The following is a 263,110-nucleotide window of genomic DNA, read 5'->3' as shown; positions in this document are numbered from 1 at the left end:
GTCAGTTCTCCTACTTGCAAAATTCGCTCTTGCAGGGTTTTATCCGACACACCAAGGACTATGTGATCACGAAGAACACTATCTGTCTGATTTTCAAAGTTACAAGACTTAACTGGTTTCTTCAGATCTGTGACAAAACTGTCAAAACTTTCACTTTCCTCCTGTGTACAAGAATTCAAAACATAGTGTTCCACCACTACGTTCTTTTTTGGATTTGCATAATTTTCAAACTGTTGCAGCACATACTCAAAATTACGTTGATCCTCCTCTGATAACTGAAACGTGTTGAATAACTCAACTGCGTCATCACCAATCACATTAAGTAATATAGCCACTTTAACATTATTGGGTTTCGCTTCATGGCCTGCAGCCAACATATAAATTTGAAACGCCTGTTTAAAGCGACGCCAATTCTCACAAAAATGACCAGAGAGCACCAATTCCTTCGGCACTTTTGCAGACTTCATGTTTGTAGCCTTCGCAAGTCACGTAGGCATCACTGGAATTTTACCCGGCCAGGAACTTACAGTATAGACGATGCGTCAAAACTGCACAACTTACTTCATTTGGAAACTGTCTGCTACACCAATCCATCCGTTTTCACGATGCGTCAAAACTGCACAACTTACTTCATTTGGAAACTGTCTGCTACACCAATCCATCCGTTTTCCGTGACTGCGCCATGTTTTATATTGTATTCCAGATACAAACAAGGTTCATTGAATAACCTATTTATTAATGAAGTGCGTACAGCAACACAGCTTACTGTGGGTGGCCATCTTGTGCACACTGCACTGTTTCCAGCCACTAGTATACATATATAACAATATGTTACATTACCTCAGCATGCCAAGCAGAATGTGATTCACAAGCCTCTCTTCATACAAAGCTGTGTTACATAGACTATCCAAATTGCATACAATGGCAATATTAGATTTTTGTGATTCAATAAGCAATTTATCCATAAAAGAGGGATGGCCTCTTGTTTTCGAAAAATTGAATATCTAAAAATCGTTTTTTCGAAAATGAAAAGTTGAAGTACGTATTTTTTTGGTAAAACAAAAAAGCGAAAAACGAAAAACTATTTTTTTTTATCGAAAAACGATTTTTTCGAAAAAATATTTTGTTTTCGGAAACATTTTTTTTTGAAAAACGAATTTTTTTTCGGGAAACGTTTTTTTTCGAAAAACGATTTTCTTTTCAAAAAACGAAAAACGATTTTTTTTTTCGAAAATCGAAAATCATTTTTTTCGAAAAGGCCATCCCTAGTTTAAATCTCTGTCTTCAAGATAACAATTAGCGAACCCTGTGGCAGAGTGGTTAGGAAATTGCGCTACGATGCCAGGGGTCCCAGGTTCGAATCCCAGCCTGGGCATGGGTGTTTTTTAGTGCTTATTCATCAATTTCATCATATCATCACTCATCTCCATCTTTGCAAATAAGCCAAAAGTGACACAAGATGCAAAGTAAAATATAGCAAATCAATGAAGACACAATTATTTGGTCTAGGAATTAATTCGTGCGCCTGGACAAGAGATGGCATAACGACCGTATCGTCCCACAGTTCCGTGTATCCACACATACGTTGAAAACTCCTGTCAGCGCGCATCGTTTGTAGTATAGGGCAGTTGATTGACGCATCAACAACAGCATTTTGTAGTCAACTGAACATGGCGCAGTTCGTGCCAGATAAAGTGTTTTTGCGGGGTAATCTGCTTCATTACTTTAACATGCAGAAAAGTGCTACCAAAAGTCATCGTATTTTGGTGGAAGTGTATGGTGTGCTAGCTGAGCGAACGTGTCAGAAGTGGTTTGCAAGGTTTAGAAGTGGTGATTTTGGCCTGGAAGACCAAGAGCGACCTGGACAGCCAAAAAAAAATTGAAGACGAAGAATTGAGAGCATTGCTCGATCAGGATTCGTGTCATACGCAGGAAGAACTTGCAGAAGCATTAGGCGTTGATCAAACAACAGTTTCCAAACGCCTCAAAGCCATGGGAATGATTCAAAAGATGTCACATTGGGTTCCACATGAATTGAAAGACAGAGATGTTGAAAGACGAAAAACCATTTGCGAATTGCTGCTTCAAAGACAGCAAAGAAAGGGGTTTTTGCATCGCATTGTTACTGGCGATGAGAAGTGGATCCATTACGAGAACCCGAAATGAAAAAAGGCCCGGGTGAAGCCAGGTGAACCAGGTCCATCACAACCGAAACGAGATATTCACTGTGCAAAGGTTATGCTGTGCATATGGTGGGATATGAAAGGTGTGGTGTACTATGAGCTGCTGCAACCGGGTGAAACTATTAATGGAGAACGTTATCGACGACAATTAATGCGTTTGAAGCAAGCTCTGGCCAGGAAATGACCAGAATGGGAGAACAGACATGATAAACTTATTTTTCAACATGATAACTCTCGTCCACATGTCGCAAAACCGGTCAAAACCTATTTAGAAAATGTCGGATGGGAAGTTTTACCCCACCCGCCGTATTCACCAGACGTTGCTCCTTCGGACTACTACTTGTTCGATTGCATGAATAACGATTTGATTGGACAGCAGTTCACTTCTTCAGAAGATATCGAAAAATGGGTCTCTGACTGGATTGCTTCAAAGGATGAGGACTTCTTTCGCCAAGGAATCCGTAACTTGCCTGACAGATGGGCGAAAGTGGTGGCTCACGATGGTATTTATGTATTTTGTGTTTGAAGTACAGCTTCAATGTGTGCGTAACAACCGCACGAATTAATTCCTAGACCAAAATATGAACTTGTAACTTTCTGTTGTATTTTTCTTTAACTTGACATGTATATAAAGAATGATTTTGAATGTACACAGGGCTTAAGTTTTTAATAGTTTTCACTGATATTTAGCTCTTATGGATTAAAATAGTTATAATTTTGAACCAAGAAGAAGACATATTTGCAATATCAACAATAAAATAATTTGCTTTCATCAAAGTCACACATATCATAAATACGAAAGTTAATTAAATTACAAATACGTTATTATGCCCACCATAAAAATATTATAACTTTTAAAATGCCCATTACAGATTTATGAAAGAAATATTTTATATAAAAAGTAAACTGTTCCAAATAATTGATATGATTCAGATCAAATTACATATTCCTTAAGTGTAATACATTTTTGATGTTGCTTGTAAGGCATGGTATCTTAAAGCAGCCTTAAATGTGCATACCCAATTAAAAATCAAAGGAATTTCTATGTGACTATGGTTATTTATATCTAGTAGAAGAAAAGTATGTTCAGATACAGGTACGAGAGTAAAACTTAATTCGAAACTGCCATTATGAGCACTGCTGCATGTAAACAATGGTATCTACAGTAAATAGATAAACAACGTTTCTAAACCCCACATTCTACATGAAATACAATGTACGTGGCCATGCACAGTTTTAGTCGCATTGTTGATTGGCAACCTCTTTATTCTCCTCATTCTTAGTTGGTGGTAGAGTAAGATGGGGCAAGACTGCGCAGTTTGAGTTCATAATTTTATATTCAAGCTATGAAATTACAGACACACATGAAAAAAGCAATACACATTGCACTATCCTTTGCTAACTAACACTAAATTTCCGAAAACTGAATGAACAATATTTCTGCATGAAACAATTACAAAACCATGACCATGCAAATGCGTAGTCTTACCTGCACCGCGGGGTAAGACTGCGATCAAGTTCGGGTAAGAATGCGCACTTTCTACACAGAGTAACATTTGTATAAAAAGAAACACAAATCACCTTAAAAGTTCTTCTATCATATGGGATATATTTCTCGTGGCATTCTCACAGTAGGCATAGTGAATCCCGTCCTGCACTTGGGTTAGGAATCATTAACACAAATCACAAATAAAGGTTCCTATTTCATACGAGGTGCAATTTTCATGCCACCACTCATCACATGTAGAACACTGAATCCAATCCTCAGCTGGAGGATCGCTGTACTTCTCATTACAACCTGGGCAATTGTACTCTTTCTTCTGGCATTTTCTGCTTGCTACATCTTCTTCAACAACAAGGTTCTGTTTCTGTTTCTCCTGAACTTTCTTCTTACTCTTCTCAGCCAACGAGGCTTCCAAGATGACTTTGAATGGAGATCCAGTTAACACCTGAGACTGCCTTCTCTTTCGTCGGCGGTGCTGAATATGCTCTGCACGTGGAAGTGGTGATATCTGGTTAACGGAAATGTGTCCGTATGATCCAGTATTGTTAACTGCACTTGTTGAAGGCTGCTCACCTGGAGTTTCAGCTGATGCATGAGCCACATTTGCCTGCTGTGGCACGTCATTGGTGGATGGTCCAGTATTGTTAGCCCCACTTGTTGAAGACTGCTCACCTGGAGTTGGAGCTGATACATTTGTCACAGTAGAGGGATGAAACTCGTCCTCAGTGAAGATGTCTGGAAAGCTGAATGAACGTGCGCAGTTGTGCCCCGTGCTGCATTCCTGAACAAATCACGTGATGCTGCCCAGCCATTGCACAAAGCAATGGAAACTAATACACATGTGGACTCGGCATTAACACAGCTTCTTCTACCCATCAACATCGTAATATTGTATACATTCACAGTGACGTAGTACTCAAAACACATAGTACCAAAATAAATAGCAAACACCCTCAAAATCTTTTCACTTACCTCTCTCAGCACAACGAATTTCAAACGTATCTTCACCACTGTCCACAGCTAGCTACCATCTTGGACAAAGTAACAGTGGCGCAGTGGTGCCAACTGTGTGTGATTTTCACCTCGAAAAACCGGTGCGCAGTCTTACCCGCCGCGCAGTCTTACCCCACCTTACTCTACATATTCTGGGTCATTATGGGAATCATATACACTTTCTAACTCGTTCTCATCTTTGCTGTTGCCTCAATACTCGTGAACTTTCTGAGACACGTTGCAATTGAGTCACAGCTGTTTTGCCGCCATCTTTGCTACTTACCATACTTTACATGAAACAACTGGTAGATACCATAACTTTCAACACATCTAGGTCTGTCATCTGTTGACAAAATGAAACACTTCGAGTACGATCGACTCAATTTACAATGGACTACACGATGCACATTGTAACTCCAAAATGACCAAAATGTAACTTACCATGTTTTACACCTGAGCCCTTCAAATGGTATCAATGTTGGGGGGAGGGGGAAATGTTATGATGTGGTTGCAGTCGTCGTCCGCCATCTTTGCGGTGGCCATATTGGATCTAACTTTGTTATTTCAAGGGCTTACCCAATGGCACAGTGGTAGCATCGTCGCCTTGTAATCAAGGGGTCCCAGGTTCAATACCCGGTGGAGGCACATGACACACCTTTTACCAATCCTATATCCTGTACTTATGAAGAGTTTGACGTGGTTATGATTTATACATAACCTAACATAAGCAGCCTGAGGAAGGGAGCAGTTGCATCCCAAAACGTCACTGGAGTTACCTCGATACTCGCAAAACATAAGTTAATATATATATATATATATATATATATATATATATATATATATATATATATATATATATATATATATATATATATGTATGTATGTATGTATGTATACACGAGGCGCATCCAGAAAGTAAGTTTCCCTATTTTTTTCCTGTGAAAGTAAACATAATGAGCCGTGTAAATTGTGCATGCGCAGCAGGGCTAAGACGTATCAATCATATGTCAGGCAGACAGATCCTGCCCGGCGCCAGTAGCGAGGTAGCAGTGGTCCGAAGTGGAAGCTCGTATTCCTTCTCCCGCCGCATGCCAGTAGCGAGGCAGCAGTAGCCCGAAATGGAAGTTCGTATTCCTTCTCCCGCCGCATGCGAGGTTCGGTCGGTGATAAAGTTCCTGAATGCACAAAGCATTGCGCCAATTGACATTCATCGTCAGCTCTGTGAGGTCTATGGGCCGAACATTATGAGTAAGCAGATGGTGCGTCGCTGGTGTCGGCAGTTTTCGGAAGGTCGTCAAAGTGTCCATGATGAACAGCGCAGTGGGCGTCCGTCCCTCATCACTGATGATATGGTTGAGCTGTTGCGGCAGCGCATCGTAGAGAACCATCGCTTCACGATTACGGAGTTGAGTAGCCTTTTTCCGCAGATATCGCGATCCGTGTTGCATGAGATTGTCATGCAGCGCCTGCTGTTCAAAAAATTGTGTGCCAGGTGGGTGCCGAAAAACCTGACACCCGAACACAAAATGAAACATTCAGGAGCAGCACTGACATTCCTGCAATGATACCATGATGACGGCGATGATTTCCTCGACAGGATCATCATGGGCAATGAGACGTGGATTTTGCACTTCACCCCAGAAACCAAGCAGCAGTCAATGCATTGGCGGCATAGTGGATCTCCGGTCAAGAAGAAATTCAAACAGACCGCTGTCCGTACAGAAAGTGATGTGCACCGTGTTTTGGGACAGGAAGGGCATTTTGCTCATTGACTTCCTCCCCAGAGGTGAAACGGTGAACGCTGACCATTACTGTGAAACACTAAGGAAATTGCGACGTGCCATTCAAAACAAGAGGCGTGGCATGCTTACTGCAGGTGTTGTGCTCCTCCATGACAATGCTCGTCCACATACGGCTCGGCGCACAGCAGCTGTTTTGACGGAATTTGGCTGGGAGTTGTTTGATCATCCACCTTACAGTCCTGATCTGGCTCCCAGCGATTTTCACGTTTTCTTGCACCTCAAGAAATTCCTGTCCTCCGGTGAGCGTTTTGGCAATGACGAAGAGCTGAAGACGTCTGTCACACGCTGGTTCCATTCACAGGCGGCAGAGTTCCACGACAGTGGGATCCAAAAGTTGATACCACTATACGACAAGTGTCTCAATTCTGGTGGTTGCTATGTTGAAAAATAGCTGAACCTTGCTGTACCTGTTGCCAATAAATTGTTTCCTGAAACTGTCTTGTTTTTTTTTTTGTTAAAAAATAGGGAAACTTACTTTCTGGATGTGCCTCGTATATATACACTATGTTGCCATTCGTCACCGGACACCCCTCAAAAAGTGCTTGGGATCGTCTGTACACATCATACAACCTATAAAAGGCATTTCCGGTTGAGAATACACTCATACCAGCTACAGCAGTCAATATGGACAGACGATGAAAACCGAGTGAAGCAGAACGAGGGATGATCATTGGAGCCCACAGGTTTGGGCATTCGACTCGTGAGATTTCCAACAAATTTCAGATACCCCGGGCGACAGTGAGTGATGTTATCGTGAAGTGGAAGCGAGAGGAGGTCATGACAGGCTGACCGAGACCAATAAACCGAAAATATTAACAGATCACGACCGTAGATGCTTGAAACATGTGGTGAAGTCAAACCGGAAGGCGTCGTTACAGATGGTTGCAGAGAAGTTTCGATCGGCTTCCAGTAGTGCTGCAAGAGATCGTAGTGTCTGCCGGGAGATCGTCGCACTTGGTTTTCATGGTCGCGCAGCAGTTCACAAGGCGCATATCAAAGCCCGCAATGTGGGCCCGTCGGTTACAGTGGTGCAAGGAACGCCGCCATTGGACTCTCGAACAATAGAAATCCCTCCTATGGAGTGATGAATCGCGCTACCAGATGTGGCGGTCTGATGGACATGTGTGGGTGTGGAGCATGCCCGGTGAATGCTGTTTACAGGACTGTATTGTACCCACAGTGATATTCGGTGTGGTCCTGCTTTTCGTGGTATGGTCTTTGCCCTCTTGCTTTAGTTCGGGAAAATATGAATGCCGATGCATACCAAAAGGTTCTGGACAATTCTGGGCCACCGACATTGTGGGAACAATTTGGTATTGGCCCATACCTGTTTCAGCACGACAATGCTTCATGTCATACGGCACAGGCAACACGTGGTTCGAGGACATGGGTGTGCAAAAACTTGATTGGCCAGCCCAAAGTCCAGATATCAACCCCATTGAACACCTTTGGGACAAGTTGGAGTGCCGCTTGAGAGCCAGGCCATGCCACCCAAAAAAACACCACTGAGCTGTTTGCCGCTTTGCAGGAGGAATGGGGCAAGATTCCCGTCGACACGTATCGCAAATTGGTGGAAAGTCTTCTTCGAAGGGTTGCGGACATCATTGCGGCTAAAGGTGGCCCTACATGATACTGATGTGGTGCTGCGACCAGATTAACGTTCTGGTATGGGGTGTCCGGTGACGAATGGCAACATAGTGTGTGTGTGTGTGTGTATATATATATATATATATATATATATATATATATATATATCAATTTGTTATTTCAAATGGCAACATGGTCATGTGATATATCAAATTACACCCTATTTCAACAAGGAATCGAATGATGCAGGTCATTTTACGATAACTGTAACAGTGTTGCACTTAGGAAAGATATTAGGGTCTGTTTTGAACTCTGCTGGCTGTTCCATACACACTGTGTAACACCACAAAAAACACATGCATAGCGAGGGAGAACAGCTGTGAACTACAAAACAAGAGACAATCACCATCATAGAACATGTTCCACTCCACCTTGAAGTCTATAATGTCTATGGTGTTCGATCTGCAAAAATAAAATGATATGAGTGAGAATAGTTGTGAAACAAAGGTCAATTACATTTAAAAATGTGTGTAATTTAAATACAATAATTGCCAAGTCAAATAAGAAAACTTGTCATGACATCCTGGTTCTGCAGAAGAGATCTATTTTAAAGAGCGGACTAAGATTGTATACATTCATATCTATCATATCATATCCATATCTAACAAATACAGCTGATGCAGTCTATCCAATGCAATTTTCCGAATAATCAGTGACCCCAAAAACCCCACGAACAGGCCTAAAAAAATTGTTGGGCAGTGATCTTTGTTAAAGGACAAAAAGAAGACGAGATTGGTTTTACATTACAGCTTTCTGTTAGTTTTAGATGTCTTGTCCGGGGCTAGTAAATCACCAATTATTCTTGTTTTCACGGATGATTTAATGTTAGTTTGAAAAAAGTTTTAGAGAAGGTTGAAGAGGCACAATCTCATTTTTTCAACATGGGAGGGGAAGGAAGGGTACGACATGATTATCGTCCTCTTAGCTTCTCTTAATATATCTCTCATTTTGGAAACATCTGATTGATTGTCATTGATCTAATAAAATACTGTAAAGTTGAAATGCCTCGTTGCAGCAGAGCATCATTTGGTGGGTTAATTTATTCATTGCCCCTCGTCAGAAATGCATACGTATATAATGTAATAATAATAATTACACACACACACACACACATACACACACATATAGAGTAAAGAAGGGTAAGAGACTGCATGTTGGGTAAGACTGCAAACCACATTTCTCAGGTGAAAATCATACACGGTTGGCACTACTGCTCCACCATCACTGATGAGATAGAAGCTAGCCATGGATGTTAGTGAAGACATGTTGGTAGTTCGTTGTGCTGAGAGAGGAAAGCAAGAAGAATTTTAAGGTGTTTATTATTTATTTCTATACTAAGTTTTCTTAGAATTTCTTCACTGTAAATGTAGAGAATGTCACAATGTTGATTCACAGAGGCAGCTGTGTTAATGCCGAGTCCACCTGTGTATTCGTTTTCATTGTAATGTGCAATGGCTCGTCAACATCATGTGCTTTGTTCCCGATTGCCATGCAGGGTAAGACTGCGCAATAAATTCCAGATGCAAATCTGCAGTAATTATTGGATAGATATAAAGTTCAACCATGCCGTGTATTTAATATGGATGAATCTGGTGTCAGCACAGTTACTTCCAAAACCTCCAAACGTGATAAGTGTGAAGGAGAAAAGATTGGTTAAGAAAGTTGTTAGTGTAGAACGTGGACAAACCATCACTGCAGGATGTCTTATGAGCGCATCATTCCTCCTGCATTCATCTTTCCATGGAAGAGAATGAAAGAACTACTTGATGGGGTACTGCCATCTGCTATTGGTATGATGATGTAAATGAACATCCTTCTGAAGAAGATGTATCAAGCTGGCGACATCAAAAAAAGAGTACAGTACAGCCCTGGTTGTGATGAGAAGTACAGCGAACTCCCAGTTGAGGATTGGATTCAGTGTGCCACATGTGACAAATGGTGGCATGAAAATTGCACCGTGTATGAAACATGAACCTTCATTTGTGATTTCTGATCCCCCAGCTGAGGACTTGATTTACTGGTGGTGATTAGATAATTGCTTTATTAAAAATCTACCCACCACAGCTTCACTCTCCCTCTTTCTAGGGTGAGTGAAGTATATAAGTCATTATAAATGTTTAATACTACATTTATGTAATGCTTACTTTCGCGTGCACAGGAATCTCGGTAGAGGTCTCGCCCTTCTGCCAATATTCTTGACTGTGCATGTGCGATTTACTTCCGCCGATCGAGCTGCGCTTGTAATGAGACACAACAGATAGAAGTACCAGCTGGAGAGTTCAAGTTCACACACACACACACAGCAGTTCTCGGAGTGGCAACCCGACTTTTCCTTCCCCTCTTGTTACGTAACTGGCAACACACCGAAGTGGCTGGCAATGTTATCGCTTGAGCAGTGTTTGTTTCATCAGTAATTGGAATCAGCCAAAGTTGTGTAATGGGGATGGAAAAAGTTTGCACGGGTTTTTGGTAAATCATTTTTTTTTATTAACCTACGAAAAAATAATATCCTTAAGTAAGATTCTTGCTTGCAATATTAGAATTTGAAATATCAGGGATTATTTAGTTTACAATGAAGTCCTAATTAGCTTTGTAGACTATTCTCTCAGTCCGAGGCAACGGAACAGTTTAACATAAATCTCAAAGTTTGCAACAGTTGGTGACTAATTTACAGATTGGTGCGTGTGTTTGAGTGTAAGTATGGTTGATTTACCATCTCTGCATAGTATGTATATAGATGTTTTTAATGTTTTTTGATATTGCGAGAAAAGGAGAGTGTAAACGAGAGAGAATGTGTTAGAGTTTTGATTTGTGAAGAATGAAATCAGAATTATTGCCAGGCAGCATAAAATAAAAGAGATATAAAAAGGGATTGGACCGTCTTTTGATAATAACTAGTTGAAGTGGGATTAAACGTTTCTATAGAGGAATATTTTTATTGGATGTGAGTTTCTGTGGGGATTTATGTAATAATTATATATATATAATGTATACACACACACACAGGGTCACAGGGTGCCGCAAAACTCTTTCAACAATGCTTGGATGCTGGTAGATATCATTAAAACAAGTAACTTTTCCTTATAAAGTTTACCTCGAAAGCACTTAGTTTCTGCACTATAAGCGCTTAAAATCTATCCTGTGCGTATGCAACCCAACACAGCAATTGCTTGCTGTAATATAACTACCAGGGGCACGTGGCAGGGTTGCCACTAGCTTTCCTCATTAAGAGAGATGACTTGAAAACAACAACTTGAGAGTCTTGCCCGAGCAAAATCCAAAATATTAATGGTACTTCCAATGTTGTAAAGCATTGACAGTATTTATAAACTGACCAAGACAAATAGTGGACAGACTGAAATTCAAGATTAAAATTCTAAAATATCTCCATAATTGATTGATTGATTTGGTCTATTTTAATTCGCTTTTCTGCCACCTTTGGCTGATTGCAAAGATGAGGATGATATGATGAAATAACAAATGATACCAATGTCTAGGCCAGGATTTAAACCCGAGACACCTGGTGCCGTAGAAAGTTGTGCTAACCACATCACCACAGAGTGTTTCGTGTGTCATGCAATATCAACATTGCAAGGGACATGTGAAATAGGCAAAATCCATGAACAAACAAATGTAAATAATACGAAAATTTGCAATACGAGTGCCCTTTACAGTTCAGCGCATGATATAAGTATGCATTTCTTGGCTTTGGTTTTCAATAAGCACTAGTTTTAATGTGTGAATTTATTCATGTCTAAACGATGTTTTCATTAAATTGAAAGTCGGGGTCTGTGCCGGAGTGGTTAAACGTCACAATAGGATGCCAGGGGTCTTGGATTCGAATCTCGGCTTTTGTATGGATGTTTGAGAGTGTCCATTCATCAATTTCATTATACGATGATACCTCGTATCATCACTCATCCCCATCTTGGCAAATTAGACAAAAGTGGCACAAAAAGCAAAGTAAAATAAAGAAAATAAATCAATCAATCAATGAATCATTAAATTAAAAGAGCCTTGCAATTATTTCCTTATGAGACGCACACGATTAGCAATAACGCTAGCACGGATAGGAATAATTTTCAAATAAATTGTAATAACATTACAGTCTGCGTGTTCGTAACAAGGCAGCAAACACATCATGTTTACATTTGTTCGTTCGTGGATTTCCTCTATCTCACGTGTCCCTTGCAATTGTTGATATTGCATGACACACGAAACACTCCGTGGTGATGTGGTTAGCACAACTTTCTATGATGCCAGGTGCCTTGGGTTTAAATCCTGGCCTAGACATTCGTATCATTTGTTATTTCATAATATAATAATCATCTTCACGATTAGCCAAAGGTGGCAGAAAATCGAATTAAAATAAACCAAATCAATCAATCAATTATGGAGATATTTTAGAATGAGTAATCTTGAATTTCAGTCTGTCCATTATTTGTCTTGGTCAGTTTATAAATACTGTTAATGCTTCTTACATCGCAAGTATCATTAATGATTTTGGATTTTTCTCAGACCAGACTCCCAAGTTGTTGTTTTTAAGTCGTCTCTCTTAACAAGGAACGCTAGTCACAACCCTGCCACGTGGCCCTTGTAGTTATGCCACAGCAAGCTTTTGGTGTGTTGGGTTGCATATGTACAGGATAGATTTTAAGAGCTTATAGCTCAGAAACTAAGCGCTTTCGAGGTAAACTTTATAGGGAAAAGTTACTTGTTTTAATGATATCTACCAGCACCCAAGCATTGTTGAGAGAGTTTTTCGAGACCCTGTATATATATGAGGGACGATCAGGTTGCTCCGACCCTAACATAGAAGGAATGACGTTACGATTGATTTTTTATTTTGTTATTGTTTACAGATCCTTTATATGCTTTAAATCTGAATTGCAAGTCTGAGTAACATACAGTTTTCTTTTTACAGGGGTTTAACTGAATGAAGTTGTGTCAATGTGCCAGAATGGAGAAAACTGAGGTGAGAGAGGTGATCAAATATTTTGTGAAGAAGAAGTGGACGGTATCCAAAAGTCATGAGGACTTGGTGGATACATTAGGGGACAGTGCTCCTTCATACAGTATGGTGAAGAGATGGTGTTGTGAGTTTAATTGTGGGAGAGAGTCGTGTGAGGATGAACATGCAGGTGGAGCACCAAAAACTGTCATGAGGACTGAAAACATTAACAAAGTCCACGATATCGTGCTGAAGGATCGTCGAGTCACTATCCGTCATGTTGCCGAGATGTGTGGCTTGTCATATGGCACTCTGCAAAACATAATTACCCAGGAATTGCAAATGAAAAAAAATTCTGCAAGATGGGTCCCTCGAAACCTCACCCCAGATCAGAAGCGCACCCGAGTGCTCATCAGTCAAGAACTTCTTGACAAGTTTCGTGCTGATATAGACAATTTCCTTGCCCGATTTGTAACTATGGATGAAACATGGGTCCATCACTTCGACCCAGAAACAAAATCACAAAGCATGGAGTGGAAACACCCACATTCTCCACCAACGAAGAAGTTCAAGGTGCAAACGTCAGCCAAGAAGGTGATGGCCTCAATTTTCTGGGACTGCAAGGGTGTCCTTCTTGTGGACTATCTACAAAGAGGCCAAACCATCACTGGCAAATACTACAGTGACCTAATCAAGAAATTATGTGATTCCTTCAAGTAAAAGAGGCGTGGGATGTTGACCCGTGGTGTGCTCCTTCACCAGGACAATGTACCTGTCCACACCTCACGCATTGCGAGGGCCGCTATCGCAGATGCATCGTTCGAATTGCTGTCCCACCCACCCTATTCTCCAGATTTGGCCCCCAGTGATTTCCATTTGTTCAAACATTTGAAGAATGACATTCGTGGGCAAAAATTTTCTGATGATTCTGAGGTGATAAGGGCTGTGGACACATGGTTGGAGGACCAGTCGGAATATTTTTTTTTTTTTTTTTTGCAAGGTATCCATGCGTTGGAGCACCGATGGGAGAAGTGCATTGGAGTTGCAGGGGAGTATGTTGAAAAATAAAAAAAAATTAAAACCCTATTGCCGCTCTTTCTATGTTAGGGTCAGAGCAACCTGATCGCCCCTCGTATATCTGAACCATTTACAGTTACTAGTCAGAAGCATGTAATGTATTTCGTCATTTACTGTGAAGGTGAAAGGAAGGGTGAACAGACATTTGGTGTGAATTCACTTCTGTTATTTATCAATGTTATTCAGTTTTCATAACTTATAATAAACCCTGTTAAGATTGGATCCTCTTTTTTTAATCGATTAAGAAATTCTTCCTACAGCAAATAGGTAAAATAATTAAGCAAATGAACATTAAGTACTTTCAGATTATCTCTGGTTACTGTGGGCCTACACAGGTTGTCGGAAAGGAGAACTAGACGATTCCCCAATTTTCCGATAAGTTGTGTCAACCCAAATTCCAGACATTGGCGCAATAGGGTTCTGCTCTCTTGCAGGTGAACTTTATATTGAGTGGGACCTCAGGAAGGGTAAACGACGGGCAGGCAATACTGTAGTGTGGTGGTTTTCTTCTAAGGAGTATGTTTCCACTACAAGAAAAAACAGTAGGAATTCATTACAAAAAGATGCTAGCAGACCAATAAGACTACAAACTCGTTACACAAAGATGGTAGGAAAGTAATATAAGTCCGTACTCACTTCATGTGCCACATGTGAGGATGGCAGAAGCTGCGGTAGCTCAGTCGTTAGGGTATCTGACTACTATGTGAGAGACCCGAGTTCGATCCCCGGTGGGGGAGAACCGGGACTTTTTCCACCTGTTTAAGCAGCTCTGGTACCCACCCAACATTGTATAAAGTGGGTACCTGGAGGAAACTCTGGGAGGTAAAGGCAGCCAGGGGCGTGGTGCTGATCACATCACCCCCACCTTTGGCCGTGATCAAGAAAGTGTGGGGCCCTAACCCCACATCCCCTATATGCCTTCATGGTGTGGTGCAGAGCACAGGGAAGCACTTTACCTTTTTTTTACATGTGAGGATGGCACGACAAATGCTTCTTCTATGAAAGAGGAACTATCTTTAGTGATTTGTGTTCCTTTTTATAGAACCTTCATATGAATGTGACTGTATAGAAAGTGCAAGTACATTCTTACCCGAATGTGATCGCAGTCTTACTGCATGCTGTGGGTAAGACATTGCATTTACATGGTCATACTTTTCATTTGTTTTCTGCTGAAATATTGTTTACTGGGCTTTTGGAAATTTACTGTATATTGGCAAAGGATCGTGCATTCTGTGATACCTTTTCCATATGTTACTATAAAGTCATAACTTCAGTAAAGCATAATGAACAAAAACAGCGCAGTCTTGTCCCATCTTACTCTATATAATAAAGCGTTTGTTATTTTAAATTGGAATTATACAAGTATCGGTATCGGTATTAGTGGGTATCAGCGAGAGTGTCAGCATCAGCATTGGTTTCGGCTCAGCCCTCGTAATGACCAATTGTATCCAGGCTAACTACTTTACATTTTAAGATGAGTGCTGAGGGACTTTTGAATCACTCTGTAGATATGGATAGATTTAGGAATGTAAGCAGAAGCAATGGCACTTTCATGATCTGAAAATGCAAAAGCAGGGAACTGAAACTGGGTGGGAATTGATTCAATGATCAAGTTGTGTCAACAAAAATATGCCCTGGCTTGGCCTTCAAAGAGCTGGTCATGCCATGAGCAGTAAACTCTATGTTTCAACATAACATACAATCATATAAGTTAATCTTAACAAAATAACATAGTGACAAGTCCAAGTTCTGATTCATGAATGCACTTATCATTGTTGGCCTTATCTTATTGGTTATACAAATTTGATCTTTATTTCATTGCTATGCCAGAGTGGCCACTCTTAAGTACATGATAAAATTAAAGTATAATTCCTGGTTTTCAAGGCAAACTTTAAAAAAATTCATGGGTACAAGTAGATATTTTCTTTATTTCAATCTTACATGTATCTATCACCACCCACACACAAATATATTAACAATATAAAAGGTCTGTGTGATTCCAATATATCGAAAATTCTAATTCAATTCAACTGTAGATACATTCATAGGGTTACCAGATCGCTGTAAGGGAAATGTAGGACATGCTGTCCCAAAATGTAGGACACTAAGTCAAAATGTAGGACACAACACATTCTCAATAAATAATACATATTTCTATAGAACATGTTAGAAAACAGTTGAAAAATGACACTTTTCAGTTTAAAAAAAAAAAGAAATTCTTAATGAATAATGAGGAGACAATTTTTTATCAAAATTTGAGGTTTAGTCAAACTATAATTATGTTAGAGTGGACAGTCAAACTCTCTGAAATTATAGGGACCAGTAAAAAAAAAAAGGTAAAGTGCTTCCCTGTGCTATGCACCATGCCACGAAGGCGTATAGGGTGGTGTGGGGTTAGGGCCCCACACTTTCTTGATCACAACCGAAGGTGCGGATGATGTGATCAGCAGCATGCCCCTGGCTGCCTTAACCTACAGTGTTTCCTCCAGGTACCCACTTTATACGATGCTGGGTGGGTGCCGGAGCCGCTTGAACAGGTGGAAAAAATCCTGGTTCTCCCTCACCGGGGATCGAACCTGGGTCTCTCTCATGGTAGTTAGATGTCCTAACAACTGAGCTACCATGGCTGTTATAGGGACCAGTACCAAACATTTTAGAGACTTTATGAAAAAAATAATATCTCTCATGAGTCTGTTGTGCTGATGGTAATGAAAGTACTCTCTCAACGTTTGAATTATGACCTGTAATGGCAAACAAAATATTCAGCAATTACCATTATTTACAATGGTTACAGAAGTTTCATCTTGGGTAGTTTTTAGTTCAATAACAGGGTGTCTACCAAAATAACACATCCAGAATTCTTCTTTTTCCAGACTTTTCTAGACCTTTTTTTTTTATCTTTCGTTAACGTTTATTTATTCAATCCTTACTTAGGTAAAGTTGGAAATTAGTAATGAAGAAAATAAATATTTAATGAAAACCCCTGTCAAACGGCCAGTTAAGATGAAAACTGAAGCTGAATTTAAGAAGAGAATTAGATCTGCTTTCTCGTATTAATGCATCCTGAACTGTGTTTGGCAGACAAGCGAGGCCAGTATAATATTATGTAGGGCTTGTGTCGGTCATCCCTTTGTGTTTGTGACTGTCCCTTTATCCATCTTATCTTGCCATCATTCATCCTCATCTTTGCGATTAGCCAAAGGGACAGAAAAATTGAAGTAAAATAAACTAAATCATCCAATTAGTTTTTATGATAGCAACAATTCTTGACCACAAGAATAATTTATTGCCTTTTTATTGACTTCTTGAGCTACTTGTTGATTTCTTTACTGTTTCTGGCAAGACACCCTGAATAACTTTGTTCTCTGTACCCCTGCTTTACAATCAAATTGTATTGAATATTGAATAAGAATGGGCAACACCTTGTTCCATCAGTATAAGCCCTAAATCAAGAAATTCTGCTCAGGCATTGAACAGTGACGTTATCAGAAAGCGATAACAAAACTTTGTTCATTAATTGCTTCCGTTTCCCACTTTTCCCAATAACTGAATCAAAATAAATTTCACTACTGAGTTTGGAAGCGCAGTCCATAGACTTGTAACTTGCATGATTTTTTTCTATTACCTATTTTCCTAAATAATATTATGTGACGCTCAAAATGTAGGACATTTATGATATTTTTCAAACCGGATGTGTGGTAACCCTATACATTCAAAATATTTCATTTAAGGTGCAGAGTTTGCATTTTCCATTTCACATACTCATATTTGAAATACATTTACAAACACGTCACAAATGTTACAGGATATACTAATCTATGAAAAATTGTTAATTGTATAAAGATTTCAAACTCAAATTCACCTAATCAACTTCGAGATATCTTATCCTCTAATAATCTTCTGTCTGTCAGATAGACTGTTCTGTAATGGACACTAACAAAGTAAATGGATTGAGAGAATTGTATTTTATTTTCCACGCAGCTCACTTTTCCTTCCTCAATAAAAATTAAAGCCAAACTGTGAAAAACTTGTCTCATGGCATTTAAAAATATGCATAAATTTAATGGGATTCGGATTAATAAATTTTGCAAGTTTTCACGTCTAGGGAGAAAAATTTACTCAGAATTCACACAGCCATTAATTCACACATAATTCCCAGAATTCAAGGAATTCCAAGTGAGTTGCCACCCTGTATACTCACAGTTTTTATCTGTAACACTTATCTCCCTGTAAAAGGACAGAGAATGAATGATTTACTGATAAAAATACGGGAATGTTGCATGTTATTTATAAACTTTATAAGGTAACTCGGGGTAATAACACCATGCTAAGCTTCTTCAATTTTTCCTGTCTTTATAAAAACATTTGGCAATGTAAAAACTGGAAAATTCAATATAGAAATATTTCCGCTAGCAACAAAAATAGTACTGTATCTTTATTATTTCATATAGCAAATCATGCAAGAGCTTTTTTATAAGAAGGTCATTTCTGGTGTTATTACCCATATATCTGGGTAATAATGCCACATATGTAGGGGTAATAACGCCATACTATAAAAGTTTCCTAATAAAATAGATAAATGGTATTACTGACTTTATACAGACTTCAAGCACTATTCATTGTACTACTAGGTAGAAGAGGACATATCATGCAACGTAAAATATAATATAAATATAAAATAAATATATAATAAACAAAAACACAATCAATTTTCCGAAGATGAGTTATTCTTCACAATAGTGTTACATTTTTTGTAACGCTTGACATCTATAACTTTAAGTGAGAAAATTAAACAAAAAAATGAAAATGAAAAATTGAATGAAAGAATTGAAATGAATTGAATTGAAATGAGTACAAGTAAAATAATTCTGTCTGGCCGTGATGGTACAGGGAAAAGAATGTGCTTATGATTTCAAATTAGCTACACATAGGGCACATAAATTTTTCTCTGTGATGTTTTGTAAGTCCAACACATTCTTCGTGTACAAACTTTCCACAAACTATACACATTCACATATCAAGTACTTTATCTTCCTCACATATTGGACAATACCATGATTCCGGTTCTTTCACTTTCTGTTTCTTTTTAATCGATGATTTATGAGCTTCTGTTCACTTTGATACATTTCTCTTCGACGTAGTTGGCATTTCTTTCTCTCTTCCTCTTCTCCTTCTTCACGTCCGAAAATGTTTTTCTGTAAAACTGTGGCAAGAGTGTTAACAGCATTGGAATTTCATTTACAGGCCATTTGAAGTTTTACGTGGAGTTCGTAGTAGTCCGTGGAATGAAGTCAATGGCAATTGGTCATTAGATGTTTCTTGTGAAATATCATGATCTTCTGCCAATCTTACTTTTGGAACTGATGTTGTACATGCTGGACCAGTAGCTACATCTTCTGTAGGCAAACTGCTTACAATACTAGGAGCAAAGGCATGGTCAGGAATTATGTCAGGACGAAATGGAAAAATTCCTGTAGTTGCAAAACCAGATTTTAAGTTTGAGGGTGTGCAAGCTTTGTCTCAAACTCTGCTAAGGATCGGTACAAAACACAGTTTTATCATCACATTTCCTGGATTTTGTTTGAGGAAAAGGTTTCAAATGGGCCAAACACAGATTTGTCTATAGGGTGAAGTTCATGGGTTGTTTGACTAGGCAAACAACACAGGGTTGTTCCGTACTTTTCAGCTGCGTCCGCAATAGAATAATCCAAAAGATAAGAAGACAGTTCCCAGCTGTTTTGTACCTAGAGAAGTGGACAAGCCATTCCATGAAAATTTCACACGTCATGCTTCCTTTTTTGTTCATAGCTGTTGTGCTTCCAGGAGGTAACTATCCAACCATTCACTCCTCATTCTGGCACCTTTGAATATTATCATGGTTGGAATGAATTGCCCAAGCACGTTCCCACAAGTAACAATGGATACAATTTTAACCATGTTCTTGCCCTACCAAATGAACAGTTTTTGACCCTTTCTCTGTATACACATATGGCTCCTTATGCAAACACAAATGGCACCCTTTCTCTTCAACATTATAAATAAGTTCTGGTTTATTCCATAGATTTGTTTTGACCAAAACCTTTTCAAGTTTCTGAAAATAATACCCCACAACGGTTCTGTTCAGTTTTGAAGCCCTTCCTGGATTCAATTTCTGGCACTTGTGTCACTTGATTTCTGGATGGCGAGATAAGGACAGCTGCAACCAGTCATATCCTTCAATTTTTTTACGTGACTGAACCTATGTTTTGTTCACAAAAAGGGTAAACACAAATTCTGATCACTTTTGATGTTAGCGGATAACCAACATTACATAACTTTATTATTCTTTCATCCTCAAGTTCAGGAGACAAAGTACAACTTCTTCCTAGTTTTGACGTTAACGTACCCTTAACAATATGATCTCTTAGTGTTCTTGGTATATTAAATCTTCTTGCTGCACCATTTACAGAGTTTTTGCCTTCATGAATGGATTTGATTGCTGCTTTAAGTATTTCCTTTGGTCATTAGATGTTTTTTCGTGTACTTCCGTGGCATCTAAAACACAAACCAAAATCAAAACAATAGGTGCGAATGTTGAAGATATCTCACATTAATAATAAAAACAATAACCAAGTTGCGTTGTTACACCAAATTGAAGTTTGTGCTATTACCCCAAATACACATGTTCCTCTTTCAGAATGCATTTTACTTCTTCTTCAAAACAAAGAGAATTAGTTAGTAGTACGTTTGGAACACATAAGCACCCACATACAAATATAATACAGAGTGCAAACTTCTAACGTGAACAACAAACTTCAGCACACTAAGAACTTACCTTCTAAATTTTACATCAGTGTCTCTGAATAGTCGTTTTCACCACTAACAGCAAACTGACACTGGGAAGAATGGCGCGCAGTCATCACAAACCCAGCACGTGGATTACTTGCTAGTAATGCACACACTGCAAATGCCATCTGGTGAATTCACTTTCAACTATGTAAAATATAGTGACCTGGAGTTATTTCCTCAATTGGCGTTATTCACCCGAGTTACCTTAGAAAGATTTATGTTGTGTCTTATTTGCATGTTGGCAATATTTGGCAAAAACCTTAAATAATCATAACCTTATCTATTTAAATATTTTATTTCAAAGAAATCTGTACAAGGAATGTTTCAAATACAAAATATTTGCATATACAGACAAATTATATAGATACTGTTACCTGAGATGAAAGACATTGTGTTTTAGCTGAACTATACATTTTCACAGTTTGTAACTTTGACACTTATTAAAAATAGCATGAGTAATGTACATTCTTTGTTATTGTATTAGGTTGTGGAGTAGCTTTTTGAAAATAAGTGTAGCACCTAGGAAAGTATTATTATTACAAACCACACTCTTTCATGCTATTTACCCCTGGGAACAAAGTAGACACAATTTGTTTATTTAAGTAATGTTCCCAATTCGAAATATCAATTAGCAACTTACATTTCACAAATTCAGGCAACTGGAATTGTTGAAATTCAAACTTACATGGACATCTGGCAATAACTACAAAACACACTATCCCACTCTCCAATAGATTGAAAATGCTGGTAACAAACTTGTTATTCTACACACACTCACACCAACAAACACACACACATCACATGCATGCATATCATACAGTCAAGCAATATTGTGATCGTTTCACTGAAATACTACAAAACACCTTACAAAATTACAAACTCTTAAGAAATTTTTAAAATACCAATGAATCATTATTCTCTGTAGTTAGGTTTTATTTCTATCCATTTACTTAAAAATTTGCATATGTTTTCTATTATCATAGAATGCTAAACATTATCAGTATTATTATTTTATTCATTTTTTATACTTTCATACAAAATTCTTTGTAGTCAGTAGATATTACTTACACATGTAATGTTATCCAGAACATAATTTCAATGTTCATTAGACAAAGATTACCAATAGTACTAATTGGAATTCTATAACAAATGAGTGAAAATTATACAGTGACATTTTTCATTCCAGACTTGCACCATATACGTTCTACATAAAATAAAAGAGGGAGAGAGTTGTGGATCAATACAGAAGGAAACTGATTTGAGATCCATATTACATATACCAGCCAATTACAGCAAATTAGAAAACCAAAAAGAAGTTTAAAATATTAAATTATCACTGGTACCCTGACAATAGCCTGTACTTTGGTGCAAAATTCTGTCAGTTTTTTGTTAGTTTTATGAATATAATTGAATAATTTGCAGGACCTGATTTTGTAATCTACAAATCTATATATGAAGTTTCATTCTCAAGTTAAAATCCATTGCAGTCACCTCATTACAAACATTAATTAACAAGGTTAAGGAACAATTAATGTTCTTCAATTATAAATGGTAAAATATTGGGATTGGAATTATAACTTTAAGATTAGTATATGAAGACACTGAAAAACATACTCAAAATACACAAAAATAAATCTTATCGGGAGAAAGAGCTGATATAACTGCACATCCAATAAAGGATGTAAATATATTATTGATAATAGTGTTTCAAATCAACACATTAGGGTGAATTAATTATTCTAATTAGAAATGCCAATGTAATATATGCAGAAAGATAAATGACTTTAATATTTGCCTCTGCTAATATTAGAAATTTCTTTAACATTCATTTAAGCAAATACTGATGTGAAAGTAGTGTCAGTGACTGAAAGTGCAGTGTGTTCGCCACATGATATTGACTCCAAATGTTTTGCAATAAAGTCCAAATCAGGGGATGAACATCCCTTGGTGTTTGTTCTACACAAATGTATGAGCCTCATGCCTGCTTGATCTCAGCCATACTGGATGTGATCAACACCTTTACCCACCAGGGCCGCCACCAAGTGCAAACCGATTATAAGCTGGGCTAGCCCCAGAGCCAGATCATGTAGGAAAATTCTGACAATGCCCACCTGAGCTTATCCACTGGGAATTGAACTGAGGTCTCCTGCATGCATTCTTCACTGTGATATATTAACCCCTTAAGTGGGTGTTTTGATTTTATAAATTGAGTTACAAGTGGGTTACCCGAGCTGTGTTCGAGGTTGCAATGTGTAACGTTAAGCGGGTTGTCCGAGCTAGGTTCGGGCAGGAACGTTTATTCCAACTTCAGATCACATAACGCGAATTGTTCTCAGGTATTGTTGTGTACACTATGTGGAATCCGATGCACAGTTGTTTTTGTAGATGGCAGCACGGTATTATTAACGGAGTGGGAATATCTTGTGTTTCTTTCATTGCGAGAGAATGGCTGAGCAAATGCAAAGTGTGGACCAAATTCTACTTCTTCTTGTGGATTCCAGTTGTGATGAAAGTTCAGAATTTGAAATTAGTGATTCCGAAGGAGATACGAACCATGATATTTCATCAGAGGAGAGTGGAAGTGAAGAAGTTGAAGGTGAACAACAAGAAGAAGAATATGAAGCTTGGACCATTATGCCTCAGTGTCAAAGATCGAAGATTACTTTCACAGGTGACTGGATTAAAGGTAAACTTTACAAATCCTTCTGATCCATTGAATTTTTTCAGATTTTTTGTAAATGATGAACTGCTGTCTATAATAGAATGCGAGACAAATAGATATGCAAAACAGTTCATTGCAGTGAATAAAGAAAAGTTGAAAAAACGCTCTCATGTGAACATGTGGAAACCAACAAATAAAGACGAACTAATGATTTTGTTTGGATTGTTGTATGCTCAGGGGTTGGTAGTGAAGCCAGATCAGAAAATGTATTTTGCAAGACATGACATAGTAGATACACCGTTTTTCTATAAGACAATGAGTGAATATAGATTTTCTTTGCTGTTAAAATTTTTACACTTTACCAACAATATTCCAATATGTAATATGAAAACTTTGAACAATATTCAATGGAAGTTCTGTTATGTCAATTTGCCAAATAATAAGTTAAAAGAATGAATATATACATATATTCCTAAATGAAAATGTATTTTCCATGGTATTTTTCAAAACGTTGAACAATATTTATAGTTTTTTCTGTTTTGTGTGTGTGTCTGAGCCGGACCCTGTGGCCGAGTGGACAGCACATTGCGCTGCGACACCAAGGGTTCTGGGTTCGAATCCTGATCGGGCTTGGTTGTTTGTGAATGTCCATTCATCAATTTCATCATTTCATCAATCATCCCCATCTTTGCAAATTAGCCAAGAGGCACAAAACGTGAAGTAAAATAAACTAAATCAATCAATCAATCTGTTTTGTGTGTCCGCTAATTTCTCTGTCTCACTACATTGTCAAGAGGAGGGAGGGAGGGAGGGAGGGAGGAAGGGAGAGAGAGAGGGAGAGAGAGAGAGAGGGAGAGAGAGACAGGGAGGGAGAGAGAGAGGGAGAGAGGGGCAGAGAGAGAGAGAGAGAGAGAGAGAGAGAGAGAGAGAGAGAGAGAGAGAGAGAGAGAGAGAGAGAGAGTGTGTAACTTAAACCTAAATGGGAATTGAAACTACTGCACACATATTTTAAAGTAAATCGTATGTTGAATCTTAGACTGCCCCTGCCCCAGAGGACACATGGCTCTGGACAACATTATAACATTACATGTCTTGTAAATGAGAGAAAGGTGAATGAACACACAAACATTCAAGCAAACTGTACAAAACGAAATGTATCTATGTATGTACTACTGTATATCCATTTAAAGAAAATAATTCCCCTTTACGGGAACATTGACTGGATCTGAAATGCACAAAAAGTTGCCAAATTCAAATGCCTAAGCACAACTCAGGCTCCCCGCTTAAGGGGTTAATGTAGTAGTTCATGTTTCCAAGGCATTGGTTCTTGAATATTCAGCTTGAAAATTGCACACAGTAAAAGTAAAGATATTTAGAACTGGAATTGGAACTTACCAAAAGTTGTAAGTGTGTCAAAACTGAGTAGTGGAGGGGGCAGAACAAACAAGGATTTCATTTTTACATCAAGTATAGTGGAACCACGAGCAAAACAACCTGCACAGACCAGCGAGTCCTGTGAACCGTACCCCCATGATTAGGAAAGGGGGAGAGTTGACCATGCATCCTTATGGCCCGAGGTGGAGGGAAGAAGGGAAAGCTGCGTGGGGACTTCTCGTCCCAAGGTTTTTTTCCTTGTGGTCGATCTATATATGCTAATTTCTGATGAAATTTCATAATTTAAGTATGCCACAAAAACATGTCTCATCCTGAAAAAGGAATACCAGCTCATGGCTCGACAGCCCTCAAAAGGACCTGGGCCTATCTCCCGGCTGCCAGTCTCCCTCCCACAATCCTACACAGAGGTGTGGAGTTCTTCAACTGGTAATGGGGTGACGTGGGATTAGCACGTCGAACCCCCAGCCATTGTAGGAGATTTCCGAGACCAGGTTACGCTACTCACTAGTAGCTCCCCAATTTCCTCACAATAGTGGATTGCCACTGGCACTATAAACAGGTCGTGAACCCAGAGACTGAACCCAGGCAGACTCGAACCCATGCTGCAGCAGGAAATGCGATCCTTGGTTTAAATTGAAATGTTGTTTTTTGAGGGGTGGCAGTACTTTTTGAGGGGTGTTGACTTCCTACTGGATAATATTACTTACTATTGTCCCCTTTTACCATCCATTGTCTAGATATACAAAAAAGCAATTACAGAAAAGGAATTATGAGTATGGAAATGATTTGATTATGGCATTCCTAGATATAAAAAAAGCATATGATAGCATAGAGAGAACAATGATTTGGAAGGCTCTAAGACAGAAAGGAGTCAAGGAAGTGATAGTGTGTAGAGTGCAGAGCACATACAAGGCCAACCAGAGCTGTGCAAAAACACCAGTGGGAAGAATAGAGTGGTTCAAAAGTAATGGAAGTGTTTTCTCCCCACTTCTATTCATAATTACAATGGATGTAATTAACAAAGAGGTGTGGAAGAAGGTAGGAGAGGAAGAGATGAAGGCCCTGTTGTTCGCTGATGACTTAGTAATATGGGGAAACAGTGAAGAAGTAGTACAGAGACGACTTGATAGTTGGAATGAGGAAATCAGAAGAGCAGGAATGAAATTCAGTGAAGAAAAGAGTGAGGTGCTAATAACAAGAAACAGAGCTAGAAATGTACCAAGAATAAAGATGGACATGGAAGCATTGAGGGTAGTGGAGAGTTTCAAATATCTGGGAAGCATAATTGAGAGAAGTGGAAGAATAGATGAGGAGGTAAACAGAAGAGGACAACTGGGTGGTGGACTATATCAAAGCGTTCGAAGATTAATATGGAACAGGGATATCCCTATGAAATGGAAGAAGGCAATATATAACACATACTATGTGCCAATAATTACATACGGAGCAGATAGTGGAGAGTGATAGGAGAAGAGGACAAGATTGTAACACCATGGAAAGAGAGAAGTGGTGGAAGACCAGAAGAAAATGGAGAGGATTGATTTCTATGCCAACCCAGCCAGAGGCAGAAAACTGCGAAAGATGATGATATCTAGGTATACGTTCATGATAAAGCATCTCTATCAAAGAGTACTTTTGCTTGCCACTTATACAAATACACTGCAAATAATGAATAGCAGGGAAAACTTGCCATCTGGTGGAAATTACTTGTCCTCATGTTTTGCTTCCAGGTTCAAGAATAATACAGATGCCTATCAAGTTTCATTGCAGCTATCTATTTCAGGATTGTTAACAAACATTTCTTATTTTTTTGATGCAGGACACTTGCAAATCACTCAGACTTGGTAACCAAATACACTAATATCCAAATTTGCATACCTTTTACTAGTTTGTAATCACCAAACTGGAGAAATTATACAGTTTAGCAATAATGATAATAATAAAAGCCTTTAAGCTTTTAGGAAAGAAGGGTAATTTAGAGCAAATAATATAACAGCAATAGAAAAAGTTGTCTGTAGTGCACCTTTGTTCTGATTGTTAGCTAAGATACTGCAAGGTTGTATTCTATTGTATTCTACTCACATACTAACATTTAAATAGCAATGTGTGTAACAAGGAAATTTGATTAAATAAAGAAAAACAAATGAGAATATAAATCTTACTGTACTTGTATAAATTAACACAGAATGCCAGTTCTTCCTCAGTAACATATATAACTCCATTGAACATTTTCCTGTTACTATGTGTTGTGTATATTTGATGTATTACATGAATTTTCTGATCAACTTACAAATGTCTGCCATGTTAGACACTTACTGTGAAATATAATATCAATTAGCCATTCATCACATAATAAATAATGCTCTTTCAAATTTTAACAATTTTTGAATTGCCCTTTCCAGAAAAATTGTTTCTTGATAAATATTTGCTGATATTATACATGATTTACTTGAAATAAATCAATAATTAAGGATTTTGTGTACAAGCATCTGTGGATATTAACTCAAAAAGGAACATTGTTTCATTCAGCTTTCTAAAACTGCATCCACAATAGTGTTAAAGAGCATGCACATGAAAGTATAATAAAAACAATCTTACTGCCGGGTGTGTCAGTTAAAGTGATTAATTTGCATGCATTGTAAAAAAAATACATTTAAATATCATCACTGTTGATACTTATGCACTGTTAATACCATCTCCTTTTCTACTCACTTCAAAAGTGAAAAGGAAAGACACATATTTAACAATTAGTGTTAGCCACTAAAAAAAAAAAATCAAAAACTTTACAGTATCATATAATTCTTGCCATTTTTATCAACACCGGTTCTCTTGCAAGAAATACTGAGATTATTTCTACACATAATATTAACATATTGAAATATAAATACAAAATATTTAAATCTGCAGGTTATCTCAACTTGCAACATCTCAAATACAACTAACAATATGTTGCGCAACAACAACAGACTGACTAATAACTATATGTACACAAGTTATTTTAGCCTATTGTTCATTTCTCTTTAAAATATACACAAAAACTTTTTATCATAGCACTGGTAACACACAATTTCATGTGAATATATATATTTTTCTCATTAATGTTGTAGGAACACACAGACATTTCAACACCACACATAGTTACTCATAACATACAGAACACAATATTCGGTAACACTTCACCAGTACACAATCTTTGGCAATATAGGTATAAAGTGTAAGTATGTATTACATATTGCAATTGTTATTTGCACATTCAATGATACACTTGTTGATAATGTACACACATCATCTAATTTATAAGTTATGATATATCGGACAATAGAATAAAAAAAAAAAAAAGAGTTTATGTATGCTAAAACACGTAAAAGACATAAAACATGGATTTCTTTCGTTTTAAAAAGTTGTGCTATTCTGCACATGGAACTTGGATTTAGAGTAAAAATTTGCAACATAAATACAAAAATGAGTTGTTCAATGTTTTATTCATTGTAAGTAAAAAAATATTTACAACATTATTAAATCATTTGGAAAGTGGGATAGTTTGAGATGTCTTATCTCAAGTATATTTTAAATATCCTATAAATGTATGAATAATAATTATAATAGTAATAATTAAATAGATATAAAAATACATCACATTCATATCAGATGTATGGATTAAGTTTCATCAGGTCCCAGTCCACATAGGAAATATTTTTAAAAAATCATCACATGCTCTATACGAGAATGAACGATGAGTTACAAAGGCTTAAAATATTTTTAACTTACATCTTCCATACTGACTATGAAAAAATGGACTCAAGCATACTGTATTCTCCAGACTCTCCTTGATTGCTTGCTTGATAAAAATATCACGTTCTAGTCCATTCCTGTTCGCATACTCACATAATATCATGAAAATTACTCTTCAATATTTTGAAAACCACTATGGCATCCAGACATGTGTTTCTAAATATAATCAAAATATGTCTATCATCTTTAAGTAAGCATAAACATTTATTACAATTTACTTCTTACATAATATATGTTTCATAATTAAATATTTCACACTAGGAATAAGTAATAATTTTCTATGTGTTCAAAAATATAACTTTCTGATTGCATCAGCAGCAGACTGTCAGTATGTCTTTTATTAACAAATGCAGTTTCATAAATACATAGAAAGCATACAGGAAGATACTGGAGTGGATGTTTAAGATCTTAAACGTTACATATTTTACAGACCACATTGAAGACTGCATATTTTCTCACTAGAAATTTATCTTCGTTGGTTTCCTTTTAATATTGACTGTTATTATTGTCCAATTGAAGGGGTCAGTCAGTGAGAGATAGTCATAAGCCACAAGTTTGATTTTTTTTACTTGAGCATAAAATTATGTACAATAAACAACCCTCTGTCCAGGCAGTGTGAGACACTGCAATATTTCCCATAAAATAGCAGTGTAATACATGATTAAAGTTCTTGGCCCTCCTAACAGGTGGTAATCTGTGTAGTGATATAGTCATAAGCCACATGGAGATGGATGCACCCGCAACATCATTGGAAAACATGAATTTTGGTGACAATAGTGACAGAAATTATGAGTCAGATCGTTTTATGGTGATAGTGAATATTCCTGGCACCCGTGAACTATCAGTTCAGGGTTGGAGAAACATTCGGTAAGTGTAAGAATGAACAACAACTGTGGTTATGTTCACTGTGGCTTGTGACTATCTATGTCGACAGTTAATGTGCTGCACAAAACAGTGATTTTACATGCCTCCTGATCACATTCACTTAATATGAGGTATCATATCAAGTAAATATCTACGTCAAACATGATTTATCAAGTGAGAAGTGGTGTTAAGTGGGCGGTAGTATTGTAATATTTATTTCTTGTGGCTTGTGACTATCTCTCATTTCAACTCTTCAGGCTGTTTTCTCACTCTTGCACCTTAAATTGGGCCGACCAGCTAAAATATCACAAAATCCCAAACCTTCAAAGAATATGCAGCTGAATTGCCCAAAGTAGCACCGAGAGAAAACAAAATGGCTATGTAATGCTGGACGCCATTATGTATCAGATAAAACAAAGAAGACTGTACAGGATGCCACCTTAGGACCATTCCTCCACTTGTTTGAAGAAATGCTATGACAAATTGCTTGGAGAGGAAGGAAATATCTTTCAATCAGTTTGAGATTAATGCCCAGAATACTAAACGTATTGCTGACATGAAAATGATGCCAAAGGAAAGGGCGTGCCCAAAAAAGATGAAGAGCATTCACCAAGATCAGTAAACTTTTCGTATTATGTACAGGTTCATGGAGTTGAAATTTCAATCTGTAAAGAAACTACTTTAACTGCCCATGGCTTGCAGAACCATACACAAAAAGTGATTTATTTTCAACAGCAAATGAAGGATTCTTTAACAATACCAAAACAGGAAGGGAGAGATAAACATGATAATCACGAGCATAAATATCAGATAACAATGTATAATCTGCGTAGAACTGTCTCCAGAGGAAATTGATGAAAAGAAACATGCACACAAATTACATTTTGGAGAGGGTGACAGTGGGCTAAGGTTAATTGCGAATTCAACCACTTTGGCAAAGGAAAATCCACAAGAATATCACGTAATAGTAATAGATATGAAGCACACATTTCACAATCCAAAATTTACTGATAGTCCTGCATTTTACGAAAGAAAACTATTAACCTAAAATTATGGCGAAAGTGACTGCCTTAGAACTGCCTTGAAAGAAGTTTGTAAATGGTCAGTTCTATGTATAATGTTCATAAGTTACTTAATGTATAATGCATCATTCTACACATGAAACATAAACAACATGTAAATAATACATGGTACCAACATGCTCTCTTTCGAAAAAAGTCATTTTGCTTTTAATGAACCTCCCTATCACAAACTCTTTTGGTCAGATATAGCCACAAGTAACATTCCTGATTTTCTCCAAGTTTTTAAGTTGAAAACTGCAGGAAAACATTCAATCGACTGTATCTCAAAACTGTCTATGTGTGGCTTATGACTATCTCTCACTGACCCCTTCAATTGTCACATGACTTTCTTTGTATTGTTAATGTATTGTATTGATGATGTTTCCTCTCTCACAATTCTCTCATGTATTTAGTCTTGCTGACAACCCTATATTGTGACAACACTATTCTTTTTATTTTGTGTTTTTTTTTTCCAAATTGCGCTTAATGAAGTTACTTAGCTTACAAGTTTAACCAATTGCCACTGATTATAAGAAATCAAGTGAAATCTTATTTTTGTTATTTTGTGCAACTTTTTACCTATCTAAGTTAATCATGATGATGAGGATGAATGACAAGGTGATATATAGATGATGAGATGACCACAAACTCATGCCTCTGCGATCATAGCTAGAAATCTGTTCTCAAGGTTCACCATCAGTGGCAAAATGTATTTTTGATACTAGGGTAGACACACAGAACTGTAGAGAAATAAAGTATTTTGAAATATTTTCCACTACCTGTCTAAATCCAATAACATGAATGCACATACAGGGTGAGGTGCAAGCAATAATGCTCCTACTTGAAATATTAGGTAAGGTAAAGTTATTGCATGGTAGTCAGATGCCCTACTGACCAGACCACCATGGCTCCTACTTCAAATATTCAATTCTTGAAATTTTCATCTCACGAAAAACAAAAACAGAAAATGAGAGATAATAACATACTAGGTGAAATTAAATACTGATAAATATTGTGTTCGCTTTCTTCTATTGTTATCCATCTATTAGATTAATTGAGTTGGTGTTTTAAGTCCACTTTATGCACAGTAAGGCTAATTGGGACTGGACCCACAGTTTAAAGTGAGATCCGAACCACTATTTGCCTCCACTGGGTATCGAACCTGGGATCCCTTGGTTACAAGGTGATGATGCTACCACTGCACCATCGGGGTGGCAACAATGGCTATTACAGCTAGTTACTATAATTGCTTTTGCTGTCCTCAGTGTCCTAGTGGTTAGTTCTGAGAAATAAAATGCTTATGTTTATGCTTTTACTTTGTCAACATTGCAGTTAAACTAGTCATACACATATATCAGACTAACAAAATTGCTTATCCATTGAGATAAATACACAAACATTTACAAACATACACATAATGCATGTGTATGGAAATATTAGTGAATTGTGTGGGATTTGGATCTCCTGGATTCTGGCTAATATAAAGAATAACTGCATAATGGTTACAGATTACTTTCTTACAGGTATTTATTCCTTCAAAAAATTTAGAAATTTGCTCAAATTGGGATATTGTCTTTAGCTATTTTCATTTTTTCTACTTCTACATCCTATGATTTTATGAGGAGTGGAAATATGTTGATATTCGTTGTCCTTTTCTTAATGGCATTTTTACTTCAATTCTTGGCTTGGGAAAAACAGAGCAAATGGAGTGGCTTAATTTATAATAAATAAATATATTTGTCATCGGCTGTACATACATTTAAAACATAGAAATTAAAGAAGTTAATTGCTATGCATTATCATATATCACAGTCCTTTATAATATTGTCTTACACATGGTTTGAGTTTTGAAACATTCTATCACAAATTCAAAGCATTTTTGCTCCTAATAAAGGGTGAAAAATTATTGTTTAACAAATGTGACACAAAATGATATCACTTAGATTTGTAAAACTTTGTAAAAGCAAGCCAAAAATATGACAACACTGCACAGTGATCCAGAATGTCCAAAAATCGACAAAAATGAGGAGCTCTCTATTTGACCCCTAAATCAATACTAATGTGTAAGATTAGCATTTTTTTAAGGAAAAATTTACAATTTTGGTCCACAGAATTGACATGAAATTGATTTTTTTTATTTTTATACAGAAAGTATAGTTTTGACCTATACACTTGGGACCACAGTAATACTAAGCAATACACTTGGAAGACTGAAATACATTCACAGAAATAGATTAAATAATACTAAAAACAATGATAACAATGACAATAATAGTAAAAATAATGATGATGATTACTATTAATAATAATAATTGTGAAAAATATTGTGAAAATCAATTTGTGCACAAAAAATGTTTTTCTTCAAGAAAACAGACTTTCCATCAAATACCTTTCAAGAAAAATTAATGTCTTTTAAGGCGTTAAATGATATTTATTCACTGGTTTCGATGTCTTCCCTCCTCCCTCTTCCTTAAAATGTGCTTGGGTTGTGAATGTGAGTTCTTTAATGTATTTTCCCAGCTTCAGTTTATCACTTGTTATATCTGTTGCTACATTTTTCAAAACTGATAATCTGCTTTTGAGAGTGCATAGAGTAGATGAAAAAGCCAAACCCCTCACTTTTTTTAAAGCCAACTGAAATTATTTTTTAAAGAAATTTATCTTCTGTTTAGCAATAATTTTAACAACTTTAAAATACTTGCTGCAGAACCACAACACAGCAACACTAATCTTCTCAATACAATCTTCAGCGATATTATTAATATATACAGAATCTAACATGAATGAAATAAATGCTTAATGAAGAATGTTTTGTGGATTTCTTGATGTACCACCATTAACGCGTAAGGACATGTGAATGGGTATAAATGACCAAAGCGATTTTGAAATATTTTTTTCATCTTTTCTAACGAGTGTCTGAGGTGACCCACCTCAGTACCTTTCCAGTGAATTATTCCAAATACCATGCATGACCTTGACTCAGCTATTAGGCTTGTTAATTCCCCTTACACGGCCGAAGAAACACTGCTCACGTAAATTTCACTCATACATGCACTCCTTTGTTTCAAGTTGGTTGCTCTTTTTTCCTCATTTATATCAATTGTGAAATACAATAAGGATGTTCAAAATTAATAACATTAGTTTAACCAATAAAGGTATTGTTAATCAAATGCTTTAAAACAATTATAATTCAGACTTGCGAAGTAATTTTGCTTCTGGGTAATATTACACAGTGTGAACCTGGGGAAAATTTTAGAAAGGGAGTTGTTGAAAGTTTTTGGAGCTGAAAGGATAAAATTGCAGTTAAATTGTACTACTGCCATATATATTAAGCTTTATCTGAGACCTCCCTTTCCACAGTGTGCACACACGTGTTCATGTTTCATTCAGGGTTGCTAGCAGATCCATTAACAGTGAAGCACATGCTCATACAAGATAAATTTGTCAAAAGTAGCAAAATGCAGCAACACTTTTCTCCGTACCATTTTCAAAATACTTTAATGTATCCTTTGCTTTAGAAATCATTGTGGGAAATATCAGCAAAACCTATGTTAACACAAGATAACTTTTTCTTCTTTTTTGGTGATCAGTGGTGGTTTATTCATTCTTAGTTTTGGGACTTTTAACTACTGTGTTATTTTTAAAATTACCAATGTTTCGGAGGCTGATTCTGCCTCCGTCTTCAGGGTAGTTGTGTGATCTACTAAATCACATTCCAATCCCTGGACACATGGTGTGTTTGGGGAAGGTGTCTATATAGAGAATAAATTGTTGCCTTGTAGGATTATTCTCGGTGGCCAAGGCTCCACCTCATCTGTCGGTTACAAGGACCTCTTGTACATGAAGTTGCCAGGGAAAGTTACAAGTTGTCCAGGCTCCACTTCGTCTGGTGGTCACATCAAGACTGTTTTTCTATACATGTTGCAGGGAAGATTAATTTGCGGTGGCCCAGGCTCCACCTTGTCAAAGGATTGATACCGTTTGGAATCAACCCCAAAAAAATGTAATGCTCCTTCAGTGCCATTTATGTGCAACTGTCAGACCCTGATGGTTGTGGACATACAGTTCTCCCAGTGCGTGTGCTACACTGATCCTCGTTTGTATGCTGTATGATGTAAGATAATTTCCAACTCAAAAATAAAAACATTGTATTTTATTTTAATTCAAATGTGTGTTGCTTTTTCTGTGCATTACTGAGAAGTTGTAAGTCTACCTAGCACAATTTTACTGTCCATCGAGAAAAATATTCCTACAAGTCTTAAAAATAAGTACAAAATATAGTCTGAAAATTCCATTTTCACGAATCGCCATTTTGAGGACAGAAAACAAGAACAAATAATCAATTTAGAGAGTAATTTCTCTGGCAGTTTCATGCTCCATTTAGTTGTTTAGAGAGCTGTTTACATTTTATCCCCTTGTCGAAAAGTGAAAAATTCTATTTTTGCCAACTTTTTTGGCATTCTGGATCAACACACAAAACCTGAATTCTGGGCAAATGAGAAATAAGTGCTGGAAAACGTGACAATAACTTTCCCAATAGATTTGTTTAGTTTTGTAAACACCAATTCAGAACTGTCTTTTGGCTGCCATAAATGAATTATCCTCTCATCCCAGGCTGGCAGAGCTCATGTGGTTGTGGTTCGGACCTATGAAGCATGGAGTGAAAGGGGGATGCCAGATCTAGGGTTTTGGAATGGTCAAGAACTTGTCTTTTTTGTACAGCACAATTGAGGATTGTGTGTGTGTGTGTGTCTTTTAATAATGTGATATTAATTTTCCTATCTTTCCAAACTACTAATGTTTCGTTACTGTTCAGCATACATTAACAGCATAAGATATTTTTTGTTATTATGAGCAAGGTATACACTATTTTGGAGTTCCATCATTATTTCTTTATATTATTATTATTATTTTTAATTTATTGTTTTCCATCTACCTATTACCATGACTGTTGCAAACTTAAAATGATGCTTATGCATCGTCATGTGTGTGTATACATTTATGTAATTGCATGTTAAATGTTAATTCCAAATTCCTAATAATTGTAGATTGCATAGAAACATCATTCCAGAGTACTCATAGTGGTTTTCATTGAACAAGAAATTTCGATTTGTTGTAAAATACATATGGGAGTAATAAATACAATGTTTTTGTTCACTATTTTAACACATAAAACAATTAAGGAAGACCATGAATAATTAAAGCATAAATTATAAAGATGGAAGTTGTACATTAGGAAATATGGAATACAGTGTAAATTATACATCTTTTGATGTAATTTTCTTCTGTAATTGGTCCCCAAATTATCAAAATTTAGAACCTCTGTCTCATTATGCACACTTCTAGGAATTTGATTCTTGGTCCCAATTCTCGTTGTGACTTCTAAATTACCTTTTCAACTCTCACTGGGAAAAATACATAACAAAAACAATATAATGAAAAATACAGTTTGACTGGGTTTTAACAATTCCATGACACTCCATGTAAAATATTGCTTCCCCCCCTTTGTGTGTGTGCTGTTTCATACATACACACACACAAATTACATACTGGTAATCATCTAATACAAAACATGTAGAAGATTATCTTCATATATTCAAACCCAGACTGTGAGAATTAAGTTCTTTCACCTATGTTGTTGAATATTGCTAAACTGATATTGAATATTGACAATAAATTTAAAATGTAGAAAATAATCTTATTTAACCCTTATAATGCCAATGATTGATTCATTGAGCACAGAAACCAATAAGGAGGTCTTGGAAACTTTCTCAAATAATAAAACTAGTTCCAGTTAAAATTCCTCCTATTCTAAAAGAAAATTGTCATTCCAACACACATTTATTTGTGTCATCTACCCACTTTAAAAAATTATAGATTTTTATTGAATTGTCATTAACCTGGGAACACAAAGAAAAGAAATCCGATATTCCAAATGTTAGTTACTCCATGTAAGTACCAAGGTGTAATCTTGGTTGCTAACGGTCCTTGATGTGGAAATTACAAGATGCATGTGTGCGGGGGGAGGGGGTGTGCTTGGTTGATTTTGGAAAGAGGTAGGTGATGTTTGTGTAAATTATCCTAGCTGCAAGTATGGGGAATAGGATCCTACCCAAATTGTACTCCCCCACGTCAAGCACTGGTTGCAAGATTACTATAAATTTGAAATTAACTATGAAATAAATCTCCAAACTCAAACAAAAAAAAAAAAAAATATTTAAAATATCATCACAACATATATAAGCCAGCCTCTGTGGTGGAGTGGTTAGTGCATCACACTCCCAGCTTGAGCATGGATGTTTGCGAATGTCCATTCATCAATTTCATCATATCATCACTCATCCCCATCTTCGCAAATTAGTCAAAAGTGGCATAAAAGCAAAGTAAAATAAACCAAAATCAATCAACCAATCAATCACAACATATTTAAAAGCTTCAAACCTAAAATACATTCCCACATTTCAATTGAATTTGAAACTAATCTACAAGTGAATATTTAATTTCTTTCTTTGAAGTAAACCAAAAAGTATAAAAATAATTTTAGTATAATGTTCTGTTCTCTTACTTCCAAATATGTATGTGTTCTTTAAAATCTTTGCCAATAAGTCACAAATACTATCAAAACATGCTAGACAATGACACTAATGACATAAGAATGAATGGTTGTTGGGTTATATACTGGTAAAATTACTAACTGGCTAATGGATCAGCTATTGGCACTAAAAGGATTAACTTAACCAAAGTAAAGCAATAAATGTACTGTTTTCCATCTGTATGGTTAATTATCATCATTGCAAAACACGATCATGATAAAATACCATACATCTTAGTTCTCAACGAATAAAATTACTAATAAATTGGGAACATGAAAGGAATAATCAATCCAGGTTTACATTCAGAAAAAGAAAGTTACCTCTGTATACAGGATTACTGTTACAAACCAGTCACATCGCCAAATGTCATCTGCACTGATCCCATCTTGTTTCTCATTCAACTTCTATAGTTTCACCTTATATGGCTCGAGTTTGCATTTCAGCAGCAACCTGTAATAGTTTTTTCATATGTTAAAAATATATTGTTTGTTAATTATAACTACTTTAAATATTAACTGGTTTTGTTGCCAAGCATGCAGAGTGGTCGATTTTTTATGTATCCACTGAATTTCCCAGCTTCAAGTTCCAGCCTGGGGATGGATGTTCAATTTCATCCAACCATCATCCATCCTCATTGTTATGATTAGCCAAAAGTGAAAAGAAAAGAAAAGAAAGTGGTGTAAAATATGACACAATGTAAATACTTCAAATGTTTTTATGAGTAAAAGCTAGAGGAGAATGGGGAAAATGAGAGAGGTTGGGCAAGTGCATCCAACACAGCTAAATTGCATACCTCGACAGAAAATGACCCCACAAAAGATTAATTGTATAAGTTAGTATATATTTATTTTATTTTTGGTGTTAATTTCATAAAGTAAAAACGATGTACTCCTCGCAACACCTCATTTGTCCACTTTCAAAAATTCCATGTCCTGAATTTGTAAATTTGGCAACATAGCACATCAGAACCAACATATACGTACCAGCCAACTAACATAGCACATCAGAACCAACATATACGTACTAGCCAACTTTGTAACAGTTCTTCTTTCTAAATGAAAACGTTCTTGTGATTTTCTTTCCATTCTTTCACATTGCATGAAGTTAGAAACCCTAAAGTAGTTATACAATACACAATTACAAAAAAATTGTAAGTAGAAATACGAATGTTGCAAAATATTTAAGATTCTTCTTTCTGAAATTGAAAATAGGGATTTATGTGCAGTTTGAAATACTGTACAGGTTCTCCTCCACCTGGAGAGAATTGCCATCACATTTGAATTCAGCTAATCTCTCACAATTTTAGGTGAAATTTCAGTAAAGATACCTTGCACAATACTAGATGAACTCTGGCACAAGGTTGTTTCAACTGAGATCAATGTGTTTTACAGAGTTTCTCATTAGTAATCTCATGGAGAAGTTTGTTATTTTTTATTTACTTTTCTGTCAAGAACGAAACATCATAGGTTCAAATCCCACCCTCTCTTCTTTCTTTTTCTTTACTGAGTATGAAGTGTTGTAATAATGTAATATAAGATTATATTAAACCACTGTAAGTCTTTATGCATTTCTCAAACAATGCTTTTGCTCAGCTTCCTTGATTTTCCTCTGGTGCAGTACTCATCACAAGTTCAACGAATGATTGGCAGGATTTTAGACAAGACCTTTTATTTTCATTCAACTGTCATAAGTTATGGTAATGCACATTATGAAATGTATATGTAATAAATATCTGTTCTTAAACAGGATGTTGTAATCAAGGGGTCCCAGGTTCAATATCTGGTGGGGGCACATTGCAAAGTGGTTCGGATTCCAGTTTAAACTCTAGATCCAGTCCTAAGTAGCCTATCTGTGCATAAAGTGGACTTCAAATAAGAATACAAATATATATAGAAACAGGATGTTCTTTGTTGTTTGTGCTCTTCACTGCGGACTTAAAATATACATCGGATTTTTCATGATATAACATTTGAAACTACCCACCTCAGAATTTACTTCACATGAGTAGTTGTATTTGTGGTATAACCAGGACCGGAAAGTATGAACCCCCCTCCAGCAGATTTGCTTACACTTAAACCTAGCTCAACATGCCCATATGAGCTTTTTGCTCAAGTGTGGAACCCTGTCTAATCCAAGATTTTTGTAAAAAAGCCCTCATGGATTCCATGAGAAAGTATGACCCTCCTCAGATTGATGTGCCTATACTTACAAAAGGCACTTCTGTGAGATTGTTGTCCATAAATTTGTTAAAAATATGCTCCTCTTGATATTTTTTTTGGCCACACTTAAAACTAGGCCACGACACACATACACACCCACACCCACCCACACACACATATTTACTTCCGGTTTACTTCCGGTCCACTTCCGGTCCACTTCCGGTTTGCCTACTTCCGGTCCACTTCCGGTTTGCCTACTTCCGGTCCACTTGTGGCCAAGTTGTGGCCTATTTCTGGTTTATTTCTATTGCATTATGCTGTGCAACAAATTATTATCCAGTATGGAGTTTTGATTTGACCCCCAAGAAATTTTATATAAATACCAAAGCCAAAAATATTAGCACACACACACACACACACACACACACACACACACACACACACACACACACACACACACACACACACACACACACACACACACACACACACAAGCACAGTGCTGAACCCAACTGATATTTTTATCCAGTATAGAGTTTTGATTTGAATCCCAAGAAATTGTATATAATAAACAACAACATAAATTCCATAGCCAAACATACATACACATGCACTAGGTATACACACTAGGTATACAAAGCACAGTGCTGAACCCAACTGATATTTTTATCCAGCATAGAGTTTTGATTTCTATCCCAAGAAATTGTATATAATAAACAACAACATAAATTCCATAGCCAAACATACATACACATGCACTAGGTATACACACTAGGTATACAAAGCACAGTGCTGAACCCAACTGATATTTTTATCCAGTATAGAGTTTTGATTTGAATCCCAAGAAATTGTATATAATAAACAACAACAAAAATGCCGAATCAAAAATATTGTAATCAATGCAATAAGAATATATCCAGCCCCAATTGGGCCAAGCACCAAAAGATTTGTAATCCGGACAAATACAGAACTCCCACAAAAATTTGCCCCAAATGCCATAGATAATATAGCATGCAATACTTCACATATACACATAAAAATACTTGTTCTGCACAGTCATCAATATTGCCCCCACAACCATCTACATCTGGTCTGAAGAGATAGCATGAAGCACCTGTTAATGCCAGAGCAGCAAAGCAGCTATGCCTTGCACCTATCCATAGCAGTTTTAATGCCCAACTTAGGGATTATCGGCTTGTATCAGAGCCAAGATGTGGTATTCAGAATTTTTTGAACAATATAAATCCTGATCTGCAGGCAATTCTAAATGCACAAAATGGCCCTTATAAGTTTTCCCTCAAATTGTATACTCAATATAAGAAACCAAATGGCACAAAATTTACACAGCCCCACATAACAGAAACTGTACCGGTATATTCAAATGCAAATTCAGACACAATAATAAGCAGTTTGATAGATCAATTGAATATTAAACATTCTGAATTTGCTGCAAAAGAGTCTGGATGGAGCCTATGCGGCTCTCCACACAAGTTATATGTTAATATTTCTGAATTCTGCCCATTACAAGGATCTATATATTTGCAATTACTGGCCAATATCAAAAACAAAACAGCCGTGGTTAATATAAAAAATAATGATGAGAAATGCTTTTTGTGGTGTATATTAGCTGCTTTGTATCCAGTTTCAAGACATCCTGAGAGAATAACTTATTACAAACAACATGAACACAAATTTGATGATGCAATAGAGGGTTTAGAATATCCAATGTCTGTTCAGAATATTGATAAATTTGAAAAAAAAGGCCAGGCATATCAATGGTAGACAATTATCTATTAATGTATTTATTTGCTCCACTGGCAATTGCTCGATAGAACCTCTCAGAATCAGTACAATTGATGATGATTCTGCTGTTCCGATTGATCTGCTCTTAATTGAAGGGGATGGTACATATCATTACACTCTGATACATAATCTTCAAGCTTTAGTGAGAACACAACTTGACAAATCCAATACAATATTCAAGTTGTGCAGAAGATGTTTAACTGTATTTGATGGTAGAAAAACAGTGAAGAGGGTTCCTGAAGAGAATGCAGAAATTGCTAGAAACAAGTTAATTGAGCATCTGAAATATTGTGGCAACCATAAACCTGTTCATATGGTGATGCCAATGCAAAGTGAAAATTGCAAATTCAAAAAGTTTGAAGCCTTGTTGGAACACCCAGCATATATTCTCTGTGATTTTGAATCAATCCTCAAATCTCTTGCATCCTGCAATCCAGATCCTGAAGAATCTTCAATTACACCATACCAGCTACATGAACCTTCCAGCTTTTGTTATGTGGTTGTACAGGATGGTGTTGTTACTAAAGAATATTCATACATGGGGCCAGATGCCATCAAAATATTTGCACATAAAATAGAAAATGAGTGCCGTGACATAGCATCTAACATCTTATTAAAATCAAAACCCATGTTGCCTTTAACAGAGAAACAGATTGAGGATTTCAACAATGCAGAAAAATGCCCGGTATGTGATTCTGAATTTTCAGATACAAATATCAAGGTGAAACACCATTCTCATACAGATGGTCGATATAAACAGGCCCTGTGTAATAGCTGTAATATTAAGATCAAGAGACCAAAATTTATCCCTATATTTTGTCATGGAGCATCCAATTATGATTTCCATCATTTGATCAGGTACGAGGGGTTTGAGAAGCAGAATTTAAATATTTTAGCTGAAAATGATGAAAAATATATATCTATTAGCAAAACAATTAAAGTTAATGGTGTTCCTATTCACATGAGATTTCTTGATTCTTACAGATTTTTATCTGCTAGCCTGGCTACACTGGCCACTCAATTATCTGATGGTCAATTCAAAATCACACGTGCCTTGTTTCCAAATCAGGATCTGAAATTAATTAGGCAGAAGGGTGTATATCCATATGATTATGTTACAGATTTTTCTAAATTTGATGAATGTTCTTTGCCACCACAAGAGGAGTTTTACAGCAAAATCAGAGGATCTGGAATCACTGATGAAGATTATCACCATGCCCAATTGATGTGGAACAATTTAAAATGCCAGACATTTGGTGATTATCACATGGCATATTTGAAACTTGATGTGACCCTCTTAGCTGATATAATGCAGGCATTCAGAAAATCTTCAATGCAAAATTATGGACTGGACCCAGTGTATTTTTACAGTGCCCCGGGCCTAGCATGGGATGCAATGTTTTTAAATACCAAAATGCCATTGGATCTGATCCAAGATCAAGATATGTATCTGTTTATGGAGGAAAATATAAAAGGAGGTATGGTGCAATGTTCTCAGAGATATGCCAGAGCAAATAACAAATATATGCCTGATTATGATCCAGCACGGCCATCAAATTATATATTGTATGTGGATGCAAATAGCCTCTATGGTCATGCCATGATGCAAAAACTGCCATATGCAGGGCTTGAATGGGTCGAAGATTTCAATATTGAAGATCTTAAGGATTTTGATGATAGTGACTGTGGCTTATTCTTAGAGGTTGATTTGACAATTCCAGATCATTTACATAACAAATTTTCTGATCTGCCCCCAATTCCTGTGGTTCAGTGCTCACCTGGCTCTAAACAGAAGAAGCTCATGATGACACTGGATCCAAAACAAGGCTATGTCTTATATTACAAAAACCTCCAGTTCCTGATGAAACATGGTGTTCAAGTGACCAAACTTGGAAAAGTTTTGAGGTTCAGGCACTCAGAATGGTTGAAACCATATATTGATACAAACACAGAGCTTCGAACATCTGCAAAGAGCCAATTTGATAAGGCCTTGTTTAAATTGATGGTAAATTCTGTATATGGCAAAACAATTGAAAATGTCAGAAAACATACCGATGTTAAAATAATTACTGACCCCAGCCTGAGCAAAAAATTGGTTGCAAAGCCTAATTTCAATTACAGAAGAATTTATGATGAAAATATGGCACTTTTCAACATGAAAAAAACAAAGATTAAGTTTGATAAACCTATTTATGTAGGGGCTGCAATATTGGAATTGTCCAAATTACATATGTTAACATTGTATTATGATGTGTTGAAACCTTTTTATGGTGATAATATAAAATTGATGTACATGGACACGGATAGTTTTGTTCTTGATATTCAAACAGAAGATGTTTATAAAGATATGACCCAGCCTGAATTGTTTCAATATTTTGATACCAGTGAACATACAAAGATTCAACACCACCACAACAAAAAGGTGCCTGGCAAGTTAAAAGATGAGACACTTGGTGATGTTATTGTGGAATTTGCTGGGTTAAGTGCCAAGATGTACAGTTTTAAAACATGTGATGCTGTTGTCAAAAAAGCCAAGGGCATTGGCAGAGTAACTGTGGAAAAAGAGCTCCAATTTGAAGATTATAAAAATTGTCTCAAATCCCAGAATTTAATCAAAACATCAGAATCCAGAATCCAGAGTGTGGATCACTTATTGACTTCAAATGTTGTAAGAAAAGTGGCTCTGGACCCACATGATGATAAGAGATGCATTTTATCATGTGGCATACATACTCTACCATGGGGTCATTGTGACTTGGGAAGTGGCAATCAATGCCCAATTACAGAGCATGATTTGAAATAAATAAACATGCCTATGAACTTATTTGGGTTCAAAAAACGGGCTATTATGGACCTGCCAACCCCACAACCCTCTCCTGATATGCTGTCTAAACTGAGTGGCTTGTTAATTATTCATCTGAACAGCATATTTACAGATGTTGATGATGAAACAGGCAAAATATTGTACATATTTAACAATAATTTAAATCATTACCAATTACCTGTAGGTGGGCAATTGCAATTTATTACAACCCCTGAGGGTGATGTTAAAATTTCAGTAGGGAGAAATATTTACAGAATTAAGCACTCAAACATGGTTTCTGGCACTGTTTATACTGTTTCTGCTGGTGACTGCTTATATATTGAGGTCCCTGGATCTTATGATAAGCTTATACCTTTTTTTATAGAATTAAGAATCAGATACTCTATAATAAATAACTACTAAAACAAAATGCCTAATGATATTTTTGGCCATACAAGACATGAAGATCACAGTGATGAGATTCTGATGCTTGATGTCAGAGTCAAGAAATTAAGAAGTGATTTACAAGCTTTACAAACTACACTCAATGCCAGTCTTCAATTAGAAATTACAAATTTACAATCACAATGCATGGACCCTCTTCTTAAAATTGATTCTGAACTCAAATTGTTGCTTCAGAAATATACTGACCTGGCCACATTGGATAATTTTCAAAGTTTAGAAGAGGCTGTAGCAGCTCTTCAAGCCAAATTTAAGACCCAGGCTAACAACTCTGAGCAATTGAAACAACAATTGGAAGAGCAGATAAATAATGTCCAGGCACAGCTCCAAACAATTGTCAAAAGCATAAAATCACAAGAAGATTTTGATCTAGTGATTTCCACTCTAAAGGAACAGATTCAGTCACTCCAAATACCTAATCTGGACCCTCTGAACAATGCCATAGCCGAGGTTAAAGAAAAAATTGAGACACTTGAAAATTTTATGAACAATTTGCCATCTTCTGATGCTTTGAATGCAATAACTCGGAGTGTAGCAAATATTAAGCTGCAACTTGAAACATATGAAGATTTTGGAAAAATTCAAAGTTCCATAACCCATCTTGAAGGTACAATAGCAGCAGTGCAAAGTGATTTGGCAAATGTACTTGAATCCAGATTGCCTGGGATTGTAGATACCCTTGTCAGTGTCCAGCAACAAATCACAAAACTTGAAAACCTCAACACTGAATCTGAACTGTCTCATTTTCATCACTTGATAGATGATATCCAAACAAAACTTGAAATTTTACAACAATCCACACCCTCTCAGGCAGATATAGCCCTGCTCCAAAATGCTATGCAAAATGTGGCTGATGCTTCTGAATTACACAATGTGAAATTGGCACTTGAATCTTTGCAAAATACAGTATCAAATCTGCCCACATCACAGGAACTTAAAAATATTAAGAGGGCAGTGAATCGCATATTGAAATCAGAAGATATCAAAAATATCCAAGCAGAGATCAAACATCTCACTCAGACAGTGGCCACTCTACCAACCAATCAACATATTAATGAACTGCATGCCCTGTTTGAGGATATCAGAAGACAAGTCCATGATCTTACTGCTCAAAATTCAAAATTGGCAGTTGTTGAAAATTTGCAACAAATTGTAGCTAATATCAAGCAGCAGCTAGGAACCATGGAATCCAATCAAGCAAATGCCTTGTCTGTTTTTGCCACCCAGCTACAAGAAATTGTGCAACAATACAAGAGACTTGCTGTGGACATAAAAATCAAGCCGGGCCATGATGATGTTGTTAGGACCATCAATGAGCACCTTGAATCTGTAACAAGCAGATTGCTCACAGCAGAAAAGGAAATAACAGGCATAATTGAAAATCCTAAACATTCAGTAATTCTTGAGTTGTACAGCATCCCCAACAAAGAATATGATTCACCATTTACACCAGGTGGCAAAATATATATGCTGTCCCCTGCACAATTTTATTATCAATTTTTTGTTGGGGGCACATTGAGACCAATCAAGATCAAATATTGGCTTCAACCACAGGCACACCACTACCCCACCTTATCAATAACAAATGCTGATAACAAAGTGAAAATCACCAGTGTAGAATTAGAGGATTTTACAGACCCCAATACATTAGAAACAGCCTATACTGAAGATGATGGCTCTTTGGAATTTAAAATACAAATAGGAGACAAATTATATTTAGAAAATCCTGCAGTCTCAGCTGCTGAACACCCTATAGTTGCAATATTCTTGTTTACATATTATGTCTAGAAAAATTATTGTTGATGAATTACACAGACAGGCCCGACATAATTTTAAGAGACTCCCAGTAGTCACAAAGGGCATAGATGATTTATGGCAGAGCGACTTGATTGAAATGGCAAGTGGACAGTTGAAAAACTTAGACAAAATCAACAAGGGCTACAAGTATCTACTCACTGTAATAGACACATTTTCAAAATTTGCCTGGGCTGTGCCACTCAAATCCAAGACTGGGGCATGTGTTACAGAAGCCCTCAGGACAATCATCAATCAGAGTGGAAGATCCCCGCGCTATTTGCAAACAGATAATGGCAAAGAATTTTATAATTCAGTGTTTCAACAATTTATTAAAAGCCAGGCAATACAACATTATTCGAGTTACAGTGATCTCAAGGCCTCAATTGTAGAGAGATTCAACAGAACTTTAAAAAATCTTATGTATAAACAATTTACCCTCCAAGGTAATTATAAATGGATTAATATTCTTCCAGAACTTATACATAAATATAACAACTCGGTCCATTCCACAATCAACATGAAACCCTCTGAAGTAACTTCATCTGATGAGCAAAAATTGATCAGCACTGTTTATTATCCTAGATACCAGCCAACAACAAGAAAGGCCAAATACAGGGTGGGTGAACAAGTAAGAATCAGTAAATATAAGCACTTATTCAAGAGAGGCTTTACAAGAAACTGGAGCACTGAATTATTTACAGTGGTTCAAGTTAAACCTGGGACCCTTAACACATATATAATAAAGGATCATAGAGGAGAAATTCTCAAAGGCAGGTTCTATGAACAAGAGCTCAGCAAAACTAAACAGCCAGACACTTATCTCATAGAAAAAATCATCCGCAGAAAAGGCAACAAGTTACTTGTCAAATGGCTAGGACTTCCAGAACACAGCTGGATCGATGCAAACAAAATAATAATATGAGCACCTGGGATGTTATAAAAAGGCTGCCAGAACCTGAACAACAGAATAAGAGAAATGGCAAATTGTTACCTGATAATATTAGGTGTCTTATTGTTGGGCCATCTGCTTGTGGTAAAACTACACTAATAGTTGATAATTTTTTATTGGCACCCAACTGGTTAGACTGGAAAAACAGGCACTTGTATATCTTCTCTAAGAGCTTGGAACAATTAAAATATCAGCAGCTGATGAAGCTTTATGATGGATTGGATATTGCCACTTTTGAACCAGATGTTAAGCCACTTCATGAATGTCTCGATAATTCTGTTGTTGTGTTTGATGACATTATATTGGATAATCAAAACAAGGTTAGGAATTTCTTTACACAGGGCCGGCACAAAAACATTGATTGCTTCTACCTGGCACAGACTTTTTCAAAAATACCGAAGCAACTGATCCGGGACAACAGCAATTTTATATGTGTGTTTCATCAAGACCATACCAACCTCAAACACATACATGATGAATATGTAGGTGGGGACCTGAGCTACAATGATTTTTCCAAGTTTTGCAGCAAGTGCTGGAACCAGGACAGTTATGGGTTTGTCACAATTGATATGACAAGAACACCCAATAGTGGCAAATACAGAAATAAAATCAACAATTTTCTAGACATTGAAACATTTTCTAGACGTGGAGACGTATATAAATAACCATGAAAAGGCCAATAATTGACGATCTTAAATTAAGAGATTATCTTGTAAAAAGATTTAAGGGATGGAAATCAGAGAACCGTGGAATTTATGAAAAACACAAACAAACAGAACAGCCTGTAATTGATGCTATTAATAATTTAGGTAAGAATATCAAAACTGTTACAGAGCAAAATCAAAATTTGCTCACAGAGCTTGTACCTGTAGCTGCAAGAAACATATTAGATTATCCATTCACCCCACTTTCAAGTATTCATAGTCCTATTGCTCCTAGAAGAATTGAAGCTACTCAGGATCCTATTGAATTGGGTCTTCTTGCTCAAAAATATTTAACCACACCTAAAGACAATAAAGATGAGGTTTTTGGCTTATATGCTGACACAGAGCTTGATGGCAGCATCATACATAGAGTTGGCAATTTCAGAGTAACATTTATGGGAGATGATATAATTGTATATTCAGAATCTCGACTTGGAGAAAAAGGTGCTTTTGTTAAGTACACCGGCACACCTGGATTATGGGAACTCATGACTAGGAAAAGGCCTGGCAGCTATACAGATCAAGATTATGAGGTTTACAAAGAAATATTAATAAAATCAGATGCTCTATACCAGAACAATGATCCCACACAAAAAAGAGTCAAGTCGAGCAGTGGGGCAAAATACAACAATTTAATCAAGCCCATATGGTCACAGATCAAGACTGGTAGTGGAATCAAACAATACAACACCCTGCCTAAAGAATTTGTGTGGGTTGATGATGTCAGGAAACTTGTAGATAGGTTATTGGTGATAGCTGGGGAGGAAAATGCTGGCAACCACAATTTTTACAATGAAAAGGTTGGAATTATGGACATGATAAGCACAAAATTGTCTAATTTTATAGTGAATGACACTAAGGGGATTGGATATCTTATAAAAATTATTAATACTCTACCCCCTAAATTTTGGAATATTTCTGAGGGCCGGGGCCTTGTTAATAACATTATAAACAAGCTCCCATTTGAACTACATATTCCAGGCTATCAATATTGTGGTCCAGGCACAAAATTGGATCATAGATTAAACAGAGGGGATCCTGGTGTTAATCCCTTAGATGCTGCTTGTAGAGACCATGATATTGCATACAACACACATTCTGATCTTGACAAGAGACATGTTGCAGACAAGAAATTAGAAGAGGCTGCATTTGGTAGATTTGTAAGCAAAGATGCTTCTTTAAGTGAAAAAATAGCAGCATTGGGGACCACCATAGCTATGAACACCAAACAAAAACTGGGGTGGGGGCTGTGAATATGTATATAATAAACCTACAATGAAGGCCAAGGGTGTTATGTATCAAGTACCTTATGCAGGTCTCAAATCTCTTAAAACTATTGACAGTCTTTTAACTAAAAAGCAGCGCAAGAAAAAAAATTCTTGTATTGCAAAAGGGCATGGTATGAAATTGTTGCTTAGCACCCCCCAATTAAAAAAATTACAGCAATCAAGAAAAAAATCACATGTGGGGGGATTCATATTTACCATCCCTGCCATCTTAGCTGCTCTCGGGGCTGTGGGGAGCTTGGCTGGGGGATCAGCCGCCATAGCAAAAACAGTAATAGATGCCAAGAAAAATAGGGCAGAATTAGATGAGCAGAAGCGCCATAACCTGGCAATGGAGAAACAAGGCAAAGGTGTTAAAAGAGCCATGAATAAGTTTAAAAAAAACAAGAGCCGCTTACAAACCAAGATATTGAAGCTTTAATCAAGCCACTGGGCATCAAACATTTTAGAGGTGTGTACATGTCTGATTCTTTACCAGAACAACCACTCAACAAAGAGTGTGGCATTGTTAATTTGGATAAGTACAAAAATCAGGGCACTCACTGGATGTGCTATCTTAAATATTTAAAAAATAAGGCATTTGTGTTTGATTCATTTGGAGGTGTTCCCCCTGAAAATTTAATAAAATATCTAAAATCAGCTAATCTTTATTACAATAATGCCCGTGTTCAAAACTTCAGAGATGTTAATTGCGGACATTTGTGTTTATCTGTTCTTAGATACATGTCTCAAATAAATAAACCATCAATTGAAGATTTTCAAAAAGCCTTGTGGTATCTGAAACATCATGGTGGTATTCCATCTCACCAGCCAAAATTCAATATTGAAACTCAAATTACATGATGACATTGTATATCCCAAAACAATAGCTCTCAGGGCATTTTACGGCATGTACCTGATCCCCAATATTACACACCACAACAACAAAATTGCAGTAGGGGATGAAAAAATTGTCATCACTCCAGGGCAATATAATCTGTCCACTCTAAATGCTCAATTACCCAGAGGTATAGTGTTAAGTCAAAATTCTGTCACTCACAGAGTAGAGATTGTATCTGCCACAGAAACAGTGGATCTGGGTACAATAGGAGAGCTGTTGGGCTTTGAGAACAACACAAAACTTGAACCAGCCATCAAACACACTGCTATGAATATACCTAAATTCTTAGCCATAGAGACTCTGAATATTCACTGTAATGTAGCTGAGGGTATGATCACCAAATCAAATGGCATAGGCTCTCACAAACAAACAGGCATTATTGCAACATTCAAACCTAATTCTGAATTTATGGAGCCCATCATCTATAATCCATCCCCAACATTATATTTTCCTGTGTGTCATAATAGAATAGATTATATTGAATTGATGGTCACTAATGAAAAAGAAGAATTAGTTGATTTTGCTGGAGCCACAACAACTGCAATCATAGAGATTAATATTTAAATAAAAATACATACAAGAAGAAAATGGAAAATATTGAGAGTTATGAGCTACAATCATTCCCCCCAAACAGGAGGACATTTGCAAATTTAAATCAACCCAACACAGAGATTGAGGTTGATCTTGATGTAGGGGATGGATTTATACACCCTCACAGAGCAGATCTATACATCAAATTTGATGTTGTAAAGCTCGATGGAACAGATTATCCGGCAAATACAAATATAAGACTTGTAGATAATTTTGTGCCGCATCTGTTCTCTGAAATTGAGATCAGAAAGCATGGCGTTGTTATAAACAGAGTGGATTATCCCGGCATTACCTCCACAGCTTTGGCCACACTAAAATTATCCAAAACCGAGGCTTCATACTACAAAATCGGTGGATTTGAGGCTGGTGATAAGATATTATCTAAGAACCACACTGTGCTGTTCCCGATGCGCCTGTTGCCAGGATTCTTCTCAGATTACAAAGATATTATGTGGAAGGGTGGGTTAAGAATTACATTTAGAAGAGCTGCCAATGATAACAATGCTTTGATGAGGTACAGCACATTAAACTCTACAGGGGAAGCTCTGCCCAATACCCTACCAGATGCAGGCAAATGCATTATTCAGACTATGGAGTTAAGAATCCCTGTTGTTGAGTATGAGGCCAGTTATGCTCTTAAATACAAAGCTGATATAATAAAAAATCCACAGGTTCCTCTACAATTTTATACATATCAATGTGTACAGAAGCCCGCAACTGGTACTTATTATGAGTTTGATGCTACAAATTCATTCTCCAGTATTCAATATGACATGCCTGATTTTGTGGTGGTACTGTTTCAGACTGGGAGACGCAACAATCAGGAAAAAAATTCAAGTAAATTTGATAGCTGCAACATCAAGAACATATATCTTAAAAATGGCAGAAATGAGGTATTTCCTAGAGAAAATTACAATTTAGACATGTCCAAGGATGATTTCCTTAAATTATATGAGGCTTTTTCGGCTTTCAAGAGGGTCACTACTGGCAATACGGACATGTATTACACACCAGATGAATTCAAAACACAGAGACCCATGTTTGTAATCAACACTTCAAGAAGAAAACAGGTTGTGGTGAATGACAGAACAAACATTAAAATTATCTGTGAATTCCATGAGGCATTACCTGATGACACCATATGTAGTGTTATTCTCATAGGAGAAAAATCATATGTTTATGATGTGAAAAATAAGAGAGTCACAGAGCAATTCTAGAGGGTCTCTGCATATTGCATTGTTTTAATATTGGATATGCAAGTTGAGGCTGGGGTCCAATTAAACTTAAACTGGAAGTAAATATGTGTGTATATAGGTGGGCATAGGTGTGTATATGGATGTATCTTGGCCTACTTTTATGTGTGGGCAAAAAAAAATATCAAGAGGAGCATATTTTTAACAAATTTATGGACAACAATCTCACAGAAGTGCCTTTTGTAAGTATAGGCACATCAATCTGAGGAGGGTCATACTTTCTCATGGAATCCATGAGGGCTTTTTTACAAAAATCTTGGATTAGACAGGGTTCCACACTTGAGCAAAAAGCTCATATGGGCATGTTGAGCTAGGTTTAAGTGTAAGCAAATCTGCTGGAGGGGGGTTCATACTTTCCGGTCCTGGTTATACCACAAATACAACTACTCACATGTTTCTGAGCATTTAACAGTACATCAGCTCACTATGATTCAAATGTCTTCTGGAAATGCTGGATGTAAATCGCATAAATATGAATGGAAATTTACCAGAAATACAGATAAGGATTCATGTCCAAGTCTGTTTACTTCCCGAAAAAGTTTCTGCAAAGAAGGATGTTTGAACCCACAACCTCTGATTTGGCAAGTGAACACCATCGCTCTACACCACACACACTGCTCATGTTACTTTAAGCAATTCATTCGAGGGATGAAGACATACACATTTTTGAAGTAGTGTAGTGTAGTGTGAAATGGAAAGTCTTAGGTGGGGGATGTTTGCTCAAGGCTTTAGGATAGCTGGGAAATGCTTGCAGGATTAAACATTATGGCCATTGAATAAGTAGGAGGGAAGGTGGCAGCTTACATAAATTTTCCTTGTTGGAGTATAGTATCATCCCATAGCCCACTTTAAAGACACAAAAATCAGGTTCATATTTCAAAAATGACTTGAAGAACAATGCCAGTTTCCACCATGAAAATCGGTTTTTCATAGTTTGTAGGTCGTTAATATGCACTTATAAGATTGTTCATTGTTTTAATTTCACACATATTCGTTTCTGTATTTCAGAAGGTGAAGATCCCTTTCCCTCTTTCTAGTCTGTGGGAAAAGGCTCAAGTTCCTTGGCAATCGAGGTCTGGGGTCTGGTTCAACTGCCTCCATTATAGTTTCCAGATCCTACTTTCAACAAGAAAAAAATCTTCCTAACTAAATGATTGCTTGTTCAAAACATGGCATTTACACACCATTTGCAAAATATGATAAAACACCAATAGAAAGGTTCATCATTCTTCACTTCATCAGCATTGCTCGATATTTGCTGAATACGTTTCCACTTAAATATTGCCAAGAGAAAATTTTAGACATGACATCATATATGCATTGGATTCTTCAAACTGGTAACTAATTTTACCATGAGCTACTTGGGAAAAGATGCTTGTTCCTGAAGAGAGTGGCAGTATGCTCGATTCTCCAAGACAGGACTTTTTCAGGAGTATAGTGTTGTTCGTAAAGTTTATCCACCATGCTTGGGAATTAACGTTGTTCTCTGTATTTCATAAGGTGAAGGGAAAGAGTAAGAGGTCCAACATTTCGAGAAGCTATTTTGATGGTAGGAGGCAATCACGTGCCACATGCAATGTGCAGAATTAAGTTAAGTGGAGCTAAGTTTGAAAGTGGTTCTTTCAAATATTGCTAATTTAGTGGAAAGTTTGTTAGTTCTAACACTTTCTGTTGAAATAAGACAAGCATTTTGGGTAGAAACAGTGGCAAGTTAATGATCATTCTCAGGTTTTGCATTTTTTAGATGCCACTCACTACATAGTTATTAGTAATTTTTTATTGCAACTGCCTTGGTAGCAATAGCCATTTACATATGTTAATTGGCAATTTACAGTAGGCAGGAATGGGGGTAGTAGGCCCCCACCCCAACTTTTTGCCACTTTTGGCCCCGCACTATGGCCTCATAATGCTAAGTCTTGTCTATCAAGAAAAGCAAACTGTCCTTGAGCCCCTCAGTTTTGCAATTTGGCATTATGAAGGAATGGACATAACATACTGCTAAATATAATTGTGTGTCTGTGTGTATTAGTATATCAAAATAATCAATATTTTAGGTGTGCAGTCAAGAGAATAAACAATACATATCTTAAATATAATTACATACTGCATCCTGAATACAGATATCTGACATGTGAATTAGTCATAATATGTGCATTAACACAACTTATGAAGAACAACTAAAAGAAAAAGTTATAACCTTAAATCCTGGAAATCAACTGAATAACCATTAAGTTTCTAAGGGAAAAAATGTGTAGAAGGGAGATCCATTGAAGAGCGAATCAGTCTGTATTCAGTTAAAAAAAGAGGGAGAGGATGGGATTTCAACTTTTCATGCTCAACAGAAAATAAGGATACCAATTGATCCATAATAACTTACTGATAATATGCCCTTAAAAACATGTTGACGTTTATGAAAACATCCACCTTCCTGCGCTTCAAGCACATTTTCCCCACAAGTTGTGAAGAAGATGATTTTTTTGAGAACTGTTCGATATTATGCAGGGTATTGTAAATAAAATGTCGCATAAACTGCTCAGAAATTTGCCTCATTCTGCTCAAACTTGATGGTGATTTCCTCCAGGTGGAGAAAAGCCCTATTCAGTGTTTCAAACCTACCTGATTTCAAGTCGAGCATGCAGAATCGTAAATATTCTTAACATGCAGGGCCGGTGACACACACTGTGTGTTGTCGGCAAAGCACTTTCAGTGCTGGGTGACACACACAGTGTGTCATCGGCTTTTACCGAGTGAAGCCAATGTCACACAGTGTGTGACACTGGCATTGTTAATTTGCATTCGCCATCTGTGAATCAGTTGGCATGAGAGGCTGTATTTGTTCCGGCCTCTGAGGGATACACTACTGCATTTTGTGTTGTTGCTATGGAACCATATGCTGCAGGGCATTCGAGAGCAAAAAGACAATGTACTGAATGGGCTAACAACAGGACATTGAAAGAATCAGAGTTACTTAAAACTGCCCAGGCATCATTCAACATCTCCATTGAAGAATGTGTTGATTCCAGGCCCATGGGCAGTATTTTTTTTTTCTGGAGGGGAGGAGGAGTCTCATCCCTTATCAGTAGCCACTATCTACAGGTGAAATATTGGAGGTATGGAAGCAATGAACATGAATTTCTCAGTATATTACAACTTATTGTACAAGATCCTGCTAATGAAGTAAAGTTAAATACACTCTCAAATACTATTGAAATTTGATATTTGTAGGATTTGGGGGTAAGGCTGAAGCCTCCCCCTGTCTACATGCCTGGTTGATTAGGAAGACTCTTGGCATAGAATGTATGATGTACTGGATATGACAGATGAGTCAGATGGTGAAGATAATGATGGTGTTGGTAATACTGGAAATGTTTCTAGTGATGGTGGTATTATCAGAAAAAGCCTTACCTCCTGTAGCAATGCCGATGCTTATGGAACATCTTCCATCTAAGCTTGACAGAACACATAGAAGAATATGAAGGTTTTGCAACCAAAACAACATTCGGAAGGCACCACAATATTAATATTACTGCACCGAATGTGAAGATCAACCTGGACTGTGTTTGGAAATCTGTTTTGCACAATTCCACAACAATTGAGGAGTTGTGTTATTGACTGTGCAGTGTTGTAAGTGTATATGGTTACCATTTTTTAAAGTGGTCTATCACATTCATTGTTTTGGAAGTTTTCTTCACTTTTTATGGTCTCTTATGTGTGCAAGAAAAGAAAGTTTTGTCTGTATTTGTAGTTTACTAAAGCAAGTGTATTTTCATAGAAGATACACTCTTTTTCAATTTTGACTGAATGGTATTTGTTGTAATAATAATAAAGTTTATCATTAGCGATACTTTTTATTTTCCCCAGAAGTTTTACAGTTATAAGTGATATAATACCATGGCACACACCATGTGCCACTGGTCTCTCACAAAAAAAATATGTGAAAGGTCAGTGACACACAATGTGCGAGTCCTCCAAAATAACGAAAATTAATTGTACAATTGTAAATCAGGGTAACAGATTTTGACATGCACAATGCATCCAGATAATTGCTTATGGCGTATGCAATGCAAAATGAACGTGTTCATCCAATTTACTATTACTGTTTGAGTGTGTGTATTATATTAGCAGTTCATAGTTTCTAAGTTCATGGAATGTATGAAATTGAAAACCTTTCACTGCAGCATTTTTCATTTAGCTGAGGGACCGACTCAAAGTTCGATATTTCAGCTTGAGCAGAAGTGCAATGTTGCTAAGTTTACAATTTCAGGACTGAGAATTATTTTGGGGTGCTCAAATAAGAAGTTACAAGGAGTACATTAAGAAACGTACATTATATATCACCTATACATTTTGTTACTTGCAATTCCTTTCCTTAATATACCTCTTTTAAAACCTCCTGCTGGCTAAGAGTGGATGTAGCACAATTACACTTGCAGGGAGGATAAAAATCATGATTTTTATTTTAAAATTTCATTTTATTTTGATTTTTTTTACAAGCAAACACTTAAAATTGCTTGTAAGGTTTTCAGCACCATACGTATAGATATAGCTATGTTTTCTACAGAAAGACTTTTTCTGGTAAATGGCCCTGTAAAGTATTTGTACAGTTTGATTAAAGCAAATAAAAAATGTACATGTAAATATACATTCTTCGGTTTCTATCAGCTGTCATGTACATTTACAGTTTGATGATAATGACACTATTTATGGTTTAACATGATAAATATTTTATATATTATTCTACACAAAATGTTTGCTATTTTTGTATATGAAAATTAATGAATTTTAAATCAAGAGAAATTTAAATGTGTTTACAGTTTACATATTAATTACATTTCCTTCCATATGACCTTCACCCCATCAGTACATATATATTTTGTTTCGTTTCTTTTGCTTTCTTAGAGCACACCATTAAATGATTATGAAATTAATGTACTTTTACCACAAGTGATTCTGATATCTATAAAATCCTTATGTACATTATTCTATAAATTACTTCTTTAAACTTGATATAAATCAATCTACCTAGCACTTGCCCCTTGTTTTTCTTACAGGATAACAGCATGTGTTGTCCTCTGATAAATGTTGCAGCTGAGGCTGTGCCCTCCTCAAGTGTCACCTCAAATAACGTAGGTGGCACCTTCAGCTCTTCTTATGTTCCATTTTTCACAACTTCACGTTTCACCCTTGCTTATGAAGGCAACAATTGTGCATAGCAACAAATGCAGTGTGAAACATATAGTGTCAGCAGTAATATAAAGTCCAGCTTGTGCAACATGTGCCTGTAAAGCAGGGACGTATGTGCCAGGAGTCACCACATTAGAAAAGCAATCGAATGAAGAAGGCAAAGGGAAGTATTATTCATGACCAAAATGCTCCTAGAAAAAATGTGCTGTTGGTGAAGACGGTAGAGTGTGTCTTTATTGCATGGAAAGACATGTCAACACATCACCAGTGCAAAACACACATGAAGAATGCACAGAAAATGAACCAGGACAAGATAATTTTGTTTACGGTAGTTACCCATAAAATCTACTTCGTATGAACTTTATCTGGCAGTTCTATTTCCAGTAATATATAAATGTTTGTCTTGTGAAAATTATTTGCCACATGCAAGTTTGAATTATTTCCATTTTTAAACAGAATGGTTAATTATTTCTTGCGTTTGAAATAGCTAAATGTGTTCATAGATGTTCTATATGATATAAGTTTATTTGTCCGGCACCATGGTAATGCGGTCTAAGGTGCAAGCTTTGGGCTCCAGCTACGGGACATGCAAAGGTTTGAGTCTCCTGGGTTTCTTGGGCTGTATATGGGACTGGTGGTCATCCATCATCGTGAGGAAATTGGGGAGCTATGAATGGGTAGCGTAACTCTGTCATAGAAAACCTACAACAATGACTGGGGGATTCGTTATACTGACCACACATCACCACATAACTGGTTGGATAATCTTCCAAGGTGGGAGTGAGGCCAGCAGTTGGTAGGTAGGCATTAGGCCTCACTGGCTTTTATACCATGGGTTATTATTATTATAATAAGTTTGTTTATTCTCAAATAAGTGATGTGTACACTCTGGCATTCATTATTAATGAAGACTTTTTCTTTTCTTGTTTTTGCACCACATTTCTGCCATGTTTGGCTAGCTGTGATGACAAGGATGAATTGTGACATAAAGTTGATGAAAGGACATTCATGAAGATAATTTCCATGCCAAAGCTAGGACACTATGGCCATGTGCACACAGAACACATAAGAAAGCATATTGGCAGGCAGCAATCTCCTGAAAATGTTGAAAATCCCATGGTTTCAAGTTGAAATTGCTTGGAAACCTTGTAATCAAGGGGTCCCGGGTTCGATACCCAGTGGACACACATGACACAGAAGTTCGGATCCCACTTTAAACCGTAGGTTCAATCCCAATTAGCCTTACTGTGCATAAAGTGGACTTAAAACACCAACTCACCCATTCATTCAAGTGGCATTGTTCAAACTGGTCAGCAAAATCTGTAGACAGAAGTCCTAAATCACATGATCCATGCTTTTTAGCAAGCAAGCCATTGTTTGTGCCTTTTGCTAAGTCAAAGTACCAACTAAGGAAAAAGCTGCTGTACCAGTCACTCTCACCTGCATGCATGGGCTGTTATGTTAGGGATTTTATGGCTTTGAACTGTGCATACCATCCACCAACCATCTGCTATTCCCCATCTCTTATGTACACATGGCCTAAAGGAGATTTCACATTGAAGTGAAAAATGACATATTACCACCAACTTTGTGTTCTCGAATAGACACTTTCCCTCCAGTCTGTAGAAAAGAATTCACTGTGCATGGGCAACATGTCATGTGTTGCTTGTCACTTCAGTATGAAATCTCTCTTAACATTTTTTAAAACTCATTTATTTATTGAGAAAATTTTAGACACAGAACAAATGGCTATTTAAAAGCGAAATTGTCAACATTGACAAGAGTAAAATGAAAAATAACAAAATAACTCAAAAAAGATTAACAAAATAATAAATCAAAGATATCTGATATTATTTACCAGCATGATTTCTGATGGAAGACAGGCATGCTCTGAGAAGAATGGAATAGGAAAGGAAAAAAAAATGTGTGGTTCGATGATGAATGCAAAGCAATATTAGAAGAACAGAATAAAGCACATCAAAAGATACTATGAAGAAATACAAGGTCCAATAACATGGAATATGAGAAAGCTAGAAATGATTAAAAAAAAGTATTCAAGCAGAAGAAAAAGGAAGAGGAGGGAAAAGAACTGGAAGAGATCCAGGATATGTTCTTAAAAATGAAGCATGTAATTCTATGAAGGAGTACATAGAGTGAAAGGGGGATTTCAACCTTGAACAACTATTTGTAAAGACTAGGATTGCGGGTGAAGAAAGATTAATACCATATCATTCTACAGAATGATGGGATCGAACCAACCACTCCCAATAGATTAAATGGAAAATGTAGCTATTCACCATTCATCCTAGTTAATGATGAGACCACTTGTCCTCATGACAAGTTGTATGCTTGGCTGCGAAAGGTACAACTGAAATACAATACCTAAATATACTACTAGAAATGGCAAATAGTCACTCGTTCAATTTTGTGAACCTTTGAACTTCAATCATGCATGTTATGGTTAGGATAATTAGCTGTCTACACTTAAAAGAACGATGATGATTTTTAGGAAACGTAGAGTAAAATAAACTAAGCTCTCTCTCTCGGCTTCGTAGGTAGTTCACCTAAGTTAGTCAGACTGCTCCTTCTCTCCTTTCCAAAGTGCTGTTGCCTGTCTCTAATCAGAACCAAAAGTGAGTCCCTTCCCAGTTTGTATGTCCCTCTCAACACCTCTCTCTGCAGACTTCCTATACGCTGATCAGTCAGTTTTTACCTTCCTACTCATGTAAGCTGCTTCTTGTTTACCTGATGTAAACCTTGCAGCCCCAATATATCAGTAAGTGGAAGTCTGCGTAACACACGACTGTGCATAATTCAAATACCTGAGAGGACTGGACAGCTGGTGTAAACAAGTGAATGAACTTAGGTGAAATGAAGCTTAGAGAAAATTAAAATAAAAATAAAGAATAATCCTATGGATTGATACGATACTAGTGACATGGAATGAATATTTCAGAACGCTCCTACCTCAAGGAGAAGTACAAGAGTACATGTATGAAGGACCTAAAGTACTAATAGCCAAACCTACATTCCAGGAAGTTATGGATATTACATGAAAATTAAAGGATAATAGAGCACCAGGAGCCTGGGCATTCCAGGGGCAGAGCTGTATGCCACCAGGCATATCCCCAGGTTGCTGATAGGGGGATGGCCAGTAGATATGCTGGCTTGCTGGAAACAGTTGCAGACAAGCAGCAGTAGCAGGATTGGAGGAGGCAGTGAGATGTGGAGTGGCATCTGTGCCCCAGTAAATACTGCAAGACTCCGAAGAAAATCCTGCGATGTTCCGAGATAGAGCCGCCATTAAATAAGCTCAACCCATGCTGCCTTGCAGGGAGGGAAGGGATCCCCAAAGGCTAAGGGAAGGATAGATACCCTGACAGAAATCAAGGGTGGGGCAGACTTGTAAGGCATAGTGAAGCCAGCTGTCCTAGGGGAGTAAACCCTAAACTTATCCTGGTCCACCAAGAATGGGGATTGGGCTTGGGGCCAAGAACCCCATCCCACAAAAAGAACCACATTACGTGACCTCAAGGAAATGTAGCCAGACAGATCTACCGACAATGAACTGGTGTGAATAATGGACGAGAATTACGGAAAGGGAAGGGATCTATTTGTAGGGAGCTGGAATGTACTATTTTGTATAGAGCAAGTGCAATGAGGATATTACTGGATCAGCTAAATAATTATAAGCCTGTGATATTGGCATTGCAGGAAGTACATTGGATTGCGGAAGGAGTTTTGGAAAAGAAAGAAGGAGCTGTCTTCTATATCTGTGATGAAAGGCTGCATATGCTAGGAACCGGGTTTAAAGTACATAAACAACTAAAACATCTGGTGATAGGGTTTAAAGCTATAAGTTCAAGATTATCGACACCAAGAGTTAAAGGAGAGTTCTTTAATTACGGTATAATCAACGCTCATGCACCAACGGAAGTATCCACAGATACTTGATGTAAAATAAGATTTCTATGATGCGTTAGAGAAAGCATTTGATGATTGCCCAAAAAATGACATAAAAAACACTAATTGGGGACTTCAATGCCCAGATAGACTTTGAAGATGTGTATCAACCAACAATTGGTAAACAAAGTATGCATAAGTAACAAATAACAATGGTATGAGGCTAATAATGTTTGCAGCATCTCGGAATCAAGTAATAGCAACAACTCTATTCCAGCACAAAGATATTCATAAAATGACATGGAGAGCCCCCAATGGAAAAACTTACAATCAAATTGACCACATGCTGATAGATTGTAGACATAGATCAGATATCATTGACATTAGATTGTACAGAGGGACTAATATTGATATTGGTTCTGACCATTATTTGCTTATGGGAAGGTTTATAACAAAAATATCTAATAGTCAAAAAATGAAGGCAACTAGTATGATGAAATTTAATGTCACGCAGTTCAGAAATCCAACGGTGGTTGAGAGGTACAGAAGTAAATTACAAGCAGTGGCGTAGCATTATAGTATGCCAGTACGCCTGGTGTTCTCAGATTTAATATTTCAAAAATGCATAAATGCTGTGAATATAAAGTAAAACGTGACTAATTTCATATATGTTTGACCTTCATGGCATTATAATAGCTATTTTTCGCGATCCGCTTGCAATGCTCCACTAACAACACTCGTTCTAGCATTTTTTTCAATGCCTTTCCTGGCCGGACGCCGAGCAGGTTCGGCGTAAAGGACTCTATATTCCTTGCTGTCTTTCTGGAGGGAAAGCTTAGCTCTCTACATCAAGCGCGTAAATGCTCTCTCATACGCCAGCGTATGGAGCAGAAGTCTACCGTGATTGGTTCATGTGACCTTTCCTGCCTTCTGAAACACACGACAGCGGTAGAATCCCTACCCGGTTCTTCGCGCTCATGCCACTCGTGCTATGTGATGTTACAATATGCAATATTGACTGACGTAACTTACCGAACTCAAATATACCACTTCTTAATGGCCACTGCATTGTATAATTTATCACACGAACAGCGAAATGCATTAAAAACTAAAAGATCAACACAGGTTTTGTCAAATAAGTTGGTGAAGTCCTCAATGGTATAAGTTCAGCCTATGGCTGCTCTACCACTTAACCCGCAAAACTATTCTTTTATTATTATTATTATTATATCGTTTGTATCTAACTGCTTAATATTGTGTCAATGGAAATGTTTAGCATTCATTTGATAACTCTTAACATCAAATGGTCTCTGGACAAAATTATTTTAAAATGTTGTTCAACATTCTCAAGATGTAATAAACAGTGGTCTGAATTATTAATCGGCACTGTTACGTCAGTTGAGTGTACGATAGTTGGATCATCCGCCCACCTCCGTGTCAGTGTGTTTTGCACAGCGCGCCAAGACAACAGAGGCCCCAGATTCGAATCCCGGCGTGAGCACGGGTGTTCTTTGTGAGTGTCACTTCAATATCATCACTCATATTTGTATTCGACATTAACCAAAAGTGGTAGAAAAGCAAAGCAAAATAAACCAAATCAATCAGAAGTTGGATCATCCACAACAATGACGTCTACTGTTGTGCAGAGGCGCTTGTGATTCAGGTAGGCTTTTAATGACTTGCGTCATGCAGAAAGGTATAAAAAAAGGTATAAAACACCAGAGTTCAAAACATTTGTGGCATAGTGAGGCATCTCATTTTCTAGCTAAAACATGCATGGATGATGTTTTATTGAAAACCCAGCTGACTTCAGGCAAATAAACAATACCTGTGGCAACTAATACCATAAGTAAATTATTAAGCAAGAAAGGGCCGACCCTTCCTTCGGACTTGGCGTTCCCACCCAAAATGTTCATGCTACGCCACTGTTTACAAGAGGGATTCATCGGGACAAAACCGGCAGAAGTGGAAAATGTAGATGAGAGTTGGGATGGATATAAGCTTAGGATTTGTAATGTAGCAAAGGAAATACTTGAAACACAAAAGGTAGCATAGAAGGAAACTTGTTTCGACGAAGAATGTCAAAATGTTACTAAAAAAAAGAATGATATATATAAGAGGATGCAGCAAAGTAGTGCAACAAGGAGAGTAAGGGAGGAATTTCGAGAGAAAAGAAGGATTGAGAAGAGAGTCCATAGGAAGATAAAAAGGGAATGGATGAAGCAGGAGATGAAGCAATTAGAAGGCCTGCATGAGCAGAAGAGCCTAAGGCAGATGTACAAGCTGGTAAATAATACAAAAGATGTTTTTAAGCCAAGGACAACAGTCTGTAGAAATGAAACAGGCGATATATAGTGACAGTTATGAAATTTTAGATCGTGGAGAAGGCATTTTAATGATTTATTGAATGGCAGTGCAGATGTAGAAGGTTTACTGGAAGAAGAGTTAAATGAAGAAGAGGAAGAGGAAGGAGAAGAGGGCAGAGAAAGTCCAACATTAGATGAAGTATGAGAGGCAGTCAAGATACTGAAAAATAATAAAGCACCTGTGACAGATAATTTGCAGGCAGAGCTACTTAAGCATGGAAGCGAGAGTGTCATTAGAGGCTTGAATGAAATAATAAACATAATTTGGAAAAAGGGACAGATGCCAAGTGAATGGAGGATGGGTATCATATTACCTATCCACAAGAAAGGTGACAGGATGGGGTGTGCAAACTATCGTGGAATTACATGCTGAACGTTGCTTACAAAGTATTTGCAAGAATCATATATAACAGACTACTAACATATGTAGGAAAGTGCATTGAACCATATTAATGTGGGTTCAGGCTAGGAAAATCGACAATTAACCAGATATTCACCTTAAGGCAAATACTGGAGAAAACTCTGGAGTTTGGGACAGGAACAAACCATGTATTCATTGATTTTAAATCTGGATACAATAGCATAAACAGGGCACAACTATATCTGGCAATGGAAGACCTTGGAATTCTAATAAAATTAATAAGAATGGTGAGGATAACCATGGAGGGATCTAATAGTAGGATAAGGGTGGGAGGACAATTCTCAGAACCTGTTGAAAGACAAAACGGACTTACAGAAGGTTATATGGGAAGCTTGGGTGCAAATTAGGGGTACCATATATTACAAGTCAATCCAGATACTAGCATATGTGGATGACCTGGATATAGTAGGAAGATCTCTACATGCAGTAGAAGAAGCATTTTTGGCCATAGAAAGGAAAGCAAAAAAGATGGGATTGGTGGTGAATGAAGGGAAGACTAAGTACATGGCAGCAGGTAAAGCACATGGATATAATGCATCACCGACCATAACAATTGCTAATTATATCTTTGTTAGAGTGGACTCTTTCAACTACCTGGGTTCTGTTGTGACATTTGAGAATGATTCACAGGAGGAAGTAAAGGCACGACTTATAGCAGTGAATACGGCCTATTACGGACTACAGAGACATTTTAAGAGCACATTTTGTCCAGAACAAGTAAGTTAACACTTTACAAGACATTGATAAGACCTGTATTGACCTATGCTGCCAAAACTTGGAACAGTTCAAGGAAAGATGAAAAGCTGGTAGAGACCTTTGAAACAAAGATATTACAAAAAAAATTGGGATCAGTATGCGAGAATGGAAAATTGAGAAAACGTTTCAATAAGGAACTCTACAACTTATATCAAGAATCAATAGTTATTGGTGTAATAAAGGTGGCAAGGTTATAAGATTTGATGTAAGATGGTTATAAGCATGGACAGTAACCAGGTAGATTGAAGAGATGCTAAGAATATGGAAGAGAAAGATATTAAGGAAGATATATAGGCCAATTTGAGATAATGGTGAATGGCATATGAGAATGAACCAGGACTTGTACAGTAAATACAACTCACCTGATATTGCCACCACAATGAAAACCTGGAGATTCTAATGGTTTGGATATATGATGAGAATGCCAGAGGAAAGAGCTGTAAAGAAAGTGTTCCAGGGTAAAACCTGATGCAATGAGGAGAGGAAGACCCAGAATGAGATGGCAAAATTTGTAGAGCAAGACTTCAGGTAAATAAGAGTGAAGAGATGGAAAACTTCAGCTGTTGATCGAGGAGAATGGCATCAGCTGTGAAGAAAGCAATGACCAAACTTTGAGAGCTGTATGCTAAAGAGAAGAACCCACAGCTTTGTTGTTTGACAAAAAATAAGAAATTAAAAAATTAAAACATTGTTATATCTTACATTCACTTTGTGCGTCTGTGTTGAACAGGAGAGGATGAGGCTGCTTCATGTGATGATGCTTTCATTTGCTGCCGAGCTTCAATCTTTCTTCTCAAAGTTAACAAAGTGGATGGACTAGCTCCAGTTCCTGGTCTCACATGCTTTCCAGTAAGAGGGCGTGCTGCTCGTCGACGCAATTCATTCGTTTCATCATTTGTGGATGTCGATGTTGCCGAGTTTAGAGTTGTATTGTCATGTAGTCCCAATCTAGGGTCACACTGTAAAATAAAGTGCAAAATAGAAGTACAATAGATGCTACAGGAACGTATTAAGTTATTTCACCTGAAGTAAATCACTCCCCAATCTATCAATGCTCTCATTTAAATTTTCTTGATTGATTTAACTATAGCTTGCATGCCAACTCTCTTCAATAGTTGATTCAAAACAAAACTCCTTTGCATAATTCTTAATCTTCCCAAAATAATCGGCCTCCCCAATGGCAGAGTAGTAGCATTGTTGCCTTGTAATCAAGAGGTCTCGGGTTCGATACTCGGTGGAGGCACAAAGTGGTTCGGATTCCACTTTAAACTGTAGCTCTAGTCCCGATTAGCATTACTGTGCATAAAGTGGACTTAAAACAACAAATCAATCAAATCAATCAATCCCAAAATAATCAATTTAGAAAATTGTCCTTATCAGTAAAATCTTGTGTCCATAATTTAATGAAATTATGTTTTGTGTTGTGTCATATGTGGTCTGCTGAATGGTCCAAAATGGTTGATTGATTTGCCGTATCTTACTTTGCTTTTCCGTTGCTTTTGGCTAATCGCGAACATGAAGGTTGTTAAGATAAAACTGATGAAAGGAACACAAATGGACAAGCACACAACATATGCCCCACAGAGGATTATACTAGCCGAGAGTCCAGTCACCAGAACCTCATTGGTCTGCATTGATGCAGTCCATGGATTGGATTGATTTGTTGTTTTAAGTCCACTTTATGCACAGTAAGGCTAATCGGGACTGGACCTACAGTTTAAAGTGGGATCCGAACCACTATGTGCCTCCACTGGGAATCGAACCCAGGATCCCTTGATTACAAGGCGACGACGCTACCACTGCGCCATCGGGGAGGCCTTGATGCAGTCCAGCAGGGCGTACTATGTGGAAGTGAGGTTGACATTTGGGTGTCTTCATAAAGGGTCACCCCTCACACCCTGTGTCCAAAAAGGATCCCTTAATACTTATATTAGTTTTACTTGGACTTGATCTTTCAAGATATGTAGAGTATTTTTTAGGAAAATAACACACAATAACCAAAATTTTAAGGCACTGATGATAATATGGTCCAAGTTGTTGCAGATAAATTTTTGGTTTTGTATCAAGTGTGGTAAAATAACTACAAAAACAGAACCCTGAGCCTGTTTGACCATTTTCTTTGATGTAGGATTGATCCTGTGATCTACTGAACTGCATACTTAAATTCAAGTTAAGAATGCTTCCTTTTCTTTACCATTTTGGTAAATAATAATTATATCAAAGAGGAAATTAAAAGAAGGCTTAATTCATGTATTGCGTGTTACTTTGCTATTTAAAAAAAATATGCTCTCATCTAATATCAAAGAATTGAAAGGTTAAAATTTACAAAACGGTAATTTTGCCTGTAATTTTATATGGATGTGAAACAAGGCTCCTTCCACAAAAAGAGGAACACAAATGAAGAGTTCTTGAAAATCAAATTTTAAGAATGTTATTTGGACATAAAAGAGATAAAACAACATCTGAATGGAGAAGGCTACATAATACTGAAATGCTTTAGCTAAATCCATCCCCTGATATTGGAATAATAATTAAATTGCAATGACTTTGTTGGGTAGGCGATGTGACATGCGTGGGAAAGGATGGAAAAGTTTACAGGATTCTTGTTGGGAAACCTGGTGGTAGGAGACCTGTAGGAATGTCAAGACAAAATGGCATGACAATTCTTATGTACAATTTTTATGCTCACATTTATATTGATTGATTGAATTGATGTTTCAAGTCCACTATATGCACAGAAAGGCTAATCGGGACTGGACCTACAGTTAAAAGTGGGATCCAAACCACTATGTGGCTCCACTGGGTACCGAACTCAGGACCCCTTGATTACAAGGCAACGACGTTGCCACTATGCCATCGGGAGGTCCACTACATTGCTTCATTCAATAGAATAAACCTGAAAGAAATAGGTTGGATGACCAGACGCGACTTTGCCTTGCCCAGGATACGGACACAGGGAATACGCATATGGCTGCAGCAACAAACCGTCGGGTTTAGGAATGGTTGCTCACGGATATTTCTTGCACACTGTATAATTTTCTACATAACCTCTTTTTGGATATTGACTGGAGGTATAATACACTTATATCCTACATATACATACATTTTTCTGTATTATTGTGATCGGCATCTCCCCTATCCCCGCCAATGATGCCTATAGTTTTGAAGTCTTGTTTATTCTATGGTTGAAGTTCCTTGAATCATTGTTAACACCAAATATGAAGCAACAATATCCATACAACTTTATTATATACTCCTAATAAAAATCATGCTTAGATATGATTGTGCATATTAAAATAAAACAAACAGCCTTACACCAAAAAAATGTACTTATGTTCTTAATAAGTAAACAGGCTACATCAAGAATATTTACTCAAGGTAAAAAATGAACAACTCCACTGCTCAAAATCTCAACTCCTTAGCAAAATATGTTAAATGATGGAAAATATTACTTCTTTTTTAGCGCATTCTAGAAAAAAATGAAAATACTTTTATAAATATTATTATTGGATATTTATCCCTTTAAGGGTTGAGAACATTTAAGATTTGGATATGATTAACCATTTTGCGTTGAATGTCAAAGGCAAGACAATGTATGCGACTCAAACCTTCCTAGGGATAACACACATTTTGCCAGTAAGAGGAAGAAAGGAAATAGTTTTTACAATATGAATTTCTGGATATTATATGCAAATTTAACTTTTTTGTATGCTAGATATCAGCAACAGACATCAACAAAAATGCAATCATAACAGAGAAAGAATTCAGTTAATGAAATACGAAAATGCACGTTTGCTCGATAGTGCACACTCTTCATTGCTAATTTGTCTTTTTCTATTTCAGTAATCAATTAACCCTTCAGTGGTTGAGTTAAGGGAAATATTAAGATGAAGGGGTGATAGCCTGTATGTCATGGTTTCCATCCCAAGGCCCATCATTCTGACAGAGGTTTTCCAAATCATGGAAAGTTTGTCGTAGCTGGCCATAGAAAATTAATTTTCTCTGATAAAATATTTCGAGTTTATACTTGAAATGAACAGGTAAGCACAACAACATTATCACAATTTCCCCTCGTCACTGCAAGCGAATGCTGATCAGATCCAGTGCTCTAAGTGGGGTGATGCGGGGGGATGCTATCCTCCAGTTAAGAAAAAGACATAAAGCATTCCCCCACCTCTGCATTGTCTCTATGTTGATCCATACCAGCACCCCCCCCCCCCCTATCTTCAAACTTGACTACGCATCCCCCCGTTAGGAATTTTCACTTCAAGTACTGATCAGAACATTCAAACATAATAAATCTGGAGATTACGGTTTTGTTTTTAATGCACAACACATTATTTCCCTTCCCATTGATGTATTTTATTTTAAAAACTTGGTTATTAAAGGAATATGGTCAAATATCTACAGGGTGTCCGAAAAGTTCCACATCGTAAAAAATTACAGGATCCTTCATGTTCAAGACACATCTGCACATGGAATGTCATATTTCCCATGATACGAAACACGATACTATTTACAATTGTATAATTTCCACGAACATTCTCATTTCCCAATGACACGAGGTTTTTCAGACATATGTCCCGACTCCAAACATCTCATGCTTCAGATCATATTCCAAATTAGTGGTCACTAGTTGCAAAATGCAGCTGTCATAATCAATATGGGTGGGGGAAGGGCGAAGTCTAATTGGGGTTTCCCGAAGTTGTCCAGGTAAAAAAATTTGAAACTTATATTCAACTTGCACCCAGTAATTTATCCACACACCCCATAACACCTTCCAAAATTTCCTCAACATCTCATAAAATTTTTCACAAGGGCCCAATTTATGGTCATTTTGGCTCTAAATTTATACATACACCCTTAATACAAACATACACTCCAAAGATGGAAATTATGGGTAAAACACTGCCTATACACAAACCCACCGGTGAAGTCCGGAGGCCCAATTCAGTTAAATCCACTCTCCTCACCTCCTAGTTGGAGTCCCCTGGGATCATTCAAGATGCGAAAGAGAAAGTGGTGTGCAGAAAGTAACAGAAAGCTGCCGCACTTCTCTTCCCTAGAAAAACTTCCATGATGAGACTTTCCACTGCAAAAGATTCCAAACTATTCCCCACCCATTAAGATGTTCGTGTATGTCTGAGAAGGACACGTTATGACGGTCAACAGTGGTAAGAAGAGAAGTCAACAAAAGAAGGGTAGGCTGAAGATTGGAACATGGAATATCTGGACACTCTTGCAGGCGGTAAGTTGGAAAACTTGAAAGTGGAAATGAGGAGAAATAAAGTAGATACTATGGGAACATCAGAAGTGAGGTGGGAGGAAAGTGGTGAATTGGTAAGTGAAGAATTTGAAATATTCTATTCTGGAGGAGAACGCGAAGAAAATCACGGTTTTGTCCTACTTGGAACGCGTGTAAAAAATAAAGTGACATCAGTGCGTTTTGTGAATGACAGGATTATAGTGGCGAGACTGCAAAGAAAGAAAAACAATTTACTGTTCGTGCAAGTTTACACGTCACATAGCGGATTAACGGAAGAAGAAGTGGAGGAGACCAAGGAAAATATTGATGAAATAATTGAAAAAGAAAAGAAAATTCTATGACTGAGCCGATACCGATACCAGTGGTGTCGATATCGGAAAGTATCGGTTGGAATTTATTTACCGATACCAGCCGAAACTTCCTCGACATTTTGGTCTTTAACGATATTTAATAATTTTATTATATTTAACAGTTTCACTCGGCCTAATAATATTTTTTCTGCTTCTCTCGGAGCTGAATTCGCTCACGACACTTGAATAGTCCAGAGTGGAAAAGGCCAGTTGTTCTCTACGGATAATATTGCCAGTGCCAATCGCTCTTGTCACATGGTGGTTCGGAGATAGGTTTTTATTAACTTCAACATGGAAAAGCTTCTTTCTGCGAATACAGAAGTTACAGGAACAATCAGAATGATTCTCAGCAAAATTTAAATATTCGGATACACCTTGCAAAAGTTATTGCTAAGCAATATGAGCAAACACTTCTTTCGTGCCGCATATGTTTGAAAGGACTACCGCGATTAACACTTGAAATTCTTCAAATAGTCCGTAATAGTAAACATCACAACCATCACCAACAGGCAAAACATTTTTCAAATCTTGACAATGTTTTAAAAGTGTTTCTTTAGTCATTGATCTCAAACCAAGCCAAACGCCTCGATGTATTGGATGAACTCTTCAAACCTGGCTTCTAAATTTGATTTGATGTTATTTATCATAACATTAAAATAGTCTATTCTGAATCGGTCTTCAGCAGGCTCAGCACTTTTATAGTCAAACCGTATTTTTTCCTGCGAACAATTCTTCTGTCTTTGAACGCCAGAGTTACTTTCTCTCGCACAACCTCGAGCTTCTGTTAACGCAAGTTGAAATCCAGTTGAACAGTATTTTTCAATCCAAGTACAGAATTTCTGAGGGTAAGTTTCGGCATTACGAGAATGAATTTCAACACTTTGCCAAAGCTTACTCACTCTCTTAACACATCACACCATACAGCCAAAGATCTGTGATACAACCAGTGAAAATAGAAATTCAAGGGTTGCAAATTCATTGAAAACTGATTCACTATCACTTACTGTTATTGAATCATCACAGGTACCACGAAGATTTTCTATGGATTCACAAATGCTATCAAACTGGGATCTTATGGTTTTAACACTCTCCAGCCTGCATTCCCAACGTCTTCCTGATAGAGGTTTTAAAGAAAAATTGAATTTTTGCATCAAAGGCCTAGAGAAGAGGGTGCACTCGTATATCCTCTGAACTAAGTCAAAACCCAAATGTTCTACTTCTTTCAAAATGGTGTCTGACAGGACAGCAGCATTCGTTTCTTCTACAAAAACAAAATCCACGAAATGCACTTCGACAGAATCGGTTTCAATTATCAACAAGTATTATAGTCAGTCATTTGGTCAATACGTGAGGAGACCTTGGTGCATTAAACTAATATAGCCAAGTACTTGCCACATCGCGATATCTACCCGACATAATGTAATATCACTACACCATTTACTATTATCTGTATGCACGAACCAACAGTAGCGGACACTAAATATGGTGGGAGAGTCGAAGAAAGCGAGAAAATTCTAAGAATCGCTTGATACCGCATTTTTGACAAGTGCAAGCTTAAATGCTCACTTTTGGTTTCATTAATACGCATATGTAAAACGAACAATAATCATAGATTTGATACAACTAGAAATTCATTTATTCATAGCTTATTTATAGCGGTGTGGCTTCTAAAATCAGACGGCTACCGTTTTTTTTTAATGCATTTCACTAGAATTTAAAGTGCGATAAAAATAATGTAGTTTTACTGGCCACAAATAATTGCCCTTTTCCATCTATTTTTCTCACTTCTATTTATTACAAGTTTTTTTTTTTCATAACCCCCATGGGACACGAGGCCCCTTGAGGTGCGAGGAATGAGATTACGAGCCCCTACGTTGCGTTGTTTCTATCTAGTAGCCTTTTCCAGTACTGACATGCATGCGCGCCGACTACGTGGGTGCTCCGGGACTCGAGCACCCACATAAATAATCTTGTGGGTGCGCCGCACCCACAAGATTTTTATTTTGATAAAAACAAAATAAAGTAAATATTTCTCACTTGCCATTATCAAAAAAATAATAAGCAATTAAAACATTGAGATGGAAGTTAAAATTTCTAACCTCTAAAACATAATTGTTTCAAATGTGTTTGTGCAAAGGCAACCAAGCAACACATTCCCCCCTTCCTTGCCTGTCTCTGTCCAAGTCAAAGGCAGTCCCCACAATAACAATGGAAGTATATTGACATTACCAAAATTGAAAACAAATTCATAAGTGCAAATGACGTAAGAAGGAATGTGTTTTATATTGAAAGTTAACATGTCATGATTATCTTTATTATTATTTGGTACATAAAGTTAGTAATTTTGTAGTTTCTGTTCACAACAAAATCCTTGCATAGTTCTTTCTGCAATACAATTAAAATGGTTTGCATTTATGAAGATTTTTTCATTTTAATTTGTATGAATGTGGTATTTTCTTTTAGTAACGTGTTGATAATATCATTGCCTCTTGCAATCATTGTGCATGTAAGTTGTTTAAAGTATACAATACTTGATAATTATAGATCTAACCGCCTTTGATATGCACCCACAGAAATTTTGGAAAGTCGGCGCCCTTGCTGACATGTGAGAGACGGGTGTAAATGGTCCAGTCAGTTTTCCTGTTTATTATTTCATAATTCATCGTCTTTCTTGAGATGAAGCGCTAAGGATATAAATATTCAAGTTATAAACTTGTTATATAAATGACGAAAATCAGTTGTTTCGAAGAGTTCAATTTTCTTGCAAAATAAAGATTGACATCAATGGAGAGTTTTACTTTGGATATCAACCAGGTGATTTCCGGACAGGCTTCCGAGAGCTAACTTCACTCCCATCTTCAGGCATTGGAGTAGCTGAAAGATGGCCATTGTATGAAAATAACTTTCTTAAGTATAAGAAATGATAACTTAACGAACGCATAGACCACGTGCGGTACCTCTCAATTGATTGATTGATTTAGTATATTTTACTTCGTTTTTGTACCACTTTTGGCTAATTTGCGAAGATGGGGATGAGTGATGTGATAAAATTGATGAATGGACACTCACAAACACCCATGCCTAGGCAGGGATTCGAACCCGGGACCCCTGGCGTCATAGCGCTATGTGATAACCACCAGATTGGCTGACTGAGGGCGGCCCTTTGGTGGCGACGTGCTTGTTACCTAAAAAACAATGAGAGATTTCAAAAAGAAAGTTAGCATTACTTGAAATAGTAACTTTGTTCCAAACACAGGAATTTACTTCTGTTATGAGAGTAACAATATGTGTTACCTAAATATGGAAGAAGAATTTTATGAACACTTATCACTCCTGTATCTATTTCAATAAACTCTAACTAAATAACTCTCTATCCTTTTCAAACCCGAAGGTTTATGGGTGCAGCAACACAAGCCTTTCGATCTGTCCCACTTCTGAGCAAGATCAATCCAATCTTTTCCATCCTTACCAATTTCCTTGAGGTCCATCTCAACGTTATCCCTCCATATTCGTCTTGGCCTTCCTACTGGTCTCTTACCATCAGGTTTTCCAACAAAAATCCCTGTAAACTCTTCTTTCCTCTCCCATTCGTGCCAGATGACCTGCCCACCTAAGACTTCTTGATTTAATTATTCTAATAATATCTGGACAGGAATACAAATTATGCAGTTCTAAATTATGTAACCTTCTCCACTCACCTTTCTCCCCATCCCTTTTAGGTCCAAATATTTTGTTAAGGACTTTGTTTTTAAATACTCTTAATTTATGTTCCTCTTTCAATTACTTATTGAACATTACGTAAAGACAGTGGAATTTGATCCGATCATTGAACGCATCATTCACATAGCTATTCTTCTACCTTGCTCCACTTTCAATTACTTCCAACCTAAAACCCTTTTGCATCGCTCGTTGATTGATGACTTATTTGTTTGCATCATGTCTACGTGAGATAAGAACTGTCTGCTGTGATAAAGCAAGCAACGTGTAAGTTCTGAAGTTTATTCATTCTCGTTCGCCCATGAACCAATGATCTAGATCTACGCGAGCAGAGCGTGAGAGCACGAATTCACTGACCGTATCAGCAAAGCATCCCAGCACAAACGAAATTACCAGGTTCCAACATATCAACGGTAGAGCTGAATGAAAGCATAGGAACAGCGATGTGCGTTGAAGGAACAAGTTCCTTGAATTTTTTAAAACGTATTCTTCGAATTGTGTACCACTTTTTGACAAAAGCTAAGCTATTTCGGGCTATTGTATAATATGGCAACGACCAGCGGTTACCAAAGCTGGTTGACCTTGGAAACGAGCGCGGGAAGCTAACTGCCAGCCGACGACTTACGTGTAGTCTATCTTTAGGCCTTTTCTGCACACAACAGATGGTTGGAAGTCGTCGACGGAACAAAGTAAATGAATGCAAATTCAGCATCGATTCTGTCACTCTGCTGAATTTTTTTATGGTCTGCTTCTGTCATTTGCACTGCAAAATCTTACGGCGCACGTTTGTATTCGTTTCCAACCACATTCGATTACTGGAAGAATAGACTGGGCCAAGCAATGGAGACAAAATAGAACAACAAAAAATAATTAGTGCAATAAGGGGGGAAAGGAACAGGTGGGAGCTAAATGCCAGCTCAAACCAAGGAAGGTAGAAGTAATTTATCTCACAATGTCCTCTGGATCCAATGATTTACACCCAATTTTGTTTTCAGAAAATACTAAATGATGGTAATTTTATGGCTGATTTTCTTTATACCCCCTAAAATACAACTACATTCCCACATTGAAAATTCTGGATAAATTCCGTTCTGGAAAAATGCAGAAAAAGGGGTGACTTTTGGGGTGAAGTCCTCTCGTTAAATCCAGAAGAAGAATGTTTACGAAAAACGCTTCCCAAAACAATATTTTTACCTGCTCGTGTATTTAACAATTTTTTTAAATGTATAAAGCAGAGGAAAAAATACCAAAGTCACATGGAGCCCTCCAGCATAGAATTCTGGTTGCTCCAGATAATATATCCAATTTCTTCTTCCACTTATTATCGATAATGAAACGTAGGCAGAACATATTTCTGGGGGCATATACTAAACAATCCCTGTCCGTTACAGCTGCAGGAGTGAATGCAGGCGTCATCACTGGTTATGTTCGTTCAATAACGCCCCGTCGCGATTAGTCAAAAATGGAAGAAGAGCGACGTCAAATAACTCTTATTTTACCTGCTTGGGTGGGGGGTGGGCCAGAAAGGTGCACTGTGGCTGTGTTCATTAGCCACGTGTGCTGCAATGTTCATGATGTATATGCTACTCATATACTGGTATACAAGTATCACAAGAGATACTTGCACTGTTACAGTAGATAATAAAACCTACACAGTACACTTCTGGAAGAACCAAGACAAGATAGCCGACCTCCGTGGTGGAATGGTTAGGACAGCGCGCTACGACGCCACGAGTTCCGGTTTCGAATCCACGCCTTGGCATGAGTGTTATTTGTGAGTGCCCCTTCACCGATTTAATCATCATGAAGCAAATAGATAGTTTCGTTTTCAAGTATCATCTTCGCAATTTTGATAGCGCATGTGGCAAATTTGAAACTATCAGCATGTAACCACCTTGTTACCAAGAAATATTAAATATATTGTATTTGCTATTGTTGGCAAATATGCCAATACATTTCACGAAGGACATTTACAGGAATGGATAATGAACACCTTTCCACGGTTTCTCGTTTCGTCAAGTTGAAGTGTTTTCGGAATATGTCTTAATTTTAAATATGAAACATCTAAATTAGTTGTAGAACGAGAAAATAACTAACACCTGTTGCACAATGCACTAACAAAAATTGAAAATGGCATTTTAGCAGAGCCAGCTGTGGAATTGTGCGACCTGGAAAAAGATATGTGTGTGTCCTAATCTTTTATATTGTAAGGTTTTCTTCTATTTCTTTTATCCTTGATTTGGTTTATCTTACTTCGCTTTTCTTCTACTTTGGCTAATCGTGAAGGTGAGAATCAGTGATGATGATATGATGTAATTGATGAAGAGAGACTCACAAAGAACACCCATGCCCAGGCCGTGATATGAATTCCGGAGATTTTCTTCCATAGTTAACCATAATAGTGACGTGGGACTATCCAGCGAGAGGCAATTGCTCCACTCCCCGGGAAACGAGTGATGAAAATTTTCATTCGGTTCATTGTGCTTTTACGTTGCAATATGAGACGAGGCGGAAGACGAGGCACGCTTCCTCACTTACGAGATGTTACGAAACTGTTCAAAGTCTTGTGTCGGTACAGTCCCTAAATAGAAATTTTGATTAAATCGGAATCCCACATGTATCTTTAGTAATATGAATGTTGTCGGTTGTTTCCAACGCGCCGTTAACAGCTCATCATCATATATCAGTGGCGTCGATTAGGAGGGCGTGGGGGCCATCGCCCCACATTTTTTGCCACTTTTGCCCTCGCACTATGCTAAACCTTACGTACCAAGGTAAAGTAAAATGTCCTTGCCCCGCCCCCAGTTTTGGAACTCAATCGCCGCCACTGTCATTTATTATATTATTATTATTGCTTCTACGTGACATACATGCTGGCGAATGCGAAACGTTCAGCCAGACGTTGATTCTTTGTTTTGTTGAAAAAAACACTGCGATATGTTTGTTTTGCCGCGGTTTTGTTTTGTGTAGTTCATGTTAAAATCAACAGCTTTTCAGTGGGATGATATTACTTGAAGCAGAGAGGAAGCTTATTATCTCTTCTTCGGACTCAAAGTTCTTGATAAGGATGCGATCTGGGCACCTCATGTATGTTATGTTCCTTGTGCTACTTGATTGCGACAGTAGCTAAAAAGGAATTATTCATCTGTGAGTTCTGCTGTGTCTAAAGTATGAAGGTAGCAACATGACCATATCAAAGACTTCACTTTGATACAAGGAATCAATTATTCACTCGAATCTGCCTTCAGCTATAATATCTCTCTCTAGCTCATGGTTTAGGTATTTCTGTTTCATCTTCATACAGCATGGAAGGCAAGATCAAGAATCTCGGTAACTTACACGAGTCAACCAGAACTAACTGGTCTTTGGTCCTGTGCTGAACTAATACATAAAATGAAGTCTGCTCAAGACCTTAGAATTTATCAAGATGCAATCAGAGCGTTTCTGATGACTTAGTTTGAAATTAGAATTATTTTAGTGCATCAGTGATTAAAGCAGGGACAAGGTCCTCAAGATCAACATAACACAACAATAAAATAACTCGCGATTTTTTTTAAACAAAAAAACTTAAACATTAAAAACTCAACTTCTGATCATGGACCAACAGCTAAACACAGGTGAAGACAAAAAGATAACAAGTCTATGATAAAATCTGAGACTACATAGGGTCACACAGCACACTCAAGGACAAGACCACGTACGCACAGAATAGCATGGATGACTATCCTAATGATCATTCATCCTCATCGTAGCGATCAGCCAAATAGGCAAAAAAATACGTCAAATAAAGAAAATATAAATACAACACGATTATCCTAGCCATGAGAAGTCGGGGTCAGAGATTCTTTGGCCATCTATACGGACGCTTAGAACGCGGCAGTTAACGACGCCACGTTAACGTCAGTCGAAACACACAATGGTGCAATCTAGACGGGTACTTTTTACTTCAATAATTTGTTCATCTCTATGTTGACGCGGCATCGCAACTGCAGCGTTTTAAGCATCAGTTCAAGAATTGATTGATTGATTTGGTTTATTTTACTTCGCTTTCCTGCCACTGTTGGCTAATCGCAAATGATGAAAGGACACAAATAACACCCATGCCATGCCCAGGCCCGTATTCGAACCCGGGCCCCTGGCGTCGTAGAGCGCTGTTCTAACCACTCCGCCACGGAGGCCGGCTTTTACGGCTTCAACCTTTCAAGTAGGACTCGTTCCGAGAGAGATGAGACTGCGCCCGTACAGATGAACCGGTGTGAAATAATGCAGTTTCCAGGATGCGTGGGAGGAAATGAGCTGGACACTGGATGAAAAGACCGAAGACGTGTCAAACACTTCATTTCTTATTTTGTGTTACCTTTTACTGTGCGATTTACGTACAATTGGTGCTACTGGAAGTAAACACTGTAGTTAAATGCAAATGGCAACTGTTTGCAGTGTGTTGAAAGTTTCCATTCAACCATTGCCTATTAGTACATATAATACACATGTATAAGATTTATGAATGTTTACTTTCTCATATAAACTTCCTTTGACCCTAAAAACAGCGGATCTTTACAACTCCTAACAATTAGTACAGGCAGGGTTTGAACCTAAGTACAGAGATACTTCGCATTTCTGCCACTTATGGTGCGAAGATGAGGATGAATAGTGATAAGATGAAATAGATGACGGGGCAAACACAAACATACAAGGACAGGACGCAAAACAGGCTCCACAGAGGATTGTACTGTTCTAGCTGAGAGTAGAGACGCCAGAACCTCGTTAACTTCAAAATGCAGCCCAATCTGCACTACGTGAAAGAGAGGTTGGTATTTTGGTGTCTTTAGAAAGAGTCATCTCTTACACTCCTTGAAATAACTTAGAACAGTAAGAAAGAAAGCTGGGAATACTACAAGTATGTTTTGAACATTAGTTACTGGAAAACTTTGTTTTAAGTTAACTTTGTGTGCAGGTATGGAAGAAAAGTTCCAATTGGGACCCGAACCACTGCAATGTGCCCTCTGACAATCGAAGCCACTATTCCTGGTTTGCAAGTCGATAGTTCTGTTCATAAGAATTTAAAAAGTTGACCTTAATAAATATTGCAATGGCTAGTTTTAAAGTGTAGAGTGCTTATTACTAATTAAAATGCAAGATGTACTCGGAGCTGTACCTACTCAATTACTGCCGGACCACTGACGATTAAAATATTACAACGAATGCAATTTTCGCCTCGGAGGCTACCTGTGGCGTTGTGGTAACGTCGTTGCCTTGAAATTAAGGGATCCCGGGTTCGATAACCGGTGGAGGCACGTAGTGGTTCGAGATCCACTTTCAACTGTAGATCGAGTACCGATTACTACTTTTGTACATAAAGTGGACTTAAAAACAAACTCAACAGACTTCTCGGTAAAATCTGAAGCCAGCATTATTATTTTTTTTTTCAGACAAATACATATGTAAATTCGAGGACGGGAACATGTTCACAATTACCTGACAATATTATTTTCGAGTTAACTGTATTTTCTCTTTCCCACTCTATGGGTTTCTAGGCACTTGGGATTGCCGAATGTTAGCTCAACAAGACTGTTATGTCTCCAGCACAATTGTGTACAAGGCAGTTGATCTCCTGGCCCTTAAATCCTACCTTTGGCGATAATCTGCTGGTAATTTACTCAAGGGTATCTAACTGGATTTGCCAGTTCATTCCCAATTCTACGTTACCAGTGAGATCAGAAATGGGAGGAAAGTAAATACAATTTGAAAACCCAACTACCTAAATCAACCTCTTTTATTTTTCTCTCATGAATCATGAAACAAATGCATGTGTCTATTTATTTCTTTGGTCGGGTTACTTAACATTCCATATTTACACAAATGAGTTAAACGAACCGAGACGGGTAATTTGTGTTCTGAATGTAGTCCATGATGAGAACAAAGGAAGGTGTCGTCATTATTCTGGATTTTTTCCACCTGTATCTTTTGTTTACTTCGGAGTGTGTCTTTTTTGTTCCCCCAGGTGGAACCAAGATCGAAAAACCACTGCTGTAGCAGTCTCTACCTCTAGTAAACTCTAACTCGGTTCGGCAACACACACACAGTGAGCATAAGAAATACGGCGTTCTCTAGTGTTCAACGTTAGAGGTCGCAAGTTGCCTAATGACTCTGACGCCTTTCTCAACATATTCGGTAGTCAATTGTGGCGATAATGCACATAAATGCGATGGAGTTTTAGTATTTCTTTTTACGTAAGAACGTTGAGTATTATGTTTTCAAATAATTGGACTATGATAAATTTAATTTTCATTAGTTTGCCAAATCAATGACCCATCTCATTCCTATATCTACAAATCAAAGTATGGTGATGAATGATGATGAAATGAGAAAGAAGAAGGCAATAGAAAAATACATTTTCTGAATTCGAAACTGGCTGCTAAGCATTGGAATGCCATGGATAGGTGTGTTTTGTTCTTAAAATATTTCACCTTTCAAGCCACTTGGAGCCAAGGAAGTTAAAGTTTATGTTGAATAAACTTCAACTGCAGTATGTTTATTCTCATTGGCTATGTGACCCAATCTACAGTCAGAAATCCGTTTCTTTCAATTCAGTTCTGCCCCTCGAAGCAAGATAATGGTAACCCACAATTTGACTGAAATGTACGGTGGTGAAAACGATCAAGAGAATGAAGGGTGAAAGAGTGGGAGGGGCGCCTGTTTTCACTCATCAACATGTAGAGAGAGTGAGAGAATAATGAAGGTGAAGATCTGAGATGCTATTCACATACAATCAGTGAGAAATGCAGAAGTCAGTTTATTTGGACACCATATTTGTACAGGATACAACTTATTCAGTTGCCTTCAAGTCGTCTCTTCGTACAATTTGGCAATTTGCTGTTTTCGTGAACGGTGAAATCTACAATGAGTGCCAAACACAATGGAAAAAAATTTATAATATGTTATTTTATCGTGCTACTAAATTCATTCATCGACTTTGACGCTCTTTGACTTTAAACAATAAAATTAACAAGAGTTCTCGATTTCTTCACTACCACAAGGATGCTGTAGTATGTAACTGATAACCGATAAATAAGAACTTCATATTTGTATGGTAGCAGTGGAGCTGTGAGTAGGAAAAAGATCTGCAGTGATTAAGCATTTGTTCAAAATCTTATAAATTCAAATTGGGACTATAGTTTATAATCATACTTATTTTATGAACCCGTTCATTTATCTTATTCTTTATTCAATACCCGTTTCTTCATTCCAAAATCTGGCCTGAAGATGCACCTCGTTAGGAAATAAGTTCAATGATAATTCGAATGCGGACAAATAAATGTCATGTCCTAAGACATTCCAATACTATGTGGTGAACGATGAGTTAACACGACTTTTATACCGTTGTTGCTCCCATGGGTCTCCTTGATATCGTAGTGATAACGTTGTCGCCTTATAATCAAGGGGTCCCGGGTTCGATACCCAGTGAAGGCACATAGTACAGTGGTTCGGATCCAACTTAAAACTGTAGGTCCAGTCCCAATTGGCCTTTCTGTGCATAAAATGGACAACAATTCAAACCCTTGTTGCTCACACTGCATGTCTATAGCAGTCTATATATTCAGTAGGGTGGGTGTTCTGGGCAAAAGCCTGTAACGGACCTTTTCCATCTTGCTCTCGGCTAATTTTTACGGTTGCGTATTCACTCACACCAGAGGGCCTCCCCGATGGCGCACTGGTAGTGTCGTCGCCTTGTAATCAAGGGGTCCCGAGTTCGATACCCGGTGGAGGCACATAGTGTTTCGGATCCCACTTTAAACTGTAGGTCCAATCCCGATTAGCCTTACTGTGCATAAAGTGGACTTAAAACATCAACTCAAACCAAAAACCAAGCTCACACCAGAATTTTAAATTCTCACTAAAGCTATATTCTTGCTGTCATTGACAGCGACGATGAAAATGGATCGGGAAAAACTCTAGTCGGTTTTCGAACTCAAGAGTTGCTAACCCACGTGGAGGACAAAGATCTGTACATCTGATTGCAGTAACTCCGGCGCGCTCCAGTGCCTGTGAACTGAGGGTGGAGTGCTGCAGCAGAAGGAATGTTGGCCTTGAACTACCTCTTTCTAATATCGAGGTTGGGAATGCATGGAACTTACGAAGCTAATCACTATGGGCGCGGTGGTGTTCCGTAATTACATATCTATTGTTACAGCAGGTCAAGAATGTCAGGTAACCGCGACGATGGGACCTGATGCACTGACCACGCAGCATCCAATGATGCAGGCATTTCGTAGTCCCTGGTCCTCAATACGCGATTGAGCCACGAAGTTCAAAGTAGTTTATGTTTAAAACCAAAATTTGGATTACCATAATGGATGGATTGATTGATTAATTTGCTTTATTTTACTTCGCTATTTGTGTCACTTTTGGCTAATTTGCGAAGATGGGGATGAGTGATGATATGATGAAATTGAAGAATGGACACTTACAAACATCCATGTCCAGGCCGGTATTCGAACCCGGGACTCCTGGCGTCGTAGCGCGATGTGCTAACCACTCCGACACGGGGGCCGGCGGATTACCATGACAGGTAACCAGAATTGTAACATTGGATGCAAGACAAAGACTATATTAGATACAGTATCGGATAAGTTACATAAAAAAATAACGTGTTATATGATACTTTAGCCAATTTTCAAAGCTACTGTTAATACACAAAAATGCAACGTGTTATTTGACTTCTCAAGTGACATGTAAGTCATCAAGCAACACTACTATTCTGAAAATCTGCGAAAAAAAAAAATACTGAATGGCATAGGTTTCATTATTACGGACATTTTTGACATTTCGTTTTTTTCTTTTTCTTAAATTTATGTAGAAACATAACATCTAACACAGGCAACAAGAATCACACAGCAATGTTTCCGTGGTACTGGATAACGGCAAAAGCAATGAACTCTGGAAAAGCATATCTACGTGGACATCGTGTTTGTAGTATTGCATCGCAAGATATTACCATAAATCCTTGCATGTTATGCAATCCACCAATTTGCTGTGAGTATCGGGTTGTCGACCTATAAGGATTGGATGATAAATTGAAATCAATTCATGTCTCTAGTAGGGCTATCTCAAGTCTGCTCTCTAACCACTTTTAGTTTCACCTGACAAATCATAAATATTCAAAATCATTTTCAACATTCTAGTGTTCTGCTCATATTCTCGGCTCTCTTCATTTGATTATGTAATCAGTACAAAATGTCCACTAAACGGATGGGAGGGGTTTCAACTTGTTACAGCTTCCCCTTAGAGGGTTCAACCGAGGCAAAAGTGTGCGAACGGATTTTGTCTCGTCAGCGACATTCAACATCTGGCATTTTCGCATCTAATTATACATTTGAGTGAATTGATTGGTTTAATGTACCCACTAGACTTCCGACAGCACTTCTTTCAGCAGACAATGTACCTTTTGAATTGAGTTGCTGCTCATTCAGGTCACAGGAATCATTTTCCTGTGATTGAAGTCTCTCTTTAGTTCCAATTTCTGTTTTTCATATGTCCTTCGAAACCTCTTATTTTTGTTTACAAGATTTCTTCAACATTTCCTTCCTAATTGACGATTTGGAATTACTATGAACATCCTTGAGAATTAGATTTCGTGCAATGCCGAAAGTTTATGTTAAATACGTATACATAAATATTTAAAAACTGGCATTATACGTTACCCTTCAATTAGTCTATTTAACTTAAAAAAGTTCAAAGAACTATTACAAAATTTGCGAAGTACATGAAATTACGAGGAAATTAATCAATGTCATGCACTAATCCCCAGACTAAATCACCTTGCCATAGTCCTAATCCAGGTATACTATATCAACAATATCATCGGACAAATTGTTTGCAAAATTATTTGCACTTTTCCCCCCCTTTCGTCCTACGTGTTTCTTAAGGATGAAATTGTACTAATGCTGGAGGCAATGTTGTCAACTGCTTCTTGGGAGTTAATCCTTACACTGCGTAAAACGAAGTGAATGAATATAGGGATGGACCATGTGCTCTGTAATATGCAGGCATTCCTTTCTTGGATTTGTTGACAAGAACCTTAGCCAACTGTTTTCACTCACGTGTTTTGCCAAATTTGGATTTCAGAAATTAAGAAAAAAGAGTAAAAATGTTACAGTATATAGAACCCATTCATTAACGTTACTGGGTTTTGAATTCCAAAATTCCTTGATTTCATGAGTATATAAATATATAATTGTGAAGAAAATCTGGCAAATTTCAATAACATTAATAACGAGCCCGTGTAAAAATTTGTCTCAAACTTGTTCACAAGAACTCTGTTATTGCTGAACGATAGTTATTAAGTTTACGCCGTGCGACACATGGACCATTAAGAAAATATCAAATCTACTGTTTTCTCTTTCGAAAAGTTTTATAAATTTTTTGCAAAATTAATTAATAATAAAAGTTCCATGTAACACTTTTGCTCATTATTTATGAACTAACAAAAAATATGTTCGCGATATGAAAACTTCACGTGAGAAACGTTCTAGGTGATTAAACGAGAAACAAAATTTAGAAGACTCCGAGATGCAACGCCACTTTGTCAGACACAATACCGAAAATAATTTGGCGCCATTTTTTTATTTTTAGGGTGGGCGGAGGGTAAGCAAGAGGATGGCGGCGGGGAACTTTCGTGAGAATTTAAAATTCTGATATGAACGAATATGCACTGACGCTACCACTACACGGTGTATCAGAAACAAAGGATTTTATAGATTATGAATTATTTACTTTAATTGTTAATTAGTAACAATTAATATATATTTTTAAAATATAATTATTGAAATAGTATAGAAACCTAAATTTTACATTATGTATTACAAAGGACAGGAGAAGACATAAGATAGACTACATTCTGGTACATTCAAGATAGATTTAGAAACTCACTCTAAAATTCAAAAACTTTACCAGAAGCTGACATAAATTCAGACCATGTACTAGTAGTGGGAGAGATAAATCTACGCTTAAAGAAGATAAAATGAGGCCAAAAAATAAAGAAACAATGTTTAAAGAAAATGTAGTTGGAGTGAAAAGCACCTTTAAAAACAGTGACACGATTTGGGAAGGAATAAAAGTTTGCCTTAGCAAAGACGTCGAAGACACCATAGGGTACAGGGAAAGAAGGAAATGCGGTACAGGGAAAGAAAGAAATGCAAGAAACCATGGATCACAGAGAGTACGCTCGAAAAAAAATGCAAGAAAGAAGAAGATGGAAATATATTAATACACAAGAAGGAAGAAAAAAATGCAGAGTACTCAATAACCAGCTAAGAAGGGAAACAGATAAGGCAAAAGAGAAATCGATGAAACAAAAATGCGAAGAAATAGAGGAATTAGAAAAAGGAGAGATATATGACCTGATGTACACTTCGCAACTTCTTATTTGACCGCCCTGAAAAATTTCAAAGTCCAGAATTCGTAAATTTGGCAGCATAGCGCTTCAGAGCCAACTAAGAGTAGCCAACTTTGCAACATTTCTTCTTCCTGAATGAAAACGCTCGTGAATTTTTTTTTCATTCTTTCACATTCCATAAAGTAAAGATACCCTAAAGCACTAATAAAATACATGAGTAGACAAAAAAATGTTAAGTAGAAATACGAATGTTGAAAATATTTCAAGATTCCTCGCTCTGAATTTGAAAAGAGGTAAATTTATGTGCATTTTGAAACACTGAACAAGTTCTCATCCACTTGGAAAGAATTGCCGTCACATTTGAATGCAAGGAGGCAAATTCATGATGATTTTATACGAAATTTTTATGAAAGATACCTTGCACAACACCAAACGATTCTGCAAAGTGTGTCTTTTCCTTGGTTATTGGCGAAAAATGGTTCGAAACTCCGGCACAAGGTTTCTTCAACTGAGATCAACGTGCTTTACTGAGGTTTTCGTTAGAAATCTCCTGGAGTAGTTGGTTAGATGACAACACTTTTCATTTTTTACTGTTTTCGTCAAGATCGAAACATCGTAGGTTCAAATCCCACCCCTTCCTGATTATGTTTTCTTTTTTATTTACCGAATACGAAGTGTTGTAATAACGTAATATAAGATTATATGATATTACTGTAAATATTTATGCGATGCATACTCAGTGGCGGCGATTGAGTTCCAAAACTGATGGGGCAAGGTGTCAAAACTGGGGGTTTCCCTTGGGAGATAAGGTTTAGCATAGTGGGAGGGCAACTGTTCCTCTACCCCCCCCCCCCTCCCGTCTAATCGTTGCCACTGTGCATGCCTCAAGTAATATTTCTACTAATGTTCTTAAACTTTCAGTGATTGGCAGGATGTAGGAAAAACTTATCCTTTCATTCAGCTGTCATAAGTTATGTTAACACATACGCGTATTTTAAGAACTTATATGTCATTAATATCTGTTCTTAAACAGGATGTTGTAATCAAGGGGTCCCGGGCTCAACACCCGGTGGAGGCACGTTGCTTCGGATTCTAGTTTAAAATATAGATCCAGTACCGAATAGTCTGTCTGTGCAGCAAGTAGACTTAAAACAACAATAGAGAAACATATACAAATCAGCGGCGTATACTCTGGGTCATCTAGGTAATAGCAGATGACCCGGCTGTATTTCTTTTTTTTTTTTAAAAAAAATGTATATATATACACATTTCTTCCCAATTTTCTTCCAAACCAATTTCGATGCATACATTTCCTTGCTTCCAGCGCGCGAATACTTCCAATCGTTTCCCGCCGAATGTCCGGGAACCTTTCTCCAGCCGGTGGAATGTCTACAGGGAATCTCACCCTGACGTCATTCCTCCCGCTTCCCTTGCAACCCTTGGCGAGGAGGGAGGAGAAAGGAAAGAGGGGGAGGAAACATTGCTTTTCAGGCGCGGTGATTCCGTGCCCAGGGTAAGCTCCTTCTTGTGAGAGTCCACCGGTCGCACTCTCAACCTTCAGAGCCTCTCCATTCCCTCCGCTGAATAGGGAAAACATACCCGGTAGAGTGCGAAGAACAGGAAAACTGAATAACATGGGCAAACCAATTCTACGCTAATTTTCACTTTACATTTGCTTCTGTCTTGCTGATTTCTGTTACTTGAACATAAATTTATCAAAAGGGAAAAACTTAAATATTGAAGATGAAGCAAACTGAATTAAAATTCAAAGCTTAAGAAATTAAAGCACCTATTTGCTGACTCCCCCCAATCCTTGTATTTACAAAAATAGTGATTGTTTCTCCTCTCTAATCTTCAAAAGCAGCGAGAATACTTCTTTCACGGAACTGAATATTTTTTAAAGGGAAAGATATGAAAAATAAATTATATATATTAGTTAATTTAAGTTGCTATATTCCGCCTGTTTAGATTAATAGTGATGAAGATGAACGAATTAAACATAAACGAAAAAAACACATCAGGCACGTAACCAGGTGGAGGACTCGGGGGGGCTGAAACCCCCCCTCCCCGAAATCCTACAAATATCTAATTTAAAAAGTGTATAGTGATAATTAATTTTACTTCATTGGCAGGATTAAACACTTTACATAATACGTTGTAATAATCTGAGATTCATCTTCAGGACTTCTAACCCCACTGTTTCAACTTTATGTGGCGGCTGCTAATAAGGGATGATCCCCATCCCGAAATAAAATTCTGGCTCTGACCTGCAATGATTCGAACTTTTAAAAACCTGTCATTTCGAGCTCGGAAAGGGATTTTTTTTTATCATTCATAGGGAATTTCTTTCTGAGCCAGGAGCACAACAACAGAAGTTTGGCGCGTGAAACTGAATGCGTGTAGTCGTTGGCTTCGTGTTTATTATTTATTAAGGTGTTAGTGTTTGTCGTGATAGTGCTGTGTTAAAGGGTAATGGATGTGATACAAGATTTGCTGGTGAAACCTTTTGAAACAAGATCTTTTCAGGAGAAGTTGCAAATTGTTAATACAGGTAGGCCAGTGTCATCGCTTGAACTTATTTCTACACACAAAGACAAAAATCGGGAATATGTGAGGCATATTCGCAAGCAAATTATGACAAAACACCATGGTTGACAGGAAGTATAAGTGTTAATAAGCTTTGCATTTTTGTTGGCCGTGCTTACTTTTCGGGGCTGAAAAGAATGTATGGACGCGTGGCTGATACTGTAATCTTTGAAACACTTGTGTCAAACATGAAAAATCCAAAAGTCACATAACTTCCTTTGTTAAGCTGCAATCTTTCTCAAAGACACGTATTGACGTGAACTGGACAAACAGCGTGCTTTGGATGTGGTACGGCACAAGTGATCGGGTCCTGGAGTAAGTTGAATTTTGCACTTAAATTAATATTGCGGGTTTTTATTTCACTAGTGCACGTCTTTCATTTTATATTTCACAGGCTGTTTTTTATAGCTTTATAATACTGTCTTGTTTTATTATTTGAAATTCTACACGTATAGTAAACTGCAATAACGAGAATTAATTGATTGTGATCGTAGCAATAAGACAAATATTCCGACACAATATTCCTAAATCCAATATGGAGCTTGACATAAATTGCACGGAAACTTTTGGAGTTTGAGGATGAAAAGGTCGGAGATTACCCACTCGTTAGAACCAGCATACACCACTGATACAAATAGAATGTTCTTTGCTTGGAAGTTACGAGTGAGTAGCGTAACCCGGTCATAAAAATCTTCTATAACGGCTGAGGGCTCGACGTGCTGACCCCACGTCACCTCATACCAGTTGAAGAACTCACACCTCTAGGTAGAATTGTGGGAAGGAGACTGGCAGTCGGGAGATAGGCCAAGGCCCTATATGCTCGTCAATACTCGTCAGAAATTCAATCAAATTCATTCAGCTGTGCGTCATAAGTTGTGTTAACACACATTATGAGTCAATAATAATAAGTTAAGAAATTGACAAGACGTTTCTGTACTGAAGGTAACTAGAGGTTGTTTTCTTGTAACGTCGTTACTGTGTCCAGCTCGGCATTGTGATTAAAATTACTCTATCTGCATGTTCACTTTCCTCTTACATAAGTTTTCCTTTCGCGAAAACATCGTTCCATAGTTTCCAGTTTCTCAATATATTTTTCTATGAAGTGTTGAATATAATTCTAGCCTGCTTTCCACAAGCTACACAACTTCTTCCTCTCTCTCTCTCTCTCTCTCTCTCTCTCTCTCTCTCTCTCTCTCTCTCTCTCTCTCTCTCACTCAGAGGTGCAATGTAACATAATTTAAGAAGGCCATTGTTGCACAAACGATAAACGAACATGTGTTAAATTCGGTAAGATCAGCAGGTAAGGGAAGCTCGATTTTAGCTGCAAATCAGTGCCTTCGTTACAGGAAAATCCCCAAAAAAGCAAGGAAATAACTAATGAATGGTTATGCTTTACGATCTTTAGGGTTAAAAATAGATGATCTAAATCTTTAAAAGAAAACCGTTTTCCAGATAGAATAGGTGTATGCATGAATAGAAAACAAAAATTAAGATATTGTATTAGCTGTGGAGTTCATTCTGTTGTAGCTTTGTGGCACATCCGGTAAAGACACCCATTTCCAGTTCCACTTGTGTCTTTGATTAGGGTTCGAGCCTCACTTCATCTGGATATTTTTATTTATATTGAGGCCTGTAAGACAATAATATATGAAAGGTTCCAAATTATTTCTTACACGAGTGTATTTTTTTTTTTAATTTGTTAGTCCTGAAAAGGACTGTTTGGGAAAATTGAACATTTATTTAATATCTTGTCCAGTAGCCACCTGCATCTATGACATGTCTCAGGCGTCGAGGAACGGATTGCACAAGATGTCGAATATACCTGTGCGAAGTGCACACTTCATTCCAGGCATTGTTGACGTGGTCAAATAGTTCATCACTTCTGCGAGGTGGTGGATCGGGCCAGCTTTCTTTCAAACATCGAACGACCTCGGCCCACATATTTTCAATTGGGTTGATGTCGCATCCCATGGGTGGCCAGTCAATTAGATGTATGTCGTTTCGTTCAGAAAACCAACGCTGAACGATGGCTGAATCATGGATGGAGGAGTGGTCTTGCTGGAAGTCAATATTTCCCTCGGGATACAAAGCTCGCACGCCAGGAACCATAACATGCTCCAAAATGTGCACATACTGTATCCCGTTGAGACGTCCTTCTATGCGGTGTAGGTCACCTCCGCCACCGAGAGATACCCAACCCCAGACAGGCACGCTCACGCGTCCACGCCGACGTGAGTTAGCAAAAAAATGGGGATCAAATCGTTGTCCTTGACGCCGGTAGACCAGAACCGGATCATCATTTGCAGTAGAAAATACTTTCTCGTCTGAGAAGATTACTCTATCCCAAATCCTATCAATATTTTGTTCAGCAAATGCTAGCCTATCAGTTCTGTGTGCATCCGTCAAGACCTCCTTCTTTGCTGCCCTTCGTGCCCGTAAACCAGAAGCAGCCAGCCTCCGCCGAACTGTCTGTGGGCAACCAGGAAAATCGGCCCTTGCCTTGAGTTGAGTGGCTGACTGGAATGGATTGGCTTCACACTCCGCTATCAGCCGATCGTCTTGCACTGGTGTCGAAACACGGCCCCAGCTCTCGCGTCTTTTCCGTGATGCCTCACCAGTTTCTTCGTATCGAGCCCACCACCTCCTTGCTGTCCGTGCTGGAACGCCATACTGCTCGCCAGCTAAACCAGGTGACAATCCAGCTCCCTCGATCAAACCGATCACTCTTTCTCTTGTGGATTTGTTGTAGTGCTCCATTCTTCGCGAGGTTGAAGAAAGAAATGTTGCATGCCTCTGTTTAGAGCGTAGTTCAAACGAAATAAGGTCTTCTATTGGTATAGTTAATCACGTGATGCTGCAGTTGGTTCAAAGACGACTTCCAATTACATTCAGCCATGAAAAGTTTCGTACGAATTCATACCAGAAAAGGATGTCAAGAATAATAAAATAAATTTAACCATTATTTACAATTACATTACTTTCATTTAACAAATAAATAAAGAATAATTATGACAAATGTGCTACAACGAGTGCTCTTTACATCCATGTGTAAAAGTATTTGGTATTACTAAACACGCACACACGTTCGGAACATCTGTAGCGTAGTTGTAACGTTTCAGACAAGCATACATCTTCTTACGTTCATCTTTTCTCTTTGAGGTATTGGTTCAAACCCGGCTCAGCTTTCACGTTTTTTTTTATGTAATACTTAGTAAAGTTTTTGTCACAATTTTTTTCGTCCACAAAAAAAACAATAAAAACAATAATTAAACGATCTTCTCCCCAAAACAATAATTGCAACATCATATTTATTCACATAATAAATCTATTCCACTCATAAAATTGATTCCTTCGGGTCTTAATGCAACATCACCGAAACATTCAAGTTTCAATGTTCATGTTGGAAATTGAACAATAAACAGTTTTGGGGACACATTGCTTTATATAAAACCTCATGTTATTATAGAAATATACACAAGACGTCGAATGAAAGTATGCGTAAGGAATACTCTTGAAACTCTAGAGTTGTAATCATGCGATTTGTTTTTCATAGAGTAATCTGTTATATTCAAGGTTAATTATTTCAAATTTTTTGTATTCAGTAAATATCGTACTTCTGTGTTCACTTCAACAGAAAAGAAATTGAGCGGCTAGGATTTGAACCTGTGATCTTTCATTTTAGATAAAAAAAATACACGTCTTACCAACTGTTCTACAAGGAAATAGACAAAAAGTTTCCTAACATGGTTGCGGCAACAACCACCTGCCAGTGCTCCAAACATTTCTTTGCCACAGATTGTGGATAAGTTCCTCTCTACACAAATGCCCGGTATTTTGCAGTGTATTTTAGCTCAAATTTTGCCTAAACTCATGCGAACTTTGATGAAGAGGATTTACCGGGATATCAACGAGGTTATTTCTGGATAGGCTTCCGAGGTTTCGAGAGCTCTTTTATCTTCAGGGATTGAAGGGATGACGGATAACGTGCTTGTTACTGGCAAGCGTGGTCGTAACTGCGATTCCTCATGCTGCCGAATTTTATTTTCGGAAGGAGTATGGCATCGGACGTAAAATATATATATACTGTTCTTGGATGATCTCTCTGTGTATATCAGGAGGTGGCAGTAATGATGAAGCGTTTAGAATTTTCGGAAACCATTTCAATTATATTACTGAATCACGTGCCACGTGGAATGGCAGAATCAAGTAACGTATAAGCAAGTCTGAGGGTGGCTGTTTTGAATATTGCGAATTTGGTGGAAAGTTCGTTAGATATATTTTCTGTTGAAATAACAGTATTATTTTGTTGAAATTAGACAAGTATTTTGGATATAAAGCAGTGCCGAATTAATGATCATTCTCAAGTTTTGCATTTATTAGATGTCACGTAATATATAAATAGTTATTAGTAGATTTTTATCGCATCGGCCTCGGTCGCAAAAGGTATTTACTTACGTTTATTGGGGATTTATTATTAGATTTAGATGCATTGGAAGATCGAAGTGAGGGGAACAAGAACAGTCATTACTAAATAAATGACATCACATAACCAATCTTAGCGAATTGAATACATTAAACTCTCCCGTTCGTTACAAAAATTCAATACATCAATGTAGTGGATTATTTCCTATTATAATTGTGTGTGTTTGTGTGTTAGTATTTTGAAATAATTAATATTTTAGTTGTGGAGTGAAGAGCGTACACAATACTTATCTTAAATTCCATTACTTGATTGCTGATTTGGTTTAATTTACTTCGCCTTTGTGACGTTTTTGGTTCATCGCGAAGATGAGAATGGGTGATGGGATGATGAACTTGATGAAGGAACACTTACAAAGAACACCCATGCCTGACCAGGATTCGAACCCAGGATTAAATACCATTACCTACAGCATCCTGAATGCATATATATTATATGTAAATTAGTCATAATGTGTGTTAACTCAGCTTATGACGAATAGCTAAAATACAAAAAGTTTTAACCTTAAATCCTGGCAAGCAACTGAATAAGCATTAACCTTCTTAGGGAGAAAATGTGCAGAAGAGACATCCCTTGAAGTGTGCATCGGATATTTTACAGTGTTGAAATATCAATTGTCTCTGTTTAGCACACACTCACACAAAAAAAAAAAAAAAAGAGGGTGGGATTTGAACCCGCGACCTTTCAAGTATGTTGAAAAATATGGATACCAGCGTCTAACCAACTGCTCTACGTTAACTTAATGACAACATTCCCTTACAAACACGTAGATGTTTATGATAAAATCGATCTTCCTGTGTTCCAGCATGTTTTCTCCACAAGTCGTGAAATAAATGATTTCTTTTAGATCTGTTCGATATTGTGCAGGGCATTGTAAATAAAATGTCGCATAAACTCCTCAGAAATTTGCCTCTTTCTACTCAAACTTGATGGCAATTTACTCCAGGTGGAGAAAACCCCTGTTCAGTGTTTCAAACCTATGTGATATCAAGTCGAGCACGCAGAATTGTTACAATTTCGCACGATTCTCATTCTTATTCTTATTTCAATTTACTATTTCAGTTTCAGTGTGTATTATATTAGCGATTGATAGTTTATAAGTTCATGGAATGTGCGAAATTGGAATCCTTTCACCGCAGCGTTTTTCGTCTAGTTGAATGACGAACTCAAAGTTGGCTACTCTCAGCTGGCGCTGAAGTGCAATGTTGCTAAGTTTACGATTTTCGGACTTAGAATTCTTTCGGGGCGGTCAAATAAGAAGTTGAGAAGTGTACCGTGAAATTCAAAACCTGGACTTTACAAAAAAAGAAGTGGGAAGCAATGTGGATGATAGAAGATGAGAACGGAAACGAAATTACGGACAAACAGGAAATATTATGAACATGGGAAGAGTATGTAAAAGACCTATACGGGAAAGAAAAACCACCGGATATTCTATGCATAGAAAAAGAAGAGGAGGTATCTGAAGACGAAAAAGGGCTGGCTATCCATCATGATGGAAGTATTTGAATTGGCACTCAAAGAAATGAAGAACGGAAAAGCAAGAGAAGTGACCAAATTCCTGTAGAACTCATAAAAAATCTGGGTGAAGGAAAGAAAGAAATGCTACACTTGTGTAATGAAATCTATGAAAAAGGTGTATGGCTGAGAACATTTGGAAAAAGGTACATAAATGTTTGTAGCATTTGTCGACTTGGAGAAAGCCTTTGAGAGGGATTCTGAAGAATATTGATGTAGATTGGAAGGAAAGGAGGCTTATCTGCAACCTGTATATGAAACAATGTGTAAATGTGAAAATAGGAGAAGAAACGAGCCAGAGAAGTGAAATTGGAAGAGGGGTACGACAAGGCTGCTACCTTTCCCCTATTTGGAAGAAATAGTCAAGAAATTGTTTCCAGAGCAAGGGAGGAGTAGCAGTAGGAGGAAGGGAAATATCTTTTATAAGATTTGCAGATGACATGGCCCGTTGACAGAAAATGAAAGAAAACAAATGCCATGTTAGCAGAAACGAATACCCATTGTGAACAATTCGTGGTGAAAATAAATGTGAATAAAACGAAAGCAATGATGATCGGAAGAAAGCAGAGGAAGGCAAAAGTGAGTATCAGAGGTAAGAGAATCGATCAAATAGACAGATTTAAATATCTTGGATGCATCATAAGCAATGATATGAAATGCAGCCAAGAAATAAAAGTAAGAATAGCAATGGCGAAGGAAGCCTTCAATAGAAAGAAAAATATTTTCTGTGGATCTGTAAACAAAGAACTGAGGAAAAGATTAATGAAATGCTTTGTATGGAGTGTAGATCTATATGGTGCGGCAACATGGACACCGAGAACAAGTGATAAAAAGCGACTGGAAGCTCTGTAAATGTGGTTATGGAGACGAATGGAACGGATAAAATGGACAGAAAAAGTGAGAAATGATACAGTGCTAGAAAGAGTTGAGGAATAGAAATCAATGCTGGAAAAAATCATGAAGAGAAAAATAAATTGGTTGGGCCACTGGATGAGAAACTGTATCCTAAGGGATGCTATTGAAGGAATGGTCGAGGGAAAGAAAAAGATTCCAAATGATTGACGACATAAAATAAATGGGTCCTACGCTGCTAGAAAGCGAGGAGCTGAAGATCGAACAGCATGGAGGCTTCAAGGAAAGACCTGCCCCTGGGCAGAAAACAATGAGTGAATGAATGAATGTATACGATGATATGTTTTTATCGTTCATATGTTGGTCCTGCAGATTTTTTTAGGACCAACAATTGATTCACATGGGTTTGGGATCAAGTTTGTGGACTTCGCCATTAAAGTCGTCCTGTAAACAGGTAATATTTTTACCTTCATATTCGTGGAAGGTGTTGTTTAACTCTGTCAACAACACTTAATTTGGAATTTTGTTTGCCAACTGAACACGAAATCAAGGGTTCGTAGAATTCTCCTCATTAACAACCATAGAGCCAGGACGCCGTTGGCAATGGATTTCTTCCGAATTCGAGTGACGTGAGAAAGGCTTGGATCAGAAATAGGACTGTTTGAGAGCAATGTCTGACAACTAAGACATAATATAACTGAAATTTGTGGCACTTTTCTCTTTATGAATTAAAACATATAAATTGTACGAATCAAAACACAATTACAAAACAACAATTGTGTTCTATAAACTGTAATAATTGAAAAAAACAAATTTCAAATACGCCGCACGAGAATACTTTAGCATGCAAAGCGAACTCTTATTAGTATTTTCAAAGTTTGCTTGAAGTTCACTTTATGCTCAAATAGGCTAATCGAGACAGGACAGACATATAGTTTAAATTGGGATCCAAACTGTATCCGCCGGGGATCGAACTCGAGACTCCCGATTACAAGGCGACAAAGTTAGCCACTACACTATCCAGGGAGTCAATTTGGAACTTGGAATTTTCAATTGAACATCGAATTCTGGTTCGATTGGTTCAACTGTCTCTGGTTATCATACTGAAGCACACGCGCGCGTGTATTTATATAACAACCTTCTGATTTTTATGTTAATACATTCAAGCATGTTCAGGAATCCAGAAACAGGTTATCTACTACTATCTAATGGATATTCACAGTAATTGGTGATGGAATTCATATTGTAATACACACTGGATGTCTGTTTGGTTATTTGGGCTTTGAGGAAAGATAGGATGCATTTTTAACAATGATGTTCTTTGAGGCTTCGGATTTTCCAGGAAGCCGTTAGTAGATGGGACAGCACTGGATAACTGACACTTCTTAGTAGACAAACACAATTACAGAGAACTTCCAGTAACCTCCTCCAGGATAATGCCTATCCTAGTTCAGTCATCTAGTGTAGTTAACTGGTCTCTCATCACAGGTATGCAAGGTAATGTATTACATAACTACAGACAGTATGCATGCCGAGAAGTGTCCATATCATATTTTGATGTGATTGCAAAAAAGGAGAAGAAAATGTTCTGATATGAAAAATATGCTGCTGCCTCGATTGTCGTGTGTGTTGAGTGTTTGAGTCAGGATATCTCCACCGACGGACTCAGGTTAGAATTCTGGCGTGGGCATGGGAGTTTGTGAATGTCTCTTCATCTAATCAACAGTCATTCATTTGGACACGACTATCCTAAAGAGGTCGAGGGATGCGTAAAAACGAAAAATACATAAATATACTACAGCGCTGAAGTGACAGAAATTCTAGTTTCTCCTTATTGAAAATATCAGTAAAAATATAAATGTAGCTGTAAAATATTGAAGTGTCGTTCTAACTTGCAAGATTTAAGAGTTTGAAATTGAAAGTTTAGAGGACCCCGGTGCTACAACACTCTGTTTATACAATAGCGAAAATAATTGGGCGCCATTTTGTTCTTTCTGGTATAAACGAATATGCACCCACATAATCTGAAGCTTGGTTTTAAAAGAACATGTGACATTTTATCAAATATTGGGTGCACCTTCAACAGTTAAATATTTTATCATAAATGTTTACACTCTTGTTGTAACAGTACGAAGAATTTCCGGGGTGTAAGGGGTGTATCCTTCTGAAGACAGAGAAATTTCAACATCTCTTCCACGTAGTGCACTCTGGACTGCATTTTGCAGACTAATGAGGCTCAGGCGTCTCGACTCTCAGCACATACCACATGGTGGTGTGGAACCGACAGTTTGGGTATAACAACTAACGGTCATTTGTTTTAAAGTCCACTTTATTCTCAGTTAGGCTAAACGGGAGTGAACGTACAGGTAACAACAATCGTTTGTGCCGCCATAGTAAACTGACTGAGGAAACGTACTGGAACCTGGAAGGTAGTATTTCAATCAAATGTGGGTAACGGGTCTCATTTCAGCGCTGAATGAAATGCCACAATCTTTATTCAAGACTTAAGCTTGATTACGTGATGCTTCCTTGCGAGCAGGAGCAACTGCTCTGCATTTGAACAGTAGCTTGTGCGAAAGCATGGAACATGACAAGCTCTGGTAATGTTGCAAGTCCGGTAAAACCAGCCGAAGAGGCGCTGTGCGACGGGAGAAGGGGAAGTGTGGCGACACGACGTCTGTGGACCAACTAGAGAGCTCGTTGCGAACAAATACTGGCTTTGGAGGTTCCGAGAAGTGAGGAGAGTCCAATTTAAGTGTGACGCATGCACGGCTACTTGCACATGATCTTCACAAGATTCGGAGGCCGGCCACTTCTACGGTACAGGAAATGCTCAGGCACGAAGAATGAGGTCGTTGTTTTCTGCTTGATATTTGGTGGTGCCGTCGAAGCCAGTGGTGACTTCGTTAGGCTAATATTACACGAGGATTTGTACACTCACCTCACTTGGTACTCCAGCAGTTTGTTTCTTTATACAGCATGTTTGCAGAAGATACAATTAAACCTACAAGTGTATCAATATACGCTGTATAAAACACAACTTATTACTAACTTCGTTGCCCCTACTCCTGCAGCCTTGGTGACCGAGCATGTTAATATTTCAACTTACGATCCCGCCACCTTAGGTCCTGGGTTCGAGTCCCTTTCGACCTTCATCCAATCATCCCTCATCTCATCTACGTTTTCCACCCTAAATGAGATGTAAAAGCTACGTCGTTCTGTATACAATGATTGATTTGCTTTATTTTACTTCGCTTTTGTGCCACTTTTGGATAATTTGCAAAGATGGGGATGAGTGATGATATGATGAGATTGATGAACACTCGCAAACATCCATGCCCAGGCCGGGATTCGAACCAGGGACCCCTGACGTCGTAGCGCGATGTGCTAACCACTTCGGCACGAAGGCCGGCACGTCGTTCTGTAGCTCGGAGACCAAACTCATATACAGAGGATATAATTTTTAAGATATCCTAGCATTAATGTTTGCAATAGCCTAACTTTAATTCAGATTAATTCTCACAGGTGAATGTTCGTAAGTGTGAAGTGAAGTACACCTGCCGAGAGCAACGATTGCTGCAATTTTGCTTCAAACCTTAATTATAAGCATGGTAGGTTCTTAGAACAATGGTAAATAGTGCAAACGCCATTGTAACTTGCACAGAAATTGGACATTTTACATAAAATCCTTATATATATGTGTGTTCATTGCACTGTCAAAAAGTTGCATTGGATTCTTTGTACGTACGTTTTGTTATTTTCAATTGTTATCTAATAGCAAATGGTAGTAAATTGAATTAACTTGAATATAACAAAATTAATATATTTCTTCGAATCTAAGGCGCACTTTTTTTCGGTTCTTGGATGTTGAAAATTTAGATGTGCCTTGGATTCGAGTACATGCGTATAAATATGCAACGGTATTAGTGTAATATAGTGTAATGTGCTGCTAATGGCAATGCCAATTGTAGTACTGTGAACGGTAAATGTAACAATAATGTAAATGTAATACTACGGCATTGTTCTAATAAAGCAGCGATTCCCTGGGGGCTCCGTGAAGCTTTTCGTGAAAAATCCCTCGTCACACCTTCATGCTTGTAGGCAACCCTGGTACACCGAAGAGAAGAGCGGGGCAGAGAACAGTCCAGGATATGTCATGTCATGTCATGTTGTCGAATATGCTTGGCACCGATATCCTGGACTGTTCTCTAACCCGCTCTTCTCTTCGGTGTACCAAGGTTGCCTACATGCAAGGAGCGCATTTTCCACGGGGCCTCTTTTAAAAGACTCACCCAGTACTTGCAAAGTCGACCCAGCGACTAGTTTCGAGCATCCCGAGTCCCTGCCGAAACTTTGCATGGAAAAAGAAAAGCGCAGTCTCTCGTATTACGAAAGTGTGAGGTCGCCCGGGCGTTTTCGAAATGCAATGACACCGCTTCTGGAGGAAGTGGGGGGGGGGGGGGGGACTGATGCGAAGCGGCGTTTCTCTAACGCTGTTCTTTGATGCTCGATTCTTGGAATTTAAAACACGTGATTGTAGCAGTTTCTTGCCGTATTCTCAGTTCATTTGGCTTCAGTTAATTCGGGGAACATTTGCCGTGGATCGGTGGCTCAAGACTGGAAGACTGAAATTCTCACCAAAGGAAATCTCTTCCACAGTGGATGTTTCGGAGTCTTTTTCAGACCCTTTAAAACCAGAGAACACTCGAGTACGGGTGTGCGAGATCCTGAAGAGTCGGTACCGAGATCGAGTGGGAGATCCCGTTTCGATCCCGTCTTCGGGAAATGATTTCCCGACTTTTCGGGATCCCGAACAGCCTGGAAATTTCAAATGTTCATGTTTAAATGTGGATAATTCTCGAAGTTTTCTGAGTTTGTAAGTGTCCGAAACTTTTCGTAAATTGTTAGTTTATATTCTAGAAATGCAAAAAAAACAATCATTTAAGGGAAAATGGCGTGTAGAATTCCAGATTTCTAATGTGTCGGGAAATTTCGAACATTTCCCGTTCCGAAAAGTTCCAGATTTGTCCGGAAGTTGCAAATTTTTCCCGTCCCGACCACGTAAATTGAGGAGGAGGAACAAATAGCTGCTGGAAGCAAAATTCACGACTGTGCCATTAAGAAACGTTGATATGATGGAAGAAGAAACAAGCGCACTACTTGTCGTGAAGTTGTAACAGCATTTTTTCTTACTAGGTGCACAGAACTTCAAAAACACTAAAAGTGTACTATGGTGTACTATACTTCCCGAATTCTCATAGGATGTAAAAATATAATTTTGCCTTGGCGGGTATAGAAAAATGTTGGAGCTCCACGGCCTCGTGTTTGGGTGAAAAGGGCGCCGCTGTTTGAAGACGGCTGTATTAAAGTATTGGTATTATGCACATGTGTGTTGCATATTTGAAAATATGTATTTTTTCCCTCTAAAAGCTGAAGCAATATTGCACGCTACTACAGTATTTTACAATAGGTTGACATCAACTTGGGCCCTGTTTGGCTTACCTACCTTATTATAATAATATTTCACTGGTCTCGAGTAAGGCGAGATTTTTGAATAGTAAGTCTCGTCTCCATTTTACAAAATAACTATCTCGTCTCTAATTTTGCGACGAGATTGAGGGGAGATTGAAACTTGCCTCGTCTCAGTACCATCCTTACCTACGGAGATCGAACCTAGGACCGCTCGTACACTCCTGTTCAGATAAAGTGGCACATTATTTAATTGTTCAAGCCCATGATGTGTGCCACTTTATGTGAACAGCAGTGTACCAAGGATAACAGATAACGCTAACCATTTTGAAATACGGAGACTAACACAGTTTTACCTGAGTTATATGTATGTCAAGGTGAACGGAAAATAATACGTATAACGGAGAATTACTTACAAATCAGATTTAGATACAGTATTTTAATAATAATATGACTAGGTAATTATATATATTTTGAGGAACAAGATAGAATATAATACAGGTTATTTCTGTCATAAAATGGTAAATTAACGATACATTAAACATGTAGGAAGCGCTTTTTCCAATTCTGCATGTCTTCCCTCCGTATCATATACCCTTGTTGACGGCTGTGTTTTGTTGACTTACTACCCAATTTTAAAAATTCGTCTAAAATAGCATAGGCTATCTTTAAGCGATGCCTAAATCTGCAGCTATTTCAGTTTTAGTTTCATGAGGATTAGCGTCCAATTCCCACATAAAATTTATTTTCTGGTCAAGCGTGTAACTCTTCCTCTTTTCTGTTCTCCATGGCCGACCAGTTGCAACTGAAAACATTCACTGAATGAACCGCTATTCTTTAGCATGGAACACGGCAAACGTCAGTTATCGGCATCTTTTTAACGTGTGTACTTTCGAATCGCGATTATGTATAAAAGAAAATGCGTCTCATGTTCTGAACAACTGCGGCAAATAGTAATCTGATTTCATGCCACGTGCCTCCTCTCCTTGCAGCCTATCCTTCTTCGTATTTGAAACTCGCCTGGTGTTTTTGTAACGATAAGAAATGTATACTTCTGTGACATTGTTGTAGCTTGGTTACGTGCAAATCAACTGTATTTTGTGAAGATTAGTACGTATAACACCGAATTACGTATAAGTTCATTACGTATAAATAAGGTTTAATTAACAAGTTTTTAATTATATTTTGCCGGGACCTACCGTAATTTACGTATAATACATCGGTATTTTCCAGTGGCAGAGGAAGGTTTTGATTTCGTTGGTACAAAGTGTAATCTCTATGTGTGTGTGTGTGTGTGTGTGAGCATGGGTGTATATAATTACATAAATACATAAATACATATGGGCCATTCCATTTTAGAACATGCTACACAGGTCTCGGTTTTTAAAGTGAAATTTGCATAACCTTGTGCTGCCAATAAAAAAGCCACATTCACAATTTTGATTAAAAAAAAAAAAGATTAAGCATTTTCGAGACATGTAAGGTGTTAAAAACGTAGAATCAAGAAACGATCAAGCTCTGGGCTTCATTCCATCGCTTTGCACTAATTTGTAACATTTTTTAATTCCTTGTGAAGTTTTCCGAGAACACAGGTCTAGTGAAGCATCCAGTACCGTACCAGAATGTAGTACACGGTGGTTTGTAATCTTTGGAGAGGATGATAAAGTACTGAATATATATACACGTATCTATATATTGCGTTTAGCTACTAAAAACTAGTTTCTTTGGACAGCACATTGCGTCTGTTAAATTATTTGAGGGGGTACAAGGATCAAAGAAATGAGTGGGTTCTGAACCCCAACCCAAAAATTCGGCATTTCCAACCCCAGTATAAGGTAGTAGACGACATCCCAGTTAGATCTGAAAGAATCCGCGGGCTCGCTGCCCCGGCGTTCCATTCTCTTACTTGGGTAACGCTCTGAAGAAAAACTGAAAAGCACAATGCGATCGGGGAATGCCTCAGAAACACCTGGTATACGAAGGTCGCCAGACGGCTACCTTGCAGCAGATGGATATTTTGTCACAAAAAAAGAAAGAAACAAAAGCCGCAGCAACGACGGCGAACAGCGAACGCTGCTTTCCTGACTGGCTAAGGAGGATAGGGCGTGTTTGTTTGGTCTGTTATTTGACGTCGCGTGATTTGAACCAAAATACCTCTCATTACCTTGACACACGCGCGACTGGAAACTGGACACGAACTTCAGTCTTCTTAAACTGTCTTACATATACATCCTTGTGCTAAATTTACAATGTAACATTGTGTTGCATTGAAAATGAACCTCTTCGTTTTGTTACTCGCTTTAAATCTAATACCTAGGTATTACGGTAAAGATATTCTTAGAGCACAGTTGCTAAAATAGCTACTTCTCCTGAATTTACCACAATGTTTAGTACAATTTCGCACAATTTAGTACAATGTTCTTCTCTTTCAAAATGTGAGACCAATTTCATACCTAGAAACAATCGTTGTTAACAACCAAAGTTCTCAGGTTCGAGTCGTGGCCTGGGCACAGACATGTTTATTTTAGAAAGATCACAGCACACATATATAATTTATTTTGCATAATATGTAGTCTGATAATAGATTTTAGGCGAATAAATCAGTAATGTATTTTTAACGGTATTAGGAAAAATAGTATCTGCAGTTTTCCGATTGTTATATGGGAAATTTACCAAAGCTGAACTCCGAACTTATTTTCCCCGCCAATTTTCTTAATGATAAAGTTGGAATTGTTTTTTCAGTATCAAAAATACTCTAATTTGTCTAAGGATGGTTTATGTCACAAGCTATTTAAAACAACTGATGTAAAGAATTTCAGCAGAATATGTCAAAAATGATGTTCTTTTTCCAATTGCACCAAAGTCTTAGTACATTCTCATTTCGAATTCGGAGGAAATTACGTTTCGCAACAAGATTACTTATTTAAACACAACAATGTAATGTAACACAACTTGGAAGTATTTCAGAAATTTTGTTTTTACCGGTATTAATAAGAAGACAAATGATAGAATAGGCTGTTTTAATTTAAGGAAAGTGTCCTCAGTCCAATTTCAGTTGCAAAACTCTTAAAAACGAAGAAAACAGCACAGATAAAGGTGTATATATACTTTTATCTGTGACAACAGTCTATGCCAAAATAAGTGATGAAAGATGCAGGAAGGTTCGAATTTGGAATGCCTGACGGGTAGGGTTGAGAAAAGGGGATTTAAAAAAATGCTTCACTGTCTGTTTTCTGTAATATGTAGGATTTTAACAGTATCATATTGATTTGAAAATATAGAAAAACGTCCAACAATTCATTTCTTAAACCTAAAGAATTAGACATATCACTAACCAACCACTAAACCCCGCGCTATGAGAGAAATGACCCATACTTTTCGTCTGCAGATGTGGGAGTTTACTAGTACAAAAAGCGATGTTGCCACACACCTGATTTTTTGGCAGTTGTAAATGATGCTTCTGACAAAATGCACCCCTCGCTCGCAGTTTAGGGAGAGGCACAGAATGGATGCTAACCAGCGGCGACCGCTAGGCTTAGCCGCGCCTTGGACCCCGAACTGTTCCTCTGAAGCACAAGCTTGGCAATGCAGTATATCACAAAATTCCTGTCACCAGAGCAACTGGAAAAACCTGATTGGCTCAAGGATTCACATGTTTCCCCATACTCTCCTGTTAAAAATCCAAGTTCTCTCATCCCTTATATCCCACAATAAGTCCCACAAAAAATAAAATCGAAGTCCCTGTTTCGAGTTAGATTTTAATTTTAAAATAGAAGAAGGGCGAATTACTGCCTAAGAATTAAGTGTTCCAGTATCTGATGAATCATCCTTGGCATGTTCAGGCGTTTCTCTATCCTTTATCGTCTTAGGTGCAGAATCGTTTGTTATAAAGCAAAACCCACAAATATAAAAGCTGCATACTACAGGTATAGTCGTACCATAGCTTTGATATATAATATACTCAAGTTTGAAGGAAATTAAAAGGAACGGCCCAATTTAATATTAAAAACTCACTTGCAGATAATTGAAATTAAAGAGGATAAATTGCTCTACAGAAGGAAGCATCTTGTGAAATGTTAGACATAATTTAAAACAGGTCAGAAATATATATACATAGTCATTCTGTTTTGGAAGCGTCTTACACTTTTGGGTAATTTCCACTACCTGTGTGCGCCTAGTGATATGAAATGGTATAATTTTACATTTGCAATAATTGTTAGGTGCCTCCCCGATGGCGCAGTGGTAGCATAGCCGCCTTGTAATCAAGGGGTCTCGGGTTCTATACCCGGTGGAGGCACACAGTGGTTCGGATCCCACTTTAAACTGTAGGTACAGTTCCGATTAGCCTTACTGTGCAAAAAGAGGACTTAAAACACCAACTCAACAACAACAAACAATAAGTGTCAAAGTGTTTTTTTTTTAAAAAAAAAATCAATTCTAAAGTAATTTGCAACACAAAATTGTTCTTGCAAGCATGAACGAAGATTTACAACGACTTAACCAGACAGGTGTCGCTATAACCTACTACTGGACTGGTTGCGTTATCCAAGGCAGCGGGTAATAATATGTCCTCTTCCTTGCAACAACGTTTACAGTTCATATTTTCACAAGAGCCAACGAAATTGCATCATTTTTCTTTGTTGTCGATCCGAATCTTTCGAAACGCGCTGCTTTGGAGATTTGCAGCCGTTGATATTTCGTCTTTGAGATCCATAACAAGCAAAATGCCTCTTGCCCATCAGACGCCAGGTGCAACAGAGCATTTAATTGCGTTACGAAAAGAAGGTCATAGAAAACCGCCACAGCTGGCATTTTTGCGTTCCGTTGTTTCCTGAAGCAAAGGGTCTGCACCGTTCCGTGAAGCTACTTGGAGGAATTCGGGGATAAGGCTCCACACGTTCTCGTTCAAGGTACTGAAACTCTCGGGCAACCGAATGGTTGCTGTCGGTGTATGGAACTCTGAGGGTCTTGGTTCTATCATTGAAGAAACTCAACGCGCACACAGATAAAACTTCACTGTGTACTTCTACTCCTATTTAAATTATCTAATAAATGTGACGCCAAAAGCTTGCTAGGGCCAGTTACCGTTAAACATACATAATTACCACATATACTTGTTGAAACTATCTTTCAATTAAAGGTAGTTGTCAAGGTTTTATTTCAATAATTCTGCACATCGGTTGTAAGTTTCTGACATTACTACTGTTACCAAGATTCATTTGATAATGCGAGGACTAGGACTCCGCCTATGTGGCGAAGCGGTTAGGAAAAGTCAAGTTCCCCGTGCATATAGCACCGTGCCTTCAAGGCACATTTAGAGGATTTGGGGTAGAGCCCCAAACATTCTCTATCTCGGCCATTTTGGAGGTGATGTGATCAGCACCACGCTCCGGTTACCTTTACCCCACAGGTTGCCCCCAGGTACCCACTGGAAAATTCCGACCATAGATCACCCACCCCGGGAATCGAACTCGGGTTTCCCGTGTGGCAGTCAGACGCCCTACCGGCTCGTAACGCGATTTCGTTCTGAGAAGTCTGGAACCTTCGTTTCGAATCCTGGGCAGGAATGGGTGTGTCACTGGGTTTGATTCGCTATCTGTTTCATCAAATCATAATTTGTCCACACTGTCGAAAAGCTAAATAGAAGTGTGTGTTCTCTTTTCTAATGTCCCATTGTTTGGTTTAGTCTGTATTATCACCTCAGATTTCTACCAAAGTATTTTTCTTTTAATTCAGAACAGATGGTATTACATTCGCAAGATATGAAATTTACCATTAGAAGCCTTCAGAACGGATGGGTGTTATCTTCAAGTTGTAACAATGGTACAGTCAAGGACACTTCTGGGTTGTAACAATCCCATTGAAAATCAATGGTGTCTATCTACAGTAGAGCTTCATGTTATTCATTTTATAGTGTCAGCGGTTAGTATTAACCAGATCACCACAATGAATAGTCTGCATTCAATTGTCTCTGTGCTATTACTCCCATCTGTCCTGCCTAATAATTATATTATTGAGTTCCAACTGGTCTTGCATTCTGATATCTCTTCCGTCCATTTTCTGGTCTTCCATGTTAGTTTCAAAAGTATCATTTAGCAAATTGGGACTCAATAAATGACATTTCCACTTTTCCAACTGTTTTATGACATGCATTACATTCGTTTTATATTTGAACTTGCTATTTTACGTTGTTTTTCTGCGTTTTTAGGCTAACCGTGACAATAAAATTAAACTCCGTCCCATCCCAATTCTACTTACTAACATATTACCTTAAATTTATCTATTTAATTTCAATATCTTGCTGTACAATCTAGTAATTCCAACGTCTAATATGCTGTTCGTGAGTACACATTAAACTTGGGTACAATAGTTCAAGTAAGTACTGTTTAATTTTAATTTGAGAATTCATATTTATTATTATAATGTTGAGGAATTACCTTACAAATGAATATTCTAGAATGTTAAGGACTCGAAGTAATCTTTCTCTGACAAGCCAGTTGTAGCAAAAAAAAAAAAAAAAAAAACATTTTAAAATAACAATTCAGGTTGTGATTTTTCAAGTTGGTGCTATCTTTCGTTTGCATGTCTGTTTTCATGTGATGTTAACATACCATTTTACGCATATCATTTACGACTCAAATATAGAAATCTATCAAAATTTGCAACATTGAACACTGTATGTACGTGTGTGCTTGTGTGTGTGTGTGTATAAGCAAAATACTTTTTGGTAAAATAAGAAATATTTATGGAACTGCTGCTTATATAAATCACTTCCTTAAATCTATCTGAATTTCCACAGTCTACTCATAATTTTAAAATTATTTTCGTTAATTGTAATTGTTTTCATACTTTCTTAAATTATCTTATTTACTACAAGTGAAATTTTCAGTACACACACATACACACACCCCAACATGTGTGCGTGTGTGTGTGTGTGTGTGTGTGTGTGTGTGCGCGCGCGCAGATGTTTCAAACTTCATATATTCATGGGTGGAATGACTAGTTGAAAAAATCTTCCTATACACGTATGTGTCAAACTTACTGTTGACATCGTGTTACGGTTTACGAAAAAATCATTTTAAAATTTGGCTCAAAGAACTGCTAAGATCGACATTGTACCATTATACATACAGCAGGTCATTCACCTTTCTGGGCATCACTATTGTTGCTTTCTAACATTAGAGCCAGACTGATGTCTCTTAGCGTAGTATGGGTAAAGCAACGCTTAAATCAAACGTTGTTAGATCCAATCCGCGACAAGAAGGAAAAGCCTGAATCACCGTAACGGGATATAGCATGTATGCAGGGAAAGATCAACAAGTGCGCTCCAAGAAATTCACACTGTGTAACTGTCGTAATTTGCGACCAACATTTAGCAGCACAATGGCTAAACGTCACCTGTGGAAGCTCGAGAATGTGCAAATAAGTCAATATGCCGTGTGCATACAAAAGACCACACACATATGCCGAGAAAGAAAAGAGGGGGGCGTGAAATGGACCGACTATCTAGGTAAAAGCATTTTAGAAGTAATGTTAAAAAAAAAGAAAAAGCTCGTTGCATGTTAACTTTATGCACAGGATCTAATCGCAGTGCACTTTTGTCACCAGTCATCACCTTGAAACACTTTTTGTCATTCACAATGCCCCAAGTAATAGATGTAAAAGTTACGATTTTCCAATGCTATGTTTTTTCAAATATCCAACTACATACCTACTGCATATTCAACTCGTACAAATTCACACAATACATTCACAAATGGCAAAGTACATTATATGTTATCAACAGAACTTACTCATCAACCGAGGGAACTCCAAATCAAGGTTGTATTTTCAATCCAATACTACGCCGTCGGACTAGTGCAGTTATTCCCAAGATAAGCGATTCTGTTCCCCTTGGAGGAAAGGGGGGGATGGACCGGTAACTAACAGATTACCGAGCATTCAGTAAGTTGATTGCTGTGAAGTTGTAGGAATTTAAGTGTGTTTTTCGATAACTCAATAACTCTACTCTTGACTGAAAAAGAAGACTTAAACGTTTTAAGAACAACTAAGAGATAAAATCCGAAACTTTCTTAGTTTTAACTGAGTCCAAGAAATTGCTGAAATTGAATTCTACACATGAAGATATTACCAGCTAATAACACATCAGAAAGTACATTGGCGTTGACTGGCCCATTCATATCCTCTTAAATATTGCCCCGATAACATTGTCGTTGCGTAAGACTGTGTTAGGAATTCATTCCGTGTCTGAAGAGAAAAGCCCTACGAACATACACATGTTAAAATGTATTTGGTCCAGCAGTTCAAGAATTATCTTGATTTTTGTTTATTATTTAGTGTCGCTTTTTTGTCACTTTTGGCCAATCGCGAATCAAAGAGTATCATAACGGGATTGTCGGCAACTTGTGTATAAAAATTCCAAGTCTCTCTTTCTACAAAATATCATCACAGAATGGACTAACATCGGGGAGGAAATGTTGGTAAAACGTATTCCAAGATTTGAAACCTGCTAGATTTGCAGTTAACATGTGAATATTGTTTAATTATGCGCGAATGTTTCAAATTGAATATGCAAAACTTGTCAATGCTTTATATAGAATTTGCAGAGCAATCTATATTGAAAAAATATTATTTGAATTAGATATTTAATATGGTTCGTGACCTCAGATTCGAAGTTCATCAACACTTATTAGAACTTTCTGGTGAAAACTTACGTTCTTATAGTTGTTTCAGTAAAAATCGAGCCACTTTTCTCATTCTGCGATTTTCAAATTCGGAGACCCCTATTTATGCCACACACGCATGCGTAAACCTTGTTATTTGGATGCCAGGTTTTTATCCATGAAAAAATTCTCCTAACAAGTCTCACAGTTGCCTTTCGTTCACGGTCACCGAAGGAGCGACAACCGTTAAAGCAGAGTATATCATCACAGTAACCTCAGCACACTAAGCACAACGAGATCTGATATCTCAAAACAATTACAGTGTCTTCTTTGGTCTTCCGCTTATTTACTTTCTTTCAAATTAAGTTATGAAATGCACCAAGTTCAAGCAACCACCTTAATTGAGAGTAGTTGCATGTTCGAGTCACTGACCTGAGCTCCAACTGACGACCGCTGAATTTACGTTCTGTGTCTTAAGTAAACTAATGCTTTCATCAAAGCGCAATAGGCAAACTACTTCCTGGCGTAAAATACATTCCCTTGGATATAAGAATACATGTAATAGTGCGATAGTGATCGATCCTAAACATGATGATTCTGGAAACCACACATCACAAATAGCTGTAAGTGTTGTCGGCAAATCGAAAGGAAAAATATGAGGTGAAAGGCATCAATAATACAATGAAGGCAGGCAAGAAATCTACAATCATTTAGGATCGGTGCACATGATCTTGTAGGTGACACACTTGACATGATTTCAAATAATAGTGAAGCTGCTTCTCTTCAAGTTGATGGCAATTACTATGTTTCTATAAATCTCACACAACTCAGCGTTTATCTGTAACTAATTTGGATATTTTACTTCGCTTTTCTACCTCTGTAGGTTAATCGCGACGATTAAGATGAACGGTGAATTAATGAAATGCATAAAGGAACAAACACAATGAAACCTCATTCGTGCCTTACCCAACTAGAATCCTGGCTTCGAAGAGTGCTATCTAACTAATCCATCAGGAGGGTTGGCACAACTCGATGTTGAAGACTATAGTAGAGACTATGTAATATAATATTTAAAATTAATATATTATTATTAAAATCCTCTAATAATGGAGGTTACTTTTGTCTGGTATCATACTTCAACTGATCTATCCTACGTCTTGAAATATCAGCAAAAGAAAACACTTTCAAGTTAGTGTCACTTGCTTGCAGGGACCAAAATTCTTATATTAATTAAATTTAAAACAAAATGATTCCTTAACTAATTGTGCATATTAATGTTTAATGAATATACGACCCACTTCAGAAGAAGAAAGATTTCCCCAAATCTTGCTTTCTTAATTTTCATAAAGTAGGTATGATTCAGTTGATTCTGCATCCTACGTACACACAAGACACGAAATCAGTGTGGTATAGGGATCCATCATTCGGATCTTTAACCATCCGTACAGATTGCAAAAACTATTTTTGCAAATTACGAAACGAGTTGCCAAAAAATTAGTTTCGTGAATGTTTAAGTCCATATTATGCACATATAGGCTAATCAGAAGTCGATGTTTACAGTTTACAGTGGGATGTGAACTGCTGAAATGCGCCTTAACCGAGGATGAAACCCGAATATCATGACTGCATGGTAACAATACTATCTCTATATATACAGGGTGAGCCATGGGAAATAGTACAGTAACAATTGGCAATCCTGCACAATGGACAGTGCGTCCGCACCACCTTGTCGTTCCCATTTATTTCGCCGTGCATCATTGGCCAGTGCAGGTGCGTATTCAGTCTGTGGAGGCCTACATGCGTGAAAGAGTATTGTAGCCGTGCAGATTGAACTGCGCTGTGGATTGCCATTGCTCAATTCCAGGCAGAAGAACGATATCCAGGATGGGTGAAACAGCGGCGTCAAACGGATTTGGTCACCAACAGAAAGTATGAGGTGTTCCAGACGACATTACGTAACCCCTGAAAATGTCCAATGAGTCCGTGCGGGTCTCCAGCAAAGACCGCAAGGTTCGCTCTGTCGCGATGCAAGGACACTGTACATTAGTTGCGGTTCGCTGCATTGGATTACGAAGTGTGATTTACAGTTCCACCTACACAAATTGCAATTTGTGTAACAGCTACGGTCAGAAGATAAGGTTGCGCCGAAGGGGGTCATTTGCCTGATGTTAAATTCAAATGCGCCGAAGGGGGTCATTTGCCTGATGTTAAATTCAAAGCATAGATATGGTGCTGGGTGTTGGTGTTTATCTTGTGTATATTTATTTATTTATTTATTTACATAAATGAACCCAACAGGCTAATGCCCAGTTATAGAGTTCATGTACTTAATTTAACAGAGATACAGGTTATCATACATGCTTCAGTGAGCGTTATTTTAGTGTTTTCATTACAGCGTTATTAAATTGCATATAAGACATACAGAATAAATCAATATTTTTGTTACGCTTTCCTAAGGCATTTTAGAGGACACTCATTTTCCAGATAGAAGAATTTTTGACAATATTTGTTCGCGCTCTATTCACAAAAAATGTTTGATGATTAGTTCGCGTTATGTTGTTAGGAACGCGTAATTTAAATTGTGAGATCCAAAGAGGAGAGCGAAGATTCCCATTAAATATTTTCCAGAGCAGCAGCAGGTCGCGGACTGTAATCCGATCGTCAAGCCTGTGCATTCGGAGCTCTTCTATTAGATTCCTGTAGGAATCAATCTGGGATAAGTACCTTCAAGTTTGTACTTCATGTAACGTAACATTTTTCTATTGTACTCGCTCTATTTTTGTATTCTGTATTATACTGTTAGGGAGAATTCACACCGAAGAGACACGCGACACGAGAGTTTCACACCAAAGAGACAACATGCACGCCACACGCGTCAAGCGACACTGGTTTCTTTGTTCAGTTTGCATAATGGTACCGATATAATTGCATTAATCAGTTTATTAGTCAGCCGAAAAAAAAAAATGCGTTTTAAAATTTGTGCAAGTTACTGAAACTCGTTGTGCATGAGAAAACTGAGAAATAATATGCACTGACCTCAAACTGTATACGCTAGACTTTTCAGCCTGAATAAAGCGAATACCTAAACACTAGAGAAATGATTCTTAATCTTCGTGAAACCATATCACGGTATTTTTTTTAAGTCAATGCCTTTAGCCGAAGAATTTTCCTCGTAAATCTTTACAGTATTTAAGATTTTATGCATGAATTAACATGTACCTATGAAATTAAATATTGATAAATAAATTCTAGCATAATCATAAAGAGTAATAATAGTTTGATTACGTGTGTAGGATTGTTTACAACTATAAAAATATGGAAGACAAAGTGGCAACGTCGTCTCCTTGTAATTAAGTGATCCCGGGTTCGATAAGCGGTGGAGGCACCGGGCAGATCCAGTTCTGATTAGTCTATTTGTGCATAAAATGATGAAAAAAAACTAAAACTCACAATTCAAATATGATACTGGGATTACGATAGTTGTCAACCACTTTCAGCAGAACCTTTCGCTGCTCAGCATAGTTGATACGAGGGCGTATCGGGTTGTGGCCCGGCGGTTGAGAAACAATGCTCAAGAGTACTTTACCATGTTGACACCTATTTTGGACTAAAGTGCCTCCATATGCTGGCCTTTTCAAACAAAAGCAGTCAGGTAAATGGCCAAAACACGGCCTCTTTACACGATGTTGAAGGCAAATTACAGCCGATAACTGCATCAAAAAATTTGATAAAGCGAAAAGAACGTGTTAAAATCTTAAAACATTGTTAAAACATTGTGCATATCGATACTTTATTATATCAACAAATTAGAGGTTCAAATATGATCTCGGCTGAGCTATTTTTCAGAGTCTAAATATAGCTCGTTGCAATGAAGCATTCACTGCGCATACGCAAACAACAAACTGAAGCGACACGCTGCACGGTATTGAGAAAACGGCACAGTCTAAGAGACACGTAAGAGACACGCGACGCGTGCATCTTGCCGTCTCTCTTCGGTTCGAAAGGTTGCAGGTTGCATTGTTTACTGAGTGTTGGCTTCCAAGCGACACGTGTCTCGTGTCGCATGTCGCGTGTCTCCTGGGTGTGAATTCTCCCTTAGTGTTCCATATAACAGACCCGAATTCAAGTTTTGAGCGTACTAAAGAGTAATATAATACCTTAAGAGTTTGGGTATTTCGAAACCCTCTGCCCATTCCAATAATAAACCCGATTATTTTGACGATATTTACTGTATCCTATTTTATATATGAATGGTATATATTGCGCTTTCATTTAAAATTGTAATTTTAGTGGAGTGCAAAAGAAAAAAACTATAGTCATTTGCCCCCTTTTTTGGCAATAATTTTCCCTTTTTTTGACCTTTTTAGAGGAAAATGTTTCCCTTTTCTAGTTATTACAAACATTATTCATAATAAAATCCATTATTATAATTATTAAATGTTACAGCGTGCAAGGAACCCTTCCGAAATATATTTCTAGATGAGTGCACGAAAACAGATTTAATTTGAATTTCCTCTTTGTTCTTGTTTTGTTAAACAGCATTTCAGCTGAGAGTTGAAGACAAGTTAAGCATGCTGGTAGATGTAGGCTTCTTTCTTCTTTAGCATCCCACCGGAGATTATTGACTCGTGGGTGTGTGCTTGACCATGAACTTCCAAGAAAGTTGAGTGTAGGTCACGTAAATGTGCTCTTCTGCATTCTTGGAATTGTTGTAAAGTAGGCAGCAATCCGGAACGACGCTTTCAATTAACTTGAGTAATTTTTCCAGCGTTTTCCGACAAGAAAATTGATGCAACAATTGAAGTTTCCATTTTGAATGGCACGTTCTTACATTTATTGCTCATTTGCAATGTGTACGAAGTCTTATCGTCAAGATAGCTACGAGAAACCTCATTTTGCGACGAGACAGGTTCTGCCAGCAGTATCATCTCTGGGAAGTTCTTACGGGAATTCAGAATTTAATTTTCAGTCAAGGTATAACAGTAAAAACTGAAGATAGAGCGAAAGGACACCAGCCTGAATAATGGCAAGCACTATCTATCCGTTGTGTATCTCTATGGCTGTCACAAGTGCACTTGGATAAGAACTGAAGAAGTCCAAGGCTCAGTGGCGTGTGGGGGTGCGACAGTGCAGGTTAGAACTGGCAGTGGCGGATTGTCATGGACGGCGGGGGACCTTTTTTTGATTGTTGCTGGTTAGTTCCAAAGAAAGTTTATTGTTATTTGTGTAAGTCTTTAAAGGTGGGGAGGGGGATGATCAATTAATGTTAAGCGTCAAGAGGAGGCGATCGTATTTTTAGACTGCATGGGGAGACGATTACTCGTGCTGAAAATCTGTTCTTAGTTTTAGGCATCTCGTACGATGGTTGTTTAATTTTGGACGTGAAATGGGGCGATCGCCTTTTTAAGACTTCACAAGAGGAGGGTAATCGCCATTCATTCTTATGTTCTTGATTGAATTAGGTCATTTTACGTCGCTTTTCTTCCACTTTTGGCTAAGCGCAACGATGAGGATCAGTGATATGAGATGATGAAGCTGATAAAGAGACACTCACAAAGCACACCCATGGACAGACCGGGATTCGAACCTGGGACTCCTGCCGCCGTAGCAGACAGTGCTAATCACTCCGCCACGGAGATTGGTTCACTTATGTCCATTGACAGTTTGCTGTTTCTTTCATACGTCACACGAGCAGTCGCTTTATTTTAGATTTCAAGACAGGCGAACATCTTTTTAGACATTTCCGTGGTTCATTTCATTGATCGATTGATTTGATGTTTTAAGTCCACTTTATGCACGGCAAGGCTAATCGGGATTGGACCTACAGTTTAAAGTGGGATCCGAACCACTATGTGCCTCCACCAGGAATCGAACACGCGACCTCTTGATTACAAGGCGACGACGCTTGTGGTAATTGACTACTTATTTTACTGTTACATGCATCGACTGACTGATTACTTAATATTAGACTACAAGCGATCGGAATTTACAAATTATTGTTAGGTTTGCACGTCTAGGGGAAGACTAGCCTAATGCAGCTGCTACGTTTTCTCAACTCGAAATATGTTTCTAGATACGTGCCTGCAGTTTGCATTTCATCTTTGAACAATAAATCACAAAAAGGAAAAGGAAAGACACTTCGCAGAGCACAAAGTAATAGTGTACTTCACGGTTCGCTAACGTGTGGAACACACTTTAAAAGATCCGATTCTATGGAACACAATGGTAAACTTTCCCCATACCTTACAGGAGCAACAAAAGCAGCCGATATGTTTCCCTTAGCATTTTTTTTCCGAAACTGAAAATAGAATGAGAAAATTACTGTCATTTCTCACGGCCTTCTTGTTTTCTGCATCGGCACTAACTTTCTACCAGCTGCCAACCATCATGACGTTTGAAATGACGGAACATTCCACTTGGAAAAGGTTGCTTTTTTATACATTTTCACACATGTGCAGAAGGCAACACAATTGCTGTAATTCGCAGGATATCCGGTTCTCTACCTCCGAACGCGAACCATCGTGCCAGTGTCCGCATAACGGTTTCTTTTGTGACCAACGAACTTGAAAGAGTGCTCTATTGTCAATATGGTCCATTTGTTCCTTCTTTTTCTTTTTCAACTTCTATACACAGAATCCTAACACCGTTGTTCTAATCTACTGTTTGTAGTAGGTCCTCGAGGAAACCATCCCTGTAACTTCAAGCAATGTTACAAGCAAACGTCTCAAGCAGCAATGGTGGAAACTCGCAAAGAACTCCCATTGAATCGCCATTCACTTCTATGTTTTGGATTGAATTAGGCTATTTTAAGTCGCTTTTCTGCCACTTTTGGTTAAGCACGACGATGAGGATGAGTGATATGGCATGATGAAATTGATGAAGGGACACTCACGAAGCAAACCCATGGCCAGGTCAAGATTCGAACCCGGGACCTCTGGCGTCGTAGCGGGCTGTTCTAACCACTCCACATGTTATATTTCATGTCCAAACGTCTGACATATTACCATTCCCAGGAAAATAATACTATAAACTTGCCTACTTTGGGTTATTGGAAACAGCTAAGTCTATCAGACAGATCAACCAAACATAAAGCAAGCCAAACACAAATATTTTTTTTCGAAAGGTTGTTGTGAACATTCTGAAAGTACATGTTCTGACAGACTGGAAAATTGGTGTACGTACGCTCGAATGGAGAAAGGAAATATGCCAGGGAAAAGAAATTTAATAATAACTGAGGAAATGTACATTTGTGTCGAAAGTGTCTTCCAAAATCAAATCAATGATCAATAGATGAGAATATTCTTTTCCGGATTGCAATAACATTAGCTTAGAAGGAGACGAAACTGGATTATACACTTCCAAGCACTTCAGTCTTCTCCGCTCCATAAAATCGACAGGATATGATAAGCCCTTGTCTCTTAAAATCCTTTTTCTCATTCTCAGTGGAGAAGAATATCAGTTGAAATTCCTCGCATATTCGATTTGTTGAATTTGCTACGAGTCTAATAGCAGAATGGACACTAAAACACATGACTCGATGATGGTAAGAACCAGCTGATTCAACAATCCTTAAACCTTGTCGTATGATCTGTTACGTGGTTTAAGAAGCGCTTGTGTTGGTATACACAAGTTATTTGGCTGTTTTTCTATATACCCTAAATCGTTTTACTTTCTTGAAATGAGTTTTTGTGCCTTATAGTCGACTCGGTGGCCGAACGTATTGAATGCTCGACTCACGGTCTCGACACCAACGGTCCAGGTTCGAGTCCTGGCGGGGCATGTGTGTTTCTTTGTGAATTTTCTTGCATCAATTTCACCTAATCATAATTTATCCTCATCGATGGAATTATTCATAGTGGCAGAAAAGCAAAGATAATTAAGCAAAACACACACACAAATACAAATACAGCCTAATATACCTAACTGGAAATTCATGAGAAGTTCTGACACACTACTTTTGATTTATTTTTCCTGTCCTATTTTTTTTGAAGGTCGATATTTACTTATTTTATGTCTCCAGGACAATTAAATCTGCATGTAGTAATTGATTAACATAGACTGACTTTAATGTTCTTTTTTCAACATTATATTTACGACCTATTCTTTCGCTCTGATTAGAAATTTGATCCACTGCTATTATACGAAGATGTATTTGAGTACTATATTTTCTTTTGGAAACAAAACGTCATTAATTTCGACAATATCTTTTCGAACGTATCGAAACCACTAATACGGTCACACATGTGGCATCATCGTTGAACGAAAACATGAAATGTTTAAAGGAAAAGTCGTATTTGTCGAACAGATTTCGATTGCATGAATGGCTGTTGATAGCCATTACTCCTACTGTTAACAAGTGGCAGATATGTATATCACGGGGAATGACACATCTGGCACCTGCTGCGAGTAAAAACCCGCTGTCGCCTTGAAATCACGGGTCCCAAGTTCAATCCCCGGTGGAGTCGCATGACACAGTGGTTAGGAGTAGTCTGGTCGCGATTAGCCCTTATCAACTACAACAATTACACCATATACAGTACACGCGATTACTTGATTATTCACCACCATGCTGATATACATATTTGTAAAGCGAGTTTGTAACACAATTGGTTGATTTGTTTCTCATCATATAAAAGTTGTTAATTCTTTGTTTCTGTGAAAATTTTCTATACATGCGATCTACAACCTTATTTTCCACACTCTACTATTTTTCTGTTGTTTTACCAGACACTCAGATTATGTTTTGTGGGCTCGACACTTCTTGTTCAATCTTTATATGTTTATGTTTTGTAGACGCAGTTTTTTACCCTTGTTGCTCTGACGAAGTTTCAAATATTGGTGCAACATCGATAGTTATACCGTTTCCACTGTAAGTTTTACAAATGTTGGTTTTCAATAATGAATGTTTTGTCACTCAAACTTCATTTTACTCAAACACCTCAATAGTCTGAATGCAGTTCTACGTTTTGCACAGCACATGAAGTCGTGGTTGGAGGGCGTATTCCACCGAATTCAACCGTCCTTCTTCCAACTCCCCGTCGTTCTTGGATGTTTCAAGAGTTGGCAGGATTTGCAGCTCCCTGTTCTTCAAGCAGCATGACTTGGCATACCTCGCAACATGTGACCATCGCAAAGAATTCGTGGTAGCCCTGAACCAAAACGGTTAGTCAAGTACTTACGCAGTTCTGCACGTATCAAGTGGCTGTATGAACGAGTACATACACGCAACGAGCTTGTACAGTCACGGATACTTCTTGGTTGTAATGATCTCATTGAAAGTCAATTGGGTTGTTACAACCCAGAAGTGTCCGTGACTGTACTACATTACCACTCTACATAAGAACTGAGGGCCGAACTGAACCAACTAATCAGTGATGTATCCACACACCAGCAACACGTATCTTTAACACCCCCAAATTTTTGACGATACTCTGGTAAACATTTTCGCGACGGCCTAATTTATGGTTATTTTTAGGCTAAAGTTACCTTCAACACTCCTACAAACGCTTGCACGCCGCCCTTACGCAGGTTGATAAAGAACGATGTAATCTGAAGATGGGGACTCAAGTGCTCTTTCGTTGCAAATTTTAATCTTAACCCTTGTTACCATCAATAGCATTCCGTGTTTTACACGGAAATACAAATATTCTGGCAGACATTCGAAACTTACGCTATAAAATTTGGTGCTATGGGGCATGAAACTAGCAGCCACGCGTTTAACAATCCTCCCACTCAAAATAGGCATATGCACCATCGACACTACATACATATGAACACTTTAAAGCTCATTTACTACATGTGGGTATAAATTTCCAGTGCTGGTTTGCTAAGCTTTGCTTGAAAGTAAGTAAGTTTAACTACTCGCTTCGATCAAATCGTACTAACATAACAAGCAAGCATCAAGCACAATGGTTCTCAATCTTTATTGGATTATTGGATTGTGGCTCACTGTTTCGCCACGTAGAATATTGCGGCATATCCTCACGGTAATAAACAAAATTATTAAAATTTCATACATATGTCTGTTTTGTACATATTCATGCTTTCCCATTATAATATTTTTTTCTTTTGTGAATTTTCGCGGCACACCCTTTGAGAAACGCTGACAGTAACATCTATTTCTAGCTGTCTTAATTTTTATAGCACGCAGTGCAAGAGAAAGGTATGGAAACAGGAATAGTTAACGTTTAACACTGGTTGTCTGGGTACCATTCATTTGCAGGAAACATTAAGGTTTTCCAACAAAGCTGCACATGTTTGGGGCAAATTCTTACTAACGGGATCACGGTGCCATGTAAACAAGAACTTTACATGAGTTGCTTTTTGTCCTCGATAAAAATCTCGCAACCAAACGTCAACCGTGCAAACTGAAAACCTTCAAACACCATAGGAGTAAAAAAAGCTTAACTCCTATCACTTTGCTTAGATCACTCATTTGCCACAGTCGATAGAATAGAGAGGCAAAATAAATAATAATACTGGCAGCGGAGTCCAATGGAATGCGCTCCGGGCGTTGAAGCTATAAAAGCAGGCCAGAAAACGTCTACGGAGGTAGTTGCTGAAGAAGTAGGTCGGCACTCAATTCAGAGGAAAACCGTTATTCAAGGGCTTGCGTTCCAAAACATTTTTACCTTGTTTCTTTTGTTCCGAAGTGAAAGAAACGTAGGCATTCTCAGCATTGAGCCTTCCCAAATACCATTAGTATTCTTTGGAAGTTAAAAAAAAAGGGAAGACTTTTTACGGATCGCGCCAGGGAACTGCTTCGGAAGAGGTCAATAAACTGCGTGGGAGACAATGAGGATTGAGGATTGCTTCCGTTTTTACACGTACCTTCTCGAGTGTACATAACGTGATTCGAAGCAATGTTTCGAATATAGAGTCCATTTCCGTGTAAAACGCACTCGACAGTTTCATGGTGTGGTTGTGTGATAGCTGGAACAATGAAGTTGAAATCGTGGTCTGAAAGGCTACGCTATTCTTCAATAATGAAAAATGGTTCCTCAAGAAGTTCGTAGTGCGTACAAAATCAGGATATGTATAAACTATACAAAGAGTATCTCAAAAACTATTTTCGATTTCGACATACAGATGGTCAATTAGGATTAAAGAGTTTTGTACATTTTACCTCAGCCTATCCTTAATGACTAACGGGTTCGCTCCAAGGAGTGGAGCGTATTATCATTTGGCCTCAAGTAAATTCAGAACTCACCGACGGACTTACCCGTGATCATTTTTACAATATGCAATAAAGAACATATGTACCAAAGGGCTTTTCTGATGGCGTAGTGGTAACGTAGTCACCTTATAATCAAGAATTCCAGGGTTGTATACCCGTTGGGGACACATTGCTTAGTGATTTGCGCACTTTAAACTATAAGTCCAGTTCCGATTAGCCTATATGTGCATAAAGTGGACTTACCCAAATCAAACAAACATATGTACTAAAGCGATCAATTTCGTAACTCTCAAGGGACTCCCTCCCCCCATAATGCAATGAGTAACGTGAATAAAGGGTTACGGGTTCGATCCCCAGAGGAAGCACATTGCAGAATGGCCCGGATTGACTTTAAACTGTACATCAAGACTCGATTAACTTTTCCGAACATAAAGCAGACTCAAAAGAAACTGTCTTTGTTTTGTCTTTTGTCCTAAATACAGTTAACCCAGCGAGCTTCCTCAATTGACGTAATCTTATAACAACCATAGAGTAAGAACCATTTGTGTCGTTATTATTTTGTGTTAACTGTTACTTTGCATGACAGTTGTACCCTTTTATGCAGGCGCGACATTATTACGTAACACAGTCATAATGAACATATTAAACTATACTTCATCGATAGTTGCTTTCGACAAACGGGATCACTTAGGATTCCGTGTTCGATTCACGAATCACTAAAAAATAATAAAAGAAACTTCCTTATTCTCCTTAGATTTAATTGATTACTCAATTATTTAAATATTTTTAATTAGCTTTGAGATAATCTAATAATTTTAACAACGCCAAATATCTGAGGCTTCTCATGCAGGTAGTTATTAAGAACCAACGATGCCTCATTTCTATTCACAATGTTCACATGGACTTCTTTGATCGCATAATTTCCCCAATCCTGCCTCTGTGACAGAGTGGTTAGTGTAGCGTAATGGGACTGGGTTAATCATCGTGTTTGTCCCATCTACATATTTCGTCAGTTCATAATTCAGCCTCATTGCCGTAATTAACCCGGAGAGTTAGAGAAACGGCATTAAATAATACGACGTTTCCCTTGCTAATCCAGAAAAATGTAATGTATACGCGTATGTGCATGATAGGTTATAATTGGTGTCTATACTATGCGCACCAACGCCCGCCAATAATCAAAAGTGTGTATATGTGTACATCATCATCAGGTGTAGAATCCGTCCTACTCAAGGACGTATTTAGAGGACGGATTCAGGGGGTTCGGACCCCCCCCCCCCCCCAGAAAGACTTACTAAGTACAAAAATGAAATAATGAAACCAATGAAAAAATAAAATAACTAAAATTAAATAATGAAAATTATATGTATTTATTGTTTAATCGAGGGTTATTTATTTCCGGCAAATTCATTGGAAGGCAAGGATTATATTGGGGTCATACGACTTTGAATGAGGGTACCAAAGCAGATTTATACAAGATATATTAGTAACATTCATGTAATATCACCAGGACTTTACTTTTCGCCAAATGAATCGAACATCCTTTTTTTATATTCAATAAATATTATTTTTTATTTGACATTAATTTCCTTGTCAGGGCAGCTTTTTTAATTTAACTTCTATTGTACAAATTTTGCCGATCTTAACTGCACGTAAGCTAGATGAATACGTCCTGTTGTATCACTATTCTTATACCGTCGTTTTACCTACTCATGTACGTAATAAAAATAATAAAAAATAATTAATTTGAAAATTTAGTTAAAACTATTTAAATTAATTTAATATAATTATTTTAGTTTCATTATTTTTATTACTATTATTATTATCACTAATAATAATAATATTTTAAGACACTTGGTTCGGACCCTCCCCCACCCGAAACTATTTCTAGATACGTGCCTGGTCTTACTAATAAAAATCTATAATCATTTATGTTACACTCTCTATACACGTCTACACATTTCATGTATTCACGGCGGAAGATGCTTGGATAATCGTGCTCATTAAATAAAACAATAGGGTCCGCATTTGCAATTAAATACACATCACTGGATTACGTTTCCACTAGTGCACCACATATGCAGAAACATGAATTTGTCTTGTAATTATAAATACTGCCTCGTTTGTCGACTGGTCATTTCCTTGAAGCATTTGCCGCTACTACACTTTACATTCGTGAAATGGTATGGAAGCCAAGCATAAAGATTGCATAGCTTAAAGCAAAGGCTACGAACACTGCATGTTCAGAATGCGAGAAGCCAAGGATGCCTGCTTGCATTTTGTAATCACATCAGTGGATTTTTATTATTGGAACGTGTGTATAGTGAAGGTTCACTGTAAAAAGAAGACTAACATAATATAATTTAAGCGCACCATATTGCATCTTCCATTTGAAACAATCGCTCGTACTTAGTGGGTAGAATCCTTGCTGCGATTCAAATTAATAAATTATGGAGAAGGTTAAAACAGCTTTATACACCCAAGGTTTATTAATACTAAAATCAAAAACCTTATGTATCAAGCAGTTACGTGTATTTTATCATTCTGTAATAGAGATGAGTAATATATTTACTGTCGATAGATAATGCAACAGCAATGTTTCCATAACATAAACAACAGTTGTATCAATATTCACCTTAAGAATCGAAATTTGAAGTAATACTCTAAGTTTCTAGATAGTAATATTTTCCAATTATAAAAATAATTGATTAGGTGTGTTTCCAACTTTGGAAATTGTGCTTCATAAAATAACAATTGTAAAAAATTTCTGGTGCCATATTTATCAAATAACCTTCATTTACCGGTATGTCCATATTAACAACCAACAAAGTTACGTTTCTGTGAAAATCAGAGAATATAAACTGATAGGTGCATTATTACTTTTTTTTTTTGCAAAAAAGCATCACGCTATATTTATCATAAACATGCACGTACATCGTTGATTCCTTCACAGATACGTGATCTGATTCAAAATGAACAATCGAAACTGCAACTCAAATTTGTTTCTGAGCGGATAAAACAAGTCATGAAATTGGTAAAAGCACTAAACATTACGTAAAACGTGATATAACGTAACTTTTATGTATATATGGTTCATTTTTGTACATTATAAGTTAGAGTGCTGAAGAGTGCTGAATAGCCAACAATATTACATAATATTTAACAAAACCTTAACCACTGCTGTAAATCACGCCTTTGTAAGGGAAAATTAATTGAAAGCTACATCGTAAATAATAAAAACCCAACAACGAAACAAAGTGCGTGTGTTTCATAAAAATAAAAAGTTGAATAGTATATTCCAAATGTTTATTTAATTGCAATTTTTCATTATGTGTTGATTATAAACTTTTAGAAAGATAAAAATACATTTTGTAGTGAAACTTATTAACACAGATTTAGAAGGAAATTTAATCCTGCAACAACTAAATACATCTGGTTTTCATGCCATCGAGAATTTAAAATTCTCTCTGAAAGTTTCATTCGTGTAACTTAAATTGATATTAATGTAGTACCTACATAAATCTCGGCATAATGAATGTCCAGAAACTTTCTCACTTAATTTCTAAAACTTAAACGACTCCTCATCAACAGCTAAAACTATAGTGTCTGCAAGGATAAAATCTCCTGACCCAGGTTAAAAGCTGAAGCTGTAAAGGGACACAGCACATATAAGGACAACAACACACAACCCTACAGAGGATTATACTGACTGTAGGTCCAGACACCAGAGCGCCTGCATGTGAATATACCGGTAGCTGTGCTACTTGGAAGTGAGGTTGATGCTTGAGTGCCTTTAGGTAAGTTAACCCTTAACACGCCTCCTCTGCTTCTTGATAATGCAGAAACTGCAACAAAAGTTTAGATGTGTGATGAGCCATAAATAAAGAGCGCCATCAAAGTTGCTACAGATCAATTATAGACATCCGCCCGGAATAGGTAACTAAATATGATAAAATAATGAAATCCAGCAAAATATGTTTCTTCGACTTCAGAGACATTTATTATGTTCCATGGGATGATTCAGATTAGCAAGTAAATTTCAATTAAAAACAAAACCACTACATTTTCAATACTCCATGTGGGAAGTTAATTAAAAGGTTTGGAAATGAATGTATACGTGGCTAGTGTATTAACTCCGCTTTCGTAAGTCAACATTTTACTTCTCCACAAAGCAGAGACATATGAATCGGGAGTTGCACACCTACACTTCCTGAAACTAATATATCAAAGGAAACTCCTGGAAATCTCGGTTAAGAAGCTCACTGAATCCATGTTACCTGTATCATGGAAGTAGTAATTCAATCATCGTTTTTTTTTATATCGACAGACGTTGGCAGAGATAAATCGATTTTTACTACAGTTCATAAGCCGATGTTGAAAATTCAGAGTACATTGACGCATGCGATGATATGCAAGCTTTTATGAGGATCGGTTACATCATTATCTTTGTTATCCTGATAAAGGTAAAAAAAAAAGATAAAGTTCTCCCCTGTGCTTAGCGCCACACCATGAAGGCGTATAGGGGTGTGCGGGGGGTGTGGGGGTAACGCCCCACACTTTCTTGATCCGGTCGTGAGTGGGGGTGATGACCACCTATACCTCCCAGGGTTTCCCCCAGGTACCCATGTCATGCGACGCTGGGTGGGCGCCGGGGCCGCTTCCAACGTTAGAAAAGTTCCCGGATTTAAACCGGCCGTGGATCGAACCCGGGACCTTTAGCATGGTAGTCAGACGCGTTACCGACTGAGCCACCGCGGCCACATTGCTATCCTGGTGTACTTCTTTCCCAAAATTAAATTATTATTGAATGATCGTAGGCTTGACAAGAGTAGAAGAGACGATTTACGAAGATCAACGAGGAGGAAGAATTTCCTCATCTCACGGATGTTGGAAAAAGCGTGCACTTCTCCATGTGAATATTTTACGATAGAGTTCTGTAAAACTTTTGGATTCCGTAGTTTTAATTTCATAAGAAAGTGTAATCCAACAATAGAATAGAAGGGAAACACATGTAAGGTGCACGAACATCAGCAGCGCGAGGTCGTTTTTTCTTCAGCATAGAATATTTGCTTCAAATTGTTTTGAGGTTTTGCTTGTTTCCAGGAAGTTCATCACGTACGAAAGTAAGGATAGAAACTTCTCATAAGTCCTTACCACAGTTCTCGTTCCTGCCAAAGACCTTCATCCGAACAGTACACTGACCATTGCCCGTCGTTAAAAAAAAACTGGTGTTTGCCCTCACATCCACCCAATTCGAACTCGTGATGTCACTTAGGGTAATTTCCATGCTAAACATTTCTCGAAATCTCTTAAACTTACGGAAATGATCATGCTTATTGGCGACTTGACTCACTTGGCTCCCCTCCTCTCCTAAACTAGGCATTATATATTTTTTAAAATTATCTCCAAATTTATCTCTACTTAGTACGATATCTCCTGCGAGTTTCACTGCCTGTGCTCGAAAAATGCAGCGTTAACAGGAGTTTATAAAAATGAAAAAGGAAAGGTTATGTATGCAAAAACACACATACACACACTAAGGATGACATACTACATGGTTATGGGCTCATATTCCCCCATGAGGGTATTCTGTAATAGTGTATGTATGTGTATTTTCTTAGTATCTCCAGAGGCACTACTGTTTGCAAGTTCGCAGAGGAGTTGAACCCGGTAAACCAGAAAAAAAACTATAATCAATTTACACCACAATGTCTTGGAGACGGTTAATACAATTAAACTTAACACACTAACCTAAGAGTACATTAATTTGGCCGTCAATTTGAAACAAGCTAACCATCTAATTAAACCCCTTGGTTTGAATGATGAACTCGTTGGTGGAACAATGATACATCCATGCTTTAACCAGTGTTCGAACCTGGAATCTCTGGCTTTGAAGCGCGTTATGCTGACCACTCTGCCACGAACGCTGGTGAGGGATCTATCGTTCTTCCTACCAATACTCCAGCATGGTCCGTAAATAATTATATATTGTAATATAATATTATATTGATATATAATTATATCAATCGTCTTCTTATAAACTATACCTATTACGCACATCCGAGTGGCATCTACTCCGATCGTGAAATTTACAATTCTGATAAGTGGGATATTTATCATAGTTATTTTCATTCATGATTTCTGATTATCGTCAACAAATTAAGAATGGATTGTCACAAAGCTTAAAAGACGAGCACGGGTTAAATCTAGCATTGCTTACCACTCAGTTTTATGGTTCCGAGAGAATCAATGAAACTTCCTTACTTTATTATTATAATAGAAGTTAGCATGAAAATGTAGTTAAACTCTACATACTTTCAAACTAGAACTGCTGAATATTGTATTTCTTTCTCATCTATTCTAAAAGTAACAGCTAATAACTTAATTGTAAGGTTCCAATGTTAGTGGACAAAAGGGCCATTGCATAATCCTTCATCCTTCATAATAATGAGTGTCTTGCACTTAATGGCCAGACCCCGCACAATAATCTGGACAATTAACAAGAGACTCTGTCAGGCTTAAATGCAAAGCTAATGTGAAAGAACTTGCACTACAACTTATATTTATCAAATAACCTTCATTTACCGAGATGTCCATATTAGCAACCAACAAAGTTATGTTTCTGTAAAAAATAGAGAATAAAATTCGATTCTAATTAATCAATTAATCCCAATTCTAAAGGTAGGTACTATTTAATGACTAACCAAGTAGGTTTAGAGAGGACAAGAACTTGTTAAAAGGCATTCAAGAAACGTTTACACAAACCCGGAACTGCACTTGACTTTGAACTTTACAGGATAGAAAATATTACACAACTCGAATTTTAAAAACGGCACTAACAAATCTCAACGTTTGCTGACGAAATTTCTTGTGAAACGTATTACATTTTCATGACCTTTTACGTAACGCTAGTTATCCTGCCCAATAATTACTTCCAATATCCTCTTTCTTCTTCATGAAATTTGCCTCGGGATATTTTAAAGTAGTCGTTCTGGAGTGCAACAGCGTTGGCAACTTGACCAGGTGCGCGCAGGATTGAGTCGATTCTGCTCACGTATGCAGATGTTTCAGCAATTCATTCACAAGAAGATGCGTTTGCGAATCACAAGTTGCGGTCATGCATTTGGAACTTGGTTACTTGTTTATCCACTATCGCTACAACCAACCAGTCAAAGAAAAGGAGTTACAAAGGAAGTTAAAATTGAAGAGAAGAATACGCACACAGTTTGTTCTGTGCTGAATGAATGAAATATCTGACCGCATGTAAAGAAACCCAATTAATTAATGGAATAAATACCGATTAAGAGAATTAGAATGACCTATATAAAATATTTAAATTTTTCTACTCGCCAATGAAATAGGCATGAAAATGGACTTTGAATCGGAACATATATGGGATTACAATCACATAAAATACCAAAACGTTGTCAAACCCACTCACCATTTTCAGTAATAAAGAGTACGAGTGAATGGCGCTGAGAGAGACCATATTCTTTGATGATTTTAGAGGAAATAATAAAACAAGCTTTTCTCAGTGACCTTCAAATATCTAATAAATCTTTCAAAAGCATGGCAGGACCTTGAAACTGCATATGCAAACATGTAACTTTTAATCCTAGAATTAGAGTGGAACTAATTTGCAGCACATGCATAATACATTTTGATAAATATAAAACATGGTATGATCAACAAAGTTATCCGATGTACAAATCACGATTTAGTCTACTAAAGAATTCTTGATTGTATGGTTTAATAAATTTAGCGTGGTTGTATATAGAATTTAAAAAAATAAATAATTAACGTGATAAAGGCGATGCAATGGTGAATAATGACTCAAATGATACGTAAGAAAATGAATGATTGGTCGATGAACTGATTACACATAAAATCATTTCTTGAAAACTCCAGAAATCCAAGTAAAGTAAAAGTTACGAGCGAACAAGATTTACAGGTTTGAATGAAGGATATTCGTATTATACAGATTTACAATTCTGTGAAACTTAGAAAGAGTTATATAACAAATTATGGTCCTTATTAAAATAAAGAAGTAATTGTTAATCACATTTTTAAACGCTGAAAATCAAGTTATAAAATACTCGGACGGTGCAACCTCGTGTTTTCGAAAGAGGTAATAAAAAATATTTATGCATATTCCAAGAGTGCAGCTTAGAGCTCATATTTGCATTCATGTACTCAGCATGGAAATTATTATCCTGACAATAAACCAGCTTGGCAAGTTGCAAGTTAGTCAGTTGACCATGCTTTTGTGGTCTTCCCACGCACCTCATTTCGTTACTTATATGTAAACAAGACAAGATGTTCTTAACCTGCAAGAAAAATATACACAAGTAAAAACACACACTTAATCACATGCGTCTGCATACGTAATGTTTTAAAATCTTACCTGCAATCTAGAATTGCCATCCCTGGTGCTGATTTGTTGTTGACTGTGTTGCTGTTCCTGTTGCTGATGTTGTAGTGCAAACTGTCGCAGAAGTTCTTGAGCTTGAAAGCTATGGAGCAGTTGGGAATAGTAACCAATATATAACCAAGAATCGTACTGTTGAAGAGATTTAAGAAGAGCTGCCGCTTCTCTGTGGCCACTAAGAGCGGCTAACTGAAGCTGAAGAATGCGTTGGCGTTGAATTTCTTGATCACGATCCAGAAGCCACGTCCTGGAGTCTCGTTCGCTGTTAGTGTCTTGGCTCCCACCAATACGCGATTCACTTAGTGACTTTGATCTAAGGAGAGGATGTAGAGGAGTAAGTTGTGGAACGCTCTGTGCTCGGTCCAGCCGAGGAGATGCCCATTCATCGTCGTCGTCCTCGTCGTCGTCGTCATCGTCCTCGTCGTCGTTTTCATGCACTTCAACTGTGTCCTTAATATGAGTCACCGTCTCCTCCAACCTTGCACGTTTTTGTTTCGCATTCTGAGTATCATCAACATCGTCGGATCTCCTACACTTCGATTTTATAAGAGTCAATGGGATATACGACGACAGAGGAGAAGCGATATCGGAAGTCTTATTTGAGTCCTCACTGGGTTTTGCAAAATCAGATTTTGGACCTTCCCCATTGTCCATTTCTTCCTGAGGTTTTCGACGATGATACCTGCCATTTTTTAACAACGTCCTAGTAATAGGAATTAAAGGTGGTATACTAGCACGAATAACTCGCTGGGGTTTTGGGTCACTATCCAAAGATTCATCCTTACCCCGACTCAAATCTATTGGTCCTTCACCACTTGAAACTTCTTCATCTTTTACTTGGGTTTCCTCCCGTTCATTGGGCGAGAGGGAAGACTGCCCCAATACCATAATGGACCCGTCGGATTCTGAGGACATTAAGTTAAACACTGGAAGTTCTTCTAGGTCGTCATTCTTGCGTTTCAAACTAGTGCACAAAATACCACTTTCTGCTCCTTGTTCGTTGTTCTGTGTTCCGCAGGGAAGTTTCAAATTCCAATGGCATCATCTTGACTTCTGCAAAACAAGAAAAATATAATAATTAGCATGCACGAGCAAGTACTATATTTGCTCAAAATGAAATTCATCTCGGGGAAACCTTTATATTAACCTTTAGGTGCCCAAGCGTCTCGATCGAGATACCCAAAAGTAACCCTCAATTGCCCAAGCGTCTCGATCGAGACGCTGTGTCAAGGTCGTTTTGAGAGTTAGCCCCCTCCCCCCGCCACATATACGCCGAATTTGCAAAAATTTCATATAGTCTGAATCTCTGGTTCATTCCGCGTACAACGGTATATCACTCATCTCTCTAGGGCAATTAGCTTCCGAACTACACTCATTTAATTGAAACTCTGCATTTTGCTCAAAATCGGCTTGGGCAACCGAGGCTTACTATTGAAAAAGGGCTTGGGCGTCAAAAGGTTAATACTTGTAAATTAATTGTACTTCAGGCAATTTACGACCACTAGCTACGAGTCAATACCTCTCATGTAATGCCTGAGAAAAGAAGATAGTACGTAGAATAGTAAATGTAAACTTATTTTTATGTAATTTTGCATTAATTTCACAAAACTATTTATATTTCGGTTATTCCAAGACACTAACCAATTCGGTGACTGAGTGCGTTAAGTGGACGACTTTCGTCGATCTCGTGTCTGATTTTCCCGGGGACGAGTTGCAGCCTGGGCATGGGTGTTCTTTGTGAGGGTCCCTTCATCCATGTCATCTATCATCACTCATTCGCGTCGTCATGCTAAGCCAAAATCAGAAGAAAAGCGACATAAAATAACAAAAAAAAAATGCAACACAAACTCGTGTCGCTTCCCTACAACTTGTGTTAATCGTAACGATGAGGATGACTGATGAACAGAGGAAGTGGATAGTGGGACAACACAATGAACACGTCCATTCTTTGACCAGAATTCCAACCTGGAACCTCCAGCGTCTTAGCACGGTGCGCTGACCACTTTGCCAAGGAGACCCGCGAACATCATGAAGTATATAAATAAAATAAATGGGGGAATCCCCGAAGTAAGCCCGCCTCCACTCGCATACATTCAAGGGTATGCGCTTGTTGTCCTGGTGCCTAAGAATATACCAGGACGTCAGTTCCTACGAATTTCAACGGTTCCCTCGACTTTATTTAACTATTTGTTACATGTGAGATTACAAGTATAATACATATAATAAATACATATAATCAAAAATAAATATTGCATGTCGAAACACAATGGAATGTGCAATATATACATGAGATGCATTTTCTGTTCTGGTGGCCAGAACAGAGACGTAACTTCGTGAGTGACGGTTTGATATAATGTTTGTTACAGTGAGATTACTGACATTTGCAAAAATTACTCCATAATGGACATTACATTTATAAAGTTTACAATTACATTTATATTCTTTACAATAGTGACAATAACGGTTTGTGAGTGATAACAGTATGCCATTAATTATAGACCAAGACCACCAACCTCGAAGCGTCACATCGACATCGGTAATATCTACATGAATTAACTTAAACAATTTCCCAATTTGACTAGTTACCACATTATATAAATTGTATATAAATAATATAATAATTCGAATACAACATCGGTCTTGTAACGATCGATGTGTATGTCCTATGATTCTCGCGCTCTCAAGAAACTAACATAGGCCTATTAACTTTGGTTGAATGTTAGAAAATACCTTATATAAAGATGGAAGAATATTTGTTGATTAGCAACTTCCTTGTTGTGAGCATATGGATTATCTAAGTTCCTCAAGTGCATGCGATTCGTCAGTGGAGACAGGAAAATGCATAGTGTTTACGTTAGAATAAACAGTTTATTTGTAGAAATAAAAAAAAATCCGTCCAATTAGAGAAACAAACAATTTTATGCCTTAGATCAAATCAGAGTTAAAACCATTCGATGTGATTACAGAGCTGGTTACTGTTTCATGTATAGTATCAATCTTTATATTGTTGTTATTCGGTGATTCGTCAGAAAATTTAAATCCGAAATAATTTCATATTGCATTCCAATTTTTAACATTTCAATTTTATCACAACATTGTGTTTATTTTTAGTTAAGGAATATGACACCTAGATGATTTGCAACCTTCGAATTTTTGCATATATTGTTATAATGTTCATCTATTAGAACTACGCATTTTAAGTAGTTCATTTTGTAAGCGGAAGCAGGAAGATATGTTAACCTTTCCACTAGAGAATGCTTATTGTCTGTTGAAGCAAGAAGGAATTAAATTGAAGCAGTGCAGTGAACGAAAGGTACTGACATTACGTCACCTTAAAAGTGGACAATGATTTAATTAGGATTATTCATTTTGCGTTGTCTTGAGATCACAAAGTTCATCAAGTTATAAGACGGCCTTGAAACAGTTGTTAGAACATGTTACTAAAATTTTTAAAACCCCACTAACAATACACGATAAACGCCACAACACATCTAAAGAAGCACTTTATAATTACAGAAATTAGCAGGCAAAGAAAGACATACGCAACACTAAAAATTCTCCAATCCTTTAAGAAGCATTATTTTACGAATAATTTGAAAGTTGTAAGGAAACTCAAAACTTGCACAAAAAGGAAGTGCGTTTCAAAATCATACACAAAGTCCTACCTCAATGACAGCTAAGGCTTCAATACCGACACTGATATTACTGAATTAGTGTTAGTAAAAAGCATAACCGCGTGTGCACATAAAGAAGAATGGGCATAATATCACGGAACTTCGAGTATTCATTTGGAGCATATGTGTACAAAGTTCATTGTAGCAAGAACAAATCAAGAAAACATCTTGAGTTTAATGCTGAAACAGATGATATTTTGAAAACATACTTTCTTTTTACGTGATCATACGTACTATTCCACTTCAGAAACAAATAAAGTAATATACTTTCACACAGACAAAACTGGTTTGTTTGGAATTACCAAAAAGGTTTGGTTGAGCTGTTTGGTTATGCTTTTTGTTTTCGATAACCAAATGTTGCTTGTAATTACTAAATAATTTTGTTTAAGAATACCAAAAAATTTGGTCAGACGAAATATGGCACTCGTAAACAAAATGATACATATGTAAGTAAAGATAAACAAAACGTTTGGTTAAATTTACTATATGTGCGTGAGCGTGATTTCGAATTTGAAATAACGATTATCCAGTTTCGTCGAGTGTAGTATGAAAATCCTTTGTCGAAAATTGAAACTCATGTAGATAGATGATTACTCGAAGCGAGTCTTCATGTTGTTGTGCAACCTAATATTCTGAAAAAAAGCTCAGAATATACTTACTTTATACTGAGTTTCCTACACCGGCCGTTAGATGGTTCTGTCAAAATATGTAGAAGAAACATAAGTTTTTGTACAACAAATAATGGTACGTTTGATTGTAATCATAAGGAAAAATTGTGCTTTAACACTCTTCGAAAGATATGTGAACATCAAAGCTACAAATTATAGAAGAAAATGCACTACAGTGAATAAAAGTGAATCTCCCATGAGGAACCTTTTTGATTCTCGACTATATAAGTAAAAGCTAAGTGTGGCGTAGAAAAACAAACGCTTCAAAAATGGTTAGTTTATGTGAACTTTCTATTCTGAATGTGTATTTTGAGATCAGTTAGTTTCTACAAACTATCCACCCTAGCTAAAATTAGCCAGATTATAACAAGTAATTATGAATAAATTATTTAACAAAACGTTTGGTAATTTTTACTAAATTATTTGGTTTTGCTAAACAACTGGGCTACATTTTGTTAGATTTACCCAAATAATATTTGGTTTTGGTAGGCAAAAAATTGTTTACGACAAACAAGTAGAACTTGACCAAATATTTTGGTACTGATGAACAATTGTTTGGTTGATGCCTATTTAAACAAACGATTTGTTCACCACTACCATTTTTTTTTTGGTTAATCCAAACAAACATTTTTCTCTGTGCATGTATAATGCTTAAATCAATAGGAAGTTCTGCAACATGTTCAGAGAGTTAATGAAAGAAATTCATCCGCAGCCTTCAATTAATTATCATTGGTTTCTTAGGGCAACTAGGTTGATTGATTGATTGATTTCCTTTACTTTACTTCGCTTTTTGTGCCACTTTTGGCTAATTTGTGAAGATGCGGATGAGTGATAATATGATGAAATTGATGAATGGACACTGACAAACATCCAGGCCAGGATTCGAACCCGGGACCCCTGGCTTTGTAACGCGATGTGCTAACCACTCTGCTATGGGGGCCGGCACAGGGCAACTAGGATCTGAAATTCTTTCAACATCATGCATTTGTAAGAGTAACCAAAACTATCATTACGATTTCTACCAGAACACAATTTTCATCACATCTGGATCCTGTTCGCGAAGCCGCAGGTCTGGAAAACCAGACAACTTCATTCAATTGCCAATTACAGGTTGGTGGTTAGTTATATAGAGGAACGAAACACCTTACAGCTGGCAGATAATTGCACTGGAAGAAACGTCCAGTTCATAACAAGGCATCTTCAGGTTTGTCTTCACGACAGTTGAACACACTACTTCTCAAACACACATACACACTCATTACATGGTGCAGTGACAAGAAATTTGCCTTCATTTCATGGTAATCAACCGCATTTGCGGATCGTGTTCAAAAACTACAACGGAAGTACTAATTGCACTGAACACAGCTTTGAATTACATGTGGTAATGAAAATTGAACTGACACAAATCATTCCATTCCTTCATACTACAACTATAGTGCAAACTTCAACAGCCAAGATCAACCTAAATTTAGCAATTAAACCAAAATTTTGTTTCCAATTTTAATATTTCCTTAACGTGCAAAGTGTTTCTCAAATTTGCTACATCCACCCACTGGCGTGTCCAGCGGGGAAGGCTTTGCTGGAGGTCCTCCACCTTTGGCTCAGCAATCCTAAAAGAGAAAGTCAAATGCAGGAAAATGGAGAAAAAAATGTGCAACCTTTCCCAAGCTTACAACCACAATTCTGTCTGATACATTAAACACTTAGGCTCTAGGATTACACAAAGTCGATTTAGTTTGAAGACTATTTCAGCCAAGTGGTTTTAAGGGTGTTACACACACACACACATACATAAATACCAAAAACGGGGGTAGATATATCCAAAAAAATATTTTAGATAAATGTTTGTTTCCTTGTGTCAACAATTTTATGGTGATAACTTCACATATTTGAGTTCAGAATATGTAGGTGAATCTTTTTCAGTGGTATAATTAATTACATTTTGCAAAATTTCGTAACTAAAGAACGGCGACAATGAAGCGAAAGAGTTGGGAGCGGTAGAAGGGTATTGAATAATTTTATTTCAAGCTCACCGAAATATTATGTAGTTACAGAACATTGACAATTTGAGGACGTTATTTCCGAACTGTGATTCATAAAATTAATCCATCTTGCTCTTTTCCATTGTAGGAATATAACTGTATTCATAAATGTATATAAAATTCATTCTCAGGATTCAAAACTGACATATTATGTGAACAGAGATCTACTACAAACCTTTTTTTATGAAACGACTTAGCACTGTTCAGCAGTTGCGTATCAAAATTAGTTTCACTCACTGAATACAATGTATGGCTGAGAATTAGAACGATGAAATTTATGTTCTTTGATTAAACGTAACCGAAAGTGTAGTTTTGAAAACCTGTTACATTGTTTGTTTGATCTGCTAAATATTGAGATAATGATCGTCACAGCAACAAAGTTAACAAGTACCGAAGGATCACGAATTGCAAGACTGCATTCCATTTAACAAAAGGAATGGCAATGAAATGCTTTAATACAAAGTAGCACGTGCTACTGCTGTCCCATTAAAACGTTCCTGAGATGCATTCACTGCTCACGGACCAAGGACAAGTAAAACAACAAAACATAGCATTTGCAAATTACGCTCAAGTGGTTTTATGGTATTTGAGAAGGGTGCATGCAAGTGCGTGTGTGTGTGGGGGGGGGGGGGGGAGATAATGACTTGCCCATCAAGCTTGATTCTTACGTGAACTGTTATTTTGCAGTCTTGCTTCAACGAAGTAAGAGAAACTTCAGCCAACGTGTCGGCTAAGGTGAAAAGGAGTTGGTAATAAAACTTAATCGTTGTTTCTAGCCAAAAGAAGTCTTACACATACGTCACAAAGATTGTACATTTTGTCTGAATTCCCCCTTAACTAGCTTTCCTTTAACTGAATGATTGATTTCGTGTTTTAAGTCTATTTTATGCACAGTAAGGCGAATCGGGACTGGACCTACAGTTTAAAGTGGGATCCTAACCATTATGTGCCTCCACCGGGAATCAAACACGGGACCTCCCGATTTCAAGGCGACGACGCTACCACTGCACCATCAAGGAGGCCCCCAGATTCCCTTTAAATATTTGATTTTATTATTATTATTGGTTACTTCTTACAGGACTTTTTTCTATTGCTTTTGCCAGACATTCTCTCTATTCTTTTGTCAATGGTTGTAACTGCCTTAATATGGATCATCACCCACGTTTCAAATAAGATTTTCATTTGATTTGATTTATTTTACTTCGCTTCTTGTGCCACTTGGCTAATTTGCGAAGATGGGGATGAGTGATGATATGATGAAATTGATGAATAGACATCACAAACGTCCATGCCCAAGCCAGGATTCGAACCCGGGACCCCTGGCGTCGCAGAGCGATGTGGTAACCACTCCGCCACGGGGGCCGGCTCAAATAAGATTTTGTTTTTGTTTTCACACACGGGAGAAATCTGTTCCTTCATTACTTTTATTGTTTTACTTTTATGGCACCAAACGCATAAATGCTGACGTCTGGGTAGGCATGGCACAATGACTATTTAATAAAGAGTAATAACATCTGTATAATTCTCCATCTCAACTCGAATTTCAATATATACATGTGAGTTTGTGTATCTTTGTGGGGGAACTATATTTTCTTCTGGGGTTGATTATTCATCAACCATTTGACATATAACTAATCTTCTCTGGAGACAAAATGTTTGCAAGTCACTACTCTTTGAGTACAGTGTACTACTAAGGTAAACTGTTCAGTAAATAACTCCACAAGATTAAAAACACGAATGTTTAAAGCAGACAAAGCGATAATGATGATGATAATAAGAAAAAAGTAACCACGTGCGTCATGCAAGAATACCGAACAGAACGTGTTGCGATAAAATTACATTCAAGAGATTAATAACCAACAGGAAGCAATCCGGTTTTTTTACGTTTTCTGCATAAACAGCGTATTTTTCTGTCACCAGGCAACATTTTTTACTGTTTCCGCTAATTGGAAACTCACCGGATAAACAATTTACTAAAAAAGCGGATGAACTTCCACCACTTTTTGCTCACTTCGGAAATGGTTGTGACTACACGTGCATTCACTTACAAATATTCTACTAATTACAAAAAAGTGAACTTGCTTGACTTTATGTATATACCGACTATCAGCTCGTGAAATCCAGTATACACACGGAGTCAACAAGTTTTCCATTTAATTTAATGATTTCGACGAAAATTTTCACTCTGATTTAATTAGCAGCAGCGATGGGACAGCGATGGGATTCCAGCACTATAGTGTACTAGTCTCAACTAGAGAATTTTTGAAAATGTAATGTAATTCAGGCATTTAGCGAATGACCTAAGACAAAAAAATCTTCTTTAGACCGTACCAGTGTCAAAAATAGTGAAACGCAGGAAAATCAGCTAAATGTATTAATTACTTTTATAATTTTCTCAAGGTACCTACATATTTCCTGCTTAAACGCTGGAATATTAAATACTCAAAATATTGAATTTATCTTTTATCTTAGCTCGAAATCAAATATAGTTCATAATAATTCGATCTCGCCACAAAGAACCAGCCTCTGTGATATAGCGCTGCGAAACTTCTTGTGTTAAAAAAGTGAATAATGTATTCGTCTATTCCATCAGTAGAATTCATTCCAACCATCATGTTGCTTTCGCGATAATGGGATGTTAAATAACAGAATAAACAAACACTTCACAGGGTACCCCCTTGTTTTTCATTCTTACGAATATTTCTGGCTACAAGCATATTTTGCAACAGGAAGAGCAGTAAGTTTCAGTACCTGAAACCAACAAGATTTATCGTGTATTACATGGAGGGTAATAGAGTCGCGACGGTCCATTATGTAGAACATCTGACTGACACGCGGGATTCTCAGGGCGAGATAACTCAGGTTGGAATTTATCCGAAAATATCTTTGCATAAAGCGACTTCGATAAATGACTACTTGGGGTGCAACACTGAAGATTAAAGGCGGCCGGAAGCTGGTGCTCATCACATCACCTATACTTTACGTGGATACAACCAAAAGAATGAGTGCTTGAAGGACTAATCACTCCATATGTCTGAAGGAGATATATATATAAGGATGTGTATATCGAGATGCAAAGGCTGCCAACAGAAAATAATAATAATAAATCCACGGCGCGACAGGCCTCTAAGGGCCAGGGTCTGTCAGAGTGTCTTTTTCATTGTGCGACGCGTGGTCAGCGCATCGAGTCCTATGGCCGCTGTTTTCTGGCTATGGAGACCAGAGTCCGCTACTTCTTCTAGTGTAAACTGGTTACCATTGCAACACAGCTGTTTGAAAAATGCTGAAACTGGGAATATTAATCGAATATTGTACGGGTGTTGGGGTGGGAGATACAATATGAACAAAAGTACTCATACTCTATTGAAGATGGAACATCTTCATGGAATTGGTTGATGCTATATTCAGTTCCTCATCTAATAGACACCAAATATTGTAACGAAAAGAAAACTTTGCCTTGAAAGCTGGCGCACTAAGCTAACATTCACACATACACTTGTTTGCTCTAAGATATTTTTTTTTCTTCATTTCGGAAAACTGTGTGGTTCCTTCATCAAAGTAAAAAATACAGGCTCAAGGTTCCGTCAACTCAAGTGTGCATACCAAACAGAAAAAAATCCTACGCAACGAACAAAAAGAAAAAAAATGCAAAGAAAAGAAAGGCAAGTACGCCGCTGGTATTAAGCCCACAAGTTCGTACAGTGCAATTCTGTGGTCAAACAGTCGGTCAAACCACAAATTGAAAACCTCGATTGCAATGCGATCAAGTTCAGGTGAAAGGATATGCAGGTGTGGGGCCGTTGCCAGTTTTATTATACAGACTTGATATACACAGCAAATTTTGTGCATATTTTGAAATGTTAAAACAATTCAATGCAAATGATATGCTCGTTGACTAAAAACAGTGGCCAACCATCCACGTGTCCAGCAATTTCCCACGAGGGTTAAGAATGCTGTTCGAACTTTACTGTGTTATGCAACTCCCATATTCCTCTCATTCGAAGTAATTAGATGAATGACATGTCATGCAACACATATATCTAAAAAGCAAATGCATTAAGATTTCCATCGAAATACATCACTTGATGCAACATTGTGTATTTTTTAGGAATTTTTGATCGTCATTGATGGAAACTGCTAACAAGTTTCTACTGTATCAATAAAAGAGGAGCTTTAAGGTGTAACAAAGGACCTTTTTAAATTCCAAATTTAATACTGTATTTATTCTACACAACAATGACTCGAATTCCACTTCATTTCTTAGAACAATCCATTAGGTTTCACTGGCTTCCGTAATTATTATTACATATGGCAATTTGTTGTGATGTTCACACACATAAAAAGTTATCATTACTCAATATATCTACAGTATATAATGTTACTTACTTCATCTTAAAGATCCATTATAGTTGAATTATACCTGGACTATCATTAAACAGTGAATAAAGTTCACTGTGCTAGTTAATATAACATTAATATATTAACATTAGAAACTATCACGTATTTTGCTGCATTCTATATGCAGCTAGACGTTGACTTGGGCTACACGTTCACAAGCCCAAGTAATACATTTTAGGCCTTTTCAGTGTATTAAATTTCACACTGCATGCACACAAAACAATTGTTAAGTATGGTTGTGTACACTACACGAGTTTAAATAGAGTCTTCGAAGTGTAAAAAGTTTAGTGAACAGTGCAATCCAATATCTTCAACTGGGTTGCAGTTTATCTTATTGTATGAAATGTGGGGGCCTCCCGATGGCGCAGTGGTAGCGTCGTCGCCTTGTAATCAAGGGACTCCGGGTTCGATACCCGGTGGAGGCACATAGTGGTTCGGATCCTACTTTAAACTGTAGGTCCAATCCCGATTAGCCTTAATGTGCATAAAGTGGATTTAAACAACAAATCAGTGTATGAAATGTGACACAAACGTTCGTCGTTATGCTTTAAAGTAAACAAAGGTATAGATAAGCGAGTACGCTAAACAACCCCCCCCCCCCGCAAATGTACTCCCAAATAATTGTTGCACTTCTACAACTAGCATTTCATTTACAGATTGACAGATAAGACAACCTCCCAAAATCGCACACGTTACTAATGTCCGAAGTAAGTTTCCTATGATGTGAACATAAGTAGCTCAAATTGCTGTGCCCACATCTTATTCAACTTTCTACTCTGAGGCCACGATGCTCGTTGGAGGAATGAGACTATTATTTTGGGGCGGAGACATAAGTTATTCATATACCTAAATTGAAAAGATAATTAAGTATTGAAACATATTATGTTAATGGCGTCAGAAATATCTAGCAAGACCTGTCAATCTAAAAAGAACGAAATAACTAGTAGTAGCAATATTTGTGGTTATGGTTAGTAGTAGCAATATTTGTGGTTATGGTTAGAGTTAAATACACGTTTAATTTGCTTTCTCAGCAAGTCCATCACAACATTTTGACCTGGAAATTCTTTCATGGCATAGAATTTGATCAGGCATTGCAGTAAAAGTTTATAATTCCAACCTTAACATTTTTTGACAGAATCATCCATATATTCTAATATTCACAACTAATTCCAAGATGCTTAGAACACTAAAACAAAGTTTACGAATTAATTATTTGTTAATGCTTGATTGATTTGAGTTGATTGAGTTAGTGTTTAAAATCCACTTTATGCAAAGTAAGGCTAATCGGGACTGGACCTACAGATTAAAGTGGGATCCGAACTACCATGTGCCTTCACCGGATATCGAACTTAAATGTTAATGCAACAAAACCTTAAGTTTATCGGCTCTACTTGCTAACTTCTATCAATTTTATAATGTTCTTACGTGGACTTCCGAGCGAATTTTCCACGCAAGGTTAGATTTGATTTTTGGGACTTAGTGTCGCTTTTTCTGCCACTTTTGACTAATCGCGACGATGAGGATGAGTGATGATATAATGAAATTGAAGGAGAGACACTCAAAAAGATCACCCATGCCCTGTCCGGGATTCTAACTGTGCTAACCACTCCGACACGGAGGTCGGCATCCACAGAAGTATCTAAAGTGCATGAAAAATGTACAAAGTGTACCTAAAAATACATTCACTCAGCATACTGTTTGTAATTACGGAGCTGTAACAAACAATCACTGCTAGCTTTAAAGAAAATGTTTAAGTCAGAGCGTGGTCGAATAAGCACAGCAAAAGTATCGAAGTTTCATTGACATTCGATGAATGGGAATACACTTAAACAGCACCATTATCACACCAGTACAATTCCGTGGATGCAACATGCAACGAGGAAATCAAGTGAGCTGTGGAAAGATACGCTGTTCCTAAAGGTCACCAGGCCAAGTCCTCAAATGTTCCGTTTGAGCGCCATTTATTTGAGCGCCAATATATTTCAATTTTCTTGACCTATAATTTATTTTTTCTTTCGCCGGCTTCCTTGACGAGGTCATCGGCGTAACACGCTACAAAGTCATATGTCCCACGTTCGAACCCTGGGTAAGGTATGGATGTAAGAACATATTTTTTTTTTTAGTTTCAATATAATGTAGATCCAGTAATACATACATAGCAATAAATGGGTTAACCAACAAATAAATATCTGCGCAAATAATATTTGATTTTAATGGTAACACAATTCTATGTGAATAGAGTCTTAGCGACATTTATTCAAATATCACCGGACAAGCCACATTATGGAGTGGTAAAAAATCAAGGACGAATCTACAATGCAGAGAAAGAACAGATTGAAATGAGCATTGGAAAATGAAAATAATAACCTGATGTTCATGCTTCTGAACATTTGTAGTTCATCCCGGAGGTGCAAATATGAAAGAAAAATCTCATTTGACAATTTTCCTGAAGAACATGATGACTAAAATGTTTTACGTAAAGTTAAGAATCAACATTATTCAGAAGAGCAGGAAAAGAATTCTATAGAATTTTGAATTTATTGTTTGCAGTATATGCCACACATTATAGTACTTAGTGTCGTATGGAAAATAAAATCTAGAGCGGGACGACTATATCTATAGAATGGTTTAGTCCCAGCCTCAACTTCATTGACTTACTTCGGTGCGAAGTGGTTTCTCAAGTAGTGTTCTCTCCTAAGTTTTATCCAAACGGAGACGGAAGAATTTTTCAGGACCACTGTTAACAACAATGATCTTTGTAATATTCGTGTACAGTATGCCACTGTTGTAGACCAACTGCAATAACGTGCAAGTGGTGGGGAAACTGTGCCATATCACATTTGCTAGTAAACATATTCAGAAAAAAATGAAAATATTGTTCCTAACGTAAATATAATCCAATTGCATTTTTTTCTATTTTTGCTTATTTTACGTAGTTTTATCTATTTACACATTAACATAAGATTAAATTAATGAAGGGACAAGCACTGAGGTATTCCAATACCGTTGTTTTATTAGGTTTTATTAGTAATGAAAACATATAGATAAAGTCTGTATGTACTTGTGGGCCACTCGTTGTATCCAAAAAAAGGGAAAGAGCAAATTCCTCTGAACGATAACAAAGAAACAGATGATCTCAAGTCCAGCACCGACAATGCTACTTGCAATAAATCAAATGAATTTAGTAGACACTACCGCTTATGATTCAAGAAAGCCTTTTAATATATATATATATATATATATATATATATATATATATATATATATATGAGCGTTTCCAAACTAAGGCAGAGATTCATCTCACATACCATTACGCCCACATTCAACCAGTCACAACTTCTACAGGACCACACCTATTTTGAGAGACGCTGCCAGGAAATAATCAGGTATTTTGTAAGAGTACGCCAAGCCATCTCGAAGCACGGAGGAATTTTCGTTGGACGCTGCTACCCAAATCACGCACTTCTGATTGTCCATGGGTGGTTTTCCTTTGGTCTCCTTAGCTTCCAGATAAGAGAAGACGTAGCGGGGAGAAGACGTAGCGGGGAGAAACTGAAAACAACTTCGTGTTGCAGCCAGTTTGGGAAAATAGTTGAAATCTGAACCGTCAAATAAACTGTTACTCTATATGGCGTTACTTCAAGAGTAACTCACAAGTAAATTCTTCCATAAAGAAGCGAAACATAAAGAGGACACAAACAACACATATGGAATTGGTAAGTTTGGTGTACTTGCAATAGTCAGTAAATATACAATGGCAGGGCGTTAGACTGACACGTGGGAGGCTCGGGGAGGCGGTAGGCGCTTGGTCCTTATCACATCACCTCCACAATGGCGGTGATCGATAACATGTGGAGCTCTCCTTCGATATGCCCTTTTGTGCATTTATGCTACGGTCCAATACACAGGGGATAATTTTACTCTTCGCTTGCGCACTGCGCTATGAGCACACAGCTAATGGACCACTAATACATTTAAAAGCATATACACATGTCGATCATTTTTACCAGTTGATTATCTCTCACGAAGTTGATTGAACCACTCAAATATATAAAGCAGTCAATCATCAAATGTGGTGGTAAAGGTACCCAGAATTCATTATGAAGATTATATTACAGTAAAAGGACGTACAACTTGTTTGTCGCCAGCCGCCGTGTCGGAGTGGTCAGTTTCGCACGAGACAAAGTCAAATGTTGTAGGTTTGATTCCTAGGTAAGGCATGGGCTTTACATTTTTGTTTTGTTTGTTTCGCTGTTTTACCAATTCACTACCCTCATTGCTGCCATTATCTCAAGATACAGGAACGACGTAAAATAACAAAAAGTACAAATACAACTTGTATTGCCGTGGTCATGGCACCACGCTGTCACACATGGCGCACTGGTTCCGATCACTTTAAACCGCTGGTATAGTCCTAAATTGACCTATCTGGGCATAAAGTGGACTTAAAGAAAGTTGAGCACAACGTTTTGGCTTAAGCCTTTAAAAATAAAGCTAACATCTTTTCATTACGGATGGTACTATAACAAACTGCTTGATGAGTACCTATATATTTTCTTCCTTTCAATTTCAAAGTTTTTATAATAACCTTTAGAGACGATTGTCTTGTATGAAAAATATATGTAGAAGTTCACATAGAAACTAACTAATCTCTGACATGCCTAAACGCCAAGGTTTATTGCCAAACCAACATAAGTATTCCATTTGACTCTACCCTGAGCAAAATCAATCTACTCTTGTCCATCCTTACTAATTTCTTCAGGTCCGCATTTGTCCTATCATACACTTTATCAGCTCATCTCACACCCTCATGGTCGTGATTAACCCCCTCCCCCCCAAAAAAAGAGAGAAAGGCGACCTAAATAATCGAAATGAAAAGAAGTAACGTGTTTAGGCTATCGTGTATTACATGCGGAGAAATAATGTATTCTCCTTTTACCCGAACAGAACACCGCTTTGGTACTTTTGGGTTCCACATTTTCTTCTTTACATGTATGTGGTTCCCATAATTACATCAAGTGCAATTACAGGACTTACAAACGTTACTTCCATAAGCACCCATTTAAAATCACAGCTTCCGTCAGACCCCAGGTCAGTCAGCCAGGGACATGTCTACTACTACTTTATTACTGAAAGTCGCTTTTTTAGCTCTACTGAACACTTTACTTCCTCTGCCTCGCAAATTCTTCCTTTTCTTCATTTAACGGACGGAATATGGTGCATCTAGCAATAAAAGTGACTTGGAACCAGCTAAAGTAAAATAACTAATAAGGAAATGCACCCTGATTCCCCCTTCTCACTCCGCCTCATCTCGTGCATATCTATAAACATTTATTTACATATGCTTACTCTAAAAACCCTTCCACTTTGATGGTGTGGTCCGCACCATTATCCCTATCCTCCTGTGGGCGTCCTTGCTGTCAGCAAAAGTCAGTTGGAAAGTCATGGCCACTGTATTTCTTTGGGGGACGGGGATAAGGATGAGATTTTGATGACTATTTTCGGAAGGTTCAAACAAACAATGAATGTAGAAAACTGCTCTACAGTTCTAACCAAGCAAATGAGAGGCTGAAAGAAAAAGGGGTGAGGACGAATAACTATTTTTCCATTTCCAAAAGTAAAAGAACTTACAAGAGAGTAAATTTGAGACGAATCTAGGGTGATAGCGGCAGCAGTGTCCAATCATTAAACTTTTTTTACAAAGTGACAGAGCCTGGAGGAACTATCTACTAAGTGTGTAAATTAAGGGATTAATAATGGAATAAGTTTCATGATTCTAGATCATTCCCTGTTCAGACGAGAACTTTTTCAAAAACTCCTCGCAATATTTTCATAACCAACAATAAAAAGTAATTTTGGTCTTGATTAATAATGTCAATATTATCAAATATTACTTCGCCTTGATATTATATATCGAACATTTGAAGCTCTATATCCTGTCCACAATGTCACGAGAAGGTAAAAAGTGTTCCCCTGTGCTTAGCACCACGCCATGAAGGCGTATAGGTGACGCCCCACACTTTCTTTCTTTCTTTCTTTGATCCGGTCGTGAGTGGGGGTGATGTGATCAGCATCACGCCCCTGACCGCCTTTACCCCCTAGGGTTTCCCCAGTACCCATGTGATTCGACGCTGGGTGGGCGCCGGGGCCCATTCCAACGTTAGAAAAGTTCCCGGATTTGAACCGGCCGGGGATCGAACCCGGGACCTTTAGCATGGTAGTCAGACGCGTTACCGAGAACTGCACTCAATATACACATAGGACAGTAACGCATAGTAAATTATCCACAGAACAGACAAATAAATTATGCCAAATGTGCATTTCGCTCTTCTTTGTCGCAGAACAGTTTTATCTTCTTGGTGCGTTAAAGAGACAAAAGAGTTTTGTTGTAGAGGGGAGACAAAATTGACATGCACTTTTTACTGTGTGTTCCTTAGACAGGAAACCCATCATGTACGGTCGATAGGGTACGGTTCGTACCAGCACAGACCGATACTGGCAAATTGCTTTTTGGAAATCAAACGGGATGTAACCCATGAGCACCATGTTCGGTTATGTACACTTCGAATCTGCTTGTATGCACAAGAGCGGAACGGTCGGAGTGCCTCCCCTAGTATTAAAACTGGTCGTAGACGTTCGTTCCCAGCAATCAGCTGTCTTGAACTACCAGTAAATCTACATCACGCTCTGCAACCAGTACCATAAACTCTCCTTCTCTGATGAGTTACTTCCATTGCAATATTGGACTAGTCCCGTGCTGCGCTGACCGTTTATAATGCGTATCCTGCCTTACAGGGTTGTTCGTGTGCAAAAGTTTGTTTTTCTTAGAATGCATATGAGGGCACCGAATTCGGTGCCGGGCGCCAAATTTTAATCTCGACCGGGCGAAGAAATATCTAGCCATGGTTCTGAACCGAATTGACTGCTTGTTAGGAGTGAGTGTCTGAGCAGAGTATGAGATCGTTCGTTTCGTTTCCAACAGACAGACACACCCATACAATATGATTGAGTTAGAAAAAGGCGACATTCACAGAGGCATAAAACTCTCAAGACCGATAAGAAATATACAAGTAAAACAAAACTGTTTTATTACCGGCTGCAGGAACAAATTGTATAAAGAGAAACCGGCGCTTCTTTCTACGTGAACTGCCACCTGCGGAAGCAAGCAACCTGTAACTGCGAATCACACAAACCATACCTAACAATGCTCCGACGACCATATTTATTGCGACATGACGACCGAACACCTTGGTCGGTTATGAATTGCAGCAAAACAAAGCAATAAAATGTTCGCTTTCCGATGGGCAAGTCCTCGGGAAAAAAACTTATTCGCTCACGTCAGCGGCGAGAAAAGACAGGGTAGTTTGCAGCTGAGGATGACGTAATAAGTGGAGTGTCGAGAAGAGTTAACTCTAGGTTTGGCTGAGGTTTCATTAAGAAAATAAACGTCAGATACGTGGAAAGATGGTAAAATGTAGCACTATTTTTAAAAAGAAGCTGAACCCTCCTCCATACCCTTAAGGAACACCTGGTCACGCTTCTGGACGGCATGTATTTTTGAACTGGAACAAAAAAAAACTGAAAATGATGACAAATTCCAAAGCGAAGGTGTGTACTATTTTGCTGTGGCTTGAGGATTTAAAAGTGGATTCAGTATGGTAATAGAAATGAGGGAAAGTTTGTTTTAAGTCAATAGGGACTGTATCTACAATGAAAAGCAGTTGCACTATTGTGCAATGTGCTAGCACCGGGAATCGAGCCTGAGTCTTTAGATTACAACACAACAGCGTTAGCCTCTATGTTATCGGGAAGGCTCAGTAATGATGCAAATATGGTATTCTATAATCTGAGCGCTTTCCCCCACTAGAAACTTCATCTTACAATACGTTTTAATGGGAACATCGCCTCTCTCGTGCGAGGAGCCTGAGTTCTTCCATATTCACCAGACTGCATGAACAATTGAGATATTCAGGGTTACAGTGTCTAGCCCACTTCTACTTTCTGCTTTCAATGCAAGCAAAAACATTCCTCACGGCATATTGAAATTTCAGATAATTTGGAAAATATTTGTCGAGTTGATACAGCACGCATGTTAAAGTGTGCACACTGCCAAGATTCATCTATCCAAACTCGTATAAAAAACCGCAGTAACGACTTTAGTATTCAAGCGGTCCGAACCAGTGTTGTGTTTAACTTTTCAATTCTAACATGGTCATTCTTCTTTACTTCCTGTATGTTCCAACATCTCTGTATCATCATTTATCATCTATCATCATTTATGGATCTTGCCAACCGTACTTTCCCACATTCGCAGCTCGAAAATGACGCATTTACTGGCTGTAGACAAGTAAAGGCATTTTCTACCAACTTTCCTCAGCCCCTTTTCGTTACACCATGTATATAATATTTTTGGCAGTTATCATATAAACAGGAAACTGTCCTCATATGTCCTTGTATCAAATGTTGTTGATTGGTCAAGTCAGAAAAATTGTCTTCGCAAGTCAGTAATAAATTTATCTTGTCGTGTCGTATGTTAAACAAAATTATAATTTCTGCATGTTTTAGGTTGTTTAACGTAGTCTTCTACCTACTTAGGTTAATATCGACGACGACGATGAATGATAATTAGATGAAAGGACAAACACAATGGGACGTTTTAATAAGAATGAGCTGATGCTCATTTTTGTGTGAATAAAATTCTCTTATCACGCAATTTTCAACCTCGTGAGTTCTCATAGCTATCTCAACTCTCTTTACCTGTCGATATATATACATACGTTCACAGTCAAATGCATGTGTGTTTGTGTTTTAGCGCCTATTCAATTCCCGAGAAAATTTACTTTGTTCCGTTCATATAAAAATTGAATAACCACTTGAACAGGTGTTCACTGTGTGAGAAGTTTCTTTGCTTTCTTTGTTATACGAAATAGAGAACACTTTCCAAAATAGTTATACACTATTAATTAACAAATAAAGTAGATGGTAATAAATGCACACGCTAATGCATAAATGGCACATTTGAGATAAACACGAAGAGAGAGGACCAGCCCTGGGCCTCCATCTAGAGGGACACCCACTGAGTGGAGAAATACTTTGAAAAGGGTCAGAGGGTGATAAAAATGAAGTATTTGAAATGTGGTGTGTGTAAATATCTAATACACGTAACTTGGTCTAAAACTTATAACTGAAATTGTATCTCACGATATTGTTAACCCAGGACCTCCACCTATGTACTGTAAATTCTCCAAAGATAGAATTTGCATTGTTGTACTACTGACGATGCAAACGCAGAAAAGGATGCAAGAAACGAAGTCAAGAAAATAGCAAGGAAAAAGAAAATCCGAATGTACGTAGTTTCAGTCAAGCCTCTCAATAAACAGTTCACAATTTAGGGGATCTGGAATAAAAGTTGATAACCCACACTCCGCTTAAAATTGAGTTAACAGAGGATTCAGTTGCTGCACAGTCTCCAGTTGCTGTAAAATAGTGAATTCAGTAGCCGGTGACTGTCAGAAACACACGGGAACATCTGGGTAACGCATAAGCCAGAACGGAATGGACGAATTTTCACTTGCGTTTGTCTCGGGTTCATCCTTTGTGGGTTATCAAGTTTTACTCCCGATCCACTCAATTAAGTATTTGAAAACTAAACCTGCATATCACGTGTTAAATTGGCTATTAGACACGAAGGATATCTAGTAATAAAATAACCCGTGGCTCTACAGCCCGTAAGGGCCTTGGCCTATCTATCTCCCGACTGCCAGTCTCCCTCCCACAAGACTACCTAGAGCTGTGGAGATCTTCAACCAGTAATGGGGTGACTAGGGTCAGCACGTCGAACCCCCAGCCGTCATAGGAGATTTCCCAGACCGGGTTACGCTACTCACTCGTAGCTCCCCAATTTCCTCACGATGGTGGGTTGCCACCGGTCCTATACACAGGTCGAGAACCCAGGCGGACTCGAACCCACACCTTGCCGCAGTCGGAGCACAAAACACATCGTCTTAGACCGCACGCCCACGGAGGAGGACGTATCTAGTAATTCAAGAGTTAAAAAGATAGATAGTAAAACGTAGTGTTTCGTTCACGCTCTGCTTGCAACTAATTGTAATAAGATATTTATTTTTCTTAGTTTCACGGTGTATTGATTCCTTATCAACCCTCCTTCATATCTTGTCGCCCACTACGGCGTGCCGAAATGTGTTGTTCTGTTCCATGCGTCTTTCAAATAGGGTCCACCCACATAGCGGAGTGGCCCGAACATTCTTATGTTACGAAAAGGAAATAATAGCCAGTGTTTCCGGCGAACGGAGAAAAATATTCTCTAGACACCTCCGAAGTTATGGCATGGAAATTCCACATGCCGCATCCGCGCGTTTCGGCGCGGTGCATTGCAGTGCGCGTTGAACCATTTAACTTCATAGGAAGTGACAACGGAAATGTGTTCAAAACCTGCACGCTGAATTCTCTGCATCATCAATTTTACGAAGTGCAGAACAGTCAGGTTGTTGAAAACCAAATCCCAAAAGGTAATATTTTGTAACACAGAAAAAATAAATGACATGTTTAATTTTACTATCATTTACTCCCAAATATCCTCACCATCAATTTTTCATACTCGATGTACAAGTTCGATATGACGCTCAGATGACTCTCGTTATGGTCTTTACTCAAAGGTGCCAGAAATATTTGTTACTTTACTTTAAAATTAGTGGTGTAGTTTGTTTCTTGATGGTCCCTCTGCAGGTGTTATATGCAAAGTCCTTTGTGGAAGAATCATCCAAGTTATTCTGCCCAGATTTAAACACTGATGACGCCAGAGAAGAGTAAATAGTTTATGGCATCTGCTGTGTCTGTAAACTTCGATTACATGGAAAGTGATAAATACAGTTGTTATTGATAAAGCTTCAAGATTGTTCCTTTTCTTGCTTTTATTTAGTAATTGTCTCAATGGTATAGTTTCCAGTTTAAATAGTAATACTCTACCGTGCTGTACACAGCACCGAACTTTTAGCCAGAATGAATATATCTTTCGTTCAAAAAAAACATTGCACATAATCCTCCCACCCCACCCCCACCCACACACAAAAAAAAACTATTTCCTCCAATAATATTAGCGGTCAAGCACATTGAACTGTCGACTCAGGATCTCGGCAGGTTGGGGGAATTCTATCCAGCTAATCTTACATTTGAAGTTCTTTCTTAGCCAAGATTTCAACCAATTTCTTTATTTTTTTTCCTCTTCTTGGTCACTTCTGCACACTGCATTGGTGTTGTTTCACAAACTCTTTCTACCACGGCTCTATCCTTCGCATCTTCCCAGCGTCAAGGTTCCTGCACCGTACAGAGTCATGCACTACACACAAATCAAAGCACTTCCTTAGTTCTCTTTTGAAAGCTAGCCCCCAGCAAAAGAGACCAAAAATCTTCTATTAAAGGCCTCATTCGCCACTGCTATCCTCGCATTGACTTCCTGACTAAGGGTGCGAAATCTCGGGGGGGACAGGGGGAATTCCCCCCAAAACAATAATGTAATTATTTAATAATTGATAATTGTCATATATATATATATATATATATATATACACACACAGTGTGTGTCTCTGTCTGCTCCTTCCCCCCACCAATCTGCAGTGATTTCGCACCCTGTCTGACTGAAGCTGTCAGTAAACTTGTTCATTTTTTACTGGAGTTCTTACGTCAATTACCGTTGTTTGTCCCTTCATACATTTCATCTAATCACCACTGATCTTCATCCTTGCCATTAATAAAGTATGGCAGAAAATATGCGTAAAATAAGACAAAATACAAAAAATATTAGATAGAATTTTGCATACATACAACACGAAGTGATCAATTTCGCAGCTAATGCCAAACGCGTGGACTTTAAAAACCTCAGGAGCATTCCCACATTGTAAATTTACACGTGAGGGAGGCTTCTACACCTATTGTTAAAAGATTTCCGAGACATAGAAATCAGGCCACCTAGGCTCACCTAGTTATAATGGATCTATCACTGTTATTATATGGGCCTTAAATGATTAACAATATTATCTCTCGTAGCAATGATTCATTTCCTAAAAACATTTATTGATATTATTTTGTTGGCCACAAACATTGCGAGACCTCATAGTGTCTTCAGCATGAAATAATCCCTAGTGGGTTTACACCTCAGTGGCTCGAAGCCCATTTTCACACTTTAGATCAATTTAGGGTCCGCATCTGTACATTACTATGCTCACTTGGAAACTTGAAATAGTTTGCGGAGTGAGGGGACAAAATTAACTATATATGTGTAATTAACGAAACGAATTTATATTCACGGGGATTCAAAATATATGTATGATCACAGTATAAAAGTAAGGGAAACATTAAATGTTTTCCTGTCGTACAGACGTGTCGTAACTAGACCAAGGAATTTAGGGCAAATCACCATTTTGTTCCTTTAGGAGAAAGTGAAAATAGTTTTACATATTCACGGTTCATACAAAATTAGACCTCTTAGTAAGATTTTATAATGGCTTAAAATGGTGGTTAGTGCCTAGTTTTGAGTTTTTACGATAACATTCATTACATCAATGGTTAAATCTATTTTTCTTAATGTACTTTGTTCTCCATGCAACAGAATTGGTAAAACAATGTATAGTATAATAAGTGTGATGCGTTCTCTTCTCCCCCATACGCAATGTAGTCAACGTTGAAGCCTCCTTGGATGCATTTATGACGTGCTTAAAAAATTTTGCAACACAAAAGGATCAGCAATGCCTGCTAGTTTCAGAGGACAGTTCTGCAGCAGATGATGCAATGCCAAATGAAGACGTCTTCAAAGAGTTATTTGATTCCACGTGGCTGACGGACTTCCCAAATATTACTTACGAGAGGAAAATCATTTTTTGACAAGGGTGTAACTATCTAAATATATATATGTATTGTGGAATAAATAGTTAATGTATGTGCCATGGCTATCACCTACACAACATAGTCGAAAGTGCGAGAGGGCCTCCCGATGGCGCAGTGGTAATCAAGGGGTCCCGGGTTCGATACCCGGTGGAGGCACATAGTGGTTCGGACCCCACTTGAAACTGTAGGTCCATTCCCGATTAGCCTTAATGTGCACAAAGTGGACTTAAAACACCAAATCGATCAATCGAAAGTGCGAGACAGGATGACATTAAAAGCGTACATTTATACATGCTTTTCCCTTCGGTAGATTTATCTTTTCTCTTAAGCACGACAAAAAAATCGTGTTTCATTGTTTGACTGGTGGTGGCGGGAAATATTCTCGCCTCTGCAGTTCATACAGAAGGATTGCTTGAAAGAAAGGCGGGAACAGCAGAGTTCTTACAGAAAGTGTACTTAGCATTCATTTTCTGTTCTTCCATTCGTACCACTATTAGATTTTTTTTTTTAATTCTCAACGAAGGCATTTATTAGTAACTCTACTAGACTTGAATTTATTGAGTTAAAATACAAATTTTACCTGCCAGATGAAAGCTATTACGATCACAAAATGTGAATAAATTACAACGTGCAACGGCACCACCTCTCTGTACAGTTTTTCTATTACATGTGTAAGATCAATTATTTTATTAATTAGTAGAATAATTCCAGGAAGTCACGTTACATATGTATCATAATTCACAATTAAATATGTAATCATATTTTCATACTTTCGAGCACTGGCGCACGCAGAGGGAGATCTGAAGGGGCTAAAGCCCCCCCCCCCGAAATTTTCAGAAAATAAAAAAATCAAATGAAGCCGTAATGAAGTCGAAAAAAATTACAATGAGCTCCGATAACCATTTTTGTGTTTGAATAACTTTAAAACGAAGGTTTAAAATGGTAATTGGATCTCATATATCATGAAAATGAAACACCAACAACGGGTTGGTTGGTTGATTTGGTGTTTTAAGTCCACTTTATGCACACTAAGGCTAATCGAGACTGGACCTACAGTTTAAAGTGGGATCTGAACCACTTGTGCCTCCACCGGGTATCGAACACCAACAACGGGGTATCACCGAAATTGATTTACGGTGATCCAAGCGAATACATTTTGTGTGTCTGTTGAGTAAAGGTTAGCGTCGCACTAAACCCGCGTATGGCATCTAAAAGAGAAACAGCCAGGGTAACCAACTTTCCAAAACATTGAGTGTGAATTATAAGTTTGCAAAAAATCACATAAATTATTGGATGGGCTCGGGCCACACGGGTCCATATAAATTGGCGCCACTGTACACAGTCGCCATAAATTGCGTAACGAATTTTTTGTATGTAGCTGTGGTGCGGTTAAACTTAATTGAATTCAACTGGAACACCATAAGTACGATGTAGTTTACAAATGGGTTGGAAATAATGATCCCTGGTAGAGATGTGTAATTCATAACTAGAGATTTGATGGTTCAAAACGGGTAGGAATCCCTCACCCCCCCCCCCAAATCGCACTATGCATTAAAATGAATAGATGCATGTTTGTTCGCTACTTTCAGACGACAAACTTCTAAAGATTTTGTGTTCCATCCCATTCGAAATGAGTCCAAAACGAGGTCTAGAGTTTTATATGTTTCAGAATTATATATTTTTTAAATGACCATAAATTCCAAAAAATAAAGAAATAAAAAATATTTATGTAAACTTTCGATTAAAAAAACAGGAAATCCGTGCGTACTCTTCTAAAATGGAATATTCCATGCCCCGATCCCGATATCGCATATATATATATATATATATATATATATATATATATATATATATATATATATATATATATATATATATATATATATATATGAGAGAGAGGACGAATTTCGTTGTGAAGTGATGAAAACGTTTCAACGTTTTACAAAATGCTGCAAAAGTTGTAATTGTAAAACCCTACAGATTAAATGAAGTTTTATACTGGCAGCAATGTTTTCAAACAGATACATTTTGTATTTTGATAAACAAAGATGTATTTTATTAATAATTGAAACAATATTACATGTAATTTTGAAAATTAAAAATTTTCAACAACACTTAATCCATGGGCTTGTGTTACTCATTCATCTGGGTTCTTATAATTAGCAACACAGTAAATCATAATGTTTTCAAAATTTACATAAATGTAAAAAAAAAAAAATAACGGATGGGCAAGATATAATTATTTATTTCCCAACATGATATGAGTGTGATATAAGCCACATGCGGGAAATAATAAATTATAGATTCTTATTTAGGGGTGGTTTATAAAATTTGTTCTGTTGGCTATCATTTACGGAAGAACAGGAAATTTATCGGAAAACATGTTGCATGTGAATACGTTATATTTTCTGCTTACATATGTACAGTGTTAATGTCGAGTGTTGACAGGTGGTATATACTGCTGTGTTTACTTACGGCGAAATATTGAGGATTGCTGCAGACGATCCCTTGCAGTGCTTGACACTTGGTGCTGGAGCGTTTAATACTTGTCTATGTTATTTAGACGTATGTTCTTGCCAGGTACTTTTGAATTTCTCCGCAAAAGGAAAGTGTCCGAATACACAGAAAGTTTCGATCTGTACGCATTTTTTCAAATGGGAAACAGAAGCTGATATTCGTGACCTCCAAGGGGAATACCTTATTGGCTCTGAGCAAGAAATGTCTCAAATGTAACAACCTGTAGCAGGAATGTGAGAACGCAGTTGAAAAAAAAAAAAAATAAGGCATCGTGCAGAAAGTAGATTCGCATATTTCGTTACAGCAACCACATAGCAGGAAAAAATTCAAGGTATGTATTTCTATTTCTTCAAGATATAATTCTAAAGCATTAGTCCGTTGGTATTAAGTTAGATGTACGGTTTGATTATGTAAATTTTAAGCTGAGTTAAATTTTACGTTGCTTTTGTGTATGTATGTGTGCGTGTACAACAGTACTTCATAATACGCCTAGATACGTTGGGTTCACTTAAGTTGGCCAAATTTGTGGACAAATAAATCTCGGTTACTCGTGGTTCCACGCCTTGAAACTATTTTTACGTCACGTAAAATTTGGAGATTTTTCTATTAAAAATAATCGAGGGACGAGGGAGTAAATGTTGTTACCCCCCCCCCCAGAAATTATAGCAAGTTTTTGACACACAGACAAATGAACCCAGTAGGTTTTTAGTAGGGGTCAGGCTGCTCAAAAAGCATTTTGAATGCCGCTAGAGGTAGGAAAATGGAGCTTAATTTATTATAACAACATACATTTTTCAAGAACATTAAATCAAAAGGGTATATCTCTGACCTCCATAACCATCCTTCGGTACGCCTATGCGCACACCCACACTGAATGTGGAGATTGGGAAAGCAAAACGGTACTTGGACCTTCTTGAGCAATTTTAGGGGAGCTAAAAGTGACTTGTCCCATGCAGTTTTGCACAATATTCTCAAGGTCATGCCCCACTACATATCAATTTACAGATAATCATCACTGTGTTCCTACTTGTTGAGCTATGGCATCAACTACTTCCTCCCCAGCCCCCCACCTTCCCCCCAAAAATAGCTGGTGTACTACTAGATACTCGTATATTATCGTCATCTGGACAAAGGCCCAAGTAAATACGAGTACAGTTGGTAGCACTTCAATACATGCGTGGTAGTGATAACATATGTAATTTCTTAATATATTTTTTAGTTTCATTTTTTTTAATACAACGGTTTTCAAGAAAAATCAAGAAGAACTGTTTTGCTTGCTTTTTCCACCAATGAGCGGAGAGTTCAAAACAACTTTGCGCGTTTGTTGTTATTCACATGTAGGTGACTAAAACGACAGTTGGTGGGCGTTATGTGCTTGACAGAAAGTAATTCGTGCTCAGGGGACCTTGATGGTTGTGCAAGAAGCATCGGCGGATTAATGCCCTCTGGTGTGGGCAGATGGCTTTATAACTATCGGCCGCCGCTATATTATACCCTGTCCCAGCTAACTGTAGAGCAGGGCCACGCATAGCGGCAGAGGAGAATGGAGGAGGGAAATCGAGTGGTGAAAGCGCAGCGTTGCCAACCGTACGATCCAGACCTTAGTCCGTAAGCTAAATGTACGGCTAGTCAAAATTTGCACTTGCTGTTTTGTCCCTAATATTTCCCTAAGAAATTCTTAAACCAAGCGTACGGACCTGGAGACAAAAATACGATCCGTTTGCCAAGCGTATACGGTATTATCGTTTGCAAAAGTTTGCAACGCTGACAGAGAGAAGCAGGGAAAGCGGGTAACTCCAGTCGTCCATTCCGCAATCCCGTTTCTCTCACTGTTCATTGGTGGAGCCTTCTCGCGTCACCACTTGCGCAGAGACTTGTTCTCGTTCGCCTGGTCTACAGTTAGCTGGTACAGGGTATAGTGAATATTTATCCTGGTACAAGAGAAGGTCTAAGTATGAGCGAAGGTTTAAATATGGGTTTTGGAATTATCAGCGCTCCCGGGTGCTGCAACCTGGCAGAGGCTATTGGAACTGGTTATCAGTCAAGGACAAAGGTTGCGGCGCCAATTCGCAAGAGAAAATGGTGGTGGCTCAGCCTTGGACGCTGTTATAGAATTGCGACCTCCGAAAACATTTTGCAGGTAGGCTATGTTTTAACTCAGCGTTTTCTGAATTCTCATCTGCTTTGCATAGGTTATGATATTAGCGGTACATAAAACAAATATGGGCTTTTATAATGCCATGATTTGTTTCTGAAATATGTACCACAGAGAGTGAAAATAAATTGAAGAAGAAAAATAGCGTGATGGTCTAAATATGGGCTATGACATGTCTAATGTTGAGATCACATTTTCAACAAATATTTGGATGTTTTTTTTAATTTCGATTTTTCCCATTCCTCGTGATTTTCAAAACAACAGATTATTCATAAATATCAATTTTATAATGTTTTAGCGATAAATGACTTTTTTAAAATTGCAATTGTTCTTTTCTGATACTGCCACTAGTAGCCCATATTTAGACCACAATTTTGAAATACATAATTTTACCACTTTTTGGAAATTGCTTTTTTTTAAATAGAGACTTTCTATACTTTAGCATGCTATTACATTTAAGTATATATTTCATAGATAGGCATTTTAAAGGCAGGTGCTTGATATATTAATTTTTTCTCCGAAAATGACAACATAAAAAGGGGGGCCCATATTTAGACCGTTTCCTCTACAGTTTCCGCCACTAGGTGGTCTGTCATTTGCAAGCAGAGCTTGCCAGCTGTCACGTGAGTACATCAATACTGGCAGGAGAGCTGGAGATAGCATGTGTTTTGTTCTCTGCCAGCCAGCGCTCGCCGTTCCCTTTATGAGGAGGAATTTGAACATGGTCAGTCACATGTTCACACCTAACATCCGTTTGGCAACAACAAGCTGCAGACGACAGACCACTCAGTGGCGAGAACTGTACCAGGATAAACATTTTGGCCTATTCTGTCAGGAAGGCTTACGTTCAATTTACACGTCGTCTCGCTTAATTTTAGACATCAAGGTGCGGCTGCACTTTACTCTTGCATCAATTGGCGATTTGTTGTTATTTTTAAACCTCTCAAAGGGGAAGATTATTGTAAATTTTAGATGATTTGAGGAATGATTGCCCCAACTTTAGACATCATAGGGTACAATCGAACTTTAACGTATGGGAAAGACATCACCATTTTCTCTTATATTGAAAATGTATTGTTAACCCTTGTTAACGTGGTTACAATTTCAAACTAGAAGCGTCTGAACTGACAGACCACAGTGGAACATTTGCTTTTTCTTCAGCATGAAAAGGCATTTATTTTTTAAAACATTCTTTTCTAGTTTCATCCAACTGTTTGGAAACTTGTCAAGATGTACATTGACTGTATTTAAACAAAAAAATGTACAATACTTTAAACAAAACCATAAGTCCCTTTTCAAAAAAAATCTAGCATTTTAAAATATAGTGAATACTTCATAAAATTTGATGCACAAAATGGAAATATCAATACTGAGCGTATTAAGTAATCAATGTGTTTTATTAAAAAGTCGAAATCACCCTCAAACTTAAACATCGAAAAGTTTGCTTACATGTGTTTAACCAAATATTGATACGCAATTGAAAACAATTCTGAAGCTGCAGATTTTTTACTTTCAATTAGGTATTCATAACGTACGATTGATTGAATGAATTGGGTTATTTTACGTTGTTTTTCTGCTATTTTTGACTAATCGCGACGGTAGAGATGAATGGTGATGCAATGACATGGATGAAGGGACAATGACAAACTCATCTGGATGACACAACAGAAGCTCCACAGAGGATTATACTGGCTGCGAGTCCAGACGCCAGAGCCTCGTTAGTATGCAAAATGCAGTCTAGGGTGTACTACGTTGAAGAGAGTTTGACATTTGAGTGCTTACAAGAAAATCACGACTTACACCCCACGAAATAATATGATATAATTACATAAATGTAACTCTTGAAATACTATTAAAACAAATATGAAAATACAAAAAGGCGATTTTTTTAAATTTTGAAACTAAGTCACTTAAAATAATAATGACTACATAAATATGTAGTTTAGACTAAATGAATACAACTAAATTCACTACAAAGGGAAAATAAGAAAAAATATTTTCCAGTTCTGTTCTGTTAAAATTTAAAATGTTTCTTCTTAAAGAGAATTCAACAATGGAATACAACTGGTAACATGGGTCTGATAGACCCCCAAGACGCTAGTGCGGGAGAGGGGGAGAGCCCAGAATGAGAAGTCATAGGGTACATGGGAGAGAAAGCGCTGCGGCAGTTTGTATCACACAAAGAGGGACCAATGAAATTTCACTGTCCGAGCACATGTTAATTTTAGAATTCTAAGAAAGGTGGTTGCCGCTCAGTGGCGCCAACTTTCTTAAAACATTTGGTGGGCTTAAAATCAAAACATTTGAGTTATAAGTTCGCAAGAAAATTTCATGAATTCATCATATTCATGTACTACAGTACCATGACATTAATGCACACCAACAATGCAGTCTTACTATAAAAAACTGTTATTTATTGATTTCAATAAGCAATCCACCATGAATTACGATAAGAAATATGTAATAATAATAATAATAATAATAACACGACAAAATATTTGGAGGGTTTGAGCCCCACGGCCCATATACGTTGGTTTGTCAATGTTGCCGATTGTAAGTTATGGTTGAGTTGGTGTTGTAAGTCACACTTTATGCACATTAAGGCTAATCGGGAATGAACCTACAGTTTAAAGTGGGATCCGAACCACTATATGCCTCCACAGAGTATCGAAACCGGTACCCGTTGATAACAAGACAACTTGTAGGTTATGCCCAAGATATAGGTTATAGGTTCGAAAAATGGGGAAGGTAGGTTTGTTTGATAGGTTTATAATTGATCTATCCATTGTCTGTCCTTGCAGTGGCAAACTTCTGCTTCCTAATGTAGAAATGAAAGAAATACTTTGTACAATAAACAAGCAGGCAAATAATTGATACTTTATGGGTATTGATTTAGTTAATTCCAGTAGCGGATCTTTTCATCATTATTGCAAATATTTCGTATATTAGAAGTCAGATGAAAGTAAATAACTCAAGTATCTGAGCTATGCTTATTCAATTTATAAATGACATAAAGGCCTACTTATTTATTTCTAAGATAAGTATCTCTATTAAAACAATATTTTTTTTAAAAATATATGTGGTATACTTGCCCTTCAATATCTCAAACCATTTCCTTTCAAGTTATCATTGTCAGACAGAAATATATTTGAAGTTTCAAAATTATTAAATTTTATTTCTGTCGCTTTCTTTATAAACATTAAATCTTCTAGGGATGTAAGGGGTGACCCTTCCACGTAGTACACCCTGGACTGCATTTTTGCAGACTAACGAGGCTCTGGCGTCTGGGCCTATGGCCAGTATAATCTCTGTAGGGTTGTGTGTGTGTTATCTTAACGTGTGCTGAGTGCCCCTTTACAGTCTCAGCTCTTAACACAAGTAAGAATATTTTAGTGCGGCATTACAGTTGATATATTAGTTATATTTTAGTTATGGTAAGGGGCTGGACCACGTGTAATGTGGCGGGTGCAAAATAGCGTAAGTGCTGACACACCCAAAATTACAAATTCAATCAATCAATTAATTAAATCTTCTATTAATTATGTGTGACCTCAATTGCATATTATTTTTCATTTCAAAATTTATCCATACTTCGTAGTAAAACCAGTTTCAACGTTGGACAACTATGCAACTATGTATTATCAGTTATAAACAAGAAATGTTAAGAATGTTGAAGGGAGTAAAAGAAGCAATAGCCCAAACACGCTTTTGTCTAAATAAATTATTAATAAAGTGCCTTAAAAGATGGTAAATTCTGGTTTGGATCCCACTTTAAACCGTGGGTCTAGTCCCGATTAGCCTGTATGTGCATAAAAAGTGGACTTTTTTTAAAAAACAAGATGGTAAATCAGTATTTAGATTTGTTTAAGTATCAAAATTTGGGGGGTTGCTTGGTCAGAGTCCGATAATCCTTTAATGCATAAACACACACACAAGTATAAATTATAACTTGTGACTTTGTAAAAAATCATTGAAGTTTCCTCTCAACTGGAAATTTTTCAAATATCACATTGTTCACAAGTAAATCCTTGAAATTCTTCCCCTCTTTACCCACACCCTTCACTATACATTCCATAATTGTCATTGCCTCTCTCAGTTAACTAGTAAAAACTATTGCTATCATTATGGAAAAATAGAGTATATACAAAAAATCACAAATGAATAGGAATACCAATAAATTGGGCTTTCCAATGAAAACCCAAACTTCGCTGCGATCCATGCGATAATAACAACGCCACCAATAATATCGCCAACAACAATGTTATCGTCAGTTTCAATGAGAGTTTATTCATTTGTTCTTAAATAAGGTTTAATAATTCATTAACATGGTGAGTTAAATATTATCGTTAATTATCATCAAATTAAGACCAGTACGCATGATCTTGAATGAGAGAATTCACATGAAAAATTACCACGACGTTTCGGTCCAAGTGTATTGGACGAAGCTGCGGAGGAAACTGCTACAACCAAAATTGGAATTGGTACAGATTTTTCTTTAGTTATAATTTTCTTTTGTGCACAGTTGGGCTAATCGAGACTGCACCTACAGTTTAAAGTTCATCCAAACTTCCATGCGCCTCCACCGGCTGTCGAACCAGAGACCACTTGGTTACTAGGTAACTGCATTACCACTATACGCTGTTGAGGATGCCCTTGTAGGTATAATTGAATGGGTAATTACAAAACACAAAGTAATTTCCTTATTTCAAATTCTTTCACACTATTATTGAAGCAATCATAGATGTAAACATTAGAAGCAACGGAATGTAGCAGTCTTTGAATACCTTGCATAAGCTTAATAAAAGAGAACAACCCTTCCTTTTTAGGTGTTAATTTATGTACACGAAAATGTTTCATTCTTCATCTTCCTCACCGAATCTATGAATCACAAGTTTCGTTCCAGTCTTTCCTGGAAATTGAATGAACAACCAGTACCCGACCAGGATATGGCATTCAGAGGAGTTGAAGCATGTGTAGAAAGTAGAATCTGACACAAATACTTACACAGGCAAGGAAGGAAAAGCGCAAAACAAGAGTATGTAAATGCAACACAAAAATTCCATAAAGCCTAAAGTTAGTCGTGCGTCTTAATGACACCAAGGTCACTATGTGCTCGAGATACGTGTCGGAAGGAATGAGATCGCTTTATTACATCGTTTATTTTTAGAGGCAACGTAAGCGAACTTTTCATTTTTCTCGTTTCAACAGGTGAGTTTTCAACTGCACCATGTGTTCTAATTCATAATGTAATTAATCGAGATGACAACACGAGAAGTATCACCAACATGAACCATGTGGATTTGTTATTGTATAGCAAGTTGCTGTAGCGTAAGCTAAGTTGTGTACAAACAGAACAGAATGTACAAATTATGTACACACAAGCACAATGTAACTTTCCACGACTGCTCTGAATATGTTGGTTTTAGGTTACTGACACCGTGGCGAATCACGATCAGGGTTACGTGCTTATTCGCTTGTAAAAATCACCCGCCACAGCCATTCTGCTAAGCCTTGTCTGCAAGCAGAGAGACGCTTGTACTCACCTTTTGTCGTAATACTGTGTAAATCGTCCTCCAGTTCTTCTTACACCGACACAAGATACCTGCACCAAGGTAACACGTTCAACACACACACGTACAGTACGTATAAGTTAACAAAACAACTATATTCGCTCGTTGCGGCGAAAGAACACAAGACGAATACGAGATTCAGCGCGCACAATCCGAGTTAGTCTGAACCTTTGAACTCATTAGCCGTGCAGTGCACAGGTAGGCCACCCTGCGGGGACGCAGCTTACGTCATTTCTGCTCAGCCTGACCCCTAGCGGTGGACTGGAAAAGCAGAATAATACCTGTGAAGGTGTATTGTCTGCATTTACAGCTTTCCTTCCCCTTGCAGCAGTTACGCTCTTAGCCACATCTCTCTTTTGCAGCTGCCTTCGTGACTTGAGAATGGCAATAAGAACTCCAACGGCAAGGAATGGCGCTAGTATATGAATTAATATTGGAGTCAGCGACAAAAGAAGAACAGCTGTTGCTTTCGTTCAGACATATGTTAGAAACTAAAGGTAAAAAATACGGTACCCTTTTTTTCCTCGCTCTTCATTATATTTATGGCAAAATCAAATTCAGCAACAAAATTCAATATTAAGCCGTGCTTTGGTTCAAATGTAAATCAGGTGTCATGAGCAGGGGTGCCCACAAGGGGGGGGGGGGTTATGGGGGCAAACTGTGCCATCTAAATTTTGGGGGGGATTTTTTCCATAATGTAATATAAAATTCAACATCTATTTATTTTTCCAAAATAAATGTAAAGACGTTTACACCTTAGGTACACCATATTTAATCCATTAGATGAAGAAAATGAAGTATTTAGAGGTAGCGATGCTCACAAGTTGGATTTGTGGACTCACGTTATGTTCCAGCAACTTTTTTTTGGCGGGGGGGGGGGGGAACAAATTTATTGTGATGGAAATTTGATGTGAAACAGTACAGCATTTGGCACAAGTTGAATAAGTTATTAACTATCTATTGCTGTTACATAAATAGCAAATTCTAGACTGCCAAGGTCCAATTCTTACACATTAGGTCTTAAATCGACACCTGGATTCAGGTAGGGGATTGAGGATTAAACGTTGGGGAAGGGAGGGACAATATCCGACTATTGAATATCAATATTAAATCTTAGATTATCCTGGAGAGTTTAGTTAAGGGGGGGGGGGGCTGAACATTAAATTTGGGGGGATATCCAACTCTTGTGTATTAATATTACGTCTGAGATTGTAGCGGAAAATGTGGTTTGAGGACGGAGAATTTTTTTGTTTTGGAGGGGGTAATATCTAGGTACTCTTCAATATCAACAGTAAGTCCAAAATTTTGGTTGGAGGATAGAATATTATATTTGAGGGGAGGAGATATGGAGCTCTTAATAAAGTGTAAAATCTTAGATTGTCAAGGGATTTCTTTAGGGTTCGAACATTATATTTGGGAACTATATTTAGCGATATGGTATGCGCACGTTTCGGCGCCGAACATGGGAAAAGAGAAGTTGGAAAAGAGTAAATATCGAGGGATCCTATGAAAGTACTGACGTCCCATTAAATTAATATTCTTGCAAGCCTGAAAAGAAATGGATATAAAAATTTTCTTGCTCGCTTCGCTCGCAGCGTTGCGTTACAAAAGTGCGTGTCTGGCATTTCCATGAGACGATTGTGAAGAATTATACTGTAGCTGCATTGCAAGGCATAAACAATATTCTCGATATTTATTAATAATATAATTTTTTAAAATACAATGTTTACTGTCGGTATACTGCTTAATTTAAAGCAGGTGAGTCATTTTGATGATATGGTTCTATTAGCAATATTATTATTGTATTATTGATTCCCTGTAGGCTATACTACAATAGTTGTACTGTGTACTTCATAGTAACGCCTTGCACATTACTCGATAAAACAGGAGAATAAATAGTGTCAAATTCGCATTTCTAACTTATTGTTGCAGGGTAATTTTGCTTTAGCAAGTGAAATTTGCACTTAGGATGAAATTCATGTAATTTTTACTATGGATTACTAAAAACATTGTAATTACCCGAAGCAGAGGGGGTGGGTTCTTTGAAGGAGGCACCTTATTATATTCTCGCCCCGGCCTTAGAAAATTCTAGCTAGGGTTCTGTAATTTTCGATCTTAAGTTGTGTAAGACTTTGTGTTACATACCCAAATTGTGGGTTATTAAGATCTTGTTCTCCAACCACAAACATTGTTTAAATACATATTTATATAATTATGACACTTGAGATTGCTAGCTTTCGGTTATTTCGAAAATTTAAACCATTAAAAAATATGGACAGTTTAACAGGCTATTGTATTCAAATAAAATTAATTACATATTCATCCAAAATATTTTGAGGGGTAATGCATCCACGGTCTAGCTGGGGGATGGAAACCTCTGTTTAAGGAGGACGGGCAGATCAAGTATTGTGTTCAATAAAGTTTAAAAAAAACGTTACTTTCAGTAGAAACGCTATCGTAATTAAATATTTCATGCGGATTACCACATGATTTGGGGAGGGGGGCGCTTGACGAGATTTAGGGGGATTGTGCCATTGGCCTTGGGGAGGATGGGCACCCCTGATCATGAGCAAACATGCGTACTGGTAACCTCTTTAAATGACGTATTCACTGTTTTATTTTGAGGATTTTTTCTTTTTACCGGAGCTGATTCGCGTTTGGATGCCTGCCCCCTGCCACGCACCCTACGATTATGTTACAGCTGTACCTTAAACATACATTGATTGATTGATTGAGCTGATGTTTTACGTCCACTTCACGCACAGTAACACTAATCGGGACTGGACATACAGTTTAAAGTGGGATCCGAACCATAATGTGCCTCCACCGGGTATTGAGCTTGGACCCCTTGATTACAAGGCGACGTCACTACCACTGCGCCATCGGGGAGGCCCTGTATAAAATACAGTCAAAATTTATGGAAAGAAATTTATAAACCTTAATTATACAAATTCATTTTTATCCCATTCACGAAATGTTATATATAATATAATTTTATGTAATAGATAATTTTTAAACAAGCATGAACATTAAAAAAAAGTTTGTCTTGTCTACTTTTCCTGGCTTATTTTACAGTCTATTTGTGAGGGAGGGAGATGAACAGAACATCCCTCTGCACTCCAAAAATGGTATAGGTCTCCCCGATGGCGCAGTGGTTGCGTCGTCGCCTTGTAATCAAGGGGTCCCGGGTTCGATACCCGGTGGAGGCACATAGTGGTACGGATCCCACTTTAAACTGTAGGTTCAGTCCCGATTAGCCTTACTGTGCATAAAGTGTACTTAAAACACCAAATCAACCAATACAAAAATGGTATGTCTTGAATTTGCAACAACCATGTCACTGAACTTGGGAAGAGAATACAACGAAAAAATTATATCCGTCAGAACGACCGATCCGGGTCCATCCCAAGAATCTTTGTTTACCATCAGAATTAACTCGACTTTTCCAAGTTCAGGGGCCGAGCGTGGAGGAGTAGTTATGACAGCGCGCTACGACGCCAGGGGTCCGGTTTCGAATCCCGGACTGCGCATGGGTGTTCTTTGTAAGTGTCCCTCCAGAAGTTTCATCATGTCACCACTCATCCTTATCGTCGCGATTAGCCTTAAGTGGCAGAAAAGCAACGCTAAATAACAAAAATCAAATCCAACTAAGTTAAGGGCATCGCTTGGACTACAGTTTAGTAATAAAAGTTTTAAAATATAATTAGTGGATCGGAAAGGGTGAGGATTACCTCACCAGTGCTGCGGCATTGCATCTGCAGCTGAAATTATTATATATTGGAGGGGTGGTGATCAGCGGTTTGAAGTGGAAAATGTTTGCTGGGGGATGTTTGGATGAACCTTGGGGTTAGGTAGGGGGATGCTCCTATGGTTTAACATGGTGACAATGAGGCAGCTGGGGAGATGCTTTGCGAAAATTTTGCTAGCTGAGGGATACCATCCCTCCGCATCTTCGAGCATTGCTGGTGATTGCATTCAAGTGACATTAGATATCACATTTCAAAATGGCGGACGTTGGAGCTCATATTTTCATAACAGCTGTGTCCTGCAGACACCGACTCCGTCCAATTTTCTGATTCCTTCTTCTGTCGCTTCTGGTCACTTTCTGATCTCTTCTGGATTACTTTGATACTATTTGTTATTTCTCTAATAGAATCTCAAAACATTAGGATATCAAAATAAGCTAAAGTTTTTTGTGACCTCTCCGTTAAATACGTTCTCAAAAATTAGTGTATTAACTAATCGAAATTAGTTTTAGAAATGAATGTAAATAAAACTGCATAACAAAATACGGTGCTGATATCATTTGTCAAAGAGTTTGCCGTGTACATCTTTATGTTGGATGTTCACAAGTGTAAATCTGTTAATTGTTTAAGTCCACTTTATGCACACAAAGGCTAATCGGGACTGGGCCTACAGTTTGAAGCGGAGATCCGAACCACTATGTGTCGCCACCGAGTATCGAATTCACTTGAAAGCCGTCCACTTGGTTGCGACTAGGTAGATACCAAGGATGCTTCTTATGGAAAAAAGTGCAACCCAAATCTACCTTTACTGTGCTAATACTGAAATACTGAAGTCTGGTATTTCCTATGTATCTAAATTGATTGATTGATTTGCTTGATTGTACTTCGCTTCTTGTGCCACTTTTGGCTAATTTGCAAAGATAAGGATGAGTGATGATATGATGAAATTGATGAATGGACACTCACAAACATCCATGCTCAGGCCGGGATTCGAACCCCGGACCTATGTATCTAAAAAATAACAATATATCCAAATATTGAAATATGGAAATATCGAAAAGATGGATACAATCTCAGATTCCGAAAATTCTAAACTCAAGTCTCGTCCAGAGCATGGGGTTTTCCTTGTTTTTCATTTATTTTATACAATCATAATTTATTCTCAGTCAAATTTAACCTAAAGAAGGCAAAAAAAAAAACTGGAGTAAAATAAAACTTTAATATTTTAGTAAGAAATAAAAATACTTTCAATTTTGATTTCAAATAATTTTCTTTCAATATATGTAATCACGCAAAATATATTCTGCTCTACAGTGGCGGCGATTGGGTGTCAAACCTGGGGGGGGGGGGGGGGGCAAGAACTTCCTCTTTGCAGACAAGGTCAGCATTAAGAGATCACAGTGCGTGCAAAAAGAGGGGGGGGCAACTGCCTCCTAAGGCGACCCAATCGCCGCCACTGGTGCTTCAGTATTTAAAAAAACACAAAAAAAACTTGTATATGGTAGAATCAAAACACATCCTTGGCGCCACCGAGATAAACTTGATACAAATTATTTCTCATTTTGCTTCATTACAATTTAGAACACACTTCAAAATATCATAAAAAATATGTCAGATATAGTATTTTAAAATTCTGATTATAGTTAAAAGGCTATCGTTAATTCTTATTATTTGCTGAATATTATCGAAAATACTCCATTAATAAAGAGGTAACTCGTTTCAAAATATTTTTTTTCAGAAATAAATCTACATAATTTTCATGCTTCTGTATGTTGGAAAATATTATTTTAGCGCGCACTGAAATATCATACCGCATTTTCCATGATTCATTACTGAGAATGAATCGTAAAGCCTGATTAATAAGCAACAAATATTAGTTCTTCCATTAGTTTCTAGTATAAAAGTCAGTATAAAAGTTAAAAATGTTTGACGTTATATGAATGAAATAAATGAGCTGAATCCAGTTACAAAGTATGTGCATCATTACCATTACAGTAACAGGTGTGATATTTTATGTTGTTGCGTGTTTTCAGCGTCCCTTGGTTTTTCAAGATTCACACTAGGCACGAAGGCTTTCTCTGTATCGCAACAGAAGGCATGGGTGGTTGTACTGGTTAGTTGCTTTACACCGCGCTTTTAAGGAGTTGTTATCACGTTTAAAAATATCTTCTCAGAAGTCCTGTAGGCATTGTCTTGTTAATTAGACAAACAGTGCAAAACACTGAGTCATTGGACTGTACGGTCACGTTGTAGTGTATGTAGACAAGAGTTTTGCTTCGCAAGTCTGCATGCGGTTGGCGTGGGAAATGAGAAGTGAAAGAGAGAAATATGTGTGCAGCACGAATGTAAACTGAAGCATATATAAATTTCTCACATTCCAGTGTGTTCAGCAGTAAAATACATATCTCTCCCTTACCTTTAATTCTTATGCGATAGCATGCCGCATGCAATTGCAAAATAATCTGAGATATTTGCAAAGCGACCAGTGCAAACCTCAGATTCCTTTATAACAAAGGAGATGTCTACTGCGTACAGTTAGTTATTATTTCCGGAATCTCATTTTAGATTTCAGTCACGGAGGTCAGTAATTCATTGCTCTTTATGGCAGGAGAGAGAGGGAGACAGAAGCGCTTTGACTGTATGAGAGTGCTGAAATGAATTATGGCCATTTACACTTGCCGCGCTTCAATGATTAGAAATTGCATCACTAATTAGAGACGATGCGCTCTACTTTGGCACGTGCAAAAACTGCAATATTAAATCCCAGCCTGAAATAATTGCAAAGAACCGTAACGTTTATTATATTGATGCATTCTAATGACGTATAGTAGTGAACAGAAACAGATATTAATGGAATGCAGAGGTGATTTAAGAAGATAAGCAATCTATTGATACAAAATATTTTGATTTACTGCGACGAGCCCACAAAAGATATCCAAACTCTTTAATGTTAAAAAATAACTTTTAAGCAAAAATGATCACTCTACTACCCATTCATTTGTAATTAGTACCTCATCTCGCTTTCCATTACTCTGTCTGCGAAATTAAATAATATATAACAAATATTGCAGACTTTGATTTCAAAAGAGTACAGACTAGTAAGTAATTCTTCACACACAAAGAAATAGTATCAGAATATCGGTATCATACATACCAAAACTTTATACTTAACGTGGTAACATTATATACTAAATACCAAAATCGACACCAGACCGTAGTTGAAGGTATTACGCAGTGTGGGATGGGTTCTGTGACTGAATCCCTTGTAAAGTATGAATGTTTCTTTGTGGTGGTTAGAAGTTTCTATTTCAGTGGTTCCCTATCAAAATGTGATTAGTTATGCAGAAAAGCGAAGAAAAGTAGCTAGAACACAAATATGCACCTAACTAGTTGGAAAAGTTCCCTATCTCAGTTTGGTGTTCGCGATTCTGTCTGAGCTGGCATATTAATTCATAATAATTAACCAGGTTGTAGAACAGCAAAGTTAGCCACAGAACGACAAAGGAACATAATTTACAGGTATTTTAATATACATGGTAGGTGCCTGTCACCCGGGAGAGCCATGTTCGATTTCAGGTGGGAATTTTCCAAGCATTGCCTCTTCATGGAACAGCTCTGGGGGTTCATCCAGCCAATAATAAATGGGTGCCTGGAGGCAATACTATTGGGTAAATGCGGCGGTACCGTGGTGCTGACCACATCACCTCCACCAGTGGTAGACATTATGAATGTCTGTGGTCCTATCTCCTCCCTCCCCCTTTAATATGCCTGCACTGCACGTTGCAATATGAAAAGGGTAGCCCTGCCCCTAAATTGTATGTATATATATGAGGGGATGTGTGTGTGTGTGCATGTATAGTATGTATGTATGTATGTACAGTTTCCATCATGTTCAAAAGTTACAATATTCTCACTCAGTAGTGCATTGGATAAAATATGCAACATATAATGAAAGGTAAGAAAAAAGTGAAAATGTAATTTTTCAAAATTTGGGATACCATAGCAGAGAAATTTTCGAAAAATCTTTGTTGAGACAGTCCAAATGAGACAGTACTTTAAAAGCCAACTGCAACTATATTTTAAAAAGAAATTACTGGTTACAAGATCCCCAAAGAGGATTGGGCTATTCGTGATAGTTTCTTTCTTTTCGGAAGTTATGGAAAATAAGACAAGGGTACGCAAGTACAAGTTCATTACTCCTACAAAATAATAACTTTCCAGGTGGGTACTTCCTACAGGAAGTTAATAGGTTCTGAAACAACGCTTGGGAACAAATTTATTTAGCACTCAAGCAGAGACACTTAGCATGATTTCCTTACCCGCTAATAAGCAAACAACAAATGGACTTTGTTTTCTGCGTGCGGCAGATCTTGATTATCATTCGTTTCTTTCGGCTGTAATTTGTGTTTTTTGTAATGACAGCCCAAGTCGCCGAAACACACCTGATTCATAAAATCCTAGCCTTTATGATCATTTGCAGTATGATAGAGAAGGAACAAATTTTTCAATAAAAATATTCAAGGAAAGATAGAAGAGAAAATTCATAAAGATATGATTAAAACTCGAAATTCTGTTCATTTTCCCACATAAGTTTATAAAGTGTTGTTGCATTTTAGTGCACATGTGTTGCCGTAGTACAACAACGACAAAACGTTTACAGCCAGTAGATGGAAGCTAGACGAATATGTTTTTCATTAAAAATAACGTTTTGCTAATTGAGACCTTGTTTCGATGCCACAAGGTCTCGTACATCTGCATTACATTCAAGCACAGATTGAAGGTTGCCACTGGCATTTATTTTTCCTTTCAGAAAACGTATTACAAGTGAAAGTATACTTTGGAAACAGTATAATCTCGGGAGAGACGCTCTCAGGATCAGAGGCGCAGCCACGAATTTTTGTCTGGGGTGGGGGCAAGTACCAGAATAAACGTACCAATAATAATAATAATAATAATTTTAATAATAATGCTAATAATAATAATTTTAATAATAATGCTAATAATAATAATGTTAATAATAATAATGGTATTATTATAACATTATTAATTATTAACATTATTGATTTCCTTTATTTTACTTCGCTTCTTGAGCCACTTTTGGCTAATTTGCGAAGATGGTGATGATGAAATTGATGAATGGAAGCTCACAAACATCCATTCCCAAGCCGGGATTCGAACCCGGGACCAACATTATTATTATTATTAGTAGTAGTAGTAGTAGTAGTAGTAGTATTAGTAGTGGTAGTATCAAATATGTTATTACCCTTGTAAATTATGCCAAAAGAGGGTAGATGTTGGTGCTAGAGCATTTGTGTTCGAACAAAAGATTTGAATTATATTTTCAACACGTTCAATTTGACATTAATAATGGAAAACAAGCAAGAAGAAAGAAAATGCTTGATAAATGCATTCTAAATATAATTCTTTTTTACATTAACACGTATAACTTTCATGCACGATATATGTTTCACATATATGCAACATGGAGAGACGTGGACACTAAATTGTGTACGTATTCAAAGTTTCTTTAATACATACAACATATATTATTTAAATACATTACACTTCATCCATCACACAATAAACCAACAGCAAACATTACATAAATTGTATCTCAAATGTGCACGCTACCTTTTCTCAAAACAATTGTTCATGCATTTAAAACAAAATTAATTAAGACAAGTCTTATTTCTCCGTCTGGTAATTTACAATGCATTACAGAGAAGAATGAAATATTGCGAGCGAAGCGAGGAAGAAAATTTTTGGATCCAATTTTTTAGCAGGCTGAAAACAATATTGATTTAATAGAGTGCAAATAATTTCAGGGGACGAAAATGCATTCTCTCTTTTACAACGTTTGTGCCTCCCCGATGGTGTAATGGTAACATCGTCGCCTTGTGATCAAGGGGTCCCGCGTTCGATACCCGGTGGAGGCACAGTGGTTCGGATCCCACTTTAAACTGTAGCCTATTAGCCTTTCTCTGCGTAAAGTGGACTTAAAACCACAAATCAATCAATCAATTTTAAAACTTATTTTCATTTAGATCGTTCGGCACCCAGGGCCAACTCCCTCCGACCATAGCTACGGTTCTGAACTTAATACCAAGAAAAGCAGGGATTGCGAGCGAAGCGAACAAGAAAATTACGAAAATTATTTTTATTTGTATAAAACTTGAAGTTGTGGGCTGTAATTGCCCTCTGCAAGTAATCTTGGCCGTCAATGTTTGCCCCCCCTAGAACTCATTTCCGTCCAAGGTTGGGGGGGTGCAATGCCCCCCTGTGGTTGCGCCACTGCTCAGGATAAAGTTCCTGTGTTCACTCATTGATCTCGAATTATGCATAATTATGAATGAACATCACGTGTTGCTTATTTTATTCAGTGCTATGACGTTACGGATATATTAAACATAATTCTTAAGTTTTGGTTAGAGGTTTTCACAATACAGGGAGAAAGATCCTCGCCTTCATTGGTTACACAGTCTGACCGTAGCAAGCAAATTATTTTGTTGTTATTCCACAGCAAAAAATAAACGCCAGTGGCAACCATGATTTTGTGCTGAGTGTTTGCATACACACAGGATGAAATATGCCGTTTCCAGGGTTTGTAGCATAGAAAGAGATTTCACGGGCGAAACGTTATTAAGAAAAAGTTGTTCGTCTTGCTCTGAATGCTTGTCGGTGTTCTAGAGCAACATTCTGTATATACTCCAATTGCATTACGATGCTTACGAAGATACTGAACTGTCTTAATCAGCCAATTTTTCGCTCTCTCCTAGATTGTTAAGGAGGCTAAGGGCATCGTTTCAAAGTTGCGTGAAGCAAAATAAAATATACCATGCAGAAAAATCTATACACTATTTCATTTTATTCGATTACAGGCGTAAATATATTAACACCGGGGATGTACTTTGTTCAGTGTTTTTTCTGTTGTTAATTGGATGAGAACTACTTGCGTGCGAAGGAAATACAACTAAAAATTCGAGTCAGAATTGGTGTTGCCAGTCCTTCTACTTCATCGCGAATTTTCTCTCTTTATTCACTTAGTATTTTATACCTTTCGGTACACTAATTTACATGTTTATAGCTTTAGTTGCTTCTTAGATATCGAAAATTCGAAATATATAAGTTGCTAACTTCTTGCTGTTCTACTACCATAGACACTAACTACATATTTCAGTCCACCAAATTTTATGTTCTCTAGTAGTTTCTAAGGAATCGATATGTTTGGTTTCGATTGTTGACTACTACGACAATCCAAGGGAAGGGCTAATCGAGAATATACTTGTACGTAATACATCAAGTTTATATTGTGCATTTATTTCAGTTTACCAAGTTTCTCATGTATATACGAGATAAATTATTGTGCGTTAAACTAGTATTCATTAGGTTCTAAGATTCAATAGATTTTATCACTGTAACCTTGTCTTTTCTGGGATATCGATGTGTTTACGCCCCTAACTTTACTATTTTACATATTTTTGTGCGTTTCCGTATTTCAATTGTTTCTTTTCCTTATTTTTATAGGCCACTGAGAGAAAGTGGTTAAAAAACAAAACAATGCAAAAGTTCACAGGTCGGCATGTAACCTACCTAGCCGAATATTTCAATAGTAAAACAGGCTTTCAAGGCAACCGACCTATCTAATTACAACTAGCAATAGTTAGTTACAATACTAACGCAGGGGTAGAAAAATACGTAGCGCCCGGTCGCCATAGCGCCTGAGAATTTTTACTTGGCAACTGAATTTTTAAATCCAGTTCTAAAAAAAAACAAAAAAAACGGTAATATTTTGAGTTCGATTACGGAAATGTCCATTACTTTTTAAAATAAAGAGTACATTATGTGTCTATTTAGTGTTTGTGTGTTTTCTGTATCACGTGCATAATCACAATAATAAACATACGATAATAAATAAATATTTGGACTGTTGCTAGCCGAATTTTAAAATCTGCAGAAATGTGGTAGAGACCGCCATATGTTAGAATAGAATGTATTGCATAGTTATTCATACTCTTACCAGTTGAGACTTCTTTAGGAAGGCCACTCCGGTGCAAAAATTAATTACTTTTAATCCAATTTTGTATTAATTAATAAATTTAATGTTAAAATATCACATTTCGTAGCTTATCTTAGACTCAAGGCTTGCATAGCCGGCCGGCATTTGCAAAAGAAAAAAAATGAAGGGCTGGCTTCTGAGATAAAGGTGCTGGCGACTGAATTGTTTTTAGTTTTGTCTATCCTTGCAAAGTTGAAGCTGTGTTTACTACGTAACTGCAATATACTCCATGGGTACTAACTAATATTGGCATGCCACCGGGTAATTGATTAGAGAATTTGAACAGACGACTAATGAAGATAATGATCAGCAGTTTCTGAGATCGATAGAGACCATGCGTTCAGCTATAGCTAATAGTATACTATATCGCAAGATTAGTATAAATCCACTAAATTTTGTTTTTGTAATTGTTCTAGTTCCAATATTTTACGCGACCGCAAAATTTTTTCCGTTATATTGATTTGTACCTAAAATAGTCTGTAATAAAAGATCTATCAAACAGTAGATCACAGCAACAAACATACAGTTGCCTCATTTAGCTAAAGAATTTATGCCTTTCGAGTCAAGATATTATATCCAAAAAAACGCCTGAGGTCACAAAAAAAAATGTTGGTAAGGTTCAAGACCGACCAGGTTGGCTTTATGCTCAGTAAGCTATCTCGATTGGCCCTTCTCACCTTTATCTATTCTTTGTACGTTAGAATTACTAAAATGATCATAGTTCAAACCTGGCAGTAAAGGATATATACGTATGAAATGAAAAAATAAAGTTGTTTTAATAGTGTCAGTAGGTAGATTTTGCAGCTCATTGGTGAAAAATCATACACCTGACGTCAGATGGGAAGATTGTTGTTACCTATTCAAAAGGTTATGTTTTATACTCGTTACCTTCTCTATTTTCAATATCGTCAGACATATGTTTTAAGTACAAGCGATTCATTTCATATCCCCAGCATTTTGATTCCTTGTACTGTGCTAGGCTATAATACTTCCCGTGGGTGATTTCTTCTCGAGACATACTAAGCTACTGGCCACTAAAAGTTTAAAACTAACCATAAATTGTCAATTAATATAAGAGTAAATGGCGATCACATTCCTTGATTTCTAAAGTTATAGTGGAACCTCTAGCAAAACAACCTGCGCAGACCCGCGACTTCACTGCACCGTACTCCCCTCGTGGAGGGGAGGGGAGAGTGGACCATGCTTCCTTATGGACCGAGCTGAACGGAAGAAGGGAAACCTGCGCGGGGACTTTTCGTCCAAGGTTTTTTTCCTTGTGGTCGCTCTAGGAGATCAGCCAAGAGCGCCCGCAAAGGGAGACCAAGGAGGCGGGCACTTGCCCCCTGAGATATCTAAAGAGACCTCATATAATTCAAGTGGTGAAAGTTAGCGTGAAAACATGGTCGAGGGGTGCCGTGAAAGACAGCTGATTAAGTACCTATGCAAATTATCCTAGTGCTGGGGATGATTTGTGAGAATTCTCTTAAGTGGGGGAAAGTATCTCTCCACGTTTCCCCCATTTTAAGCACTGCTGCCCCCCTGGGAAAAAAACCCTGCATGCGGCCTTGCGATCAGCCCCTAAACATCTAGAACTAACAATGAATCGTTGATTAACAAGAATATATCGTGCCCTATCTGTCCCGTCTAAAATTAAGCAATGATCCAGCAGATACATCTAAAACTGATAATATATTGTCAAGTAACATAAGAATAAGTTATATTCTCCCTCCATGACATGTGCATCCTCGAAAACGACGTCTAAAATTAGCAATAAAACTTTACTGAACCTAGTGGGCGGTAGCTACAACGGAGGGCACCGGTCCCCATGAGAGAATGTTGCCAATCCGCCACTAAATCCAATTTCATTCAAAAGCAAAGAAAATGGCACTATCATAGAGAAGAACTCGTACTAAAAATTCTTAATTGCATGTCTCCTCTCTATAAGCGGTGGGAAGAATAAAGACTCGTCATTTGGAAACAAAGAGGAATGCTTGACATTAGTATGCGATAATAAGATATCACTTCTAAGTCAAGTAGCTCAATAATGCTGCTCAAAGACAAGGGAAAGGATAACAATGAGTGAGGCACAATCATCTTATGAATTCCCACGGGACCCTCGAAAGACTATCAGGTTAACTGTAACAAGTAACATGCGATTGAGAATGTGAGAACTTCGGATCTTGTGGTGTTGCCATCCACAGAATTTAATATCTAGGCACTTTGAAGGGAAAAATGTAAAAGAAAGGGGGGAAACGCATTTAATTGAACTTCCCAAGGCCCTATGTATAACATTCGACTTTCGCCGTTAACAGTGTACCACCGGGCGTTTTTTGTTTTTGTTTTGTTTTTGTGTTTTTAAGTCGGCACGCGGAACATGAAATACACGACGTCAGATAGATGCTATACAACAATATGCATAGTTCGGAATGTAAGTGTGGCCTTCATTTAACCGAGAACTCCCTCAGGTGTGCAGGGTGTAACGTAAAGGACGATAGTCACCTGAAGGACGATTTCCATACATGACAGTGAAAAGGAATCACCGCACACAAAGAGCTAGAAATGCACGTCTACTACGATGCAACCGCGAGAAAATGCTGTAATTTTCATGAAGTTCCCAGATGAAAACGCACTCACTACTGTGGATCACAACTGCTATTTTAATGGACAGATTAAGGTGAGACGGGAGTGGGCAATAAAACCCATGAGACTTCTAAATCTAATAGGGATGTTACCGAGACAAAACAAGTCTCCGTCTCGTGCGGCTTTGTAAAATTCGATACGTGACCGAAACTTAGTGTCCTAGTCTCTTTGTCTCGTTCGAGACAATGGTACGATATTGAACAATTTAAATAAAACCAAATTTGCTTTATCTTTGAAACATACCAAGCAAATATTTACCTGATGATTTATAGATAAGTCACATGTATATATGTGTGTGTGTGTGTTTCATTGTAGTCATTACAAAGTCAGACCGTCAGCATTTGTTAGCTTGAGCTGTGCCGTTGCTTAGGCTATAGCTTGAGCATAGAATTGTGTTTATTGAGGGCTCGTAGCGTCGAAACGGGAGGTGAAACACAAAATGATTATTGAGGAAATTTGTTTGCTCTAATAATCTCTATATCCTGTGGTTGATCATATATACGACGGCAAATAGAAACGTCTTTGCCTCAATTTTTTTTCAGCCGAAATAATAAACATGCAGGGAAATCAAAATATAGGAATTGTTCTATGTACCTTGCACTATTTTTCCACATAGTCACCACAGCGGTTCAGGTATTTGTCCCATCGCACCACTAGTTTGGAGATTCGGCCGGTTGATCGTGGAACCACCGCCGGACAGCGGTCTTCGCTTCGTCGTCGCAAATGGAACCTCTGTCCTGCCAGAAACTTCTTCAGTGGACCGAACACGTGGAAATCACTGGGAGCGAGGTCTGGCCTAGACGGTGCATGCTCCAGAATCTCCCATTCGAATGACTGAAGTATGTCGATGGTCCTGTTTGCCACGCGGACAAAGTTTTCCGTTGTGAGCGAGGACGCCCTGGCAGCTCATTGTCACGAAGGTCTTCTCGGCCATTTTTGAACTCACAAGACCACCACCACACACTTCTCAAAGCGAGACACTTGTCCCCATACGTCGGCTGCATTTCCCTATGGATCTCGATGGGCGTTCGTCCCTTGCTCCATAGAAAACGAATAACAGTTCACGGCTCATACGACATGGACATGTTGAGTTCCAAGAAAAACCTATTGCATTGAATGTATATCTCGGTTTCTAAATCACACAAATATTTCGGCTTACAAAAAATAGGGGCAAAGACTTTTCGATTTGCCTCGTATATATATGTGTATGTATATATATATTTGGGTTTTTTCTTCAAAATTTAAAACATACCTCCACGATCGTTGTTTCTGTATGGAACGTTTTAAAAATTCGACTGGACTCCGTAACAAACAAAGCTAGGGATTCAGAGAAATTTTGAATGTTGAAAATTTGAACAGACCGTTGAGGTATTCAATGCCAAAATGACATCTAAATGCATTCAAACAGTCTTATTTTTGTCAAACACTGTTCTATACATTTATGAAGGAAGTTCGTTGAGTAGTCTGATAAACGGAAGCAATACTCGGCCATTCATCAAACTAGCTTTTCCACATTGCGATACGCTGATCGCTTCCACGATGGCGTAGGTGTAACGTAATTGCCTTATAATCTAGTGGGTCTCGGGTTCGATACCCGGTGGAGGCACATGGCACAGTGGTGCGGATCCCACTTTAAAAAAAAATGTAGGTCCACTCCCGATTAGCCTTTCTGTGCATAAAGTGGACTTAAAACAACAAAATCAATCAATCGATACGCTGATCGAGGGAACCAAACAGGCTCGTTCGAGTCTCGATCTCTGCCAATGAAATATCGAATGTTTCCACCTTCTTTCTAAATGTACCATTATGGAATTCAGTTGGTATAAGTGTAACGAAGTAAACAAAAGATGTAATGACTAGGGAAATTTTGTAAAAAATAATTTGAAAATTGGAATAGAATAGAATTTATGTTAAGTATGGGCCTTTGCAGCTGTACAGACCTTACAACAGTAATGCATCTTTCTATATCCCCTCCTTCTCTTTAGCCACTTTATCTCTTCGTTTATTACGAGTTCACAACTACCACATTTTACTATTAGGCACTAGTATATTAAATAATTGTTCTTTAGTATTTTTAATAAACTGAATTAATCGGTATTGTACGTTTACAGCAAAATATACCGTGCTTGCATTAAGTAGAGTGGAGACAAAAGTGATTAGTATATTACATTTAAGTGCTCTTGCTATCAACTTATAACATTTAACAAGTTTATCGCAAACAAACTGAAGACAAAAATTTGTAAACGCTGTAAGTGCCACAATAATTCAAACACCGTTTTCCACGTTAAACTGTGAAATGTGCCATGGTCTATAATGTGGTAAACGTGAAATGTGGCTGGTAGCCCTCTAAGTAGTTCAAAGGGTGTGTAAAGAGGTCACTAGTGTGCACGTTCTTACGGGCTGATGTGCGGAACGATGCGATTTCCCAACACTTTCGCTTTTGGCACTTACAACGTTTACCACTTTTAGTCCTCAATTAATCATTCTACCGGAAGAAGAATTGACGTTTTTAGTGCAAGATGTACGTGTGTTAAGCGAAGATTTCTGATTTCCTCATGTTGTTATGCAACTGAAAAGTGCACGCAGACACGACATCGCGAGAAACTAATTAATTTCATATTTCTTACAAACCTTGATTTACGTAACAAACACAACCGAACCACTTTCATAAACATCAACTGTCCACGAGTCCGAATGAATAACTGTAATTGGCACGCAGACTGCGAAACATTCTGCAAATAACGTGGAACTTTATAGCAAGTTGTCCATTGACTTCAAAGTAAAGGAAAAATTACGGGTTTTATTTTTTTGGGCTTCTGTGGATTTATCGTCAGATACTTGATTCAAACTTTATCTTTTAAAATGGATCATTCATTGTTAACATTTCGTAGGTTAGGCCTTTCCTATTATAATAACTAAAATTTTATTGCGTTCTTGCATGAGTTTGCCTTAATAAATATAAACAAAAACATTACTAAATTAATAAATATATTATTATCAGATAATGATGTGGTATAAATATTTTATGTAATTTTAATATTGTAGTTAATACCTGCTTTGGAACAAGAAATGGTTTGTGTAGAACTTGCACGTTAAACATTCGTATACATTAAAACCTGGTAGTGTATTCTGGCCATTTCCAGTATACTATCTTTTTCAGATTGATGATTTTATGATGTCCACACCATCTTCGAAAGCAGCATCCTCACCTTATATTTTCTTACAGGTGGTCGACTCAATGTAACTTCATGTATTCCCATCAAAGTGTTCGTAATTTTTGTTGAGAAATATATAAATTATCACAATGAAAGCTTAGTGTATGCAACGATCTGTTCACATAGGGAAGATATATGTGATGTGTGTATTATTCAGAAAGGGGCAAGCACATATGGTTTACAGTACCTCCTACACATACAAAATTATTTTACTGTTTTTTAAGAACCCCTGACACTGACACATGGCTTGATACATTCTATTTGTGACACTGTTAAGCCTTGTTTCCATGTTAATAAAACACTAAAATGCTGGACAAGGCAAAATTTATTGTATAAAAAATAAGCATACACTAAATTCTTTGGAAATTTATTGAGAATCTTCGTCTGAAGAAGACCCTCCCCGTTAGTGTATATTTTTTTTTCAATAAATTTTGCCTTGGTCAGCATTTTGATGTTTCATTCTATTTGTGGTTAAGAACAGAATCAATTTTTCGAAAACGTTCAATTGAAAAGTAGATTCTGCAATGAAAGATGATAAAAATTGCCCATGGCAATATCTAACTCCACGAAGACAATTCTTGACACCGGCTTACTTTAACTTTTTGTAAATAAACATTTGTATGCATGTGAGTATCGTCATCGCCACCTTACGCACATGGCAACTAAATCATGGCGACATCAGTTTCTCAGATTTCCGAAAATAGAAAAAAGAGAAGCTAGTGATTAATTTTATAGTTGAAATTTAAAGACAGAGAGGGGGAGGTAGAGAAAGAGTGGGAGGAAGGTCCACGTTTTATCAAAGGATGGTATCAGCTTCCTGCAGCTAAGCAGTTAGATCACAAACAGAGCGGTAAGAAACAAAACACGCTTCAGGGATAGACGTCTTTGATCTCTGCAAGAGAACATTTCAGGAAATGAGAACGAGGGTCTGCTTTGAACTTAGATTTCAACTTTGCAACTTTCAAAATAAAGTTTCAGGTTTCTTATTGGGGCGTCACATTGTTGGTGTAGATAACTGCCAATGGATCACTTGCAATCTACTGAGTCATATTTGTTTCTAAAGGTATTACTTAATATTCCCATAATCAAAGAGTCTCGGGTTCGATACAGGGTGGAAACACATACTAGTTTGGATCTCACTTTAAACTGTAGGTCTAGTCCCGATTAGCTTATTTGTGCCTAAAGTGGACGAAAACTCACAAAACTGAACTTCTTTAGGAAGTTTTTGTTGGTTACTGATTATTAAAAGCGGTTTCGAAAGTTTAAATCTGTTAAATGTTATTTTCATATAATATATTGTTGATTCCTTGCAATTGCCGCCACACGGGATTACTCGATAATGCAGTAGTAACGCTGTGGCCTTGCAATCAAAGGGTCTAGGGTTCGATTCCGGTGGAATGCTTAAACTGTAGGTCCAGTCCTCATTAGCCTACCAGAGCCTGAACTTCACTTTAACAAAACAAACAAACAATAGACGTCACGATGTATGTATATATATTGGAAAACTTTAGTGTTTGATTTTAGTTTGCTACTATCAGAGTTAGTTTTGAATCCAATTTATGGAACAAGACCTACAGTCCGAGTCACTGTGTATATGTTTCCACCGGGTATTGAACCTTGGACTCCTTGATTATAGCTAACGTAATGCCGTGAGACCATGTGATTAGTATTGATAAGTGTCTTTAATTTGAGATTCCGTGGCGTATATTAACTTTGGATATTGATAAAAAGACAAAAGAAGATGGTGAATAATTGTTAATGAATTAACATGATGGAACAGTGATATTTTATCAAGCAACACATGACAATTTACTCTTGGTGTGAGCGGTCACCAGTTCTATTCCCGGAGGGAACTCCCAAAATCTCGGTGTTGGCACACACACGCCCACACAAAAAAATAAATAAACACACACACACAATATTTGTCAGCAAATATATGCAAAGATTTTTAATGCCAGGGGCTGAGAAAATTAAACTATATGCTATGCAAAGACATAGCTATATATTATAATCACAAAGAGGAAGTTTAACCTATAAAAAAAGTGCTCCCCTGTGCATAGTACCACGCCATGAAGGCGTATAGGGGGTGTGGGGGTAACGCCCCACACTTTCTTGATCCGGTCGTAGTTGGGGGTGATGTGATCAGCATCACGCCCCTGACCGCCTTTACCCCCCAGGATTTCTCCCAGGTACCCATGTTATTCGACGCTGGGTGGGCGCCGGGGCCGCTTTCAACCTTAGAAAAGTTCCCGGATTTTAACCGGCTATAACCTATACGAAAATGCAATACCAGCTCCGTGACCGAGCACGTTAAGTGGACGACCTTCTGACTCACCACCGAAATTCCTGGGTTCGAATCCCGGCCTGAACATGGGTGTTCTTTGTAGCTGTCCCTTTATTAATTTCGCTTATACTCATGGTCACGATTAACCAATTATGAAAATGCAATGTGTTCATTTGATAGTGCAGTAGATGTTTATAATCGTATTGAGAGTCCGTGGCATGTATTAACTCTTGATGTTGATAGCATGACAGAAGAAAACCTTCAATGATTCTCAAGGAATCAGCATGATATTATAACTAAAACTACATGAACTATACTAACGGGTTAATGGGAACCACGGTTTTGTTATCAACTTTCTTCTAGACTCAGTATTGCCCGTGGACAGCAGATTCTCTGTTCATCAACTGTCAGCAGTGCAGCATTTGAGAAGATTCCCCAGCATATCTGCGCCTGTAGGTCCTCCTCTACTGCCTTCACATTACCCCTTTCAAAACAACCCTTTTAGGAGAGAGAGGGAGGCCGGGTAGGATAGATGAAGGGCAGAGTTGCCATACCCAGTAACAATTCGATAAATCTGGCGTCATTAATTGCAATGTGCAAATAACAATAATGAAGGAACAATGGACGGGTTTTTTCTGGCTACTTTAACGCCACATTGGGCTACAAGGTTGGGGGAGGGGGGTATTGAACATATAAGAATGTTAAAATTAACGGAAGAACTTAAATACGGGCTTCTGAGCAATTTAGAATTGTCAAGTTCAACTGTTCGGTTGAATAAATGTCTAGGAGCTAGTGTTGCCCACGAGACGAGACTTTGGCCTGTCTCGTCTCGTGGAAATGCTGTGAAATGCTGTCTCGTCTCGAAAATATTCGTTTGTCTCGGAACACATGATCAATCTCGTCTCGTCTCGAATTTTTAAAAGCCTGTCCCGTCTCGTCCCGTGGGCAACACTACTAGGAGCAGAAGACATTGTGCGTGTTCTCAGACAATAGTGTGTCTAGGAATTTCGTACGTAATCGATCAACAATATTTGTCAACAAAAGAGATAAAAAACTGAAAACGAAATGGTCCGGAATACAATAATATATTTATAGACTTCAGTAACTATTTAGAAAACCGACTTTTATTAGACGTGTGTAAAATACAGGAAATGATCGAAATACAGAATATGAAACGAGGCAATAATATACTCGTATTATGAAAAGTAGATAATAACCTATAAATAATTTCGTTGCTGAATTACATAGCAGGTTATGTAAAACACAATGAAAGAAACCATTTGTTACTGTTTTGAAAGACTTTTTTTTGTGAATAGTAGTTAAATAACAATACTTGTATAGAGGCTAATTTGGACTATGTCACTCTCTCTCAAAATTCGAAGCACATCACAATTAGTGCTACTCAGAATATTTTGAGGTACGTAAGGGAAACTCGCTCCATCGAACCCGGGACACCTTGATACACTGACCATTGAAAATTATATATTATACAAATAGTATACAGTCATTTATTGCTGCCTCCCCGATGGCGCAGTGGTAATGTCGTCGTTTTGTAACCAACGGGTCCCGGGTTTGATTTCTGATGGAGGCATATAGTGGTTTGGATACCACTTTAAACTGTAGGTCGTCCAGATTAGCCTTTCTGCGCATAAACAACACAATTTGATTTATTGCTGGTGTATGTGCCGTATAGACAGACGCGGCTCGTGCATCATTTGGCTAGGGCCACAAATTTAACTTCCGAAAAAGACCTCCTTCAAATAAAGGTGAGAGAGAAGATACCCATATCAAGGGGGGGATTATCCACATTTTTTCCAAATTCCAAGACGTCCTATTTATTTGAAATATTCACTAACAAAGCTAGTTGATAATAGGTTACCTATGACTAATAGCACAGAAGGTATGCGCACCTTTACTATTACAACACAAAATCAGAGTTAAGCGCGACTGTAGTTTCATTTTACTGGCTAATCAAAGATAAATTGTTTTATAGAATTGTTCCTAAGAAGAGCTTCTCTACGCACACTTCCACTTCAGATTCATTATCATATTAGATGTGTATGTGTCCCAATTATTTCCTCTCAGAACCTATAATTTTCTCATTGTATACCCTTGGAAACGGGATATATATATACATAGCTCTATACAAACCTTACCGATGGCGTAGTGAAAATATCTTAATGTTAACAATGAAATTATTTCAAGGTCAAGAACATGGTTTCGTTTATCTGCCTACAGAAGTTTGTAGAAGTTGATCCTATGCGTGACTGAATGAGAATTTTAAGATAAAAGGTATTTACAAAATTATTATATGTGTATACTACGCTATTTTTAAAATTGAAATGCACTTCATTAAGAAATATGTACCCTGTATTAGTGAAATGAAAACAAGACATAGTGAAATGTTTTATGTAGAGGAGCCCGAACTAGAAAATTTTCGAACATTCCCACTGTCCAAATGTTAGCAACACTGGTACTCGGACCAAAGACAAAACGTAAATGTAGAACTTGCGCTTTGGACACCATCTGGTGTTTGAATTTACCTTTGAGTGTAAGACCAGTAAGACTTACCGTGTTACAGAATCCAGTTGAAAAGGTACAAAACAGCAATGGAGGGGAGGGACCTCAGCGGCCCATGACGCCGAATTCTGTTTTTGTTGTTGCGAAAAATCTCAAGCATGTAGAGAAACGGAGCCCATGTGGAGCTTATCCCCCACAGAAAGGGCAAAGCCCCAGGAAAAGGTAGAAGGTACATGGTGAGGGGATTTCTGCAACAAAAGGAACCTTGTTTATTTTCGTCCACTGCACCTTGTTCGAGGGTTAGGTCATTCCCCCCGTGCTTGACCTTGGAGAAGAAAAATAAGCCATAGAAATTGGTTACGCCCTGCTAGAGGGGATGAGAAACCAGCACAAAACAAGAAAGGGTATAAAAATCGAGTGCCCATTTCCAAATGGTGTAAATTTACGGCATAGAATTCCATTAGTCCCATTGAAAAGAACCACTTTCACGAAAATATCCTGGGCTACAACGGATTCTTGGGTGACCATATTTTCTGAAAGGTGAAATAGATACTGGTTCTTTTATCTATTTTAGACCAAAATAGTCATTGTCGTTGTTGTAAACAAAACATAGCGCTATTCAACACGCACGTGCTTCTTTTTCAATTTGATTCACATTTTTCACCAACTCTCAAACAAATTATTTTCCACGATAGCTCAGACGAAGATCAGTTGTGTGGACTTCATGGCGGAAAAACTAAGTGTATGTGTGTGTGAGGGAGGGAGAGGAGGGGGGAGGTGAAATTCACAATGTTTGTGTATCCTTCTTCGACAATTCGGGCATCTAGCTAAAATAAGCTGACTTGTTCCATTTATTAATTTCTGTAAGCTTACACAAACACAGTAAAGTATCAAAAATAATGGAACTGATGAGACTTCACACTGTAAAATTTCCAATAATGTAGTCCAAAAAAAATTCAGCTTTCTAGTAATCACGGGGATAATGACTTTTGAATTGCTCCTCAGGAACAGTATAACCACAGACAAATGTAATTGGTTAGGTTAGGTTAGGTTAGCCCAACCTATTACCTTTATCTGTGGTATAACGAAAGGCATAAGGAACTAACATAAATGCTTCTTTTCTACACTGAGACTGAAAAATAAGTCATATTGACCTACTTGTGATGTACCTTGCAGGGTACTCAACAGCATCATAATCGCACACTGTGTGTAAACCTCAGTAAAATCGTTCTTTGTTTTGAATTACTGTGATATTATTTTAGAAACTATACACATTATACGAGCAAACACCATCAACACTTTTCCACCATCTTACTTCATGTAGCAGGCTGTTAAACCATTTACCGGAAGCAAAACGTGCCATTAAATTTAACGGCAAATACAAAGGTTCATTAACTGTAACGAAGATTGTGATAACACACTGATAAGTTGGTTTATCAGTTCCTTAAACTTAACGAACTATTGCAGAATGCAGTATACTTCAAACTGCAATATGAATGAATTGTTCCTCTGAGACGGACAAGAAGAGTCAGTAAGGGATGGTATTATCTATAGTTTTCCCTCAGTTCTTCCAAGCGAATGCTGTCCCGCCTTCTTTTTCCTTTTTATTAATGAGGATGGTCAAAATATTATATCGTTTGTTTCAGACGCGTGCTCTGTTGTCAATCTTATTTCTTCGAGAGAAAGGGTAACGTGACGTTACTTTTCAGGAGTGGCTCTCAGGTGTTTGTTTCACTTTGGGACGGAGAGTCGTTCAACAACCACTGAAATTGAATCCAGGTTCTACACCACCATCGTAAATGGTCCGTTGCAAGGCCGCTCGTAAAGTTCATGCAACAATCGCGCAGCTATAATTGAGTCTTACAAACTGTTCTTCGTTGGGGTGTGTCTGCTTGCGAGTTTCTTACAACCAACCAAGGTGCGAAATTCTGGGGGGACAGGGGGATTCCGCCCCACCAACAATCTTGGCCTCAAAAATCCCCCCCCCCGCTACGAAACATTTCCGGCTGGGAGTTTTTGTAACAACAAAAGAAAAGCAATTACTTTTGACTTTAAATATACATTACTAAGGACAATATCAAAAACACACGCAAAGTAATGTGGTTGTGAGTATTAAATACTCCTTCCCTTTCAAGAGATCATTAACAGATCCACCCTAATAACAATACATGCACAATAAAAGTAAAACAAGGATGCAAGACAAGCATAACTATGAAATGTAATTGATTTACATTAATAGAAAGCAAAAAAATAACAAAAATTTACACATAGTACAACTATTTCAACCACGTATTTCGTAATTTATTGACATATTTAACCAGTTAGTAAAGGAGTTAGTTTCCAACTTTATATGCATTTAATAATAATGTATTTTATATATTTAGTAATTAACTTTTATATTTAATAATATTATGTAATGATAATGGTATAAGATTGATTACTTTTGCAACCTCAAAGAATTTAATTGTGAAAAGTACCACTTTTAAACATAAAGATATCCATAAATATACCTGGTCCTCTCCAGATGGTAAAACTCATAATCAGATAGATCATATTCTCATGGATAAGAGAAGGCATACTAATATAATTGACGTTCGTACACATAGAGGTGCTGACTGTGCCAGTGACCATTATTTAGTAATTGCTAAATTAAGAGAAAGACTCGCAGTGATAAATCATAAGCAACAAAATCTAAAAGTTCTAAAATTTAATACAGGAAAATTTGCTGATGAAAGAATTAAGAAAGATTACCAAATTAAACTGTCAAATAGATTTGATATCTTGCAGGATTTAAATGATGATGAAAATATAAATGAAACAGATGTAAATAAGAATTGGGAGCACATACGTAATGCAATAGAATCAGCAGCTAAGGAAAGTATAGGATACCATAAACCAAGAAAAAGTAAGCCATGGTTTGATAATGAATGTCATAATCTAATAGAAATAAGAAATCAGGCTAGACTTAGGTGGTTAAATAACTCTGATGATACAAATCTAAGCAATTATAATAGAATAAAGCGAGAAGTTAACCGCATGTTTAGAAGTAAAAAAAGAGATTACTTGAAAAGCAAAATTAACGAAATTGAAACAAACAGCAAAAACAAAAATATCAGAGATTTATATAAAGATGTAAATGAATTTAGAAAGGGGTGGCAACCTAAAGTAAACTGACTCAAGCGATATTCTAAATAGATGGAAGAACTACTTTAATGACCTTTTAAATGTTCATGTAGGAGATAAATCAGAAGTAAATGAAGTGCACACAGCAGAACCTTTAGTTCCAGAACCTAACTTGACTGATGTTAAAGATGCTATTAAAAGGCTAAAGAATAACAAAGCACCTGGCATTGATTTAATACCAGCTGAGTTAATTAAATATGGTGGAAATTCGTTAATATGTCAAATTCATAAATTAATTTGTTTAATGTGGAATAAAGAAGAAATCCCTCAACAGTGGAAAGAATCCATAATTGTTCCTGTGTTTAAAAAAGGTGATAAAATTAACTGCAATAATTACCGTGGAATGTCTCTACTCTCAACAACATATTAAATATTATCTAACATTATTTTAACAAGACTAACCCCATATGCTAATGAAATTATAGGTGATTATCAATGTGGATTTAAACGTAAGAGATCAACTACAGATCAAATTTTTCACATCAGACAGACACTTGAAAAAAAGTGGGAATATAATCAAAATGTCCATCAGCTATTCATTGATTTAAAAAAAGCATATGATTCGGTCAAAAGAGATAAATTATATAATATATTAGTAGAGTTTGGAATACCTAAGAAGCTTGTTAGTATTATAAAAGTATGCACCAGTGAAACAGAAAGTCAAATTCGTGTGGTTATTAATGTGTCTGACAAATTTACAATTCATGATGGGTTAAAACAAGGAGATGCATTATCTCCATTGCTCTTTAATTTTGCCTTAGAATATGCTGTTAGTAAGGTAAAAGAAACTAAAAGAGGACTAAAATTAAATGGTGTGACTCAGCTGTTAGCATACGCAGATGATGTAGACTTATTAGGGGATGATATAAATACAATTAAGAATAATGCTAAACTATTTTTCAAAACTGCTAAAGAGAAAGGTTTAGAAGTTAACAAAGAGAAAACTAAATATATGCTTACAGGCCGAAACCAAGCGTTAGGTAATAATCAAAATCTAATTATTGATATCAACTCGTTTGAACCAGTTTCCAAATTCAAATACTTAGGAGTAATATTAACAAAAGAAAATTATATTAAATAGGAAATAAAAAATAGACTTAATTCAGGAAATGCATGTTACTTCTCTCTTCTTAAACTTTTGTCTTTTGTGTTTAATATCTAAGAAACTAAAAGTTAAAATATACAAAACAGTAATTTTGCCTGTAGTATTATATGGATGTGAAACTTGGTCCCTTACATTGGAAGAGGAACATAAATTGAGAGTATTTGAAAATAAGATCCTTAGGAAAATATTTGGACCTAAAAGGGATGAGGAGACAGGTGAGTGGAGAAGGTTACATAATTTAGAACTACATAATTTGTATTCATGTCCAGATATTATTAGAATAATTAAATCAAGAAGACTTAGGTGGGCAGGGCATGTGGCACGAATGGGAGAGGAAAGAGGAGTTCACAGGATTCTTGTTGGTGAACCTGATGGTAAGAGACCTATAGGAAGGCCAAGACGAAGATGGAGGGACAACGTTGAGATGGACCTAAAGGAAATCGGTAGAGATGGAAAAGAGTATATAGATCTTGCTCAAGATAGGGGCAGATGGAAAGCCTGTGTTGCTGCAGCCATGAACCTTCGGGTTTAAGAAGGCTAGAGAGTTAGTTAGTTAGTTATTTAATAATATTATAAATATGTATTATACATATATATATAAGAAATAAATAAATATATGTATGTATGTATACACATACACAATTACGTGTGTGTGTATAGATAAAAATTTTCTTCCCGCCACCAGTTTTCAGTGATTACGCACCTTGCAACCAAGGTTGGCCACCATGAAGGAAATAGTAATCAGTCGAACGGAAATATTGACTAATTAGTCAAATATTAATACAGTACTTCTTGCCACACTCATGGTGCAAATTCAGGGCTTCTAGGTTTGAATCCTGGGTTAGACATCGACATTTTATTGTGTTTGTTTATCCTACATCTACTTCATCAGTTCAACATTTATCTGAAACGTCGCGATTCGTCTAGAGAGGTACAAAATCAGTGTAAAATAACTAAAACAAAATACATCACTTTCCCGAAGAATGCAGACAGACTATGTAAACGATAAAAATTGAGGTTCACAACAGGTTACTAGACAGCGTCTCAAAAAGCATGTGATTGCAAATATGAGCAACAGAATAACCGCGAAAATAATTGAACACGATAGTGAAATTTTCGCTCTTCTACAGCGTTTCCCCTTACTAAGAATAGAATATAGGTTTATTTCAGTATGAGCCTTTGCGGCTGTACACACATTTCCATACATCAATGAAGATTTTTTCCCTTCTTCTTCTTCCCCCCCCCCCCACCCCGTCCTCACATGTTCAACTTTACCTTTCATACTAATTGTGGGTTCTTCTCTCACTACAATCTATCAACCTGTTTCATTTATCTCATAATTTTACACTTATACCACTAGTTATTATATTGTCAAAAACAAGCTTTCTGCACACCGCTCTCAGGCACTTTCACTCCCTTCCCTCAACTTGTTCGCTCTCTTTGACCAGACGTAATGTATGAAGGTTCACAGGTCCCCTTATTTGAGTTTAGTCCCTTCCAGCCATTTCCCTCCCCGTAATGGCCCTCATTAGCCCCTCCATTTTTGATTCGTACATATCCCTTATGTATTTCCGTCTAGCCTCTGCTGTTTGCACTGGAGGAGTATGTGGAATTTCGTCTCGTCTTTCCCACACATTGGACATTCTGCACTCCCGTCCTCTCTCAAGCGCTTGAATTGTGCCCACCCCCTAGCCTGAACCATGCCAAACCCGTCCTGTCACTCGCTCCACACACGTCTACGAATTTTCGCTTTCCCCATTGCCTATCCCCATCCACGATTTGTGCCGTAATTAAAGATACTTTCCCCACACATTCTGCCAAAATGTTTTGTTTGCTGATGTCCTCCAATCTGTCCCGTATGATCCCCATTTCCTCGACTCCTTCTTCCAAAATCCACCCCAGCCCTATGGCGTACAGTTCCTTCTTTATCATTGTTACCCAGTGGCGTTCCTTTAGGTCAATGTTGTGTGCTTGTATCGCGATTTTTTTTTTAGATTTTCATCCCCCATATTTAGCAGTCTTGCCCAATATTTGAAGCCTCTCATTTTTGCATCTACTTCCTTCCTATATTTTCCCATTTCCCTAAGAACCCCGCACGTTGCCGTACCCTTCCTGGCCCCAGAACTTGTTTTAGAAAGTTTGCTTGTACGCAGTTTACCAGTTCTGTTGCACCCAGACCGACAGTTCGACACCATAGAATAATGTGGCCTTGACTGTAGCTTCGTATACCGGTACTCCCTCGAGTGTTTTGGTTGGTATATTAGGAACTTATACTTTAATTTTTTTAGTTTTACCCAGCGCGTACATATCTCTTGCTTTGCTTCTTTGTGCCTGTTTTGTCCGCTTACCCGACACTGTCATGACCATACCCAAGTAATCGTACTGTTTTACCCTCTCTAGTTGTGTCTCCCCATATTTCCATTGTTCGTCCCTACCGAATACGTACCGATTCTTAAACACCATGACTTTCTTTTTCGTAATATTAACTCGAAGAGCTCATTTCTTGCAGTACAGATGCAATCCATTTAACCCTTCCTCTAGTCCTTTTATTGTGCTAGAAATTACCACCAGGTCGTCCGCGTACAGTATTAGTGGTATTTTTGTGTCCGCGATCGACGGAGGTTGGGTGTCCTTCTGTGATGGTTCTTCTACCATATCATTAATAAACACAATGAATAAAAGGGGAGAGTACGCAGACTTGTTTCACCCCCAATACCGATTCATTTGATCCCGTCACTTTCCCATTCCCACATTTAACGCAAAACTGTACATTTTCATAGGCGGCCTGGAAAGCTTTTAGCATTTTGGTAGACACCGCCACCTCCCATAACTTGGTCCACAACATTTTCCTGTTAACTGTGTCAAACGCCTTTTCAAAATCTACATAACAACAATATAATTTCCCTCTCTTTTCCCCCAGCTTTTGCAGAATTAATGTTTTTAACAGAAGTATATTATCAATGGTTTGAATTTTTTTTCTGAATCCTGCTTGCATGGGTGAAAGAACATCACACCAATTTTGTAGACGCCGGTACAGAATTTGGCAGTATACTTTACTCATTACCGACAACAATGATACCCCCTGTAGCTGTTTGGATTCCCATTATCCCCTTTCCCTTTGTAAATTGGGCAGATTGTTGTCTTCGCCCATTTTTCCGGGAACAGTCCATTGTGGAATAGTCCGTTAATTATTTCCCTGCCTATTTTTGCCATTTGTGGATTTCTTTCATGGCCTTTATGATCTCTGGACTTAAACCGTTCCCTCCCACAGTTTTTCCGTTTTTTAGTGTGCTTACTGCCGATGCGTATTCACATTCCTTTATTTCCCGGTCTAAAACTGGGACAAATGTGCCCAGATAATTGCCACCGCCTTCGAGTAAGTTCCTCGGTCCCTTTTTCCCTCCCATAATTTCCTTGAAATGTTGTTCCCACGCTCTAGGTGAAATTTTTGAATCGTTATATTCTCTAGCCTGCAGGTTTCGAATTATGTTCCATAGTAGTTCTGTATTTTTCTGCTGTATGGCCTCTTTTATCATATTTACACTTTCTTCCCCCCCATTTTTCCCTCTCGCTTTGTAGTGTTGCAGTGCAGCATATAGCTTGCGTTCTGCCACGTAAGTTAATCTATTTACTAAGTTGCTGCTTGCTTTGAATTTTTTTCAGTGCTTGTGTCATTTTCTTTTTCTGCCGTTTACATGCTTCGGTTGTACCAACCTTTGTTATTTGTTTTCCCTTCTCCCTTCCCGTCAACTATCATGTGTCTAGGCGGAATAACTGCGAGGGCAGTTGTTCCCCCGCTCCCTCCCAGTTCATATGTTGTTCCCTTACTATGTTTCATGCTAATTTAGTCTCACGTATATTTCATTCGAAATTAATCTTGACACATTTATTCTTCCACACCCATTCCTGTACAAAATTTACTTCTTATCTGATTGGTTATCTCTTTCCCGTTATTTTGATATTCATGTGCTCATTTCTTTCAGTGGATATTAGTCATGCTTACTCCTGTACTTGCTGGGTGTTATTTTTTCGCGTTTATTTCGTAGCAATTATTCTATCTGATGCAATTAAAACTTTCAGTGTTGCAGCAGGAGTTTGAGTGACAGGGTCTGCAACGCAGCTGTTTTCTGGCTTTCAAGACCTGAGTCCCATACTATTGCTTTCAAGCTCCCCAATTATCCTCATGATGTAGCGCCAACAGGTAAATTTTGGAGCTTCTACCTGGGATCGAACTCGGGGCCGTTCGCATTAAAGATACGAATGTTAACCATTTACCTACGATGGAACTCTCTTGTATAATTAGTTCCACGATTATCCCTGCAGTAATTTGAATGTCCTGAATATAATGGTAAAGATATGCAAGTCCATTTACATTATTCAGTAAGAAAACTAAGAATATTATAAAAAATCAATCTAGATTTTTTTTTTAAAAAAATAGCACACATTGGTATGTTAATGTTGGCATGCTAAGACATTAAATTTTAGATTGACTAAGCCCCGCGACAAGTTAAGTTTGCAGCAACTTTTCGCCCATGTAGACCCAAACGTGTGCGCAGAATATAGTTCCGCTGCAATACTGCCGATTTTCTCAATGTCTGTGATATGAACAGCTGGGCAGTCGAGGCAAGACTCGCACGGGAGATGCTGAGCGCCGTTCTCGCGCGGTTTAATACATAAAACCTGCTGCAAACTTAACCTGTCGCGGGGTATAGTACAGTTTTCTTGATATAAAAGTACCACCAAGCGGACTTTCCTGTTCTCCTATTCATGGAGGTATCAAATTTCCTCACTGCTTGAAGTTCGAAGTCAGAATGCGAGTAGTGTGTATTTCTGACACAGAAGCTTTCCTTTATTTCCTTTCTGTGGCCGTTTTTCATTATCAATTCTGGGTTATCTTATTTTGGAAAGGACCGAAGGCTGAAATACACAGGATATTGTCGCATAACAGGCACTAACGCCATGCTAGCCCATACTGTGCTATGCGTGAAAAGTATGGACTACCAAGATTTCCATTAAGAAATATTAATTTTGGTTCCTTACGAAATCTTATCAGTGCCCGTACAATTTGCGACTCGGTTATATATGCGCCTCAAACATGTTTCCCTTGTGTGAACTGCATGAGAGCACAATACTGCCATGCCTCACAAATTCCCCTAGGATTTTCAATAAACAACTCTTTTTCAAAATTGAAACGTGAAATTCGAATTTTAGTTGTCAAAAACAGATTTCCGGGTTTCATTTTTTTGAAAATCAAGAAACAAAGTATCAAATTTCAACAGCATAACTATTGTCTGTCATCATTTGATCGCGACGATCTTACTAAGAAATACTAGATCTAGAAACTTAACATTTAACCCTATGCAGAGGTTCCCAAACTTTTTCGTTTCACGGCGGCCTTAGTGTTCCAAGATTTTTCCGCGGCGCCCAAGTCAGAATGTAGGCTTATCTAACAGTTGCAATGCTCAGTTAGTGTGGTTAGGTTGCTTGAATTAAGTTAAAAAATAAACACATATTTCACATTCAGAAACATTTTATGTGTAAAAACTAAAAAGTACTAAATAAGCACATATTTTGAACAATCATATCATTAATTGAATTTACAATTGCAATTAGTGGGACAGGTGAGCCTGATTTTCACTGCATCTTCTCAAATCTTGGTATCGTCTCATACGGATCGTTACGGTATCAAAGAGGACACAGCCACCCTCATTTCCTGTTCCACGTTAATTTTTGCACGATAATTGCTCTTTATCACAGTAATCGCCTAACACTGGAACATTTCGCGGCGGCGGCGCACACTTTGGAAACCACTGGGCTAGAGAATAAATATATATATGTATATTTGAACTTCTATGTGCGAGCCGTTGGCTGTACGCACTACATGTTGATCGACATTGGTTATTATTTTGACACATGTTTGAAAATATGAAACAAAAACAAACAAACATATCGTATATTGCACAATGCTGGTTCCACAGTCCACGTATTATAAACTAAGGTTACTTTGTGCGGTTTCTTCGCTCTTATCGGTATCCGCTATCGCCTTTCCTCGTCGTTCTCTCACTTCCCACAAATATCTCCCCACTCGTTGCACTATCTCACTTATGATTCCTCTTCTATCTTCTACTACTTCCATTATTTCCCTCCCTGTTACGTTCTTAACCCATTTGTCTCGCAAATCACGCGTAGAGGGGGCAGGCAGATAGCAGATGCTCGTCAGTCTCTCCCTCCCCGCACAGAGGGCATATGGTTTCCCCTGCTTCATTCTTCTTTTTACTTGTTTCCAACCACCAGTCTGAACCATGCTAACCCTCCCCTTTCTTTCTTGCCTACTAAATTTATGTATCTTGCTTTGCCTCATTCCCTTGATTTCAGTTGGTTCCTTAGTGAAGTCTTCGTCTGGCAGTCGGCTAGTATTTCTTGTCTGTCTATGTCCAGCAGTCTCTCTCTGATTTGGTTTTCTACTGATGTATCTACAGTAGCTTATTGACGCAATCCTATTTCGAGAGGGACTGTTTTGTTGCCGGTGCCAGTTTGTATGTGTTGCAATACTAACGATGAATAAATAAACCATGGTGATATATTCAATATATATACTTAAATGAAGATGTATAAAATAAGAATTAATAGGTTTTGCGGAGTAATTTATAATCAACAAGCTACAATCACGTATCTCGGAAGTATGTGTGTTGGAGGGAAAAGGGAATTTATTTAACTATTTTATAACCATTCAGTGCTACTGTTCTTCTCCTGAAAGAATTAAATTAATTGTTAATTAATCATTAAATGAATGTTTATGGTAAACATATATGGAAATGAGATATTTGTTTCTGGTATCAAACAACCACACAACCCTTTGGAGGGAGTGGGTGGGTTTGCACGTGCGAGAGAGAGGGAGGATTACTGCATTATAGCTATTTGGAAATATATTTTCTTCAGGAACGGTTGGAAAATTCCCTCTAGCATCCATAAAAGAATAACGAGACCATTCTGAACTTAGTCTCGGTACGGTTGCATCCCCATGTGCTGATGCAGCCTCAGAAATTTCGTCAAATACCCTGAATCTTGAGTCCCAGAATAAAGAGCCGTAACTCGAATCCGGAATTGACGCACATCCCGAATCCTCATATCCGAATCCGTTATTCGAGATCTGAATACCAATCATCCAAATCCACTTCCCAACACTTCAGCTGTTAATTAGCCGATATTAATTACAATAACCGATAATTATCCTTCATTAATTTTAAATTAATGAAACTTGACATAAACACAATGATCAGATTAGGATCCGCCCACTCCTTGAACCTCGAATACTCGACACAAAACATATTCACATCATTATTGATAAGCTAATTGATTTTCTATAATTGCTTCATTCCCACTCAACGTGTAGAAAGGTTAATTGCTCAAAGCTGATGATTCATTCTAATTTCATCCAACGTTTTGTGTAAAGACAAAAATGCCACGGTGAAAATCTGAACTATCCGAAAACGATCTCATTCCTCGATTTATTTTTCTCCATGTCGGAAACAACGATTATGGAAATAATGGTTCACTTGGAGACTAGTGTTGGATTTTTCGCAATTACCTCGTTATCATAAACTGTGGTGCCAACTTCTGTAAGTACCAAAATAGACTTCCTGGCGAAAGTCGTTCACTAAATGACAACAGCAATTCCTGCTTCCGCGGAGAGCAATAAAAGAGAAGATTTACGGTCACGTTGTAGGAACGACGTCGATCCGCATGTTTTCGGAATTTAAAGATCGCATTTCAAGCGTTTCTTGAAAAATCGAAGACTGGGGAAGCGACGTAACAATAAAGTTTAAAAAATCTATGAATATTTTCCCCTTTCTTCATAACAAACTGAATTAATTTCAATGCAGCAGTTCAACAAGTCTCAGAACTTCTTCCAGACGAACCCAGAACCTTCGGCACGTGAAACAGATATGCTACACCACCTGGCCACCAGGCCACTTGACAGTCGGACAATATCTTCGCCTAGTGAGGCGCGCATGGAAAAATTCGAAACTTTGAAGCACTTTTTCTCGGAAATGGCTGGCTAGTGCGCGCTAGTCTTTGGTATACGGTACACTACTACTACACGAAGTCTCGGGTCGAACTCTATTTCCCAAGCTGTGCTCTCTTCTTGTAAGTCAGGGAGACTTCACACTGAAGTGACACGCGACAGACGACAAGCGACACGTGTCGCTTGGAAGCGAAACCTCAGCAATCAATTGAACCATTCGAACAGAAACGACACGACAAGCTGCACTTTTCGGGTCTCTCTGACTGACCCGTTTTCTCAATACCGTCACCGTGTATCGTGTCGCCTTGTGCTCTTGTTCGCGCATGCGCGGTGAATGTTTAGACGGAATGGGCTAGTGTCGTTTGTCGCTTGAAGCTTCGGTGTGAATTCTCCTTGTCGCATTGGTGTGAATTCTCCCATCAACAGAATTCATATTTTTCCTAAAACTGCACGAAAGAAAACGCCACGGGTCAACTTCTCGAAGGCCAAGTGCAGTAGGTTGCTTTGTCTCGCCCTAGCTCTTCAGTCACGGAAGGGCTAAACCTCGAGCCCAATCAGCGATGTCAGTTGTCAAGGCAACCGCTATCTTGGCGTGCAGGGATATCGCTTTTCCAGCTAGAGTTCTGCTGCTGCACTACTGGATGGTTCTGTGCGGAAAAAGTTGTAAAGGGCGCGCCCACGTAACAGACTAAAACAGACTACAACGCAAAAGGATAATCTAATAAAAATATTTTGTATATTAGTATGTGGTAAAATAAAGTACTACTGCACCCACTTCACTTGTTTTTGTGTTTTTAAAAAAAGAAAGTCCAGTTTATGCACAGAAGGGTTTTTTACCCCTCATAAGAAGTGCATTTAAAAATTCAAATTACTTTAGAATGGGAACATATTTTTGATTTATATTTTCTGTGCTTTATGTACTATAATCAAAGTGTTTAGGTTTTTGTGATACATTTTGATTACAAATAAAAATTACAATAATCAACAACTGAACACTCCAGAATACGTAACATTTCACCACGAGAAACTGCTACTTGATGTGACATGTTCGGAAATGTCCTTCCTGGTCCGAAAATACTACCTACATGACATGTAAATTGTGACAAATGGAAACATGCTAAAGACAGGATGACACAGGAACCGCAACCTAACACTGATATTTAGGGGCATGCATACTTCGTTTTTGACGAAAAAACGAAATTTGAAAAAAACACATTGTAGTGTTAATTTTTCATGTTTTTGAAAGGTGTGAGATGCATTTTGTGACCATGTTTTGTCACGAAATAATGCGAAATGAACTGCAAAAAGCGAAATTAACTCTTAAACACGAAATTTAGGGTTTATTCACCGATGCGACACCTTCTGAGGTCTGAATTATCCTGAGAGTTATGCAATTCCCGGAAAATTGATTAATTCTGCTGTTAATATTGGAGAAGCAAAAATGGACTCCTTTACACAGAAATAAACTTAATGTACATATGCTATTAGAAGTGAAATGTTAATTCTGTGGAATAAGTGTAGTTTTTAAATCAAATTTAGGATTATATTCACAATTTTAAAACCAAAATGTCTTTTCATATACCACTTTTCATCCAATTTTTCACCGCTATAACACCGATATTTTATTTTATTTACCGCTTTAGAACCCGAAATTGACTCAGTTTTTGTACCGAAATTTTGCTTTTTTATTTACCAAAAATATGTGCCTCTACTGATATTACAGCACGCATAATTGAAACTTTACAAGGGTCAAATTGCCCCCTCTCGCTGTTCTAGGAGTATAACATGAAATTTCACAGAAATATATTATATTTTGTCGATTTTAATATACCGTCGTAAAAAGGACAAATAATTATGAAAAGTCACAAAATTTTGAGGAAAAAATAAGAAAAATGGGATAGTTATGAAAGAAACGGTGAAGGTAGGGGTCATTTTGACCCCTCACGCCGTTCTAGTGCTAAAGTGGGATCCGAACCACTATGAATCTTAACCGGGTATCGGACCCGGGACGATGACGTTACCATTACGCAACCGGCGAAGCCCCATTTCACTTCAATAACCGCCACTGACCCCTTCACGTCCTAAGCCATGCATCTATATTGAAGGTTTAATACCAAATTGCAGTTCAAGTAATGCCCTAAAATTAGTTCATTTCTCTACAAAAATTTAGTCTTGGTATACATCATGAGATGAGCCATCCGATGTGGCCCAGTCGGTAGGGCGTCTGACTGCCAAGCGAGAGACCTGGGTCGACTTCCTGGGTGGGTGTTTTCAGGTAGGAATTTTTCCAGCAATGTCCCTGCATGGAGAGGCTCATAAGTTGTTTATACTACATATTCCGAGATACGAGACGGAGACAAGAGCAAGGAAAATGTTTATAAATCTAGCCATATTTTTAACTTGAGGAGAGACCGATACAGGGCCAAGTTTCGTCTTGTCTCGCCTCGATGTCATGCCTATTTCAGTGGGACTATATTATTCGGATTTTACTTTAAACTTTAGGTAGAGTCAAAATTAGCCTGAGCTAAAAGAAAGTCTTTGCCTTGATTGATTTAGTTGGTGTTTTAAGTCCACATTATGCACAGTAAGGCTAATTAGGGCTGGACCTACAGTTTAAAGTGGGATCCGAACCATTATGTGCCTCCACCGGGTATCGAACGCGGGACTCCTTGATTACAAGGCGAAGACGCTACCACTGCGCCATCGGGGAGGCCCGAGAACGACTTTGCTTTTGATCAAATTCCAAAATATCATTTCTGTAACCAATGAAATGAACCCTCCCCTAGTAACTAACTACCTGTAATATGGACATTTTGATTTTTCTTGTTTCATATTTCGCTCTACCTTTTCCCCTAAATTTGAATTTACTGTGTTTTCAACAAACATGTACATTTTTTTTAAAAAAAGTATCATGTTTATTTTTTACCTATTTCCAATTTTCGATAAACCTCTCTATTTCTAGCTACCCCTATAAAAGCAATTTCTTTGTGCAGTTCCTTAATTATTATTCGTTTTTTTCACTTCTAGTTTAATCGTGACGAAAATGATAAACGGATGAATGGATGAACGCATACAGCAGCCAAACCTGCCCCATCCATGCTCTATGGGATAGGAACTACAATTACGACCAATTTTTACAATTTTGTCAGAACATCATACGTCAAATAGATAAGTATAGATACCTAATATTTTTCTGAAAATGGCACTCATTCCAATATGGCGTAACATCGATCATAAGCACAGGTAGTGTTCGATTTGAAGGAGGGGGGAGACTGGAGAATTTTCCCCACCTGTTTTCTCAACTTCTACATTTCTCATTATCGGCCTACGAGGCTCTGGCGTCTGGACCTACAGCCAGTATAATCCTCTGTAGGGTTATATGTTGTCCTATGCCAGGGAGTTTGCCAGATCCGTTCCCGCAGTCAGTTTCCAGAGGACGAGTACTTCTTACCCAGACCTTGCGAAGGAGACGCCCTGAATTTCAAAAAGGGACCTATTGCCAGGCACGTATTTAGAAATATGTTTCGGGGTGGGGTTCCGAACCAAGTGTCTCAATAATAATAATAATAATAATAATAATAATAATAATTATTATTATTATTATTAAATTAAATAATTATATTAAATCAAATTAATACTAATTACAATATATTATACATTAATATTATATTATTAGGTATAAGAATTGAGATATAACAGCGTATATTCATTATGTAGCTTACCTGTGGTTAAGGTCGGAGTAATTTATTATAAAATCAAGTGCCCTGGTAATGAAATTATGTCAAATAGATGAAGAATTGAATATTTATTGAATAACAAATATGATGTTAGATGCAGTCGTAGCAAAGCAAAGTTTCTCATTAATATTTTATGCATATTATAAGAGGAAGTAGTCTTTCGGCTTGGGTGGAGGGGTCCAGGCCCCGTAAATACGTGCTTGCTGTCCTTCAAAGCCGTATGATCCCAATATAATCCTTGACTTCCAGTACGTTCAGAGGAAATTAATAAGCATCGATTAAAAACAACTTCTAAACGAGTATATTTTCATTATTTAATATTAGTATTTGGTAAGACCCCTGGATCCCCCCCCCCTAAATACGTCCTTGCCCATTGCCTAATATAATAATATTCCAAACTTTTTGTGAGCAGTGTATTTTATTTTCTTCATTTGGAACACTGAGCCCAGGTATTGGAAATTGTTAAATGCATCTACATCTCAACCTGCGTATCGTTCCCTTCAACCTTTTAGGGCAAGCATTTCGTTCTCAAAATAACACACGACTTACATGTGTAACATAATAACGTAATATGATCATATCATATCATAATATTCAATGTTCAAATATCATAATATTTAATATTCAATGTTCAAATATCATAATATCCAATGTTCAATGTTCAAATATCACAGTGCTCAATTACTATAATATTTGATATTCATGATTGTGTACATAATGTCACGTGCATATGTCTTCAAATTTGTTGCACTGTTCCAGGTATTTTTATACTTTCAGATCTTGATGCATTTATGTAAGAGGAGCGCTCAATGTCATCTATATATATATAAGAAAAAAATGTACCTGTATTTTGGTTTGTAAGTAGAAATACTTTGGGAAGGTAAAAAAAAATATATAAATATGTAATATTTTGCTTTTGAGATATTGATATTCCCCATAACGAGTATCGTGTCTATGTTTTCTCCCTTAAAGGGAGAAGGAATTTTGTAACATACTCGTTACGAGGCAATGTAAATATAAGGATCTGGTACTATCGTGTATTAGATTGTCTTTTGTGACGTTCTCTGGTCGGGGATAGAAGGCTCCGCTTGTTAGGGATTTCTTCTTCCTGAGCAGCCGCCGAGTGCACACATACTAGGTTGGTTCGTCTATTAGTATTAGTTTGTAAGAGACAAGAAATAGTTGCAATGTTATGTCATAATAATTATACTTTGGTTGTCCTTTGTTAAATAAGGACCATGATTTGTATTTGCATTATAATGAATGTTAATGAAATAGTTTCGGATTTTTTTGAACAATTATGTAATAAATAAACTTATTGTCAGTAGTTCAATACATGTTTCAATTATGAAAACAACAAGACATCTGGTCCACTGCTATACTCTGCTATATTTAGTGTAGTTACCATTTGTGGCTCTCTTACACATCAAGGTGGTTACACGTGACAAAAAGAAAAACATGGGTAGATTTTTACATTCCCAGCTATTTTTAACCCCAAAAATCTAGTTTCGTGTCCACCCTTACGTATGGAAGGCGAAAACATCATTGTTGCCTTCGCAAACGGTCCGTTGGGCTGTTTAGCCGCCCACTCAAGGGGCTAAAATGACCATCGCCTGTGCAACGCTGATTGGCATTTTCTTCCAATTCTTTCTTTACATTGTTCCCTTCGGCCCTTCGCCCGCTCACACAAACACCTCCTCCCACTCTAGAATAGCGCGAAAGAAATTCGGAGCGGCAGGTAGTCCGACACAACGGAGCGGTGGGCAACTGTGACATAAGGTCTTCCTTTCTATTTGCTTCGCTATCTGGGACTCCTGCTTTTGTCCAAAGCTAAAAAGGGAGAGGGCTTCGGGTTCTTCCTGACTTGTGCTGTGAACTGTCGGTCGTTGATCCTTCCCGTTTCCATTGTGGCGCACTCCCTCCTTCATTTCACCTTCCCTCCGACGAACAGAACCTTTCAGAAAAAGGTACAGAAAGCTCGAAATAATTTTAAGGTAACCGTGGTCCGTGGGCAGGGACCAAAGAGATCCCAGACGCGGATACACGGGCAGAGAGATGTGCCTTTCCAACTGGCTACTCGAGAGTCTTACATATGTGATTTTTTTTTATTTATTTGTACATTTTTTGTGCTTTAATAGGAGGCAATGTGATTCTCGAGAATAAATTCCTGTTCCTTATTATAGGGGGTCCTACGTGGAGGGGGATTATAATATAAATCGATTATAATTAATTAACATTTTGTTGGGAGTGATGGGTTTATTAATAGTCAATAATGTTTCTTGTTTTGGTCCATTATTTATGATTAATAAGTTATCTTAGGGATAACAGTTCTTGAGAGATCATATCGACAGGAGCGGTTGCGACCTCGATGTTGGATTAAGATGTCATTTGGGTGTAGAACATCGCGCTACGACGCCAGGGATCTCGGGTCGAATGGCCTGTGCACGGGTGTTCTTTGTGAGTGTTCCTTCATCAATTTCATCATGTCATCACTCATCCTCATCTTCGCGATTAACCAAAAGTGGAAGAAAAGCGAAGTAAAATGTATCAAATCAATCAATCTGTTTCTTTCGTTTCACAATTTACGTCACGTATTTATGCGGCTAGGTACATCGCGACAATAGGATGATATATGATAATGAAGACAGATTTTTATATTTATGCAGTGTTGTACGCTAATTTAGACCATGGAGAGAGCAACTCGGTTCTTGGTTATAATACTACATATATTGTTTACATAAAACAATCCAATGGCAAGCGATACTTTACTACATTACATGTAATACACTGGCGCCCCGAAGGGGGAAAGGATGACATTATATCGCCCAATTGGCCCACTGTAATAATAAAAATAAGGCATATCCCGCAATCCTCAACGGCTATAGTCCCTAATTTAAGGTCGTGTTATTGCTATTACTTACAAATTGCTGTATAAGCATATTCATGTTCGTTTTGGTAAATTTACAAGAAACAAGAAACAGCGCTCTTTTCGAACACGAACCCAAACAATCTGCAAACGGAAGATCATTCCAAAAGCTCCGTGATCGTAAATTGAAAACGAAATGGCTCGAATGTAGATTAAAAATTAAGCTATGGAATTATAGGTCATTTGAAGACAATGCACCTGTTTATTTTGTAGCAGTTCCAGAGTGCACAATGTTTATTTAATAATGTGCCACGTTATTAAACACAGTATTTCAAATCCGATAGCTGCTTGCCGATCTCAGAACATAGTTTCATTACTTTCTTCACTTCAAAATTATATCCAAAAGTCACCAGTTTATTGAATTTATTTGTATGAGAAGTTACTTTCAGTATCGTTTATAAAATTTAGTGGTTTTCATTTGAGATGGAGGATGCAGACTCAAACCATATTTTATGGAAATTCCTAACGTTCTCTAATATCGGGGAAATGAATTTCAGCGTTATTGACATGTTTTACAAGTCGAAAGTTTATCTCCATGGAATTTAGAACAATTATCATCATTAATTATATTTTGTTCAATAAATATTCGATTATAATAAGCTATTATCCATCTTCAATCCTTTTTACGCGAGTAGGTAGACCGAAAACTGCCATCTGCTAGTTGCGTTTCAATCTACCTTGGATAGGACTTGGGTATTTATGATACATATTTACAAAATCGACTGTAACGGAACTAAATTAGGCATAAAAAACACATTAAGTGCAGTAACTATTATTTCAATAGTGCTTTTATTGTATCTTCGCCAACGAAATAATGCTAGTTGAGGTCTTAACAAATTCTCGGTTTTTAAGGCGTCAGGCAAAATTTTGCCCCTCCAAAGTGTCATTTCTGGATCCGCCACTGACAAGGCCTCAGCTCCCCTAGACCTGGCCCAAGCAAAAGTCTTATAGACGCAGCAAATTGTACTCCAATTGTGCTACACTGTGCTGATTCAATAATGTATGCAGTATTGTAACGTGAGTTCATAACTTATTTAAGCAAATTACTGAAATATAGACTTGATTTGTTTTCATTTGAACTAAATAGTAATAACGAATGCACTTCTCTGTTCATGTAATTCCTAACGTGACATACAAGAAAATATAAGATATACTCTCGAAATAATTGAAGCATTGACATTTTATTGATATTTATTAATTACATCTAAATCCCGTAGGTTAAATAACAGTGGCGTGCTCAGAATTTTCGTACCGCCCCTGGGGTAATTGACCTACCGCCCCCTACCGCTACCGCGGCCCCGCCTTTATTTATAGAGTCCCTTTTAAAGTCATGTTAGAAATTGGCCAGAGTCACCTGCCCCCAACACTATTTCTCACTGTTTTCCGCATTGACACAGGAAGATACCAAAAATTAAGGCCAAAATTAAACATAAGAAGGTAACTTGCCTCTTTTTACCAAGGCCAGGCACTGAATTGCGGGTTGAAGTTAAATTTCAAATTCCAAAAATGAAGTAATTCCTATGTTGAAAGTCCTTGTTGTCCTTTTCCACAGAATACCACCCTACACTCCCGTCCCATCATAAAAATTAGAAGTCGCAAATTATCCCATCCCACAAGTCATTTTGAAAATACAACCCTTCCCTTTTCGGCCTGCAGTTGCCAAAAATAAATAATTAATTCCAATTTCTGAAGTCACATAAATGAAATCCAATGTCTGAAATGTCCAACCCACCAATATATCACACAAATAACATATCGCAATCTCAAATGTTGACATTGCACAAGTCAATCATAAGAAGAAAAAGAAAAAAATCAGACGTGTGCCTGTGACATGAATCCATGACCCGAAATCTTCAGAGTTGCGCCTGTGACATGAATCCATCATCCGCCATCATAGAAGCCCTGAAAAACCTTTTTGACGTTACGCAAAGAATTTTAATTTTTTTAAAAAAAAGATCTAAAAAATTACCTTCCGCGCTATTTACAAACACTGTTTGTTATGAGGAACTAAATATTTTCACGAAAATATTTGAAATGTGCGAAAAATCGAGGGTATAGAATGATACCCCGGAGCCGTGATATGTTGAAATGTATAAAGGGACACTCACAAGAACACCAAACCATAGTCCTGGATTCGAACCAAGGACCACTTGCATCGTAGTGCTCTGCGCTAACCACTCTGCCACCGAGGTCGGCTGTTCTCCTGCAGTTGAATCTGCTTACGACTTCTGAACAGTCCAGAGAAGAGCTGATGTTCTCTATCAGTGTTGGTGATTAGGGGGTGTGGGGCAGATTCCACCACTTTTTGCTCCCGCACTATGGCCTCTTGATGCTAACCTTGTCTACGAAAAGAAACTAAACTGAGGAAAACTAACTGTCCTTGCCTCACTCCCGGATTTTTCACCCAATCGCCGCTACTGTTCTCTATGGATAATTTTGCCAGTCCTAACAATCGTTTTTGAGCCATGGTCGTTTGGAGGTAAGGTAGGTTTTTATTAATTTCAACCTGGAAAAGATTGTTGCCCAGTGCAAGCGCAAAGGCTCATTAAAACGCATTACACAACAACAATTACTGATTCGACACAACGAGAAATTCGTTAATTCATAGCTTATTTAGAGTGGCGTGGCTTTTTTAATCAGATGACTACACCCTACACCCTGGTTTATGTAAAATACTAAATATTTGACGCATTCATTCAAATTGTAACGTTCAACTAGAATTTAAGCCAGATAAATATAGAATGTAGTAGTTTTATTTCCCACAAAAAATATCATTTTTATTTTGTACAATCTTCATTGGACGCGAGACCCCTTCAGGCGCGAGGTCACGGGCTGTCGCACACTTCGCCCACCTCCTGCTACGCCACTGACTATATCTATGCCTATTCGAATTGTCTTTTCTGTATATTTTAAGTAAGATGTTTTAGATTTCTTAGTGTCAATTACAAGGCAACGAGTTCATAAAAAGCAACATATTAATATTATCTCATCTGTTTCTTACAACATCGAGTGACAGTGTTTGTGCACCATATTACAGTTATTACACTTTATCCACACAAACCATAAATACCACGTTTTTTTAAACTAACGTAAGTCAAGTTTCTGCTGACTGTGATGCTGATAGCGAGTTGCGATCCATGACCTACTACTGATGACCTTGCACATAAACAGTTTCAGAGCAGGATTTATTATATAAGGAGTTGTTGTCCAAGGAGTTTGATTTGTTTTTATCTTTCTAAATCTGCTTTCATACTATTGTTTTATTTTATTGTCGGAAGATGCAATGAAGTGTAACATTTTTTTTGTGTATTGATGCAGAATTTTGTATTATATTGGGTTCTATACAAGAACCAAATTACGTATATTGGGTTATTGTATTATATTGGGTTCGTAAGAGGGTAGATGACTGACAGAAGGGTTGAGTGCCCTTTCTCCACGGTCTTATTATTTTTTTTTTTAAAAAAAAATTGCCTACAATTATCACGACATTAGAAAAATGTTTTGAGTACAGTGCGTTCAGTTTGGCTCGGGGCCAAGATAGCACGTGACTGCAGACGGCGAGGCATGGCACGGATGCCGGCATATTCGATCCATAACGTCCCGCTTATTTTTACGCACATATCTTTAGCATGCAGACAATTATATTCAAATTGCATAACGAGTACTGACCTGACCTGTGTTACTCGTATAAGAGTTGTTTAAAGTAGTGGCCAACTGCATTATATACATGTGATAGAATGATCGAATTATATTAATACTTATTGTACAAAGTAGTCACAAAGTGGACGTACCCCCTTAATTTTATACAATACGATGGTTATGGTTGAATTCTTGATATGCACACATACCTGATGGTTTAAGAGTCCAGAACATCCGCATGAAGACCGTCATTTTTGTAGCGCAGCCGAATTCTACGCTATGTTCTGGCACACGTCGCGTTGCAAGTGTGTCATTACCTGAACAAGACCTCTCCCGTGCGGTGGATTGGAAGAGGTTCTGAAGATTACCCAGCTCCCTTAGCCTGGCCATCAAAAAATCCCGACCTCACCTCTGGGTGTTCATCAATAACAGAAAGAACTGGTATCGCACAACAGAGGAGTTACTATCAGCTGTGAAAGATGCCTTCACGTACGCCACTCAGTAATAATATGGACAAAAACATTTGCCAGATCATGGCGCAGAATTAGATTGTGCTACGAAAATGACGGTCTCCATACCGATGTTCCGGACTCTTAAACCATCAGGTATGTGTCCATATCAAGCATTTAACCAAAACCATAGTAGTGTTGAAAATAAAGTCCGCCCACTTTGTAACCACTTTGCACTATCCTAAACCTGTTCATTAAATTGGGCGTTGAATTGCTGCTCGGTGATTGACGGAATGATGAATCTAATTATAATATTCATGTTTCAGTAAAATACTAATGAAAATTAATATGTGTGTGTTTCTAAGAAGAGTGCAGGCCACGTTATATGTTTACACACCGCCCAACAGTGGCGTATGCTGGTTCTAACGAGTGGGTAGTCTCCGACCCTTGATCCTCAAACTCCAAAAGTTTCCGTGCAATTTATGTCAGGATCCATATTGGATTTAGGAATATTGTGTCGGAATGTTTGTCTTATTGCTACGACCACAATCAATTAATTCTCGTTATTGCAGTTTAATATACGTGTAGAATTTCAAATAATAAAACAAGACAGTATTATAAAGCTATAAAAAAACAACCTGTGAAATATAAAATGAAAGACGTGCACTAGTGAAATAAAAACCCGCAATATTAATTTAAGTGCAAAATTCAACTTACTCCAGGACCAGATTACTTGTGCTGTACCACATCCAAAGCACGCTGTTCGTCCAGTTGCACGTCAATACGTGTCTGTGCAAAAGATTGCAGCTTAACAAAGGAAATTATGTGACTTTTGGATTTTTCATGTTTGGCACAAGCGTTGCAAAGATTACAGTATCCGCCACGCGTCCATACATTCCTTTCAGCCCCGAAAAGTAAGCACGGCCAACAAAGAAGCAAAGCTTATTAACACTTATACTTCCTGTCAACCATGGTGTTTTGTCATAATTTGTCATAATTTGCTTGCTCCCGATTTTTGTCTTTGTGTGTAGAAATAAGTTCAAGCGATGATACTGGCCTACCTGTATTAACAATTTGCAACTTCTCCTGAAAAGATCTTGTTCCGAAAGGTTTCACCAGCAAATCTTGTATCACATCCATTACCCTTTAACACAGCACTATCACAACAAACACTAACACCTAAATAAATAATCAACACGAAGCACAGCACGAAGCCAACGACTACACGCATTCAGCTTCACGCGCCAAACTTCTGTTGTTGTGTTCCTGGCTCAGAAAGAAATTCCCTATGAATGATAAAAAAAAATCCCTTTCCGAGCTCGAAATGACAGGTTTTAAAAGTTCGAATCATTGCAGGCCAGAGCCAAAATTTTATTTCGGGATGGGGATCAACCCTTATTAGCAGCCGCCACATAAAGTTGAAACAGTGGGGTTAGAAGTCCTGAAGATGAATCTCAGATTATTACAACGTATTATGCAAGGTGTTTAATCCTGCTAATGAAGTAAAATTAATTACAACTATACACTTTTTAAATTAGATATTTGTAGGATTTCGGGGAGGGGGGTTTCAGCCCCCCGAGTCCTCCACCTGGCTATACGTGCGTGATGTGTTTTTTCGTTTTATGTTTAATTCGTTCATCTTCATCACTATTAATCTAAAGAGGCGGAATATAGCAACTTAAATTAACTAATATATATATATATAATTTATTTTTGATATCTTTCCCTTTAAAAAATATTCAGTTCCGTGAAAGAAGTATTCTCGCGGCTTTTGAAGATTAGAGAGGAGAAACAATCACTATTTTTGTAAATACAAGGCTGGGGGAGTCAGCATATAGGTGCTTTAATTGCTTAAGCTTTGAATTTTAATTTAGTTTGCTTCATCTTCAATATTTAAGCTTTTTCCTTTTGATAAATTTATGTTCAAGTAACAGAAATCAGCAAGACAGAAGCAAATGTGAAGTGAAAATTAGCGTAGAATTGGTTTGCCCATGTTATTCAATTTTCCTGTTCTTTCACTCTACCGGGTATGTTTTCCCTAGTTCAGCGGAGGGAAAGGAAAAGGCTCTGAAGGTTGAGAGTGCGACCGATGGACTCTCACAAGAAGGAGGTTACCCTGGGCACGGAATCACCGCGCCTGAGAAGCAGTGTTTCATCCCCCTCTTTCCTCTCGCCTTCCTCCTCGCCAAGGGTTGTAAGGGAAGCGGGAGGACTGTCGTCAGGGTGAGATTCCCTGAAGTCATTCCACCGGCTGGAGAAAGGTTCCCGGACAGCGGCAAAGAAATGTATGCATCGAAATTGGTTTGGAAGAATATTGCGAAGAAATGTATATATATATATATATTATATATATATATATATTTTTTTTTTAAAAAAAAGAAATACAGCCGGGTCATCTGCGATTACCTAGATGACCCAGAGTATACGCCGCTGCCGCCCAAGCACCCACCCACACACAATTATATTAATTTTCGACCACGAAGCTTCTGAAAAATAGTGGTGTTTCAAGCAAACCCACCCACCAGTCCCCTATGAACACTGGCGTACGCAGGAATTTCTTTAGGGAGGGCTGGACTTGTAGAATTGCATGGTGCATAGCTGCGCTCGGTGACGCAGAACAACTATCATTTGCTTGCGGGTAAAAAATTCAACATCCATATTACGTACATATGTATGTATGTGTGTGTATATATATATACACACATACACACACACACACACACACACACACACACACACACACACACACACACACAGCATTCCCTGACATTCGCTACGAGACTCGGCGGCAAGCGGTCCTGCGTCAGCGCTTGTCTTTCCCGGTGAACGGGGTCAGCGACATTCGCACGCTACAGTCTGTTTTTTTCGCTCTCTTTCCCTTTCTGTTGACGTTGCAGACTGACGCCAGTATAATTCTCCCTCGGAAGTTGTGTTGTGTCGTGTCCGTGTGTTGAAGATTGTGGCTTAAATTGGCACCACAAAAGTTTACATTACAACAAAGGATTTATCTTGTCGACTGTTACTTCGGAAAGAGGAATTGTGGAGAAGTGCGACGACGTTTTGCAACGAAATTTCCTGGTGTTCCCGTTCCACATACCACTATATTAAACCTCGTAAAAAAGTTTAGAGTAACAGGGTCAGTTCTGAATAAAAGTGGAAAGAAAATGGGGAAATCTAAAAAATGAGGTATACAAAGACAATCCGCACACCATCCGTGGGTTAAAGGAGAGTATTGTACGAGAAATCGGGAGAATTACAGTAGACGAACTTGCACGTGTAAATGCCAATTTCCTTCGGAGATGCCAGGAATGTGTTGCAGCAGAAGGACATCATTTTCAACACCTTCTGTAGTCAAGGTTAGTACACAATATGAAAACTGTAATTTTAATAGCAGGCTCTAGCGACTGTCGCGGACCCCGTTCACCGGGAAAGACAAGCGCTGACGCCGGGCCGCTTGCCGCTGAGTGCGAGTCTCATAGCGAATGTCAGGGAATGCTCTATACGTGGGTTAAGTCATAAGTCATGGCAACTATTTTTTCTCTCACGAACAGAGGACAACATGAAAAATCTAAGATATACGTTTAAAAGTGTATGGAAGGTACTTTCGAAAGAAGCCACCAGATGGTGTATGTGACCTACGGTAGGGTAGTAATCACGCACCCAAATTCAGTCGGTGAGTGACAACGTTCGAAAATGGAGGTCATTCTGGCATATGACTGTCAAGGTGTTCTAGTGTGCCATCCAGTGCGTGAGGGGAACATTGTGAATGCAGCGTATTATACTTCAATTTTGATGTCACAATTGCGCCGTGCAGTACGGACCAAACGTCCAGAACTTTTGGACAACGCCATTATCAAACACGATAACGCGACAGCTTACATGGCGGACATTGTTAGGCGTGGCTTACAGCGGTGTAAAACAGTGTAGTCTTGTGTACTTGTTGTTCATGCCATAAAAAACACTGTTGTCCAATGTTCTTGTATTCTGCCTCTTCCCTACGAGAGTCTCCTGCATCCAGACTTCATCTGGTGGCTTCATTCGAAGGTACATTTCATACACTTTCAAACGTCTATCTTAGTTTTATCGTGTTGTCCCCTGTTCGCAAGAAAAAGAATAGTTGCCATGACTTATGACTTAAACCTCGTATATATATAGACACACACACACACACACACACGCACACACACACACATAATGTGGGAAATGGGAAATTCCATTTTAGGATAGCATACACGGATTTACTGTTTTTTAATAAAAAGTTTACATATATCAATTTTATTTATTTATTTTTTAGACTTTTAAACAGTTAATTCCGAAATATATTATTAATATGTATTATCTTAATAGGGTTGTGATTAAGCCATACAGTATTTCATTTAATATAAATAATGGCTTCATGTCCTAAAACTCTAGACCTCGTTCTGGGCTCATTTCGAATGTGACGGGACGGAAAATCAGAAGTTTGTCATTTGAAAGTAGCGAACAAACATGCATCTATTCATTTTAATGCAGAGTGCGATTTGAATTGTCTTGAACCATCAATGACACATCTCAAACAGTGATCATTATTTCAAACCCACATGTGAACGTCATAAGTTAAAGATTTTCGCATCTACAAAGAAAACCCAAACACATTTCAACTCACTCAAAAGATTATGTGAATTCAATCAAAATTGTACCAATATCTACAGCTGAATGTAAACGCTGAGTCAATGCCGTAAATCAAACCTTTACTGGTCTGAAAAATCATTTAAAAGTGGTAACCTATTTAGAGTGCACTAGACCCCCAAATTTTCGAAATTTACTAAAATGTTCAAGTTAATGTTACTTTTGTCCTCCTGAGACCTGAGAAGGAAAGTAACGAGCAACTTTTATAATTTCGCGAATGTAACTGTTATTTAACAAAATAGTCCTGGACGATATTTTTTATGGGATAGAAAACTTTTTGATTCTGCTCCATCTCACCAAAAAAAGTCAGGCCTCAACTTACAACCCATGTGCGACACTCAAGCGTAAATCCTTCAAGTTACAAACGCTATGCACTGAAGCAACAAATTTCAGTCCTTTGTATTTTCGCCATCAAAAGAGGAAAAGTACGTTATTTTTAGCTGCAAAGCCGCTATTGTATTGAAAGCGTCAGCAATGACGCCTTCTCCTTTTGAATATTGAAAGGCACCAACTGTACCAACAATACATGGACCATATTGTTACAACGTAACAATGATGTTTACTACTCTAGTGAGATTGCATATTTACTTGGATCATAGAATACATTGCCGTAAATCAATTCCGGTGATACCCCCCCCCTTTTTTTTTTTTTTTTTTTAATATATGAGATAGCTCCAATTACCACTTAAAACTTTCGTTTTAAAAGTTATTCAAAGACAAAAATGTTTATCAGAAGTGATTTGCACTTACCACTTTGGGTTTTCCCGAACTTCATTACTGATTTCATTTTACTTTTTTATTTTCTTAAACTTTCGGGGGTAGGCTTTAGCCCATTCAGAGCCCACTCTGCGTACGCCAGTGTCTCTGAATGTTAACTCTTAACTACGTGCCTGCTTTGTGCTTGCTATTTTTGTCATTGAGTGCCCATTTCACTTCTGCCATCTGATTCGATACCTCGATGTTAGGGAAAGAAAAAGGCACAGAAAGGATCAAGTGAGCAGAAAAATATACTCAAGGGAGAAGTCGGAGAACGCGATATAAATAACTTGGACACGTTCTGAGACATGAAAAATATTTTTCAAGACAAAAGCAACAACTAGGGGTGTAAAATTTTGTCTTTTCGATAGAACAAGAGTTGTTTGTTTGAGTTTGTGTATTAAGTCTACTTTATGCACAGTAAGGCTAATCGGGACTGGACCTACAGTTTAAAGCGGTATACGAACCACTATGTGCCTTCACCGGGTATCGAACCCGGGATCCCTTCATTACAAGGCGACGACGCTACCACTGCGCCATCGGGGAGGCCGATAGAACAAGAAATGATAGCGTGAATAGTCATCGACTTCCATAATAATATGGGACGTGATGATAATGATCAGAATGTTACTAAAAGCTCAATGAAGCGTTATTGGAAAAGCTGTGGACGTGTTCGCCCCGAAATTTCGAAGGTCCTCCTTTAGGAGGATCCGTTTTGAATTAGCTATGGCACATGCTTCAGAAAACTCATCGTCTTTTCGGAATTATCCTAATCAGTAAAATCAATGCGGAACACAAGTCCACGCGATGAAAGAACCGAGCTTGACTTTACGCCTCCAAATGGAGAGGTCCAGACTTGGGCACAGTGTCGTCGCTTCGGCCAGTTAACACCAGCTGTCGATTCGCAGTTGGACCAAGAAGGGAAGTCCAAAGGTATCGTATCGTCTCGTCTCCGGTTATAAGGTTACCCATCCTCTATTGCTACACTGTTGCGGCTCTTAACTTTGGCAATGCAGTACAATACAAATCGTCTCCGTGGTAACGAACTCTTCTTGATTGGTTCCAGAGCCAGCATAGTTTCTTTCTACCCGCCCTCAAAAGTGACAAACGTTCACTGACAGCCGGAACCTTCGTCGCTCGGAGAATAGGACATACGATTCTTCATAATAACCCACCACTAGGAAAATCCGTGTTCGATACCCGGTGGAGGCAGAAGTGGTTCGGATCCGACTTTAAACTGTAGGTCCAGTCCTAATTAGCCTTCCTGTATAAAGTGGACTTACAACCAAAACGCACACTCAAACCCCTACGAAATGTTATCAGTCACGGGTACGTAAACACTATTCAAGATGTATATATGGAGGCCGGGAAACAGCAATATCATGCTCACTAGTACTAATATATGTAAATACTCGTATATTGGAATAGCATCAGATGTAAGTAGTAAGACAACGTATATTTTCATCAACAGCAAATATAATGCACACATGTTTCATACCTCTAGTTTTAACTGTTATGTAAGATTATGCCAGAGCCAGATGTCTTGCCGCTTTGGTGATCGAACGCATTAAGTGATCAAATTTCGCCACCGATGATTCAGGGTTCGAGTCCTGACCTGGCTACGGGTGTTTTCATCTCCATATGTTTCGTGTAATAGTTAGCCTATTCATTCTCACCATTACAGTCAGCCTAAAGAAGAAGAATGGCGACATAAAATAAAAGAAACGCAAGATTTTCATTTTAAAAGAAACTTTTCCCTCCCAGTTTAAGTACCTTTGTAGATGGCCCTGGACTCCCCCCCCCCCCCCTCATCTTCATCAGTGACTGATGCAACGATTTGAAGAATTCATGAAAGAAAACGGAGCATCATTGAGGGTCAGATAACTTAAAATAGTTGAGTGAACTCTGCCGGTTGTTGGTAAAGTAATACAAAGTGTTGCAAAAGTCATGCAACTCTACATTTCTTCGACAATAACTCGAAAATCGTAAGTGGTATTTACACCGGGTTTCTTGCGTCTTAAATTCTCGTCCTTTAGCAATTTTTAAAAACAATGTTACCTTGTCAGCTTATTCTGTACAGGAAACCCACAAATTATTTAATGTGAGAAGCCGAACAGATTTTTTTCTAAGAATGGGGGAGAAGAGATGTGGGAAGCCGGACATATTTTTTTTTCAGAATGGGGGAGTGGGAATTTTTTCACATCGTCATAATTCGAAGCTTCGCGACTGGTGCTATGCTAATCTGAGGATTTCTACTAATCTTTGTCATAAGCAACTCCTGATGGGTTTGGGAGTAGCCGTTATGTGGGCACATGTGTTAATAACACATCTGAGAGAATCCTGAGTTGCGCCTGGCTACCCTGGTTTGACTTTTATTTGCTCCATTTCAGATGTACTGGTATTGCGGGAGACACAAGGAGACGGCTGAACCCACCGGCATAAAATAAGAAGGGTTTACAGGTGCAGCAAAATTTTCCGCCAAAAAGAAAATTTCATAGCAAAATCATGATTTATGATTTGAAGACATAAGAATTTGTACATTCAATGAATGAACGAATGGTACCAATAGCGTGCTACTGATTCAGATTTCCCACACGAAGAGATAAAAATAAGCCCCTCCACCAAGATAAGGAAGAAAAGATGCCATGTCCTTCCCTCTCCCTTCAACATAATTTCTTTTCTCTTTTTTTCGAATTCCTGGGCATGCCTCTGAACAACACACCAGTGGCGATTCCTCCATGTAGGAAGTGAGGAACTTCCTACAGTTCATTTTTACTTATTTCCAGTTCTCTACTTTTTAGGAGTTTAATGCGTGTTATAAAATTATGAGCGCAATGTACGTACAATTGCCTAGATTAGCTACTGTCAAGAGTTGACTGCTCTCCGTCGCTCCAGTCCAAAGACGATTGACACAGGCTTTTCTGCCGCTGCTGAGGAATCCCGGCGGTCATCCTACAAACAGATGGGTGGGGGTGGAAGGGGCAGTGCAAGGGAGTGGGGAAAGGTTACGAAGATCGGCGAGGATGGAGCAACCAGCAAGACTTTCCTCAATCAGCGATGCCAACTTCAACAAAATGTTACTAAACCAAGCAAAATTTGATCTTTGTTGGCACTTAGCACCGTTTCTAGAATAATCTGCAAACGCCAATCTCTGGGAGAGGGACATCGAATTCAAAGGAATATGTTTTTAGGAAATAAAAATAAAATTATGTCCAAATCTTATTTCTACTTCACCAGCGGACATGTTTCAAACGAAAGGGAGTATGCCGATCCAGCAGAAAGCTTTTATACAACCATGTCACAATCCATCATCTATCTTTTCTTCATCCTGTCCGATTTAGTTAGTCAGGACATTTTATGGTAGGAAATCGGTAGAAAGTTTGGGGTAAACAATTTTCTCAAACCTTTTTATGTTCGATGTTGAACCCACGTCGTTTGTTGCACCATTTTAAACAATTTTGGGGGGAAATTTACATTATTACATAACTGTTAAAAATAAGTAATGCAAGTTCAAAACTCTAGAAAAGCAGATGCAGAATTACAATTATCCGAAATTTAGAAGCATTTAGCGTAATTTCGAAGTTTAAGCAACACTTTTCATTATCGTCAATCAACACGACAGGGAGGGGGAAGAAAATATAAATTCCTGCAAAATCTGAAATATCGTTAATGTTATTTTTGTCGATTTTTATAGGTTCACATTTAAATATTTCGTAGTTCAAAGTGAGGAGCAAGGTCCCCTTGACACACCTTGATCATGGGCCTGCAGCTAACATTCTAAATGCAATGGGTAGTGCGTACAAGCAAGACGTGTGAATGTAATTGAACCCATTTTTCAAACCTTCCTCGGTTTACTATAACTTCTTCCTACACTCCGAAAAAGCCACGAGTCGCCACTGCAACACACATGAATTAGCTAATTCACATTTGGTACCTTCAAACGACGGCCGGGTCAATTATCTAAACGGCTCGAGTTACGAAGATAAAATTTGAACAGAAATGGTCTCTGTAGGTCAGTTTGCTTTCCCATGAAGGCAGTGGAAGGTTGACAAATGATATCGTGTAAAATTTCAACATCTTAGAAACTACTATTGTCTACAAATTGTCACATAGATGAAACTTCCATATCAAATATCAACTTGATGCTACTTCGTCTGTCCATTCCATTAAATAAAGCTAAAACGAAAAAATGTGAAATTCAAGTTCAGTCAAATACTAGATTCGTGATATATAGGTTATGTGGACCATCTGGGAGTAGTGTTAGTCAACAAATGACAATCAGCTGATATAAAATGATTACGTGACGTGTCAATGGAGCCGCAGTGGTCTAGTCGGCAGGGCGTCTTAGATCTCCCACCCCGGGATCGATTCCCGGGGTGGGTGATCTAAGCTCGAATATTTCCGTCCTCGTCCCCGCATTAAGCGGCTCCAGGGTTCGCCCAGCTTCAAATGGATACCCGGAGCATGGTGCTGATCACATCACCTCCAAAATGGTCGAGAACGAGATTGTATGGGGCCCTACCCTCACATCCCCTAAATGTGCCTTCATGGCACGGTGCTATGTGCACGGGGAACTTTACCTTTTACGTGTCAATATCTCGGAAATTTCTTGGGTTTGAGAGATTAAATTTTTGGTGAACTGAAAAAACAAACCAAATTTTAGTTTAGCTTAACTAGATGTCTTCTGATTCGTCGCAATAATGCTAATTTCGATTACTCACTGTAAACTAAGCTGTACACTATTATAAATTGTCGTAAAATGTACAATTTTCTACCGTTAAGATTTAACAGTCTGCCTGCTTACAAAAATAAAAAATGTTCCACAACAATTTTTTCGTGAGCGCATGGGCATTTACGTCGTCACGCGTCTCTGTGGTGGCAAGAATGATAAATAAACATAGCATCTGTAATCCATTTCAATATTAGACACGGATACTAAAAAATATTTATATCTGTATACATGACTAGTACAGCATTGAGACATACTATAACAAAAAGCTTTCAAATTGAAATGTTTCTCTTGCAACGATTTGTACAAATAATAATTATAAGTTGTAATTAAGTGGACAATAGCTTACGTTTTTAGAAACTGAATCATTAAATTACATTAATTCGATTAGTTGTGTAATAGCCATTAATGCTTTACAAACGGCCGTGAAAAATTTTTACGTTAATTGGATGGCGGGGGAAATTGAGGGTTAAAACTACCATTTCTGAGGTCAATTGGTTGATTGATTAATTTGGAGTTTTAAGTCCACTTTATGCACAGTAAGGCTAACCGAGACTGGACCTACGGTTTAAAGTAGGATCCGGACCACTATGTGTCTCCACCGGGAATCGAACCTGGGATCCCTTCATTACAAGGCGGACGCGATACCACTGCGCCATCGGGGAGGCCTCTCTCCAGTCAATTATTTACAGTGTATCTTGAATCGTAAAATATTATTAGACCACAAATGATTCAATTAACTTTTTATGAATATTTTGAAATATTTGAACAAGAGGGAATATGTTGGCACGGTGGTTGGCAATGATTAAGAATGCAAGAAAAAAAACAAACAATTCACCTCAGTCTTCGTTAAAGTTACAATTCTGCGATATGAAATAATATGTGACAAAATTAATAGTTCTTCCCACCCCCCTCCCCAATGTTCCCAACAAAAAAGAACAACTTGGTAAATACAGAATGGGCCACGAAAAAGTAGCCCTAGACTGAAACAACGAGCAAGTGAATAATGTATAACTACTACTTTATTATTATCATTATTACAATAATCGCTTTTTACCTAAAGATTTGGTAACATACTCATGTGTCCTAGCCGGACACTGTTGCCGAGTGGTTGTCGGCCCCCGTGGTGGAGTGGTTAGCACATCGCGCTGCGACGCCGGGGGTCGGGTTCGAATCCTGGCTCGGACATGGATGTTTGTGATTGTCTGTCCTGAAAAGTCCTGAGATTGAAATATGAATGAAATGATATGAGTGAATGAAGTGTGATGGGGGAAGCTTCCGCATAGGGGCTTTCCTTTTAAACAAAAATTTAAAAAAGTGGTTAGCACATCGGGCTGCGACGCCAAGGGTCCCGGGTTCGAATCCCGCTCGGGCTTGGTTGTTAGTGAATGTCCATTCCTTAATTTCGTCATTTCATCACTCATCCCCATCTTTGCAAATTAACCAAGAGGCACAAAACGCGAAGTAAAATAAACTAAATCAATCAATCAATCAATGATGTGTAAGAGGTGCTGGAAATGGTCTCCGTAAGCAATAAAAGGACGTGGGGTACTGTGGAGCTGGGTTAATTATGCGTGGCCCACATATTTCTGGGGAATTTTTAATGTGATCTCGCTTTTCTGAGATGATTACGGGCATTGAATGATTGGATATGGAAGTTATGATCACAGGCGCAACCAGAAATTATGTAAGGGAGTCAACTGCTGGACAAAATATTTTTGTGCAATTATGAATAGAAATAAGAATCGAAAAAAATGAAGCCTCGCGGGGATGGGGTTCTGAACCAACAACCCCCCCCCCCTTTTCTCGTTGCCCAATGGTTATGATGACAGCTTGAGAAATTTGGACTCTTGATATCGTATAATCTCTTGCATCGACTCCCTCATTGTTACCATACGAGCCTGAGATATGAGAAGAAGGAACGCTGGCCTTTGTGGCACCTACAAGGTTGTACGGTGCGCGTCGTTTCGTTAAAGAAGCGTGGAACGTAGCCTTCACGTTTCTTCTACCTATTTGGCTTGTATCTGTTTTTTCATTCGCTGTTGTCAGCGCTTAACAGCTGACTCCCACACTTCGGAGCTTGCAGCGTGTCCTTTCCGTTGATTCAGCTTCTAATTATAGATCCACTCTGCCTCCTCCCCCCACACACCCTGCAATTGTAGTCGGAAGCTTAGGGCCTGGGAAGGATTTCATCCTGAATTGGAGAGCTGTTTATATCGTTCTGGTCGCGAGAAGCAGCTGAAGTTCCCAGACACTTGTTTGAATTAGGCAGACCCACGTGCATGTAGTTCCAGGACTAAAAACATCGTGATGCCCTCTCTATGTAACTTGCGTTTGGGCTGTTACGTTCGATGGTTAGTGCATTTTTTAAACATTCTTACACATTTCAATAATCTCCTTTTTTACGTCCCTTTTCAAAGCGATTTTCCCCAGTGGAGCTACAGGGCTGTAAACCCCCCCAGCTCTCCATAATTCCAGGCCTGAAAGTCCACGAAATCTGGATGACGAATTTCAATTTTTTCGGTATTTTGCATGCAACGTAAAATTACCATTAATCGAGATTTTCCGAATGTACCAGTGGCGTGCCCAGGATTTTCGAAAGGGGGAGGTTACGTATGCTTTCTTTAGTAGTCAGCCCTCATTTTGCCATCTTTCCTGCCTTGGGCGTTCTTGTTTCAGGAATACTGGGCCAGAGGGGGTTATGACCCTCACCAACCCTCCCCTTGGGCACGCCACTGTCTAATATACACACAGAACTCCAAATGCTTCAAATCAAGGTTGAGGCACTTTTAATGCATCAACTGACACAGTTGAAAGTGTAATTTTAATAAATTTGAAATAATAGTGTCTGCTCTCAACTGATGCATTTTTAGTGCCATCACAAGGAACAACAGATGCTAAAAGTACCCTTGTATGCAGATCGATTAGTATTTTGATGTACTAAAACTGCATCATTAGTAGCTGGATTCAACATATTTGTGTCAATTATACAGTTTCTCTTCCATCCGCGGTGTTCGTATCTCTGCCGAACGGATTGTCAATAAGCCCGTTATCCAAATATCATTCATCCGTGCTCTCCACATTTCAGCAGTATCGGTTCCGAACAAATTTGTCATCCACACTCTCCGTCGTCGCATTCTCTGGATATCTTTCATCAGGGCTGTTCAATGTCCATATTTATGTCGTAAGGGTAATGGCTATCTCGTGGTGGATTCTTTTAGAATCAGTAGGGCAGAAATACGGACAGCAGCGATGAAGCATGTCTAAAAATCCACACAATGGATATTCATTTAAGGAGAGAAGTGATTATCCAAATAATCCGAATATTCAAATAATCTGAATCGTATTGCCTACATTTACAGAACTGTAACTATCCATATTCATTTCCAGCAAATACCTACAATTCAATGCAAGGAAAAGAACAATTGGCAATTATTTGTATGTGAAAAACTAATGGAAGTGGCAAGCTTCAAGTCCATATTGCAGTATTTAGACATATCTCTCAATTTTCTTTACCCTTGAAAGTGCTGAATTAATGGAAGTTGTAAGAAAATGTTGGAAATGCTAAAATGCAAAACTGAAACAAACAAGATATAAAAGCAGCCAGATCCAGTCTTTAATCACGACACAAAAAAAATAATGGCAATACATGGATGATGGAAACATTTATTACTGAACCGCATAGGAACCCGCTGAACGAAAACAGAAATTGATGAATTAGGATAGAAACACCTCAGATTGTTATTAAAACAATGATTAAACATGACCAAATCCGTGCATGTAATAATTAAAATCAGACCTAAAGTAAATATTGATTTTGAAAATGCTCAACTCGTTCTGAATGAGCATTCTCTACACGTGAATATATTTCTGTCCCTTTTAAAAATTTATTTCAGTTGGACGCGATTGTTGCACAATTTTTCTCGTTGTTTGTATGACACCCCGCCAGGTTTTTTGTTACGGCACTCAAAGATCCAGTCAATTGTCAAGGGTTATGACACCTTTACCCTCCGTTCTGGATATAGGCATGTAACAGTTTAACAGGGGTAAAAAATAAAGAAAATAAAAATCGGTGGCGGAGCCCTGGAACAGTTCCAGGTTCGAATCCAGGCCTGAGCATTTATTGCTTCTTTGTAAGTGTCGCTTCATAGATTTAATTTCATCATCATCATTCATCCTCATCGTTGCAGTTAGCCAAAAGTGGAAGAAAAGCGACGTAATATATAAAAACAGTATGCAAAAATTTAGCAAAGTACTTTTTTTAAAAGTCACCTTTGTGCAAGGACTAACTAACAGGCACCGTAATCTTCGCGAACTTATATATGTTGGGGCTCGTGGCTATCACCATCGTGATCTACCCCCCCCCAATATGTAATTAAATGATAACTTTTAGTCCAAGTTATGTCAGATGTTTAGTTCTATTGCATTTACATTTTTACTACATTTCGATTTTCTCGTTTTCCTCTTTTGAGGACTTTTTCAAAGCAATTTTCTCCAAGCGAAGACCCCTTTTAGAGTTTTCTGGACAAGAGGGACATCAAATTGGTAAGGTGGAGGGAGGCGAGAAAATAATTCAATTATTATGTAAGAAATAAATTGAAAGAAGAGACGCAATAAAGAAAATGGCAGAAAGCAGTTCTATCCTGGGACGAGGATAAATATAATTTCTCCAATTGCTTCCGTCAAGGAAGTTATATCGTCGCACCGATTATTTCCTTACGGGCAGCAGAAAAGTTATGTGTTTCGTACGATTTGTTTATTTCTGTCTCCAAGACACCTTAACCACGCAGCCAGATTTTATGCGCTAATTCGCGCATAGCACCACTTCTTCCGTGTCAGTCTTGCATGACCCATTGAGCCAGACCTATATTCCTCATGCACGTGTATGTTGCACGTGGAAAAAAAAAGGTGTGGTGGTTTTACACCAGGTTTAACGAGGAGTCGCTTCCAGCGGGAAGGAATGCAACACCAGTCCCACATTGAACATATGGGGCTGTTCCATATTTAAGTCTTTTTGCTGGATTGGTGTGATCAGCACCACTCTCTGGACCTTCACATCAAGTTTCAGAGCCATTTAAAATTAGTACACAGCTACTATATAAATACTGAGTCATGGATTAAACGTTAGAAAACGTTCCGCCTGTTCCGTTTCACCTTGGTTGAAAAATAAAGGAAACATTGAATCGTAACACTGTTCAACACATTTTGAACGAAAGATTGTAAATGCCTTCAATTAGGGTTTTTTAAATTCATTTGAAGATAATTAGATGAAATATGAACATAAATGGAGAAACTTAGCTCTAGTTTCAGAAATAGGAGCTCATAATAATAATATGGATTGATTTGGTGTTTTAAGTCCACTTTATGCACAGTAAGGCTAATCGGGACTGGACCTACAGTTTAAAGTGGGATCCGAACCACTATGTGCCTCCACCGGGAATCGAACCCGGGACCCCTTGATTACAAGGCGACGACGCTACCACTGCGCTATCGGGGAGGGCTAATAATAATATGAAACGATGAATTTAAATATATAGGCTAATTCCAAAAAATGTTAGGACAATAATTAACTTTACAAAACATTTTTCTTTTACGTCATTTAAGATAGACTAGATAATAACCAATGCATCTACCTTCAATATCAACCAGTTTTCACCTGAATCTCTACACAATTTTGCCAGTTACGTACAATAATTCGGACTATCTCATTCAAAATAACACGAAAAAACACTTTTAGAATTCAAAATTGACGTGAAGGAAGTGATTTTCGGAGACAAATTTTTCATAACATGGCAGCAGCACACCAAAAATATCATTGCAATTTCTTTATTTTTCTCCAATATCTATACAAACATTATTAAAACTTTGCACTTGACAATTAAACACCCATGCCCAGGTCGAGATTCGAACCCGGGACCCCTGGCATCGCAGTGTACTACAGACCAAGCTAATAACATCAATCCGATTGTTTATAAATAGGTAATAGTAGGATATATCTTGTTTATTGCAATTGCAAAGTTAATCCATTACTGGGAGCTGTAAACCTGTTGAGCGCGGTTGCATACATATAGGATAAATGGCGTTTTTTTTTTTAAACGGCGTCGAAACGAGACGTCAAACAGAAAAAAAAACATTATGAAGAAAAGCTGTTTGTACGACCCAACACTGTATGTGTAGCTTATACAATGTATTTTGAGATAACAGACGATATCGAGACTTCCCCTTCGAAACCAATACGAGAACAAGATGGTTGTTTATGAATCGAGACGAGACCGAGAACAAGAGATATCTCCTCGCACATGAAACGAGAGATTTTCTCATTCACGAGGCAAGTCAATAATGGGCGAAGTCTCTCGTTTTTTCCTAGGAGAGAGGGTGACACCTAGCTTACACATTGAAACAGCCTGATCACGATCCTGCCACCCATATAGTCAAAGCATTACATCAACGCCAATACCCGTACAGCACCGACAAACTTGAACAATGTGTTAAGTAGGGTAGGCCTAAAATTTTGTTTCGAATTACAAAAACATATAGTGCAGTGGCGTGTCCAGGATGTTCGAAAGGGCGTATACGTATACTTTTGTTAGAAGTCAGCCCTAATTTTGCCATCTCTTCCTGCCTTCGACGCTTTTTATTATTATTTTTATTATTTTTATTATTATTATTATTATTATAGGAATACTGGGTCTAAGGGGAGATATGACCCCCACCAACATTTGAGGGTTCTAAATTATTTTTCCACCGGGGCGCATTGGCCCCCAACGTTTAAATGGGAGCGACATACACTTCTTTTACTTCTCTTAGTCATAGCGAAAATTGGTGTCCTTCGATATTTTTGTTTATTTTAGTGACTACTATAAGGATTGAAACATGCCTTCTTTTTTTGTTGTGGATGCTATATCCCACTTTCGCATATAAAACGCTTTTCAGGGTATCTTAGGCAATGATACATATAAAAACCATCATCTTCCCCAGTCTCATATCACTCTAGGAGAAAGAGGAAATATGTTTAACTTACGATATGGGTGACAAGACTCAGAGCTATAAAAACTCAAGTACCCCATTCTAAACAAAGTCAAAACCCATCTATGAGGCGATGTCTCATCTATATTATGAACGCAGAAAATTGGTATTTCCTTCCAGAGACCTTTACACTGACAATGTGTGTGTGCGTGTACTAGTGTTGCCCACGGGACGAGACGGGACAGGCTTTTAAGAATTCGAGACGAGACGAGATTGATCATGTGTCCCTTTGACAAACGAATATTTTCGAGACGAGTGCAACAAAGTAGGCCGTTAGCCCGTTGCCAAGGCACACGACGCACCGACTCGGCCCTCTCTACAGACAAAGACCGGGCGTCGCTGCCTACCAAATATCTTTCTGTTATAAATATATAAATGCCACGACTACGCTCAGTTCCTGCGTGGCATGAGACCCCGCATCCCAAAGTTCGGGTAAGGGTCTGCTTTTGAATAATAATATAATTAAAATTTAAATTTATGCTTACTTATCTAAAATTCCAAAATAAGGTAACTATCCTCGTGCTTGAACTTCCCTTGTGATCGCACCCGCATCCCACTGACCAGTGAGGATACGCATGCGAGTCACGAGCGAAATCAGCACGATCGAATCTGACGTCCTTTGGATTGATAAAGCCTCCGCCTCACTGACCAGTGACGGCGGGACACCTCACCAAACCCAAAAGATGCCAGTTAATTTATACTTATGAGACAAATTTGCTATAAGGAAATATCAATTAACGATTATAAATTTATTTTCAAAGCATAGTTAGGTTGAAAGAAAAATATACAATCTTCTGATCAAGAGAAAACTACAATGCAAAAATTAAATTTCTGTTCAAAAATGACTTCCGTAACATAGACTGAAACTTGCTTTCGATTAAACATACAATCCAGAGAGCTCTCTCTTATATATATATAGTCCATATCCCATCATAGAACTAACCCAGCTTAACTTGGTTTCAATAAACAGGTGACAAATTATTCAGTAATGATCGACACAATTTCTATTAACCAACCAAAGGAAAATTTACATAACATCTTTCCGTAAATATCTATTCGTGCTTCTGTCACATTTTCACATCTGCGTTATGTTCTCTAGAACTCATGAGGTATACTACCCTCTTCGGGGCCAACCTCCAATAACATTCATAACAAAATATAAGGGGAGCCTTTCTCTACCCAATACCAAAGCCATATCTCGGCCACAAATTACAAATGTCCACGTGGAATTCCTTAACATAACAGGGGACACTGTCTACCCTTTTTTGGCTACTCACATTGCAAAAGCAAAACAATAGACCTTTACATTAAACGAATTTCTATAAAAACATATACTCGACCGGTCACCTATTATAACTGTTTCAAAATTATATCTAATATAAAACCTAAATAAGAGAAACCAATAAACGTTCCGGATACTCAGACTTTAAAAACGGACGTGAAACTATATAAGCTATCAGATTTAAAAGACATCCTCTGACCAGAGGTATGCTCTCGGATTTAAGTATCAAAGAAACAAATTTATTTAAATGAACCTCCTGACCAGGAGAATTCAGGATGATTTAAAAATAAAAAATTAACTCGACGAGAAGGATGTATATCTTGCATTTATATCGGAGTCACACTGACCAGTGCCAACTTCGATAGAATTTATGAATCAAAATTTTAAATTATTAAGATTAAATATGTATGAATCAAATTATTTATATGCTCGCTAAATCCCCTTTAAGGATCATGCTGACCAGCACAAATCCTGAAAGGTGGCTTACGGAGAACCTCGGACATTGTGGAAGGGAGAGCTGACCAGCCACTCCCCACACAACGCCCGTATTCTCCCAGCCCTGGACCTCGACAAGCGATTTAATCACCTAACGATTCCGGAATCTACTGCTATACTGATTATTTCGCCAGCGAAACGGCTGGTATTTATACTTGCGGGATTGCGCAATTCTATTCCCCAACAAAAGATTTCGACAAACTGAAAAGTTATTTTTAGCATCCAACAATTACCCCTTCCAAAAAGGCATATCGAAAAACACAATGCAAGCTAAACTTATTTACAAACCCGCGCAGCGCCGAACGAAAAAGAACCCATTGTTGTTAAGAAAGAAAAATAATGCAAGCTTCAACTTGCTTCGCGTTCTTTTTCGCTCAGCAGAAACTGCGTTACAATTTTTTAACAAAGATAAAATGTACATTCAAAAGATTAGAACTACAAAATAATTTATACGAGGGCTATCGAAAAGTAATTTAAATAAAAAGTAATTTACCAAAAATTTATCAATCGTTACAATATGCCCCTTTCTTTTTTTTTGGAGAATTTTTATCAAAAAAAAAAAAAATTAAATTCCTTCTTTCTGAGAAAAATTCTCAAAAGAAAATCCAATTAACTAATGATTGCCTCTAACTTACTTACTAACCTACATGATATAAACAATACTAATTTACATATATATATATTCACACTAAACAAATACTTCAGACTTTAAGAAAAGCCATGCCCCTTTTTACCACAATTGCTTTTCTTTTTAACCTAAAAAAGTTCGCACAAGTGGTCTTTGTGATTCCTCCTCACTCAAGTTCCTTCATTAGCTTTTCCACTGGCATTTCCCCATCTTCGAGTAAATCGTGGTATATCTGTAACACTTCCTCATCCTCTCTTTCACGTGACGAGAACTTCCAACCATCCAAATTATCTTCTGCTTCTTCATTGATTGGCGATCCATTCTCTCAGTCTACTGTTTCCAGACGAGGTGTTCTCCGGACGAAACTTCTTCAACAGCATTCTACTTTTCTTCCATTTTGACACTGGAATTATTTGCACTAAAATTTCGTGTCACTTATCTCATCCTCTGCTTTCACCAAGTCACAAATTTCCAAAGAGTCCATTTTCTCTGCTGGTTTTACTACTTCGTATTTCCATTTCAATCTCTTCCTCGGGTTTCGTCAAAGTCCAAGAATCTTCACTTTCAGTCAGGTATCAATAAGTGTGTCACTTCAAATTGTAGTCCACTTTCCAAGACAATCTCAGTTCAAACACAATTCTCACTTATCTGCACTACATCCAGTGTCTTTTCACTTTACTTTTGTGCATGCATTCTATATACAATAAGAATATTTTATGGAATAATATACAAATATTTTTTTTTTTACAATATGAGCAATTACAGGTTCCTTTTTTTTTATCGAGCGCCACGTTATGGAATAATATACAACTATTTTACAATATGAGCAATTACAGGTTCCCTTTTTCTATCGAGCCCTCACGTTATGGCGCCACTTGCAACAAACAGCTGGTTGGCCCCACGTTATGGGCTCCACTTGCAACAAACAGCTGGTTGGCCCCACGTTGGGCGCCACTTGCAACAAAGTAGGCCGTTAGCCCGTTGCCAAGGCACACGACGCACCGACTCGGCCCTCTCTACAGACAAAGACCGGGCGTCGCTGCCTACCAAATATCTTTCTGTTATAAATATATAAATGCCACGACTACGCTCAGTTCCTGCGTGGCATGAGACCCCGCATCCCAAAGTTCGGGTAAGGGTCTGCTTTTGAATAATAATATAATTAAAATTTAAATTTATGCTTACTTATCTAAAATTCCAAAATAAGGTAACTATCCTCGTGCTTGAACTTCCCTTGTGATCGCACCCGCATCCCACTGACCAGTGAGGATACGCATGCGAGTCACGAGCGAAATCAGCACGATCGAATCTGACGTCCTTTGGATTGATAAAGCCTCCGCCTCACTGACCAGTGATGGCGGGACACCTCACCAAACCCAAAAGATGCCAGTTAATTTATACTTATGAGACAAATTTGCTATAAGGAAATATCAATTAACGATTATAAATTTATTTTCAAAGCATAGTTAGGTTGAAAGAAAAATATACAATCTTCTGATCAAGAGAAAACTACAATGCAAAAATTAAATTTCTGTTCAAAAATGACTTCCGTAACATAGACTGAAACTTGCTTTCGATTAAACATACAATCCAGAGAGCTCTCTCTTATATATATATAGTCCATATCCCATCATAGAACTAACCCAGCTTAACTTGGTTTCAATAAACAGGTGACAAATTATTCAGTAATGATCGACACAATTTCTATTAACCAACCAAAGGAAAATTTACATAACATCTTTCCGTAAATATCTATTCGTGCTTCTGTCACATTTTCACATCTGCGTTATGTTCTCTAGAACTCATGAGGTATACTACCCTCTTCGGGGCCAACCTCCAATAACATTCATAACAAAATATAAGGGGAGCCTTTCTCTACCCAATACCAGAGCCATATCTCGGCCACAAATTACAAATGTCCACGTGGAATTCCTTAACATAACAGGGGACACTGTCTACCCTTTTTTGGCTACTCACATTGCAATTTCTATAAAAACATATACTCGACCGGTCACCTATTATAACTGTTTCAAAATTATATCTAATATAAAACCTAAATAAGAGAAACCAATAAACGTTCCGGATACTCAGACTTTAAAAACGGACGTGAAACTATATAAGCTATCAGATTTAAAAGACATCCTCTGACCAGAGGTATGCTCTCGGATTTAAGTATCAAAGAAACAAATTTATTTAAATGAACCTCCTGACCAGGAGAATTCAGGATGATTTAAAAATAAAAAATTAACTCGACGAGAAGGATGTATATCTTGAATTTATATCGGAGTCACACTGACCAGTGCCAACTTCGATAGAATTTATGAATCAAAATTTTAAATTATTAAGATTAAATATGTATGAATCAAATTATTTATATGCTCGCTAAATCCCCTTTAAGGATCATGCTGACCAGCACAAATCCTGAAAGGTGGCTTACGGAGAACCTCGGACATTGTGGAAGGGAGAGCTGACCAGCCACTCCCCACACAACGCCCGTATTCTCCCAGCCCTGGACCTCGACAAGCGATTTAATCACCTAACGATTCCGGAATCTTCTGCTATACTGATTATTTTGCCAGCGAAACGGCTGGTATTTATACTTGCGGGATTGCGCAATTCTATTCCCCAACAAAAGATTTCGACAAACTGAAAAGTTATTTTTAGCATCCAACAATTACCCCTTCCAAAAAGGCATATCGAAAAACACAATGCAAGCTAAACTTATTTACAAACCCGCGCAGCGCCGAACGAAAAAGAACCCATTGTTGTTAAGAAAGAAAAATAATGCAAGCTTCAACTTGCTTCGCGTTCTTTTTCGCTCAGCAGAAACTGCGTTACAATTTTTTAACAAAGATAAAATGTACATTCAAAAGATTAGAACTACAAAATAATTTATACGAGGGCTATCGAAAAGTCATTTAAATAAAAATTAATTTACCAAAAATTTATCAATCGTTACACGAGACAGCATTTCACAGCATTTCCACGAGACGAGACAGGCCAAAGTCTCGTCTCGTGGGCAACACTAGTGTGTACTTCCTAACGTCCAACCAAGTAGCATATTTTATGATTTTGTTACGTAACATTACTTTTAACAACTTAGCTTAGTGTTTACTTATCATCCGTATGTAATCGGATTCAACCTGATGTTTATACATATTTGTGTTATTTTGCATATCTTTTTCTACAACTTGAGTTAATCGCGATGATCAAGACACTGATTAAATTGATGATGGAATAAACACAATGACAGATCCATACTTTACCAGGATTTGAACCAAGGATAGCTGGTTTAATACCGCGTCACGATAGCCTCTACGCCACATAGGCGACAGTATGAAATTGCGTCCACCCTTGTGCCCACCCAAACAAAATTCTCTGGCAACTCTAATGGACTGTGTGGGGGCTCGGATTTGTATGGAAGATTCAAAAATAATCGCCGTCGCCAAGCAACAGTCGTGATGAGATGGAAATAGAGCAGAATGGTAGATTTCATATCACCCGGCAACATCTTGATACCAGGTGTACGTCAATGTATTTCTCTGGTTCCGTGTTCACTCTCTCTCTCTCTTCAGCAAGTAAATGCTTAGGAAGGAGTGCTTGAATTGGTTAACTTCTAGAAGTCTTTGTGTGTGGAGAAGAAGGGGGGAGGTGGGGGATCCCAAATAAACTCTAACTACGAGAACGAATAGTTTCAATAATCATATTACTCTATTTACTCGCAATCAATTTGATGTTTTTCTTACGTGTCAATTTTCTGCTACTTCTGGCTCATTGCCACGATGAGGATGACTGATGAATGATAAGATAACACTCGCATATGTCCAGTGCAGGACTCAAACATGGAATCTTCGACCACGGAAGACTCTCAACCATCGAGGCTGCTTACTCGCCATTCAGTTGATTCAAAACCTCATACGATACTTACGAAAGCTTGGAGCAGAGTGAATCATTACAACATAGTGAATGAAAGATTAGGACAAAAAAAATCAAGTCGTGATATTTCGATCGGTACCTCCTCCGCTTCCTTTCATTGCATTGTACAGTCATGGACACTTCTGGGTTGTAACGATTCCATTGAAAGTTAATGGAATTGTTATAACCCAGAAGTGTCCGTGACTGTGCATCCGAGTAACTAACACTCTAGCCTTCTCAAACCCGAAGGTTTATAGCTGTGGCAACACAAGCCTTCCATCTGTCCCTCTCCTGGGAAAGATCAATCCAATCTTTTAAATCCTTACAGATTTCCTTTAGATCCATCTCCATCTTCGTCTTGGTCTTCCTACTGGTCTCTTACCATCATGTTTTCCAACAAGAATCCTGTAAACTCTTATACAAGCAAGTTTATGAAGAGAAAAGTAACACGCATTTCCTGAATTAAGCATGCTTTTTATTTCCTCTTTAATATCATCTTCATGTACTCCTAAGTACTTGAATTTGGAAACTCATTGAAACAAATTCTTATCAATAATTAAATTTTGATTATTGCCTAACACTTATTGCTTTGAACGTACACCTGAGCTCTGCAAAATCAATTGATAGAAGTAGTAAGGAGGTGGTGAGCTGGTGCATGAATGCATGCTGCGGCGTGCCAAAGAGGGTGTTGGTGGAAGTCATATCCCCCCCCCCCCCCTTTTTGGTCTAGAATTCCTGAAAAAGAACGTCAAACGCAGGAAGAGATAACAAAATGAGTGCTGACTACCAAAAAAATGTGTATGTAACCCCCCTTTCTTTTCGATAATCTTGGGCATGCCACTAAGTGCATGTGTAGCTCGTTGTCAGTTTGGGCCACTTTGAACGAATTATCAGTCAACATTGATTGATTTAGTGTTTTAAGTCTACTTTATGCACAGTAAGGCTAATCGGGACTGGACCTACAGTTTAAAGTGGGATCCGAACCACTATGTGTCTTCACCGGGTATCGAACCCGTTAACAGCCAACAGAATATAAAAATTCCATATTGGCTGTAAAATGCACTACAGCGTGCAATAAATAACACGTGTTAACAAGAAAATCTAATTAAAATCAGGGAATGCCATTCATATAAGCTCTTATTGAATACAAAAACAGGGATTCTCTCCTTACGCATTGTCAAAAAACCGTAAGAAACTAACGTTTAAATAAAGTTTGGACATGTAATTAGTGCATCTATCTCTGTTGCATTGATTTGGTTATTTAATTTCGGATGAAATAAACGAAAGTAGAAACACAACGAAACACCCATATCCTGGAAGGGACTCGAACCCGGCACATTCTGAGGCCTGATTGTGGGTCGACAACTCAACCCCTAGGTGGTTGACCATTGCTCTTTAACGGAGAATGAAAATGCTTTCATTGTCTAGTTGCGAAATAAAAATACAGAACTAATTAGTTTTACATAAGACGAAATGACCAGGAGTTAAGGTTTGCAATTCGATATTTGGGTTTTGTATTGCCAATATATTGCACATTGACACGTCAAAGGTGCGTAAGAAAAAAACTTACCACATTCTTCTCCACACTAAGCAAAACTTGCAGATCTGTCTGATAGCACTTATACTCTATCCTGGGAATCTCTGGAACAAGGCCGTGCAGAAGGATAGGAAGGAGGTGGAAGAAGCAGTGCACGCTGATACAAACAGTTGGGAGCTGGAGTTGCTTTCCCCCTCCACGCAATCCAATTCCCTCTCGCGTGTTCGTTGGTTGAACCCACTCGAGTCACTACCTACGCAGAGACTTGATTTCGTTCGCTCTCCCCAGAGGCTCCCGAGACAGAGTAGAGTTCACAACACATAGATATGTTGAGTTGAGTTGGTATTTTAAGTCCACTTTACGCACAGTAAGGCTAATTGGGACTAGACCTACAGTTTAAAGTGGGATCCGAACCACTATGTGCCTCCACCGGGTATCGAACCCGGTACCTCTTGATTACGTGACGACGTTACCACTGCTCCATCGGAGAGGCCCACTTAGATATGTATTCAGGTTTTAATGAATTGTGAATAATCGAACCTAGAGCTTTGCTTTTAATAAATTAGGATGCTCAAAGATACAATCTATTTGGTATTCAAATACTGTATATATTAGTAATATTTAAATACAGTTGAAATTCTGTTGCTGCTAAATCATTTTGTTGATAAAAACAATAGAGTTGGGAGCTGGAGTATATATATTGAAAGTTATGATACATAACGAAAATCTTTCCGCCAAACAATCTTGTTACCGAATGTACTGAATTGAAGTCCCGTTTAGGAAGTCCCTTGGTAAATTTTACACAATCATAATTCAAATTGTTAAATCTTAACGGTAGAATATTTTAAATTTTAAGGTAACTTCCAGCAATATCTCTGGTATTGTTATTTTAGATAGTTAGTGCTTTCTCATAGTTTTTCTTTATTTTCGAGAAATGGTAACTGTAACTTTTGAAATGAGTAACAGTAACTGCAATTCAGATGTTTGTTCAAGTAACTAGTAACAAAATTAACTTTTTTCTTTTTCTTTACGCTTGCGCATAGAAAAAAACATTTCGTATTCGAAATTAATTTTTGGTACACACATTTGTTACGAAAAAAATGTATTTCATGACGATTTTCGCAAGAAGTTTACATTGAATTTTCATATGTCTAAAATTTTCTATTTAAATTTTAAAATATGCTCATGTTGCTCGATGGTGTAACAGCCCTCTAAGAGGCAGGGCCTTTTCTTTGGGTGACACGTCGTCAGCACATTTAGTCCCATCGCCGCTCTTTTATGGATTTCGAGACCGAAGCGCGTTTTCTTTACAAGTAGCTCCACAACTGTCCTCACGTAGACGCTGGATCAACGCCAAAGTTCTGTGAGCTCCGACCGGGAACCGAACCGGCCCTGCTCGCACCAAAGACGAGAAAGCTAACCATTTGGCTAAGAAGGAACCCATTCAAATACATGAGGGTAAATGTATTTAATGGATTTTTTTGTAAATCTAGATGATCATATATGAAAAAAGAACAAGAAGCTTGCAGCTCGTGCATGAAACATGAGACGATTATACCTAGTAAAAAGTAACTGTGAAAGTAAATTACTCTTCAAAAGTAACGATAACTGTGACTTTGTTTTTCTTTTAAAAATCAGTAACATTACGTCTACATTTAAAAATTAACTTTCTGAACACTGGTTTCTCATCTTTTTTGTTAAACACAATATTTCATTGCAAATTAATTGTAAGTTTTTCAAAAATAATTTCTACTCTTCAGTGAAGGCCCGGTGATGAAACCCCCGGATCCCGTTGCTTAAATTTGGACCTGAATCTCATTTTGCGTGTTCCAATGGTTTCAAGTTTCATCCACTCTGCTACAGAGCGCCCCGCTCCAACTCGGTGCATCCTTTGTTCCTGCTGCTGCAACATTCAGCGGAAGCTGTGGAATACATGTGCAGGCACCATAAAAGGCAATGCCAAGTTGAAATTCAATCGTAGCCATATTTAAGTCTGACACGGTGCCCTATGCAACTATAAAAGCGGAATTGTCCCAAATCCAACATTTCTTCGCGATTTTTGTGGTGTCGACTTGAGTAGTGACCAAGGATCGGGAATGCAGCCTGCAGTAGAGGTATCTGCAATTTCAATTTATTTCTTAACTTAGGATTTGTTAGTACTTACACAATATTATTTTTATTTGCACTTGTAGTGTCACTACTCGTATGAGGGAGGATGCCATAGGTTTGCCACTAGGAGTTAGATACTGAAGTATACATCACTTTGCAATTATTGTATTAGAAAAATAATGTGTGCGACGAAAAGGGAAGTATGTATATAGTTAAAAAAGTTTCCTGCATGACTTGTAGAACGAGTAAAATATATAGAATATGCATAATAATTTCAAATATCAATTCTTGTCGCCTTGCATCCATCGAAATATTGTAAAATTCATTGATTTTTATAAATGATTAATCAAAAACCCTGTACATTTACGAAAGCATATAAGCTGTGACAGATATTTGAAAATGTTTATCTTTATATGCATAAAACCTTTACTTTCTCCCGACAAACTGCTTGGTTTCACCATATCAGTGAATGTGGATACAAATGATTGACTTCTCTACCTCTTTCACATGTAAGGAAATGTTGCATTTTCTTTCAAAGGGTTTAAAAAGTGTTAGTGCATTCAGTCAGCAGTTAGCTCATTTTGAACCGGAATCTAATTACAATTACCAATTTTGCACACGTGACACTTCAATAAATTTCGCCACTTAAAATTATAAGGTGGAACAGCAGCCGTTTATAAACAACATACACATAAAAAAATTATGCTTTTGGTTACACTAACTTAAATTCAAATACTGAATATTTAATTAAACACGAACATCAAAAATTTTATGCGCGTTTCACTATGCACACAAGTGTACTTCCTACAATATATTGCAAAACAATCAACAATACAAATGAATCAACGTTTGCAAAGGGAGAATGTAGCAGCGTTTGCATTGTAACAGCTTCGAAATAATGTCAATGGAAAGTTGAAGCTGGCCTTATGGTACCAGGTGGGCAATTGTGTTAAGTCTGTCTCTCTGGAACAGAAAGCCATCGACATTTAAATCTCCGAACTTGGTATGGTGACATCAGAGTGTTAACTATTGTAAGATAGATCAGAAACAAATAAAGTGTGAATTTGGAAATTTCAGAAAAGCGTTTTGTCGCTGTTGCAAAGATAGAAAGAAAATTGATTGCATATTATCTTTATTCCTGAGCTACTTTTCGTACCAGAACAAATCGGAGTAATTGAAAAAAAGGCAACACATAGCTAAGCTTAACTCGTATGCTTTACAACATAACATTCATTTGATTGTTATCTTTCTGTATTGATTTCTGCCTCGAATACATTGATAGACAAATATACATCTTGGGTAATTTTCCTGCATCATACTAGCTATCAAAGGTCCTTGGTAATCAGTAGTCTACCTTATACTGTATAATTTTTGTTTAATCAACCAAACATAACTATTACCATAAGCATGTTTTGGGTTTAGTTGTCAATCAAATCCATATTGTAGTGCTTATTCAAAAGAATTTCCATGGTTTAGCAATAATTTTCTAAAAACAAAATGTTGTTAAGGGTCCCTTATGTATGCACAGAACACCTCGACTCTCAATCTTCATTTTAAAAGAAGCGAAGTTCAAATTTGCCAAACAAATTGTTGCCAAAAATTCAATATTGTGCCAACCAGACTTACTGATCCAATGTCAGATCAATACAAGGGAGTCTATACACCTAAGTGGCACGTCATATTGGAATGTAACGTGACACTCCATTCAAGAAACGTGCTTCAAGGATCTGATTGTCACACCATTCGTATCACACTACCTTGGAGCAATATTAACACAGTATTGTGGCCAAATAAAACATAAAAAATACTGTTATTCCTTACATTCCGAAAGTACTGTAGGCAGAATTTTGAAGACAATTGGTTAGTTCAGTGTAGCGTGAGTAACATGGCGAAACTAGTTTTTCCGTACAACATATTGAAAATTGTCGTTAAATTATACTCAAATACAGTAGCGTTCCTGAAATTTTAGGTTTCTATCTGCAATAGGAATTTTAGTTAGCTCGCTCTAAGTTAACGGGGGTTATCGTGGTCATAAAATTGACGATTTCTCCTCCTTTGCCCCCACCGTTCCTAAATCACACAACAGATTTCAACCTCTAACCTGAAACTACAAATAAATTTGATTTCAACTAAACCCATGCTAGAGTTTTGTGCTAGTTTCATGCCAGCTCTATTAAATTAAGCCTTAGTGGACACTTCAAAGTGAGAACAAGGACCTTTCATACACAATTCAGAGCAAAATAAAGATGGTACCTTCGTCTTTGAGAGTAACTTCGTCATGAGACTGATAGATGTCGGCAGTGGCGCAGGAACGGGGGGGTACAGGGGTACATTGTACTTCCCCAAATTTTTGAAGGGGGTACTGTACCCCCCTAAATCCGTAAATCGAGTTGTATCCCCCTTTGGTAATTTGACAGCAGACGCAAGGTGTTCCTGTTAAAAGAACCTATTTTAAATTGACCCAATAAAAAAGTGAATATTTTTTATAACTTACAAGCATTTATCTTCCTTACCACAGAAATTCAAACCATTGTAAACTGATTCTACTACATTGTGCTTGCTACTAGTTAGTTCATTGAACTATGTTCTTTTATAAATCTTTAAGGAGATGAAAATTGTTTAAAATGTGTGTGGAACGATGGAATCGGATTTGCTCTCAGAAAATCACGCTGCATACGAATGCTCCTTTGCGTAAGAGGGGTACACTTTTCTAAAGAAGTGGTCGCGTCGATTCGAAGATAAAATACAAATCTTCATCAGAAGAGTGTATGACTGACCCCATTTTCTTTTGAATATTGAAAATGGAATTTTCCGAAACGTAATACTTACACGAACGAGACGAGACACGACAGACCAACTTGGGGGGTACAATGCACTCCTGTACCTCACCCATATTTTTCATAACTTTGTAAGAGGGTGTTCGGAAAATTATACTTAAACTTATATATTAAGCGATTTTTATAAAATAGAGTCCAGAGTAACCTACCTGAGCATGAAATGAATCTAGAATATGTTCTAGCAACTTCAAAGTGGAAACCGAAACAAAAATAAGCACAAACAAGAACGAGAAGGACGGACCTCACCACACAGGAGACGAGATGAGGCTGTGACAGTTTTCGACTCATCGGATTGCGATATTATTCCTAGGTGAAATGAAATTTTTCCTAGACATTTAAACAGGGTGGAATCTGCGATTTTATCAGAGGGAGGGGGACTTATTTTACCTATGTATTAGGTATACTTATTATTGGACATTAATTGCTTAAAATCTGATTTTGATATCGAATGCAACACAAACACAACGCCATTTTAAGTTAAACACTAAAGTCAAACTGTAAGAAAATTTCATTAGTCAGATGAATGCACGAGATAAATGAGACTCACTGCAGGTTCTATTGGTAGATTTTGGATTGGATTCGCTAGGACTTTGGAGTGATAGGAATGTTTGATAGATTTATTTGGTTTATTTTACTTCGCATTTCTGCCACTTTTAGCTAATCGCGAAGATGAGGGTGAGTGATGATATGATGGAATTGATGGACACTCACAAATAACACCCCATGCCCAGGCCGGGATTCGAACCTGGGACCTCTGGCGTCATAGCGCACTATGCTAACCCTTCTGCCACGGAGACCGGCGAGACGGGAATGTTTTTGGATTTTCTTTGTAGATTCAAAAATCTGTGAAGCGCATGCTTTTGTTTACATTTAAGTTCACTTTTTCACATAAACAAGAAATTTACATGTCACCTTAAAACACACGCATGTATCTGCATTTAATACTATTCCATATGAAAATAAACCTTTGCCGGCTCTTCATATTGTCCACAAAAAAAAACAACTTTTGAGCGTATGGCTTTCCTTGCTTCCTCTGAGATCTGAAGAATTTAGTTTTGTATATGTAATGATAGTACTTTCAGTGCTTGAAGAGTGTCATTAGCTAAATATATAACAAATAAATGAAATGCTTTGTCAAATGTTTCACAAATACGAGTATTTCGAAGTTAGACTTCATCGGGAACCATCTCAACACAGTATTTTTCTTTTTTAATACAATGCCCTATAGATGTCTGAGAAAATACCAAATAGGCTAGATGGCTTCTAAAAGGCATTGGATGTGGTATACATTTGCCATAAATTGTTTAAAGATATTTTTATGCGTAGCTATGGGACTTTAAAATTAGAATGAACTGATATGAAATGGAACTCTATAAGTATGATAAACTGATTCAGTGGGTGGAAGATGATTATTCTTGGTTGGGGTGGCTCAAGATCCTCCTCAGCCCCTTTAATCTCAACCTGCATTAAAATGAATAGATGTAGCTTTGTTCGCAATTTTCACATTTCGAACTCCTGATTTTCCGTTCCGTTAAATCCAAATAAGCCCAGAAAGAGGTCCAGAGCTTTATATGTTTCACAATTGTTATCAGGTTTTAAAATCTGTTTAAAAAAAATCTAAGAAAAACAAAAGAAAAATATATTTATGCAAATTTTGCATTAAATAACAGGACATTCGCGTGTGCTGTTCTAAAATAGAATGTTTCTCATGGCTTCACATTATACCTAGGTATCAAGAACGTATTTGGAGGGGGGCCAAGGGGTCCGGACCCACCCCCCGAAAGACTTATCATGTAGTGAAAGTAAATAATCAAAATATAATTGTGTAGCATTAAATATATAATCGACGGCTATTTCTATTCAACTTATTGGAAGGCAATGAATTTCACTCATACGTTTTGAAGGGTTCCAAATATTTATGCACAGTACTTATGATGATATCCATAAAATATTGATCAGCAACTTTACTTTTCGTTAATTGGATCTAACCCCTTTTTTGTTATTCAATAAATATTCAATTATTTTTCTATTTGACATTAAATGCTTACCAAGGCAGTTGTTTTTATGCAAATCTTGGCGATCTTAACTACATGAAAGCTATATAATGAGTCCGTGCTGTTATATATCTATTCTTTCACGATCTTTTACCTGTTCATGTAATAATAATTAACATTAATTAATTTACATATTTAATTAATATTTTAATTTAATATAATTATTCTAATTATTATTATTATGTATTATTATTGCAACACTTGGTTTGACCCCCCGAAATGTATTTCTAAATACGTGCAGTAGTGTGTATATAATATATGAGTGTGTGTGTATGTATATATATATATATATATATATATATATATATATATATATATATATATATGGGAGGCTTAATTTTGTACCCCCCTAAATGAAAAACGTTCCTGCGCCACTGGATGTCGGTAGGAGTCACATGCGGGTGGAACAAAGGGAGTGTGTTAAACCACACACGTGCAGTTCCAGTGTGGCTACAAACAAGCAGAAATGAAATTCCCTGACATTTCCAGGTTTTCCAGGACAAAATTTACATTTTTCCCTGACAATTACAAACTAAACTAAATCGATGTTTTTGCAAATGGAAATAATAAGATGTTTTTGCAAATAGAAATAATAAACTCATACAGATCCACGTATGGTTTTCTTAAGTACCAATATTATCTTCCATGAAATTGACTTAATTTCTCTATTCTCTATGATTTGAATTCAAACTGCAAAATAGTGGATTTGGAAAATTATTACAATTCACAAGCTAGGGACGGATTACGAAATTTTGTCATACGCAGTAAGTTTAAAATAAAATACTTGATTATTTTTAAAGTTACGACTAAATGAGATAAGAGTGAAGAGTGATTGACTAAGAAATACAATTTGTAATTTATCAGTCTCCTTATACATTCTCGGTATTATATGTTGATATTTCCACTGAGGTTTGGAACCCTCTGCTTGCAAGAACCATGAGTGCGGACTCATTTTTCAATGCATAAAGATACTTCTCTCTTCTCTGTAAAGCAAATAACTTAACTCTTGCATATAAGTGAAACAATTGAATCAAACAAATTAAAGTGTCATATTTCCTTAGATTATCAATGGGATTTCTGCCTCAGTACAGTATATCCAAGTGAAGTACTGTGAAACTGACAACATGCAGTTATACCATTAATGCCAACGCAAGGAATTTATAGAATTTCATTGTATAGGTATCTGATTTAGCTAACCACACATTAAAACAGGAACACTCTAGTAATACAAGTTTGTGAAATTTCATATACGAGGGGCATCCTGAAAAAAGCTCCAATGGTACTTATACGCAGCACTAGTGGTCAGAGATAGACACACACACATGCAGGCAAGAAGAAGTGGCATGTAGCTGTAATCTGGTACAGTTGCAATGCAGCCATTTTAGGACAGTTCTAGGTTAAAGATTGCAGCTCTCATACAGTCTCCCACCGACTGCGATGTATCCTACATTGCACGCTCGGAATTTAACACAGAGCCACCAGCAATCGTGTGAGGTGTGCAGACCGGACGTCGTGAGTGATAGGATGGTCAGACGATGGTGCAGACAATTCACGGAAGGCCAATCGAATGTGCACAACCCCATACAGCTGAGTACACATGGGTCCTTTGCATCACTTCAGGTGAGAGATCTTGGATAACTCCCTGTACAGCCCTGGCCTTCAATGTACCGACTTTCATATCTTTGTTTAACTGAAGAGGTTTCTGGCAGGGCAAGGATTTGACAGCTACACTGCGGTAGAGATAGTTCCAGTCTTTGCTGTCAGACACATATACCATGGGCATACAAAATTTAGTGCCATGCTACGACAAATGCCAGAACAACGGCGGTGAATATGCCGAAAATTAGGTTAGGACTCACTGTTACTAATCCAATAAATTACAACTGATATTCATGTTTTATTTATGCCTAATCGGTAGGGACCTTGATATTTTGTTATTTTTTTAAAATTAATGTATTTTCTTATTTTTTTATTTTTACTATACGGTGTTATTTTTACCAAAATTCACATTTTCATTTTAGCGCATTTTCTGGCAAATATCTGAAATTATACCTTCATGGTGTTTTTAAACTACTGTTTCAAATTGTAAGTCACATGGCTTACTCCTCTTCGTGAGAGTTTGATATCTTGAAAGTTATTTTGGGAAAGTTATTTTTCATACCCCCTTTTTAATTTTAAGGTAAGGATTTTAGATAATGGAATTTTCCCCGTATACACTGAAGGGTGCATAATGACCATAAATGGCGACGCACCCAAAAACTTAAAATCAATCAATCTCACGTGACAGATACCGATATATTATGGCACCAAAAATTGGCATTATCTTTTTTTGACTTGTTAGTGTTACGTTTCCCAAAATTCGCGTTTTTGTTTTAGAACATTTATCTGCCAAATATACCGAAACTTAATACTCCATTGTGCTTTTAAACTATTATTTTGAATTGTAGGTCACATGGTCTACGTATTTTCGTGACAGTTTGATATGTTGGAACAGATTTTTGAGGAAGTAAAAGTTAAGTGCTTCCCTGAACTTTTCCATGAAGGTGTATAGGGGTGTGGAGTTAGGGCCCCACACTTTCTTGATCACGGCTGAAGGTGGGGGTGATGTGATCAGCACCACGCTCCTAGCTACAGTTAGTTATTCCTCAAAGTTTCCTCAAGGAACCAGCTTCGTATGATGCTGGATGGGTGCCGGAGCAGTTTGAATAGGTGGAAAACATCCCGATTCTCCCCCGCAGGGGATCGACCCAGGGTCTCTCGCATAGTAGTCAGACGCCCTAACGACTAAGCTCTATTATTACTCGTTCAACAAATGCCGATGGTGCGCACTTAGCTTGGTAATTCAAAACATATCTCGTGCGACAAATACGAAGATGTGGCTCCCGTGTGACGGTAGATACGCACTCGATCTCCTGTTAGAACCCTGCCACTTTGCTCTGTGATGCGAATGGTTTTGATACAAGTTGAAAAAATTGTGGGAAATACATGATTTAATGTGGCTGTCGGAATTATTCCATGTACGTATAAGTCTCTAGTTTACTCTTGAGTAAAATGTTGGGGAAACTTGCATGTTCTATGTACACAAACATGGCCTAGAAAAGACAAGAATGTTGGATTTCATGGAATTTTTCGTTGTTTTAGGACATTTCTTTTAAAAAAATCGCTAAGAACGCCAACAATTCGCATTTTCTGTCAAATTCGCATTATGTCGATAATTCGAACGGGCGAAAAAAGTGTCCAGACATATCTGCACATTCATAAACATAATTTCGCAGCAAATACCATTATTCACGGTTTTGGCGTTTGCGAAAAATCAATGTCCCTACTAATTGGAAATTACTTTCTGGCCACCCCTCGTATAAATCAGTAGATGGAAAGTGAAAATTTAGCAGGGCTGGCAGAGAAAAGTCAATTCTTGAAGAAAGTGATTTGCTTTCATGATTGAATGATTCGACTGAATATGATATTAAAATATTTACGTATTTATTATTAGTATTTTATTTCATAATATTGGACATTAACTTTACTCAGTGAGAGATTAATGGCCATCTCTCACGAGTTTAAACAGACAGGACAGAGAGTGGCGTTAATTTCATTGCAATACTAGTGTTGCAGTAAATTTGAGGTTGGGAGCATGCACTTGCCAATTTTTATAACGTTCACCAATGCAGTTTATGTTTCACTTTTTCGTGATAGTATTCAATATATATCCCGTTTGGTTGGATTCTTCTTGATATCTAAGAATAGTGAAATGTCATTGTAAACGTATGTTAACTTGTGCGAAACCAGTAATACGTCAGGATGATGAATGAAAACCTTCGTAAGCACTGCTACATTAAGTAAGGTGAAGTGAGCCAGAAGAGTAATAAAATTCCAGCAGCATATTTGCAGTCTAAAGCTCTTCTTGTTTATGCACGCGATTTTTGTTGGATGTTGCAGTCCATGCAATTTCTGTCGGATGTTGTAGTGAGATACTTTGTCGGGTGGCGATATTAGACAAAAATCGTATGTATTAATGGAACCTATTTGTTTCCATGTTCCTTCAGTTTGCCCAACAAAATGCCAACTATCGGACGGCACCACCCGCTCTTATCCCCTCCATCTGTTGACAAGTTCCCTTACTACTCCCATACGGACAAGAAAAAATGATAATTCAATGCATTTTCCACGTAATATTTATAGGCTTAACCTTTACTCCCCCGATGATACCATATGGTATCATCAGAGTAAGGTCGTACTGGCCCGATGATACCATATGGTATCATGGTGCTGATTACGAAATGAATGTGCTTTTTAGACCTTCATACTCTTATGTTTGGGTGGAAACTCTGACACAGGTCTGGAGCAAGCCTGGGAAATTCATATTGATGGCCAACCTCTCCCCCTCTCCGCAACATATCCATGACACATTTCCAAACAGAGTTTCACATTTTGGCTCATTATTCAACTTGTATGGCACCCAGGAACATGAAACATGTTTCAATCTCTTTGGAAACCTCCATTCTTTGAAGAGAATACAAGGTTTGCGCATTCTTCCCAAAATAGCTGGAGAAGAGGGGGCAAACTCCAGATTTGTATGGCATTTTTTCATTGAAATTCGGTAGTCGCACCCCCAAACACCCCTTCCTCGGTTCGGCAGTCTGAATTGTACACAGTTGCATGCTATGATGTTTTAGCTGAAATACAAAACTTGTCCGAAGTAGATTGATCCCATAGTGCCCGAGTTATAACAATTTGCCTCCAAAAATGCAAATTACCTATTTTTCGTAAAAAAAGACAAAGAAAACAACACATTTTGGCTTATTATTCAACTTGTATGGCACCCAAGAACATGAAACGTGTTTCATTCTCTTGAGAAATATCCATTCTTTGAAAAGAATACTAAAGTTTGCGCCATCGTCCCAAATAGCGGGAGAAGAGGGGGCAAACTCCAGATTTTTATGGTTTTTTCATTGAAATTTAGGGGTTGCGCCCCCCAAACCACCCTTCCTCGGTTCGGCGTTCTGAATTGTACACGGTTGCATGCTATGATGTTCTATCTGCAAAACAAAACTTGTCCGAAGTAGATTGCTCCCATAGTGCCCGAGTTATAACAATTTTCATCCAAAAATGCAAATTACCTATTTTTCGTAAAAAAAATAATCACATTTTGGCTTATTATTCAACTTGTATGGCACCCAAGAACATGAAACATATTTCATTCTCTTGAGAAATGTCCATTCTTTGAAAATAATACTAAAGTTCGTGCCTTGTCCCCAAAATAGCGGGAGAAGAGGGAGCAAACTACAGATTTTTATGTTTTTCCCATTGAAATTCGGGGGACGTGCCCCTCCCAAGCCCCCCAGCATTTTCTCGTGAACGATGCCAAGGACATATAAGAAGGTAGTTTGTTGTCGGAAATATCAGAAATATACCTCCGATCAGGTGCATAAGGCTTTACGAGTGATCGGAAAGGGGAAAACGGTCGCGTAAGCGTGACGATCTTACCTCTTCATGGGGGTAATTTTGATCTGCTAGGAACGTAAACAGAGATGCGAAGTTACCTCATTTCCTGGGGTAACTTCGTCACGAAAATGCTGACGTATTTGCCCCCCCCCCCCCCCCCGCTAATATTTTGGAATTTCTTTGGTATTCCTTAAGTACATTTATGAAGGACAAAGTGTTCCTTGCGTATACGTTTCGTGTTGTCATTCGCCACGGATTTTGTAGGGCACATTAGAATATGCCAAAATCTGTAAGAAGTTACCCCGCTTGACGGTATTCGATATGGAGGTCGGCAGAACAATTACTTGAATTTTGACCTGCATGCTGGATATTAGTTATCTTCTATCATAAGTATTCCGAAAAGATGTGTAGTTTTTGAAAAAGGTGTTTTGAATCTTAAGTAGAACAATGAAAGGAGCTTCAGACCCTTAAGCCTAATTAAAATGATATTTGGGTTAGGGTAAAGTGAAGATGTATTTTACTTCTGCAAAGAAACAAAAAAATTATGATTAATTTTGTCTGATATTTGGCCTCAATGCTGCTCCTTTATGCACTGTAAACAGTGAATTTGTTCCAGTATATAAACATTGTTGATTTTGGACAGCAAAACCCTTCGGTGTCATATATTGATATTTCTAAATCTGTCCGTTTTATTACAAACTGTCAATTGTAATTGCAAATAAAATCTAAACAAGATATAAATAATATGCTGTAATGTAAGAGATATATATGACAAAATCTTTCATGCCAAAAAAAATCTTGTTTTGGGGTTTGGCTACAGATACTCACTCTTTCACTCAACTTCGCTCGTATATTTACAGCTAATTTAAGACAAACAAGGTGCAACAACATTATCATTTATTTTTATTAAAGGAGCTACTTTTATGGGCAAATCCTTGTTTCGTGACTCAGAGCGGTGATTTGACCAAGCTTTTGATGCTTGACCCTTGAGAGAGAGTTCCTTCATGGGTTTGTCTGCAAAGATAGGCGTGGAGCGGGGTGTGTCTAGGCACACCCAAGTGCATTTATAGATACCAGGTTTTACAGGTTATTAGGATTCGCAGCCCAGATTTGGTGAAAACTACGAAACTGAACGAAATCAATAATTTTCCATCTCTGTTTTGTTTATCTTTTACGGTAATTTCCGCGTGCTGGTATTGTTACTTTATTTATTGTTCTATTGGAAGCAAATGTGCACCAGCATATTCAATCCGTAGCGATTGTGTAAATTGGCTCCTTCGTTCTCAAGGTCGTGCTAAGGCATTATTGTCCTAAAACTACAACGAGTTCTTTAGCTTCTATGCTATATACACACCTACTCAACACATGGGACAGTGGCGGAGATACTTGTCCTGAGTTCCCCTGGGGACCATTAGGAACCATATAGGAATTGGATTTAATAACTTTTCTCTGTAGTTTTCAGTACCTAAGCTCCTTGATTTTGCACATAAAAAAATACAAGTATTTAACATTCAGATAGACATCATTATGAAATACCTAATAAATTAAATAATAACAATAGAATAGAATAGAAAAGTATTTCTTATTTACTTCAGAGCGAGGTTCAGTAGCAGGCCCGTACCCAAGAGGGGGCCAGGGGACCTTGCCCCCCCCTTGAGCCGTGAAATATTGTAATTTGAACATAAAAAAACCTACAAAAATTACATTTATGATTTTTCAAATTTTGCATGAATTTCGATTTTGTCCTTGCCCAAAGGAATAGGTTGTTTCTGGAGAGGCAGGCTCTAGAAGTCTGCAGTCTGCAATATTGGGCTATTTTAGTTCTATAACTATTGATGCAAGGTTATCAGACGTTCCGATTTACAGCCGGGAAGAAATAACCTGGCAGTGACGTCAGTCCCTGCTAAGACAGTGTTGCCAACTACTATGAAAGGAACCATGGCACGAGTAAGAGTATGAGCAGTAAGGATCGCGGTGCAAACTACCAATTTTCAATTTAATGTTAGAACTGCTAGATGCTTATTTTATGTTTGTTTATTTTAATTATTTCATGTAATTCGGCTTTCAGCAAACATTCTGCATGCGGAATATTGTGAGATGACAGCCACGACTTCATTTCATCCTTCCTGCTGTTTGATGTTGGGATTTTTTATCTACTAACTTGTGGTACGGAGCACTGCCACACACAATATCAGAGTTTGGGGACAGATTGGGAAGAAGCTGTTCTTCGAACCACAACATAAAATTATTAGTGTTCATCTCCCCATGATAGTCCCCAGAAGTTGTTTTTGAAAGTAACACTAACTTCGCCCCCTCCACAAATCCACTTTCACCACCGGCATGCACAATAATAAACCTCGCACCGTTTCCTGTTGACACTATTAACCCCCCCCCCCCCCCACCCCGAATCTTTGGAATCCAGCCAAACTTTGGGTACAGTGTAGTGTGTGTTCACGAAACTTTCATCCACGTAAATTAAAGACCGGCGGTTTGCTCTCTGCGTAGTTCTTTAACTTCACGCAAAGATGATCGCCGCCCGCAACGCAACGATGCTCCTTCGGTCAAGGAGTAGTAGCTTCCTGCTGCTTCCGCTATTCTATTTAAATCTGAATCCTAATTTTCTTATGATCATACGCAACGACCAACGCGAAACCTTAAAATTAATATTTTCTTGCAGTTCCTTCATCAGTTTATGTACGGTGACAACAATGCCTTTCGTGTATAAATCATGGATTGTTGGCGCACGACTGCTTCATCAAAAGAATCCAGATTTGTGACACGTTGCTGGGCGTTCGGTCGGTTTTTGTCCGCCGTTGAAAAAGGTTTCCCGCTCGCAATCGCAACACTTTTGTCTTTCTCCTTCAAAATTCTCCACACAGATCTTTAACTGACACCTGTCGCCACGGACGTTCTGTGAACAGCTGTGGTTTTGTTTTCATCGCAATCAAAGTACTTATACACATTGAAAACTATTTGCATCGCTGTGCAAGGGCTTACCTTTCTTTACGCCACTGCTCATTGTACAACATTGACAAAACCAGCAAAAAAAAACAACTCCCTAACAAAGAAACAAAATAGCCTCGCTCGAAGCTGCGGTTTGTTAGACTAATGTAGCAGTGTGGGGGTTTGCACGCCTGCATCACCCCTCTCGGAATGATTTCGATTGGTTTGCACGTCACCTTGTCGTCCGCTCTAGCGAATGAGCCTTCGCTTCTGAAAGGAGAGGTGAAGGTGGGAGATGAAGTCACTGCCAAGTTATTCCTTCTGCGCTGTAGTCGGGACAGTCCATTCCTTTAAATCCATGTCCCGACTTGCTATAAGGGAAGAAAGACTCTTGCGCTACTACAGACATTGTACTGGTTATGTAGGACTTTCTGTAGAATACTGTGTACATTTTTAAAATTGTCTGAACTTTTTATGAGTCAAAAACAGTTGTTTGATGACATTCGACAAATAGGAACCCCTTGATTACTGAAAGGTTTCTTCTATTACAGTGTCACTAATGTTTCACACAATTAGAATAGAGGGGAATTTTCTCAATGACTGCAATACAAAACCAACCATATAAGGGGCATTTAGCTCTCCACCCGCACCGCAAGGTCTGTGATCCCTTTTCGCTACCACTGAGCAGAAGGATATAAAACTTTGTTGTCTTTCTCCAACATCAGGGGTCTTCTGCAACTGATGTCCATTCTGCCACTCAATGGCTTAGGGTTAATTAATATTATGTAAATAGGAGAATCGACTTCACAGCAGAATCGTTGCTAGATTTTTGGGGCAAAAAATTGCCTGAAATACTAATTAACATATATTGTTATTTGTCCAAAACACTCAAGAAATTAAGTACATTATTATTTACGAAATTCTGTCCATCGGAATTTGTTTTACTGCAACTTTTCTTCCTTTCTACTTGTAATTGTCTTGAACATAAATACACAGTACTGTGACCGTGCAGCAGACAACTTTCACAGTGTGCAGAGGACATCAAGGCCAAAAAATTTGATGCTACGAACCGTTGAAAATGGCATTTTCTATCCCAAATGTATGCATCCCCATTTAATAGCTTCTTGGTTGCAACTGGCATGTATTTTTACTGTCGAATAAGATTCTAAAAGCGAAAACACGACATGGAAACAATATTACACTAGCAGACTCACTGCCAGGGTGAAGTCACTTAGCCGTTCCCTTCAGATAATTTATTTACAGGGTTCGCACTGACTCCAAAGTCCTTGACAACTGGAGGAGTCAGGAAAACAAGGCTAGAACTGAGGTCATTGGAAACAAATGATTTGCGCTTGGCAGAATTTGTAACCGGAAACATGTTTCATTTTATTTTCCCAACAATCTTCCTTCTTGGGTAATATTGCTTATAGAAAGGTTATTTCATCTTATTTTTAATTTATTTTCAAAAAAGTTTAACAAACGTGATTCACTTGATTAACTTATATAGTTGAAGTGTGTTACGATCAAGAAATTTTGGTAGATTTTCGTGACTTTCATTTTTATTTTTGACAGCCCTCGTATAAATCCTTTAGGAGTTCTAATCTTTTTGTATGCATATTTTGTTCCTTGTTAAAATTTTTGCCGAGCGAAAAAGAACACAAAGCAAGTTGAAGCTTGCATTCTTTTCTTTCTTATCAACAATGGGTTCTTTTTCGGTCGGCGCTGCGCGGTTTGGTCTGTAAATTTTGCTGCATTGTGTTGCCTTTTTGGAAGGAGTAATTGTTAAGGCTAAAAATAACTTTCCATATGTCCATATCATTTGTTCAGGAAAAAGAATTGCGCAATCCCGCGAGTATAAATACCAGCCGTTTCGCTGGCAAAATTAATCAGTATATTCAGGAATCTTTAGGTGATTAAATCGCTTGTCGAGGTCCAGGGCTGGGAGAATACGGGCTTTGTGTGGGGAGTGGCTGGTCAGCTCTCCCTTCCACAATGTCCGAGATTTTCCGTAAGCCACCTTTCAGGATTACTGCTGGTCAGCATGATCCTTAAAGGGGATTTAGCGGGCATATAAATAATTTGATTCATATATCAATATTTAATCTTAATAATTTAAAAATTTGATTCGTAATTTTTTTTGGAGTTGTTGTCACTGGTCAGTGTGGCTCCGATGTAAATTCAACTTTAAAAAAATAGGCTCATCAAAGATATATATCCTTCTTGTCAAGTTAATTTTTATTCTAAATCATTCCGAATTCTCCTGGTCAGGAGGTTCAATTAATTAAAAGTTTATTTCTTCATTTATCTTAATCCGAGAGCATACCTCTGGTCAGAGGGTGCCTTTTAAATCTCACAGCTTATATAGTTTACATGTCCGTTTTAAAGTCTGCGTATCCGGAACGTTGAGGAAAGTTTATGGTTTCTCTTATTTAGGTTTATATTAGATGTTGAAACAGCTATAATAGGTGACCGGTCGAATATAAGTTTCTCTAGAAATCATTTATGTAAAAGTCTATTGTTTTGCTTTTGTAATGTGAGTAGCCAACGGCGTTGAAAAGGGTAGCCATAGATTCCCCTATTATGTTAAGGAATTCCACGTGGACATTTGTAATTTGTGGCCGAGATGGCATTGATAAAGGGTAGAGAAAGGCTCCCCATATATTTTAATTATGAATGTTTTTAGAGGTTGACCCTGAAGATGGTAGTTCACCTCATGAGTTCTATAGAACATAATGTAGATGTAAAAATATGACAAAGCAGGAATAGGAATTTACGGATAGATGTTATGCAAATTTTTCTTTTGTCTCGATTACAAGTAATATTGTCGACCTTTAGTTAATAATTTGTCACCCGTTTATTGAAACCAAGTTACAGCTGTGTTAGTTCTATGGTGGGATATGGACATGTAATATAAGAGAGTGCTCTCTGGGTTTTGTGTTTACTCTATAGCAAGTTTCAGTCTATGTTACGGAAGTCGTTAGGATATAAATTTATTTTTGGCATTGTTGTAGTTTTTCTTTTGATCAGAAGTTTGTATATTTTTCTTTTAATTTAACTATGTTGGGATTTGTGAATACGTTGATTAAGGTTTAAACGGAGAACCTTCTCTCATGTTAAATTTTGGAATGTTTATTGGAAATTTGAGAATGTCAATAAATCTTGTAATCGTTAATGGGTATTTCCTTCAGAGTAAATTTGGTTTATAAGTACAAATTAACTGGCCTCCTTTTGGTTTGATGAGGTGTCCCGCCGTCACTGGTCAGTGAGGCGGAGGCTTTATCAATCCATAAGATGTCAGTTTAGATTATGCTGATTTCGCTCGCGACTCGCATGCGTATCCTCACTGGTCAGTGGAATGCGGGTGCCATCACCTTGGAGGTTTAAGCGTAAGGAAGGTTACCTTACTTTAGAGTTAAGGTTCTTGGTTAAGTAAGCATAAATTATTTTTCTTATTATTATTATTCAAAAGCAGACCCTTACCCGAACTTTGGGATGCGGACTCTCATGACCCGCAGGAACTGAGCGTAGTCATGGCATATATATATATATTTTATAACAGAAAGAGAAATGGTAGGCAGCGACGCCCGGTCTTGGTCTTTCGAGGGGACCGAGCCCGTGTGTCGTGTGCCTTGGCGACGGGCTGATGGCCTTAATTGTTGCAAGTGGAACCCATAACGTGGGGCAAACCAGTTAATTGTTGCAAGTGTAACTCTTATTTTTTAACATGTTAAATCATTACACAGTTATGTAAAATACCTGAAAAAGTCAGGGACTTTGCAAAATGGGTGTGAACCCTCATCTATCAACCACACACACATACGTTGCTTTTCGTAGGCTATTTGAATTGTTTGCATTATGCACACATATAGTCTACACGTATATATATATATATATATATATATATATATATATATATATATATATTTGCTCTGACTAACAAATGTCAGTGTCAACTGCAAATATGTCACGTGGTTGCATACATATAGGTTAGAAAATGCTGTTCTTCAACAATTTCATAGCAAAATGAGCAAATTTCTCTATCCACTCTCCCATTATAACCGATTATTGTAGGACTTGCGATTTCCTCGGGAACGAATAAGGATGAAAAAGACTTCACCCCCCTCTTAAAAGTAGACTGTGCTAGAGTTTTGGCGCACAAAGAGTGCAGTCGGCGGTTATGTTGGCTCACTCAATGAAGGACCAAAAAAGGTCAATGTCGGGAATAATTCCGTAAAAGCTGAATTTTGGCCAGTTGTTAGAACACTACTAGTAGTGCAAAATCCCAAAAGTCCCCGCCCCTTCTCACGGTGCTTCCCCCCCAGCGGCGTCCCCCCCAAATTAATTTTGAAGACTCTCAGTTATTGACTGACCTATATCTCCGTAACCAATGGTCGCAGGCAGGTAATAATTTTTTAGTCTCAATCCTCATTAGATGGGCTACTTTTTCGATAATGTTTTTGGTTTTGTTGTAATTTAAAAAATAATCTTCAAAAAGTGATTTTTTTCTAGTACTTTCTGAAGTTTGTGCCTTGTAACTTTTGAACATGACAAAAAAAATGTTTCGAATAAAAGTTGTAGCCTAATTTATAAGTTTTAAAACGATATCAGTTTTAAAGCTTATAAATTAGGCTACAACTTTTATTCAAAACATGTTTTTGTCATTTAATTTGTTCAAAAGTTACAAGGCACAAACTTCAGAAAGTACTAGAAAAAATTAACTTTTTGAAGATTATTTTTTAAATTACGGCAAAACCACCAACATTATCGAAAAATTAAACACAATCTTATTTGTAGCCCAACTAATGAGGATTAAGACTAAAAAAAGATTACTTGCCTGCGACCATTAGTTACGGAGATATAGGTCAATAACTGAGAGTCTGCAAAATTAATGTCTGGGGGGGTAGCACCGCGAGGAGGGGCGGGGCTTTGGGGATTTTGCACTACTAGTAGTATTCTAACAACTGGCCAAAATTCAGCTTTTACGGAATTATTCCCGACATGAAACCTTCATTGACTGGGCTACCTCGTCTTTGTTGTTCGTGTTCGCGCGCTCGTTGCTGGCAGTTGATATTTTTGATATTTCGTTACGTTGAAACGCGGAAAGGAATAGTGAGTTCGATTCCAAAAAGGAACTTGAATGGTGAACTTGCAGCCTGGAAGAAGGGAAGAGTTGCAGCGTAACTGGATCGGATCGTCGAGAGGTGGCTTCTACAGACTGAAGCGGAATGATCAGGAAGTGCATTTCAGAAATTAGGAAGATACGTCAACGGTGGTTTTGTTAGTGATAAGTGAGCCTTGTTTAAGTGTCGAGAGCTCTCGAGAATATGGTTTATGGCTTATTAGCGTCGGTACCAAGTACAGCGCTGAACTACAAAAAGCTAGCTAAAACCGTGAGTAATATTTCCAATGAGTTACATTATTTTTATTTTGTGTTCATTTTATGCAAGGTTTATGCATTGAAACTTCACCGAGACAATCAGGGCATTTTCTGTATATCCCTGTATCTGGATTTTCCGGTGTAAATCAGGTGAAGGAGACTTGCGATTGTTTAAGTAAAAATAGAATCTGAGTAATAAAAATATGTGAAAGGTAATTTTCATCTTTGCTTCACTCATTTAATCAGGTTTTTAATGTTTTTAACTTTTAATGTTATACCATACACTCCCCCCCAAACACACACACACACATATATACATATATATAGTACACACCCATATATATATATATATATATATATATATATATATATATAAAACAGTGTATAATATGAGAGAAAATTTATGAAAATTCGCCTCTCGGTCTGCCCCCCCCCCCTCAAAAAAATCCTGGTTACGGGCCTGTTCAGTAGTAATGTTACCTACATCTTACAATGCGCTGATGAACGCTATAGAAATAGTAAGGTTGATTTTTCATTTCTTACTTACACGTACACTAAAACGTTATTCTCGCTGCGAAGATCTAAAGGTTCATGTTTTACTGTACACTATCCGTGCTAGGCGGAACTTTCGTTACTGGTAGAAAAAGTATGTCTATTTTCTCTCCTTCTTCTGGTGAAGATATCCACGCAATTGACCAAAAGCACATAAAAGGACCATGAAGTATTTATGAATTATGAAAGAATACATACGCCAAACAACTGGAAGAAAACTCTCAATAAGCCGGCCTCCGTGGCGGAGTCGTTATCACAGCGCGCTACGATGCCAGGGGTCTCGGATTCGAATCCCGGCCTGGGTATGGATGTTTGTGAGTGTCCATTCATCAATTTCATCATGTCATCACTCATCCCCATCTTCTCAAATTAGCCAAAGGTGGCAAATAAAGCGAAGTAAAATAAAAGCAAATCAATCAATCAATCGAGCAAGTTATTGTTGATGAAGGAGACAGAAGATAGTGGGAAGTCTACACATAGCCTGATAATATTTTGGACATCTTGAAGCAAAACAGCGTGATTTACGCATATCGATTAGTTTACATACTTGTGAATAGGAATCTCTCGGGCTATCGGCAAGGTGAGTGAGTTCTGGTTGAACTTGCCTGGCCGATTGCCCGAGAGAATCTATTCATCATTCGTCGCCAGGAAAGCTTCAAGACTTACTTCAAATTACATATTGTTTGTTTTGTTGTATTGGTCAAAAATATTTGATACTCGACAAATAGAAAAAATAGGCTAATAATATGCGCCCTACGGGGTCGCTGGAAAGGGCTTCCCTTTGAAAAACGAAATATTTCTTCGACTACAATGTCAGTGGGGCTTCATATATTTTTATTATTTTATGCACAGAAACAAATTCCATGCAGGGAATCATGCATGTGTTTCGTCACACTGTTCAACTCCATCATTTGAAGAAAAAACAAAAAAAAAAAAAAACAACAACATATATTTAAATGTAGAAAGTTACCAATGGTTACAACAAAACAAAACCAACCAACACTCGGAAACCACAGACAAAAAACTTTCCCTTGCCAAACTCGTAGATTATCTTCACATGACCACACTTTCGCTCTGATTGGCTAATTGCGTTGTTTTCTTTCCAGAATGCAGGCGGGGGTAATATCGCGCCCATAACCATAGGCGTGCTCAGACCCTCTGATTAGTGGAGCAAAGCCTTGATGAAAGTTCAATCGGAGAAAAAAAAAACTCATTTCGTATCCATGTTTTATTGCATTGGGTGGGTATGGAACAGGGGGGTATACAGAGTGTGTCCGGACCCGCCGAAAATCGCTGTATGAGAAGAATTCAAACTTCGTGGCACCAATGTTCTCTGCCCCTCCTTTATTTCCCCTTTCCGAGGTTCAGAAACTAATTTATATATAAACGTGGTTTCGTACAGCAGATTAAATTCAACTGCACACAATTTATTAATTCCCAACAGTGACTGCCATTGGGTAGGGTGCAAGAGGGGACGGTTCCCTCCCCTAGTTTTGGCTCTCAATCGCTGAACTGATTTCCAATGTATGGGAATTTATTCTGCAAACACACTAACGAATTAAGTATGTCAGAGTGTTAATAATAAGAAATTTGCTAGAGAACGAAGTTGGATAGTTCAATTACATAGGAAATAATGCACCCTTTCGGTAGTTGCTTGGAACTTCCTTCGGTTTAAAAATACTTAATTTTTTAAGAGAATAATATTGTTTATTAACGGTGGGAGTATTAGGATTGCAACTGCCCCCTCTTGCCCCCCCCCCCCCCACGCGCACTTCTATGCCCGTAACTGAAGCTGACCTTCAGCACAGAGAAACAATTGGGGCTGGTTTGAAACAGATTATTTTATCCCCTCTTTACACACGTGCGTGCATTTATTTGCATGTAGACCGATCTGACCACCGGCTTCCTGGGTTCGAGTTCCAACCTAGGCACGGCTGTTCTTTTTGAAGTGTCCTTTCGTCTAATCATCACTCATCCTCATCGTCGCTGTCAGCAAAACGTGACAGAAAAGCGGCGTTAAAAAGAACGAAAACAACACGAGAATTAATTTTTACTAATTCTTACCATAACCTCATTTTATAACAACACCCATCTCCCAGCAAAACCTCTGCGCTCATTTTCCGTTATTGACAAATAAATGAATTTTTACTGCAAAACACGTATGTTCTAAGGTGACCAGACGTCCAGTATTAGCCGAGACATTCGCTTTGAGTCTGTGTCTCAATATTTTTAGAACGTAAAACGGGACGCCAAAATGTCCCTATTGTGACAAAAACTTATCGGCATAGAATTACTACAACAATACACACGTTCTCTACTATCACTATGAACTATGGCATTGTTGGGTATAAAATATTTCACATTTTAATGTCAACAACGTGCTAGGTATATTCCAATTTTCTTAAAATATTGGAGTTTCTTCTGTTTACCTGAACTAATCAGGCCCGTAGCTAGAGGGGGGGCAGGGGGGGGCAACCGCCCCCCCTGAGAGCATGCTTTGCCCCCCCCATGTGAAATATACAGAACACCTGATATTCTCACAAATATTTACAATTATATCCTGTATTACTCTAGCAACATAACAAAGACACTTATTGATTTTGTGATTTAATGAGGTGTGTGGGATCTCGAATAATGTTGTACTACGATTTTGGGGGGGAGGGGATCCCTTCCTGACTCAGAGTTTGGAAAATTATTTCGTAATTTTCAGTATCTAGAACAGTTATGACATTTTGAGAAGTCTTATATTAAAGGTGCCTAATGTGTTTGGATGTTTTGCTTGGATGTGTTGCTATGAAGTTTGAACTACTTAATTTTTTGTTTCCCAAGTCTACCATTTGGTAGCTAATCGCGACAATGAATGATGACGTGAAATTGATGAAGAGGAACTCACAAACAGTGCCACAACCACGGGGGGGGGGGGGCATGGGGCATTGTCCCTCCAACCTTGAATGGAAGTCCATTATAGGGGGGCAAACATTTAAGTAAAAAACAAGACTAGCAGAATCTAAGAATAGTAGGACAAGTGGATACTCAAGATGGAATTAGTTTTTTTTTCTTCCAGACGGCCAAGGCAACTTGCAGGGGGGGACACATAGGGTGAATTGCCCCCATTGATTTCAAATTTTCGTAAAATTTTCTTGCTCGCTTCGCTCCCAATGTCTGCTATTGTTAAAGTTCAAGTTCAGAGCCATAGCTATGGGGCAAACCGGGCTAAATGAGATAAAACATGTGTTAAAGAAAATGCTAAGTTTAATTTTTTGCACCCTATTAAGTTTTCAGTTTGAAAAATTTGGATCTAAAAATTTTCTTGCTCGCATCGATCCCAATATGATTGTTTTTTGTAATGCATTCTAAATTACCCGAGAGAGAAGTAAGACCAAATATGTAGGTACTTCAGACTGTTGCTGCCAAAAAGTTTTGTATCAAAAACACGAATAATTCTTTTGAGGAAAAGGAGACAAAATTTGTATTATTTTTATTGTTGATTTGTTACGAGGCGGATGAATTGATTTTGTAATGTATTTAATGTATTCTCATTAATATATATATTAAAGAAACTTTGAATGCATACACAATTTAGCGTTAACATGTTGCATAATTATGTATTTTCTTATTTTACGTCGTTGCATGCTGCATAAATAAAATATATGTTGTACATGAAAGTAATACATGTCATATGTACAAATAGAATTATGTTCATCATGCATTTTGTGTCTTTCAAAAATACAGTTGTGTGCTTCTTTTCCAGAATTAGCTAATGTGAAATTGAACGTGTTGGAAAAATAATTTCAAATCATTTGTCCCATGACAAATGCTTTAGCACAGACTTCTAACCCCATCTTGTGTGATTTTTAATAACGTTTTTGATGCTACTATTATTACTACCACCACTATATTACAATTACTATTATTTGCACGTTTGTCCTGGTATTGGCCCCTCTCCAGACAAAAATTCGTGGTTCCGTCCACTGGCGTACGCAGGATTTTTTTCTGGAGGGGCTGAAATTGTATAGGTAGATGCTATGAGTGGCGCAAACTTATAGGGAGGGATCCGTGGGAACATAGCGCACCTAAGAATTTGTCGTGTTATTATTATTATATTTGTTATTGTTGTATATTTTCGTATTAAAATCAGTAAGTGATATTTTTAAAATAGCGAGTATGTTGCATATTAATATCATAATACATGGAAGGGAGAATTTGAGATTTTTGAACTTATAAGAACCCAATGTTTTTCAATATTTGGCATCCCTGACTGCTTTCTAGTGGGCGGCATACACAATAAGATATATCGTATATTTACAACTTTCCACTCTCAGAAATGTCAACTGGGGATAATTTTATAGGGCTTGAATTTACCACTCTGGTTTTTCCAGAGTTTATGGTGCTTTTACTTGAAAATGTCGATTTTTCAAAATTTCGAAGGGGACTGTAGCGTACGCCAGTGGTTGCGCCTCTGCTCACAAAGAACACTCATGCCCAGGCTCGAAACTGGGACCCTTGGCTTCGTAGTGTGTTGTTTAACCATCCCACCATAGAGGTCGGCTGGTGAAAGATGTAGGACAGCTTAGTTGGTCAAATTATTATCAAACATGATGAAAATGTGATAGTGTTTCACATTTATTATTTTGGTTAATGTGCGTCAAAATCTTGCATACTGGAAACTAGAGGGAAACATTATGAAGCACGATTTATAAAGGACTCTCTTAATCAGCTCTGCAGAGAGGCTCAAAGCTGTTGGTACATATTAATCGTCTATTAACATTATCGACCTGTAAATATCAAGTAGATACAGTCCCGACTAGACTTTATCTCAGTATTCTTTGGCAGCTCGGAAAGGTCATTATCCAAATACTGTTATTTGATGTTGCTCGAACTTTTTTTGTTCGTTGGAGTTTCAAGATATCCCTTTCCTGTTACTTATAGCTTTTGCTATATCTGCCAATGCGACACAATATATTAAAAATTTGCCCCCTCCGGGATTGAGTTTGCCCCCCCCCCCCTACTAAGAATTCCTGGCTACAGGCCTGGAACTAATACCTCGATTAAAAGAGTGTTTTGTACATGAATGGTTCGTGGTCAAGTGATAAGAACGCTCTCCCAGTACAAACTTTGAAAGCTATGTTGATTGATTATGTTATCTGCAAAGAAGGATTGGATTACTTTTAATTCTAAAGAACTCCAGTTTTTATGTTAAAAGGTGTACATTTTGCGGTCCCGATTTTCCTTCAGATAAATATGAAAAATGTCCTGTTTTGTTGTTTCAATAATCTGGTCACCTTAGTATGTTTATATAGATAGATCGCAGTAATTTGTCGTTTCTTATTCTAAAGGATGGGAATAAATTCAATTCCAAGGGGTTTGGCTGGGGTCTATGGGAGCCCCCCTCCCCCCGACCTTCACCCTGCTACTGGCTTGCAGTACATGAATGGATAACATACATTAGAAGTGTTACTTGACGTTTCTAACTGCGCGCTTCACTTGTCTATTTCTACCAAGAAAATGACACGAAAACTAGGAAGGAATGCAAAATCAGGTTATGGCATGCACCCCCTTCCCCTCCTCCCTTAGCCCACTATCGGCATCATCTAATGTCATCTACAGTCGCTTTAGCCGACAGCTTCACTGTGGCTGTTGCGCAGCCTTGACGTATTCCGCACAGGCTTTCTGCCCCTTATCTGCGAACAGGCGTTTCCAAAAATAGAACCTGTCCTCGCCCCACCCATCACAGCCAGCAGTTATCACCACATGTGAATGTGCTTTTGAGGAGGAAGTGAAAGGTAGTGGTATAAAACCAACTGTTATTGCTACGAGAAACAACACAATGGTGGGTTGCCATATAAAACTGCTTCGAACAATAGACTGGCGTTTATTTTTCCTTTCGCCAATAATCCCTCCGTTCCATACTTCATTAACAATAAAACAGAAACAGTATCAGTTTTTTCATTACAGCAAATAATTACGACTGAGGTATTTTTGAAGATCTTTTGCTTGCGACTGCCAGGGTAAACTATCAACTGTATCAGGTTTTTTTTATTGTTTTTGTTATTATCATTAAAAGAACGAATGAATAAATTTTAAAACGGAATTGAGCATTATATGTTAATCCCGGCATGCCTGCTAAAACCATTACGCCTTCATGTCGAACACGCTGCTTCATAATAATTGCACATGAACCACATAGCTGACTGCGCATGGAAGATGCTGCTAATTGCGATTCGTAAACATGACAACCACGTGCTTTCACCACGTCACACGCACATTAGCTCTCGGTTACACACACGCATCGAGCAGACGCACGGAAGATTTGTCGCCGCTGTTTCGACACACGGGCACGGTAACACAAGTCGAAGAAAACTGGAAAAAGAAGATTCTAAAACATTGAACTTGGCACGCCCACCTACCTGTTGCTCCAGTAACAGGTTGTTTCGTTCCGTCGTCTGCTACTCGTGCTCCTTCTTCCCTCCAAGGCTACGTAAACTAGCGCTGAAGTCGGTCGACTGGTGACGCTGGCCGGCGAGCAGCAACAACTCGCGAGGCACACCAGAGCCACCGTACGGTCTTTTGTCCAACTATTAGCAGGCGCGCCAGACCTATTGATCGTATACATGCAAGCGAGCATATTTTGTTGCTGTCATCGCAAGGAGTTCAAAAATAGACCCCAGTGTCATATCATTCGCTGAAAGTGACACGTGGTCGGTTGGATACGAGTTGCAATCTAATTGAGCAAAACTGGCGCTTCGACAAACGTCTTGTAATTAGGAAACGTGTCCTCCAAAAAGAAATCCACAACACCGTGCTCCAAGAAGTTGAACGCATTAGAAAAAAGTAAATAAATAAAGCCAAAGAAAGGCCTAAGTTTGTATTCAGCAATGAACACTTCCGGACATGCAGCTGTGCAGACTCGCATTCTTTCGAAAGAGATTCGAAAAAAAAAAAAGTTTTTGGTTGTCCAATTATTACGACACTTACAGCCAACAACGAGGAAAGCAAACCCCTCCCTACACACATTCCATTCACTGACTAATTTAAAATTTCCTTGGAGTAACGTTACAAAACGATTGCACGATGCCTATTTCTGGGCACTGAGTTCATAAATGACAGATGTTTATGATTGCCAGTTCATTAAATTCATTATCGTAATTCACCATCATTACTAGAGCTCGAAAGTTACTGACCTGTTAAATCTGAAAAAGAAAGAAAATCTTTAAAATTATGCAAAAAAAAAAATTGGCCCATATTTTACAAAATGATACTATTTTAGATATTAAAAAGCAAGCTTGAATTTTCGTATTTTTGTTATTTTACTTTGCTTTTGTGCCACTTTGGCTAATCGCGACGATGATTTACGATTGATGGAAAGCGGAAATTCACAAAGAATATCCTTACCCAGGCGGAGACACAAACCCGCGAACTTCAAAAGTCGAGAATTAACAAAATTGTCATGGTACTAGAGAAAGAATTTAAATAATTTGCCGCAACCGTATGTTTAGTGTTTTAAACTACTGAAGTTGAGGGGAAAAGCACACATTTTTACTTTAACTTGACGTTATATATATTTTTTTAATTTCATGTTGTTTTCACTTCATCTCATTCTGAAAGTACATGGAGACAAAAATGGTATTTGGGGGTCATTTCAAGGGATGTTTGCAACAGCAAGTTCCCGTAAAAAAAGAGCGCGCTATATATTGCCCCTGATTTGATGATAAATATTATCTTGCAAGTTGGATTGATTTAAATCAGGTTGATTTAAATCGCGATTCAAATCGCTTTAAATAAATAATTTATATAATAATGTACATAAGTATTTTGTAGATATCATACTCACTTTTGGTAAAAGTACATTAATCTCGTAATCATTTAATATTGTTTATTAAGCTCTAAGAAAGGAAAAGAATGGAAACAAAATATACGAACTGATGGGGTGAAGCTCATACGAAAGGAAATGTAAAATGTAAACTATAAACACACTTGAATTATCTTGATTTAAAATTAAAGAATATTTATAGGCAAAAATGGCAAACATTTTGTGTAGAAAAATATACAAAATACTAATCTTGTTAAACTGTAAATAGTATCATTATCATTAAATTGTAAATAAATATGGAAGTTGATATTTTGCAAACCATCATTTAAAAAATCCAAAATTCAGCTACAAAAACTTTAAAAAATATTTTAAGTTACAATCATAGAGTACATCCAGAATGTTTTACTTTCACTGGAAGAAAAGTTACTGAAATTATGTACTATAGTTTCATTAACACACGCAACAAATATTTCCATGGTAGGTTCATATATGTAGTATCAGAAACAGAACAATGTATATATACATAAATTTTATTATTTGCTTTAATCAAACTGTTGAAATATTTTACAGAGGTGTTTACTAGAAAAAGCCTTTCTATAAAAAATACATATCTATATGTATGGTGCCAAAAACCACACCAGCAATTTTAAACGTTTTCTTTTAAATCGATTTAAATAAAAAAATTAACAAAAATGATTCTTTAAATAAAAATCATGAGTTTTATCCATCCTCCTATCTTGCAACATGAGTTCACCTTTATGTTACTTTCAAGCACTACTTAAAGAAAGAGATTTTAAAAATTATATGATAAAGAAACGTTCTAGCCTAAAAGCCACGGCTCTGGACATCTGTATAGGCCCAAATACAAACCCCAGGCAGCTGTAACCCCATCAGCTACCCCCTGGCTACCCCAGTGTATGGAGATATT

At 37.8% G+C, this 263,110-nt stretch overlaps 1 protein-coding gene across 2 annotated transcripts; it reads right to left on the bottom strand.

Annotated features, from left to right (window-relative positions):
- Window positions 1-37,219: 37,219 nt before the first annotated feature.
- Window positions 37,220-260,841, bottom strand: LOC145984524 (uncharacterized). 2 transcript variants are annotated; one of them, XM_083118181.1, is made up of 4 exons: window positions 260,780-260,841; window positions 128,546-129,622; window positions 65,372-65,628; window positions 37,220-37,802 (listed from the first exon to the last, which is right to left on the bottom strand). In XM_083118181.1, exons 2-3 carry the CDS (start codon window positions 129,482-129,484, stop codon window positions 65,374-65,376), a joined length of 1,194 nt encoding a protein of 397 aa, XP_082974307.1. In that variant the 5' UTR covers window positions 129,485-129,622; window positions 260,780-260,841; the 3' UTR covers window positions 37,220-37,802; window positions 65,372-65,373. The 2 variants fall into 2 exon arrangements, with proteins under 2 accessions (XP_082974307.1, XP_082974306.1); XM_083118180.1 differs by lacking the exon at window positions 260,780-260,841 and adding an exon at window positions 162,467-162,655.
- Window positions 260,842-263,110: the final 2,269 nt, after the last annotated feature.

Source organism: Lepisma saccharinum, chromosome 2 (assembly GCF_977018435.1).
Source record: "Lepisma saccharinum chromosome 2, izLepSacc3.1, whole genome shotgun sequence".
NCBI lineage: Eukaryota > Metazoa > Arthropoda > Insecta > Zygentoma > Lepismatidae > Lepisma > Lepisma saccharinum.
Note: the sequence above shows the minus strand (reverse complement) of the source record. Positions and strands in the feature narration are given on the sequence as shown.

Bases quoted from the DNA above. Each gene is read 5' to 3' on its own strand.
- LOC145984524 (XM_083118181.1), bottom strand. From the start codon at position 129,484: ATGTCCTCAGAATCCGACGGGTCCATTATGGTATTGGGGCAGTCTTCC. The intron at 65,629-128,545 runs GTAAGATTTTAA...TTTATTTTACAG, and splicing joins ATGGCAATTCTAGATTGCAG to TGTGACCCTAGATTGGGACT.